Source organism: Oenanthe melanoleuca, chromosome 11, assembly GCF_029582105.1.
Source record: "Oenanthe melanoleuca isolate GR-GAL-2019-014 chromosome 11, OMel1.0, whole genome shotgun sequence".
Classification (NCBI taxonomy): Eukaryota; Metazoa; Chordata; class Aves; order Passeriformes; family Muscicapidae; genus Oenanthe; species Oenanthe melanoleuca.
Genome location: NC_079345.1, coordinates 1,319,135 through 1,566,729, shown reverse-complemented (window position 1 = coordinate 1,566,729; position 247,595 = coordinate 1,319,135). Strand labels below are relative to the sequence as shown.

Below are 247,595 nucleotides of genomic sequence, written 5' to 3'. Positions count from 1 at the left end.
GATCCAGTTGGTCATCCTCAGTTGGTGATGGAGGTGGCACAGTTTGGTCATCATCGGTTGGTGATGGAGGTGGGGTTACCTAGTTCAGTCGTGACCAAGTGCTGATGGCTCAGTTTGGTGATCAGTTTGTGATGAAGGTGGTAACGGTGATGGTGATGGTGATGGTGATGGTGATGGTGATGGTGATGGTGATGGTGATGGTGATGGTGATGGTGATGGTGGTGCTGGTGAGGGCCCAATTTGCTCATCCCCAGTTTATGATGATGGTGATGATGACAGTGTTGGTGATGGCAATAATGATGATGATGGTGATGACGATGATGGTGACAGTGCTGGTGACAGCCCAGTTTGCTCATCCCAAATTTATGATGGTGATGGTGAAGATGATGATGATGATGGTCTTGATAACATCCCACTTTGCTCATCCCCAGTTGTGATGGCAATGATGACAAAGGTGACAGTTTTGGCGATGATGATGATGTTGATGATGATGATGATGATGGTAGTGGTGAGGGCCCATTTTGTTCACCCCCATTTGATTATGATGGTGATGACGATGGTGTTGGTGATAGTGATGTCGATGTTGATGATGGTGCTGCTGGTGATGATGAGGGTGATTGATGATGATGATGATGATGATGAGGGTCTATTTTGTTCATCCCCATTTGATGATGATGGTGATGATGACCATGTTGGTGATGGCAACATCGATGTTGATAATGCTGCTGCTGGTGATGATGATGATGATGATGAGGAGGAAGAGGAGGAGGAGGAGGAGGAGGAGGAAGAGGGTGATTGTTGATGAGGAGGATGATGATGATGGTGGTGAGGGCCCATCTTGCTCATCCCCATTTGATGATGACAGTGATGGTGTTGGTGATGGTGATGGCAATGTAGATGATGATCTTGCTGCTGCTGGTGATGATGGTCGTGGTGATGATGAGGGTTATTGATGATGATGATGAGGAGGAGGAGGGTGATTGATGATGATGATGATGATGATGATGATGCTGGTGAGGGCCCATTCTGCTCATCTCCATCTGATGATGACAGTGATGACGACGGTGTTGCTGTCAGCGATGCTGATGACAATCCTGCTGCCTGCGATGAGGATGGTGGTGATGATGAGGGTTATTGACGATGATGATGACGATGATGATGATGATGGTGATGATGATGAGGATGATGATGATGATGATGATGATGATGATGATGATGATGATGATGATGATGAGGATGATAATGATGGTGGTGAGGGCCCATTCTGCTCATCCCCATGACAGTGATGACGACGGTGTTGCTGATGGCGATGCTGATGACAATCCTGCTGCCGGCGATGACGGTGGCGATGGATGATGAAGACGACGAGGGTGCTGATGAAGGCCCAGCTCTCCCATCCCCACTTTGTCCTCGAGCTGACCTCTGCAGCCCCGCTGGGCTGGGCTAGGAGCCGCCACAGGGGCGGTGTGTTCCATCCTTTAATTACTGCAGCAATCACAACACGGAGCCGCTGTCAGCCAGAGATAGCTCGGCACCGCCGGCTGGGATCCTCGCCACTCGGGGCTTGTAACTAAAACTGCAGGATTAATTTGATTAATTGATAGAATTATTTTCCAAACTACTCTTTTGTTTATGGAGGCTTAAAATGCTTGCCGCCTGCACCCTCCTGGTGTGTTGCAGAGTGGAGATAAAGTGGCTGAAAATAATTAGTATGGCTTAATTTAGGGAAAAAAATAACCTCAAAAGAATTTTGCAGAAAATTTAAGGCGGCACATTTTACTTTGTTTTGGCAGGAAATATTATGGAGCTGGAAATGGGACTTTTATGTTTTTCCCTGTGCTATATTTCACCAGGGCAGCAAAACCTGCAGGGTGGAGGAGGAGAATTTCACGCCTGCTTGTTGCCAGAGTTCTCCCACACCTCCAGATTCATCACCTGGGCACCTGGAATTGAGGCTCCTGGGAGCCAGGGGAATGCTGGAGGGATGGGACCCATCCCCAGAGCTCTGGGATGGGAGCAGGGACCCCTTCCCAAAGCTGCCCCCATTTTAGGGAAGCCCAGGACACGAGTGATGCCCACCTCGGGCTCTGGGATGATGTTGGCATCATCCCCACATCTCTGGGGGCTGAATTATTTAATTAATCCTTTCCCCTCTAGATGTGAGTAGTTTTTTCTCCCTGTTCTCACCCGCATCCCACTCCCCCAGTCCCCCCCACCATCAGCTCTTCTGAGCTCCCTAAAGCCCCGGGGTTTGCTGAGTCCTGCATTATCCAGCAGCGTTTGTCACTTGGAAGATTGCAGGCCCCTGTCACCGTAATTCCAGCGAGGATGCAAAGCCAGGCAGCTTCTCCCTGCTGGGGATTAACTCCCTGCTCGGGGGGACCAGCAGCACAGGGGGGCTCCCGTGGGACTCAGCACGTCTGGGGGTCCCAACCCTGCACCCCCCGGGATTTGGGGCCACTCTGCTCCATCCTCATCCAGGATCTGCATCCTCAGGGGTGGGACAGCCCCACCGCCCCAGGGGTCACAGGGAGGGTCTGATGGGAGGTGCCTGGCGCTGATGGAGCCCCTCAGGGGATTTCTTGGCTTCTTGCCACCACCCTGAATTTCTAAATTTTCCTCGAGCTGTTTGCTCTTCAACACCCCCCCCCCCAAATCCAGCTTTCTTTTCTCAGCCCCACATCCAAGTTTCTGAGCCAGAGGTGCTTTAAGCCTCTCCATAAAGCCTGGAGGATAACGGGATCCACCATGGTTGTCAGGCTGCAAGCAGGGGCTGAAGATTTCGAATTTTTTTTTCTTGCTTTTGAGTTAAATCTGGCCGTTCCTTGCACAGCAGGGATTTAAAGCCCAGCTCTCACCTTCCTCCCTGGGGTGTGTGGCAGGGACCACACACAGCAGCGGGATCCTGCACCCCTGATGCTGAATTCATGCAGGAAAACCTGGAGCTCTGGGGGCTGTGAAGGGAGGGAACAGGAGCCCAGGAGCCATGCAGCCCCCAGGGATGCCATCCTGCCAGCCCAGGAATTGGCTGGATTGCTCCTTTTGGGAGTTAGAACATCATTCCTACAGACGGAGATCACTAAGAGGAAAGGGGAAATAAGCACTGAGCTTGGGTTTGGGATGTGGGGGCTGCTCATCCACACATTCCCACCTGGTTCCAGGAGCACCCAGCTTCATTTGTGCCAGGGGAGGTTTAGATTGGATATTAAAGTTTCTCCAGCCCTGGCACAGCTGCTCAAGGCAGTGGCAGAGTCCCCATCCCTGGAGGGATTCAAAAGCCACGTGGATGTGGCACTGGGGACACAGTTCAGTGCTGAGGCTCGATGATCTTGGAAGCTTTTCCAACCTAAATAATTCCTAAATAATTGTGCTTTGCTTTAATCTCAAACTCTTGCACGCTGCCACTGCAGCTCCTGGAATTCCACAGCACAGGACATGCCCAAACTGTGCCCAAGCCATGGAGGAACATGCCCAAACCATGCCCAAGCTGTGCCCAGGCTGTGCCCAAGCTGTGCCCAGGCTTTGCTCCTGCCCTGTCCTACCCAAGTCACGTCCATGCCCCATCCCACGTCCCCACAGGACCCCAAGGTGTTGGCAGCACCCGAGGCTGAGCCACAGGCAGGTGACAAGTGGCAGCCAGGCCAGGCTCTGCTGCCAGCAGGTGGCAGGGCCCTTCTGCAGGTGCCAGTGGTGCCAGTCCTCCCCCTTGGGACAAAAAACCCCCTTGGTTTGAAAGGCAGGTGTCTGCTAAGGAAGGCAGGAGCCTCTCTTGGAATGGAAAATGTAAACCCCCTCTCTCCAAATTATTAAATTAATTTTGAAATCAAGGAGCTCGTAGGTAAAGATATGGGAATAGGAATAACAGTTCTTTACTAGGAAAATTAAAATGAAAATACAGTAATACCAAAAAAAAAAAAAAAAAAAAAAAACAAAAACCACAAAACAAACAAAACCCTGCCAGAGTCAGAATCCAAGCTGACACCCATCAGTCAGTCAGGGTGTTGGCACAGTCCCATTCAATGGGGGCTGCATCCTCCTGCAGGGGCAGGTGAGGTTCAGCTGAATCTATGATCCTGTAGAAGGTGCAGTTTCCTCTGAAGGTCCAGTGGTGATGAAGATGGGCCTGGTCTTCAGAGAATCCAGTGGAAAATCCTGGATCTGCCCCTCTGGAATCCTGTGGGAAAGGCTGCTCTGATGTTCCAAATCTCAGTTTTTATGCAGATAGGAAATGCCTGGCTGGAGCATCTCCCAGTGGGATGATGGAATTTTATCAGTCTTGCCCTGGGACTCACTGGCCCATTAACAGAAAATATCCCCAAAGATATAAAGATGCTCCACCTGGTTTCAACAGATGCTGACAGAATACACAATTTTGGGTACATCCTGCATTGCAACCCAAGACAAATAGGGTTATTTTATATATAGGGTTATATAGTGATATTTTGAGGTGGAAAAAAGCTGATTTTGGAGCCTTGGCAGACCAGGGGCTCAGCACAGCCCCCCAAAATCCCCCCCAGCCATCCCTGAGCCCCGAAACCCAGCGGAGGCAGCGCCTGGGCTCTTCCCATTGACATTCCAGCGCCGCCACCTCCTCTCTAATAATATCAGGCCAGATTAATTGGCACTAATACAAATGTACACAGCTCCATAAAAAGATGTCACCTCGCTCACAATGGGGGGAACGGCTGCTCCCGCATTATCTCTGCTCTGCAGGCGTGTAATTCACTCCTGGGGAACACACGCTGTTTATTCGGCTGCCCTGTAACGATCTCCCTGCAAACACCTCGGCGGCGGGGAGCGAGCAGGGAGACACCCAGCCCTGCCGCTGTGTCACTGGGACACCCGCGGGTCCCTCCCGGGGATGGGACAGCGAGAATTTGGGGATGTCCCCACACCGGGATCCAGCCCTTGGGTGCGAATTGTCACCTGCGGGGGTCTAAGTGGCTCTGGGATGGTGCCAAAAAGGGAATTAAAGGGATGTCGGTAAGGAATGTGCCAGGGGAAGGGCTGCAGCCTGTTTCCTTCGCTCGCCAGGGCAGGTGGCAGCACCCACCGCTCCAGCGAGGCGTTTTGGGCATTTTTGGGAGGGGATGCAGCCCCCCGTGGGTGTGACAATGTCCCCTTGTCCCCTCGAGATGCTGCCGCTGCTCCTTCCAGCACAAAGAGCCGGGGACAGTCCCCACCCCCAGGGAGAGGAAATTTGGGTGTCCTCACCCCCAGCCCCTCCAATCCGTGCAGTTAATGATGCTGTCTTTAATTAACGGCTGTCTAATCATCTTGGCGTAAGCAGACACGCATGGGGAGACCCATGGATGCTCCAGAGGACCCGGCTGGATCTGAGACCCAAAACCCCCGGAGAAGAGCCGGGGGGAGGCTGCAGAGCCCCCAGAGAACCGGGGCGGGCTTTGGCCAGAACCGTCCCTGCCGCGGCGCAGGGGAAGGGAGGGAACGGGAGGGAAGCAGAGCTGCTCCCCGGGGCTGGTCAGGCAGAGATCCGAGGCCACTCGAGGTGAAAGGCGCCGCCAGGTTCGTTTTGGGGGGTGCTCAGCCCGGCGGAACCTTGTCCTCAGCAGCATCTCCCTCCTCCTGTAATTATTTTTTTTTTTCTCCCCTGGATCTCTTCTTAATTCCTAACTTAATTTCTTTTGACATCCTCATTGCCGGTTTGACCTCTTTACTGGAATCATGTGCTGCTTAAAACTCATTATCCCACCATTGAAACAGGAAGTTAATTAAAAACCCTTTCTAAAAAAAAGAAAAAAGAAAAAGAAAAGGGGGGCAAAAAAGCACATCCCATGTCCGGGGATAGATGGAGAAGGGATATGAGCAAACTGTGCCGTGTCCCCACAGCCCACCACCCCCTCCATTGATCCAAAAACTCCATCATTTTTTTGGGGACCACCAGCCATCGCCACTGGCAAATCCCCCTCAACCAAGATCAGTCGATTTTGGGAGAAATTGTTATTTTTATAGGAAAATATTCCCATCATGGATCCAAAAATCGAAGTGGCTCCTGTTTAACCCACATTTCACCCCAAAATTTCTTCATGCTCAGAGGTCACCTGGCTGGGATGATGTCAAGGGGGACCCTGAGGTGTCCCCAGCCTCGAGCCAGGGTCACGGTGGCCACGGAAGTCACAAGTGGGAGGTTTTGGGCCATTTGTCTGGAAATGAGAGGAGTTCTAAGGGATCCAAGAAAGACCCCCTGGGGACCCACAGAAAGGTTTGGGGAGACCCCACAAGAGGCTGAACTGGGACCCAGTGAGGGCACTGAGATCCCAGTAGAGGGATCGCTGTGAGCGCAGGAGCTTCCAGAGACACCCCGAGTTACCCCAAACTGAAATTCGTGAAACCCAAAAAGGATTGAGACCCCAAAAAGAGAGTCTGGGATGCTGAGAATTGAAATTTGTGAAACCCAAGAAGGATTGAGACCCCAAAAAGAGAGTCTGGGGTGCTGAGAATTGAAATTTGTGGAACTCAGAAAGGATTGAGACCCCAAAAGGAGAGTCTGGGATGCTGAGAATTGAAATTTGTGGAACCCAAAAAGGATTGAGACCCCAAAGGCAGAATCTGAGATGCTGAGGATGGGCGGTGATACCCAAAAGTCGTGTCCGCCCTAATGGGGCGGAGCCAGACACGCAGAGCAGAGAGCGGCGCCTCACTGATCACCACAGCGGGGCTGGGACAGGCGGGAGAATTTTTGGGGACCCCCGGGACATATTTTGGGGACCCGCGGGACATTTTTTGGGGACCCCGCGGGGGGGAGGACGGAGCCCCGGAGGCCACGCCCCTTTTCCCTTTAGCCCCGCCCCGCGGCGCGCGCCATCCGGTGGGCGTGGCCGGCGGGGGGCGGGGGCCTATGGGCGGCCGCGGCGGCGGCGCGGCCCCGCCCCCCGGAGCGCTCCGCGGGTTTGATCCGGCGCGGCGCCCATTGAGAAAATCCCGCGGCGGCGGCGGCGGCGGCGGCGGCTTCGCTCCGCCGAGCACGGCCCGGCCCGGCCCGGCCCCGGCCCCGGCCCCGGCCCCGCGGGCGGGCGGGCGGGCATGCGAGCAGCCGGGGGCCCGCCCGCCGCCACCCACCTGCCGCCCGCCCAGCCGCCAGCCGGGGCGCCGGGCTCGCCCCTCGCCGAGCGATGTCCAGGAGGAAACAGAGCAACCCCCGGCAGATCAAACGTGAGTCGTGGTTACCGGTGCTCCCTTCCCTTGTTCTGTGCTGCTCGTACCGCCCCCAGCCTTATTTATTTATTATTTTTTGCGGCAGCGCTCCCGCACCTCCTCCCTCGGTCTCTCCGGTGCTCCCGGGACACACCCGGGGCACGGCAGGGACCCACCCGGGACCCACCCGGGCCAGCCGTGGGTGCCGGTTCCCGCTCCCGCCTCGCTCTCTGTCCCCGCCGCTCGCCCCTCCCGCGCCGCCTCCCCCCCGCCAGCGCGGTGGCTCCGGTACCGGCTCCCGATGGGGGCCCCGATAAGGCTTTAAAATATTCCGTTCTGCAAGTCCCGTCCTGATAACATCGCTCTGTCGGGACGGCCTGAAATTGTGATCTTATCTCTCCTGCCTGCCTCCCAGGGGCTCCCCCAACTCCCCCCTCGGGGCTCCCCATTGCCGCCGGGCCACCCCAGCCCTGCCCGGGGCTCCTCACGGTGTCAGCGGCTCCCCATCCATCCTGGGGTACCCCAGCTCGGGGACAGCGCCCCGACCCTGCCAGGGGCTCCCCTTCCCGCACGGGGACCCCCATTTGCCCGGGCGCTGCTGGCCCCGCCCTGCCAGGGTCCCCGTGTGCCAGGGTCCCCGTGTGCCAGGGTCCCCGTGTGCCATCCTCCCCACCGGCCACGCTGTCCTTGACCCCCCCACCCTGCCCTGTGCCCCCCCCAAATCCCGGTTCGCTTCTCAGCCCAGGTGGGACGTGGCCCTAAGGAGCGGCCACAGGGTCCCGCGGGACTTTGGTCACATCCCTGTCCCTCCCTGTTGGAATTGTGATTCCAGAGGGTCGCGCTGCCCACGATCCAGGCTCTTGTTTTTTGCTCCAGCGAGGATGTACCAGCAAGGCGAGGAAATCCTGCAAAGTGCTGGAAGTTTTTCGGTGCCGGGCTCAGCTTGGCTTTTCTCCTTCCTCTCCGGTGTGTGTGTGTGTTTTTTTTTTTCTTTCCCCCTCGAGTCGATGGAAGCTGGTGATAAGAGGGAGATGGGAGGATAGGGAAGGCTGGCCACCATGTGATAATCTACCTTTATCTTTCTCCTGAAATAATTGCAAGGCTGAGTTGCACCTACCTGTTTCCCTGCCTGGGGTGATTGCTGTGGTGATAACGCTCAGCTAGACTTTTACCCGGGGAGAGTTAAAAATAGTCCCAGCTGCCTCCTTTTTTTTTTTTTTTTTTTTTTTTTCCTTTCGGGATACTTTTCTCCTCTGGCTTTACCCAACTTCCGCGGCTTATTTCGGCAGAAAGCCCTGCCTGGGTAACTGCAGCTCGTCCAAGCGGGAGCGCTCAGAGCGGTAGCGCTGGAATGACACCGCTCCCTCCCTGCTGGGATGGGATGCCCGCTCCCAGCAGCCACCAGCTCGGACTTTATGGGGCAAACTGGGGCAGGACGAGGCCGTGGCAGCTCGGCCGGGCGGCGGCGGCTCCTCGTATCTCCTTCCTCTGCTGCTTTTCTGCAGAGATGTGAAGAAACGATAAAAGTGGGAGGCTGATCTCAGGCCGCCGGCGATGGCCAAAACTGATTAAAGAGCTGAGAGCTTGGAAGCCTTCCTGTATGTGTCAACATGAAAACAGTCATTAGAGGCGGCGAGCGCGGCGAGAGCGCCCTGCCGCTGCTCCATCAGGGAAGGTATGCATGAATCAGGGCTCCGGTAACCAGACTCCTCTCATGTACAGACCGGACCTGTTTCCACAAAGTCTATCCTCCTTATCATCTCGGCTGGAGCATTAAAAACCTCCTCCAGATTGGTATCTGCTGATTTTATTTTCCTGGGTGACGCGATGTTCTCGCTCTGGGCTTCGCCTTCTCTTGTGGGGTTGGGGTTTTTTGTTGGGTTTTTTTTTTTATTTTATTTTTTTTTGAAGCGCGATGCGAGGCGCAGATTAAGGCTGGCGGGGAGATCGCCGGGAGAGCGGGCGATCGCCAGCAGAGATAAGACAAAGATCAGACACCGGACTATATTTAACCAGCTGCTCTAACCTTCCTTTTCTTCGTGCCTTTCCGGGCTGGAGCCGGGCGGGGATGGAGGGGCCGCTCCCTCCGAGCCCCCCCGGCGCACGGAGGGGAGGCTTTGAAAGCCGATTGCATCGCGATGGTGGCTTTTGATAGCACAGAAAACACCCCGAGCATCTCTCCCTTTCATTTTTGGGGGTTCCTGCCCGCAGAGGACAGTTCCTTTCCATCCCTGCCTGTACCAACCTCCCTGCAGCTGCTGCTGCTTTATGGGGTGGTTTATTTTTTTTCCTCTCTCTCTCTCTTTTTTTTTTTTTTTGTGTCTGTCTTTTGTTCTGCTGGTAGATAGATGTGAGGGGCTGATAGGGAGCAGGAGCTGATCTCCAACCCAGATAGCCTGTTATATTTATTAACTTCAAACATGGGAGCGCGGGCGCCCAGCTGATGAGCGAGGCTCTGGCAGCTGCCGGTGCTTTCGCAGCGCCGGGTCCTGCGATGGGGGAGCCCGATAAGCGAGATTGATCTCATCGCGCTGATGTGCCTTCCCCTCCCTTCTTCTTTTAATACTGATTTTTTTTTTCTTTTTTTTTTTTTTTCTTTTTTTTTTTTTTTTTTTTTTTTGTTCCTAAGCGAGCTGGAAGCGAATGTTTTGTCATAGTTGCAGGGGCCTATTTGTGGTTATTATTTTTTTTTTACCGTGAGTTTTTTTTTTTTTTTCTTTTTCTCTTTTTATTCTGTGCTCAGCTGCAGTAGATCTGAGCTCCTGATAAGCGCCAAGCCCCGATCTCCATCCTGATAGAGATTGCCAGGGTTGATAAGCACCACTTATCTCTCCCCAGCAGACCGGAGCAGGATTCGCTACAACAACAAACACAGCAAAGAGGGGCAAAAGGGCTGCAACAATTTGTTCCACTGCAAATGTGATTAACGCAGGCGCTTTAATTATCTGATGGGGGGCAGCTGCATGTGTGTTTTTATTTCTCAAGGTGGTGGGGTGCCTCTCCCCCTCCACGTGCTCTGGGTTGAGAGCCGAGCTCTCCCAGCGCCTGTTATCGGCTGCAGATGTTGCATTAGTTTGATGAGAGCTTTGACTTTTTTTGATGGTTATCTCCCATTCTGCTCCGCCGAGCGAACGCGCGGGGCTGGGCTGGGGGGGGGGAGGAGGTGAAAACACCGTCACATCTTTGCATGTGGATTTTCTTTAATTGCTATTAGATGGTGCCAGATAACGAGCGCGATCTGCGCTGTTAAAGCCGCCGTCTCTTCAGGGGGGTGTGTTGGGCTGGGTGGTTTTATTTTTATTTTTTTTTCCTTTCCTCCTGCGCGCTCGCCGGTCCCGCGTGGGCTGGGTGGCGATGCCGGGAAGGGGACGGTGGAGCCGGGCAGGGGCTGCCCGTGGGATCCGTCCTTCCCGGGAGCTTGGAAAATTGCATTTCTGCTAAAGATGACAGTGGCCAACCCAGCGTCTATTTTTAGCGGCGGCGTGGTGAGCCGGTGGCGTGGGATGCTCCCGGCACGCCTCCTGCCCGCTCCTTCCCGCTGCCTTCCCTTTCAGGTGACTGGTTCAGCCTCTCTGCTTGCTCCTTTTTTTTTTTTTTTCTTGGCTTTTTTTTTTTTTTTTTTTTTTTTTTGGGGGGGGGTTTTTTGTTTGTTTGTTTTTTGTCTGTTTTCCTCCCCCCGCGCTTTTCCATCCCCACCACCTCCGTGCCTCAGTTTCCCCATCCGGGTGGGCGGGGGGTGTTTGGGGAGGTGCTGCCCTGGGGTGGGGAGGGTTTTCTCCCGGGGTCAGCTTCCCAAAACCGGAATTTTCTGCACATCCCGTCTCCCTCAGCCTGCCAACCCCCCTGTACCCCACTGCTGGCATCCCGGGGGTGGCATCCCCGTGTCCCACATGTCTGCTACGCCCACGGGCGCTGCCTGCTGCCAGCCCCTCCCCTCTTGTGCAAACAGCCCGAGGCATTTGCCAGCCCTGGCGCGGTGGCACTGGCGGCTCCTGGCAGCTGGTAGGTGGCAGTGCCCATCCCAGCTGTCACCAGCCTCTTGGGGTGTGCTGTGGGTGACATCCCAGGGCTGGGGACACACGGTGGGCTGGGATGCTGGTGGGATGCGCTCCCCACCGTGGGGAGTTGTCCCCAGGTGTTCCCCACATTCCTGCTCAGTGGAGGATGTGGTGATGCTGGACCAAGTTTCCCTCCTCTTCCACAGCCCGGGCCCCAGGTGTGAGCATCCCTGCAGGCCCAGCTGCAGGAGAAGGGTTGGCAGCTGGTGGCCAAGGGGACAGCGCGGAGCAGGAAATCCATTCTCCATGGGCAATGGAGAAATAGCACAGGTGGCCACCAGCTCTGTGCCCTGCCAGCCACCATCCCTCGATGCCAGGGCACCCTTCAGGGACCAGGGTGGCTCTCCCTGGCCATGCCCACCTCTGCAGAGGGCAGGGAGGATGAGGAGGGAGCTTGGGGAGCAAGGTCTGGCCGTGGCTGAACCAGTTCTGCCTGGAGCCTGGCACGGCCCTGCTGGCGAGGGAGGCTCTGCCAGGCAGCTCCCTGCAGGGCCCGTGGGTGCTGGGGTTGGGCTGCTTTTGTGCCCTATTGCTGCTTTTCCACCTGCTGAGCCCCCAGGGGACGCCCCCACGCCGTCCCCAGCCCGGGCACACCGGGCAGGCCGTCCCTGGCATCCCGGGGAAGTCGCCTCCAGCCGGGATTTGCACCTCAGGATCCGAGGTTGGGCAAGGTCTGATTTTCCATGGTGAATCACGAGGCCACCTAGCAAGCTGCAGCTTTGCCTTTGGCCAAGTTGTGATGTGGCCAGCTCAGCAATCAGGGCTTGGGAAGAAAGCAATGCTTTCCCCACGGGTGCTGCAGGAATGGGGCAAGGAGCGAGCCGAGGCTCCTGGAGAGGGGCAGCACCCCAAACTGTCCCCAAATCCATCCTGGCACAGCAGCCTCGGTGCCCTGGGACGTTCCCAGCCCTCATCCCTGGGGAAGGAAAGGAGAGTGCTGCCCAAACTGGGAGCAGCAGGGCTGCTGGTGGTGTTGGTGGATTTGGGGTCAAGCGCAGCCCATGAAGGAAGAGGATGTTTGCAGGATGTTTTCAGTGTGTGCTGTCCATCCTGCTGCAAAAAAAAATAAAACATGATCTGCCTTGGAAAGCACTGGATGGGGCGTAGCAGGGAGGGAAAAGCAGCCCAGACCTTCCAGAGAGGCACAGCCAGGCTGAGAGTGATGCTGCCTGGAGAGAGGGATGTGAGGAACCCGCAGCCTCTCAGAATTCAGCATTTCAGGAGTTAAACTGGAAAAGGCCTCTGTGCCAGCCCTGCACCTCACTCCACCTCTGCTCCATTTTTCTTTTGTGGGGCCAAGAAACCATCTCCCCCACTTTGGGGAAGAGCAGCAACGGGAGCAGGAGGCCAACATCTCCTTTTTTTTTTTTTTTTTTTCCTGCGCCACATCCCATGACTCCTTTTGCTGCCTGACTCAGGGCTTTTGGCCGCTCTGCCTTGGCCAGGCTGTGTCCTGCTGCTCCTTTTATCAGGAAAGTTCAAGTGTTTCGGGGTAATACAGTTCCCTCTTCCGATGGCTGCCCGGCAAAGGCTCCACATTGTTCCTGCAGCAACATGTTTTTTTGGAAGGGCTGAAATGGCGAAAGGAATGCAACTGCTGACCTTGGGCTGCAGTGGGGTTAAGGAGTGTGTGCCTATGAGTCACTCCAGATAAGAGCCTTCCACGGCTTTTTTCCTCCAAAATAATTCTTTATCTCCTCTTTCTCACATCAACATATTTTCTTGACATCTCCCATTCGATAGCGCGTGGAGGAAATGTGCTCCTCTAATTTGTTCATCTGATGAAATGTAGATCCATTGTTTTCCCTCGGCCTTGGCCGGCTGGGAGCCTGACCCAGGGTCTGGGGATGTGCCCAGGGCTTGGGGATGCTCAGTGGGGTCGTGGCCTGGAGATTTTGGGGTCACTGCGTGGGGTTTGGGGATTTTTGGTGGGGTGGGTGCTGGAGATTTGGCAGTTTTTGGGATTGGTGCCCGTGGTTTTGGGATGTTCAGTGGGGTCAGTGCCTGGAGATTTGGGGATGTTCAGTGGGGTCAGTGCCTGGAGATTTGGGGATGTTCAGTGGGGTCAGTGCCTGGAGATTTTTGGGATGTTCAGTGGGATCAGTGCCTGGAGGTTTCTGGGATGTTCAGTGGGGTCAGTACCTGGAGGTTTCTGGGATGTTCAGTGGGGTCAGTACCTGGAGGTTTTTGGGATGTTCAGTGGGGTCAGTGCCTGGAGATTTGGGGTTGTTCAGTGGGGTTAGTGCCTGGAGATTTTGGGGATGTTCAGTGGGGTCAGTGCCTGGATTTTTTTGGGATGTTCAGTGGGGTCAGTGCCTGGAGATTTGGGGATGTTCAGTGGGGTCAGTGCCTGGAGATTTTGGGGATGTTCAGTGGGGTCAGTGCCTGGAGATTTTGGGGATGTTCAGTGGGGTCAGTGCCTGGAGATTTTGGGGATGTTCAGTGGGGTCAGTGCCTGGAGGTTTTTGGGATGTTCAGTGGGGTCAGTACCTGGAGGTTTTTGGGATGTTCAGTGGGGTCAGTGCCTGGAGGTTTTTGGGATGTTCAGTGGGGTCAGTGCCTGGAGGTTTTTGGGGTGTTTAGGAATGGAGCCTGCAGTTTTGGGAATGCACCCCCAGGGTTTGGGGGTTTTTTGGTGGGGTGGGTACCTCTTGCTTTAGGGATGGGCTTTGGGGTCGGTGCCCTGGAATTTGGGAATGTTTGGCATCCTGGAATTTGGAGGTGCCCGACAGATTCAGTGCCTGGGCCTTTAAGGATGTACCTTGGGGTCAGGAATTATGGATGCTTGAAGGAGTTTGGGGATGCTCAGCAGGGTCAGTCCCTGTGGCTTTAGGAACACACCTAGGGATGGTACCCAGGGTTTTGGGATGCTTGGTGAGATTGGTGCCTGGGTTTTGGGGATACTTCTCTGGCTCAGTGCCTGGTGTTTGGGAATGTTCCTTTGGGTCAGTACCCAAATCTTTTGGGGTGCTCAGCGGGGTCAGTCCCTGTAGCTTTAGGAATGCACTTAGGGATGGTAACCCAGGGTTTTGGGATGCTTTGATCAGATTGGTGCCTGGGTTTTGGGGATACTTCTGTGGCTCAATGCCTGGTGTTTGGGAATGTGCTTTAGGGTCAGTACCCAAATCTTTTGGGATGCTCAGCAGGGTCAGTCCCTGTAGCTTTAGGAACACACCTAGGGATGGTAACCCAGGGTTTTGGGATGCTAGGTGGGATTGGTGCCTGGGGTTTTGGGGTCAGTGCCTGGGGTTTGGGATTGTGCCTTAGGGTCGGTACTCAGATCTTCTGGGATGCTCAGCAGGGTCAGTCCCCACGGAGCCGTTCCTCCAGCCCTTTTGCAAAGCCAGGCTGGGAGCAGCCGGCCGAGCATCCCCAGCTCGGGAAAAGCCGCTTCTCCCTCCCCTGCCGCGCTCCGCCGGGAAGTTTGGCCGCTCTCTTCTCCATCTCCCAGCCGAGGCCTCTCGCAGCTCCTGTGATAATGCGGAAAGTTGAACTGGCCCCATTACTGCGCGGCGATGGTTGCCGCGATAGGGGCGCGATAATGGCAGCGATAGCGGCGGCTCGGTAGCCAATGGCTCAGCCGCTCCTGCCATTAACATTCCCCACCACGGCCGGGCTCGGAGCTGCCTATCTGCTCTCCATTTCCACTCCTCCGCTAGATAAGAATGGAAATACTGACTTCATAGCTCACTGATTAAAGTGTCTGGATTTCTTGATAATACACAGATAAATTATGTTTTTCAAAAAGAAGGTAGGGAAGGGAGTGCGAGGGGAGGGAAAAACCTCCAGTCCATTTTTTTTTTTTTTTTTTTCCTTCCCTCTTTCTGGCCGTGCCCTGGGAGTTGGGTTTTTGCTGCTCTGAAATGCCCTTCCCAGCAGGAAGGCAGAGCCCTGTGAGGTGCCCTCAGGAATGGGGGGGACAGAGGATTTTTGGGGTGGAGATGCTGTTCCTGCAGCTTGGGCTCTGCCAGGATGCTGGTGGTGGCTGGGACATCCCAGGTGGGATCTGTCCCCAGGGATGCTCAGGAAGCATCTCCATCTCTCCATCTGCCTCTGCTGCAGGATCTGCCCTGGGTGCTTTGGAGCAGCCTCATCCCACTGCCCCATCCATCCTCAGCTCCTTGACTCATCACTGGAGCAAACAGAGCTTCCAGACTTTTTGGGTTTGGAAAAGGTATCAGCCACGAGCCTCTGAGTTTGTTTCATCTAAATATAAAACTAAAGAGCGAACAGTATAAAGTTCATTTTTTAATGTGCTGCCCCATTCCAGTTGGGCTGCTCTCTTTATTTTTTTTAGGGGAACTGTGATAAAAAGCAGAGATAAAGCCAGGACTGTTTTGTGTAGGAGTCTGTATCTGTGTTATCTATCTCCTTTTTCACTCTCCGAGCAGCTCTGTTGTTTTTCGCTCTTATCTCGCTCCACCAAAATGCCAAGAACAGGAAAAAAAAAAAAAAATTAGAAAAAAGAGAGAGAGAGAGAGAGCACAGGCACGTTTGCACGGGGAGAACTCTGTGTCCACAGAGCTGGGCAGGAGAAGGGAGCTGGAGTTGGAGGGAGGGGTGCTGGGAAGGCAGGGAGGGATTTTGGGATCTCCAGGTGCCAGGCTCGGTGCCAGCTGCTCTCAGATGGGCCACCCCACCTGGCTGTGCCCTCCGAGGGTCCTTCCTGCCCCTGGAGTGCTCCAGGATGGCCCTGGGAGCTGGGATTGGGCATCCTGAGGGACTGGGAGCAGCAGGGACATCCCTGCTGCTGTCCCCTTGTCCCCATCCTTGTCAGAGCTGTCACAGACTGCAGGGACACTGAAACCATCCCTGTTCCCTTTCTGTCACTTTTGGGAGCAGGATGGACCTGGCAGGACCTGCAGCATCTTCCCACAGGAAGGGGTGGCTCCAGCTGGGTTCTCCAGGGTAATTTGTCGCTGGATTAGCCCAGAGCTTGACCTCTGTCCCCGCTGTCACCTGGTATTGATGTGCTGCCTGAGCATCCCCACCCCCAGCAGCCTGGAATGCCTTTATTCCAGGTGGGACAGGAGGGATCCCAGTTGAGGGGCTCTCCCCCAGTTCTGCCCTCTGGCAGGGAGCAGGGCTGGCTGCCCGGAGCCCGATCCTCAGGGATGGAGTTTTGGAATTTCTTTCCCACGTTGGTGCGTGTCACCCTGATCACCATGGGGATAAACACCTCAGGCTGCTCTGGGACGGGGTTTGGGTGCAGACAGCTCCAGTGTCCGTCCCAGTAAGGCCAGCTCCTCCTGTCCCAGCCTGCCAGCTGCCTCAGTTTCCCTGCCGGGCTCCGTTCCCCTGCTCCCTCCTTCAGCGCATCCCTTCTCCCCACCCCATCCATCTGCAGCGCGGGGCCGGCTCCATTCCCCTCTCTCGAATCTATCAGGGCCTTATCGACCCCATCTGAAACCTAAAGTCACTCCATTGTCATTGTGCCGGGTTTCCTCCGTGCCGGGTCGGTCCCTGCGGGGGCTGGAGCCCCAATCTCCCGGGATCTCCGGGTGCTTTATCGGCCCCATCGCGGCCGGGCCGGCGCTGGCGCCGCTCGCTGCTGATAAAGTTTCAGAGTTCAGGCAGTGATGAATGTTCAGTAACTGCACCCGCCTGGGCTTGGCAGCGAGCAGCTCCGGCTGAAACCAATCCCTCTCCTATCAGCAGCGCTGCTTTTTCTCAGGCTCGGCCTCTCCCCCTCCTGCTCCTCCCTGGGGGCTCCCCTGGGGCAGCACAGCGCCCAGGGATGCTCCAGCCAGCCTGGCTTCTGGGTTTTGGGGTGGGCTGCCTTGGGAAGGGGCTTCAAGTTCATCTGGGTCCAGGGCAGGGACCTTCCACCTGACCAGGGTGTGGTGGCTGGGACAGAGCAGCTCTGTATCCCATCCCATTTTCCCCATCCCATTTTCCCATCCTATCCCCTTTCCCCCATCCCATCCCACTTTCCCATCCCATTCCATCCCGTTTCCTCATCCCACCCCATCCCATTCCATCCCATCCCCTTTCCCCATCCCTTTTTCCCCATCCCAACCCCTCCATTCCCACTCATCCCACCTCTTCATTCCCCTCCTGCAAAAATTAGTATATTATAAATGTAATCGTTATTGTAAATTTAGCAGTTCCTGTGAATACCATCCCATGAACAATGGCAGCTCGTGCCCCACCATCTCTGTTCCCTCCTGGTATAAATTTGGCCTAATAGATTATAAATGTGATAATATTAATCATTATAAAACCCCTCATGAGGAGTTGGAGCATCTCCCCATCAAGGATTGCAGCATCACCCAGCACCTCTACCCCCTGTTCCCCTCCTGGATAAATTAGGCCTAAATACAAAAATGTAATAAGTCTATAAATTTATAAATTATTATAAATATCCCCCATCAGTAATCCCAGCATCCCTACTACCTCCTGGACAAACCAGCAATATTTTAATCCCAAATCATGATCTATACATTATTAATCCCTCTGTTGGACCTTTCAGTTGTCCAACCATACTTTCTTTTCCTTGCCCTTTTCTCCCAGGGCACCACAGGCTGGCTCAGGGTGAGTTTTATCTGGAGGTGATGGAGAAGGGCCCCAAATTTGAGATAAATCCCCCTGGGCCAGCCCCAGCTGCTATCAGCTCCATGCACAGGGCTGATCTCTCGTGGGGAGATATCCATGGGAAGAGCCTGGGATGCTGCAGATAGGGGAACAGGGCTGATTTCTGCTCAGAAAAGTCCATTTTCCTCCCAGACAATTCCAGACTGTTGGAATTGAGTGCAGCATCACCGAGGGGAGGTGTCCTGTGTGATCAGCAACACGCCCACTGAAACTTTTCCCAGCTTGGCATTCCCAATGCTCAGGAAAAGGGCTGGGAGCAGCCGAGGTCGTTGGTAAAACAAACATTGGTAGGGCCAGGAGGAATTGGGTGAGAAGAGAGGGCGGGTGGCCCATCAGATACCGGCTTTGCAGCTCTCTGGGTGTTTCTGGCACTGCTCAGCCCCTGGGGAATCCCGGGATGCTCCAGATCCCACCGCACCACCAGGGCTGCCTTTGCTGCAGGAGCATCTTTCCCTGAGGAATTCCAGCCTGCTCCTGCAGCCCTTTGCTCTTGGGCCCATAATCTGGGGGGAAAAGGGGTGATTTAGGGGCAGTGAGGAAGTGATGCCTGAGTGGAATTCCCACATTTCCAGCATGAGGTGATGGAGGAGCATCCTGGTGATGTTTTGGGCATGCCAAAACCTGGTTGGCAACCTGCTTTTGGGTTGGTTTTCATCTTTATTACCATTATTATTATTATTATTATTATTATTATTATTATTATTATTATTATTATTTATTTTTTTATTATTAATTGTGGTTTTTTAATTACAAGAAAATGGGATGAGGAGGAGCTGGAAGGAAGGATGGAGAAGGGATCCTCCATTTGTTGCCTGCCTGCTGGAGCTGGAATATCCCCCAGGATGCCCTGGCAGTGCTGGGGTGTCCCCACTGTCCCCCCCAGTGACACCCACGGCCAAGGCTGAGCTTTGAGGTGCCTGAGGGGAGCTTTGGGATGTGAGGCCACCCAGCTCCAGGCTCTGGCCCTTGTTCCCAGAGCTTTCCTTGGACTCATCCCCTGCCCAATGGGATTTGGAGGAATTTTTATTTTTAGAAACGAGGATGGAGGATTCCCAGAAGGGTTTGGGTTGGAAGGACCTGAAAGCTCATCTCCTTCCTCCCCCTCCACGGGCAGGGACACATTCCTTTCAGCCCAGGTTGCTCCCAGCCCCATCCAACCTGGCCTTGAACGCTTCCAGAGATGGGAATTGGAAGGAGCTGGATGGGAAATTTTTATTTAAATCTGTATTTAAAAATAAACACTTGGAGCTGCCGGCAGCGCCAGGCGAAGGCAGGTTGCCACCAGCCTGCACGTGTTCCCAATCCAGGACCTGCTTTCCACCATGGGAACTCCTCCTCCTCCTCCTCTTCCTCCTCCTCCTCCCTGCTCCAGAGCCGGTGGGAAAGTCTGTGGCTGTTGCTATTTTCTATCTCTTATCAGGGTCTCTTATCACTTTGCTCTTGTCTCCGAGCGCCCAGGGTCTCGCTCTTGGCAGCCTGGAAAACTCCCCCCCCAACTCCTCCTTGATTCCCTATATTCCTTTGCCTTTTATTTAATTTACCAGCTATGCACAAAGAATCAAGAAAAGCTTTATTGTTCCTGGGAGAGCCTTAATTGGAGAGCAGTGATCAAATCATTACCTGGGTTTCCCTGGGAATGCCGACCCTCAGCCCAGCCCTGGTGACACGGGCACGTTGCCTCAGCTTCCTGCAAGTTTTTAGCCTCACTGTCTTTTTTTTTTTTTTTTTTTTTTTTTTTTGAGGGAAAAAAAAGAAGAAAAAAAGAAAAAAAAAAAGAAATCCTTGCTCGTTATCAATAAGAAAAAAAGAGGGAGGGAGAAGAGTTAATCGTCGAAGCGGAGTATCTTGGAAGGGAACGTTTTTTGGCTCTTCCCCTCTCTGTAAAACCAGCCTCAGTAATTCAGTTTTAAAGCATGAAAAAAGGGAGTTGATGAAATTCCGCTATCAGCACTGAACCAATATGCAAAATATCTCGCCCAGAATCAAATAGCTATTATGTTTTCATTTCCATTTCAGCGTATTTGCTTAATGAAGAATAGACAGATCAGGCCAGCCGAGGGAGGCTGTGTGCGGTGATAACTGTGCAGGGCTCCCAGCAATCCTGGCCCACTGACGCTCCTCTCCTGCTCTCAGCTCCCTCTCCCTCACTTGCCTTTTTTTTTTTTTCCTCTTTTTTTCCCCTTTTTTCTTTTTTTTTTTTTTTTTTTTTCCCAGTGGTTCGTTTAACCCGTGCAGCTGGGAGTGCTGACAGTGCATCCCTGGGGGTAGGGATGCATCCCAAGACAATTTTGGGGTGCTGGTCCCCAAACCTCTGGTTTTACATGGTTGGGTTTATCTGGAGCATCCCCATCTCCCTTGGGAGTGCTTGGCAGTGTTTTGGGGTGGGATGTGTGAGGTGATTGCAGGATGCTGTTGGCCACCAGTCATCCCCATACCAGGTTTGACACGGTTGGATTTATCTGGAGCATCCTCACCTTCCTCATGGCTGGGCCTCAGTGTTTTGGGGTGGGGTGTGGGTGGTCCCAGGATGCATCCAGGGATCACAGTGACAAGATTCTGGGATTGTTGGTTCCCCATCATCCCTGCTGGGGTACCCCAACCCCAGCTGGATTTACAGGGAGCATCCCCATCCTGCTTGGGCTGGATATTTCAGGGTGGCACCTGGGTGATCCCAGGATGCACCCAGGGACCCCAGAGCTGTGCTACTGGGATGCTTTTAGCCACCCTGTAGGAACTTGGTGACACCACAGCACTCAAAGCCCAGTTGGATTCATATGGGGCATTTAGTTGGATTTATTTAGGGCATTTAGTTGGATTTATTTGGGGCATTTGGTTGGATTTATTTGGGGCATTTGGTTGGATTTATATGGGGCATCCAGCTGGATTCATATGGGGCATTTAGTTGGATTTATTTGGGGCATTTGGTTGGATTTATTTGGGGCATTTGGTTGGATTTATATGGGGCATCCAGCTGGATTTATATGGGGCATTTAGTTGGATTTATATGGGGTATCCCCATTTCCCTCCTGTGTGGGGATGGGTATTTTGGGGTGGGATATGGGATACATCCAGGAATCATGGATGGGATGCTCCTGGCTGCCCATCATCCCTGCAGGAGCTTGGTGACACCACAGGACTCAAACCCCAGCTGGATTTATATGGGACATTTGCTTGGATTTATATGGGGCATTTGCTTGGATTTATATGGGGCATTTAGTTGGATTTATATGGGGCATTTAGTTGGATTTATATGGGGTATTCCCATTTCCCTCCTTTTTGGGGTGGGATATGGGATACACCCAGGGACCACGGGTAGGATGCTCCTGGCTGCCCATCATCCCTGCAGCCCACAGTGGTACCCAAAGCCACCCCTCCTGCCCCGCTGTTCCCAGCAGGATGTGGGTGGTCTCAGCACCCTCGGGTGGGTGCCAGGTGCCCTCCCGGTCCCACCCATCCCTTCCCAGCCCCATCCACCCCTCCCTGGGCCGGCTGGAGGTGCCAAACCCCGTTGCAGGCGAGCGTCGGGTTAACTTTATCAGAAGCCCAAGAGCCGTGAAGGCGTGAAGGAAGAAATTAGCCTAACAATGTTTCATTTACAGCGGGAGAAACGATTTGTTAGCTGGCGATTGTTTCTGAATATTATCAGAGCCTTTTTAATTGTGCTGGAACTGAAATTAGCAGAATTAGAATAAATTGCCTTCCCTTCTCCGGCAGCCTCTTTATTCACGCTCATTGTTGTGTGCTTTGTATAGATTATGGGCTCTTTGTTCTGCTGCTGTAAATATACATGCCTGGAGTCACAGTGAGCAGCTGAGGTCTGCAGACGGGCTGGCCCTGCTCTGATCCCCCCTGGTCCCCCCAGTCCTGGGCCAGGGCAGCCCTGGTGGCATCGTGTGGTGCCAGCCACGTGTGCCACCGCTGCTGGGGGATGCTGCATCGCCATGGAAACGGCCAGGAGGGATGGCAGGGCTGGGAGTGTCCCCCATGTGCACCCTGTTTGTCCCCTGTGTCCCCCTGCAGGGTCATCCCTATGTGTCCTATCAAGTAAGGGGTGGTGGGGACATTTCTGGGGGTCCTTTTGGGGACAGGTGACCCCAGCTCCGTGTGCACAGCACCCCTCTTGCTGCCAGTGCCTCAGGGAACACCTGGAGCAAGCCATGGCCACCTCTGCAAGGGGACAGTGTCCCCAGGGATGGCTGGGCATGGCTTTCCCTTCCTTCCCTGTGTGGGATTTCCTCCTGATTTCCCAGCTGGGAACACCCCCTGGCAGCGTTTCCCTCTGGCTGCGCCCCCCTGAGCGCCCTGTCTGTGTCCCCACAGGTTCCCTGGCAGCCATGGAGGAAGGTGAGGACGCCCCAGTGGGGGACAGGAGCCCCTCGGAGAGGGACGGGGCGGCCTCGGACTGCGAGGGCTCGGCCGAGCGCGACACCTGCAGCCCCCCCGGCAGTGAAGGTGAGCCCTGGCGCTGTCCCTGCTGTCCCCTCCCCACGGGGACAGGCCCTGCCACCACAGCAACCTGCTGGGCATGGTCTCTGCTGGTGCTAGTTAGCCCAGGAAGCAGCCTGGCCACCCCTCGGGGCTGGTGGGCTAGTGACACCCCCGTGCCCCTGGGGGTTCCATCCTCTGGGCAGTGGCAGAACACCCTGTTGAAAAATTGGGGGATGAAGTGACACCCTTGGGGTGTAGAGTGACATAATTCAGGGTTAAAGTGACTCTTCCCAAGGATATAAAGTGACCCCTTTGGGTGCACAGTGACCCCTTAGGTGCAGAATGACCTTTCCCCTCCCTTGGGGTGCAAAGTCTGGTTCCCTTAGGGTGCAGTGCCCCATCCCAGGGGCGCAGAGTGACCTCTCGGGGTGCAAAGTCACATCCTTTGCAATGCAAAGTTCCTCTCCCTGCCCACGATCCGAGTCACGTCCCTCGGGGTGCAAAGTTCCCCCGCCCAGGGGGACAGAGTCACGTCACTTTGGTGCCTGTGCTGACCCCCCCAGGGTGCCAGCAGCCCCAGAGTGGCCCTGGCTGTGCCGTGGGTGCCGTGGGGGCGCAGGTGGCACCGCGGTGGCCGCCAGGCTGGAGCCGCGCCCCGGCTCGGGGCCGGGCTGCAACAGCCCCAGATATCCTTCAGGTTCCTTCCTGTGGAGGTGGGGGCAAACCCCGAGCAGTTAATGTTTGCTGTGCCCTTTGAGATAACCGCGCCGGGGCAAGGCTCACCCAGCGGCAGCCGCGGCGCCCGCCGAGCCCCGGTGCTGCAGCTGGGGGGAAGTGTCCCCAAAAGTGGGACAGCAGGGAGCCACTGCTGGGGCAGGGCAGGAGCTGGAGATCCTGGGAGTGGGGCAGGGAGGGATCCTGAGAGTTGGGAAAGGGAGGGATCCTGAGAGCTGGAGCAAGGGAGGGATCCTGATAGCTGAGATAGGGAAGGGACACAAATAGGGACAGTCAAGGACCCCAACTCTTGGGGCAGTGGAGAACCCTGAGAGTTGGGACAGGGGAGGGATAGAGAGATAGGAAAGGGACACAAATAGCTGGGACAGTCTCAACTTTTGGGGCAGGGAAGGGACCCTGATAGCCCCAACAGATGAGGCAGGGAAAGATCCTCATAGCCAGGACAGAGCAGGGACATAGATAGTGAGGACAAGGGAGGGATCCCAGTATTTGGGGCAGGGAGTGGACCCTGATAGATGGAACAAGGAGAGACCCCAATTTCAGGGAAAAGACCCCAACAGCCAGAGCAGGGAAGGGATCCTAGAGCAAAGTAGGGAAGGGAGCCTGATAATTGAAACAGGGAGGGAACCTGATAAGTGCAGCAGGGAAGGGACCCCACTATCTGAGTCAGGGAGGTCTCCCGGGCAAACTTTGCTCTGTGTGGAGAGAAGTGAGGCTGTTATCTGATGGGGCAGGCGGGCTGGGGGCCGGGGCTCGGAGCTGCACCTGGCACTGGCCTGCCTCGATAACGAGGCGATAGCAGAGATAAGGCCCAGCAGCAATAACGGCCACTAAAGCTTTCAGCGCCACGGATAAAAATCGATACGCCAGGCACTTTGATTTATAGCCAAAAATAATAGGACTTTTATACCCGGTGATTGATTTATTTGATGTTAATCACGGCGCTTATCACCTGTATTAATAATGGGCCGCGGCGGTGACGTCACCGCGGTGGCGCCGATCGATGGCGCTCCGCTCTCGATCCGCCCGGGACGCCAAGGCAAACATGTACTTTGGGCACTAATCTGCCACACTGTCATATGCAGATTGGCCTTATCAGCCCATCTCCAGCAGCAGTTAATGGAGAAAATAATTTGTTATCAAGCTGGTGTGAGTGCGCCGCAGATGGAGCTGGGTTTGGGGTGTGCCCGGGGTTTGGGGTGTGCCCGGGGTTTGGGGTGGGTTTGTGGGGTGTTCCCAAGGGGATAGGGGGGGTTTGGGCACCCTGTGCCCATCGTGGCCCCCTGTGGAATGCTGCCTCTGGAATTGCCTGCTGCCTTCTCCCTCCTGCTGCAGAGTCCGGAGATGCTCTGGAGAGCCCCAAGGAGCCGGAGGAGCCGGGAGATCCTGGAGAGAAGCCCCGGGAGGCAGACAGCTGGAACGGGCCAGGTGAGTCTGGCGTGTGGGGCCATCCCTCTCCATCCCACCTGCAGCAGCAGATTCACCTCCTCCTGAAAACAGCAGCATGAGGGGCACTGGGAGCTGGGCAGGCTGCAAACCCCAGAGCTCCTGCTGGAGGGGTGCTGGCTGTGATCCCTGATGGGAAATCCAGGGATGTGGGAGCAGCAGGGATGCCATCCCCACAGCTGGCATCACAGCCCTGGCACTGGCAGGGCGTGGGCCCGTCCTGCATCACGCCAGGGCACTTCACCAACATCCTGGCAACCACAAGAGCGACGCTGGGCTGGTTTGGTGATGGTTATCAAAACCCCAAGGAGCAAATTCAGCCTCTATCTCCCCCTGGTATCTCCATGCCAGGGCTGTGGGCACCAGGCTGGCCCTGTGGGCACCCCCAGCCCTATCACCCACCATCTCCAAAGCCACAGGGTTACAGATGTGTGCCACAGGGATCCACAGAGCCAGGGAATGCAAGGGAGCTCTGGAGGTCACCCAGCCCGAGGCAGGGACAGCTGGAGGTGACAGAGGGGCACTTCCAGAGACTGGGATTGGAATGGCTCCAGACAGGGAGACCCACACCCTCCAGGGCTCTGCCACCCTCCATGGGAAGTTCTTCCTCATAATAAGGACAAACTCCCCGTGGTTTAGTTCGTGGCCATCACTCCTTGACTGGAGCTGTGGGTTGTTCCACTGGGAGCAGCTCCGGGCAGGTGATGGGGGTGGGACCCCCAAGGGTGAATGTGCCACGTTCCCCACCCGTTGGTGCTTTGGGAAGCGGTGACACCGTGCAGGACAGCATCCCTTTGGGTGTCCCCAGGGCCAGCAGGCTGTGGCTGCCTGGGAAGTGGCAGCTGCCAGCACACGTGCGGTTCCTGCAGCTGCCCCGATCCCCACGGGAGCCCCTGGCAGGGGAAGGGAAGGGAAGGGAAGCTGCTGCCGACCCCGCTGATATCCCGGCCCTTCCCGGCAGGAAGGAGCTGCGAGGCCACCCCTGCTCCTCCTTATCTCTCCCAGCCCTTTGCCCCTGGGGCAGGGCAGGAGGGCACTGCCCCTCCAACCCCACACCCCCATTCCCTATGGCTCAGCACCCCATAGACCCCAAAACCCCAAACCCCGCTTGGCTGGGGCCGTGCCTGCCCTTCCCTTCCCCTCCCCTCCGGGCAGCGGGTTATTTGCATTCTGCATGCAGAAGAGGTTTGATGATCGGGCTGGCAGCCCATCTCCGGCGCTAATTGCCGCGGGTTCATTGCGATGCGGCCCCGATAGGGCCCGATAGCGCCTCCCCGGCCCCATAACCCTATCAGGGGCTCTGCAGCCTCCCCGCTATCAGCAGGGACTGCCCAGAAGGGAAGTGGGAGCAGCCCGAGCTCCTGCTTTATCTGCCGGGATCCGGCCGTGGATGTGCCGGGGTGGGGTTATGGGGAGGCTTTGTTGGCGCCCTGAGGGAGGTTTGGGGGGTCACTGGGTCACCCCAGAGGTCGTCCTGCTGTTCCAGAGGGGATGTGGCCTGCCAGCACCTCGCCCTGGCCCCACCTGGCAGGAGGGAGAAGGAGGATTTTGGTTGATTTTTGAAAGGATCATGTTCCAGCTCCTCGAGTTCCCAGGAGCTGGAGGTTGGAATGCTGAGTTTGGGATCCTTCCCTCGGGGTGCTGGGACACCCTGGCTCTGTTCTGCTTCCCAGTGGGGTCGTGGGATGGAGCATGGCCACGCTCTGTGCTCCCTCCATCCTCTGGCAGAGCTGGGACAGGATGTCCATCCTTCCCAGATTCCCCCAAACCATCCCAAATTCCCCACAGCCCCTCCATCCATGGCTCAGGTTTCCATCCTTCCCACTCGTTTTGGTTTGCTCAGGAGAAAGGAGAATTTTGGGAGCACCCACAGCCTCCAGGGCTGTCCCATCCCTGCCTGGCCAACCTCAGCAATTCCAGCCACTTTCCCAGAAGGATAAGGTGAAAATCTCTGGCAGATTTCACATGGAGCTGGGGCAGGAATGCAGCAGAGGAGAGCCCTGCTCAAGTTCAAGATGAACCAGCAGAGAATTCCCACTGGGAGCTGCCAGGAGGCTGCAGCCCTGGGAATCCTGGATTCTTGCTTTTCCACCTGAATTTGCTTTTTGTCCTTGTGGGAACAACCACAGGCAGGGACAGGATTGGAGGTGCCCAAACCCAGGGTGGCTTTTGGGTTATCCCACCCAGCCTTGGGAATTCCCAGGGAATTCTTCACCCCCTTCCCTACATCAGCACTGCTCTTTGCAGCTCCACCTTGCTGAACCCCAGCTCCTGCTGCTGCCCTGCCTGTTTGAGCTTTGTTCAATTAATTATTAATTATTAAATGTTCATTTAATATTTCCTCTGGGCAGTAATGATGGCTCTGGGTTGATTTCAGACCTCAGGCTCCTCTCCCATTCCTCCAAACCCATCCTCCATATCAGGATGGCACAGAGCAACTCCTCTTTTTTTTTTTTTTTTAGTGCATCTAATTAAAACTCTCAAGTCCTTTTTTTTTTTTTTTTTTTTCTTCCCCTTTTCCTCCCAGCTCCCCCTTCCCTCGTGCTCCTGCTCCCTTTCAGTTGTGTTTATCTCCCTCCTCAATAATCTCTGGCTGCCCAGGGTTTGTCTGGAAACCTCAGGGTTCATTATCGGGGTGAGCAGGGCACAATGGGGGGGACAGCTCGTCCTGGGGGGGACACAGCCCCCACCACATCTGCCCCATCCCTCCCCCTCCACCCTGGTATGTGTGGGTGGGAAAAATTATTCCAGCTATTCTGTTTTATCTCTGGGAGCAGAGCAGCAGAGAGTTGTGCTTGTGGGAGATGGCTGGGGGTGGGGGCAGCTGGGATTCAGGGAATTGGCACCCCCAGAGTCCCAAATCAGGGGGTGCCCAGCACCCTGAAATCCTCCCCCTGCCCTGCTGCGTGTCCAGCAAATCCTCCTGCCACGGGCAGGGGTGGGGACGGTCCCAGCAGTGATGGGGACACCTGTCCTGGATTTGGGACATGGAAGAGCAGCTGTCCCTGCTGGGGGATGTCCCCAATGTCACCCCCATGTCTGGGGTCACTGCAGGGTGAGGGGACAGTGTGGGGACACTGATATGGTGAAGGGATGCTCTGACTGGCCTGGGGGTGAGTGGAAGGATGATCAGACTGGTTTGGGGACAGGGACAGTGGAGGGATGCCCAGGGATTTTGGGGACAGGGACAGTGCAGGGATGCTCAGGGATTTTGGGGACAGGGACAGTGGAGGGATGCTCAGAGATGTTTGGGGACAGGGACATGGAGGGATGCTCTGGGAATTTGGGGACAGGGACAGTGGAGGGATGCCCAGGGATTTTGGGGACAGGGACAGTGCAGGGATGCCCAGGGATTTTGGGGACAGTGAGTGTGGAGGGATGCTCAGGGATTTTGGGGACAGGGACAGTGGAGGGATGCTCAGGGATTTTGGGGACAGGGACAGTGGAGGGATGACAGTGCAGGGATGCTCAGGTTCCCATTTCCCCTGGGCAAGGAGAGCCGTGTCTTGCACTCCTGTGCTGAGAGCCCTTTGCTGCTGATTGACACCTGCCAATCACTCACCTGCTGCTCTGCCCTGCCTGGATCTGAGAACTGGTGAGGATTTGTGGCTTGGCCCCCCCTCCTCCATCTGGGTCCCCCCTGCTGTCCCCTCCCCTTTCCGGACTGGATATCTTCCCTCTGCATCAGCTCCGGGGGCCCCTGTGCTCCCCCTGCTCCCCCTCTCCGGCTTCCTGCCCCCCCAGAGCCCTCTGCCCACTGCCAGGGGTCCCAGGAGAGGGGACAGGGTGTCCCTGGCACAGGGGTCTCGCCACCCTGGCAGCCCTGGGGAAGGCAGGATGTTTTCCTCCTTCCCATCCTTCCTGAGTGCTTTCTGGTGGTTTTCCCAGTGCTTGTTCCTGTGCTCCTGTGTGTTTCCTGGTTGTCCCCTGGGAACAGGGGTACAGGGATGGCAGCACCTCGAGCTTGGGGACAGCAGGGACAGGGCACAGAGGTCCTGGCAGCCCCAGGAAGTTTTCCTGCTTCCCATCCTCTCTAACCCTTTTATTTCTGATCTTATTCCCAGTGTTCCTATCCACATCCCTGCAGGCACAGGTCCCTGATTTCCTGGGATGGGAACCCTCTGGAGATGGGGAAGGTCTCCAGCCCCTCCCAGCCCCATCCCAGCCCGGCACAGCAACACCCCAAAGGCAAATCCCGGGAATGCTTATCAGCCCATCCTGCCGGGGCAGGGCCTGGCTGCCAGCTGTGCCGCACAGCTGGCCAGCGGGGAGCAGCCCCTCCCTCCGTGTGCCCCGTGCAGCCCCCCCGGGCCGGGTGGTGCCCGCCGAGGCTGGGGCAGGGCTCAGCTGCTCCATTATCCGGGGGCAGGGTTCAGCCCGATAACGAGTCGCTTTTGGACTCGGGCAGCAAACAATCAATAAGTGGCGAGCGATGGGCAGGGGAGATAAAGGCAGAAATCCCCCCTCGGCTTTTCCCCAGCACCCCAAACCGGGGGGAACTCTGCCACAGCCAGCCCCTCTCCATCCCTGAGCCAGCCCAGGCTGAGCCCAGCAAGGCTGGATTTAAACCCTCCTCACTCCTTTGTCGTGCCCAAGGCTGCCCTGATTACTGGAGCACCCGGGACGGCAAAGCCGGGATAATCTCCTTAGCCCCTTTGGAGAGATTTCCCTTTGTGAGCGGAGGTGAAGAGTGGAGATGCTGCGTGTTCACAGCTTAAGACTCTTCCCAATCTTCTCCCTCCATCTTATCGGGGCGCTGCCATCACATCATTGCACTAGTTGAGTTGTCAGGATTTATTCCTTCCGCCGCGCGCCCGCCGCGGCTAAAAACAGCAGCTGGGGGAAGCTGGGGGAACTGGGGGAACTGGGAATGGGAGCTGGGGGAACTGGGGGAACTGGGAATGGGAGCTGGGGGAACTGGGGATGGGAACTGGGGGAGCTGGGGGAACTGGGAATGGGAGCTGGGGAAACTGGGGGAACTGGAGGAGCTGGGGGAACTGGAGGAACTGGGGGAACTGGGGGAGCTGGGGCTTCTCCAGCTCGGATTTCCTCAGACGGGAGCAGCAGAGCCATGGAAGGTTGGGTGCTCATTGATGGATCTATCCATCCCTGCATCCCTCCATCCATCTCTCCATCTATCAGCCATCCATCCATCCATCCATCCATCCATCCATCCATCCATCCATCCATCCATCTCTCCAGGCCAGTTCTCACAGCCTCCCACATTTGTTCCTGGGTGTTCCAGGGGTGCAGCCACATCCAGGCACCCCCGTTTGCTCTCCTTGCAGGAGGGAAGGGCAGAGGAGCCCCAGACAAACCCACTCATCCCACCCCATTCCAAGCTGCTCCTGCACCAACTTCATCCACAGGACTTGAACCACATCCAGATGAACTGTTCAGCCCCTTGGCAAGGATCTGAGCTCGGACATCCATCCATCCATCCATCCATCCATCCATCCATCCATCCATCCATCCATCCATCCATCCCCATTTCCCAGTCTCTCCATCCATCCATCCATCCATCCCCATTTCCCAGTCTCACCATCCATCCATCCATCGATCCATCCATCCATCCATCCATCCCCATTTCCCAGTCTCTCCATCCATCCATCCATCCATCCATCCATCCATCCATCCATCCCCATTTCCCAGTCTCTCCCTCCACCCATCCCCATTTCCCAGTCTCTCCATCCACCCATCCCATTTCCTAGTCTCTCCCTCCATCCCCATCCCATTTCCCAGTCTCTCCATCCATCCCCATCCACCCATCCCCCTTTCCCAGTCCATCCATCCATCCATCCATCCATCCATCCATCCATCCATCCATCCATCCATCCATCCATCCATCCACCCCATTTCCCAGTCTCTCCCTCCCGGGGCTGCTGCTGGTGCCAGGTCTGGCTCCTGGCCCCCCAGGCTGGCACAGGTTGCTGGATTTAATCAGAGCAAGGCTGATGTGATCCCATGACACACTGATAGCAGTATTTATCCTGATAGTATCCAGGCAGCTGCAAACACTGCAGGGACCTCCTTGCCTGGGTGCCCACTGAGGGGCAGAGCAGCTGCTTTGGGTGTGGTTCCAATCCTCTGGATGCAGCTGAGGCAGAGGGGTGTGGGAACAGCTTGGGATGGGATGGGTGGGTTTGTCTGGGAACCCTCTGCCCTTCCCTCCCAGGGTTTGTGTCACACCAGGCAGGTGCACCTGGCCCTCTGGGCCTTTTCCCTCCTTTCTCTTTCCCTTCTTTACTTCCTTCCTTCCTTCCTGCTGCTTTTCTCTGCACCCCAGAGCAAACAGGCCGGTCCCTGCCCAATTTGGTTAATGAGCTGGGAGATAAGCCCTGCTCCCCTGATAAGGAGGGACCGATGGCCAGGTGAGATACCTGGGGGCAGTTCACCTGCCAGGGGATCCTCACAGCGAGCTCAGCGCTCAGACTTTGCTCCAGGACACCCCAGGGGCTGGCAGCAGCTCTTCCCAGCCTTGCAGGCAGTGGGATCCCTGGTGGGATCACTCAGCTTGCTGGCTTTGGGTTTGTTCCCAATGTGGAACACTCAGCACCTCCCCATCATTTTCCCTGTTCCCACTCAGCAGTGCTGTGTGTTTAACTGGCAAAAAAAAAAAAAAAAACCCAAAACATCTTTTCTCTCCTTTTTTCCCTCACTGTGGCTGCAGCACAGGGGCTCTGGCAGCATCCCTGGCTGGCACAGGGACACTCATCCCTCTGGAGGAGCTCTCAGCAGCACAGAGCAGGGCTCCAGCGCCCTTGCTGGGGTTCCAGCACCCCGTTTCTGGGTGGGTGGAGGCCGTGGGGCACTGGCAGGAACAGGGCTGGCTCCAGCAGCACTATTTTTGTCCCCCTGTCTGGAACGGTTTTCTCTTTATCAGCGCCTGCGTGTTTTCTCTGCTGGGGATTGATACACACAAGATGAAGTGCTCTGACATGGGAAGTGTCAGGCGAGTGCTCTTATCTCAGAGACATGGTCTCCTGACCCAAAGGCTGCTGATTACCAGTGAGACAGGCAGGGGGGGCACCCCCAGGGGGACGTGGCCGTTGGGCTCCGCTCCCCAAAAGCAGCTGGGATGGTGGGGGTGGCAGAGGCAGAGGGGAGGCAGCGCTGCTGGGGCTCCCCTGGGCTTTAGGGGTGGGTGCTGAGCCTGCAGGGAGAGCAGCAGTGCAGCAGCACTTTGGGAATCAGAGGGGAAGGTGCTGGAAATGTGAGGGTCTGGCTGCCTCACTCAGCCCCGAGGTCACTCTGGTGGTCACTCTGCTCGGTTTGTGCCAGGGAATAAATCCCAACAAGTCCTCAAAGGCCTCATCCCTCCTCCTCCTCCTGCCTGTGCTGAGGTGGAGCTGATGAGGAAAGGGCAGGGGGATGCAGGGTGGGAGGATGCCAGGGATCCCAAAACGCCTTTGCAGGGATGTCACCCCAGCTAGAGACAGCTGGGATCTCCATGGATTTGGGAGCACTGAGGCTCCAAGGGCTCCCAGGCTGTGGCACAGGGAAACTGAGGCACAGCCATCACCAGCACAGGGACGGAGGGTGACAGGGACCAGCCTGGTGACCCCAAGCCCCTCGGGGAGCCTGGACACCATCCCGGAGCTCCCGGGGGGTTTTGCTGAGCTGGCTCCTGGGATGTGCTCCAAGCAGTCCCCGGTGGCCCGGGGTGGCCGCAGGGGACCCGGTGGCACCTGGGTGATGGCAGGTGACACCTCCCAGCGCTCCCAGTGGCTCACCTCAGCTCACCCCAGCGCCGGGAGGATCCAGATGTCAGCCCTGCTAATAAACACATCAGATTTCAATCTCGCAGCCCTGGGATCGCCTTTTCCTCCCCGCGCTCCGGCTCCAAAGGCAATTTCGCCTTCAGCCAGCGCAGCCTCCTCCCTGCCCAGGGCACCAGCAGCGGCTGCATCCCCTGGGGGGCTCTGGGGGCTCTTTGTCCTGGAGCTCTGCGGTGGGGGATGGTTCCTCTGCGCTCGGTTTTTGGGGGGCAGCAGCCAGCGAGGGGCGGGCAGCGCATCCATCTGGGTATTGGTTACCTGCCATCTTATCTGCGCTCCCAAAGACAAAGGCACAGTTAAAACATTTTCGAGCAGCCTTCATAGCGTATTCACATGTTATCTAACCCATTAAACCAGAGCCTTATCAGATAATCAAAGCCATTAAGCCCTGAAGCTGCTGCGAATTTGGGTGCGGGGATGGGAAACGCTCCTTCCTGTGTGCCGGGTCTGGACCCCCCGGGCTGGGCCGGGACCCCCGGGAAGGGGATGGATCCTCCCTCAGGACCCTCGGGAAGGGGATGGATCCACCCTTGGGACCCCCGGGAAGGGGATGGATCCACCCTTGGGATCCCCGGGAAGGGGATGGATCCTCCCTCAGGACCCTCGGGAAGGGGATGGATCCTCCCTCAGGACCCTCGGGAAGGGGATGGATCCACCCTTGGGACCCCCGGGAAGGGGATGGATCCACCCTTGGGATCCCCGGGAAGGGGATGGATCCTCCCTCAGGACCCCCGGGAAGGGGATGGATCCACCTTGGGGAAGGGGCTGGATCCCCCTGGGACCCTGGGAAGGGATGGATCCCCCCTTGAGACCCCCGGGAAGGGGATGGATCCCCCATTGAGACCCCCGGGAAGGGGATGGATCCACCCTGGGACTCTGGAGAAGGGGATGGATCCCCCTCAGGACCCTGGGAAGGGGATGGATCCACCCTTGGGATCCCCGGGAAGGGGATGGATCCTCCCTCAGGACCCTCGCAAAGGGGCTGGATCCCCCTGGGACCCCCGGGAAGGAGATGGATCCCCCTGGGACATCCGGGAAGGGGATGGATCCCCCTCAGGACCCTGGGAGGGGATGGATCCACCCTTGGGCCCCCCGGGAAGGGGATGGATCCCCCCTTGGGACCCTCGGGAAGGGGATGAATCCACCCTGGGACTCTGGGGAAGGGGATGGATCCACCTCAGGACCCTGGGAAGGAGATGGATCCCCCTGGGACACCCGGGAAGGGGATGGATCCACCTCGGGACCCCCGGGAAGGGGCTGGATCCCCCTCGTGCGCCCCGCTGGGTACCCACATCCCCCAGGGTTTGGGGTGCCGCACCTCGGGGGTTTGGGGGCGCATCCCGCTGATGCTGGGCGTGTCTCCCCGCAGATGAGCTGGCTCTGGAGGTGCAGGACGGGCAGAGGCAGCTGAGGACCCGCAGGAGCCTCCCCGAGGGCTTCTCCTGGGGCCCGTTCCAGGGCAGCATCCACAGCGAGCCGGCCTCGCCGGGGCGCGGCGCCACGGTAAGGAGCGCCCCGAGGGCAGGGAGTGCACAGACCCTGGTTTGGGTGCCCAGGGCTTCCCCTGGAGCCCAGAGCCTTGCCAAGGCAGGGACAGCACGGTGCCGTCCCCTCTGCCAGCCTGCCTGGTGGCACCTCTGCTCACCGAGGAGGTGCAGCTGGATTTCCCAGCCCAGGCTTGCTGCCTGGGGACTCTGGCTGTGCCAGGAGAGGAGCACTGAGGGGACACCGAGGGTTGGTGGCATCACTGGGGGAGCAGCAGGGGAGGGAGGTGTCCATAAGTGTCACTCTGGCTGGTTTTGGGCTCTGGATCCTCCATCCCAGCCACGTCCTTCCCTCCACATCCCCCCTGAGCTGCACACAGGCAGCTCCAGCCCAGGATCCTCAAGCCCTGGCTCCATCCCCACCTCTTCCTCCTCCTCCTCCTCCTCTCTCCTTTGCTCTTTTTTTTTTTTCTCTTTTTTTTTAAGCTCAGGCCCGTTTATCTTTGCTGAATTAAATCCTTGATTAACCCTTATCTGCCCAGTTTGGCTCCCTATCTCCTGCTTGGCGCCGTGTGTCCAGACACCCGGTACAGGATGATTGATTTCCCCAAGATATGCTCAGCTTTTTTCTGATACTTCATTTATTGTCTAAATATTTTTGCTCCCATTTCAGCAGCTCCCTTATCGAGCCAGGCTGATGATTCCCAGCCCTGCTCTCCTCTGCCACTCTCCTCCCTCCCTATCTCTGCTCAGGGAAGGGAGGAAGGAATTGCAGCCCCATCCCTGATAGGGGCTGTCACCCTCAGGTCCCTTCCTCTTTGTTGCTGGGGGGGTGTGCAGGGGGTGTCCCCCAAATCCTGCCTGGCTCTGCTCTTCATCTCCACGTGGGAGATGATCCCAGCCTGGGATTTTAGTGGGTGGCTTTGGTGAGGAGGAGATCTACCTGATCCCACAGTTCCCCCAAAAAATCCTTGCTTGGGAGGGTGTGGAAACGCTCTGGGCCAGCTCAGGGGAGGCGAAGCCCCTCTGGGGGTGTCAGTGAGTCGGTCCAGGCCGGGCTGAGGGAGGGCTGAGGGAGGGCAGGGGCCGTGCGGCCGCGCCCTCCCGGCGGATGCGGGGCAGATCGGGTTGCAGATCGGGTTTCCGATGGTTATCGGCGGCGTGGAGCCGAGACAGCGACCGCTTTGTTCCAGGGAGAACAAGGAAGGGCTTCAGCGCGGGGCTGGGGCCGCTGCAGGGAGCCGGGCTGGGCACCCCGGGGTGCTGGGAGCACCTTGGGGTGCTGCAGGTCCCGGGCAGGGCAGGCACCGCTGACTGGGGAGGCGCAATTCCAAAGGGATTCTCCTCTCCCTGAGCGTGCTCTGGCAGCAGTGCCCATCCTGTGCCATGCTGGGGTCCCAAAGCCCCCAGCCCCGTCCCTGTGTGCACAGGGAGCCACTGTGAGAGGGCACACACCTGTGCCAGGGTCACACCTGTGTGTCACACCTGTGCCAGGGTGTGTCGCACACCCCTGTGCCAGTGTGTCACCCCTGTGCCAGGGAGTCACACCTGTGCTAGTGTCACACCTGTGTGTCACACCTGTGTGTCACACCCATGTGCCAGGGTGTCACAGCCCTGTGCCCATGTCACACCCATGTGCCAGTGTCACACACATGTGCTGGGGGCTTTATCAGGCTGCCAGCACTCGGCTCCTGGCAGTGATAAGGCCCCAACTGGCTGCGACTGTCAGGCTGAGTTGGAGGGGTTGGAAATATTGGGATGGATAATTAGATTTCATATCGTTACTGCAGCAGCCATCGGAGCATCAGGGAGATTAATTTCCCCCCCCCTTGTGCTCATTAATATTCATTAGAATGCAGGGAGGCTGAGCAGGAGAGCTGTGACCCCCTGGCAGCCCCTCAGTGTGACCCCAGCTGGTTTTGGGGAGAGCTGGGACCCCCTGCCAGCCCCTCAGTGTGACCCCAGCTGGTTTTGGGGAGCACTGTGACCCCCTGGCAGCCCCTCAGTGTGACCCCAGCTGGTTTTGGGGAGAGCTGGGACCCCCTGGCAGCCCCTCAGTGTGACTCCAGCTGGTTTTGGGGAGCACTGTGACCCGCTGGCAGCCCCTCAGTGTGACCCCCATGCTGACCCCTGTCCCTGCCCCACAGAGCCCCCCTGTGACGCTGGTGCTGGGGGACGAGAGCTGCTGGCTGTCCCACCTGCCCCTGGTGCCCGGAGAGCCCGATGCCAACGCTGTCATCTACAGGAAGGGTTGGTACTGGGGGGACTGGGGGTGGGAGGGGAGGGACCCCCATCCGTGTCCCCTGTCCCAGTGTCTGCTCCCCCTGTCCCACTGCTGCCTGTCCCAGCTTCCCTGGCTGGGCTGGGGTGGGTCCCAGCAGGGATGAGCACAGGGATGGGCACAGGCATGGATGTAAAGATGGGCACAGGGATTGGCACAAGGGTGAGTGCAGAGGTGGGTGTAAGGAGGGATGGATGCAGGGATGGGTGTAGGGATGTCACAGAGCTGGGCACTGGGCTGTGTGCAGACATGGGCACAGGGATGGATGCAGGGATGGATGCAGGGATGGATCAGGGATGGATGCAGGAATGGGGCACGGGGATGGACATGAGGATGGATGCAGGGATGGACACAGGGATGGACACAGGGATGTCGCAGGGATGGACACAGGGATGTCGCAGGGCTGGGCACTGGCTCTGTGCAAAGATGGGCACAGGAATGGATGCAGGGATGGGGCACAGGGATGGACATGAGGATGGATGCAGGGATGGATGCAGGGATGGATGCAGGGATGGGGCACAGGGATGGACATGAGGATGGATGCAGGGATGTCGCAGGGATGTCGCAGGGCTGGGCACTGGCTCTGTGCAAAGATGGGCACAGGAATGGATGCAGGGATGTCTCAGGGATGGACGCAGGGATGCACACTGGGATGTCGCAGGGATGGACGCAGGGATGTCGCAGAGCCCTGGCATGGCTCCGTGCAGAGATGGCACAAGCCGAGCGCGGCTCGGGCAGGCTGTGCGGGGCTCAGCACGGGCACACACCGCCATCTCCAGGCCACGCCCGGGACGGAGCAGCGGCCGCTGCCGGCCCGCGGGGACAAGGCGGGGACAAGGCGGGGACAGAGGGGCCGGCCGGGCGGCAGGACGGGAGCCGGCGCTCCCTGCTCGCTCACCGCTGTCCCCTCTCCAGACGAAGCCCTGTGGTGCCGCACGACGCGCGCGCTGCGGGAGGACGAGCCCCTGAGCGCCCTGGTGGTGGCAGAGCCACCAGCTGTCCCCAAGCACGGGGTGAAAGCGGAGCCTGGAGAGTCCCCGTACCCGGCGGCGCTGCACTCCGACATCCAGCTGCTGCCACAGCAGGCTGGCATGGCCGCCATCCTGGCCACGGCCGTGGTCAACAGTGAGTGCGGGGACACGCGGGGAGGGACACAGAGGATACAGAGAGGGACATGTGGAGAGGGACACAGGGACACATGGAGAGGGACACATGGAGAAGGGCATACTGAAAGGGACACATGGACAGGAACGGAGGGACGCACGGGGAGGGACACAGAGAGGGACACGGGGAGAGGGACACGGGGGGGACAGGCAGGGAGGGACACACCGGGAGGGACACAGAGAGGGACACGTGGAGAGGGACACAGGGACACGGGGAGGGACACGGGGAGAGGGACACATGGAGAGTGACATACTGAAAGGGACACACAGGGAGGGACATGTGGAGAGAGACAGTCAGGGAGGGACACATGGAGAGGGACACACAGGGAGGCACACACAGCACCACAGCCCTGCCAGGGCTCCCCAGGCTGTCACCAAGCCGTGTCCCTGCCCCTTGCTCCCCACAGAGGACGTGTTCCCCTGCAAGGACTGCGGGATCTGGTACCGCAGCGAGCGGAACCTGCAGGCACACCTGATGTATTACTGTGCCAGCCGGCAGAGCGCCGGCTCCCCGGCCCTGGAGGAGAAACCCAAGGAGACCTACCCCAACGAGAGGGTCTGCCCCTTCCCTCAGTGCAAGAAGAGCTGTCCCAGTGCCAGCTCCCTGGAGATCCACATGCGGAGCCACAGCGGTATGGCACGGCATGGCACGGCATGGCATGGCACAGCATGGCATGGCATGGCACCCCTCCTCTGGGGCTCTGGGGTGGCAGCACGGTGACCATGGTGGCCGTGGTGACCAGTCAGAGGAGGCTGAGCTGCTGGAGGGGCAGGGAGGGTGCAGGGCTGGGTGGAGCACGCTGCCCGGAGGGATGAGGTTCTCCCCGGCTGCGTCACTGGTTTGGCACAGCTCACGTGTAGGTCTTGCCCCGTCTCAGAGCTGCAGAGATGGAGTTGGCACTATGGGGTGGCCCTGTGGGTGTCCCCACAGTCCCTGTCCCCCTCCTCTGAGCGCTGAGTGTCCGTCTGTCCGCAGGAGAGCGGCCGTTTGTCTGCCTGATCTGCCTGTCTGCCTTCACCACCAAAGCCAACTGTGAGCGGCACCTGAAGGTGCACACGGACACCCTGAACGGTGAGTGTCCCCCGGGGGCAGCCCTGGCAGGGGACTGTCCTTCCTGCCTGCCCACTCAGCTTTGGTGGCCTGTCCCCTCAGGTGTCTGCCACAGCTGTGGCTTCATCTCCACCACGAGGGACATCCTGTACAGCCACCTGGTGACCAACCACATGATCTGCCAGCCTGGCTCCAAGGGAGAGGTGTTCTCACCTGGATCAGCCCTTCCTGCTGCCAAACCCCTCGCTCCTGGTGAGTCCTGGGGCTGTGGCTGTGGGGGACACGGGATGGCTTTGTCACCAAGGGCTTGTCCCCAGCTGTGTCTGTGCTGGGAAGGGAGGTGGGGATGGTACAGTGTCCCTGTGCCAGGATGTTGGGAATGGGGAACAGAGTAGGATCCCTGTGCCAGGAGTGTTGGCAACAGGACATGGCAAGCCAGGATGGGACAGGGACAGGGTGAGGATTCCTGCCCTGGGATGTCACTAACAGGGACAGATTCAGTGACACCAGTGCTGATCATCCCTGTGCCAGGGCTGTCAGTGACACCAGTGCTGATCATCCCTGTGCCAGGGCTCCCAGTGACACCAGTGCTGATCATCCCTGTGCCAGGGCTGTCAGTGACACCAGTGCTGATCATCCCTGTGCCAGGGCTCCCGGTGACACCAGTGCTGATCATCCCTGTGCCAGGGCTCCCGGTGACACCAGTGCTGCTCATCCCTGTGCCAGGGCTCCCAGTGACACCAGTGCTGCTCATCCCTGTGCCAGGGCTCTCAGCAACACCAGTGCTGCTCATCCCTGTGCCAGGGCTCCCGGTGACACGAGTGCTGATCATCCCTGTGCCAGGGCTCTCGGTGACACCAGTGCTGATCATCCCTGTGCCAGGGCTCCCAGTGACACGAGTGCTGATCATCCCTGTGCCAGGGCTCTCGGTGACACTGTCCCCTCTGTCCCCCTGCAGGGCTGAGCCAGCCGAACAACGCGTCCCTTCGGAAGTGCAGCCTGAGCGCGTTCCTGCCCGAGGCGCTGCCCGCCCTGCCGCAGCACGTGGTGCTGCCCGGCCCCGACTCCGCCCCGGTACCGGCACCGGCACCGGCACCGCCCGCCTCGCCCCCCGACCCCAGAGCCGGCAAACTCTCACCGCCAGCCCAGCCGCAGAACGGGGAAGGTCCTTCCTCCTCCTCCTGCTCCTCCTCCTCGTCCGGCGAGCCCGTGCGCATCAAGGAGGAGCCGGCCGGCAGCCCGGGCAGCGAGGCAGAGGCGCCCCGGAGCGGGGAGGGGGCGGGCAGCCCCCAGCCCGGCTCCCGCACCTCGTCCCCCCGCAGCTTGGCCTCGGCCAAGGTCAAGTCGGAGCTGGCCAGCCCCACGCCGGGCTCCAGCCCCGTGCCCAGCGAGCCGGGGGCGGGCGCGGCGGGCGGCACCGTGTTCCTGCCGCAGTACGTGTTCGGCCACGAGGCCGCCGCGGTGCCGCAGGCGTCGGAGATCCTGGCCAAGATGTCGGAGCTGGTGCACAGCCGGCTGAAGCAGGGCCACGGGGGCGGCGCGGTGCCACCCGCCATCTACGCGGGCACGCCGGTGCCCAAGGGGGCCACCTGCTTCGAGTGCGAGATCACCTTCAACAACATCAACAACTACTACGTGCACAAGCGGCTGTACTGCTCCAGCCGGCACCTGGCCGAGGACAGCCCCCCCGGGCAGCAGCGCAAGCTCAAAGCGCCCCCCGGGCTGCCCAAGGGTCCCCCCGCCCCGGGGACGCTGCTGTCCCCTCCGGCGGGCAACGGGCAGGGCCTGGCAGCGGGGGACGGCGACGCCGGCCGCGATGCCACCCCCCCGGCCACCGCGCCGGAGGGCAAGGCCGAAGAGGGGGGCACCAAAGCGGGATCCCCCGAGGTGGAAGGGGGGTCGGGGCGGTGCAGCGAGGACAGCCAGAGCCCCGCCAGCTCGGCGGGCGACGAGGGGGACGAGGACCCCAGCAAGACTCTGTGCGAGGCGTGCAACATCCGCTTCAGCCGCCACGAGACCTACGTGGTGCACAAGCGCTTCTACTGCGCCTCCCGGCACGACCCGCCCCTGCGCCGCCCCTGCGCCCCCAAAGTGCCCTTCGTGCCGCAGCCGCTGCGCACCCGCAAGCGCCGCAAGCTCTACGAGATCCACGGCGCCGCTCGCCGCCACGCCGAGCCCCCGCCGGAGCCGCCCCCGCCGGCAGAGCCGCCCGTGGTCAGCTCCGAGCCCCGCGCCAGCCCCGATGCCGAGGGTCCCATCGACCTGAGCAAGAAGCCGCGGTGGCAGAGCGAGCCAACACCGGCACCGGCACCGGCACCGGCCCCGCTGCTGCCGCTGGCTGACTACCACGAGTGCACCGCGTGCCGCATCAGCTTCAACAGCCTGGACGCGTACCTGGCGCACAAGAAGTACCAGTGCCCGGCCACGCCGCTGCAGCCCCGCACCCTGGAGCACCTGCAGAAGATGAAGGGGGCCATGGGCGCGCCCCTCAAGGGCCGGCACAGCCCCGGGAGCCCCGGTGAGGGGGACCCCGAAGGAGGGCTGCGGGTGCGGGCGGCCCCGGCGGCGAGCCCCGGCGTCCCCTACCCCGCGGCGGACTCGCTGCAGCGTCACCCCAAAGCTCCCCTGCTCCCAGCGGGTGCCAAGGGTCCCCTCGCCGCGTGTCCCTACTGTCCCCTCAACGGGGCCATCAAGGGCGACCTCCTGGAGCACTTCCGAAACGCCCACGGGCTCTTCGTGGCCAAGCCGCCCTCGGGGTCGGGGCAGGGGCTCCCGGACGCGCTGGCCCCCGCTGCTGGTCCCGGCAGGACGCCCGAGCCCCCCCTGCCCACGGCGTCCCCGCCCGGCCCCCGCCTCCGCCGGGACAGCGCCAAGGAGGGCAGGGACAGCCCCGGCTCCCCCCGAGCCCCCTCCTCGCCCGGAGCCCCCGAGGCGCTGCGGGAGAGCCGCGAGCCCCCCACGCCCCCCGCCTACACGGACAGGGCGGTGCAGACCCCCCCGGGCAAGGCTGTGCCCGGCCCGGTGCCCAACGGCAACCACAGGTACTGTCGCCTCTGCAACATCAAGTTCAGCAGCTTGTCCACCTTCATCGCCCACAAGAAGTATTACTGCTCCTCCCACGCCGCCGAGCACGTCAAGTAACCCCCGCCCAGAGCCCCCCAGCACCGCCTGGGGGGGCTGCAGGGGGATGGAACCGGTGCCTGGCACCCCCATGCCGTGCAGGGGTTGGGGTGATGGAGGATCCCCCCTGGTTTTGGGGTGAGGACCCTGGTGGGGTCAGCCCCGGGGGGAAACTGAGGCAGGGGACGCTGCACAGCCCTGCCCTGGGGGTGCAGGGGGCTTTTCCCCCCCAGGTAGACACTACTGGGGGTGTGGGGGGCACGGGTTTGGCCCCAGCACCCCGGGAAATCTGGGGGTGCCCTCAGCACAGAGCGGACCCTGCACGGAGCCAGCGAGGATGGAGCTGCCCTGGGAACTGTGTGTATAAGTGTGTACAGAAATAAATATGTCTGCTAAACCTCTGTGTAGGGTGGGGACACTGTGGGCACACGGGGACAGCGGGTGGGTGGCTGCAGCTGTGCTGGGGCAGGGCATGACGTCCCCACGCTGTCCCCAGCGCCCCTGGGTGGCACCTTCATCAGCCCAGGGATGTCACACTGTGCCATGGGGCAAAGCTGCTCCCAGCTGCAGCTCAGCTGGTGCTGATGCCTCATTAATTATCAAGCTAATTAAGCCCGGGTGGGGCTCAGCTCTGCCACATGAGCAGTTCCTGCACTGCAGCTCCAGACCCTGCACTGGGTGCCCAGGTGAGTGTGGCTCAGGTGTCCCCCACGGGGTGACAGGGGAAGGTGGCCCTAAGGACCTCCAGAGCATGGCCTCTCACCTCCCCACAGCTCATCCCAGTGCTTCCCAGTATTCCCAGTCCAGCACAGGCAGCAGGGGGTTGTTCCCCTCCCTCCCACCCTCTGGCAGGGTGCTGCTTCAGCATCTTTCTGGGCCCCCCTTGCACACTCAGGGACAGTCCCCAAGGGCCAGGTCACTGCAGCCCAGTGCCCCCAGCTCTGTTTGTTTCCCAGCTGCTCTCCCTGGAGCTGTTGGGCCCTTGGGATGTCCCTGGACGTGGCCAGGCCAGCACCAGCACTGGGGGTTGGGTAAGGCAGGGGTGGGCACAGTGACCGCCCCTGCCCAGGCTGCCAGCAGGGACCCCAGGGACTGGAACACCCCTCCAGGGTGCACAGGGAGCAGGGAAGGGACAGATGTGCCAGCTGGCACCAGGGGCTTTGGGGTTTGCCCCATCACCGTGGTGTGGGTGGCTGCAGTGCCAGGGGAGTCTCAGCTCTGTGCCAGGGAGTGGGAGCCAGGCTCTGGTGCCAGGGAGGAGGAGGATGGAGGCAGCAGCTCCCCTGGGGAAGTGCTTGCATCAGGTTCCCTGCTCACACCTCTTACAGCACCAGCTCAGGGTGCCAAGTAGTGCAAGGGCTGAGTGTCCTGGGTGTCCCCACACCAGCAAAGATAACACAAAACACAGCTGAATCCAGGAGAACTTTACTTAAATAAATATATTTACAGAGCAGCAGCTATTCCAGAGCAGATTTGGCCACACTCAGCCAGCGGAGTGCAAGGAGAGGCTGTGCCAGGCACTGTGGCAGCCTCTGCCCAGGCATTGACCTAGTGCTGGGACCCCCGAGGGGTGGGGGGACAGAGGAGGGGACAGCCAGCCCTCACTGCAACATCTTCTTGTAGGGCAGGGCAGGGAGGCTGCAGGGCAGGAGGTTCTGAAGGGGCAGCGGGTTCTTCTCCTCCTCCTTCTGCTCCTCCTCGGTGGCATCCAGCAGCTGCTGCATGTAGCACGAGGTGCCCAGCAGGACGTGGCCAGTGGCCTGCATGGTGAAGAGCCCCCAGCGCAGGGCTTCCCTGGGCAGGGAGAGCAGGGGTCAGCGTGCCAGGGGAGTGTCCCCAGGGTGGGCGGGGTCCCCAGGGCGGGCAGTGTCCCCAGGGCTGGGCGGGGTCCCCCTGCTCCCCCACACTCACTTCACCAGGCGCCGGGCGCCGTAGCAGCGCAGGTCGTAGGACATGCTGTAGGTGCCATACAGGGTGGCCTTGACGTTGAGGCAGCCCAGGTCCTTCGGGTGGGTCTTGTACAGGTCGAAGGTGACACAGGCCACGTCGATCCTGTGCGGGGGCTTGCGGGACAGGCTCACCTGGTAGCCACGGGACTAGGGAACACAGCACCACGGTCACCCTAACCCTCCCAGTGCCACCGCAGGACACAAACCCACCCTCTCAGGGTCCCCTCACCTTGGGGGCACTCCAGCTCTGCCCTTTGCTCAGGGCCATCAGCGCCGTGTTCTCCTCCAGCGTGCGGAAGAACGACTCTGTCTCCACCGCGGTGCCGTCCTCATCCAGCACCAGCACGACGGGAGCCGGCAGCTCCAGGGCACTCTGGGCCTGCAGAGGGGCTGGGGGTGAGCAGGGCTGCGGGGACAGAGCCCGGACAGACGGACAGAGCGCGCAGGGACGGACAGACCTGGCGCAGCAGCTCGGCCAGGCTCGCGGCCATGACGCCCTTGCGCAGGCTGCGGTCCCAGCTGCACACACGGTAGGGCCGGGCTGGAGGGGCCGGGCTGGCCAGCAGCTGCTGGGTCATGGAGGCACTGGCTGAGACACACCTGGGGAGGGAGACAGGGGCTGGGGTGCTTGAGAGGCAGCAGAGCCCCCCTGGCAGTGGGGGCACGCGGTGGGGACAGGGGTTCCACCATGGCACTTACTTGGACACGGGGGCAGCCAGGCGCTGGCTCAGGGATTTGGCGTATTCCATCTTCCAGGGAGCACGGAGCAGCCTGTGGGAGGAAGGACAGTGGTCTCTGTCAGCTCCTGTTTGCTCCAGATCTGTTCCCACCAGTGTGTTCACCTCCGCTCCAGGGGATCTTCCACTCCTCTCAGCTCCTGTCAGGAGATGTCCCCACTGGCAATTCCGGTGACAGAATTGAGCCCGAGCTCTGTCACCGCTGCCTTTAGAGGGGCTGGTCCTGCCCTTTGGCCAGGGCCAGGCCAGCAGTGGCTGCCTGGCCAGAGTCCCCTGCCAGCAGGGCTCTTGCGTAAAGGGACACGTGGGAGCCTGAGTCAGCGCTGGAGCAAAGGTGAGACACCAGCCTGGGCTGTGCCAGGGCCCCGAGCCCTCCCAGAGGGCAGCCGGGGCTCTGGGAGCCAGAGACACCACGGGAGCAACCCCAGCCCTGCTGATCCACGGAGACCTCAGCCAGGAGCCTCATGGGGAGTCCAGCTGACCCCCATACCCCATACCCCATACCCCATACCCCATACCCCATACCCCATACCCCATACCCCATACCCCATACCCCATACCCCATACCCCATACCCCATACCCCATACCCCATACCCCATACCCCATACCCCATACCCCATACCCCATACCCCATACCCCATACCCCATACCCTCACCTCCAGCAAACACCAGCTCTTCTCCCCAGGATGCTGCCCTCACCTCACCTTATATACCTGTCACAGAGGCTCCTCCTCCCCCCTGGCCGCACCCCCTCCTGCCCAGCCAGTCCCAGCTGGGGGATCTGGGGCGTTTTCCTGGTGGTGTCCATGGGTGGGCTGGAGAAGGGATCCCATACAGATATCTCCATGGGGTGTCACACTGCCAGCCTGTTCCCAGCGGTGTCCAGCGACAGGGAGAGGAGCAACGGCCACAAACCAAACAACGAGAAGTTCCCGCTCAACACTAGGAAAAACTTCCCATGGAGTGTGGCAGAGCCCTGGTACAGCTGCCCAGGGATCTCCCTGTCCGGAGCCATCCCAAACACACCTGGACGTGTTCCTGTGCCACCTGCTTCCTTCCACCCCAAATATTCCCCGATCCTGCGGATTCACCTGCGCACACCTGGAGCCGCGTGTGTGCACATCTGTTGGCGCGTGTGCACCTCCCTCCACGCGCGCGCCCGCGCGCACACACACGCCCCGTTCGCACCTGTGCGCGCTCACCTGTGCGCGCTCACCTGGGTCCGTCCTTGCGGTGCGCGGCCCCTTTAAGGCGGGCGGGGGGGGCAGCAGAGCGCGCGCTCCCCCCTCCCCTCCCTCGCCTCGCGCCGCCGGGGCCCCGTCGCGCGCGGATGACGTCACGCCATGGCCGCCCTGCGCCGCCGCGAGTAGAGGCCGCTCCGCCGCCCCGTCCCGCTCTGCCGCCGCCGCCCCGCCGGCCCCGCCGGCTCCCGCCGCAGCCCCGGCCCGCCCCCGCCGCGCCCCGCACCGCGCCGGGCCCCCGCAGCTCCCCCGACAGCGGTGAGGCGCCGCCCGCGCCGCCGCGGCCTAGCTTGGGATGGGGGGGCGGGCCCGGGCCCGGCGCGGGGAGGGGGAGGGGGGAGCGCGGGGCGGGGGGACAGGGGACACCCCCGGGAACGGAGCGGGGAGGGCAGGGCAGAGCAGGGCAGCGCCCCGCGCTGTTTGCAATGGGGGTCAGGGGGGCCGCGGGGAGGCTGGAGGGCGTTCGGGGATGGCAGAGAGCGGAGATCAATGAATCGCCCCCGTTTCTGCGGGCAATGAATGGGAGCGGGCGCGCGCGGCTCGGGGGAGCTGCCGGACGGACGGGGCTGCAGGTGGCTCTGACTGTCCCCTCTCGCCAGGCACTGGGGACAGGGACAGCGCCAGCAGCCGCGGCCCGGGGGCACAGCAGGAGGAGCCCAGCCTGGCAGGAGACCCTCCGAGGTGAGGGGGGACCGGGGGGACACAAACAGCAGCCCCAGCTGCACGGGGGGCAGTCCTGGCCGGGGTTTGGGGTTCGGAACCTGTGGGGTCGGTTCTGAATGGGTTTGGGGTCCAACACCTGCAGGGTCAGTTCTGAATGGGTTTGGGGGTCCATCAGCTGCAGTGTCAGTTCTGAACAGGTTTGGGGACCATCACTTATGGGGTCAGTTCTGAATGATTTGGGGTTTGGCACCTGCAGGGTCAGTTCTGAATGGGTTTGGGGCCCATCACTTATGGGGTCAGTTCAAAATGGCTTTGGGGTTTGGCACCTGCAGGGTCAGTTCTGGATGGATTTGGGGTCCATCACCTATAGGGTCAGTTCTGAATGGTCTGGCACCTGTGGGGTCAGTTTTGAATGGGTTTGGGATTTGGCACCTGCAGGGTCAGTTCTGGATGGGTTTGGGGCCCATCACTTATAGGGTCAGTTCTGGATGGATCTGGAGTTCCATCACCTGCAGGGTCAGTTCTGGATGAGTTTGGGTTTTGGTACCTGCAGGGTCAGTTCTGGATGGATTTGGGGTCCATCATCTGCAGGGTCAGTTCTGGATGAGTTTGGGGTTTGGCACCTGCAGGGTCAGTTCTGGATGGATTTGGGGTCCATCATCTGCAGGGTCAGTTCTGGATGGATTTGGGGTCCATCACCCATGGGGTCAGTTCCCAGGTGAGTCTCCTCAGAGCTCCAGGGTGTGAATTCTTTCTTCCTAAGGTTTGCCTGGATTCAGGGAAAGGGTCCTGGTTTATCAGGACAACTCTTTGCCAAAGTGCTGATCCAAAATCAGTCTTCTGAGTGGGATTATCCCAAATCCTGCTGGATCCAGGTGCAACCCTGAGAACTCAAACTCAGCATTTGCTGGGGGAGAGCTACAGGAAGGAGACATAGGAAAAAAACCCAACAGCAGCTGCTTTTCCCTTCAGGACCCCAATACAAATCCATGGGGAATATTCTTCTATAGCTTTTCTTCAATCCCAGCTCCTGGAAATGCCTCTCACCACCAAACTGACCCCACAGGGCAGCTGGGTTTGGGGAATTAAAGGGTTCCCTGGGCATCCTCCACCTCAGAGCTCCCTGAGAATGGCAGAGAAATTACTTTGGTTAATTAGCCCTGTTAGCAACTGGAATTCCAGTCAGAGCAGGGCTGCACACAAATTCATCCTTTCAGTGTTCCCTGTTTCCCCTCTCCTGGATCCTGAGGAATTTGATTTCCTGCTCCTGCTGTTGCTGCTTTTCCCTCTGTGGGTTCCTGCCCTTGGTTTCTGCTTTGCCTCTGTTTTTGCAGCTCTTTGTTCCCTCAATCTTTTTGTGCTGCCTTTCTCTCCTCACCTGTCCTGTCAGCACTATTCCCATTCACTCTCCTCACCCCCTCATTGTTCCTGCCTGCACTTAGACCCTGCTCCAGAACTTTTCTGCTCTGCTTTAACCCCATGGAGCTGATTCACAGGAGCTGTTTGATTTTAGAAAGTGGATTTTATCTTTTTATCCCAAAGATTTCAGCCAGAAGGAAAGACCTTCCCTCTCTTTTCTTTCCTGTGACTTCCCCTAGGGCTGCAGAAGGGACAGAAATTGGGAGTGCACTTGGTTTCTCATATCCATAAAAATTTGTAGTGTTTTAAAGCTGAAATTGAAGGCTTTGCCCAGCTCCAGTTTTTTGTAGGAATTCAGTTCCTGGCTGGATTTTCTTCCTTTTTAATTTTGCACCTTTTGGTGCTGTTTAATTAACAAAAGAGAAGAAATTTGGCCTGATTTTGCAGAAAGTAGAAATTCCTGCTCTGACTCTTCTGGCCTTATAAAAATTACCTGACAAAAGTGTGAAGTTCAGGATATTATTTAAAATATATCCTGGGATTCCCTGGTGAGGTGGAAGTGGAGTTTTAAAAGCAACTTAAGTAGCAAAAGGCTTTTCTCTCCCTGCCTTAGGGCTGTGCCAAGGCTGCTTAATCCCAGTGCTTTAAGTTAAAAAATATTGGATATTGTTAAGCTTTGATAAAAAATATCTTACAAAAGAAGTGAAGCAGGTGAATTTCAATTTCTGTAGCAGCTCCACAAATTTCTCCTCCCCTTTTTAAGGGGGAAATGTGTCATTTTAAATGTTTTTAAAAAGGCTTTAGTGGGAATAAATTGGCACAGTGAGGATGACCAGGTGGGATGACTCTGTCCCACCTTGTGCAAGCCATGAAAATCTTATAAATTCAGGAACAATTAATGCTTCATTCCCTGATTTGAAATATTCCAGGCTGTGAAACTTCTGATTCAATGATGTGTTGTGGAACTAAAAGCTCCTCATTTTTGGGAAATTCTGCTGCCAGCTCCTCAGTTTCTTCCCTGAGAACCTGTGACCTGAGGGATGCCCAAAAACAGGGAAAGATTTTTTTTTCTTTTTTTACCTGAAAATGTCCTTTATTTTTTACATTTACTCCCAAACCTCCCCATGGAAAGCCTGGCCCAGCTTTTTTTTTTATTCCAGGAGAAGTTTGTGAGCCTGGATGGAATTCCCAGTGCCCTGTGCTGCTCCAGGCTGCTCCAGACACACTGGAAAGGAATATTTGACACACTTGGAGCAAATTTGAGCCAGTTTTGGAACAGAAATCGTTGTGCAGCTGAGACCAAAGGCAGCTTTGCTTGGATTTTTAAGATTTTTGGAAGATAAAAGGCTGTTCAGTGAGAGGCATTAATACATCCCTGCCTCTTGCCTGAGCTGCAAGTCAAACAAACTTATCTCAGGCTTAGGAGTTAATTTTTTGCTTTTATAGCTGGTTTTGAATCAGGAAGAAACTGGCTCTGTTTTAAGGCATAAAAAAAGGCCAAGTTTATGATTGGGGAGGGTTAAAACCAGGGGGTTTCTGCTCTGCCACTTCTGCCACTGCTGCTTGATTTCAAATATTTCCATGGAGTCGTTTTTTCTCAGCTTTTTGTGATATTTGTCTTTATGTTTCCCTTAAGGACAGCAGAAAACAGTTTAAAATACCTCAAATATTAAAAATAAAAAACAACTCCTAAAAAACACCTCCAAAGAAACACCAAAACCAAACCCAAAAAAAAAACTTCCAAGATTTCAGAAATTTAGGACAAACTGTGATTTGCAGATTAAAAAAGCTCCTCAGAAAAATCTGTCACAATTCCAGAGGTTTGGGGTAAATTGTGATTTGTAGTTTAAAAACCATCTAAAAAAAAAAAAAAAAAAAAGAAAAGAAAAGGAAAATCCTTGCAGAATTTCACAGATTTGGAATAAATTGATTTGTAGATTATTTTAACACTTAAAACTGAAATTAAACTTCCTGTTCTGTTCCATCATTAGCCATTTTTCCTTTTAATTTCCACCTCCCAATTTTTTTTCCTACTGCTGATTTTACCTGTGGACATCTGGGCTTTTTTTGGGGGCATTTCCATGCAGGGTAAGATTGCTGCCAAAATCTGCTTGGTTGTTTTTGGGGAATCTTGGAGCAGCAGCCCAGTGCCTGAATCCAAGAAAATACATCCCAAAAAGGCCCTCCCTGCCTGGATTCTTTTGAATTCTTCTCATTTGGGTCATCATTTATTGTATTTCTTATCATTTCTGCTGATGGAAATTAATAGGAAATTATTACAACTGCTGGATGCTGTGGATTTTATAAAAGGTCAGTGTTTTATATTCCTCACCATCAGAACTTACTTGTTTCCTCCCATCCTTCTAAAGGTCTCCATGTCAAACACAAAAAGCCATTTGCTTCACTTAAATACCTTTTTTTTTATTTTTTTACTTTTTTTTTTTTTTTTTTTTTTTGTGCTGCTTATTTGCAAGAAAACAGAAAACAAATTTCCTGAGTCCAGGTGGCCCTGGCAGCTTTTGATATTTCTGGTGACCTCTCCAGGCTGACCTTTGTGTTCACACCAAGTCACTTCTCAGGCACTTGGGCAATTAAAAATTAAAATCCCCTGCTCTGAACTGGCTCTTAACACCAATAATAATTTGTGCAGGAATTTATGAGCTCAGCATCAGGCTTGATGTGCTCAATAAATGATTTGCTTCAGTTCCATCCTGGGGAACTGCTTGGAGCAGCTTCTGTCTTTTCATTTGGGTTTGACCTTGTCAGGGAAATCAAAACTTTGCTGGGGAGCAAGAAGCAGCTTCAGTGGGCAGAGGGGCAAGAGGAGCTGGGAGGAAACTCAAAATGGGAATTTTCTGCTGCTGATGGTGAGATCACCTCGTGTGTATCAATGAACTGCTACAGCTCTGAGGGCTTGGGGAGAGCAAAGTCAGTCCTAAAACACAGCTTAAGGATGGTGGGAGTTTATTTTCTGGTTTTATCTCCTCTGCAGACCTCCCACAGGATAAGGAGCAGCATTTTCTGGGGTGGGACTTTGATCTTGGGAGTTTGCAGCAAATTCTGTTCATTGCCAGAAGATTTTGGGGGTTCAGGTGCTGGGAAGGCTCAATTTGCTTGACTTGGGACAGGTTTGGTGTGTCTGTGCTGGGAAATCACTTTTCCTGTGCAAAACCAGTTGGGCAAACAGGGAAAAGTGTCAGGAAAAGGTGAAATAGCAGCTTAATAAAAGATTAATAACCTCTGGATAGCTGGGTGTAACATTGTCTGACATTTGTAGCATTTCTGCTCCAAGGGTTTTAAAAATAACAGGTGAAACTCTGCTCATTTATGCCAGGGTTTTGTGGCAGCACTAAATAAACTTGTAGAGAGCAGCCAGAGTAAAACATGGGGCACATTAAAATAAAGGATTTATAATTCTGTAACTTTTCTTCAGGGTATTTAGAACTTTTGTGTGGATGTGGCCCAGTCAGGCACTTCTGTAATTTATGGGGGGGTTTTCTTTCTGGAGTAAAAGAAATTAATGTATGGCCCAGGTTTTTTCCCTTCTTTGCACTTTGCCCTTTTCTGGTGTATTTATTTGATTTATTCTTGGCAGACATGAGATATGTCCCAAGCACATAAAAAGTCTCAGTGCAGGCAGCTGGATGTGCTGCTTTGAAGGAATTTTGGGATCTTTACTGCAGGTTCTGCCCCCTCAGGTGAGACCCCACTGCAGAGCTGCCCCAGCACAGGGAGAGAGGATGCTCCAGGATGGTCCCAGGGGTGGAGCAGCTCTGCTGGGAGAGCTGGGATTGTCCAGCCTGGAGAGGAAAAGCTTTGGGGTGATCTCAGTGTGGCCTTGCAGGGCCTGAAGGAGCTGCAGGAAGGATGGAGGAGGACTTTGGACAAGGACACAGGGAATGGCCTCAGGCTGAAGGAATGCAGGGATAGGTGGGATTTGGGGAAGGAATTGTTCCCTGGGAGGGTGGGCAGGCCCTGGCACAGGGTGGCTGCCCCTGGATCCCTGGCAGTGTCCAAGGCAGGTTGGACATTGGGGTTTGGAGAACCCTGGGATAGTGGAAGGTGTCCCTGCCATGGCAGGGGTGGGATGGGATCTTTAGGATCAATCCCAACCCAGAGCAATCTGGGATTCTGTGAAATTCCAACCTCAAGCTCTGCCATTGTCCATGAAGGGCAGCACATCCAGTCTGGAACAATATTGGAATCAGTTCTTTGTGCAGTTTAAACTCTGCATTTGCCTCTTGAAGGATCTGAGAGAAACCATATTCCTGAATTTATGGAATCCCAGAAAGGTTTGGCTTGGAGGGAACCTTAAAGCTCCTCTCATTCCAAACCTGTGCCGTGGGCTCACTGGACTGGGTTCCTCAGGGAATTCTGCAGCAATTCCAAGCACCTTTCTTGAGGAAGCAGAGCACAGAGCAGGAGTTCCTGCAGGGTGAGTCTTGGCTGCTGCCCCAGTTTTGCTGCCCATAACCAGAGGTGTTCTCTGCCCTGCAGACTCTCGGGGACTGATGGACGTTTCCGACAGCCCGGAGCGAAACCCCTGCTCTCCTGAGGAAGAGGAGCAGCAGCTTTCTGATGAGGAGGCGCTGAAGGAGAGCGGCTCAGAGCGGGAACTGGATGGGGAGGGTGGCCAGGGCAGCCTCCTGGGCGAGGAGGAGGAGGCAGGCAGGGCTCTGGGCCGGGGGGAAGAGGAGAACCACTCGGACGAGGAGGATCGGCTGAGCGAGGCCAAGTCGCAGGAGTCCGACACCAACGAGCAGAGCGTGGGGCTGAAGAGCCCCCAGCCCCACAAGGGAGAGGAGGAAGACAGGACAAATGACCTGGAAGTGTCCTCTGTCACCAGGGAGCTGGATGAGCACGAGCTGGACTATGATGAGGAGGTTCCTGAGGAACCCAGTGCTGCTGCTGCAGAGGAGGACGGGGAGAAAGCTGCTGGGGAGGATGATGAGGAGGAGGAGAAAGGAGATGATGCCCCTGAAGATGAGAAGAAATCCAGCAGCAAAAGTGATGATGAGAAGGATGGGCAGGATCCCCTCAAGGAGAAGAAGAAAGAAGAGGATGATGGGGAAATTGATGATGGAGAAATCGATGTAAGTAGGAGATGGGGGCGTCCAGAGCTGGTTGCCTCTCCCACTGCAATTCCTTCCTCCTCCTGGTGGGAATATCCACATCCCCAGCATGCAGGGAACCCTTTTCCCTGGAGCTGAGGCCAGAGCATGGAGCAGGCCCTGATCTCAGGGGCTGAACCAAAACTTTGTGCCAGAGGCATCCAAGTGAGCTTTGTTCCCTCTCAGTGTGGGGAGACTCCAGAGCTGCCCTGCCTCAGCTCCAGGAGGGCTTGGGAATGATGCTGGCAGCAAATCCCATGGATTGGGTGTCCAGGAGCTGTTGTGGTGCTGCAGCCATCAGGTGTGTGGGAAACCCTGATCCTGAGCTGTTCCAGGGGCTCCAGCAGCATCTGGATGCATGGAAGGAGAATGGAAGGTGCTGGGATTTCTGGAAAATACCCAAGGCATGGTGTGGGGATGGGGTGAGGGATGTGCAGTGCTTGACAGCCCTGAACAAACCAAGATATCCAGAAAAATCTGAAGTGGGGTTTAGTTTAGTTTAGTTTAAATACCACCTTTTCTTTCCTTAAATTCTCCCTTTTCTTTGAAGGATCATCTTCCCTGTGTTTTTTACTCTTCATAGTTCATGACAACTTTAATTGCTTTCAAAAATGCCATCATTTTTCTTCCTCGTGCCCATCCTGACAGGTGATTTTGTTCAACTCGTGTTTTCCAAAGGTTTTGTGTATTCCTGAATCAGTTGGAAGAAATTCCAGCATGTTATGGGCAGAAAAAAAAATCCTGGAGTCCTGATTCCATGCCTGCTCCTTGATTAAAATATGAATGCTGTCCTTTGGAGCCTGAGGCATTCTTGGGAGCTCTCCTCACAAAGCAGGAGATGAATCTGTACCCTGGTTTTCATACATTAACTCATAACAGCATTCTCAGCTGCCTGATTCCAAGGAGACCTCCCAGAAATAAATACTTCCCCTTTTGTTGCAGACTTCACACAGCTCTTTTGAAAGCAGCAGAGTGGAGCTGGTTCTCCCATTCATGCAGCACTGAAAGCCAGCCCCAGCTTTGGGGAAAACTTCAAGCTCTGCATTTTCCTCTGCTTTCAGTGTGGAGGGAGGGGAATATTAATGCTAATTTTAATTGGAATATAAGTGCAGGCTTTTAAATCTGTGCCTGTTGAGGAGAGCTCTCTCCCTGTCTGGCCCAGGAATGCAGCAGGAGAGGCTCTTCACCACCTCTCTTTGCTCCTGTGTTTGTGTTTGTACAGCCAAGGATGGTTTTTTCTTCTATCCAGCTGCTCAGTGCATCAAAGGGGAGAATTTTCCTCATCTTTTCCACCCAGAAAACCCCTGTTGCCAGGCAGAGGGAAGGCACATCCAGATGCTCCCTCTTCACATGCTGAAAATAAGGACATGGGAACAGAGAGAGGGAAAACCAGGATGTCCTTTAGGATAAAATCCTGATTTCCTGGCCAGATACCTCCCTTTTTTTCCCTTGGAGAACAGAAGAAAATGCTGGTACTTGAAAGTTCCAACACCTTTTCTTCTGGAGGTGTTTCATGGCTGTTACTTCTTAATCTTGGAGCAACCTCCAGCTACCAGAATTTATTCCTGGTGTTGCATCCCTGGGGATGAGGCAGAGTTTTGTTTGAGCTGGTTCCCAACTCCAGTGTGGAGCTGAGGAGTAGAAGGGAAGGTGGGGATGACTGAAAAAAATCTGTTGGATTTATCCTGAGAAGTCCATTTGTGAGATTGTCCCTGGAGAGGGACTTTGGACAAAGGGTATGGAGGGATAGAAGGAGGTGGAACTGGCAGGGTTAGGTGAGATATTGAGAAAAAATTCCTACCATGTGTGAGTGAGGAGGCCCTGGCACAGATTCCCAGAGAAGCTGTGGCTGCCCCTGGATCCCTGGAAGTGCCCAAGGCCAGGCTGGATGGGGCTTGGAGCAACCTGGAATAGTGGAAGGAGTTTTTTCAGGAGCTTTAGAGCCACCTGGAATTTTCTACCTTCCCTTGTGCAGGTGCTCTGGGTCATTCCTTGTAACCTGACCTTGTTTTTACCCCCTGGTTTTGCCCCAGGGTGGCTCTCAGTGACTGATCTTTGAGCAGACTGGGAAATGGCAGGTCCTGCAGGGAGTGCCCCACATGAAGTGTCAGCTTTGTCTGTTGCAGGATGATGACTTGGAAGAAGGGGAGGTTAAAGACCCCAACGACAGGAAAGTGAGGCCACGTCCCACCTGCCGCTTCTTCATGAAAGGTAACCACCCTCTGGGGTGGGAGAGCCAAAGCTGCTGCACTTCCTCCTGTTTGGGGATTTTTTTCCCTCCATGAAGTTGCTGTCCCATGATAAATTCTGCCCCAGGCATCCTCAGTGTCACCTTTCTGTTTCTTGGTGGCCAAAGCTGAATTTTCATGGAGCCACTGCACAAAAAAGGGCTGGAGGAGGGAAATAAAGGGAAATAAAACAGAAAAGCTGTGGCTGCCCCATCCCTGGAAGGCTGCAAGGCCAGGCTGGACAGGGCTTGGAGCAGCCTGGGGCAGTGGAAGGTGTTGGGATTGGAATGGATGAGCTTTAAGGCCCTTCCACCCAAAGCACTCCCTGGTTCTGCTCCCTGCCTCACTGTTTGTTTGAGATGCACTCTGGTGTTTTGCTCTCAGGTTTCCTCTGAAAGGCAAAGCTCCTAATTAGAAATGTTTGTCATTAACAAATGAGGATCTCAAAAGCTTATTCCTGCATTTAATTAACAGTGTGTCCATTCCTCCCTTTTCCCCACTGGAATAAAGTTCTTGCACATTGATCCATCTATGTCTGGATGTGTTTGTCCCCTCTGGCAGGTGGAGAGTGACAAATACCTCTCCATGTGTGTGAAAATGTACCTGTGGGTAAATTTAAATTACCTTGGGTGATTTACCTGTGTAAATCCCAGCCAAGCTGGAGAGGAGAAAAATCAAACACTTCAAACAATTTATTCCTGAAAGGATTTTAAATGCCTGATGGGGATTTTTGTGGTTGTGGGGCTGAAGGGGTGCTTGCTGGTGGGACAGATCTAACAGCTGTGTGTTCCCACAGGACACTGCACCTGGGGCATGAACTGTCGCTTCATCCACCCTGGAGTCAACGACAAGGGAAATTACTCCTTGATCTCCAAGCCTGAGCCCTTCTCCCCCAATGGTGCCCCTCCCATGGGCCCTCACCCACTGATGCCAGCCAACCCCTGGGTATGGAATCCCTGCTGTGGCTTTGTGGGAGTGCTCAAAGTGGGGTTTTGGAGAACCTGGCCTAGTGGAAAATGGCTCTTCAAGGTCCCTTCCCACCCAAACCATTGCACAATTGTGTGATTTTTCTCTTTTCTTTTTCTTTTTTTCTTTTTTTTTTTTTTTTGAGATAATTCCTCAGCAAAATCCAACCCACAGTTGGATGTGTGATTTTTGAATGGTAATCTTGGAGTTGCCAGTAGAGGGGGGTAATTTTCCATGGTTTGCATCTCTGGAGTAACTCTGAGGTAGCTTTACAAAGCCCAGCTTTGCTGTTTAAAACTGACTCAAATGTCTCCTGCTCTCCTCACCTTCCAACAGGGAGGCCCAGTGGTTGATGAAATCTTACCTCCACCTCCTCCAGACCCTCCAACAGAAAGTGCCTGGGAGAGGGGACTCCGGCACGCTAAAGAGGTGAATCCCTTCCTCAGGAATTGCTGCCTGCCTCCAGAATCCCTGGAAAAGCTCTTTTTGGAACATGAGTGTCTTGCTCTTTCTCTATTCCTTTTGCCTTTTAACCTGTTAATTATGTTTTGTTGTACATCACAATTGTCAGACAGCCAAGAGCTCGAATCCAGGTTGGGGGGGATTATATTTTAAGAATATATTTAAGAATATACTTTAAGAATATACTTTAAGAATATATTTAAGAATATATTTAAGAATATATTTTAAGAATGTATTTAAGAATAGTGGGAATTTGTTGCCTTCAAGTCCAGCCCTCCACAAAGCAAAGCTTTAAGTTAATGCAGTTTCCCTCCTTTCAGTAGCTGTTTGTGATCACTGAAGGGAGGGAAACTTCTGTTTCCTGGTGTTCTGAGCTGCTGGAATAGGGAATTAATCAGGAAAAGTTTAGTACCCTGCACATTCTGAGGGAAGAAGGTGCTCTAGAGGGCAGGATTTTTAATATTAAAATTCCTCCCTGTCTCAGGAGAGGGGAATTTTTAATATTACCATTTCTCCCTTCACTCCTCACACTGTTTTTCATGCTCTGCCAGGTATTAAAAAAAGCAACCATGAGGAAAGAGCAGGAGCCTGACTTTGAGGAGAAGAGATTCACTGTGACCATCGGGGAGGACGAGCGGGAGTTCGACAAGGAGAACGAGTTCTTCCGGGACTGGAACTACCGCATCACCCGCGACGTGCGGGACCCCACGTAAGGGCCTGCTGCCCTGCCAGGGCTGCCTGCCTGGGAGGGGGCTCTGCACTGAGCCTGCCTGCCTTCACCCATCCCTCCAGAATCAGTGTCACCCCAGAATGTGGCAGCAGCTCCATGGAGCGGGAGGTTCAAACCTGAGCCGCCTCCGCTCGCTCTGGTTCAGCCCCACCTCCCTTCCCAGTCTCCTTTAACCCTTCCTGCCTCCAGTTTCCTTGGAGTTCTGCTCCCTCCTGGGCTCTCCCTCACACCAGTGCATTCTTCCAGCTTTGCTTCCCTCTTCTTTCCCTTATCCCAACCACGAGAATTTAAAACCATTCGAGCTGAGGCTGTGAAGTTGGAGCGTGTTCCCAGCTGGGCTTCCCTCTGCAGAACTGCTTTAACAAACACCTCAACTGGTCCCAGTTCAGCTGGGCACTGGGCAGAAGCAAAGCTGGCACCTGCCCACAGCCAGCACCCTCAGTTTAAGTGTTTAGGTCATTGGGGGTTTAAGGTAAAATTGAAAATGTTGGAGAGCTCAAACCCAGCTCTGGGAAATTGTTTGGTAGTTCTCCAGCCAAGAAAGGGAGTGGGAAGAGAATTTTTGGGAGAGAGGCTTGGATTCTGCAGGAATACAGGTGGATTTGTGTCTCCTTGCTCTGTTCTTCCTACATGGACAGATTATGGAAATATTTCCACTCCCAGAGGGTTTGCAAGGCTTAGTTCTGTTTATTTTAGAGTGTATGAGATACAAAAAAACTCTGAAATGGAGTAGATTAAGCTTTTGTTCAATGTTCTTTGATTTGCTCTGGAGTGCAATTCCTTTCCCCCCCCAAAAAAAATAAACCAACCCTGTCCTCAGTTCTGAAAAAAGAAATTTCTAAAATATTAATATTTTCCTGAGTTTAATTAGCTCTTAATCTTTGCCTTGTGTTTCTCTCAGAAGCACTTGGGGTTTATCCCCAAAGTTCTGGGGGTTGTTCATCCATTACCTTTATTTTATGACTGTCCTGTAAAATGCACCAACAGCATTTTGTGCCTCTCTGCTGTAGGAATTGTTGAGAACAGGCTTGGTTTTCTTATAGTCCAGAAAAAAAAATATATATATTGCACATAACCAGTGTTAAACAAAAGTCATCCAACAGCTGCAATTCCTGAAAATTCAATGGCATTAAAATATCTTCATTGTGTGTGAAGGGAAAAGTTCTGAATCTGCTGCTGTAAACCCTAGAAAATGCTGATTTTTCTCCCCCCACACACAATTTATTGCCCAGTTGGGCACCTTGCAGCTCTGGAAGTGCAGCTGGGATGTGGAAAATGCTTTCAGCACTGTCTTGTGACATGTGGAGTTGTCTCAGTAGTTCATGAATCCCTTTTTCTTTTTTGAATAACTATAGGGAGGTGGACATCAAAGAAAACATTAACTATGGGTAAGCAGGTCTTTGATTCCAGTATTGTTACAACTGTAAGAAAATTTTCTTTTGCTTTTTTTTCCATTGCATTTCCTCCAACTTCCGAGGCCACAGACAGACCACTGGCCCCTCAGTGGATGTATTGGATTATTTTTGGGATGATGTCAATTATTTTCTAATTATTTAAGCACTGAATTACCCAAACACAGCAGTGTTCCTTTTTGAAATTTATAAAACAGCCTCCACCAATATTATAGGAAAAGGGAAATTTGGGCTGGAGGCTGTGAGAAAAAGCAGAGTTTCCTTTCTGGCATGGCCTGAGATGTTTTTGTGTCTCTCAACACCTGATGTCACTGAATCCAGGCTGGTTTGGGTTTGGCATCAGGAGTTTGTTGCTGACTGAAGCATCCCAAATTCTAGTTCTCCTTCCCTTGGCTTATTGCTTCAGTCCAAAAGAGAAATCCTAAATTATTTAAAAGCACTGAAGGAAATACACTTGAGTCACAGGGCAGCACCTACATCTTAACCTGGTTTGGGTTACTTGGCCCTTTTAAAATGCAAAAAGTGGCCCTTTATAATTTTTTTTTTCTTAATAAATCAGAGTCTCATTATGGATAATCTGGAATTTGGGAGCACTTGCTGTATAATCTTAGCTCTGCACTGACTCCTCTGTGGCCCTGGAAGTTTCTCACCCCTGTACCCCTCCCCATGCTCACAGTGGGTCTGATGTTTGCACTCCAGGTGGTTGGATGATGTTGAGTTGGGGAATTCAAACCATCTAACCATGTCAATAGAAAGCAGGAAATGGAGGAGACAGCTTTAAGGAGGGTGGAGTTTCCATCCTTTTCCTCCCCAAAAATCCTGAGTTCTGCAGCTGTGTGTGTGCCATGGCTGGGCCAGCAGCTGATTCCCACTGGAGAACATCTGCTGAGGAGTGGTGCCTTCATTCCATGGATAACTCCAGGTCCAGATGTTGCTGACCTGTCCCCAAAGCTCCACTGTGGAAAAGCTCAGCACCAGCTCCTGTCCTGTACTGGTGGCACTGGGATGCAGCCAGGGGCAGGGATCTCCATCCCTTCCATCCTGGAGGTGTTTGGGATGAGCTGTGGGTGCAGGGGCAGAAATCCCAGCTCTCAGTCCATGAGCAGAGCATCTCCTGCTCCCTGGCAGGGGCTCTCAAAAGCACTTTCTGTGTTTGCACCACATTGATTTGAAGGCTGGATTTTTGGTAGCTCTTATTTTTTTTTTCCTGGTGTTTATCAAGAAAGGTTTGTGCTTTTCTCTGATAAGCCTCACTTAAAAAAAAAAAAAGACTGTTTGGTTGGGCTGTGTAGAAAATAAACAATGTCTGTGCAGCCCTGCTGCATTGAACTTGGTTTTCTTGTCCCAGTGACTGAGCTGGCCTAGAGCACACAGCTTTTGTGGGGCCAAGGTGCCACTTCCCTCTCTAACATTGCCTGTTTTTCATTGTAGGCTGGATCCCTATGCAGATCCCTACTATGACTATGACATAGAGCGTTTCTGGCGTGGTGGGCAGTATGAGAATTTCAGGGTTCAGTACACAGACCCCGACCCCTACCGTAACTACAGAGTAAGTAAGGAAATTCCCCTTCCCCCTTTTTCCTTCCTGACTTTCTTCCAGGTTCTTCTGGGCCTTGGCACAATCCCAGAGCAGTGCTTGAAACAGGAGTTTACAAAGAGTTAAATCTTGGCTTAATCCCAGCTCAGAGCACGAGGGGAGGATGTTCTGTTCCTGAACCCCAAGGGCAAAAATGCTCCAGGCTTGGGAATGAGGTTGGGAAGCTGCCTGATGGAAAAGGACATGGAATGCTGGTGGAGTGGCTGAGAAGGCCACTGGCACCTGGCTGGCAGTAGCCCTGGCATGGCCACAGCCCCAGAGATTGTCCCCTGGGGCACAGATGGATTCTGGTCAGGTTTGGGCCCCTCCAGGACACACATTGAGGGACTGGAGCCAGTCCAGGGAAGGGAAAGGAGCTGGGAAGGGGCTGGAGAATCCTGAGGGAGCTGGGAAAGGGGCTCAGCCTGCAGAAAAGGAGGCTCAGGGGGAATTTGTGGCTCTGCACAAGTCCCTGACAGGAGGGGACAGCCCCAGGTCGGGCTCTGCTCAGGGAACAGGGACAGGAGGAGAAGGAACAGCCTCAAGTTGTACCAGGAAACTATTAGATTGGATTTTAGGAAAATTATTTCATGGAAAGAGTGTAAAGCATTGGAAAAAAACTTCTCAGGAAAGTGGTGGAGTCCCCACCCCTGGAAGAGTTCAAAAAACCCACAGATGTGGCACGTGGGGACATGGTCAGTGGTGACCTTGGTGGTGGTGCTGGGCTGAGGGTTGCACTGGATGATCTGAAAGTCTTTCCAAACTTATCAATTCCATGTCTGAGATGGGAAGGTCTGCCCCTCAGTGCAGCAGTTGAGCATCCTTGGGCATCTTGGAGAGGGAGGGAAAGACCCTGGTTGAGGAAAGGTTAATTTCCTCAAAGGAAAGGATTTTAAAGGTGCATTGTTGGGAAGGAGAGGGTTAGATTTTGGCTCTGTGTGCCAGCAGAGGCTCCAGCCTGACTGTGCAGTGCTGCTGGATTGAGCACAGGAAAGCAGCAGCCAGGTGCTGAAATCCCAGGAGCTGGGTGGTACCATCCCAGGATCAAGGCTCTGAACTCTTTCCCTGCTCTTCCTTTCCCCCTCATGCCAACTTTGTGCCTCTGGAGCAGTGACCAAACCAACCAGTCCTGCTCAGGGGGGAGCTTTTCAGTGCTTTCCATCAAATCCTTCCAAAAGTAGCTTTTCCTTTGCTCTAAATCCTTTCTGCAGAAGCAGTGCCCAGACAGGAGCCTGGGCCAGACATGACCAATTATTTTCCTGATGCTCATTTGCAGAGTTAATTAGCTGGTTATAGAAATGATCAGCAACGAGAGGAATTACTTGTAAACATCAACACATTAATTTAATAAGCTTAATAAACCAAATTAATCCAAGTGTTGCCTTTGAAAAGAACAGTTGTGTGGGATGTGCTGCTGTGTTTGTGTCAGCATGATCCGGATTATTGATTGATTTTCATGTCATCGATTTGCAGATTATTGATCACTGAGGGAGGGCGGGTGTAATTCCTGACATTCCCAAACATCACCGCGGCTTTGTGTTTGTTTTGTTTGTTTGTTTTTTCAAGGAAAGAGAGCGAGAACGGGAAAGGGAAAGAGAGAACAGACAACGGGAGCGGGAACGGGAGCGGGAGCGAGAGCGGGAGCGGGAGCGGCGGCAGCGGGAGCGGGAACGGGAGCGGGAGCGGGAGCGCGACAAGGAGCGGCAGCGGCGGAAGGAAGAGTGGGAACGGGAGCGGGAGCGAGTCAAGAGGGACGAGAAGGACAGGCAGCACAGGGATCGCGACAGGGACCGCGACAGGGACCGCGAGCGCGACAAGGACAAGGACAAGGCAAAGCCGCGGTCGCCGCTGCTGCCGGGGTAAGTGCGCGCTGGGACGGGGGAGAGGAGCGGGGAGTCGTGGTTAGTGAGCCCTGTGGCCGCTGAGGGGAGCTGGAACATCGGCCGGGGAGAGTGTAACCTGAGCCTGGAACCGCAGGGAGAGTGTAACCTGAGCCTGGAACCGCAGGGAGAGTGTAACCTGAGCCTGGAACCGCAGGGAGAGTGTAACCTGAGCCTGGAGCAGCGCTGCGCTTCGGGCGGGGCTGCGAGCGCCCCTCTTCCCTTGGGGATGGAGAGGTCCGGGGAGGGTGGGGGAGAACTGCACGGGAGTCCTGTGTGATTCCCTTTAAAGCCTTGAGAAATGCCTGTCACAAGAACCAGAGCTGCTCTGAGATTGTGGATAGTAAAAATATCGAGATTTCAGTACAGCTGGAAAAGGATTAGGGAATCCTGCATGGGAGTCCTGTGTGATTCCCTTTAAAGCCTTGAGAAATGTCTCAAAACAACCAGAGCTGCTTTGAGATTGTGAATAGCAAAAATATCTGGAGATTGCAGCTGGAAAAGGATGAAGGAATCCTGCATGGGAGTCCTGTGTGATTCCCTTTAAATCCTTGAGAAATGTCTCAAAACAACCAGAGCTGCTCTGAGCTTGTGGATAGCAAAAATACCGAGATTTCAGTACAGCTGGAAAAGGATTAGGGAATCCTGCACGGGAGTCCTGTGTGATTCCCTTTAAAGCCTTGAGAAATGTCTCTCACAAGAACCAGAGCTGCTCTGAGCTTGTGGATAGCAAAAATATCTGGAGATTGCAGCTGGAAAAGGATGAAGGAATCCTGCATGGGAGTCCTGTGTGATTCCCTTTGAGGGCTTGAGAACCAGAGCTGCTCTCAGAATTTGTGAATAGATAGCAGAAGTATCTGGAGATTTAAGTACAACTGGAAAAGGATGAGGGAATCCTGCATGGGAGTCCTGTGTGATTCCCTTTGAATCCTTGAGAAATGTCTGTCACAAGAGCCAGAGCTGCTCTCAGAGTTTGTGGATAGCAAAAGTATCTGGAGATTTCAGTACAGCTGGAAGAGGTAAAGGAGTTGTCCTTGGAATGAGTCTCTGCTCAGTGTAATTGCAGCTTGAGGTCAGGTTTGTTTCCTTTGATCACCCATTGTTTGTGGAAATCCTGGTTGTGAGCTGTATGAAAGAGAAAATGGAACCAGACAGACTGAAAGTGCAGGAACGTGATTCCTGTTTTGTTCTGTCAATGATTTATGAGCCCTGCCTTCCCAGCACATTTGTAAAGCCCTGGATAAGAGTTCCATCCCAGTGGGATGGAAGTTCTGATGTCACAACCTCATTTGGTTCAGAATCATGGAAAAGTGCCACATTTTTGCAGAGGGATGTCTTGGACCAACCTGGTCTAGTGGAAGGTCCCTGCCCATGATGGGGATGAAATGAGATGAATTTCCATGTCCTTCTCAACCCAACCCATTCCTTGATTTTGTGATCTCCAGGAAAACTGCTAAAGAGCTTCTTGGGAAGGGTGGCACTCCCACAGCATGAGGAGCACCATGGGGACACAGAGCCGTGTGTGGGGCACAGAGAAGGGCAGGGCAGCTGTTTGCCAAGGTTCATTGGAGCTTTTCCTGCTGCCTGGTGCTGTGTTGTTGCTCTGCACTGGAGGAAGGTGTGAGACACGATGGGCATGAGGAAGAGTTGGATCAGTGAAGAGCAGGGTTAGGAATGCCAGGAATGAGGCTCCACATAGAATCAGCTGGGAGCAGGGCTTAGTCCTGAATCCAGCCCAGGGTTTTTATCTGCATTGCTGAAGAAATAGCTGATTTTTGACCCTCTTTCCCAAGAGGAAGTGACAGTTTCAGAACGGTCTGGAGGAGCAGCAGCAGCTCCAGAGCAGTTATAGGAAGACCATAATTACATGTTCTGTTTAATTATAATCTTCACTCAGCAGCCACGATTTGTGCACCTTAATTACCACATTGCCCCGTGGTTTGTGCTCTCCCTGGCTTGGGGATGGGACAGATCTTCCCCAGACTCATGTGATGGAGATGATGTCAATGAAAGTGATGTCACCTGCTTGGCAGCTCAGGGTCATGAGTCAGGGACAGTCACTGTGACCCAAGGCTGAGCCTTGGCTGCTCCTTCCCTTGGCACTCCTGGCTGTGTTGGGAGAATTTGGGCTGTCCAGAGGGTGCTGGGTAGGGCAGGGGCCACGCTCACCAATCTTGGATCCATCTCATTCCATGAAACCACGTGAGAGCCCAGGGATGGGATTGACAGCATTCAGGGGATGCACATTCCCTGCTTCCCTCTGGCACAAGGGAGCTGGAGATGCCTCTTGTGTCTGCAAAACTCCATCATCCTTTAAATGAATCTTCAGAAATCTTTCCTAATGCACCTCTGTGCTTTTTTTTGTTTGTTTTAAGTCTGCTTTGGAGAGGGACTTTTCAAAGGGCATGGCATGACAGGGTAGGAGGGAATGGCCTTAAATTCAAGGGAATGCAGGGTTAGATGGAATATTGGGAAGGAAGTCTTCACTGTGAGGCTGGTGGAGCCCTGGCACAGGTTGGCCACATTGGGAGGGACCCTGAAGCCCATCCCATCCCATCCCATCCCATCCCATCCCATCCCATCCCATCCCATCCCATCCCATGGGATTTCAGTTCCCATGGCAGACATCCATGTCAACCTCTCCCCATCCCACAGCTCTGCAGGTGTCTGGATGTCTGTGGAGAAAACAAACCTGCAGGATGAAGTTTTGCAGAAGCTTTTTTAACTTGTTGAATCCTCACAAGTGAAAGCATAATTGCAGCTTGTCCCTGGGAGGGCACGTCCCTCGTGTGCTGTCACTTGGCTGTTCCCCAGGAGTCCCCGTCACGCTGGTGGCTCTGGGCTGTGTCCCCACGTCACTTTGTGACCAGCTCCCAACTTCCTCATGGCAGTGCAGTGGCTGGAGCTGTCTCACCTTTTCTCCAGATTGCTCTGTGCCAGGCTGCAGAGGGGCAGCTCTGGCACCCTGGGATTGAGCAGCTCCCCAGCTTGCTGAACGTGTCCAGCCCGGGCTGCTCGGTGTTTCCAGGGAAGCAGGATGCACTGCAGTGCCACAGCACACACCTGGGCCTCTATTTATAGACTCTGGGCTTTCCCTAATTGCTGGATCCCAGTTTCTGGCAGGGCCAGCCTCTCCAGGTGGCGCTGGGGGCCGGCTCATGCCACGGCTGCCTGTTGGCATTGCTGCTGCTTCCAGGGCCCTGCTCCCTAATGAGCCTGGAGAGCTGCTCCTCAGAGCCTGGAGAGCTGCTCCTCAGAGCCTGGAGAGCTGCTCCTCACAGAGCCTGGAGAGCTGCTCCACACAGAGCCTGGAGAGCTGCTCCTAACAGAGCCTGGAGAGCTGCTCCTCAGAGCCTGGAGAGCTGCTCCTCAGAGCCTGGAGAGCTGCTCCTCAGAGCCTGGAGAGCTGCTCCTCAGAGTGCAGAGAGCTGCTCCACACAGAGCCTGGAGAGCTGCTCCTCAGAGCCTGGAGAGCTGCTCCACACAGAGCCTGGAGAGCTGCTCCTCAGAGCCTGGAGAGCTGCTCCACACAGAGCCTGGAGAGCTGCTCCTCAGAGCCTGGAGAGCTGCTCCACACAGAGCCTGGAGAGCTGCTCCTCAGAGCCTGGAGAGCTGCTCCACACAGAGCCTGGAGAGCTGCTCCTCAGAGTGCAGAGAGCTGCTCCTCAGAGTGCAGAGAGCTGCTCCACAGAGCCTGGAGAGCTGCTCCACAGAGCCTGGAGAGCTGCTCCTCAGAGCCTGGAGAGCTGCTCCACACAGAGCCTGGAGAGCTGCTCCTCAGAGCCTGGAGAGCTGCTCCACACAGAGCCTGGAGAGCTGCTCCACACAGAGCCTGGAGAGCTGCTCCACAGAGATTGGAGTATTCCTCCACACAGAGCCTGGAGAGCTGCTCCTCAGAGCCTGGAGAGCTGCTCCACAGAGAGCCTGGAGAGCTGCTCCTCAGAGCCTGGAGAGCTGCTCCACACAGAGCCTGGAGAGCTGCTCCACACAGAGCCTGGAGAGCTGCTCCACACAGAGCCTGGAGAGCTGCTCCACACAAAGCCTGGAGAGCTGCTCCACACAGAGCCTGGAGAGCTGCTCCTCAGAGCCTGGAGAGCTGCTCCACAGAGAGCCTGGAGAGCTGCTCCTCAGAGCCTGGAGAGCTGCTCCACACAGAGCCTGGAGAGCTGCTCCACACAGAGCCTGGAGAGCTGCTCCACACAGAGCCTGGAGAGCTGCTCCACACAGAGCCTGGAGAGCTGCTCCACAGAGATTGGAGTATTCCTCCACACAGAGCCTGGAGAATTCCTCCCCAGAACTCAGAGCTTGTCCACAGAGTGTGGAGAGCTTCTCCAGAGAGCTTGGAGAGCTCCTGCACAGAGCCTGGAGAGCTGCTCCAGAGAGCTTGGAGAGTTTATTCACAGAGCCTGGAGAGCTGCTCCACACAGAGCTCAGAGAACTCCAGAGTTCAGAGAACTCCACAGAGCCTGGAGAATTCCTCCACAGAGCCTGGAGAATTCCTCCACACAGAGCCTGGAGAACTGCTCCACAGAACTCAGAGAACTCCACAGAGCTTGAAGAATTTCTCCCCAGAACTCAGAGCTAGTCCACAGAGTGTGGAGAGCTTCTCCAGAGAGCTTGGAGAGCTCCTGCACAGAGCCTGGAGAGCTGCTCCACAGAGCTTGTGCAAGCAGCACTGAGCTTTGCCAAAGGCAGAGCTGAGGATGTTGGTGATTCCAGGTCCATGTTGGTAGTTCCAGGTCAATATCAATAATTCCAGGTCCATGTCAGTAATTCCAGGTCCATGTCGGTAATTCCAGGTCAATATCAATAATTCCAGGTCCATGTTGGTAGTTCCAGGTCCGTGTCAGTAATTCCGGGTCCATGTCAGTAATTCCAGGTCTGTGTCAGTAATTCCAGGTCCATGTTGGGTATTTCCAGGTCCATGTTGATAGTTCAGGTCCATGTCAGTAGTTCCAGGTCAGTATCAATAATTCCAGGTCCATGTTGGTCACTCTGTTGGTTTAGGGGCTCCTGCAGGAGCTGGAGGAGGCAACAAACCAGAACTTATAGAGTCAAGGGATGAAAGAACCCAAACAGCAGATAGCAGGAATAAAGGAACAAATTCCCTTTCCATTCTGCTGAAAGCAGGAAGGTTTAACCTGATCTCTGAACAAGGCTAAAAATGTGGAGAAGCCAGAAGTGTTCCCAGCTCAGGAGGAATAGAATTTAGCAAAGATTTAAACCCTGATGCATTCAGGGACAAGCAGTTCTCCTTGAACCTTTGGAAAGAAGAGGCTGCAGTATTTGGGCTCCAATGGGATTGTCACATGTGGATTGGCCTTTTGGGAAGGAATTTAAAAATTATCTTCCAGTACCTGTAGGGAGCCACCCAAAGAGAGAGAGAGGGACTTGAACAAGAGCATGGAGTGACAGGACAGAGGGAGATGGATTCAAACTGGCAGAGAGGAGGTTTAGATGGGATTGTGAGGGTGGCAGGCCCTGGCACAGGTGCCCAGAGCATCCCTGGCAGTGCCCAAGGCCAGGCTGGAGCAACCTGGAGCTTGGAAGGTGTCCCTGCCCATGGCAGGGGCTGCAATGAGGTGAGCTTTGAGATTCATTCCAAACCATTCCATGATTCTGTGAATGTGCACTTGCTGTTTGAAGCATTGGGTTGGATTTTTTTTTTTCCCAAGCTTAAGATGAGCACTCCAAGAAGTTTAAAGTCTGAGATTGCACTGCTGGTAAAACTGTTCCTCCCCCTCCTCCCCCTCCCTCCTCAGGCACCCAACACTCAACAAGCCAGGACACTTTATGATCAATTAGAGGGATAACTTGGCTGTCTGTGCTCCTGCTCCCATCTCCAGAACGAGTTCTGATGCCCCAGGCTGGGCCTGATTTTTGCTGAGTGCAGAATTCCTTTTTTTTCTCTCTGGCTTGCCAGTGGAGCTCCCTGTTGTGCAAAGCCTTTCAGGGATAAAGAAGTGACATGAAATATGTCCTCTGAAGAAACCTAGAGCAGTGCAAGATGTTCTGACCCTTAGCTGGGGGTGAAGGCTCTACACACTGAAATAATTTTAATCCTTTCTGTTGTTGCCATAGCCTTTATCCCACCAGCATCTGTTTGTTCCAGGAGCTCATGAAGCAACCCAGTGTTGTGGGGCCTGGTTGTGTTCCCAAAGCACTGAGGGAGATGCAGGAGATCATTCCCAAGGGACACTGATGTCCCTGACCAGGGACAGGACCAGGAATGGCTGGAGCTGTGTCAGGGCAGGGGTAGTTGGAGATCAGGAAAGGTTCTTCCCCAGGCTCCCCAGGGAACGGGCACAGAGCTCCAGGAGAGTTTGGAAAACCCTCCCAGGGATGCCCAGGTGGGATTGTTGGGGTGTCTGTGCAGGGCTGGGGTTGGACACCCCAGAGAGAGAAGGAACCTCAGTTTGGCTGCCCCTCACTGGGGTGGTGCTTGGTGGTGTTGGCCAAGCAAGGAGGAAGAAGGTCCCTGAGATGGGCATTGGTTTCTTTCCCACCTGGGTTTCCTCTCCAAGGAATGCTGGGGGTTCTGGTGGGGATGCAAAGTGAACCTTGGAGTGAGACATTGGGATTTGTCCCCCACAAAGGCCACACAAGCTTCAAGCTGGGCCTGGGGAGGCTCAGGTTGGACAGCAGGAGGAAAAAGTGACTGGAATGGGCTGCCCAGGGAAATGGTGGAGTCCCCATCCCTGCAGGTGTCCAGGAAAGGACTGGATGTGGCACAGGGTGAGGATTGGTCACAGGACTTGATGACCTTGGGGCTCTTTCCCACCCTCAGTGATTCTAGGATTCTCATGGTATGGAGCCCAAATTCCATGGAACAGCAGAGCCAGGTAGGATGAGGAGAAGGAGGGAGCTGTTGTCCTCAGAGATGTTCCCAGGAGGTGACAGCAGCTCCAAAGGTGCCAGGAAGGAGCAGTGTCTGACAGACCATCCTGCCATTATCACACACACTTATTTTGGAATTAATTTCCCTCCATCAGAACTAAAACTATTAATGGAGAGCACTTAGGCAGCCATTAAAAACCAAAATAACCCTGTGAGGGGGGACTCAGGCAGCTCATAGCAAAGTCAGGAAGGACAAATCATAAATCCTTATAAAACCTTTCCAAAAATGAACCTTGAGCTTCTTCCCAGTGCTGCTGAGGTGTCAGTGGGGCAGGTGAGGGTTACGTGATCCCATGGCCGTGCTCACCCTTGTCTTGTTTTCTCAGGCTGGTTCAAGTTGACTTTGTTAATCTCTGAGCACCTTAATGAGCAGGATAACCCAGGCTCTGGAATCAATGCAGGTTATCCTGCAAGTCAGAAAGTGTTGGAATGAGCTTGATTAGATAAAGGAGTGGCAAAAAGCAGGGAATGCAAATGGGGTGATTCATGGTGGTGTGTGCACCACAGAGCAACTGAGCTCGTTTTTTTGGGAAGAATCTCTAATTCTGAGTGTTCCTGGCTCGTTGTTGTCTTTCCTTTCCAGTCTCCCAATGCTGCCAGCTGGATTTGTTCTCTATTTTTTGGGTGTAGAGGCTCTGAATGAAACTAGTTTTGGGGTACTTAGTGCTGGCATCTCATCCTAAAGGTGGGAGGATGGTGGATTTGGGATCCTCTTAGTTTTCCCTGTGGAAATCTCAGTTATTTCCTTGAAGAAATCCTTCCTTTGTTCCTGTCTGTCCTGCCACAGGAGGAAGGGCAGGCAGGACAGACAGCTGTGTGATTTTGGAGTTGGTAAAACCCTGGAATGCCCTGATTCAGCCTTGTATCCATGAAAATTGAGTGAAGGGGGGAAACCAGCCTCCATCCAGGGGTGTGGGTTTGCTCTGCACCTCCCTGGGCAGCTTCTTGGGGCTGGTGGGTTTCCCAGGCTGAGATGGGTTTTTTCTGCTCCAGCTGGAGCTGGATCTCTGCTCCTGCACACTCCAGGTGTTCCAGCACTGCTCAGAGAAGGAATTCCTTCTTTTCACATGCAGAGCACATCCAGTGCCACTCCAGGGTTCTTTGGGACCTCAATCCAGTGCCCTGCATGGAAGCTCTGCTGTGATAAACCTGATAACAACTTGTTTACATCCCTGGTTTTTGTGGTGCAGCTGCCAGCCAGAGCCATGGAACCTGCTTAGACAGCTCTGCTTTCATTTCTGCTCCCAGGACTTGGGGGAAGTTGTGATAAGAACAGCTCTGCTCTGGAGCCAGGCTGGGAGTGTTCAGCCTGGAGAAGGGAAGGCTCCAGGGCCCAGGGGGGCTCCAGGAGAGCTGGAGAGGGACTGGGGACAAGGGATGGAGGAACAGGACACAGGGAATGGCTTCCCCTGCTGGATTAGATGGGATGTTGGAGAGGAGTTCTTCCCTTTGAGGATGGAGGTTGAGGCTGTGGCTGCCTCATCCTTGGAAGTGCCCCAGGCCAGGCTGGATGGGACTTGGAGCACTGGAAGGTGTCCCTGCACAGGGACTGGATGAGTTTTCATGTCCCTTCCCACCCAAACCATTTTGTGATTCCACGATGATAAAGTCTGTGAATCAAACCAAGCTTTCCAAGTTCTCCACAAAAAAAAAAAAAAAAAAAAAAAAAAAAAATCCTGCTGACTGGGATTTCTGTTGGTCCTTATGGTTCTTGAGCTGCTGCCTCCACTGCCCCAGCAGCAGCAGCAGAGTTTCATAATCCTAAATCGAGATGAAGGGCAGTGAGTGACTCAGATGTGGATTATAAAAATGTGATTTTTCTTTGGCATTTCAGAGCTGGAGTTACTGGGAGATCCCCCAGCCTGGATTTTGGTGGAACAAGGTGATTCCAGGGCAGGATCACTGGCACATTCTGGGGGCAGGACTGCTGCCTCCTGCTCATGGAGAGGAGGCTCTCCAGGTGTCAAATGCTCAGCCCTTAGGGGAGATGCCATCTCAGATAACTTTATCTCCCTGCTGGGATGATTTCATCCTGGAGGTTCAGATTGTATCTCCACTCTTTAATTTCCAAGCCTCTCCCCATCAGGCTTTGAAGAAATCTTTCCTTTTTTTTTTTTTTTTTTTTTTTTTTTTCCCTTTTTTTTTTTTTAAGTGACTGATAATGGAAACAGCTTGAGAAAAGCATTTTCCCTGCTGATATTTCCCCAGTATTGGCCAGCAGCTCCAGGGCTGCCCTGGACACACTGGGTGCCTTTCCAGAGCTGTTGTCCCTCTCCATTACTCCAAGACAGGAAGAGGTCCTGCGTGCTTGCACTCTGCTGGAATTTATTTTGCAGCAATTACAGATCCCTTCACATTTCCTTGGCACATGGCTGCAGTCATTCCTCGAGTCCACTTCCTCTGGAAAATTCCAGCTTGCAGCAGAGCAGCGGCGCTGCTGACGCAAGCCCGGCATTTCCTGCAGGAGCAGCGGGGCTGCTCAGCCATCCCTGGGCTGCCCTCCTGGAGCAGCTGAGCTGGGAGAGCAGCCTGGAGCCAGCCTGGTCACTGCTGTGCTTCCCTGTGGGGAGGGAGGGCAGGAAGAGCTTTCCCCTGGATGCTCATTTTCCCCTCCAAGATTAGAAATGTTTCTTTTCTAATGCAGCATTTGCATCATCCATGAGGACAACTTGAGCTGGGCAGGTTTTTTTTTCTCCCTTCTCCAAAGTTTTGTTGGACTCAGTGACGTGCTTAGCTGGGTTTTTTTTGGGATCAGGTTTTTTTTTGGGAGCTGGCTGAGCCACGCTGGGGGTGCTGCCAGCTGGAGCTGCCTCTGCTCCTCCTCTCCCTGCCAAAGCCAGTTCAGCCTCACTTCTCCTGATTGCTGTCATTCCATTCCAGCCAAATGGGCATCAGCCTGTTCCTTCTGGAAAAGAAAACTTTTCATGATTTTAAGGGTAAAATTTGGAAACTGCTGCCTGAGTGATTCTTGAGGATCTGGGTGGAAATTTTTGCTTTTGGTCACTCTTGTCTCTTCTTCCCTCTAATTAATTTTTTAAAACCTTGTGGAAGAAACTTAGGAGTTCATTCTGAAATATTTCACTTGTTTTCTAAATTTGGTGAAAAAGATTGGGATGAACACAAGGGTTCTTGGCCACTCCCTGTGCTGAAGTGTGTGAGGTTTGCCAGCAGCCTGGGCAGCTGTGTGAGGGTGAGGATGAACTCCTGAGCTGCTCCCATGGCTCACCAGCCCTGGAATCCTTCCCTCCTTTTCACTCAGCCCCTGCTCTGAGCAGGTTGATCTCACTGAGCCAGCAGCAAACCATTCTTAATTTTTAATTTATTGAATTAAGGAGCTGGGAGCAAGAACCAGATCCAGCACAAAATGACCTGTAAGAGTGAAAGTGAAGAGAAATCCTCCCCTCCTCATCTCCAGGCTGTGATTGGGATGTTCCTCTAGGATTTTGAGATGTTCCTCTAGCTGCTCCAGCTCACTTTCCATTCTGCCTGCTGAATTCCACTGGAGAAGATGAGTCCAGCAGCATCAGATCCCAGCTTTAGGTGGAACAAGTTTCTTTAGTGAAGCTCTGACAAAAGGCTTTGAAATTGTCCTGACAGGAGCAGCATCTTCCTTGTCTGTAGCATTTAGTGCTGAGTCAAAAAGCCAAGCACACCCCAAAAGGAGCCTTTCTGTTGTGGTTTTCCTGGGGAAAAACCTTTCCTCCAGAAAGTGACTTCATCCAGAGGGAATTGCATCAAACCAGGTAATGGGTGCAAGTGAGTGAGATTTGCTTTCAGAGTCAGCCCTGCTCCCAGCTGGCTCCCAGGCTCTGGGGTTCAGCTGGAGTTGTTCCAGCTCCCTGTGTGCTGTGGGATCTGGATTTTAAGGGAGAAGAAACTGTAGGATGCTTTTCTGTCTGAAAACTGGTTCAGGAGGGAGTTGAGCCTGGAGAAATGTGAGGACATTCGTTAGTTCATGGACTTGTGGAATACCCTGAGCTGGAAGGGACACACAAGATCATCAGCCCAAGGCTTGGTCCTGCCCAGAACACCCCAAAATCCAACCCTGAGCAGTGTCCAGACTCTCCTGGAGCTCTGTGCCCATTCCCTGGGGAGCCTGGGCAGTGCTCTGGGGGAAGAACCTTTCCTGATCTCCAGCCTGAGCCTGCCTGAACTGCTGTTGGCTTCCAGATGTGTCATTTTGGACACTGCAGGAGAAACTTCTCCAGAGGTTTTACCCTGGATAAAACTGCCTGTGCCAGCAGAATATTCCAGACTGTGATCCCATGGGAAGGGACATTGGATCAGGATATTGGGCATTAGCCATGAGCATCCTCATGTGGTTTTCTCTCCTCCTTTCCTTGCTTTTTGTCCTGCTGCTTCATGCAAGGTGTGGAGGCTTTTCCCAATCTTCCTTTTCTTCTTTCACTTGGTTGATTCAAGGATATTCCAGAGGTTAAATTCCAAATGGATTTGTAAACATCTGCTGGAAGGAGCCCTTGAGCCCAGCTTGGACTATTTAATGTTATAAAGAATAGGTCCAGTGTGTCTCAACCCCATATTTCAAGTGTGGTGTTTCTCCAAAGTGAAATAGTCTTGGAATTGTGGAAAACTTGAGCAATCCACGGCAGATACCCTGTGCTGAGTTAAACTGTGCTGGAGCTGGGAAAGGGGGAGGATGGGATGGAGCTGCTGGGGAATAAAGCTGAGCCATGGCCCTGCCTGGGACTCCCTGGGAATGGAGTGAGGTTTTGGGAGGGGTGAATGTGAAAGGAGGGGTTTTCCTCTGAATATTCCAAGGGAGTTGTGGGACAAAGAGTAAAACTGCTTTTACATCAGCAGAGATAAGGAAAGAGTCAGAAGCTGGATTTTTAGGTCAGCACATCCCAGTCCTGGATTGGGGAAGAGGAAACTGCCAAAAAGGAGGATGAGGCTTCTGTGAGGTGTGAAGTCTTCAAAGGACAGGCTCCTGAGCAAGAGCTTTCATTATCCTGGGGTTTGTTGAAGTGTTCCTGGAATTATTAGAAAACTTAGAGGTGGCTTTTTTATCTCAAAAAGGTCGAGGAAGTTGTGTGGGGAGTGGTTGCTTCAGTGGTGAGTAATGGGGTGGTACTGGCTGAACCCAGTGGGAAGGGGCCTTTCCTTCCCCAAATTCCCAGGGAACTCATTGCTTTGAGGAAAGGACTAAATGCATCATTGTCCTGCTAATTTGGTGAGTGCAAGAGACTTCAGAAAGCTTTAATCCCTCTCAAACTCTGCCTGAAACCACAGGGAGAAGGTCAGAAGCAGGTAACTGAGGAGCTGAGTGCAGGTTAGAGCAAGGGCAGGGAAAAATTCCGGGTTAAATCACCCAGAGATAAGAGAGGCAAAGTCTCAGCCTCAAGAAACTCATCCTGGACTACTTAAGGAAGTGTCTGGTGCAGGTGCTGGAAAGTTGGCCCTGAATTATTTTCAGAATGTTGGAGAGGAGAAAGGAAACATGGCGAGAGCTCCAGCTCTGTGCTGCCCCAGGGAGGAGCAGGTTTCCCATCCCCTGTGTCCAGTCCTTGGAGGCCAAGAGCTGAGGCTGGAATCAGGCAGGGGGTCCCAGAGTGCCCAGTGGGACAGAGGAGGTCACAGAATGCTGAGGCTGGAATCAGGCAGGGGGTCCCAGAGAGCCCAGTGGGACAGAGGAGGTCACAGAATGGTGACTTGGTTGGTTTGCAGAGCAGCTCTGGTTTGTCACTGGTTCACAAACAGAGTTTTTCTAACACTTCATCACCCCAAAACGGTGCTGGAATCCCACAGGGGGATTAGGAGCTGTAAGGAATCAATCTAAAGGATGAATTCTGATTTCTCCACGGCCCTGTGTGTTCATTTATACATTTTATTATCATACATTTATCATTTCTGCTGGTCTCCCTGCTGTACCTGCCTGCTGACCTCCTCCTCGTTTCGCAGCCGCCAGCCCGAGGCACCAAAGAAGGACAAGGAGGCCACAGCCCTGGGCACTGCCCCGTCCAAGAGGGCAGATGAGTGGAAGGATCCCTGGCGCCGATCCAAATCCCCCAAAAAGAAACTGGGAGTGTCCGTGTCCCCCAGCCGGGCACGGAGGCGCCGGAAAACATCGGCGTCCTCAGCCTCTGCCTCGGGATCCTCGAGGTGGGAAAACGGGGAGGTAAACGGGGATATTGGGGGGGGAAAACGGGATAATGGGGTGGGAAAGTGGGATAATGGGGTGGGAAAGTGGGATGATGGGGTGGGAAAATGGGATAATGGGGTGGGAAAACGGGATAATGGGATGGGGTGGGAAAACGGGATAATGGCATGGGAAAACGGGATAATGGGATAAGGGGAAAATGGGGTTGGAAAATGGGGTGGGATAATGGCATGGATAATGGGAAAATGGGGTGGGAAAATGGAATAATGGGATGGGAAAGTGGGATAATGGAATGGGATAATGCGTAAATGGGGTGGGAAAATCGGATGGGATAATGGAATGGGATAATGGGAAAATGGAATGGGATAATGGGGTGGGATAATGGGAAAATGGGGTAATGGGATGGGGCTTCTTCGTGGCCAAGGAAAGGTGTGAAGGTCAGAGCTGCTCTCACTTTGCCACTGCTTCTGTGCCTAGAGTGAGTTCCACCCCAGAAATAGGAGGTTTAGATGTGGCCAGAGCTGTTGCTCCATGTTTTTTTTGTGTTTTTTTTGGCTGCCAGATTGCTTTGGAAGAATTTGCTTTGTCAGATTGCTTTGCTATTCTTTTTGCATAGGATAAAAAAAGAGCAGGATTGACTAGGAAGTTAATAAACAAGGTGGGTGGGAGGGCACAAGCTGGACCACAGCAATGACAGAACATAGCATTAAAGAAAACACACTGCAGCATGGAGGTGTTTGAACAGGCTGTCCAGAGAGGCTGTGGGGTCTCCATCCCAGGGATAGTGGAAGGTGCCCCTGCCCTGCATGATCCTTTCCAAACCAAACCATTCCAGGGTTTCATATTTGGGAAAGCAGTTCAAGACTTTGCTCAGGAACACCTATGGAAGGTAGTGAGATGGAAGCCAAAGCAGGCAGGGAGCTGTGGGAGCTGTGCTGTGGCTGCTTGAGATCAGGAAAAGGCAAATCCATGGAAAAACCACTTTTAAAGGGAATTAGAACTGGATGCATGATAGCAACTCACCAGATAAAAACTGACCTCAATAGGAGCAGCAAGAACTGGGAGCTGTAAAAATTGAATCCTGGTCACTCTGGGATGGATGGAGGGAGGAGTGAGCTGGTTGATACTGGGAGAATTGGGATTGTGGAGATTTGACAGGGCCTTGGAGTGTTGGAATGAGGCTTGGAAACCAACAGTGTAAAATAAGATAAAAACCACTTTTTACAAAGGAACTCCCTGAAGGTACAAACTGGGTCCATTTCCTTTAAATGCTTGAACTTGAAGCTCCTGAAAGAGGGGGGAAGTATCCAGGAGGAATGAGGAACAGGTTAAATTGGAGATAGACATCTAAAAGCCAGAGCCCTCCTGAAGCAGATTTTCCTGCTGGGATCACTGCACCCAGTCAGGTGATCTGTCAGGGGGTTGTCCAGGGAAAAGGCACAAAATACATGGAAGCAGTTCCCAAAAAGGATGGAAAATCAGTAATTAAAGAAAGGGAGGCTTATTTAAGGGTGCAAAAACAGCAGCAACAACAGGATCCTCCCTGAAAGAAAAAGGGGATTTGAGGAGAGGCTGTAAATTCCCTGAGGAGAGTCTGGTGGGGCTTGGAGCAGAACTTGGGAAGAACATCTTTGGAAACAAGACCTTGGGGGCTTTTGGGGAAGCCCTGAAGTTTAATATTTCTTTTGGGGAAGCTCTGAAGTTTAATATTTCTTTTGGGGAAGCTCTGAAGTTTAATATATCTCTTCCAGGTCCTCTTCTCGTTCATCCACCTACTCTGGCTCCGGCTCCTCCCGCTCGCGCTCCAGGTCCTCCTCCTACAGCTCCTACTCCAGTCGCTCCTCCAGGCACAGCTCTTTCTCAGGCAGCAGGTCCAGGTAGTGCCTCCTGGGACTGGGATCCAGTGGTGGGAGGTTTCCAAACTCTTCCTGGCAGCTCCTTTTTGCTCTGTTAAAATGAGCCATTCCAAGCACTTGGCTGAGCGAGGCTGTGGTTGTTGGATGAAGGAGATCTGTCAGCCACCCCCTCCTGTCCCCAGTGCTCCCACCCACGGGTGCAGTGCTGTTGTGGCTGGGCTCTTTCCCATGCCTGTGGTGGATTAACATTCCCATCATTTGCATTTTCTGATTGGAAGAAGTTCAGCAGCCTCTCTTTTCTGTGGCGTTGGAATTTCTGTTTCAAGAGGCAAATCCCGTTTCTTTATTAAAGCAGTTGTGCCTTGTGATAGTCCTGACACTTCAAAGTAGCAATCCAGTGTCCCAGGCTGATTAAGATTTATTCCTCTGCAACTTCCTTGCCCCTGCAGACAGTTTCCCAAGCCTGGAATATCCATAGTAGGAGAACTGGCTCTTTAGATAGGAGCTGAAGCCACACAGGCACCCAGAGCAGATCCCAGAGGTGATGGCAGAGCACACACTGTCACTTCTGGGACTGCTGTCTCTAGGAAAAGCTGATTCCTTTGGGAAGCAGAATGAGCTTCCCCATGCATCCATGCTCAGCAGCAGTGTGGGTGACACCCTTGGCTGCTCTCCCTGAGGTGGCAGAGTGAGCCCCAGTGTCCCCAGTGTCACACAGGAGTCAGTGCTGAGGCACTGGGGTGAATCACCCCAACAGCAGCACGTGCTGGGCTCAGGAAACTGCTCCTGCCCTTGATTGTGACCTTTGGGATGCACCCCTTAATGCTCCTTGTGCTCAGGAAATTACAGGTCAATGTTAAATTTAGGTGTATTTTTTGTCTTTCTCCCAAGTTGCTTTTGGTTTTGTGGCTGTTTAAAGGATGAACTGCTCTAGGAGTTACAGGATATAAAGTAATGAACATAAAACTCAAAATCCTGCTTATTTTCCTGTGTGTTCTCCCTCAGGAGAGAATGGAGAGGATGGAGGCAGCCTCAGGTGTTGCTGTGGAATACCTGGAGTGCCTCTCTTCCTGCTGATCCTATTTTTTCCCACTGTCTTGATGACAGAAGTTAACTTTTGTTACAAATATAAAAGCAGCAGAAGCTCAGGACGGGTTCCTGGGGAGAGGGGAGTGGTGGCTGAATGCCCTGAGAGGCAGGAAAAGCTGCTGCCATCCCAGAGGCTGAGCTGGGTGATGTCTCCTTCCTTTCCAGGTCAAGGTCCTTCTCTTCTTCTCCCTCTCCTTCTCCAACACCATCTCCTCACAAGCCACTGGCCAAGGCTAAAGGGGAATTATTGCCACCTCCTGGGAAAGGGTAAGGATCCATCTTCCTCTGGATACCTCTGACCTTTAGGGTCCTTAAACTGGAGGAATGCAGGATTAGATGGAATATTGGGCAGGAATTGTTCCTGTGAGGGTGGGGAGGCCCTGGATCCCTGGAAGTGTCCAAGGCTGGATGGGGCTGGGAGCAGCCTGGGATGGTGGAAGGTGTCCCATGGCAGGGAGTGGAACAGGATCTTTGGGGTCCCTTCCCATCCAAATCCTCATTCTGGGATTCTAAACCTGATTGAGTTTAAGAAAGAAATGACAGATGCAAAGTGCAACCTTTATTGAAGAGTTTTTAGCTTGGCAAATTTAATTAAATAATGACACTTTTATTTATTGAATCCAATGTAAGTATCCTTAAATATTACCTGTGTGCAGTGTTTAAACACATGATTTACTGCTGCAACATTCTGTGTGTGCAGATATATTTGTATAATCTGAATATTCCTAATAGGAGCTATAAGAATGTTTAAATTCCTTCCTCTGCTGTGGCTTTGGATAATCCACAGCCTCAGAATAAAGAAATTGTTCAACCTCATCAACTTTTCACACTGGAGACAGATGAACCAGGACTGGAGCTCTCTGCAGCTGGGTTTGGCACCTTCTGACAGCCCTGCTGCTCTTTTAAATTCCTGAAATTGCTATTTCACAAACCCTGCAGTGGCAAATTACGGGGCCCTTGGAGGGTGACACAACACCATAGTGATGTCACCTCTTCTAAGCTGACCTGCAAATAAATGACACCGTGGGAATCCCCCAGAATTCTCCAGAATTTAGGACAATCCCCTTTGCCACAATTCTTGTCCCTTGTTATCCTGCCTTTTGGGGTTTTTCCCCTCCACTTGGCCCTGCAGTGGTGTCTGCTCCCTCCCAGTGCTGCTGGGATAAAATTGATGGAATTAAATGGATCAGAAACACCTGCTTCAGGAGTTAGTTTACCAGTGAAATATCTCCAAAATTGGCTGTTGTACAGTAATTTGTGTCTGAAAAGATGAATTGATTGAGAATACGGGGAACAAACCCCTTCAGGGAAATCTGTGGTGTTTGTGTTTTGGTGGAGCAGCCAAGTGTTTGTAGCTACAGGAATCACATCAGGGCCAGGCTGGATGGGGTTTGCAGTAACCTGGGATAGAGGAAGGTGTCCCATGGAATGGACAGGAGTGGGGTGATTTTTAAGGTTCCTTCCAGCCCAAACCATTCCAGAATTCCATCATCTCTAGAATATTAAACAGCAAACCCAAGCACAGCATTTCTGGAGATGTCCCTGCTCTGTGCTCACCCCCTGGGGTCACACACCTGAAAACTGTCATTTTATTGCAGGGAAAAATCTGTGAAGAAGCTCACTGCCCTCCCAGTCCCTCAGCCTCTCACAAAAATTGCAGCAGCAGCCCCAGAGGCAGCCAAGGCAGGGGATAATCGGGAAGCCAGGAGGAAGGAACGTCAGACAAGGACTCCACCCAGGAGGTGAGAGAGCTGGGGGCAGGGGCAGGCAGCAAATGCCAGGTTTCTGTCTCCTGGGGGATCCAGCAAATCCCAGAGTCCTGCTGTTAAGGGAGGAATCCATCTCCTGGGGCAGGGAGGAAAGGGGAAGAGAGCTGGGCTGGAATGTTCCTGATGTGCCATGAGTGGCTCCTGCCCATGGAGCTGGGGTGGAACACAGGAAATGTGGCAAAATCTGGGTGGGAGTGGGGAAAAAAGGCTTTTTTGGGAGCTGTGAGGGGGGTGGCACAGTGAGGAAAGAGGAATGTGTGGGATCTGCTTGGTCCCAGCACAGAAAATCATTCCCAGGAATGTTCCCCATCACAGAACATCATTCCCAAAAATACTCCCAGCACAGAACATCATTGCCAGGGATACTCCCAGCAGAGAACATCATTCCCAAAAATATTCCCAGCAGAGAACATCATTCCCAAAAATATTCCCAGCACAGAACATCATTCCCAAGGATACTCCCAGCACAGAACATCATTCCCAGGGATATTCCCAGCACAGAACATCATTCCCAGGGATATTCCCAGCACAGAACATCATTCCCAGGGATATTCCCAGCACAGAACATCATTCCCAAGGATATTCCCAGCACAGAACATCATTCCCAGGGATATTCCCACCACAGAACATCATTCCCAAGGATATTCCCAACACAGAACATCATTCCCAGGGATATTCCCCACCACAGAACATCCTTCCCAAGGATATTCCCACCACAGAACATCATTCCCTGGGATATTCCCAGCACAGAACATCATTCCCAGGGATATTCCCAGCACAGAACATCATTCCCAGGGATATTCCCCACCACAGAACATCCTTCCCAAGGATATTCCCAGCACAGTACATCATTCCCAAAAATACTCCCAGCACAGAACATCATTCCCAGGGATATTCCCAGCACAGAACATCATTCCCAAAAATACTCCCAGCACAGAACATCATTCCCTGGGATATTCCCAGCACAGAACATCATTCCCAGGGATATTCCCAGCACAGAACATCATTCCCAGGGGTATTCCCAGCACAGAACATCATTCCCAGGGATATTCCCAGCACAGAACATCATTCCCAGCACACAGATTTGGACAGGAGTTGGAAGGGGCCGATCACCCCTCAGGGAGGGCTGGTGTCAATCAGAGGGTGCTGAGCAAATCTCTGGTTTTCTCTTGGGGTTTTTTCCCTCCCTCTCTCTCATTCCCTTTCCAGTTCTCATTTTGGGAGGGGTTTGCTGCCTTGCAGGAGGACCATGAGTGGCAGCATCAGTGGCAGTGCCAGCAGCTACAGCGGGTCCAGCTCCCGGTCCAGGTCCTTGTCCCGGTCTCTCTCCAGATCTCATTCCAGATCATCCTCTGCCTCAGTCTCCCACTCTCCCTCTGGGTCAAGGAAATCCAGGTACAGCCCTGTGATCTTTGTTTAACCAGTTCTCTGGTTTGGTTTTTATAGTGGAAATCCTCCAATAGCACAAGCTGCAGGTGCCTGGGAGGTGGGACAAGGTTGGGTTTGTGTTTCACATCCCAAATCCTGAATTGTGATGGGAATACAGTGTTGGAGAGGGCCTTAAACTGATAGAGGGGATATTTAGATGGGATATTTGGGGACACTGTTTCCCTGTGAGGGTGGGCAGGCCCCGGCTCAGGTTGCCCAGAGAAGCTGTGGCTGCTCCATCCCTACAAGTGTCCAAGGACAATTTGGACAGGACTTGGAGCAGCCTGGTCTTTTGGGATGTGTTGGGGCTGCAACTGGATGATCTTTAAGGTCCCTTCCAGCCCAAACCATTCCATGACTCCCTGATATTTCCCATGTGGTTTATTCAAGGAAATAATCCCACCATGTGTGTCCAAGTGCCCATTTAACCTAAATGGTGACCAGAAGAGCTCCTTCTGGCCAGGGTGATCCCACATCCTCATTAAACTGCAAATGAACAGTTTCAGGCTATGGAGCTTGGCTCTGCTGAGCCTCTCCTGCCTCTGGTTCCTGTGTGTCCTTAGGGGAGATGCTTGGCCTGTCAGGAGAGGTAGGTCAGAAAATCCCTACAAGGCCCAGCTAATGATATTTTTCCTGGCAAAGTTGCAGGTCCAGTTCCTTTGTGTTTAGCCCCAAGTGAATAGTTCCAAGTCTGTGGAATGTGTAAACAGCAAACTCCTTCCAGCAAAGAGAAACAAACCACTCTCAAGTCATTCCTTCAGGTTTATTTCACCTCTTCAGACAGAGGATTCCCTGAATCCTCACAGCAGAACCTTAAAACACAGCACTTCCCTGGGTGTAAGAGTAGTCCTGTGGTGAAAAACCAGAGGATGGAGCAGGATCTGGCTCTGAGCAGCTGCAAATTCCCATCTGTGAACTCTGTGGAGCTCTGAGGTTGAACATCCGTGTTATTTTACAGAAATCCAGCTTGTTTACTCTGTGCCTGTCACATTCATCAGCTCAGCCAGGGATGATGCAAGAGCTTCAGAGAGCACCAGGGCATGGAGATGGGAAGTGTGAGCACACTGAGGCCTGTGCTGCTGCTGTGGGGAGTGCACTGTGTGCCCACAGCAGCTCCAGCGGCCTGGAGGAGTTCCTGGAACAATCCATGAGATCTCAGAGCTCAGCTCCTGGTGCCAGGGGGTAGAGGCTGCAGAGGGTTGGTGTGTGTTGGAGCTGCCACAGCCCTTTCAGTCACCCCATGCAGCCTCCAGCCAGGGAGCCTGGGCCTTGCTGGCAGAGCAGGCTGGAGAGGCTGCCTGAATATTCATGGAGTGGGATGGTTTGGCTTGGAAGGGAGCTTAAAGCTCATCCAGTCCAACTCTCTGCCACCTTCCACTAGACCAGGTTGTTCCAACCCTGTCCAGCCTGGCTTGGACACTTCCCAGGACAGGCTCTGGTAGGAGATTTCCACCTTGGAGGCATCTCCCTGTGGTTATCAGTCGTGACAGTGGCTGTGTGCCAGCAGCACAAACCCTGCCAGGGAACCCTTGCCCTGAGCTGTAACACTGACCTGGATGTGCCAGTGCACTCCCTGCTTTCACTCCTTGTTTTCCTGGGCAAACAGTGACCTGTTTACACATTTCCTTAATCCTGGCTATAAATAATCATTACTTTCTAGGCCTGCACCCACAGCTTGGAGATTTTTCCTACCAGCAGCACCCCAGGACACAACACTGCGTGTCACTTTCCAACACCCAGCCACTCAGAGAAGTGCCCAGAGGCCTGGTGGCCTTGCTGAGGGTGGTGCTGTTGGTTTTTGGCAGGTCCCTGAGCGTGAGCAGCGTCTCCTCCGTGTCCAGTGCCTCGTCCAGCAGCAGCTCGGTGCGCAGCGCCGACTCCGAGGACATGTACGCCGACCTGGCCAGCCCCGTCTCCTCGGCCAGCTCCCGCTCCCCCACCCCGGCCCAGCAGAAGAAAGGTACCCACACACCTGCTGGGAGGGCTGCTGTTCCTCTGAGGAGTGTTCTGGGAGCACACATCCTTCCCTGGGAATGTTTTGGGCTCTGGGAGAATCGTTGAGTAGAGGTGCTGTGAGGTGTTGGAGCAAATTGAGGTCTGTGTCCTTCCATCCCTGTGCCTCTGGTTGGCTCAGCCCTTTTCCTGCCTGGCACTTCTGCCTCTGCCTCACCCCATTCTCCTTCACTCTTGGAAGGTGACATAAATCTGGACAATTCAGTATCACATTGCTCTTCCTCTGCTCATTCCAGACCATAGCAGAGTCTGTGGAAAGAGTCTTTTTTCTGTTCCTCTCTGTGAAATTCTGGTTTCCTGAATCCCTTAACCTCATGCCCATGAGCTGAGTTAACTGCTGGGAGCTTTTCCATCCCCTCCTGCCCAAGGGGAGTGCAGGCAACAGGAATCATTCCCAAGTCACCCCTTGTGCTCTCTGCTTTCAACAGGAAAGTCAAAAAAAGAAGACAGTGCTAAAGAGGAGAAGAGGAAACGGGATGTGCCTGCTCAGCTCCTGAAATCAGCCAAGCCCACCCCAGGAAGCAAATCCCAGCAGCCACCCCAGGGCCAGCAGCCCTCGGCCCCCCAGGCACAGCAGGGCGGCTTCAGCGGGCACAAGGAGATCAAACTGACTCTCCTGAACAAGGTGGGACTCCCTGGGCATTCCCTGGTGCCTGGGACTCCCTGGGCATTCCCTGCTCCTGGGGGCTGTGGTGGGAGGGACATGGATTCTGGTGGGAGGGACATGGATTGTGGCAGGCGGGGAGATGGATCCTGGTAGGAGAGGGATGGATCCCAGCAGGAGAGAGGGGGATGGATCCCAGCAGGAGCAGGGGGATGGATCCCAGCAGCAGGAGCAGGGATGGATCCCAGCAGCAGGAACAGGGATGGATCCCTGCAGGAACAGGGATGGATCCCAGCAGGAACAGGGATGGATCCCAGCAGCAGCAGGGATGGATCCCAGCGGGAGCAGGGGATGGATCCCAGCAGCAGGAGCAGGGATGGATCCCAGCAGCAGGAACAGGGATGGATCCCTGCAGGAACAGGGATGGATCCCAGCACGAACAGGGATGGATCCCAGCAGCAGGAGCAGGGATGGATCCCAGCAGCAGGAACAGGGATGGATCCCAGCAGCAGGAACAGGGATGGATCCCAGCAGGAGCAGGGATGGATCCCAGCAGGAGCAGGGGATGGATCCCAGCAGGAGCAGGGGATGGATCCCAGCAGGAACAGGGATGGATCCCAGCAGGAGCAGGGATGGATCCCAGCAGGAGCAGGGATGGATCCCAGCAGGAGCAGGGGATGGATCCCAGCAGCAGCAGGGATGGATCCCAGCACGAACAGGGATGGATCCCAGCAGCAGGAGCAGGGATGGATCCCAGCAGCAGGAGCAGGGATGGATCCCAGCAGGAACAGGGATGGATCCCAGCAGGAACAGGGATGGATCCCAGCAGGAACAGGGATGGATCCCAGCAGCAGCAGGGATGGATCCCAGCAGCAGCAGGGATGGATCCCTGCAGCAGGGGAGCTCTGTGCTCAGCACTGCTGGGATGAGCTCAGCCAGGAAGGTCTGGGGCTGGCTGGGAGGGCAGCACTCAGAACCAGTCTGGCAGCACACACCCTGTGCTGGCTTCACTCTGGGGCTGTGTTGGCGGCTTCCCTGGGGCACATTCCTGCTGCAGCTTCAGCCTCTTCCCCCCTTGCTCGAAGGTGCCGGGGCCTCTCCCACTGGGAGATGCTCTGGGAGCACTTCCTGTGCCACAGCAGGCTGGGAGCAGCCAGGCACAGAGTGCAGGGAGAAGGGGCAGTGCCTGGGCTCCTGGGGAGGCTGTCTTTTCCCCCTGCCCTCCCCTGTGCTCCCCCTGCCCCTGTTTGCAGATCCCAGCCCTCAGCAGCCATGGGGTTTGGTGCTGGGGCAGGGTGTTGGCCCCATCACGTGGGCAGGTTCCTGTTTTTGAGATTTTGCCCTGCCAGCCCAAATTCCCCAGCACAGTCTGAGGCTGCAGATTTCTCTACTTCCCTGTGCTCTGACGTGAGGAGGCTTTATCAGAGGCAGGAAGCTGCTCTGGAGGGAGGAGTGTGCAGTGACACATGACAGCCTGGAAAAGGCACAGCTCCACATGCTCCTTCACACCTGCTATCCTTGGTGCTGCTGGAAAAAAAATCCCAAAAAGCTGCTGGTTTCCTTTTCCTGTTCTGAAATTAACCCCAGTGCAGGGGTTGCTGTTGGCTTCTGGTGGTTGGGAATTAGGGGGGTTCAGGGATGGCTGGGACTGGTGTGTGCAGAGTTTATTGGGAAGGGTGTTTGCAGGAGCCAGGCAGCACATCCCAGGGAATCCCTGGAATCCCAGCTGTGCCTGTTTCCCTCTGCAGAGGGAAGTGGCTGCTCAGCTCTGTTGTTTTAATTCCACTGCAGGCAGCTGACAAAGGAAGCAGGAAGAGATATGAGCCAGCAGACAAAGAGAGGCCAGGCTCTCCTCCAGCCAAACGGGCCAACCTGTCCCCTGACAGAGGTGAGGCACCAGCTCCTGCTTCCCAGCAGCTGCAGACATCCTTTGCAGCCATCCCAGAACCTCAGAGTGGGATTGCCACCACATAAAGGGGGGTGTTGACCATCCTGCTGCCAAACCACAGCAGAGATTGCCACTGTGTGACTCCACTCTGTCCCTGTGAGTCTTCTCCAAAAAAATAACCCCTTGGCTTTGAAGACATGGAGTTCTCACCTCCACATCCACCCCACAGCATCCTGCTGACTGCTGCTGGCCTTGGATGTGGCTGTGGAAATCAGGTTTAAGTTGGATTTTAGGGAATATTTTTTACCCAGGAAGAATTAGAAATTCTATCAGGAGGGGACAGAACATCCCTGGAAGTGTTCAAAAAACATGGAAGTGGCACTTGAGGACAGGGTTAGTGGTGACTGTGGTGGTGCTGGGCTAAAGGTTGGATTGGATGATGCTGAAGATCTCTTCCAGCCCTCTGACATTCCAGGGTTCCGAGTCACAGGAGTTTCCTTTGGTGCATCCTGGAGTTTTCCCAGCCCCGTGTCCTGGGGGAGCTGTCCCTGCTTGGAAAGGCTGGGCTGCAGGGATGCAATCCCTGCCTGCATCAGCCAGCCTGGGAAATGAGCTGATTGCCCCACCTCTGGTGACACAACCCTCTCTGCCCTGGATGTTTAGAAAGAGCTGGGCTTTCCAAGTCTTCTCCTGGGCCTCAGTCCTCCCCCAGCAGCAGGAGCAGCTGGGAAAAGCGAGCTGGCAGCCCCAGGCAGGGCCTGAGTGGCACCCTCAGCCTTGGCAGAGGGGCACTGGGGGCAGCTGGCAGCCAGGGGTGGCTGCTGGTGACGCTGGGGCTGCCACGTGATGTTGTTTTCCCTGGTGGCTCAGCTGTAGGTGGATCTTGTTGACTCTGGGTGCCAGCCAGCAGAAGGTCTGTGCTAATAACCTGCAACATTCACCTCCTGCCAGGGCAGCCTGCGAGGGACTGCCCCAGGTTGAAGTTCACTGGGGTCTGGTTCACACACAGGTGGCAGGGCCAGGCCAGTTTCTAGAGAGACATTGATGTCACCTCTGCTTTTTGTTCCAAAGCAATTTTTAAGCTGTAGCAAATCACTGGTGGGTTTGGGCTGGAAGGGACCAAGCACCAGGGACACCTCCCACTATCCCAGGTGGCTCCAAGGCCCATCCAGCCTTGGGATGGGGAGTCCAAGCTCCAGTGGGAAAGGTGCTCTGGGACTGAGCCCCTCAGCATCCCAGCACCAAACTGGTCAGTGCTGGTGGCCCCAGTGTGTCACCTGCTCTGTCAGCTGCACCTGTGGGCTGGCTCAGGGATGCAGAGGATGCCCTGGCACACCCAGGGGCTGCTGTACCTTTGCAGGGTGGCAGCTGCACAGGTAGAATTCCCTCTCAGTTGTGGGGTAACCCAGCTGCTCCCCAGCACCCCTGGGTGCCCAGGGCAGCTCTCTTGGGGCAGGGCTGGCAGGTGAGTGCTGAACAAACACGGGGGTGCTGCTGCCTCGGGGGAGGCCCCGCTGGCTCCGAAAGCAGCAGAGCTGCCCTCACCTGTCACTGCTGGAGCCAGTCCTCCCTGTGAGCTGCCAGGGCAGAGCCAGCAGCTCTGCAGGCACAGGGTGCCATGCAACAGCCTTACTCCAGCAGCTGGAGGGTGAGGAGGGCCAGAGGAAGGTGATGTGTGCAGGTGACTGTGGGACACAGCCCTGCCTGGCTTCTCTGCTCCCCCTGACCTGCACACTGTGAGTTGTTTCCACCTGCTGCTGGTCTTGGCATTTTTTTTGGCACAATCTGCAGGCAGGGGGTAACCTGTGCCTTGGTGACAAGCAGGACAATGAAGGAATGTCCTTTTTGCTCTCTCCCACCAGGCTCTCGTGATAGGAAGGCGACTGGGAGACTCTCATCCCCCAAACAGGAGCGGCAGCGGGGCCAGAACCCAAAACCTTCCCCTGCACAGGCAGACAGGTGAGTGCTGGGCCTCCCACCCCTCCAGGGGCTCCAGCCCTGCCCCTCCAGGCTCTCCAGGCTCTCCCAGGCCAGCAGCCCCAGTTGCCATGGAGCACAGCACAGGGAAGGATGCTGAGCTGCCTGGGCAGCTGCCAGGGGTGCCAGGGCTTGGTGCAGAGCCTCTGGCTGGGCCATTCCAGCTGGGAGAAGAGCAGCAGCCACGTGGGTCAGGAGTGAGCTCAGCCAGTGCCTCTGCAGCTCGTTAGCACAGTGTTAATGAGCACAGTGCAGCCCCTTCCCCTCTGCCCAGCTCCTTCCAGTGCCTGGTTCCCTTTTCCCAGCCTGGCACAGCCTCAGCTGCTCCCCTGGATGCTGTGGCACACTCACAGCAGTGCCAGCCCTGGCTTTGCACCCTCCCATGCTGGTGGAGGTGACCAGCTCAGGCAATATCCCAGTGCAGGACTGGGGCTCTGGGGATCCTCTCCAAGGATCTCTGTGAGCAAACATCCCAGGGGAGGGGCTGGAGGATTTGGGATTGAGGGCTGCTCTCCCCTCTGGGTCTCACTGCAGCTGGCACTGAGTTTAATCCTGGGAATCCCCATGGAATAGCTGATTTTTTACTGTTTCAACCAGTTTTCAACCCAAAGCCTCCAACCCACCTTCTCCTGGAGCCAGGTGTTAGATGTGGCATTTCCTGATATTTTAACTTAGCTCAGAAATTTGGGAAAAATCCTTCCCTGTGAGGATGGGGAGGCCTTGACACAGAGTGGCCAGAGAAACTGGATCCCTGGAAATATCCAAAGCCAGGTTGGAGCAATGTGGGCTGTGAAAGATGTTCCTGCCCAGGGAAGGAAGAGATGATTTTGGAAGGGATGATTTTGGAAGGGATGATTTTGGAAGGGATGATTTTGAAGGGATGATTTTTGAAGGGATGAGTTTGAAGAGATGATTTTGAAGAGATGATTTTTGAAGAGCTGATTTTTTAAGAGATGATTTTGAAGGGATGAGTTTGAAGGGATGATTTTGAAGGGATGATTTCTAGAGATGATTTCTAAGAGATGATTTCTCCATTTTTTACCTTTCCCACACAAACTCCACAACCCCAGCCTGGTTTTTAACCTGGATTCCCACAGATCCTTCGGGACATCCCCAACCTCTCTCTGTCTGTCTCTCCCTGCAGGAAACGCCAGCTGTCCCCTCAATCCAAGAGCTCCAGCAAAGTGACCAGTGTGCCAGGCAAGGGCTCAGAGCAGGGCCCTGCAGCTGCCAAGGGCAGCAAATCCAGCACCCTGTCCAGGAGGGAGGAGCTCCTCAAGCAGCTCAAGGCGGTGGAAGACGCCATCGCCCGCAAAAGGGCCAAAATCCCAGGAAAAGTATAGTGGGCCGTGCCCCTTAGTGACTGTTGATGTTTTTATAAATAGTGGAGAAAGGAAAAAACACAAAAAAAATAAGTGGCCACTTTGGGATTTTGCAGTTCCTCGTCTTCTTTTTTTTTTTTCTTTTTTTTTTTTTAATTTTTTTTTTTTTTTTTAGTGGCCGCCGTTCTTTTTAAAAAACCCACAGGCGCGAAACGGGAAAAAAATATAAAAAAATTAAGGAAGTTTTTGTCCAGCCCCTGAGAAAATGGCTCTGGGGAGGCTCCAGAGCCGTGTGAATTGTGCACAGAGGACTCCTGCCGTGCCCCCTCCCCTCTTTGCTAGCCTCCAGGTGTATTCTAGTTAGCCCTGCTGTGTGGTGAGTGTCTTCAGCAATGCAGTTCTAGTCCGTGTGCAGAGAGAGCCAAAAACTGCTGTGAACTGCTGGCAGCACCCCTCCTCCTCCTCCTCCAGGAAAAACACAAATTATATATATATATCCTGCCTCAGTCCCCTTGGGAATGACCTGGCGTTTCTTTGGAGCAGGGGGTTGGTTCAGTTGATTTCCCAGGAGCCCTGCAGGTGTTGTGGGCATGTCTGTCTGCCAGGAGGGTCCTTCTTCCTTTGGTTTTTCCTTTTTTTTTTTGTTTTGTTTAGTTTTTTTTTTTTTTCTTTTTTTTTTTTTTTTTTTTTTTTTTGGAGGGATCTCCCTGAAATAAAATATTTTGATAACCAATTTCACCTTTTCCTGCCGTTCTCTGCATCTCTCTTGCCTTGGGGGAGGGGGGAGTCTGTGCCCCTCACTTTGGGGGTTTTTGGGGCTCTGTTTGCTGGGGGAGCACCCAGTGTGAAACCAGTATCCCACTGGTGTGTGACTGGGGGCCCTGCCCTGCCTGGCACCAGCAGGGGTCCCTCTGCTCAATTTAGGCAGCAATGTGTGGGGTCCCAGTGGATTTCACAAGTAACCAGGAACCTACTGGTGTAAAGGGTTACTGGGGGATCATTTGGGTACCTCTGCCAGACCCCTCCCGTTTAGAGAACAATTTTTGGGGTCTCTGGCATTTCCTATTCCTTGGAATTCCCCATCCTCCAGCCCTGCTCCTTGTTCCCAGTGTGGAACCAGTGTCCTACTGGTGTGAAGGGTCACTGAGGGGGGGACATCCACTGCCAGACCCTTCTCATTCAGAAAACAATTTCTGGGGTCTCTTCCTCTGGAATTCCCCATCCTCCAGCCCTGTTCTTTATTCCCAGTATGGAACCAGTATCCTACTGGGGGATCATTTGGGTACCTCTGCCAGACCCTTCTCATTCAGAAAACAATTTTTGGGGTCTCTTCCTCTGGAATTCCCCATCCTCCAGCCCTGTTCTTTATTCCCAGTATGGAACCAGTATCCTACTGGGGGATCATTTGGGGTTACTCTGCTGACCCCTCTCATTCAGAGAACAACTTTTGGGGTCCCATCCCCTGGGATTCCCCATCCTGCAGCCCTGCTCCTTGTTCCCAGTACCAGCAGCATCCCCGCGCTGCTGCAGAGGTCACTGGGCCATCCTGGAGGGATGGTGGCAGCCCTTGAGCCCTTCCCAGCGTTGCCCAATTCGGGATTTCTGCCCGGGAATGCGCCGGTGATGTCACGGCGCGGGTGACGCAATAGGGCACGGCCTGGGGGATGCCCAGGTGTCACCAGGACAGCCGGGCTCCCCTTCCCTGCTCCTGCCGCAATCCCGGGGCTCTGGGGCTCGCTGTTCCCGGCTGCCACACGTGCAGGGAGGGAGAAGGAAGTGCCGGCCCGCGGGGAGGAGGAAGGAACCCGGAGCTGGAGTTTCCAGGTGTGTGCACATCACCTGCCCGGCCCTATAAAAAGGCGGCGGCGGCTGCAGAGCTGCCACTCGGCCGCTTCATCCCTGCGGCTGCACTTCCCAAGGAGCACCCCCCAAAAAAAAAAAACAAAACAAAAAAAAAAGCAAAATTTTAACGTGTTCCCTTCCCCAAATTTGGGCGTGTTTCCTGCCACCCGCCCCCACCCCCAAATTTTGGCGTGGTGCCTTCGACACCTGGCTGATGGTAACGCGGGTTTGGGGGGGCTGCGGGTTTGGGGGTGAGGGGAGAGAGTTTGGGGTTGGGAGGGTGGGGGGGGTTGTGTGTTAAATGTCATGTGTAGGGGTCCCTGAGTGATTTATGTGTGTGTTAAATGTCATGTGTAGGGGTCCCTGAGTGATTTATGTGTGTGTTAAATGTCATGTGTAGGGTTCTCTAAATTATTTATGTGTGTGTTACACACCATGTGTAGGGTTCTGGGTGCATGTTTAATATGTTGTTCCCTGTCATGTGTAGGGTTTTCTGTGTGTGTTATCTGTCATGTATAGGGTTCTCTGTGCATGTTTTAGGTGTGTTCCCTGTCATGTGTAAGATTTTCTGAGTTATTTATGTGTTACATGTGCACAGCTCTCTGTGTGTGGTAAACGTCATGTGTAGGGTTCTCTGAGTTATTTATGTGTGTATTACCTGTCATGTGTAGGGTTTTCTGAGTTATTTATGTGTGTGTTATCTGTCATGTGCAGGGTTCTCTGTGCATGTTTTAGGTGTGTTCCCTGTCATGTGTAAGATTTTCTGAGTGATTTATGTGTCACATATGCACAGCTCTCTGTGTGTTACCTGTCATGTGTAGAGTTCTCTGTGCATGTTTTAGGTGTGTTCCCTGTCATGTGTGAGATTTTCTGAGTTATTTATGTGTTACATGTGCACAGCTCTGTGTGTGTGTTTTATATGGCATGTGTAGGGTTCTGTGTGCATGTTTAATGTGTGTTATCTGTCATGTGTGAGATTTTCTGAGTGATTTATGTGTTACATGTGCACAGCTCTGTGTGTGTGTTACATGTCATGTGTAGGGTTCTCTGAATTATTTTTGTGTGTGTTACATGTCATGTGTAGGGTTCCCTGAGTTATTTATGTGTGTTGTATGTCATGTGTAGGGTTCTGTGCATGTTTAATATGTTTTACATGTCACATGTAGGGTTCTCTGAGTTATTTATGTGTGAGTTACACACCATGTGCACAGCTCTGTGTGTATTTTATGTGTGTTACACACCATGTGCACAGCTCTCTCTGTGTTACCTGTCATGTGCAGGGTTCTGTGTGCATGTTTAATGTGTGTTATCTGTCATGTGTGAGATTTTCTGAGTGATTTATGTGTCACATGTGCACAGCTCTGTGTGTGTGTTACATGTCATGTGTAGGGTTCCCTGAGTTATTTATGTGTGTGTTACATGTCATGTGTAGGGTTCTGTGTGCATGTTTAATATGTTTTACATGTCACATGTAGGGTTCTCTGAGTTATTTATCTGTGTTACATGTGCACAGCTCTGTGTATATTTGTGTTTGTGTGTTATATGGCATGTGTAGGGTTCTCTGTGCATGTTTTATGTGTTACCTGTCATGTTACACACATAAAACATGCACAGAGTTACACACCACGTGCACAGCTCTGTGCATGTTTTTATTCTGTGTTTATTTTATGTTACACACCATGTGCACAGTTCTCTCTGTGTGTTTTTATTTTGTGTTTATTTTATGTGTTACACACCATATACAGAGCTCTGTGTGATTTTATTTTGTGTGTTTATTTTATGTTACACACCATGTGCAGAGTTTTGTGTGTATTTTATGTGTGTTACACATCATGTGCACAACTCTGTATGTTTTTGTGTGTTTATGTGTTACACACCATGTGTAGAGCTCTGTGTGATTTTATTTTCTGGATATTTTCTGTTACACACCACATGCACAGCTCTGTGTATTTTTATTTTCTGTCTATTTTATGTTATACACCACGTGCACAGCTCTGTGTATTTTTATTTTCTGTCTATTTTATGTTACACACCACGTGCACAGCTCTGTGTGATTTTATTTTCTGGATATTTTCTGTTACACACCACATGTAGAGCTCTGTGTATTTTTATTTTCTGTATATTTTATGTCACACACCACGTGCACAGCTCTGTGTATTTTTATTTTCTGTGTATTTTTTGTTACACACCACGTGCACAGCTCTGTGTATTTTTATTTTCTGGATATTTTGTGTTACACACCTTGTGCAGGGCTCTCTGTCTCTCATATAAATATATATTTGTTTATATGCATTTATATGTGTCTGTAACTATTTCTGTGTGTTTATATCCATGCACTGCTTGTCTGTGCTCTGTCTGTGTTTTTCTGCATTAATCTGCATTTATTTACCTTTATCTCTATTTATATGTGTCCATATGTATTTCTATGTATTTCTATGTTTAGATTTATTTCTCTCCATGGCTGGGATGTGTGGGAGCACAGCCCCATCCTGTGCTGCCCTGCACACACACAGATTTTTATTTAGTACTGCAGGGACTCTATTTATATTCCATTTTATGGTATTTTTTCTTATTTTCATTTTCTATTTTATTTTCATTTTCTATGTATATGTATATTCCTTATTTCTTTGCTTTATCCTTTCCTTCCCATTATCTATTCCTTTATTTATTTATTTCGTTATATTAATTATGTTTATTTTATATGCTTAAATTTTTAAAATATTTAAGTATATAAATTTATATATTTTATATATATTTGTATTTGTATTTATATATTTATATTTGTATTTATATATTTCTATTTTATTTAACTTTATTTATTATTTATTTATACTATTATACTACTATGCTATTATAATAATTTATATTTTCTTTATTTGCATTGTTTCCTTCTACTCTTTCTTTCCATTATTTATTTTAATTCTGGGGGTTGTTTATCCTTTATTTATTATTTCACTCACACAAACAGAGGTGTTTTCTGTGTGGGTGTGAATCCACAGGATTAGCTGCAGCTCTGTGTGCACAGATATTTCCTGCTCCTGTAGGGGTAGGGACTGCATAATATATATGTGAATATAAATATATAAATATATTTATATGGAAATACAAAAATATCGAAATAAATATCAAAATAAAATTTTAATTTCTATATGTATACTGTGCAATCTATATATAAATATATATATTAAAGACATATAAATAAATATGCACGCACATAATATATGTATATATACACCATGCTTTACACTCATATGAAATATAAAATACAAAAAATAAAATTATTTAAAATATAAAACAATATAATTAATAATTAATAACATAACATAACATAATATAATATAATATAACATAACATAACATAACATAACATAATATAATATAATATAATATAATATAATATAATATAATATAATATAATATAATATAATATAATATAATATAATATAATATAATATAATATATAATATAATATAATATAATATAATATAGTACAGTCTAGCATACGGAGATATCCCTATATAAAAATACTTTATATTTTTTATATTATATATGATACATTATATACTATATAATTAGGAACATTAAATTATATATATTATATTGTGTATGTTATATATTATATATACATATAAAATATGTATGTATATATGTGTATGTTATATATATTATGTATATACTATGTGGATTTTAAGATATATATGTTGTGCATATTATATATAATATATAATTACATTATATATATAATATATACAGCATACAATATACATTATATATTAATATATTATCTATTTTAAATATAAAATTTAATATATAATACATTTTATATTTTATATATTATATCTATTTAATATATTTATATTTTAATATATCTATAATATTTATAAATGGTACATTATATAGTGTATACATTAGGGTGGGAGTCCATAGGTGTGTGCTGGCCCTCTACATACCTACCAATGTATAAATATATAAATGTATAAATATATATAAATATAATATAAATATATAATAATATAAAATATAATATAAATATATAATATATAAATATATAAATGTAGAAATATATAAATGTATATTCTGTATTCTGTGTGCACAGCCAGTCCCTGTGTACATACAGCTCTCTGTTTATGATTTTTTATGTGTTTGTATATATATATATAAAAATTATTTTATTAAATATTATTATTATTAAACAATAATAATAATATATTATATTATATTATATTATATTATATTATATTATATTATATTATATTATATTATATTATATTATATTATATTATATTATATTATATTATATTATATATATTTAAATATATATTTATATATAAATTATAAATATATGTAGATCTGTATAGATATCTATATATCTATAAAGATCTATCGATACATAAAGATGTATATAGATATAGAAAATCTATCTTTATTTTTTTTTTTCTGTGTGTATATTGTTAGTGTGTGTGGGCAGTGCCTATGTACAGCTCTCTGTCTATGATTTTTTTTCTGTGTTTGTATATATATAAATAATTTATATATAATCTATGTAGATCTGTATAGATATCTATATATCTATAAAGATCTATAGATAATATAGCTCTATATAGATAGATATTATATATTTATTTTTTTTGGTTTTTTTTCTGTGTGTATACTGTTCGTGTGTGGGCAGTCCCTACGTACAGTTCTCTGTATATATTTTTTCTGTGTTTGAATATTCATATTTATATTTATATTTATATTTATATTTATATTTATATTTATATTTATATTTATATTTATATTTATCTGTCTATATCTATCTATAGATATATAGACACCTATATCTATCTATAGCTATTTATTTATCTGTATCTATATCCTGTGTGTACAGCTGTGTGTGTGTGAACAGGCAGTCCCTGTGCATATACACCTGTGTCTGTATTTTTTATTCTGTGTATATATATATATATATATATATATATTTGTTTGTTTGTTTATTCCTGCATTTATTTATTTATTTATTTATTTATTTATGCATTTATGCATTTATTTATTTGTTTATTTGTTTGTTTGTTCTGTATCTATTCTGTGAATACAGGTGTATATTTGTGCGTGTGTTACACAGAGTGTGTGCACCTGTGTCCCTTTTTTGGGGTGGAGGGTGTGATGTCCCTGAGTGTCCCTGTCCCCCTCCAGTGCCACCGGCTGAGTGTCCCTGTCCATTTTGGTGTCCCTGACGCTCTGTGCTGTGTCCTTGTCCCTTTGGTGTCACCGATTGGATGTCTCCTTTCCATTCGGTGTCACTGTCCCTGTCCGTGTGTCCTGTCCCTGACTGTCCGTGTGTCCCTGTCACTGTCCGTGTGTCCTGTCCCTGTCACTGGCTGTGTGTCCCGTCCCTGACTGTCCGTGTGTCCCGCAGGGCTGGCTGTGTGTCCCTGTCCCTTTGCTGTCCCTGTCACTGGCTGTGTGTCCCTGTCCCTGACTGTCCGTGTGTCCCTGTCACTGTCCGTGTGTCCCGTCCCTGACTGTCCGTGTGTCCCGCAGGGCTGGCTGTGTGTCCCTGTCCCTTTGCTGTCCCTGTCACTGGCTGTGTGTGTCCCTGACTGTCCGTGTGTCCCTGTCACTGTCCGTGTGTCCCGTCCCTGACTGTCCGTGTGTCCCGCAGGGCTGGCTGTGTGTCCTGGCGCTGCTGGCGGTTTTGGGGCGCTGCCGGGGGCTGCGGCTCCCCGGGGGTGTCCCCGGGTCGTGCCCCGGGCGCTGCTGCAGCGCTGCCGAGCTGGGGGCCGAGGCTCCCCCGGTGGAGCTGCTGGGGCGGCGGCTGCGCTGGGACCGCTACCTGCCGGTGCAGCTGGTGCCGCAGCTGGAACAGCTGGAGCAGCTGGAACAGCTGGAGGCCGCCGGGGCCCGGCGCCACCGCCCGCGCTCCTGCCCCGCTCTGGCGCTGCGCTCCGGGCTCCACAGCAAAATCCACGAGCGCTCGCTGTCCCCGTGGCGCTACCGGTGAGTGTGCGCGCCCTCCCCGCCCCTCCCCTGCGCCCACCCCGGCTGGTGGCACGCGGGAAAGGTGTCGCCGTGTCCCCGCAGCATCGACGTGGACGAGAACCGCTACCCACGCCGGCTGGCGTTCGCCGAGTGCCTGTGCGGCGGCTGCGTGGACGTGAAAAGCGGCCGGGAGACCACGTCGCTCAACTCGGTGCCGATCCACCAGACCATGCTGGTGCTGCGGCGCAAGCCGTGCCCGCTGCCCGGGCTGCCGGGGCGCTTCGAGCTGGAGGTCGCCTACATCCAGGTGCCCGTGGGCTGCACCTGCGTCCTGCCCCGCACCGTGCGCTGACCCCCCGCGCCAGCGCCGCCCCCACGCGTGACCGTGTCACCGCCCGGCCCCCGCCCGTGCTTGTTTTAGAGCACCCGACCCCGCCAGGGCGCTCCCTCCCCTGGTTATTTATGAGTTATTTATCAGCCTTGCTGCCGGGGGGGGCTTTTTGTGCCCCCTATTTATTGCTGACACCCCCCCAGCCACGGCTGTGACTCCAGGGCCAGCACTGCCCCACGGCCAGACCCTGTGAGTGCTGCCCAGCCACTCACTGGTTATTTATTCCTCCAAAAAAAGCTATTTATTGTCATCTCCCCGATGCTATTTAATGCTGCCAATAAAAGCCAACCACTCCTGGCACGGTGCTTGTTCTGTCCCCAGCCCAGGGCATTGGGATGTTGGGACTGGGGCACATCCACGGGCAGTGCCCAGCTGTGGGCACAGCACCAGGGCACCCAGTGCAGCAGGGAGGGAATGAACTGGGAGGTGATGGGGAGGGCAGCAGGGCAGGGGTGCCCCACACCCCCAGCCCGGGGGGGACCCAGCCCTGGCACCCCGACACCCACACCTTTCCCACGGCTCTGCCCCTGGGCACCACATCCCACGGAGCTGCTGCCACCTGCCAGGGCCACTGCAGCTGTGCTGGCAGCACTGGGGGGCCCTGGGCCACCTGCACCCCCTGGGGACCAGGGTCTGTGTGGGGAGGGGGCAGAGGGGGGCCTGGAGCAGCTGCTGATCCCGGTGGGATCAAGGATTTGGACCCACATCACACCAGGGAACTTCCAGCACCCACGGGGGAGAATGGGAAGGGAAATGCTCCCCACATTCCCTGCTGGGGGTTACCCCAGGTTTTGGGGACTCCTTTGGGATTCACTGTGCAGCTCCAGTGCTGGGCCCTCCCAGTTCCACCCCACTGCTGGCTCCATAAGGATTTTGGGAGGGGACCCTGCCATGGCCGTACTCTGCACATCCACATCCTGGATTTGCCCAAAATCGCACTGTTTGTCCTCAAAACACCTCCCCAGTCCTGTCCCAGCTGCCCCAGAGCAGGGCAGGAATGGGAGGATTCCCCCTGGAGCAGGAGGCAGGGGCAGTCAGTGCCTTTCCCACTTTTTATTGCAACAGCAGCTGCAGAAGTGACAAAAATCCAGGGAGAGCCAGAGCAGAGCTGCCTGATCCCCCCCAGGCACTGGGGATTCCCTGAGAGCTGGAGTTCCACAGGGATTTGGGGATCCCTCAGGGAAATGGGGGGGCTTGGAGAGTTGGGACCATCAGAGAGCTGAGCATGCCCAGGGATTTGGGGCTTTCCAGGAGCTGAGGAGCCCCTGGAAACAGGAGATGCAGGGAGCTGAGAATTCCCAAGGATTTGGAGGATCCTTAGGACCTGGCGAGCTCTTTGGGGACTGCAGACCCCACAGGCAGCTGAACATCCCTGGGGTTTTAGAGAGGTCCAGGAGCTGAAGACCCCACAGGGAGTTGAGCATCCCCAGGAATTTGGGAATCTCCAGAAGCTGGGAAGCCCTTGGGGACTGGAAACCCCACAGGGAACATCACATCGCTGGGAATTTGGGAACTGAGCATCTTAGGGGATTTGGGGATCCCTAGAAGACTGAGATCATAGAGGAGCTGAGCACTGCTGGGGATTTGGAGATGGCCACAGCATCACTGGGGATTTGGGAATCCCTTGGGGAGCAGGGGGAAATGATGATCCCGGGGATCTGAGCACCACCAGGAGCCAGGAACCCACAGCAGGAGCTCAGCACCCCCTGGTGCCGGGTTCTGGGGATCCCTGCAGCGGGTCCAGGAGCAGCTGGGAAGCAGCAGCAGGGCAGCAGGGCAGCAGGATCCCCCATTATTCCACCTCCACGGGGATGGGGTTCACCTGCCCCCCCACCTCGGGCTGCTTCTTGCGGGCGTCGGGCGGGGGCCGGGGCGGGGGGTTGCTGGGGGGCTGCTTGAAGGTGCCCCCCACTTGTGGCCGCTCCCGGGGCTTCTGCTCGATGGGTCTCCACTCCTCCCCTCGAACTGCAGCCTGGGGATTGGGAAAAGTGCCGAGGAACAGCCCCCACCCCAAAAAAGGGCTGTTTGGGGCAGCTGGGACCAGAGTGTGGGGAGGAGGATGTGACTCCCCCACCCACCCCGACTGGGCAGGGTTTTCCTGCAGCCCAGTCTGGGAATGCTCTTGGAATTCACATGGTCCATGGGTTTAGGGGTGCCCTCCTCCTCCCAGCCCCCCAAAAAACCCTCTGCACTCACCAGCAGGTAGATGCCACTGGCAATGCCCAGGCAGACAGTGCCCAGGATGGTGGAGAGGAGGAAACCAGCAGGGACAGCCAGGCTGTGACAGAGATTTGGGGTTCAGAGGAGCTGGGGGGGCCCAGCCCCCAGCCCCCCGCCCCCAGTGCCCACCCTGACCCCACTCACGCAGCGTGGAGGATGGCTCGGATGTAATAATTCCTGGTGAGGGGCCCAAACAGCTTCACCACGGCTGTCAGGTACTTCTGGCCACTGCAGGGTGACAGCAGGGGGTCACAGGGGGTGTCCCCACCCTGGGGGGACACCCAGCCTCCAGGGACCCCCATCTCCACAAGGATCACCCCGAGGGACCCACCCAGATGTGCTCCCACATTCCTGTGTTTGGGGGGTACCAGGTACAATGGATAAAGGTTCACTATTAAGCATTATTAAGCTTAAGGTTCATTATTAAGCTTACATATTTCTATTATCTTGCTTAACACATTTTCCTAAGGTCTGTCTCTACACAGCCTTACTGTTTCTTGTCCTTGCATCTTCAGCACTCTTGCATTTCTCCATCCTGAGATTTAATTTCACACCGTTTTCTGAGTTTTATACCTTTTCTATTTCCTACAGTTCCCTCGAGTGAAGGCAATATTAGACCTGGGTTTTCACTGGTGCTTTCCGACCTTCTTTTTCTGTTTGAGTCCATTACTGGCAAACACCAGTTAGGTGACAGGTACTGGAATTTTGGCAGGCTGTATTCCACTTGGGAATACCGCAGGTGGGAAAACAGGGGGCGCAGCACTCACCACCTCTCCATGGTGGAGCCCTTCTGCCGCTTGCTCCTGGGATACTCGAGCAGGCAGACCAGCACACCTGCGGCGCTGCCGGGCCGTCAAGGAAGGAACAGCCCCAGGGAACAGCCCACAACCCAAAAGGGACCGGGGCGGGGAGATAAGGATGGGACCCCACCCCTGTTGGTGCCTCCCGCCCCGATCGCGACAGGGATTTCCCGGGAACGCTGTCGGGAAGGATACATGGAATACGCGGCGAAGTACCAGCCCTTGAACTGCCCCGCCACCGCCACGATGCCGCCCGTCAGCAGGACTGCGGGACAGCGGAGGGAGGGTCACGGCGGGACACGGCCCCACGGCGGGACACAAACCCCAAAGCGGGACACAAACCCCAAACCGGGACACAAACCCCAAAGCGGGATATAAACCCCCAAACCGGGACACAAACCCCAAAGCGGGACACAAACACCCAAAGCAGGGCACAGACCCCCAAACAAGGACACAAACCCCCAATCCACCATACAAACCCCCAAATCACGATATAACCGCCCAAATCAGGGTACAAACCCCCGAACCAGGATACAAAACCCCGAATAAGGATACAACCCCCCAAACCACGATACAAACCCTCAGCCTGGGATACAGCTCCCAAATTCCGGGATACAGCTCCCAAATTCCCGGATACAACCCCGAAGTCAGGACATGTCCCCCCAAACTGAGGACACAGACTCCCCGCGAACCCCCAAGTGGGGATAATGGCCCCGGGGACCCCAACATGGGGGGGGCTTCAGGGAAGGGAAATGGGGTTCTTGACCCCAAAGACTCCGCACTCGGGGTTCAGGGAAGGGAAATGGGGTTCTTGACCCCAAAGACTCCGCACTCGGGGTTCAGGGAAGGGAAATGGGGTTCCATGACCCCAAAGACTCCGCACTCGGGGCTCAGGGAAGGGAAATGGGGTTCCATGACCCCAAAGACTCCGCACTCGGGGCTCAGGGAAGGGAAATGGGGTTCCATGACCCCAAAGACTCCGCACTCGGGGTTCAGGGAAGGGAAATGGGGTTCCATGACCCCAGGGACTCCGACACGCGGGATGCTGGGGAGATGCTGCGTGCGGGACCCCCCCGGATTCAGGGAACTGCAGCGCCTTGCGGGAAGTTTTTGGAAGAGGAAGGAAGAGGAGAGTGGAGGAGGAGAGGACGGAACCGAGGAAGAGAGGGCAGAGGAGGAAGAGAGAAGGAGGAAGCGAAGGCTCCAGCCCCGCCGGGCCGGGACTTCCCGGGCGCTTCCCCCGCATCCCCAGCCCGGTGGGACCGGGACCCCAAATCCCTCCCCAGATCCCCCTCACCCTCCGAAGTGCCCGAGCCCCCTCCGCTCGCCCAGCCCCGACCCTCCGAGCCCCCCGCACTCACTGAGCCCGGCGGCGAGCGCCTGCTCGTTGGCCCACATGGCCCACTCGATCTGCCCCATGGCCGCGGCGGGACCGGCCGAACCGAGCTCCTTCGGCTGCTCCCGGCTCCGCTCGGCTCGGCCCGAGCGCGTTCGGCTGCTCCCGGTTCGGTTCGGCTCGGTTCGGCTCAGCCCGAGCGGGTCCCGCTCGCCCCGCTCGGGTTCGCGCTGCTCTGCCCGGTGAGTTCGGCTGGTCCCGGTCCCGCTGGGCCCGGCCCGTCCCGGTTCGGCTCCGCTCGGCCGGTCCCGACCCGGAAGGCACCAGGCCACGCCCCCTTGTGTTAACCACGCCCCCTTCCCATCAGACCACGCCCCCGCGGGACACACCGGGGACACGGGACACGGGGGTGACAGGGATGGCACCCAGGGACAGGGTCAGCCCGAACCGGGGCGGCGGGATCAGCCCCGGGGACGCGGGGACAACACGGGCCATGCGGGGGGACAGGACAAGATCCGTCCCAGCAAGGGACAGGGACAGGGAGGGGACAGGGGCCATGCAGGGGGACAGGATCTGTCCCAGCAGCTGGGACACCTGAGGGATGGGGACAGATCAGTCCTGCAAGGCACAGCAATGTGGGATGGGCAAGGGACAGGATCTGTCCCAGCCAGGGGACATCAGTCCCAGCAAGGGACAGGGACACGGATGTGGGATGTGCAAGGCACAGGGGCCATGTGGAAGGACAGGACCAGTGATAACCTGGGGGCATATGGCACAGGAGATGCCCCACAAGGGACACAGGGGTCATGTGGGGTGACAGGGCTGTGTGGAGGAATGGGATCAGCCCCAGGGACTGTCCCCATCTTCTGTCCCCATCTCCTGTCCCCTCCCAGCACCACACACAGAAGCCAACACCCCAAAACAGCACTGGAAACAGGAACCCTCTATTTCCTTACAAAAGATTAAAAAACCAGCCCCGGGATCACATCCTGCCCCAGGGCTGGGGACAGCTTTGCAGCAGGCCTGGCTCAGGGTCCTGAGGCCCGCTGGTGGCACCAGCAGAGTCCTTTCAGTGTGTCCAGGCTGTCCCAGAGTGTCACCAGGGTCAGGCACGGCTCCGGGGCAGCCCATCCGCTCCCAGCAGGTGCTGGCTGGGATCATCCACGAGCTGGGGACCAGGGCCAGGCTGTGGGGCAGGACACGGGTCAGGGACACCGGGGAACCCCACTGCCTGCAGGGCTCCCCCTGCTCTGGACCCCAAAAGGTCACCCCATGGGTGGTGGCAGTGGGAATATGGCCAGAAATGGGGTCCTGCACACCCCCTGGGGATGGGGACAGGAATGGGGTCCCACACACAGCCCTGGGGATGGGGACAGGGTGCTACACACTCCCCTAGAAATTGGGACAGGGATGGGATCCTGGACACCCCTGGGGACAGCAGCAGGGTCCCACCACCCCCTTGGGGACAGGGATGGGGTCAAACCCCCCCCCAGAGGCCGTGCCCCCCCAGTGCCACTCCCCCAGCCCCTCACCTTGGTGTGCAGGATGTACTGGACAGCCCCTGGCACGGGCTCGGTCACCACGGCGGCCACCAGCTCCTGGGGCAGCACGGCCGAGCCCACGGGCAGCCCCCGCACAAACCTGTGCCACGGCAAACGCGTCACTGCCCGCGTCCCCAGCACCCCCCGAGCCCCCCAGTAAGAAGTGAGGCTCCCTTACTGGTCCCCGTTGGCGGCAGGGGGGAAGCTGCGCCTCACCACCTCCACAAACTCGGCCACGGTGTCGGCCAGCGCGAAGATGACGGCGTTGGGGCCGGCGTCGAAGGTGTAGGCGACCTGAGGTGGCATTGCGGGCACGTGGGGACCTGGGGACGGGCCAGCAGGGTGCAGTGGCAGCCCCGGGCCCCGCCGGTACCTTGGTGTGGCCGTGGTGGGCGTTGTAGCGATGCGCCAGCGCGATGACCTGGCGCGACAGGTCCGTGAGGTAGAAGATGGGCGGGAAGGTGTCGAGGCAGGTGGCGTGGAACTGGTTGCTGTCCCTCATGGCCAGCTGGCCAAAGCCCTCAAAGTCCCGCTCCTGGATGTGCCTCATCATCTGGGCCAGGCGTTCGGGGACCACCGACTCTGCCCGGTGCTGCCACAGCAGGGGGGTCACAGCAGCTCAGTGACACCCACAGCAGGGGGGTCACAGCAGCTCAGTGACACCCACAGCAGGGGGGTGCTGGTCACCCCAGCTCAGTGGCACCCACAGCAGGGGGGTCACATCAGTCAGCTCAGTGACACCCACAGCAAGGGGGTCACAGCAGCTCAGTGACACCCACAGAAGGGGGTTACATCAGTCAGCTCAGTGACACCCACAGCAGGGGGTCACATCAGTCAGCTCAGTGACACCCACAGCAAGGGGGTCACAGCAGCTCAGTGACACCCACAGAAGGGGGTTACATCAGTCAGCTCAGTGACACCCACAGCAAGGGGTCACAGCAGTCAGCTCAGTGACACCCACAGAAGGGGGTTACATCAGTCAGCTCAGTGACACCCACAGCAGGGGGGTCACAGCAGTCAGCTCAGTGACACCCACAGCAGGGAGGTCACAGCAGCTCAGTGACACCCACAGCAGGGGGTCACAGCAGCTCAGTGACACCCACAGCAAGGGGGTTACATCAGTCAGCTCAGTGACACCCACAGCAGGGAGGTCACAGCAGCTCAGTGACACCCACAGCAAGGGGGTTACATCAGTCAGCTCAGTGACACCCACAGCAGGGAGGTCACAGCAGCTCAGTGACACCCACAGCAGGGGGTCACAGCAGCTCAGTGACATCCACAGCAGGTGGGTGCTGGTCACCCCATCTCAGTGACAACCACAGCAGACAGGTTGTGGCTCCTCCAGTTCAGTGACATCCATGGCAGGATGGTCCCAGTTACACCAATTCAGTGTCATCCACAACAGGTGGATTGTGGTCACCCCGAATTTGGTGATACCCACAGCAGGAAGGTCACTGTAGCCCCAGTTTGGTGACACCCACAGCACCAATGACCCTTTGGGTGCCACTGCACACCCTCCAGCCCCATTCCAAGGGGAAGGGGACCCTGTCCCTGCCCGTGTCCCCCTACCTTCAGCAGGGGACTGGTCTCCACACTGGTCTGCATCCCCACCGTGCTGCCCACCGGCTTCTTCTCCCCACTGACCTGGGGGACACACACAGTGGGACACGGCTCCTCCTGAGCCCCCCGAGTCCCAAGTCCCAGCCAAATCCCCTGCCAGCCCCTCACCACCAGGACGAGGACACGGAGCTCCGGCCAGTGCGTCTCGGGGGCCACCTGGAGGGCGAGGCTGTCGGTGCCATCGGGGCGTTCCCCGCGCTGCCACTGCACGAAGCCGCCGAACATGCTGCGACAGGCGCTGCCCGAGCCCCGCCGGGCCACCTCGGACAGCTCCTCCTCCAGCCCATAGAGCCGGGCCAGCGCCGACACTGCGGGCACAGGCACAGGGGACACCGCTGTCACCGCTCCCAGTGCCACCACAGAGCTGGGACAGGCAGAGGGGACACCGCTGTCACCGCTCCCAGTGCCACCACAGAGCTGGGACAGGCAGAGGGGACACCGCTGTCACCCCTCCCAGTGCCACCACAGAGCTGGGACAGGCAGAGGGGACACCGCTGTCACCGCTCCCAGGGCCACCACAGAGCTGGGACAGGCAGAGGGGACACCGCTGTCACCCCTCCCAGGGCCACCACAGAGCTGGGCCAGCACTGACACTACAGGGACAGCAGAGAGGACACCCCTGTCACCCCTCCTGCTGCTACCACAGTGCCAGGCCAGCACTGACACTACACGGACAGGCAGAAGGGACACCCCTGTCACCCCTCCCAGTGCCACCACAGAGCTGGGCCAGCCAGAGCACAGAGGGGACATCTCTGTCACCCCTCCTGCTGCCACCACAGAGCTGAGCCAGCACCAACACTGTGGGGACAGGCAGAGGGGACACCTCTGTCACCCCTCCCAGTGCCACCACCGAGCTGGGCCAGCCAGTGCACAAACACAGGGGACACCCCAGCCACGCCTGTCACCCCCTCCCAGAGGCAGAGGACAGGTCACAGCGAGGGACACCCCCATGTCACCCCCAGCCCCACAGCACGCACCCAGGCAGGCGTAGCCGGCGGCAGACGAGGCGAGCCCGGCGGCCGTGGGGAAGTTGTTCTCGGAGGCGATGTGGATTTTGTAGGAAAGGCTGAGAGCGGCTGTGTCCTCTCCACCCCCGCGGCGCTTGCGGGCCAGGCGCCGCACTGGGGGGCACAGCAGGGTCAGGGGACACTGGGGACATTGGGGACAGCAGGGTCAGGGGACACTGGGGACAGCGGGGTCAGGGGGACGCTCACCCTCGCGCAGACACGCCTGCACCCGCGGGTGCCCCACGTCCGCCTCCTTCCCGTTCAGCCACAGCCGGTCCTCGGTGAAATCCCGGCTGGCGGCCGCTGTCGTGGTGGTCTTGAGCTGTGGGGGCAGAGAGGGGGCTCAGCACCGCCAGATCCTAAACCTGATCCTGATCCTAAACCTGATCCTAAACCTGATGCTGACCCACCTGGTCCTGGTGCAGCGTCACGCTCAGGGAGGAGTTGATGGGCAGGATGAGGTCGGTGTCACGCTTGCCCCCTGCAAGAGAGCACGGCATGGCACAGCCAGGAATTGCATGGCACACCAGGAATGGCATGGCACAGCTTGGAATAGCACACACAGCTAGGAATGGCATAGCACAGCTTGCAATGGCACACACAGCCAGGAATGGCATGGCACTGCCAGGAATGGCATGGCACAGCTTGGAATGGCACAGCACAGACTGGAATGGCATGGCTAGAAATGGCATGGCACTGCCAGGAACGGCATGACACAGCCTGGAATAGCGCAACCAGGAATGGCATGGCTAGGAGTGGCATGGAACAGTTTGCAATGGCACTGATGAACACAGCAAAGCATGGCACAGCTTGGAACGGCATGGGACAGTTTGGAATGGCATGGCACAGCCGGACACGGCACAGCCGGCACAGCCGGGATCCGCGCCCCCCGCGCACGTACCCAGCCCGGCCCGGCCCGCGTTCCCCGGCACTCACAGTATTTGATGACGGCGATGTTCACGGGGGCCGTGCAGGTGGCCATGGCCGGGCCGCGCTCCGCCGCCATCGCTGCCGCCGCCGCCGCCGGCCGCCCTCAGCACCCGCCCCCGCGCCACGCACGTGACCGTGGCGCGCGCCGGCTCCCGCCTCGCCATTGGCCGAGGGCGCAGCAGCCGGTTCCCAACAGCCAATGGCAGCGATCGGACCACGGGCGGCCCCGCCCCCTGAGAGCCCTGGGCAGGGCCTGCGGGGCGCCATGTTTGAATTGGGCAAGGATTGCGCATGCGCACATTCTGCCGGTGCCCCCTGTTCCTTCCCGGTGTTCCCGGTACCGCTCCCGGTTCTGCTCCCCAGTGTTCCCGGTACCGCCCCATTGCCCCAGTCCCCCCAGCACCAGCCCAGTGTCCCCAGGACACCTCCAGTGCTCCCAAACTCACTGTAACCTCCACATCCCAACGCCCAAACACCCCCAGTGCTCCCAGTGGATCCCAGTGCTCCCAGTGGATCCCAGTGCTCCCAGCATCTCTCCAGTGCTTCTTCCCACAGAGGCCACACGTGGATGAAACTGCCTTTATTGAGAAAAATGGTTTGCTACAAATAACGTCATCGAGTTAATTCTTCTTCAAAAAACAGGACGGCTCATTAAAAGTTCTAATTATGCAAAAAAGTGGTGGGTGATGCACTGGCGGGTATGGCCGGTGGGATCCATGGATCCCGGGCACAGAGGGATCCCTGGCGTGGCCCCTCACACCCAGGGCCTTAAAGTGCTTTACAAAAGCAGCTCTTGCTGCCCCTGCTCTGTCTCTGTGGGGCAAAAAGGAGAAGGAAAAGGAGGAGAGAGGGAAGGAGGCCGAGGTTAACAGTGCTGGCCGCACAGGGAGCTCTCATGGAGGTTGCTCCAGCAGCCGAGGGTCCCAGCTGAGCACAGGACAGGGAAATGCTCCTGGGTCCCTCCTGGAAGATGCCAGGACTCTCCATCCCACCAGGAGCACCCTGAAGGTGTCAGCAGTGCTGGGCAGGTAGGAGAAGATCCCATTCCTCCTCACTGGCCTGGCTCCTGAAAGGGGAGCAGAGCAGCTCCAGCCCTTTCCCTGCCCTGCCTGGGGAGCTGAGGGTTCCCTGCACGCTCCTCGCAGGGCTGCAGATCCCAAAATCATCCAGTACTAGGAAAATCAAAATAAAACCCAAGCCAGTATTGCTAGAGCAGAGCTGGAGCCAGGTTTTGGATAAAGCTCAGAAATTCTCAAGCAGGAAGATGCAGGGGGGCCTCTCCCACCCCTCTTCCCTGCACATCCTGTGGGAAGGCTCTCAGGAATCACACCCCTCCCTCAGCTCCACCACTGGGGGCCTTGGGGAAGGGGCAGGAAGATCACCAGGGTGCTGTGGAGCACCTTGGATCAACAGTGCCCCATTCTCAGGGAGGGATTCCAACAGGGAGAAGCAATCCCTGGGGCTGGGATCCTGCATGGACACACATTCCACGGGCACCCAGCACCTGGATCCAATCCAGCTGCTCCTGCCCAGTGCCAGCATGGCACAGCCATCCTGCCTGCTCCCTCACAGGCAGAGGAATTCTGGTGAAGGAAAAGGTCCAGAAATATCCAGGGATGTCCCAGAAAGATCCCTGCTCTTCTCCCCAGCTCAGAGTCAGACATGCTGCTCTGGGATCCAGCTCCTGCCCCATTCCCAATCCACGTGTTCATCTGCTTGGGTTATTTGTGTAAAAAATAAAACTTTCTTAATAATGTTCCATAAAAATACTCTTGTCCTGGGTGGCAGATATTGCAGTGTGAAGGGGAACAGCTTCTGACCCCGCTCTAGAAAAGGTGGAAAAGGCTTCGTGCCGCTGGGTGTAGAAAAAGGCAAGGGCTTGGTATCCCAAGAGCCGGTACAAAACGAGGGAAGGGAGGGTTTCCCTGGATGCTGGATGCCATCCTCAAGGGCTCCTCTGAACCACAGCTCACAGTCTCATCCTGGGATTCAGCATGGGGGTCAGGACAGCCTGACATCTCTAGAAAAAAAATCCTTGGAGAGTTTAAAAAAAGATGCTCCGTGCCGCCTTCCTCCTTTTTAAAAGGATGTGGCTGATTCCAGTCCCAAATCAGGGTGTTTTTGGCATCCAATCTATCAGTTTCAGGTACCTATTCTGTTGCACCAGAGAGCAGGGACGAGTGTGCCAAAAAGCAGCTAAGAGCACACAGATCTGGACACGGGGATATGCTCTCAACACGGATATTAAATGCCCATCCAAGGATTGATCCCAGTCCTGCGGCGCCAGCTCCTCTCTCCAGAGGTCTCTGCCCACTCACTGTGACAACTGAAGAGGCTCCACCTTCTTCAACAAGGTGGGAACAGAGCAGCAAACAGTGGGAAGGATCCCAGATCTGGGGCAGGGAGAGGGATCAGCCTCAGTTCTCAGAGAGGGACAGAGCCAGGGCTGCCTGCAACGCTGCCTCCTCGTCGATGTTGTAATCCTGAAAAGCAAAGAGGGGAGCTCAGGAGAGTGGCACAACCAGGGCATGCTGTGCCCATGGAGCCCTGCCAGCTCCTGGCTGTGCCATGGAGCCTCCATTCCTCTGGCACACAGATCCCAGGAATGGCACCCGTGCTCTCTGTGTGTCCTTTGTGCCCACATCCCTCTCCTGCCTGGAATCCCACACAAGCCCACACAAGCTGAGCTCAAAGGGTGAATTTTTCTAGCAAGGCCAGAGGTTTTTGCAGAGCTCGAGTGGGTTTATCCAACACAGCTCCTGAGGTTGGGATATTCCTCTGTAAGTGCTGGAGATTCTTTTCCCTGACATCTATCCAATAAAAGCAGGATGAGAACAGAGCCTCCCCTGAGGCCAAGGCTGAGCCTCACAACTGCCCCCCACACAGGAGGGGTCAGGGACCCCCCACATGCAGCAACCAGACCCCCCCCAAACCCTGGGGCTGGGCTGGTCCCACCCCCTCCTCCCAAAACCTCCAAGAAAAGGGGTTTTGTGTTAGAATTCCTCAGGGAATGAATTTCATGGAAAAACCCATTTTGTGGAGTGCAGGAACAATTCTCTCTCCTCCTGGTGTGTGAGGACACCCTGGTGGGTGTGGGGGTGTCATGGGTGGGACACATGTGCCCTGTGTCCCCATCCCAGCAGGATGGGAAGGGCTGGTTTCACCTCCTGGCACAGAACACAGGAAGGAGGGTTCCCCTTTTTGGGCTCAGGGTCACACTCACCACGAAGGTGTCGTAGGAGAACTTGTGCCTGTGGAGCAGGTGCTGCAGGAAGTTGGCACTCTTGTAGCTGGGGTCCCCCCAGGGCATGGCAGAGCACACTGGGCACACCTGTGGGGACACAGACACGGAGTGGGCACTTCCAGAGATCCAGGGGCAGCCACAGCTTCTTTGGGAACCTGTGCCACAGCCTCCCCACTCTCACAGGGAAATATCCAAACCAAACCAACTCTCTGGCAGTTTGGATCCATTCCCCCTTGTCCTGCCATTCCAGGCCTTTGTCAATAGCTTCTCTCCACCTTTTCTGAAGGTCCTGGAAGGCAACAATTAGGTCTTCCTGAAGCATTCTATTTTTCCAGACTGAACAATCCCAATTTTCTCAGCCTTTTCTCATGGCAGAGCTGCTCCACTCCTCTGATCAACTGGGTGATCTCCTCTGGAGTCATTCCTACAGCTCCAGGTCCTTCCTGTGCTGAAGATCCCAAGTTCCCCACCTCAGTCAACCCAGAGGGAACAGGGAGAGGAACCACCTGCCCCCAGAGCAGGAGGCCCCACCCCCCAGGGTTTGCAGGAACAGAAGGATGGATGCAGCTCATTCCAGGGAGCTCTAACAAAGCAGAGATAGACCCCCACCTCCCAAAGGGATTTAAACCAGCTGTGCTTCCACAAACATCTGTGCTGCTGGCCTGGGATGCTGCATCAGCTGGGGGTGGCTGGATTTCCAGAGCTCTCACACACATCCCAGCATCACTCACCACCTTGTTGGGGTCATTCCTGTGGTTCTCCATGCAGTGCTTCACCAGCTCCTGCTGGTCCAGGTTCCGGGCCCCGCAGTACGGACACACGAACGTGGAGCGGTTGGGAATGTTGCTGGAGAGAGCAAGGAGGAGCTCAGATCTGAGGGGAGGCTGGGCTGACCCCTTCCAAACTAACACAGCACAGCCCTGTGACAGCAGAAACCAGCCCAGCCCCTCCCCACCCCACCTCCCTGCTCTGGTGGATCCTTCATCCCACCCCACGCTCCAAAACCCGGAGCAGCAGTGCCAGCAGGGAAAAGGTGCTGCTCTTCCTCCCAGGGAAAGGCACAACACACACCTGGATTTTAGGGCATGCAAGGAGGGACACGTTCCATACCAGAGGCAGGAGAATACCTGGGAATAGGCTGGGATGTGGGGACAACTGGAACAAACTTGGGGCAGTTGGCCATCTGCTCCTGCACCTTGGCACAGGACGAGACGTGAGAGCGCATTTTGGCCAGGGTCACCTGGAGAAGGACAAGGAACAGCCCTGAGCTGCAGGAACAGGAGCTGCCTCTGCTCAGCTGAGGTGGGAGTGACCTCTGGTCCATGGGGGATGACCCACAGCAGTGGGAATGCTGCACCCACCCATTTCTCCTTGCAGGATGGTTTGAGGCTGCAGGGATCCCCAGAGGCTCTGTCCCTGTTTCCTGGGAGCAAAGCCTGACCCCATCTGCTGTCCCCTCCTGTCAGGGAGCTGTGCAGAGCCAGAAGGTCCCCCTGAGCCTCCTTTTCTCCAGGCTGAGCCTCCCCCAGCCCCCTCCCCAGCTCTGGACACATTTCAGAGGATGGGGACAATGGGGACAATGGGGACAATGGGGACATCTTTACCTTCTTGCTGCAGCCCCTGCAGGGAGCCTTGTAGGACGAGAGCTGCTTCTCCACGCTGGAAGCCTTCTCCACCTTTTTGGGGTCGAAGGGCACACGGCAGAGCGGGCACAGGGGGGAGGGCACCTGCAGGCAGGGCTGCAGGCATTCCCCACAGAACCTGGGGGCACACAGCAGCCCTGAGCACCCCGGGGACAGCAGCACCCCAGCAGGGCACCCAGCACCCCAAAAACACAGGTGATGCCTTAAGTTTAAGCTTTTTTTATTTTTCAGATTCTGCACTGCCTTGGTGTGTGACTCTGTGTTAGCGAGTTCTCCCAGATCAGTCACACACAACAATCCTTGTCCAGCCCCAGAACCAAAGACACGCTGCAGCTTCAGCCCCAAAAAGTGCAAACAGCAGAGAATTGAGGAGAGAATCTGGGAGGGTGGGACTGCAGAACCTGGAGCTGGGACTGGACAATGAACCCCAATATGGAAATGAAACAAAACTTATAAAAGTGTGAAAACTCCTGACAAGGGGTCCATCCTGGGCAGAGCTCTTGTACTGCCCAAGGTGTATCTTTTGAAAGCCTTTTAATAAATCCCTATTCTGTTACTTTAATAATAAGCCTCTGATCCAGATCAGCCTCTCAAGGCATCACAGGGCTCTGCTGGGAGAACTGGGAGAACTGAACTGGGAGCAGGTGAGTCCCCAGGGAGCTCCCTGCAGGCACAGACTATTCCACTGCTCCCAAGCTGCATCTGAAAGCAGCCCAAGTTAGTGCTGAGTATCCAGGCCAGGCAGGATCATTCCAAGGTCCTTACATCCCCAGCAGCAAAGGAACCCAAGGGCTGAGGAGGCAGAAGAGCCCCGTCCCCAAAATCCGATTATCGCTGGCATTCCTGACCCCTCTTCCCCAGCTCCAGCCACCAGGACTGGGAATGAAACACCCCAAAGCCTCTGCAGGGATGAGCAGGGGGGATCAGGAGGGGTCAGGGATCGCCCCCAGCCCCGAACAAGCAGGAGTGAGGCCAAAGCCACAGCCCCTAGGGAATGTCCCCAAAATCAGACGGGAAAAGGGATCGAGGTGTCCCCGAAATGCTGTGGGGACACGTGAACAAGGGTTTGGGGGACAGCAGCCAGGTCTGGGAGCAGAGGGAAGGGAAGGGATGGAGATCCCGGTGTGGGTCACTGAGGGTGGGAGGGGGTCCCGGCACGGAACCACCGCCGGTGTGGGCCGGGGTCCCGGTGCCGGCCGGGGTGAGGGGCAGAGAGCCCGCAGGGATCCCGGCACAGCCGCCAGCCCCACACCGCGCCCGCCCCGGGGCCGCCCCGCCCGCGCCCCGTCTCACGTGTGCCCGCAGCCCGCGATGCCGACGGCGCGGTGGAAAACCTCGAGGCAGATGGGGCAGCTGAACTGCGCCTCCAGCGCCTCGGCCGCGGCCCCGGGAGCGGCGGCGGAGCGGGGAGTCCCGGCCGGGCCCTGCGGCCGCTGCGCCGCCGCCACCAGCAGGCTGCGGAACATGGCGGCGGCGGCCGGCGGGGCGGGCGCGACGTCATCGAGCGGCGCCGTCGCGTCATCGCCGCGCGACGGGAGCGCACCGGGACACGGCGAGACCCGCCGGGACCGAGCGGAGCCGAGTGCGAGTCGAGCGGAGCCGAGAGCGAGCCGAACGGAGCCGAACGAGGACGAGCAGAGCCGAACGAGGCCGGGCAGAGCCGAGAGCGAGCGGGAGGGGCCGAACGAGGACGAGCAAATCCGAACGCGGCCGAGCGAGGCCCGAGCCGAGCAGGACAGCCGGGGACTCACCGGAACGCACCGGGACCGACCGGGATTCACCGGGACCCACCGGAATCTACTGGGGCCGAGTGGCGGCGCCATGTGCGACGCGGCGGGTGACGGCGGTGGCTGCGGGGCGGACACGGAACCGCCGCGGCGCCGCCACGCACCGGGAGACAGGTGCGAGTCCGGTCCGGCCTCGGAATGGACCCCCGGGGCCGCTCCCGGTACCCCCCGGTATCCCCCGGTAGCATCCCGGGTATCCCTGGTGCTGCCCGGGACCGGGGGGTCAGGTCCCGGTATCCCCGGTAACCAGCCGTGTCCCCACAGCCACCCCCGAACGTGCATGAAGTGCGGGCAGGGCACGGCCGCGCTCGTCATCCGTGTTGGGGACCCGTTCTGCCGGTAAGGGACCGGGGATGGGGGACATCAGAAATGGGGACATCAGAAATGGGGATATCAGAAACTGGGGACATCAGAAACTGGGACATCAGAAACTGGGGACATCAGAAATTGGGGACATCAGAAATTGGGGTCTCTGAGTCTCCAGAAGATGGAGGCTTGGGAGCTTTGGGGCTTGGGGACATCAGGGGTTGGGGACGGTTGTTCTCAGGGGTGTTGTGTCTGGAGCATTGGGATGTTGGGGACATTGGTTTGCTGGGGACAAGATTTGGGACATTGGGGCCAGACAACATCAAGGCTTAGGGACATTGAGTTTTGAGAGTAGGGGAGGGGGGACAGTGAGGTTTGGGGACAGTGAGGTTTGGGAACGTGGCTCATGGGGATCATTGGATCTCTGAGATGTCAGAGCCTGGGGACGTTGTTCTCTGGGGCATTGCTCTTGGGGACATCAAGGGGACTTTGGGGTGTGGGGTCCGGGGGTGTCAGCACAGCCTGTGGCTCAGGAGTCCCCGTGTCCCCAGGGGCTGCTTCCGTGAGTACTTTGTGCACAAGTTCCGTGCCATGCTGGGCAAGAACCGCGTCATCTTCCCGGGAGAGAAGGTACCGGGGCGGGGGGACCCGGGCAGGGCACCCGGGGGTGGCCCCAGGGCTGGTGACAGTCCCTGCTGTCCCCACAGGTGCTGCTGGCAGTGTCGGGGGGCCCAGCCTCCAGTGCCATGATCAGGCAGGTGCAGGAGGTGAGAGTGGGGGTTTGGGGGACTCTGGGGGTACATGGCCCCTCACCCCACACCTCACCCCACACCTCACCCCTCCTCTGCAGGGGCTCAGCCGGGAGGCGGCCAAGAGGCTCCGCTTCGTCCCCAGCCTCGTCTACGTGGAGGGTGAGGGAGCCCTGCTGCTGCTCCGTGTCCTGCTGCCCATTCCCTGCTCCAACTGCCCATTCCCAGCCCATTCCCTGCTCTGTATCCAGCTGCCCATTCCCAGCCCATTCCCTGCCATGTCCAACTGCCCATTCCAACCCACTCCCTGTCCCCTGCCTCCCTCCCCTTTCCAGCCTTGTTGCCTGTTCCCTGCCCCATTCCTGGCCCCACTGTCTGTTCCCTGTCCCGCTGCCAGTTCCCAGCTCACTACCTGTTCCCTGCCCCATTCCCAGCCCCACTCCCTACTCCCACAGTGTCCCCTGCACCGTGCCAGTGCTGGGGTGCTGCCAGCCCAGGAACAGGGTTGGGGATGTGGCAGCAGCCCTGGCACTGTCCCCCTGCCTTGCAGAGGGAGCCGTGCGCAGGCAGAGCCCGGAGCAGCGGCAGCAGACCTTGGCCCAGATGGAGACCCTGCTGCAGGCCACCGGCTTCCCCTACCACCTGATCCACCTGGAGGAGGTACTGGGTGACAGGGGGTGCTGAGCTGAGGGGACACATCTGGACAACTCCTTCCTGTACCCCTCTCTGCCCTGCAGGCACTGGAGCTGCCCCCATCCATCCTACAGCCGGGGCCGGAGCGCACGAGCACATCCAACCCATCCGGCCCTTCCTACAAGGAGGCTGTGGACAGCTTCATCCAGCAGCAGCGGCAGGATGGGGACAGTGGCACCTCTCTGCCTGGTCACAGCAGCCAGGACAGGCCAGCAGGACCCTCGGCCACCCCCCGCCTGCCGGACGCTGCCCAAACGCAGGAGCTGCTCCGCAGCTTGGAGGCCGCGGGGACGGCGACGGCGCGGGAGGAGCTGCTGGAGCTGCTGCGGTGAGGGGCTGACCCGCTGCCAGCACCGCTGCCAGCAGGCAGGGTGGCTCTGATCCGCTGTCATCTCATCCCCAGGACCCACCTGATCGTGCAGACAGCCCGGGACAGGGGCTATGCCAAGGTGATGATGGGTGACAGCCTCACGCGCGTGGCCATCAAGCTCCTCACCAACCTCTCCCTGGGGCGCGGCGCCTTCCTCGCCGTGGACACGGTGAGCTGGGGATGGGGACACACCCAAGAGGTGACACAATGCCACCGTGGGGTTATGGCTGGGTGGTGGCACTGTCCCTGCACCCACAGGGCTTCACGGACCAGCGCCACGGCGACGTGATGGTGGTGAGACCCATGCGGGACTACACGGCCAAGGAGATCGCCTTCTACAACCACTTCTTCAGCGTCCCCACCGTCACCGTGCCACCCCTCTTCACCAAGGTAGGGGGGGTCCCGTGCTGGGGAGCCCACACTCTGTGTCCCCACAGCAGGGACAGGACCCCCCAGTCCTGCCCTGCCCTCCCTGTTGGCTCCCACAGCCCCGGGAGAAGCCCAGCATCCACCAGCTGGTCGAGCGCTTCCTGCTGGGGCTGCAGGAGGAGTTCCCCTCCACCATGAGCACCGTGTACAGGTAGGGGGTCCTTCTGGGGGGACTGGGGGTGTGGGGGGATTGGGGTGCACCCACTCACTCTGTGTTGGCTGCAGGACTGGGGAGAAGCTGAGCCCAGAGCCAGCCAAGACCAGCAGTGAGTCCGAGCGCTGCCTCCTCTGCCTCTGCCGCCTGGACACTGATGGGGGTGAGTGGGGAGGGCACTGGGGGGCTCAGGGGGATTTGGGGAGCAGCTGTGACCCTCAGTGACCCTCTTGCTCTTCCAGAGGAGGAGTTGGCTCTGGAGCCCACTCTGATCTTTGAGGAGCCAGCAGAAGGGTGAGCACGTGGGCTGGGGGGGGATTCCAGCATTCCACAGTGGCACCACCGAGTGTCCCTGTCCCTGAGCATCCCCATGCCTGTCCCACAGGGTGGAGAGCAAAGCTGCCTACATCCCCCTGCTGTGCTACAGCTGCCGCCTCACCTTCAAGGAGCTGGTGAGGTTTGGGGTGCAGGGGGTGGTTCTCAGGGCAGTGGGGGTCCCCAGGCTCACAGCCCCTCTCGTGCAGGGTCCCCTCGACACGCTGCCACCCTACGTGCGCGCCGAGGGCCAGCGCAGGATCCGCAGGTACCAGGGTGGGGGCACCTCCCTCCCTGCTCAGCCCCAGGACTGTGTCCACCCAGTGTCCATCCCTGCAGAGCTGAGATGGAGCAGCACCAGGAGAACCAGGAGTCCAGCAAGAGCTGAAGGGGTTGGGGACAGCAGGGGACACATCGCCATCCCAGTGTGGCACTGCTGGGGCACGTGCCACTCCTCAGGGATAGCCCAGAGGTTGCTGAGGATTCCTGACACCCAGGCAGCTGCTTTTATATCCCATTTCTGTCCCAGCCAAGGGCAGGGAGAGCCCCCACCCCCTGTTTATTGGGGGCTGGGGTGCAGGTCCCTGGTCAACCCCACCTCCCTGCCCCAGCTGCCTGTCAGCCAGGGAGGCCTCAAGTTTGTTTTATTCAATATCTGTATAAATAAACCATTTGAATTAATAAAAAAAAAAAACAACAAAAAAAAAACAAACCCGAAGTCACAAGTGTCTGAAGTCCAACTGGGGCTGCCAGACCCCCTCAAACATAGGGGGCCACAACCCAGGACCCCCATCTTGGAGCTGGGGGTGGGGGGGCTATTGCTTGAATTCAGCCTGGTTCTGGAGCAGGGCTGGGACCAGCAGGGAGCAGGGCACAGGCTGGCTCTTGACCCATCCCCAATCCCCACCTGGCAGCCAGGGGCGCCCAGTGGGTGGGGGGAGGTCACCTCCTGTCCCTCTTCCCAGGAAGGCACAACATGGTCTGTGCAGGTCAGACGGCTTCAAAGCAACGTAGAGAAAAACATCCAGAAACACATCCTCCCTCCACGGGAGCGCCCAGAACCCCACGTCCCACTGCCTCCCGGGCTGGCTGCAGCCCCAGCTGGGGGGGCTGCTTAAGGCATTGGCGGTGATGTCCCTGTCAGGGGGGGCTGCAGCCCTTCCCCTTAATCCTTCTCCCGTGTCCACTTGATCATGGTCTCGGGCGAGCGGTAGAGGAAGATGAGCTTGGCGTAGAGCTCCTCCTCCAGCTCCAGCTCGCCCGTCTCCCGTACCAGGAAGATGTCCTGGCACAGCTTCAGGATGCGATCCACGCAGGGCAGCTCGTCGAACATGATGGAGTGCGAGATCTCGCTGAAGAAGCCGCGCACGAACTTGCCGATCACCAGCACGATGGACACGTAGAGCCCCATGATCCTGCAAGGGGAGGGCACATCCTAAACCCCTGGAGATCTGTGCTGGGCTGATGTGGCCAGGAATGTGTGTTCTATCATTATCTCTGAAATCCAGCTGGGGCAGTGACCCTGATCTCCTGGCACACATTATCTGCTCATGGGCCATCTTTAAACCAGCTGGGCAATCATCTTTATCTTCCACAGCCCATCCTCCCTCCAGGAGATATCTCCTGTTCATGGCCAGTGAGTCCCAGGGCATGACTGATAAAATTCCATCATCCCACTGGGAGATGCTCCAGCCAGGGGAGGAGCCAAGCCTTTCCTACCCAGATCAAAACTGAGATTTTGAACAGCAAGTTGTCCATCTTTCCACTGGATTCCAGAGGAAAACCAGACCTTTCCACATCATCCCTGGAGCTTCAGAGGAAACTGCACCTTCTCCAGGAGCACTGCTCCAGCTGAACCACATCTGCCCCTGCAGGAGGATGCAGCCACCATTGAATGGGACTGTGCCAACACCCTGACTGACTGACGGGTGTCAGCTTGGATTCTGACTCTGGCAGGGCTGGGATTGTTCTGTGTAATACTGCATTGCTATTTTAATTTTCCTAATAAAGAACTGTTATTCCTAATTCCCATCTCTTTACCTGAGATCCTCTTAATTTCAAAATTATAATAATTTGGAGGGAGGGCGTTTACATTCTCCATTTCAAAGAGAAGCTTCTGCCTTTATTGGCAGACACCTGTCCTTCACACCAGGAAAAGATCCCACCAGCAATTCCCTGGGATCCCCCCTCGCCCTGGCACCCTGCACGTACCCGTAGCCAGCCAGGAAGCCCAGGCTGGGGGGGCTGACTTTGTCGTTGAAGATGATCATGGGGAGCACGTTGCCCTCCTGGGGTGGGGCGTCCTTCAGCCTCAGCACCCACCACTCCACAAAGTGTGCACCGGGGCCAGAGCCCCTGCGCTCCTGCTTCAGCTGCACCTCCACGTCCAGGAAGCTGTCCACGTCATCTGGAGAGGGTGACACCGTCACAGTGGCTGCTCTGCTCTTAAGGATGGTTTTTTTGGGGGGAGTGACATAGTGGGACTCACATCCTCACTGTCTGCAGGGGCTGGCACCCAGCACGGCTACTGGTGTGCTCCCAGTGCTGATTTTTTAGCGAGGGACACACTGGGACTGATGTCCTCCTCCCTGCCTTCAGAGAGGTGTCACCCAGTGGTGATTTTCTTGTGAGGGACATGTTGGCACCCACCTGGCAGGAGCTGCTTGACAGGTTCAGCTTCGAGTCCAGAGGGCGCCCGGATGTATTTGGGGAAGAGTTTGGGCAATAACCTGCAAGAAAATGGAGTGGTGGGGGGCGGTTACACCATCCCACTGAGCACAGGGGTCCAGTCACCCCCTCAGGGACACTCACACAGGGTCATTCCTGCTGCCATCCAGCATCTGGGCCAGCTGCAGGCGCTGGGGCGTGCCGGGCTCCAGGTCGATGATGTGTTTGCCGTAGGCGTTCTCCACCGTGCCGCCCTTGCCCAGGTCCCTGCGGGCAGGAGAGGCTCAGAGGGTGCAGGCAGGGCTGGCTCTCCCCTGGCCGTGCCCCAGGTACCTCTGGAAGATCCAGGAGATGTGCACGGTGATGTCGGAGGAGCCGTTCTGCAGCTCCAGCCGCATCTGCTCACGGCTGGGGGGGCTGATGCTCCACAGCGAGCCCGAGCTGCCCTCGATGCGCGCCGTCACGATGTCCTCTGCGCCGTACAGGGTGATGAACTGCATGGCCAGCTGCCACCAAAGAAGGGACACAGCTCAGCCCCAGCCCTGGGGGCTCTGCCAGAACCTGCCCCACGCAGCCAGCAGGGATTTTTAGGGATGAGGAGGGAGGATTTACCGGCTCGCTCTCAAACTCTGCGGTGAGCTCCTCGTAGTCCTTGGTGGTGAAGGGCTGGATGTATTGCTGCTGGGAGCTGGTGCTGAACAGAGGCTGGAGGGGACAGGGGGACGTCAGCCAGGCAGGGCACGCTGGTGTCCCCACCCTGGGCACCCCAACAGCCACCCCCACGTCCTCACCTCGTACCCCCCCAGCTTGAGGTTGACGGTGACATCGACGGGGTGGTTGACGACGCCCACCACGGAGCGCACCAGGGACATGAAGAGCAGCGGGAACCAGATGATGCCCACGAGGAAGAGGATGATGAGGCCGCCCATGCCGTACTTCACCACCTTCTTCTTCTTCTGCCCCTTGGGCTGGGGGTATTTCTAGGGTGGGGGGTGACAGCACACAGTGTAGGGTGTGCTCAAAGGGGAACCCCAACAAATCCCCAAAAGGAGTTTAGTAGGGAACCCTTCCTGGCACAGGGGCTGTACCTTCTCCGTCTCCCGGCTGCACTTGATGATGAAGATGTTGGCGTAGATGTCCTCCACACACATCCAGTTGGAGAGGGACAGCGTGGTGTCCGTCCACACCCAGTCCATGACAGCCCGCAGCTCCACCAGGAAGGGCACGAGGCGGAACCTGGGGGGACAGGGCGGTGGTACAGCAGCACCGTCGGGGTGCCAGGGGCTCCCTGTGGCCCCGTGCCCTACCCCTGGAAGAGGAAGAGGTTGAGGTGGTTGTATTTCTTGGTGAGGAAGTTGCCCAGGATGCGGGTGGGGTAGCCACAGCGGATCTGGTAGGCCGACAGCCCAAAGTAGATGCACTTCACAAAGTACCACAGCTGGGCCACCGTGTTGTGGCGGAACAACCTGCAGGAGGGACGTGCCACTCTTCAGCCTGGGCCACCAAGGTGCCACACAAGGACCATGCCGTGCCGTGCAATCCTCTGGGATGTACCTTTGGGTGACGGCAGGCAGGAGGAAGAACATCCAGAAGTGGATGCCAAAGACCAGGATGATCTGGAAGATGAGCTTGCCCAGCACGGTCTTGCGGAGGTAGAGCGCGCGGTCGATGACCATGGTGGTGAACTGGAAGAGCAGCATGAACAGGAAAGCCTCCGGCACTTGGTTCTCCGACAGAGACGAGGTGATGTCGGCGGCCGCCGAGTGTTTCTGGGGTGCAGGAGAGGTCAGGATGTGGCCCAGCCTCACCCCCGTGGGGCAGGCAGGACAGTCGGGGCCCTGTGGGGCTCCCTGCTCACCCCAAAGGCCCAGAAGCCGAAGGCGATGATGATGAAGTCGACCACGTCAGCCAGGAACATGAAGGCGTAGACGTCGGTGGCCGCGTGGTTCTGCGTGTCCAGGATCTCCTGGAAGAACCTGCGCACTGGCTGGTACATGTTCTGTGCCCTGCAGGGACAGGGGACACAGGGGACAGGTGTGGTAAGTTAACGTAGCCAGAAATGTGTATTCTGTCACCATCTGCTGCAGCGGGTGGGGCAGTGATCCTTATCTCTGTGGCACATATTATCTGCTAATGGGCCATCTTTAAGACAAAGCAAAGCAATCATCTTTATCTTTTCCACAGCCTATTCTCCCTCCAAAAAAATATCATCTGCTGATGGCCCATTGAGTCCCAGGGCATGACTGATAAAATTACATCATCCCACTGGGAGATGCTCCAGCCAGGGGAAGGAGCCAAGCTTTTCCTACCTAGATAAAAAACTAAAATTTTAAACAGCAAGTTACCTTCTTTCCACTGGATTCCAGAGGAAAGCCAAACCTTTCCACATCATCCCTAAACCTTCAAAAAAACACCCCTGCACCCTTCTACAAAAGCACTGCTTCAATTAAACCACATCTGCCACTGCAAAAAAACTGTAGTCACCATTTAATAAAACTGTTACCAACACTCTGACTGACAGGGTGTTAGGTTGTATTCTGACTCTGTCAGCGTTTTAGGATTGTTCTTTGTAATACTGTATTTCTATTTTAATTTTCCTAGTAAAAAACTGTTATTCCTAACTCCCATATCTTTGCCTAAGAGCTCCTTAATTTCAAAATAACAATAATTTGAAATTTATAATAATTTCTCAAAAAAAAGCTTCTGCCTTTATTGGCAGACACCTGTCCTTCAAACCAAGACAACAGGTGACTGGGACTGTACCCCACAGCCCCCACCCCAGCCAGCTCCACCAGGACTCACATGGTGAGGAAGAAGCCCTTGACCCGCAAGCCAAACTCCCTCAGCTTCCTGTGAGCGTGGCTCTCTTCTGACACTTCCTCCTCCTCCTCCTCCTCCTCCTCCTCGCCCCCTTGAAGGGAGACACAGTGTGGGTGACTGCCAGGGCCAAATCCTGCCCGACCCACTCTGGGGGTGCCAGCCTTGCTCCTCACATGAGGGTTGGGAACCGGCGCTCACCTTCTGCTGGAACCATCTCCAGGGCCTTCCTCTCCTGCTGCCTCCTCCTCCTCCTCAGGCGGAGCCGCGGGGTCCCTTCCTGCTCCACAGACTCACCCTCTGGCCCCAGCTCCAGCTCTGGCCCCGTGGCTGCTGCTGGTGCTCCTGGCTGGGCTGGAGCCTCCGGCCCTTCCTCAGCCCCCGCCGGCGCTGCGGGCACGGCTTCCTCCGGCTTCTTCTCCTCTTCCTTGCTCTCCTGCTTCTCCTCTGCCGTCTTCTCCTGGTCCCACAGCCCAAAGGACTGCCGAGGGACGTGGTCAGTGTGTAAGAGTCGGTCCAAGTTCCTCTGATCTGCCTCAGAGACTGAGACCAGGACCCCACTGCTCACTCTGACCTGAGCTCTGGCCTGGCCCAGGTGGATGCTTGCCCAGCACCGTCTGTGCTGTGCTGGTGCTGCCCAGCACCGTCTGTGCCTGTCCCTGGTGCTGCCCAGCACTGTCTGTGCCTGTACCTGGTGCTGCCCAGCACCGTCTGTGGCTGTGCTGGTGCTGCCCAGCACTGTCTGTACCTGTGCCTGGTGCTGCCCAGCACTGTCTGTGGCTGTGCTGGTGCTGCCCAGCACTGTCTGTGCCTGTGCTGGTGCTGCCCAGCACTGTCTGTGCTGTGCTGGTGCTGCCCAGCACCGTCTGTGGCTGTGCTGGTGCTGCCCAGCACCGTCTGTGCTGTGCTGGTGCTGCCCAGCACTGTCTGTGCCTGTGCTGGTGCTGCCCAGCACCGTCTGTGCCTGTGCTGGTGCTGCCATGGACCGTCTGTGGCTGTGCTGGTGCTGCCCAGCACCGTCTGTGGCTGTGCCTGGTGCTGCCCAGCACCGTCTGTGCTGTGCTGGTGCTGCCCAGCACTGTCTGTGCTGTGCTGGTGCTGCCCAGCACTGTCTGTGGCTGTGCTGGTGCTGCCCAGCACTGTCTGTGCCTGTGCTGGTGCTGCCCAGCACCGTCTGTACCTGTGCTGGTGCTGCCCAGCACTGTCTGTGCCTGTGCTGGTGCTGCCCAGCACCGTCTGTGCCTGTGCTGGTGCTGCCATGGCACACTGCTCTCAGCAGGGTGCTGGTTATAGTGCCCTATTCCAGCACCTGTTTCTTGGAGCAACGATCTCCACATACAACAGTCCATAAATCTCCCCACCTTTTGGCCAGAGGGCACTGGCTTTGGAAAAGGACTATAAAAAGTGACTTTCCTGAAGAGACTCTGAGATCTCTTTCTCCCCAATGGATTGAAGATGCGTCCATCATCAGACAACCACAAGGAATGTGTCCCATCCTCTCTCTCTCTCTCTCTCCCCCCCACCTTTTACCTCATTTCCTTTATCTCTCTCTCTCTCTTCTATTGCAAAACTTAATTGTCTGCATGCAATAAACGGAATTGCTACTTTCTGCTGAGTAAAACCTGAGCCTCTTCTGTCTTTTGCACCCTGAGGTCAAATGAACCATCACGACTCCCGCTGGGGTCGAGTGGATTGTGACACAGGGGTCCTGCTGCCCCCAGCCCCACACCCCTCACTCCCCATCCCACCAGCACTGGTGGGAAACCACAGCAGAGCCACCCAGCACCCACAGGGTTCAGCTGGAGCCCCCAGGAGCTGCTCCAGCTCCCCCCAAACGCCCAGCCAGGGCTCACCAGCAGCAGGGAGCGATGGAAGAAGAGGGCCAGGAGCTGCACCAGGTCATACTTGATGTAGTGGGTGGATTTCTCCAAGCCCAGGATGCGTGGTGGGAAGAAGGGCTTGCCCTCGTGGCGCAGCAAGGTGATGTAGGCATTCCAGGGGAAGAACCCGAACTGGAAGAGGTATTTCACCACCACCATCATCTGTGGGGACACTGGGGTCAGTGGGTGGCAGTGGGGGCCAGGTGGCATCGTCCCTTCACCAGCCACCCCCTGCCCACCTCGGTGAAGATGATGGCTGTCATCCAGAAGCGCTTGGTGGGCCGGGGGATGGAAAGCATGGCCCAGAGGAAGACGAGGATGGGCAGGAAGACAGAGATGATGGAGGCAGTGACGATGTTGTTGAGGATGATGACGAAGTAACAGAGCAGCTCGGAGTGGGCGGTCACACAGCGGTACCCGGCCAGCAGCAGCTTCAGGAACCGGTTGTGGGATTGGTAGAAGTGCTCAGACTCCTCCAGGTCGGAGACACACAGCCTCCTGTGGGGTGCAGGGCTGGGGTGAGCCCCCCTGGCTGTCCCCAACCCCTCCTGCTGTCCCCAAGCCCCGCTGTCCCCACGTCCACCTGCTCTTGAGGAGCTCACTGGCAGTCCGCCTGCGCTGCTGGGGCACGACCAGGAACTGCTGAGCGTCAGTCCCGTCCTCCAGGCTTGCCACCTGCTCCTGGCTGCTGGAATAAAGGGGGGCAGCTCTTAGGCACCCGCTGGGGATGGCACAGGGACAGGGCTGAGCCCCCTGCCCCTCCTGTGGCACTGCCAACACCCCCTCAGGGGTTTCTATGCACCTGCCTGGAAGCGCTGCTTTGGGAATCCGCAGCCGAGGAGGAGGACGGGCTCAGCTCCCCTGGGAGCTCCTCTGGCAGCACATAGAGCTCATCTGGGAACCCCTCGTTGATCTCCTCTCCCTGTGGCAGGCAGGATGTCAGTGCCACTGTGGGGTGCCACCCCCCTGCCCCCAGTGTCCCCGGCTGACCTTGGCCAGGCGCTCTGCCATGACGCTCCTCTCGAGGCGCAGCACGCGCGACATGTCCCTGTGCTCCCGCGTGCAGGTGTCCAGCCACTGGGTCAGCCCGTCCACCAGCGCCTGGCACAGCAGCCACAGGAACCTCAGCGTGTTCAGGGCCCGCTGCAAGACGTTGCTGCGCTCTGCCAGGGCAAAAAGAGGGGTGGAGAGTGACCTGTGCCCGCTCAGAGCTCCCCAGCACCCCCTGAGCTGCAGTCCTGCTGCCCACCTACCAGAAGTTTCCTCGTTCTCCACCTCCCGGCCTTCAGCCTCCTCAGCAGCCTCCACCTCTCTCCTTGTACCATTCTCTGCAAGGGTCAGACCCCAGAGAAGGATGAACATCATTTTTGGGGCTCTCCCATCCACCACCCCATCCCCTGTCCCCCCACATCCACCTTAAAAGCCAGGCTGGGCACCAAAGAAGCTGCACAGCTCGTGCCCAACCCCACTGTAGCCGCCAGAGTGCCCCCCACCACACACAGCGGGCACCAGGCAGGGCTGTGCCCCTCCTGCCCCCCAGCCCTGTTTTGGGGTGTCACACCCACCTGCAGCGCTCTCAGTGCTGGATGGCCGTGACTGCTCAGGCTGCCCCTGCTGCCGCAGCACCGTCCTGGTGTTGGTCACCCAGGCCTGGTAGGCGAGCTGGAGGGGGACAGGGGCCATCAGCACCTTGGGGACACTGCCAGCCCCCTGGGGACACTGCCAGCCCCCCAGCCCTGCTCACCTGGAAGGCGCTCGGCCTCTCCGGCCGCGGCTCCTCCTGCACCTCCTCCTCCTCCTCACTGTCCGACTCGAAGAGGAAATATCCCCCGGAATGCAGCACTGCCAGGGGGGCACGGGGTGTCACAGCACAACCAGGGCCAGGGCAGGGCTGTCACACCCCAGGCTGGCCCCGCTGCCACCTCCCAGGGCACCCACGGGGACATCAAAACCAACGACTCAACTGCCACGTCCCCAAAGCGGCGCCGCTCGGAGGTGACCGACGTCGGTGACCCCAAACCCAGCCTGGCACCCCCAGTCCAACACCCCATTAGTGCTGGGGAGCAGAGAAGCCACGGTTAGTGCTCTGCAGCTGAGCCTGGGGACAGGGGACATGCAGGGTGTCACCTTGGCCAAGCAGTGCCACCAGCACCCCGCAGGCGTTCGCAGGTCCCGGTGGGGGCACCTCCCCGAGGGGCTGTGCCCCGTTACGGCCCCGTGCCAGGGCTGTACCTGTGGCATGGTCTGACCAGGGCTGCCACCAGCGCTCCCTCTGCTGGGACGGGTCTGCAGGGTCTCTGCGCTCTGTGGGATGGAAAATGGGGCTGGGGATGGCCACACTCGGGGCACCACCCACCCTGCCTGGGGGACACTCAGGGCACCCACCCACCTCTCCTGGAGGTCACACTCAGGGTACCCACCCACCCTGCCTGGGGGCACTCGGGGGCACCAACCCACCCTGCCTGGGGGCACTCGGGGCAGGAGTCACCACAATGTTCCACAGGGCTCCACCACGATGGGTGTCAGTGATGGGTCATAGTGCCACCCCGTGTCCAGAAGGGGGTTGGGGACAGGGGAGGGATGAGAAAGGGATTGGGGACAGGGGAGGGACCCCCCTCTCGTTCTCACCTGATCTGGGCCCCTCCAGCCCCGGCGTGGTTCTGCGGGCCACCCGCTCCTGGTTGTACTTCTGCTGCTTGGCCAGGATCCTCTCCATCCTGCAGGCACAGACTGCTGCAGACCCTGCTCCCCCAGGGGCACCCCATACACAGAGGTGGCCCCCAGGTGCAGGGAGAGAGGTCCCAGTGCCCCCCAAAACCCACTCACTGCCGCTTCAGCTGGTCCAGAGACTTCTTCTCGGCGCGCCGGTGCGCGATCAGGCTCTTCATGATGCTGGCCTTGAACAGAGCCACACCCCTGGGGGACAAGGGACAGTGGAGGGTCAGGGGGAGCCCCCAGCACCCATGGGACCCCACAAGACCCCAATCCCACCTGGAAGCCTGCAGGGCAGAGGCTCGGAGGTTCCACATGACGTGCAGGTAGTAGGAGCTGAGGAAGATGCGGCGCTGGAGCAGGAGGAAGAAGAAGCAGATGCTGTCCCACATGATGCCAGCCTCCTCCACGGGCAGCGTGCAGTCGTGGTCCTTGTGCATCGCCTTGGCTGGCAGGCAGAGGTGCAGGCAGGTCAGGCAGCAGCCCAAACCCACAGCCCAGAGCCCCCCAGAGCAGCAACTCACGGCTGTAGTAGCCCTTGACGGTGCAGACGAGGCTGAAGAGCTGGATCACCCAGCAGAAGTTGCTCTGCATTTGCTGCACGAAGACGCAGGACAGGAGCTGCAGGGCAGAGAGGGCACACACAGCTTTGTCACCAGCCCAGCTGCGGCCAGGGCGACCTGAGGAGAGGCACAGGGAGCACAACGCACCGACAGCATGTTTTTGGAGATGATGATGGTGATGTTGTAGAGGATGAGGCAGTCCCAGAGCACCAGGCGGGCGCGGGCCGGCTTGCGCAGCATGGCCGTGCCCGAGAGCAGCAGGTAGAAGCAGGCCAGCAGGTAGCCCAGGCCAAAGAGGCTGATGCGGTTGGCACCGGTGATGAAAACCACCACGAGCACCACCCAGAAGAGGTAGTGGAACACCACCACCTTCACCATGTCCAGGTAGGACCTGCAGACGGAGGGGTCAGAGCAGGGGCATTGTCCCTTCCTGGCACGGTCCCAGTCTCCCCCACCAGCCCAGTCAAAGGGGTTTGTCCCAGTTTAAGGCACAAAGTGAGGGACAAGCACCATCAGCAGGGGTGTCTTGGACCACCTCATCTCCTTCCAGAAGGACCTCAGGGTGTTCCTGCTCCAGCCATCAGGGGGGTCACTCATTCCAATCCCATTTTAGACATCCCAGCCCAGCAGGTCCCGCTGCCTGAAGGTCCCATCCTATCCACACCCCAGGGGATCTGCCATCCAAGGGTGGGATCTCATCTTCTCCCTACCCCAAAGGGTCTCATCCCAGGGAGGGAACCCACCTTGTCCACATCCCGAGGCTGGAATTCTAAGGGTGGGATTCCTTGGTGTCCATAGCCCAAGGGGTCTCACCCCAACTGGCCCCATTCCCCCATCCCAGATGAGCACCCCATTCACACCCCATTCCCATGACCCCAGCCCGGGCTGGGGCGCCGTTCTGGGGGTACCCACTTGCAGTAGATGAAGTTTGGGGTGGGGTTGTGGTGGTCCTGCTCCCGGTCCAGCCGGTCGGAGTTGTCGCCGGCCGCCCGCAGCCAGGGCTCGGAGCGCTCGGCCTCGAACACGCGCCACTGCTGGGCCGCGCACAGCAGCAGCATGAAATCATCTGGGGGAACACGGCTCAGCCTCAGCCCGCCCCAAACACCCCCTGTGCTGGGCTGATGTGGCCAGCAATGTCTGTTCTGTCCCATCTGTTAAATCCAGCTGGGGCACTGACCCTGATCTCCTGGCACACATTATCTGCTCATGGGCCATCTTTAACCCAGCTGGGCAATCATCTTTATCTTCCCACAGCCCATCCTCCCTCCAGGAGATATCTCCTGTTCATGGCCACTGAGTCCCAGGGCATGACTGATAAAATTCCATCATCCCACTGGGAGATGCTCCAGCCAGGGCAGGAGCCAAGCCTTTCCTACCCAGATAAAAACTGACATTTTGGACAGCAAGTTATCCATCTTTCCCACTGGATTCCAGAGGAAAACCAGACCTTTCCACATCATCCCTGGAGCTTCAGAAGAAGCTGCACCTTCTCCAGGAGCACTGCTCCAGCTGAACCACATCTGCCACTGCAGGAGGATGCAGCCACCATTGAATGGGACTGTGCCAACACCCTGACTGACTGACAGGGTATCAGGTTGTACTCTGACTCTGTCAGTGTTTTGGGATTGTTCTTTGTAATACTGCATTTCTATTTTAATTTTCCTAGTAAAGAACTGTTATTCCTAATTCCCCAATTTTTGCCTGAGAGCCTCTTAATTTCAAAATTATAATAATTTGGAGGGAGGGGGTTTACATTCTCTATTTAAAAGAGAAGCTTCTGCCTTTATTGGCAGACACCTGTCCTTCACACCAGGACATCCCCAAACCCTTCCCTGAGACGTGGGGCATCCCAGGGCACTCCTGCCCAGGACAGGGAGCTCATGAATTCCCTGCACCAGGTGTGGCTTTCCCAGATCTCCTCTTTAACCAAATCTCCAGGCCTCTTCTTTTCCCAAAAGCAGGTGGGAAATAATTAAGTTCCCCCAAAAAGAGGTGGGGTTTGCCATGACTACTTCTCCAACAGGGTATGTGTGATTTAAACTCTACATTCAATGGAGTGAGGCTCTTAAATCTCCTCCATCCCTCCTGCATGTCCTTCCCCCTCCTGGAGGCAGGATGGCCAGGGAGGTCTCAGAGGTTTTGGGGACACAGGGGGTGGAATAGGGTGACAGGGCTACTCACTGATGAGGTTGGTGGATTTGGGAGCCTGGAAGAAGTCGGGCAGGTAGAGCCACTTGACAAGAGCCGAGTTGAGGGGAATGGTGCTGCTCCAGCGCCACGGATAGTCTGGGGGGGGACAGGGGGCACAGTCACTGCCAGGCCGGACAAACTGCACCCTGCAGAAGAGCTGAGCGCTCCCCTTACCCATGCAGAGAGCAGGAGGCATGCCCAGGCACAGCAGGTACTGGAAGAGGAAGAAGACGACGAGGAAGAGGCAGTACTTGGGCCAGAGGCGGGCGATGGCCGCGCGCCGGCGCCGCGCCAGCATCGCCACCAGCCAGCAGCCGTGCAGGATCACCAGGAAGTTCATGCGCTGCCCGATCACGTTCACGATCATCAGGAAGCAGATCTGGGGGCGCAGGGCTCAGCATGAGAGCGCCACGACCCCTCCCTGCAGCGACACCGAGCAAGCCTGGGCCACAGCGCCATGTCCCAGCAAGCCCGAGCCTCGGTCTGTGTCCTATACACCAGCCAAAATAGATCTGCCTGGTTTGCTCCATATTTTGCAGCCTAGCTGTTTTTCTGCTCATTTCACTGTTTCCTCACACGCTTAGTTAAGCATTTTTCTGTACATTTCTTAGCTTAAACCAATATTTACAACAAGTGCACAACACAAGCCAGTTTTGTTTTCCTGCAACTTACTAAGACCCTTCAAAGCCACTGAAACAAATTGTGCTGAATCAAAGGAGCTAAAAAATAAAATACCAAGATGAAAAAAACCAAAGTAAAAGTAAACAGTAAAGTTCTACACAGCCACCAATCATCATACCTAAAAAGCTCGTTCAAAGAGCGTAAAGGCACCAATCAAAAAATGCATAATTGCATAAACACTAGTCTTAAAATGTGTAATTAAAGCTAAAAAGCAAACAATAAATCAACTTCTGCATAATCAGTGCCCAAAAGCCCTGCTTCTCCCACAGCACCCACGCTCCCACCTCCAAGCCAAACTTGTAGTAGAAGTAGTTGATGAAGTATTTGGCGCAGCTGACGAGGCCGAGGTCGAGGTGCTGGCGGGAGATGTCCTCGAAGATGGTCTCGGTGACAGGGGCCACCAGCTGGTGCTGCTTGCGGTGGTACTGCTGGCGCCGGTACACCACGGCCTCGAACACCAGCAGCAGCAGCACCTGCAGGTGGTTCTGCAGGGGAACAGCCAGCAACACGCTCAGGAACAGGAGTCCCTCCCCAAGGCGGTCCCCACATGTTGATGTGACCAGCAATGTGAATTCTGTCCCCATCTGTTAAATCCAGCTGGGGCAGTGCCCCTGATCTCCTGGCACACATTATCTGCTCATGGGCCATCTTTAACCCAGCTGGGCAATCATCTTTATCTTCCCACAGCCCATCCTCCCTCCAGGAGATATCTCCTGTTCATGGCCACTGAGTCCCAGGGCATGACTGATAAAATTCCATCATCCCATGGGAGATGCTCCAGCCAGGGGAGGAGCCAAGCCTTTCCTACCCAGATAAAAACTGACATTTTGGACAGCAAGTTGTCCATCTTTCCCACTGGATTCCAGAGGAAAACCAGACCTTTCCACATCATCCCTGCACCTTCAGAGGAAACTGCACCTTCTCCAGGAGCACTGCTCCAGCTGAACCACATCTGCCCCTGCAGGAGGATGCAGCCACCATTGAATGGGACTGTGCCAACACCCTGACTGACTGACGGGTGTCAGCTTGGATTCTGACTCTGGCAGGGTTTGGGATTGCTCTTTGTAATACTGTATTTCTATTTTAATTTTTCTAGTAAAGAACTGTTATTCCTAATTCCCAAATCTTTGCCTGAGAGGCCCTTAATTTCAAAATTATAATAATTTGGAGAGAGGGAGTTTACATTCTCCATTTAAAAGAGAAGCTTCTGCCTTTATTGGCAGACACCTGTCCTTCACACCAGGACACCACAGCATCCCCGTGCCCACCTTGACATAACCCCAGGGCGGGTAGTGCTTCTGGACGCCGAACCAGTTGGCAGGATCCACGAGGTCACGGTACAGCGTGGAGTTGGCCAGCTCCTCTGGGGTCAGGTTGGTGCTGTTGGGGAGGGGCTGCCAAGGGGAGCACCAGGTCAGTGCCCCTGTGTAAGAGTCATGCCTCACGAGCATCATCAGAGACTGAGACCAGGACCCCACTGCTCACTCTGGACCTGAGTTCTGGCCTGGCCCAGGTGGATACTTGCCCAGGAGTGTTTGTAGCTGTGCCTGGTGCTGCCACGGCATGAGCAGGGTGCTGCTTACAGCGCCCTTTTCCAGCACCTGTCTCTTGGAGCAATGATCTCCACAAACAAGAGTCCATAAATCTCCCCACCTTTTGGCCAGAGGCCACTGGCTTTGGAAAAGGACTATAAAAGTGACTTTCCTAAAGAGACTCTGAGATCTCTTTCTCCCCAATGGATTGAAGATACATCCATCGTTGGACGACCACGAGGATGCATCCCTTCTGTTGGCAGCTACATCCCATCCTTTCTCTCTCCCCTTTTACCTCGTTTCCTTTACTTCTTTCTCTCTCTCCCTCTCTTCTAACACAATCCCCATCCTTTCTCTCTCTCTCTCCCCATTTACTTCATTTCCTTTAGCTCTTTCTCCTCTCTCTCTGTTTTCTATTGCAAAACTGAATTTTTGGCACGCAATAAACTGCATTGCTGCTTTCTGCCGAATAAAACCTGAGTCTCTTGCTTTGCCTTTTGCACCCCGGGGTCGAACGAACCATCATGACTCCCGCTGGGGTTGAGCGGATCGTGACACCCTGGACCCCCCAGACCCCCCCTGCAGCAAGGGAGCCCCCCAAAAACCAGCCCTGCTGGGCACACCTGGGTGCAGTTGCTGGAGTACTTGTGGGGCTCCACGACCGTGAGCTGGTAGAGCATCTTGCAGACGATGATGACGCAGGTCCAGACGGTGGAGAGGCACGAGGCCATGTGGCGGAAGCGGCAGTAGGGCATGGCCAGAGCCCACAGCAGCACCAGCAGGAAGTTCATCAGCGACACCTGGGGCAGGGGCGGTGTCAGCGCTCTGGGGGGCCCAGCTGAGCCCCCCCAGTCCTGCAGCCCCAGGGTACCTCCTCCAGGGCCACCCAGACGGTGTAGAGAGCCACCATCTTGACCATGTGCAGCTCCAGCACGCGCCGCATGAACACCTCCCCGCGCGTCACCGCGTCCGAGAAGCTGCGCCCCAGCACCACCAGGCGCTCCAGCACCAGCCCCCACTTGCTGGACTCTGTGGGACACGGACCCTCAGGGACACCCCAGCCCATCCCCAGCGGCCTGCCTTGCTCAGAGAACACCCCAGTCCACTCCACAGCCCCCCACCCCATCCATCCCTGCAACCCCCAGCCCCTCCCTGGCTCAGAGGGCATCCTGATCCATCCCTGTACCCCTCCAGACATGGAGGAGAACCCAATAAATCCCTGCACTATCACCCCAGCTCTCAGGACACCCCAATCCACCCCCATCCCCTCCCAGCCTCAGAGGGCATCCTGATCCATCCCTGTATCCCTCCAGACATGGAGGAGACCCAAATAAATCCCTGCACTATCACCCCAGCTCTCAGGACACCCCAATCCACCCCCATCCCCTCCCAGCCCCTTCCTGGCTCAGAGGACATCCCAATCCATCCCTGTATCCCTCCAGACATGGAGGAGACCCCAATAAATCCCTGCTCTACCACGGTCCCATTCCAGTTTTCAGGATACCCCAATCCACCCCCAGCCCCTTCCTGGCTCAGAGGCCACCCCAGTCCATCCCCACACCCTCCCAGACTTGAAGGACGCCCCAATCCATACCCTGAAAGTCTCTTCCAGGCTCAGAGGATGCCCCAATCCATCTCTCCACACCCTCCCACTCTTGGATTTCAACCCAAATCCAACTCCCTGCCCCTCCCAGGTCCCCCCTGGCTTGGAGGTCACCCCACCCCAGCCGTGCCCCTCCCCGACCTGTACCCAGGGACTCGGTGTCGGAGTCTCTGGCCTGGGCAGAGTCTCTGGTGTCGGCAGCAGCTGCATCCCGCAGCAGGCGGCTCCCCTGCAGCTCCTCAGACCTGTGGGAAGGGGGGCTCAGAGCAGGGATGGCACTGGGGGCGCAGGGGGGTGGCCCAGCGCTGGGTCCCACCTGGGGATGTGGCAGGGGGACGGAGGGGGGGCGCAGACGTGCGCTGGGTCGGTGATGTGCATGAAGGGCTCGTGGAAGCAGTGCAGCTGCAGGGTGCAGGCCAGCAGGAAGAAACCCATCATGAGGATGCTGGAGAGGAGCCCCGAGATGCTGAACTGCTCCAGGCCCAGGTCACTCAGCCTGCACGGGGAGAGGAGGGTCAGCACAGGGTCACACCCACCCCACCCCATCCTGCTCCATGTCCCCAGCCCTTGGTGCCACCACAGGGTGGGTGGGGGACACTCACTGGCCGTCATTGAGGCCTGTCAGGTTCCTCCAGTACATGGGGAAGTCATCAAACTGGTAGGTGTAGTTCACAATGAGCACCAGCATGGTGTAGGCCACCACCAGCCACCAAAATCCCTTGAGCACCTTGCGCCACAGGCTGTAGTACACCTGAGGGGACAGGGACATCAGCAGGGCCACCCTGGGCACGGCACAGCCCCCAGGGGCTGGGAGTCAGTGAGCCAGGGGATTCCTCAAGGAGGAACCAAGCTGCAGAGATCGAGTTAAAGCCTTTGGATGGATTGAAGTATATTAAACCACTTACACAAAGCAGAAATAAGTCAGTAAGTTTTAGTAGGAGCTGTAGTGTTTCTAGTAGGTAAAAGGCCTCAAATACCACAGTAGCAGTGAGTGTTCTAATGAAGGTTGCAAACACACTGGTATCTTCACTAGAGGCTCCAGGCCCACAGTTGTAGACAGGACTTAAACATAGTACAGTTATAGTAAGAATATTCTTACATTTCTTAGATGGAACAAGACAGATTGTATGTGTAGTTCTATACATAACCTGGTGTGCCAAGGAACTGAAATTCTAATAGATTAAGGAGTGGTGGTCTGAGCTTGCATCTTAGCTTGTTGAGAAAATGCTATATAAGAATTAGTAATGGGGAGAGTTGGTGCTTTTGCCTTTCTTGTCCCCCTGCTTCGCTGTCACTGTTTTTACAGCCATCAACACCTGAGAAAAAGACAGGAGCTGCTGCACTGACATCAGCCCTGCCAGGACCTTTGGGGACAGCTCCTGCTTTAACTTGGGGCTTTAAACTAAACTTAGCATGGACTTTGTGACAGTGCCTTGGAGACTGATGTGCTTCTGCAATAAATAACTTTTTTAGCAACTTTTCGGAGAATTACCCGGCAAAGTTGAGTGCCTAGAGGTAATAACCTGACAGCCAGGAGCCCACCTGGAAGAGGATGAGGCAGAGCAGGAAGAGCAGCATGTAGACAATCTTGAAGACCACGAGGCGGCCGGTGAAGGTCACCACGATGAACTTGGCGGCGCACAGCAGGATCCAGAACTTGGCAAAGAAATTCTGCAGCATCTGCCCCAGGCTCTGCAGCACATCCCGCATCCGCCGGGTGTCTGTGGGGCACGGAGGGGCTGCAGCAGCCGGGCTGGGGGCTCGGGGTGGGGCAGAGGTGGCAGCAGCTCACCTGCATCCATGGCAGGCACCCCCACGGGCGGCGTGGCCGGGGATCTCCTCGCCAGCACCTTCTCCCTAACGAACTGCCGCAGCAGCATCCAGAAGGTGAGGGTGAGCAGCAGCTGTGGGGACAGGGGTGGGACAGCGCTGATGGGAGCCCTGCAAACTGACAGCTTCAGACTTTGTGCACTGACCCCCCCACAAAACGCTGCTGTGGACCTGAGGAGCTGGAAAAAGCTTCCAAAATTAAATTATAGAATTAAGATTGCGAGTGTGCAGTTTTCAAACTACACTATATGTGTTACAATATGTGTTATATCACATAGCAAAAAACTCAGAATTTAAAGTTTTAAGATGTAGTAATATATATATATATAACAAAATTAAAGTTCTAGAGCAGAAGCTTAGCCCTTCTTCTTAGTGAGTCTAAGTAATCTTTTGCAGTTAAATAAAAAAAAACCTGCATTGCAGGTAGTTAACTTACATAATAAGTAGTTAGTTATTAGGTTAGAAGTTAAAAAAAGTAAAAAATAGTTAAAAAAAGTAAAGTAAAAAATAGCTAAAGGGAAAGAAAAGGGAAAGAAAAGGGAAAGAAAAGGGAAAGAAAAGGGAAAGAAAAGGGAAAGAAAAGGGAAAGAAAAGGGAAAGAAAAGGGAAAGAAAAGGGAAAGAAAAGGGAAGTTTAAAAAAAGGTTAAAAAAAAGGTTAAAAAGTTGTTAGTAAAAAGTAAAAAAAAAGGTTATAAAGTTGTTAGTAAAAAGTAAAAAAATTAATGTAAGTAGCTTTTCTTAATTAAAGAGTTAGCCCTTAATAGGCTTTATAAAAAAAGTCTCAATTTTTAACTTATTCATTTAAAATACCATAAATCTGACAGCCTGCAAAACCATAATACCAATAAAAATTAATAAACATCTGAATCCTAACAAAACAAACAAACAAACAAACAAACAAACAAACAAAAAAACCTAAAAAAAAAAAAAATCAAGCTTTTAATCCCAACAATGAAACAACAAAACAAACAAAGAGAGCAGGGGGCAGGCTGACCTTGATCCCCAGGGTCAGGCAGGGGTAGCTGGGGTGCACCAGCCCCAGGGGCTGCAGGTTCATGAGGCTGACGCGGGTGGGCAGCTCGGGGTCCAGCTCCATGGCCCAGACGTACTGCAGCACGCACAGGGTGACGCCGTAGAGCGCCAGGAAGGGCGAGCAGAGCATGGCGAAGTGCCGGCGGCTGCGCACCGTCCACACCAGGCACGCCCACACCAGCAGCACGAAGGTCAGCCAGCTGTGGTAGATGATGCTCCACACCTGGGGAGCAGGGGGTGAGGGCTCGGCACACGGGGTGTGCCCAAATGGCTGTGCCACCTCCGTGTCTGTGTCCCCAAAATGTCTGTGTCACCTCCATGTCTGTGTCCCAAAATGTCTGTGTCACCTCCATGTCTGTGTCCCCAAAATGTCTGTGTCCCCCCTCCATGTCTGTGTTCTCCCCAATGTCTGTGTCCCCCAAAATGTCTGTGTCCTCCCCAGTGTCTGTGTCACCTCCATGTCTGTGTCCCCAAAATGTCTGTGTCCTCCCCAGTGTCTGCGTCCCTTCCATTTCTGTCCCCGCAATGTCTGTGTCCCCGCAATGTCTGTGTCTCCAAAATGCCTGTGTCACCTCCATGTCTGTGTCCTCCCTAATGTCTGTGTCCCCTCCATGTCTGTGTCCCCACCAATGTCTGTCACCCCAATGCCTGTGTCCCCCTCGTGTCTATGTCCCCAAAATGTCTGTCTCCCAATGTCTGTGTCCCCTCGTGTCTGTGTCCCGTCCCCAGGGTTGTATCCCCTCCATGTCTGTGTCCCCTCCATGTCAGTGTCCCCACCAATGCCTGTGGCCCCCCTCCAGGGTTGTATCTCCACCACTGTCTGTGTCCCCCTAGTGTCCGTGTCCCCTCCCCAGGGCTGTATCCCCCCCATGTCTGTGTCCCTCCCCGTGTCAGCGTCCCCCAGCCCCTCACCATCATGGCGATGAGGGCAGACACGTAGCTCTGCTTCATGAGGGCCCGGCCCAGGGTGTGCAGGGGCAGCCAGGCCACAGGGCGCCGCCGGCCCGGCACGGGCAGCGCCAGGGGCAGCGCCCGCCGGCCTCGGGCTGCGGGCAGAGCGGGGACAGGGACAGTGAGACACCCTGGGATGGAGGGCTTGGGGACAGGGACAGTGAGACACTCTGGGATGGAGGGCTTGGGGACAGGGACAGTGAGACACCCTGGGATGGAGGGCTTGGGGACAGGGACAGTGAGACACTCTGGGATGGAGGGCTTGGGGACAGGGAGGGTGAGACACCCTGGGATGGAGGGCTTGGGGACAGGGACAGTGAGACACCCTGGGATGGAGGGCTTGGGGACAGGGACAGTGAGACACCCTGGGATGGAGGGCTTGGGGACAGGGACAGTGAGACACTCTGGGATGGAGGGCTTGGGGACAGGGACAGTGAGACACCCCGGGATGGAGGGCTTGGGGACACGGACTGTGAGACACCCTGGGATGGAGGGCTTGGGGAGAGGGACAGTGAGACACCCTGGGATGGAGGGCTTGGGGAGAGAGAGGGTGAGACACCCCTGGGATGGAGGGCTTGGGGAGAAGGACAGTGAGACACCCTGGGATGGAGGGCTTGGGGACAGGGACAGTGAGACACCCCTAGATCAGGGTTTGGGGAGAGAGAGGGACAGTGAGACACCCCTGGGATGGAGGGCTTGGGGAGAGGGAGGGTGAGACAGCCCTGGATCAGGGTTTGGGGAGAGAGAGGGACAGTGAGACAACCCTGGGATGGAGGGTTTGGGGAGAGGAACAGTGAGACACCCCAGGATCAGGGTTTGGGGAACACTGAGACACCCCCAGGATCAGGGTTTGGGGAACAGTGAGACACCCCCAGGATCAGGGTTTGGGGAACACTGAGACACCCCCAGGATCAGGGTTTGGGGAGAGGAACAGTGAGACACCCCCTCAAACCTGCAGGCAGGGTTTGGGGAGTTTGGGAGAGGGAACACAAGGCAGCCCCAGAATTCAGGCAGGATTTGGGGAAAGGGAGTGTGAGATACCTCCAGGATGTAAGCAGGGTTTGGGGAGAGGGAGCAGGAGCACCCCCAGGCTGCAGGCAGGGCAGGGTTCGGGGAGATGAGAGGAGGAGCAGGAGCACCCCAGGCTGCAGGCAGGGTTTGGGGAGTAGGAGCACCCCAGGCTGCAGGCAGGGCAGGGTTTGGGGAGCAGGAGCACCCCAGGCTGGGAGGGCTGGCTCAGGCTTACTCGGGTTCAGGATGTGCACGGTGCAGTTGTCGCTGCCGCCACTCGGCGTCCCGGCGTTGGGGGACAGCATGGGCTGAGGGCAGAGAGGGCTCAGAGCCCACCCTGGCGCCCCCATCCCACACCCACGCCCTGCACAGCCCCCCCAGACCCACCTTGGTGTCCTCAGCCGCCTGCTGAGCGTCCCTGGGCCAGCTCTCCAGCTCCACCAGGTCCCTGGGGCCCGGCTGTGCCGGTGCCACGGCTCTCTGCGAGGGACAGCAGCCAGCTCAGGGCACCCTCTGCCACCACAGGGCAGCAGGACCGTGCCCCAGCCCCCTGCACCACACCTCCACACCTCCCAGGGCTGGGGCAGTGGCAGCCAGCACACCTTGTCACCACTGTCACCATTGTCACCCTCACCTTGGCATCCAGCCAGCGCAGCTTCACCAGCGTGGTCACGGCGTAGTAGAGCAGCAGCAGGATGCCAGGGTTGGCATAGACAGGCCAAGGGAAGCTGGTGTTGAGCTCCAGGGTGTTGGGCTGGGAGCAGTTGTAGTACAGGATGATGTCTTTGAAGCCAAACACCCTGTGGGGACAGAGGAGGTGGCATTAACCCCCCAGGAGCACCAGCAGCTGGGGTCCCAGCCCTGTGCTGGCACCACAGGGATGCTCTGGCTGCCCTCTCCCACAGGACAGCTCACCCCACAGCCCAGGGGCACAGCTGGCACCCCCCAGACTCACCGTGCCCACACTGTGGGGGGTGGGAAGAGCCCCTGGACGAAGGGGGTCTGGTAGACATAGAGGCACAGCAGGTGGCAGGCGCTGTAGATGCCCACGAGCAGGCAGAGCACGTTGAAGGCATGGTGGCCACCAGGGAGGTGACAGGACCACCAGACGCACAGCCCAATGAAGAGCAGGAAGTAGACACAGGAGGAGGCAGAGGGCAGCATGACCCCTGGGGAGCAGCGCCCCGTGAGAGGTCAGTGCACAGCCCACAGCCCCCTGGACACCCCACTGCAGCCAGCACCCCTCCTCAGAGCAAGCACCCCTTCCCCTGCACCGAGTTTTCCACCTTGCACCAAGCATCTCCTTCCCCTTGGACTCTAAATCTGTGCTCAGACCACGCACTGCTCCTGCTTGGACTGAGCATCCTCCCTCCTTGGGCTGAGCACCCCCTCCCTCCCCAGACCAAGCATCTCTTCCTGCACAGATCCAGCATGTGACCCTTGGAATGAGATTTCTGCTTTGGATTGAACATTGTCCCCCCTCAGACCAAGCATTAAGCCAAGACCTTCTCCTCTGTTCTCCCCTCTGGTCCAAGCATCCCTCCCTCCATGCACTGAGCTTTCCCCCTTGGATGGAAAATCCTCCCCCACGCACCGAACACTCTTTCCCTTAGACTGAGCATCACACCCACCCTGGATGGAGTGTCCCCAAGTGTCCCCACGCTGCACCAAGCATCCCCCAGCCCGTGCCCACCTGCCAAGCCCAGCAGCAGGATGGCCAGGGCCTTTGCAGCCTCCCAGAGCAGCCAGTGAGCCTTGTCCCTCAGCCTGTTCTTCAGCCGCCACTCCCTGCCGGCCGCGCGCCGCTGCCGCCCCGCGTCCTTGCCTTCCCTCTGCCGGGCAGAGCCAGCCTGCTGTGCCCCTGCAGCTCCTGAGGCCGTGCCTCAGCTTCCCTGCTCCGGGGAGGGCAGGGCTGGCTGCCCAGGTGGGCACAGTGCCCGGCACCTGGCCGTGTTTATCTGCCACGGTGCCTGAAGGGCGGCTGCTTGTCTTGGCTCGGGGACCCGGGTTCCCAGCACTGAGCTTTTTTCCAGGCTGCCTCCCCAGCCCTGGGCTCACAGCAAAGGCATCCAGGCTGGCCACTGCTCTGGTTACAGCCCAGCACGGCAGCCTGGGCGTGTGGGGAGCCCCCAGAGCAGGGCTGGGGGGTCACTGGGGGTGTGTGCCACAAGCACAGTGTCCCCGTGACCTGCTGGCACTGCCAGGTGGGGCTGGCATGGCACAGCATGGCACAGCATGGCACAGCACGGCACAGCACCCACAGAGCTCGAGCTGGGGGCCAGCACCCCACAGCTGCCCACCCCAAACTGTCCCAGCTGTTTACCACCATCCCTGTGGCAATGCCAGAGCAAACACAGGCACTCCTCCATGGCTGAGTCACCCTCAGCTGTGTGACAATGACCAAGCCCTCCAAGTTGGCCAAAACTGCCCCAAATGGGTCCCTGACCCTGGGGGTGTCCCCATGCCAAGCCCCAGGCTGTGCCCAGGGAAGGGACGGGGACCCCCCATGGGATGTCCCCATGGTGGGATGTCCCCGTGGCGGGATGTCCCCGTGGCACTGGGGGTGGCTCTCACCCACTCAGAGGACTCCAGGGACCCGAGCTCCCGTCTGGAGGTGGCAGGGTTGAGGCGGCCACACATGCACAGGGACAGGGACGAGACCAGCAGGATGCCAACATCGGGTGCCACCAGCCTCACCGAGTTGGGAATGTCACTCCAATCCAGCCTGGGGGGGAGAGCGGGGCAGGGGGGGCTCAGGGGGGACCCCCAGCCACTGCCAGCCCCAGCCCCACACACCAGGCTGCCCTTACCTGGTGACCCCAATGTGCCGAGCAAGGACCTCCCAGGTGCTGCCTGTGGGAGGGAGGGAGGGGGCACTGAGTGGGCAGAGCACTCCCATCCAGTGCACTGGGCACCCAGCAGACACCCTGGCATGGACAGGATGTCCCCAGGGCTGGCACAAGGCTGGCACCCTCAGCAGCAGCAGGATGGGTGCCACACGCACCAGGCTGAGGGTGCAGCCCCAGGCAGGGCTGTGGGTGGGCACAGGCACCCCCTACTCACAGCTGGGCCCCAGCAGCTGGTCCAGGGCGGGCAGAGTGTACAGGCAGATCTGGAAAACCAGGTGGGCGAGGAGGAAGATGATGCTGGTCCCCAGCAGAGCTTTGAGGATGCGGGTGGTGTGACCTGCCAGACGCAGGCAAAGCTGTCACCCACCCCCCAGGACACCAGCAGCCCCAGCAGGGACCCTGCACCCTCAGGAAGGGCTGGGAAGGGTGCACAGGGTCAGGATCCCACCAGGGCTCTGTTCACCAGCACAGCCCAAGAGCCAAACCCTCCATGTCCCTGCAGCACCCAGCTGGCACCTCCTGGACCACACTGGGGGGCAGCCAGCATCCCCATCCCTGCTGGAACACCCCATGGGAGGCTCCCCCTCCCCAAACCCCACCAGCCCTTGCACAGCTGCAGCTGTGCCCCCATCCCACCCGGCTCCCCGGGCCCTGTGCCTGTTTTCCTGGCAGGGGGAGGGGTGGGCAGCCAGCCCACCACAGCTGTGAGCCAGCCCTGGGCCAGCAGCTTTCCCTCCACTTGTTTTTTCCTGTAAATCCCGGGATGTGGGGCCGTGCAGCCCATGAAATATTCAGAGGGGAAAGCTTTTAGTGTGGCCGTGCCAGGAGCTGGGGGTGGGGTCCAAGCTGGGCACAGGGAGGGTTTTGGGCACCTGCCCCGGTGTGGGTGACCCCCCTGCAGCCACCACGACCCTGGGCAGGGTGGAGGGGCTGCTTGTGGTGCACCCACACAGCCCAGCCCTGAGGTTTTTGGTTAATGAGGCTGCAAAGTGGAGCAGGAGGGCTATTCATAGCCCTGCTGGGCTATAATTAACAGAGAGAGGCTCCACACGGAGCCACTCTGCCCAGCCAGGGTGAAACCACAGCAAGGTGCCTGCAGGAGGGGGTGGCAGCTGCCCTGCTGCCCAGCCCAGGTGAGCCCCTTACCTGTGGTGAAGCGTGGGGAGGGCCCCGGGAACCAGGGCAGGAGCAGCAGGAAGAGCAGGTACACCAGGGACAGGACATTGTAGCGGAAGAGGCAGGCTGGGGACAGAGGGACAGCGTTAGTGACAGGGTGTGGCACGGGGAGGGCTCACAGCTGCAGCCCCCTCACCACGGGCACCCCCAAAGGAGAGGCACCCCAAATGCCAGGTGGTAGCACAGGTAGGACAAGGGGGTCAAGCCCCAGAAAAAGTGCTGCCAGAAAGAGGGACACAGGCAGGGCCTCAGGCTGTGCCACCCCCGGTGACCCACGTGGGTGACAAGAGACGAGGGGACGCCAGGACATCATTGCCACAAAACCTGAGCAGTGCAGGGACCCCCATGGCCAGGCTGGGACCCCTCAGGGCTGGCACAGCACCTGTCCCCAGCTCAGCCCTGCTCTGGGTGTGCCAGCAGCCCAGCACCTTCCCCCTCACTTATTTTTAGATCTAAATTACAGCTTGTCTGGAGGCACGAAACTACCAGAGGAGCCAGGCTGAGCCAGCACCCTGCTGTGACTGATGGGGACAGGATGGGGACATGGGGACATGGGGACAGGGGTGGGGACATGGGGACAGGAAAGGAATGGAGACATAGGGACAGGGATAAGGGACAGGGGTGGGGGGACAAGAAGGGAATGGAGACATGGGGACAGGGAAGGGGATGGGGACATGGGGACAGGGACATGGCAGGGCAGCTGCCACCCTGGCTGGGGCCACAGCGTTCCTGTCACGTTCCTGTCACCACGCTGGCAGTGACAGACAGCAGCAGATGCACTGGCAGGAGCTGGGAGCAGCCCCAAGGAGGGGCTGGGGCACCCTCAGCATCAGTGCCTGGCTGGAGATGGGCAGTGAGTTTGTCACTGTGCCCTGCTCACTGGGGCATCCCTCTGGGAGGGGACAGCCACAGGGAGCTGGTGCTGGGGACAGAGCTGCTCCCCTTGGCACCCAAATGGGAAGGGGGTGACACGGGGGGGGCTCAGGGGACCCGGCCGGGTGCCAGGGACGTGCTCAGCCCGGCACAGCCCTTCCTGTGTTTACGAGGTTTCAATGGGACAACACATCCTGGGGAGAGGGGACAGCACAGCCAAGGGGGGGACACGGCACAACCCCCGGGGACAGCGGGGCACCACGGGGGTGGCAGCAGGGAGAGCCCAGGAACGCCCCCAGGCTGGGGCTGAACCCACAGAGGGTCCCCAGGTGTCCCCAAAGCTGCAGAGCCCCCAGAGGGGGTGGGGGACACCGGGACCGCCACCAGCAGCCACCTCCCCACGGTGACCCCGGGGTGGACGCGTCACCTCCCGCAGCCGCTGCCGAGGGCTCCTGGCTGTTTCGGCAAACCATGATCTCATGGAGCAAAAATTCCAGCCGAGAGGAGCCTTCCCGGCACGGGGGCGAGACGCTGCTGCGGCTTCCGTGGGAGCCAGGCAGGGCCCGCGGCCACTGGCATGGCCCTGCCACCGGCCACCCAGCCCAGCGCCCACCCCGGGGTGACACAGCCCCTCGGGAGCCCCCAGCCCTGCCACGGCCACCTCCCGGCCGCTGGTGGCATCGGGGCACACGGTGGCATCGCTGGGAGTCACAGCGAGCACAGGGATTGCTGGGCAGGGGGGGCACCCTCATGCTGTCACCCCAATACTTGGTGCCACCAGAACCCTCTGGCTGGCAGCTCACCCTGCACCCCTCAGGGAATCTCCCACAGGGGCTGGATGGCTTCAACCAGGATGGAAAGAAGGGGTGACAACCTGGTTTTGGGGCCACCCTCATGCTGTGAATGGGGATTCATTATTTGGTGCCATCAGTACCCCAGGGACCCTCTGGCTGGCAGCTCACCCTGCACCCCTCAGGGAATGTCCCACAGGTCCAACCAGGATGGAAAACAGGCAAACAAGGGGTGACAGCCCGGTTTTGGGGGCCCGGCGGGGCGTGCCGTGCCCGCTGCGTGGGTGCTGCACCCATCCTGCACCCTGCAGGGAACCGGTTCCCCACGGTGCTGACAGCAGGGAAAGTGCAGGCACAGGGAGAAAAACCAGTTTGGCGTGTGGGAGAGCAAACCCGCCCTCCGAGCAGGCAGCTGGGGGGTGCAGCACCCACAGCACCCCGGGGTGTCCCCTAAATCCCCCAATCCAGGATTGGCCCCAATTCCTGCTGGCCCAGCCCCGTGACCCCGGGATCAGCCCCCAGCTGCCGGAGTTCATCACCACCGCGGCCAGCACGTGAAATATCAGTGACATTAACGAGCCAGGAGGGTAAAGTGCAGCGCTGGGGAGCTGGTGGGATGTGCAGGGGCTCCTCCGTGCCAGCCTGAATTGAGTTTTCTCATGGGAGGGGACTGGGGTCACTGGGCAAAGTGGGGGCAGCCAGGAGGAGTCGGCATTCCCCGGGGCACTGGGGAGGGAAGAGCAGCCGTGGGAGAGGGTTGGGGTCTCTCCCCACACGCAGCCAGCTTCCAGGACGGATCATTCCCACCTGCAAGGGCTGCAAGCCCCCAGGGCAGCCCTGCCCCATCGCTGCATCCGCACCGCGCTTGGCACGGGCGCAGCCGCTGCTCCGCGGGGACCTGCGGCCGCTCAGGATTAATTAGCAGAGCTCTTTAATTCCCTGCCCTGCTCACACAGCCCGTTACCTGCTGCTGGAGGCAGGCAGCTCTGCCAAGCTGCCTCCCAGCTCGCCAGCCCAGCTGGGGACCCCTGACAGCGTCCCCAAGGTGTCACTTTGCTCCCAGGACTCTGCACCCACTGGCCGAAAACCACAGGCAGGGTGAGGAGCCCAGAGGCCTCATCCTAAAATCCCATCAGCGTGGCTCTCCCCATCCCAAAATCCCATCAGCGTGGCTCTCCCTATCCCAAAATCCCATCAGCGTGGCTCTCCCCATCCCAAAATCCCATCAGCCTGGCTCTCCCCATCCCAAAATCCCATCAGCCTGGCTCTCCCCATCCCAAAATCAGCCCCAAAGCGACGAGCCCTCGGGCAAGCAGAGCTGGCCAGCAGCACATTCCCAGCCCCTCTTTCTCTTTCCAGGAAAGAACAGCCCCACCGGTTCACCCACCATATCCTGTTTTTGTGGAAAGTTCACGGCAACCCCGCCAGCTCCCGACCCCGCTCTGGGAATGCTGCAGGAGATGCCCCAGGAGGGCTCTGGGCCTGGTGCCAGCCTGAGAAATCCCAGCACCAGCCAAGGGCTCGTGCCACGGGACAGGGAATGCAGCAGCTCAGGGGACCAGTGCCAGGGGACACCCCTCCTTCCCTGGCACACGCCAGGATGGCACAGCCCGTGCCACGGGGCTCCCAGAGCCGCAGGCTCAGTGCTGGGACACACGAGGACGCACATCCCCAGATCCACCAACATTCCCAGCGGGGCTGTGACCATATGGCAGTGCCCAAACCCTGCTGTCCTCACCCCTGGGGTGCCCCCATGGTGTCCCCCACCTCACTGGGGGTGTGGGGGCTCAGTCCTGGGCACCCTGCAATCCTCTCACCCCATCCCCTCCCCCTGAGCCCGGGAGGAAGCAGCAGTTATTGCTCTTGGAGACAGCGGTGGCTTTGCTTTTTTTTATTTTTTTTTAATATAGGTTTTTTTCTCCTCTATTTTATTTCCCTCAGTTTTATAAAAAGCACCTGACCGCAGCAGGCAGCTGCTGCAGCCCACGCTGGCACCCAGCTGGGCTCCAGCCCTGCAGCACCCGGGACCCCCAGGCACCCCCCAGCAGGGCAGGGGGGGCTGTGAACCCACATCGGGGGTTTGGGGGGCACTAGAGAGGGGGTGCCACCCTCAGAGCCACCACAGAGCCACGACTGGCACTGGGGGTCCCCAGCGGGAGTGGGATGTGCTGTGCCCCCCACAGCAGCTCCAGCACCCCAGAACAGCAGCAGGAAGGATGAAGCCAAGGTGGGCACACAGCCCATGGCACAGCTGGGACCCCCCCGTGGGTCAGAGCTGTGCCAGCCGTGGGAAACCAAGGTGGGCTACCCATGGCCACGCTGCAGGGCCACGAGTCCTGCGCCTCCACTCGCCCCGAGCTGGCCGGGAGCCGCGAGCAAACATCCTCCGGACGTTTGGGGAGAGCCAAACTGCCCGGGAAGGAAAGGAAGGGCTGCAGGCGGGGCAAATCCTCCCAGCCAGGTGCAGCGGGACACGGAGCCACAACCCCCACCCGTGCCTCAGTTTCCCCGGTGCTGCTGCTGACCCCCGGGCGCTGCTGAGTCACCCCCAGCAGGACCGAGTCCCCGCCCAAGCGGGGCCCCAAATTTAAACCAAGCCACCAACAGGGGGGACAGCAAAGCCACCCGCGTGGGGGGCAGCGGGGAGCGGAGCAGGGTGAGGAGCCAAGCCAGGCTGGCAGGATTTGGGGCGAAAGCAGCGGGTTTGGGGCAGCAGGGCCCCGAGGCCACGTGTCGCCCCGGGCACCCCTGGGACGCCGCCGGCGGCTCCCGGGGAGCGCAGCCCCGGTGCCAGCCCCGCTCTGGGCTGGGCTGTAATTACCATTCACCTCCTCACATCCTGCGCGATGCTCTGAGTCACTCGCTGCCCCGGCAAACCGAAGGAAAAGCAGCTTTTTCAAGAGTCACCCACTTCCTCCGCCAGCGAGGCTCTGCCTGGAGGCAGCACCCAGAAAACCCAGCCCTGCTCCCCAAAAACACAGCTGGGAACGGGAGTGCTCGGCTGGATGCGCCTCCCTCGGCCGGGCGCAGGTCCCTCTCTCTCTCCAGGTGACATTATCCCAAAATCCATTCTAAGGCTACCCCAAAAGCCGTGCCAGAGTTTCCCGGGGTTCAGCTCCCCCAGCACGGGTGGTGTGAACCCAAACAGCCCCAGCCCGTGCCCGGCACAAGGAGCCCCTTGAACAATCCTGTTTATAAAGAGTTTTTTTCCTTTGCGTCTACGCAAACGCAGCCCCGAAGAGGCTCCGGAGCAGCCGGGCTTCAAAGAGCCGATTCTTGTCCTGCACGTCCCGGGACACGGGGATTTTCCAGGCCGGTGGCCAGCCCGGTTGCCTCGGTGGGTGGCACATCTGCCATCAAAGGCCGACAGTGCTGGGAACGGGCTGGTGGCAGCTTGGGGACCGCAGAGCCGCGGGGGCTGGGTGGGCACTCTGCTTCCAGCCGGGTGTGGGGACAGGACGGGTGCCAGCCGCCCCCCGGGCATCGCCCACCCTGAGCAACCGCAGCAGAGCCAGAACTGGGTCACCCGCACCCCGAACATGTGGGGGACACGGGGGGACACACACACACCCTCCTGTCCGGCGGGATTTAGGGCGATCCCTGCAGGGGGAACCGCACCGCGGATCCCAGCCCCGCTTCCCGGTCCGGGATTCCCGGCGCTTCCCGCGCCCCTCGCTCCACGTGCCGGGGGAGCCCCCGCGCCCCGAAGCCACCGGCGAGCGCGACAGCCCCGGGGGTGCCCCGAGCCAGCCTCTCCACGGGCAGGGGACACACCGGGTCACATCAGGGGATCCCCGGGTCACATCAGGGGATCCCCGCCGCACCCGCGCCCCGCACTCACCGGCGAGCAGGGCGAGCGGCAGCAGCAGCCAGTAGAGCCCCGCGCAGAGTCCCCGCCGGTTCATCCCGGGGCGGGGGGGGAGGCCCGGCCCGAGCCGTTCCGAGCCGTTCCGCCCCGCCGGGGCTGGGCTGGGCTGGCCCCGGTGCCGGTGCCGCTGGCCGGTCCCGCGGCGCTCCCAGGCGCTGCCCCCGCCCCGCGCCCGCCGCTTTATAAAGCGGCACCGCCCGCCCCCATCCCCGGCGGGGCCGGCGCGGCCCCAGCGCCTCCCGCCGGCACCGCGCCCGCCGCTCCCCGCACCGACACGAGTTGTCCGGGCTCAGCGCGGCCTCCCCCGGTTCCGCTTTGTGCGGTCGGGGTGAAAAAAAAATCGGTTTAAAAAAAAAATCAACAAAAAATAAAAATAAAATTAAAAAAGAAAGAAAGAAAAGAAGGAAAGAGAAAGAAAAAGAAAGAGAAGGGAAGGAAGAAAGAAAAGAAGCAGATGTGTTTCATGTTTATTTCGTCCGAAAATGGAATAAAGAAGTCGGAACTAGTTTGTGCAGAATGTTTGTTGCTGATATCAGGGCTGAGAGCTGGTGCATGGAGTGGGGAGCTCGGGAGTGCTGCCCCTGGGCTGGGTGCTGTGCCCCTGGCACTGGGGAACTGGGGAGTCACCCCGTGTTCCTGGAGCTGGGTCCATGATCTCTTGGAGCTGGGTCCCACGTTCCCAGAGCTCGGTGCCCACTGCAGAGCCAGGTGCAGCCCCCACCCCCACGGAATGGGAGCCCAGGTGTGGGGAGCTGGGGTCACATCTGGAGCTGGGCCGTGCTCAGTGCCGAATCCCAGCCCAAATCCCGGTGGGAGGGCAGCAGGCACAGCTGGTGGCACAGCTGGTGGCACAGCTGGAGGCACACCAGGCACAGCTGGTGGCACCTGGCAGAGCTGGTAACCACCAGCCTCTAACAGGAACCATCGGCCCGTGAAATTCTCCACATTCCTTGGCTTCCCTGCGCTTGTTTTCCCAACACGGTTCATAAACTGGCATCCAGCTGGCACACTGCCAGGCTGCTCCCCACTCTCTTCTCCAGAATTCCAGGGCCTCTTCTCGCCACCCCAAATGTGCCAAGCCCCTGCCATCCAGGCACCCCTGCCCACACCATAACCCCCAACCAGGATGGGCCTGATGGCTCCCAAATGTGTGAATCCATGGGTTTGGCAGGCACAGCCCCTAAGGAGCATCCTTATCACAGGGACTCAGCTGCACCCGCCCTCATCACTGGGATCCAGAGGGATCTGCTCCTGTAAATTAAACTCGTCATCACAAAGATGTGAAGTTCAGCATTAACACCACGTCCACCAGTTGTGGGTCTGGGAATTACCTCTGCCAACACCCCGCTGCACCCCCTGGCCAGCAGGGATCCAGGAAAGGGTGGTGCAGGCACCCGCAGCAGCCTCTCCCTCCCATCCCAGCCCCCAGCACCCGCAGCCAGGCAGGAACGGAGGCTGTGGAAGCAAATGGGCACCGGGAATGGCACCCCAGAGCCCTGCCCTGCCCGGCTGAATCCAGCCCTGCACTTTGCCGGCCTCGCTCAGGTTTTATGAGGGATGGGGGAGATCGGTGAGGCTCCGGAAAGTGCTGAGTGCCCTGCCTGCAGTGATGGGCCAGAGGCTTCTCCCAGCCCAGGGCCACGGCGGGGGCAGGCGGTGCTGCAGGGCCCCCCAGCCCTCATTCCCATGGCTGGGCCCTGGAGGGTCTCACTGGGAAGAGCAGGTGAGGGGGTGACCACCAGCCCCATTCCAGGTGGACATTCCCTGCTCTTTGCCCCACTAGCCCCAGCTGGAGTGGGCAACCTCCACCCCTGTCCAGTCCCGGGCCCCCCAGACCCCCACGTGCAGCAGCGCTCCGAGGGACGCGGCCCCTTTAAGAGCCCAGTGGCGCCAAAGCCGCTCACGTGACTTGTCCCCGCCCCCGCGGTGGGCGGGGTCTCGGCGCGCGGGCTCCCGCCTTGAGGGAGAAGCGCGCGGGACCGAGCCCACGTGTTCCTGGGACCGGGAGCGGGGTCGGAACCGGAACCGGCATCGGGATCAGAACCGGGACCGGGACTGGGATCGGAACCGGGACCGCGGCCATGGCCCAGCTCCGCCTCACCGACTTCTTCGGCCAGACAAAAGCACCCACCGGAGCCCCGGCCAAGCGCAGCGGTGGCCGCCGGCTCAAGGCCGCCCTCGCCGCTCCCCCGGTGCACCGGGAGGAGGAGGAGGAGGATGGTGCCCCCCGCCCGCTGCCCGGTTCCCCGCGCACCCCGGCCCGCGGGTGCTCCCCGGCCCTGCGGGGCCCGGCGGGCAGGAAGCGGAGCCGCCGCGAGATGGAAGAGGAGTCGCCGATCGGGGTCGTGTTCGGGGAACCGAGCGGGAAATCAGCGCGGAAGAGGCTGGAGCTGCCCCGGGATGGGGAGCCGGGGTCTCCGGGAGCGGTAGGGAGACGGGGGGGCCGGGGATCCTCGGGGATGGAGGAGGATGAGGGCGCGGGGCAGTGAATGGGTGCGTGGGGACCACAAAACAAAAGCCCCGCAAGTGTTCGAGCCCTTTTCCCAGTGCAGGACCCCCAGAACTTGCACTCCCCTTCTCGTGATGTACAATCCCCCCCACCCGGGCATATCCCTGCCCCCAATGCACGACCCCCAAAACCCTCTGCCCCTACTGCAGACCCCTCTATGGCTCCCCCCCAGTACAGGACTTTTGGGGGCACAGGGGAAGGGATCCGGGTGGATGAATTCCCCGACCATTCCCTCACTCTCCTCTCTGTTGCAGGCCACCAGCTCCTCGCCTCTGGCCACTCCTCGACCCCCGACTCCCCTCTCACAGGACCCGGCCGTGTCCCCTGCGGCCACCACCCCCGGCCACGGGCAGGACACGGGGACAGAGCCCGGCCCGGCCGCCCCGGGGCCGGCGCGGCGCCTGCAGCGGGTACGGGACGCTCCCGGCCCTGCTCCCGGTGCGGGTTCGGTGCCGAGTGTCCCGCTCTGACCCTGTGTCCCCTCCCTGCCCAGGAGGACGTGGCCGAGCTGCAGGGCCGCCTGCAGAGGTTGAAGGTGCTGGGCCAGGTGCCCCCTGTGCCCGGCGGGAGCAGCAGTGACCTGCGGAGCCGCCTGCAGCGGGTGCGGCAGCTGGAGCTGCGCGTGCGGCAGAGGAGAGCGGGGACCGGGGACACCGGGGACACTGGGGACACCGGGACAGCAGCTCCTGAGGGAGAGAGCAGGTGAGGAGCAGCTGCAGGAGGGATTCCAGGGGGGTCCCAGGAGCTGCCACTAGAGTGGTTTTATGGGGGGGGGGCTCTGAGCGTTGTCACCCACATCCCCAGGTGATGTGACCCCAGTGTGACTCAGGTTTGGGATGGGGTGGGAGGTGGGCACCGTGTCAGCACCAGGACCCTGACCCCGTCCTGTCCTTCCCTGCAGCAAGAAGCCCCCGGCCTACCAGCGGTTCCACACTCTAGCCCAGGAGCTGCCCCCGGGGCTGACGCTGCCCTACAAGTTCAAGGTGCTGGCAGAGATGTTCCGCAGCGTGGACACCATCACCGGGATGCTCTTCAACCGCTCCGAGACCGTCACCTTCGCCAAGGTCAAGCAGGGCGTGCAGGACATGATGCGCAGGTGAGCTGGCGGCTGTGGGTGGCCTGGTTTGGGCTCCCAGGGGCCCCTTCTGGGCTCCCAGCTGAAGCTCTCGGAGCTGGTGGCTCTGGGTGTCCCCAAACCCCCGTGGTGCTGTCACAGGCAGTTCGAGGAGCGGCACCTGGGGCAGATCAAGGCCGTGTATCCCAGCTCGTACCGCCTGCGCCAGGAGAAGAACGTCCCCACCTTCGGCAGCAGCGGGAAGAAGTCTGAGTATCAGCTCACGCTGGAGCCAGTGCTGGGGGAAGGTATGGACAGTTTTGGGGTGCCCAAGAGCTGGGGCACGCTCAGTCCTGGCTGATCCTGAATCCGTAGGGATGCTCTCTGCTTGGTCCATTAAATGGAGCATGTTGGAGGTGGGCAACAGGTTTGGGACAAGGGGGAGAATGCCCAGCAGGGACTCGGCTGCATGGCAGGGCTCTGATCCTGTCCCTCCCGTGGTGTGTGTCCCTCTGGGGTGCTGTGGGTGACACTCGTGTCCCTCCTTGCAGAGGAGAAGGTGGACGGGCGCCCGCACCTGTCGGCGTCACGGCTGCTGGAGCGCCGGAGGGAATTCCACCGCAACCTGGTGAACATCGTCAGGGAGCACCACAAGGTGAGGGGCACCCAGCACCCCCTGCTCTGGGCTCTGGGCTTGTCACTGGTGCCACCCAGGCTGAGGGACACGGAGGTTCCTCTTGGAGATGGGCTCTGAATTTGCTCCCTCTATCACTGAGCTGTGCTGGGCAGTGGCTGCCTCTCCGTTCCTGGTGCCATGACACAGCTCTCGCCCCTCTGCAGGCGTTCCTGGCTGCCCTCAGCCCTCCCATGGTGGTGCCAGAGGAGAAGCTGACCCGGTGGCATCCCCGCTTCAACGTGGACGAGGTGCCGGACGTGAGCCCGGCGGAGCTGCCGCGGCCGCCGCAGGAGGACAGGCTGAGCACGGCCCAGGAGGTGCTGAGCACGGCCCGGGGGATGCTGAGCCCCAAGGTGAGGCAGGGCCAGGGGCTGCCTGTCTCTGGGAAGGTGTGAGTGGCTTCCCACTGCCAGAGGGAAGGGTTAGATGGGATATTGGGAAGGAATTCCTGGCTGTGAGGGTGGGGAGGCCCTGGCAGAGGGTGCCCAGAGCATCTGGATCTCCTCCCAAGAGCAGGTTGGACAGGGCTTGGAGCAGCCTGGGCTAGTGGAAGGTGTCCCTGCCATGGCAGGGGTGGGAATGAGAAGAGCTTTCAGGTCCCTTCACACCTGGATGATCCCGCCCAGACCATTCCATGGTTCCATGAAAACCCCAAAGCTCCTTGGTGCAGGCAGGATGGATCAGGATCACTGGGCTGGGATCACTGCACTGCCGGGGGCGGCAGAGGGGAAACTTCTCCTTCCTCCAGCCTGAACTGTAACCCAACCCCTCCTCCCTCTTCCATCCACATGAGCAGATGGAAAAAGCTCTTGCCAACCTGGCCCTCCGAACGGCCGGAGCCGACGCGGGGGAACCAACGCTTTCCAAAACCCCAACCCCTGCCAGCACCTCCAGCGCGCTCAGAGGGGTGTCCCAGGAGCTGCTGGAGCGCGTGAGTCACCCTGTGCTGAGCAAACCGCGGGGCTGGGGGCGCTCCCTGTGCCCTGCCCGCCCCTTGGGGCTCACCCTGTGCTGAGCAAACCCCGGGGCTGGGGGTGCTCCCCGTGCCTGCCCACCCCTCAGTGGGCTCACCCTGTGCTGAGCAAACCGCGGGGCTGGGGGTGCTCCCTGTGCCTGCCCACCCCTCAGTGGGCTCACCCTGTGCTGAGCAAACCGCGGGGCTGGGGGTGCTCCCTGTGCCTGCCCACCCCTCAGGGGCTCACCCTGTGCCGGTGTCACCCTGTGCTAGTCTCCCCACGGGTCTGGGGGCGCTCCCCGTGCCCTGCTCACACTTTGGGGGGCTCACCCTGTGCTGGTGTCACCCTGTGCTAGTCTCACCACAGGTCTGGGGGCGTTCTCCGTGCCCTGCTCACCCCTCAGGGGCTCACCCTGTGCCGGTGTCACCCTGTGCTGAGCACACCAGGGGGCTGGGGGCGCTCCCTGTGCCCTGCCTATCCCTCATGCCCTGCCCACCCCTCGGGGGGCTCACCCTGTGCCGGTGTCACCCTGTGCTAGTCTCCCCACGGGTCTGGGGGCGCTCCCCGTGCCCTGCCCATCCCTCGGGGGCTCACCCGGTGCCGGTGTCACCCTGTGCTAGTCTCCCCACGGGTCTGGGGGCGCTCCCTCATGCCCTGCCCACCCCTCGGGGGCTCACCCTGTGCTGGTGTCACCCTGTGCTAGTCTCCCCACGGGTCTGGGGGCGCTCCCCGTGCCCCCCCAGGGGCTCACCGTGTCGCTGTCCCGCAGGTGCGGGCGAAGGAGGCGCGGCGGCTGCGGGCGCTGCTGACGCGGGACGCGGGGCAGGAGCAGCGCGCGGCGCGGCTGGCGCGGCTCCCGGCCATGGCGCGCGTCCTGCGCGGCCTCTTCGTGGCCGAGAGGAAACCTGCGCTCAGCATGGAGCTGCTCTGTGCCCGCCTGGCCGACAGCTGCCCCGAGCTGGTGGCACCTGGTAGGAATTCAGGGGGGATTCCTGCAGGAGGGGGATGTAGGGAAGGTAGTGAGATCTGACCCTGGTGCTCCAAGCTGATGGCAACCAGTAGGAATTTCAAAGGGGAATCCTTGCAGGAGGAAGGGGCTGTATGGAGGGAGGTGAGTTCTGACCCACAATGGCACCCAGTAGGAATTCCAGGGGGGAATCCTGCAGGAGGAGGATGTAGGGAGGGAGGTGAGATCTGACCCTGGATGGCACCTGGCAGGAATTCCAGGGGGAATCCCTGAAAGAGGAAGGGGCTGTATGGAGGGAGGTGAGATCTGAACCTGGATGGCACCCAGTAGGAATTCCAGGGGGGAATCCCTGTGGCAGGAGGAGGATGTGGGGAAAAAGGTGAGATCTGACCCTTGATGGCATCTGGCAGGAATTCCAGGGAAAATCCATGCAGGAAAAGGAGGATGTAGGGAAGGAGTTGAGGTCTGACTCTGGATGGCACCTGGCAGGAATTCCAGGGGGAATCCCTGCAGGAAAAGGAGGATGAGGGAGGGAGCTGAGCTCTGACCCCGCTGCTCCTCGTGCAGGTGAGATGGAGAAACACGTGCGGCTCTTGGCGGAGGTGCTGCCCGACTGGGTGGGAATTCACAGCCTCAGGACAGACACCTACGTCAAGCTGGACAAAGAGAAGGACCTGGGCCTGGTCACTGAGAGGCTCAACAAGGCAGCCAAGGAGGCTGGAGCTCTCTAAACCCCTCAAGGGTTGAGGTTTTTTCTGTGCAATCTCCTGGAAATGTAGCAAATCCCGACAGCGCTCTGGGTTCTGGGTGGGCTGGAGGGAGGCTCGTCCTCAGCATGGCTGGGGAAGGGTAAAAATGCCTTAATTTAATTAATTCCTGTGGTGGGATCTGTGAGGATTGTAGGTTCCCTAGTTCCTGAGTAATCCTGTGGGGTGGTGATGGAACCTGAGGAACCTTTTCCTCTCCTTTCCTATGTTCTCCTGAAGGTTCAGTGGGGTCTCCTGGAGGTCCAGTTTCAGAAGTTTCTTCCATTAACTGGGTCCTGGTGGGGTGAAGGCAGAACAGGGCAGGCTGAGAGGGTGACAGGCAGGAAGGAGTGAGAGAAAAAGTCACAATTTGATGTTTTTGGAGCTTCAGACCTCACTTTGTTTTTAAGGGAGGGGAAAACGCATCTTCCAGTCCTCGCTGGAAACAACTGCAGGGCTTGTCAAAACACATTTGTATTAAATGTTTTAAATATAGCTGACTTGTGTTAACCCAGTGCTCTTCCTCACTGCCTGTCTCGTGGTTCTCCATGGCAATTGGCACTGGGAAGGGCTGGGTCCTCCTCCAGCTCCTGGAGAAGGAGTCACTGGAAAAAGTGAGCGTGGCTTTGCAGGGAGCTGAATGCAGCTTTTGTAAATGGGGCTGGGGAGCAGCTCCTGCAGGGACAGGGGCTGACAGGAGCCCAGGATTTGCTTTTTTTTCCCTAGGGGAAATCCCAGGCCACTCAGCTGAAGTGGTTTGGGAAGAGGGACAAAGAGGGTGAGGATGGCTGCAAAGTCTGGCAGCATCAGAGATCCTACAGCACTTCCTGAGAGAGCAAGAGCCTTTCTCATCCTCCTCCTTGCCTGTGCAGCCCAGCTGGCCAGCACTGCTGGCAGGAGTGTGCCCAAGTTTCCAGGGAGGAGGAGAAGGGATTAAACCCAGCCCAGGGGCTGTGTGTGAGGCTGGGGGACCCCTGGGTGTGAGGCTGGGGCTCCTGGGGCAGGCTGGGCTCTCAGCCACGCTCAGGGACCTCACAGTGGTGGGAAGGAGCTGGATTTCAGCAGCTGGAGTCGAGCAGGGTTGGAAAGGAGCTGGAATCAGCAGCCTGGCAGCCACACTCAGGTCCCAGGAGAGCTCCCAGCAAGCTCCTGTTCTGCTCCCTGGGATAAAACCCTTCTCCCACCTGGAAGCTGCCCCTGCCCAGCCTCTTCCCTCCAAGCCAGTGACATCAGGGGCTGCTGGCAGCCCAGCCTGGGCCCAGGCAGTGTCCCCACGTTCCCTGATGTCACCTGCTGGCACTGCTGGGGCTGACACTGCTTCCCCAGCACGCAGCTGCTTTCCTTGGCTCCCGGGGGTGGAATGGATTTTTCCTTCTCCCCCACAGCAGGAACCCTCTCCTGCTGCCAAGCCTGGGAGGTGCTGCCTCCCCCAAGTGCCCTGATCCCCAGGAAATTGTTCCTTGGTGCAAACTGAGCTCACTGAAGTGGCTTTTCAGGAAATGGGGATGAAAAGAGCTGGAATAATCCTTCCAAGGGTAAGGGGGGCTGAGCTAACCAAGCCCCTCCAGCCAGAGGTTGGTGCAAAGTAAAGAAAAGGTACCTGAATGCTCCCTGGAAAACAATTCCAAGTATTTGGGGGATTATGGAGAGCTCACACCACAGCCTGGCTCCACTGACACCTGGGGCTGCAGGAAACATTCCCAAGGGTCATTAACAGCTTCAGCCACTGCAAGAACAGCTCTCAGACAGTTTAGGAAACATAAAAATACATCAATATTTATTTTACCCGTGACTCCAGTCCCTGCTGGGCCAGGGACACAATCCCTGATGTTTCAGGCTTGTGGAAGTTTTGGCACACAAGGATTGAGCTGTGACCAAACTGAGGAAGCTGGTGGAAGCATCTCCAAACCCCATCATCCATCACACACCTGAGACCACCCACCAAACCCAGCAAGAGCAGGCCCTGATGGCTCAGAACACCCCAGCAGGGGGAAAGCAGCAGCACAGGGAGTGGGATGTGCAGGAGTGGGGAATTGGTGCTGAACAGAAGGTGCCTGTGGTCCCCAGGGAGGGAAAACACGGATTCATCCACCCCAGCACCATCCTGATTTAAGGGCACAGCAGGCACTTCTCAGCAAGCACAGCCCTGGTGTGAGAGCAACTTGTGGTGTGAGTGACAGCACAGAGCATCCAGCCCAGCCTGAGCTCAGATACAGCAGGATTTGTCCCTTACAGAAATAATTGCTTTTTGTTCTTTGGGAATTTTTCAGCAGGTTCCTTGGAGGCTGACAGGCCCAGCCCAGGGAGTGCTGGTGCCCTGTCAGAGCTCTCCTGCCTCAGCAGCAACGTCAGCACTTTGGTCTCCTAAAAACAACTTCAGTGAAGCTGCATCTTGGTCTCCAACCCCCCAAAAATCAGCCTGATCCTTCCCAAAAGGATGAACTCCAAAAGGGATCATTACACTCCACACAGTGATTAGGAAATTTAGGACTGAAGAGCATCTGGCCATGCTTAAAATCTGTGTTTAACCCTTCCCACCCCCCTGTGACATCCAATCACTGAATAAAGCCCCAGATTTGTTCCCAGTGCTCCCTTCTCCCTGCTCCTCCTCAGTCATACTGCAGCAGGGAGTAGAAAGGGATGGAATTGAGCTTTTCTGACCCTTTCAGGGCTTTCAGCTCTATGACCACCAGGCACTCCAGGATTTCAGCCTTCAGCCTCTTGAGCAGCTCGCAGGCAGCACGCATGGTACCTGTGGAGAGGAGCAGAAACATCCTCACTGCAGGGGCAGCTTCCAGCCCCACAGCCACCCCTGCTGCTGCCAACAGCTTCTGGATACCCCTGGAAGTGTCCAAAGCCAGGCTGGGATTTATCCAAGCAGCCATTCCAAGATTCCATGAACACAAGTGCTTCCCTCACCTCCAGTTGCCAGCAAGTCATCCACAATCACCACCTTCTGTCCTGGCTCCACAGCATCGCTCTGGATTTCCAGCTCAGCCTGCAGGGAGCAAAGAGCAGCTTTGTTTTAGTCTGGCCTTGGGAAGAAACCCCTCAGGAGCTGCTGGTTCATGCTGGAGCACAGACAAGTCCTCAGCGACATCAGCCTAAACACTCAGCACCTCGAATCCCCAAATCCCCAATTCCAGCTACAGGGGAGCACCACAGAGACACAGAGCAGGGGGGGATTGCTGGGCCAGCCCTCTGGCACCCCAGGATCCCGAACTTTGATCAGGAATCTCCTCCCAGGGCAGCTCTCCAGAGAGGAACATCTCCAGTCACACACTGGGGAGCTCTGCCTAGAGCCAGATCCAAACTGGCACCGGTTTGCACGTGTCACATGAGCTTGGCCCATGCCAGGCTTGGCCCAAGCAATCCCCATGGCTTAGGCCTGGCTTTGGGGGTCTGCTGCAGTTAGTGCCTAGTGGGAGCAGCACAGAGGGAGGCTCAGTGCTGGGGTTACAGGTGGGATGGGGGAAGCCAAGCGGGAGGGCTCTGACTTACAGCACTCACTGCCAGAGTGGGGAACACTCTCCGTGGCCATGGCCCTGAATTCAAGCCAAAGAAAGGCATTTAACAGCAGGTGTGAACACCAGGCCCTCACAGAGCCAGGGCACAGCACCAAACATCTCCCAAACCCCGGGGGTGTGCCGTGCCTGATTATCCACAGCACCAGAACCAGCCTGGGACCCTCCCCACGGCTTTCAGCACCCCCAGGCTGAGCCCTGCCCTGCCAGCCCTCACCTTGCCAGGCCTCACCTCGCCATGTCCCAGGCCTCACTTTGCCATACTCCAGGCTGAGCCGTACCATACTCCAGGCCTCACCTTGCCATACTCCAGGCCTCACCCTGCCATGTCCCAGGCCTCACCCTGCCATGTTCCAGGCCTCACCTTGCCCTGCCAGCCTCACCTTGCCAGGCCTCACTCTGCCATGTTCCAGGCCTCACCTTGCCATGTCCCAGGCCTCACCTTGCCATACTCCAGGCCTCACTCTGCCATGTTCCAGGCCTCACCTTGCCCTGCCAGGCTTCACCTTGCCAGGCCTCACCTCGCCATGTCCCAGGCCTCACTTTGCCATACTCCAGGCTGAGCCGTACCATACTCCAGGCCTCACCCTGCCATGTCCCAGGCCTCACCCTGCCATGTTCCAGGCCTCACCTTGCCCTGCCAGCCTCACCTTGCCAGGCCTCACCTTGCCATACTCCAGGCCTCACTCTGCCATGTTCCAGGCCTCACCTTGCCCTGCCAGGCTTCACCTTGCCAGGCCTCACCCTGCCATGTCCCAGGCCTCACCCTGCCATACTCCAGGCCTCACTTTGCCATACTCCAGGCCTCACCCTGCCATGTCCCAGGCCTCACCTTGCCATACTCCAGGCTGTAGGACACGGACTGGGTGGCTCCAGGCAGTTTCCCCTTCTTGCGCACGGGCACGAAGCCGATGCCCAACCTCTGTGCCAGGGGGGGCCCGATGAGGAACCCACGGGAGTCCAGGCCTGGGGGCAGAGCAGGAGTCAGGGAATGCTTGGAAACCTTGGAAAAGGCCTCCAAGGCCATCAGGTCCAACCACCCCCCAACAGTGCAGGCCACTGCTGAGTTATACCCACGTATTTTTTGGAATGGTGGCTCAGCTGCTGCCCTGTTCTGACACCTGATCACCTCCTCAGTGAATTCATTTTCCCTCATATCCAAGCTAAACCCCCCTCCAGGTGCAACTTCAGGCATTTTCCTCTTGTCCCATCACTCACATCGGAGCAATTTCACTGGGGAGGGTCTTGGCATGACCCCCCTGTTTTATCCTCCCATTCAGGGGGCTCTAAGAGCAATTTGCTCTTCAAGTCACTCCTGAGGGTAGAAAACAGAGCCCAGCTCTCAGCCAGATGTGCTGCTGGGCCCCAAGAGCCCATTTCCCTCCCCTCTGACCTTTCTCCTTAGAGATAAACCTGGTATCAGCCAGGCCACACCAGCAGGAACTCTGCACTCTGGGCAGGCTCCATTATCACAGTTCACCTGGGCCAGGTCTGCTCTGTGCTCCCTGAACCCTGGGCTGGCTTTGAACTTTGCCAGGTGAGCTGAGAGGTGTTGTGGCCACCAAGGCTGTTTGTGCTGGCCTGGAAAGGCTCCCTGAGGAAAACAAGCTGGGACGCTGCAGGCACAGCAGCCTTTGTGTGCTCCCTCTTTTCTAACAATGAATTAATAATTATGCAAATGGCACCAAAGTGTCAGAGGGCACCTACCACATCCCAAACCAGTATTTCAGGAAATTACAGGAGGAGGTGAAGGGAATAAACTGTCCTGGTGTTACCACATGACAGAGGCCAATGTTCAGGTAATTTTTGTGTCCCAAGGGCACCCCACACTTCCCACCTGGGACACACCTGCCCTGGCCTTGAGATGTTCAACCCACACTCACCCACAATGAAGTCGATTTTAGGGAAAGATGCCCTCACATGATCCTCCAGCAGATCAGTCAAGGTCCTGAACGCCACAGGATCCTTCAGCAAGGGGCTGATATCGCTGCAGTGGGGGAGGGCAGGGAGTGAGGGAGCTGCAGGGGCTGCTCTGAGCCCAGGGAGGGCTCAGCTCCTGCCTGGTGCTGCCAGGGGCTGGATGGGCAGGGGCACAGGAGCTGGCAGCGAGTGCCCAGCGGGGCTCCAGCCCTGTGCCATCCCCAGTTCCAGCCCTGTGCCATCCTCAGTTCCAGCCCTGTGCCATCCCCAGTTCCAGCCCTGTGCCATCCCCAATTCCAGCCCTGGTGCCATCCCCAATTCCAGCCCTGGTGCCATCCCCAGTTCCATCCCCAGTTCCAGCCCAGGCCCTTGCTCCAGTCCTGGTGCCATCCCCAGTTCCTGGCTCCAGCCCTGGTGCCATTCCCGTCCCCATTCCCATTCCCATTCCCATTCCCATTCCCATTCCCGTTCCCGTTCCCATTGCCGTTGCCGTTCCCATTCCCGTTGCCGTTCCCACTCCCATTCCCATTCCCATTCCCATTCCCATTCCATTCCCGTTCCCGTTCCCGTTCCCGTCCCCATTCCCGTCCCCGTCCCCGTTCCCGTCCCCGTTCCCATTCCCCATTCCCCATTCCCCATTCCCCATTCCCCATTCCCATTCCCGTTCCGTCCCCGCGCCACCCCTCTCGCACCGGAACAGCACTCCGGGCTGGGGGAAGTCGGGGAATGCTCGGACGCGGTCCCGCACCGCCCGCAGCCGCTGCTCGCTCATGGCGGCCCCGCCGTGCGCAGCCCCGGCAGCGCCGGGCGGGCGGGACCGGAGCGGCTCCGCCCCGGGGCGGCTCCGGCCGGGGAACCGGGGCCGGGGCGGCTCTGCCATTGGGGTTTGGGGGTTCGGTTACTCAGGGCACGGAGCATCAGTCCCCTCCGTGCCTGGGGCTGCGGTATCCTGGAGTGTAGAGCTCCGGTAACCCCGGATCTGGAGCTCCGGTCCCCCGGTATTTGGAGCCCCGGTAACCCCGAATTTGGAGCTTTGGGTACCCCGGAGTGTGGAGTTCCTGTACCCCGGTATTTGGAGCTCTGCTACCCCGGTATTTGGGGCTCTGGGTGCCCCGGAGTGCGGAGCTCCGGTAACCCAGGATTTGGAGCTTTGGGTACCCCGGTATTTGGAGCTCTGCTATCCCAGGGCATTGAGCATCATTCCCCCGGTGCGTGGAGCTCCGGTACCCCCAGGCATTGGAGCCCCAGTATCTCCGTTATTTGGAGCTCTGGTACCCCGGTATTTGGAGCTCTGTATCCCGGAGCATTGGGTATTATTCCCCCGGTATCTGGAGCTCCGGTACGCCAGTACTTGGAGCCCCGGTATCCTGGAGCATTGAGCATCATTCCCCCGGTATTTGGAGCTGTGGTATCCCGGTATTTGGAGCCCCAGTCCCCCCGGTATTTGGAGCTCTGGAATGCTGGAGCATGGAGCATCACCCCCGCTGGCACACAGAGCTCTGGTATCCCCGTGCACAGAGCCCCAAATTCCCAGTGCATGGAGGTGGGGTACTCCAGACATGGAGGCATCCCAGAGCCCCCAGAGCAGGAAGGTCTGGTACCCCAGGACATGAGGCACTGATACCCCTGGTGTGTGGAGCCCTGACTCCCTGGTGCCTGGAGCTCTGACACTTCATGCACAGAGCCCAGATTCCCCCATGTGTGGAGCTCTGGTAACCCCAGTGCACCTTGGCACATGGAGCTGCAATTCCAGGTGCTTGGAGCCCTGGCACCTTGGCACAGGGAGCTCTGATAACCCCAGTGCATGGAGCCCTGGCACCTTGGCACATGGAGCTGCAAATTCCAGGTGCTTGGAGCCCTGGCACCTTGGCATAGGGAGCTGCAATTCCAGGTGCATGGAGCCCTGGCACATGGAGCTGCAAATTCCAGGTGCATGGAGCCCTGGCACCTTGGCACATGGAGCTGCAAATTCCAGGTGCTTGGAGCCCTGGCACCTTGGCACATGGAGCTGCAATTCCAGGTGCATGGAGCCCTGGCACCTTGGCACATGGAGCTGCAAATTCCAGGTGCTTGGAGCCCTGGCACCTTGGCACAGGGAGCTGCAATTCCAGGTGCATGGAGCCCTGGCACATCCAGGAATGGAGCCCCAGGCTCCCCTCTGAAGAGTTCCCAAGTACCTGCTCTGTGTGGATCTGGATTTCCCTGCCTGGCCCAGCCTCAGAAAGGAGGTCCCTGCCTGGGGGTTCCATTTCCACCCCCTCACCCCTGCCCAGCCTTGCACACACAGCTCCTCAGGACTTTCCAATTTCCTGCTTTTCCATCCCTCATCACCTCGTGTGAACTCCTGGAGTCATTCTGAGTTTGTTAAACCCGTTGTGTGGGATGAGACCCACGAGGGACAATAACACAGCCCTGGGTTCTGGACCAGCAGCTCCTGGTGTCACCGAGTCCTGGGCAGCTCAGGGAGCTCCCATCTCCCAGTGGTGAATGTTGTTTGGCTGTAAAAAATCCCCCAGATGAGCAGAACTGTTCTTCCATTAGCAAATACACCTTGGATCTGCTCCAATCCCATCGGGCAGGGCTGGCTGCAGAAAGCAGAAGCAGTTTGAGCCTGTAACAGCCCTGGCTGAGCTCAGTGTTTGCTGCTGAGAGCTGTGACCAGGAAAACTTCACCCACACCTTCTGGAGAGCCCCTGCCATGGGCAGGGACACCTTTTACTAGCCAGGGTGCTCCCAGCCCTGTCCAGCCTGGCCTTGGGCACTCCAGGGACACAGGGGCAGCCACAGCTGCTCTGGGCACCTGTGCCAGCCCCTCACCATCCTCACAGGGAAGGATTCCTGCCCAATATCCCATCTAACCCTGCCCTCTGGGGAAGCCATTGCCCCTTACCCTGGCCCTTTTCCAAATCCCTCTCCAGCTCTCTCAGAACCCCTTCAGGCACTGGGAAGAGCCCTAAGGCTCCCCTGGAGCCGCCTCTTCCCCAGGCTGAACAATCCCAACTCCTGTTAAGGTCAACTCCCTCTGCTGCCAGAGACAGCCCCTGCTCCCTCACCAACTAAGATTTTCCCTGAGCTCAGATTATCTCTTTGGCACCAGAAGAATCCTCTGGGCAGCTGTTCCAAACCTGGAGGAAGGACAGGGAACCAGTGGACCCAGGGCTGTGCAGCTTGCTGGGATGAGCTGGACGGGTTTTTCTGGTGACCTTACAAGCACAGCACTGGACAATGAGCTATTCCAGCAACTCCTCTTCTTCCTGGCAGATGGAATTGCTGATGGAATTTATCTGCCTACTCGTGGAAATAAATAAGCAGGAGCTTATTTCCTGGGGAAAAAAAAAAAAAAAAAAAAAAAGAAAGAAAAAAAATAATATCTTTTCAGCCTGCCAGCTCTGCTTCTGCCTCTCATTAACAGAGGGGCTGGAATGGGGGGTCAGTGTCACCCCTGTCCTGTTTGTGAGCCCCCCACCATCCCACCCTCACTGCAGGAGACTCCACCACATTTTCCTGGAGGCTGGGTGAGGTTCCCAGGCCCCTCAGCCCAACCAGGCCCTGGCAAACCTTCACCAGGATGAGCTGCTGGGTGCCCCCTCTGTTCCATCCCATAGCCAGGATCTCTCCTGCTCCTCAGATGTGGGATCAGTTCTGCCAGGAAGGGCACAAAGGTTACACCAAACTGGACTTGCAGTGACCCAGCTGCCAGAAATCATGGTTAAAAGCCAACATTCCTGAGATTCCTGCCTGAACTCCTGATTTATCCCCCATCTCCAAGGATTCCAACTGCACCCACCAGCACAGACCAGGACTGGAACACCCCAAGGAAATCAGTTTTTCCTGTGATTGTTCCACCTTTCAAACAACACTCCTGACTCCTGCTGCAATTTCCATCTGCAAAGAACTTTCCTAGGACCCTTTTCCAAATGTGATGTCAAAGGGCTCTGGAATATCACCCGGGGTGACTCCACAGAGGTTCAGGGCTGATCTGTGCCTGGCAAAGGAATCAGCACCTGGAATCTGGACTCCCCCAGGAGCCTCTGGGTTTGGCTCTTTTCTGGAGGCCATCAGTGATTTAAAATCCGTGATTTAAAAGTGCTTTGAGATGCTGATAGGAGAGGTGGTAATAGAAACTGGCAGTAGAAAAGTTTGGGAACTAACTTTAATCAGCTTAACCAGGCAATTAAAGAGCTGTGCTGAGCCTGGAAGTTTCTGTTCCCTTCAGGATTTTAACACTTCAGTGTGAAGTGGAACAAAATGCCCTGAATTTCAACATCTCCCTTCCACGAGGGAAAACGAGCACAAAAATTTCCCTGCAAATCCACTGGAATGTTTCCTTTCAATCTCAGCTGAGGAAACTCATGCACTTTAAACTCTTTTAAAAAAAACCCAACAACAAAAAAAGCCCCAACAAATTTGAAATATCTTATTTCAACACCAGAAGAATGCAGCTCCCCAGCCAGATCCCCGGGCTTGGGACAGAAGCCTCAGAGCTGGTTTTGTCCCCCTGAAAGAGGGAAAAATGTGTGATCCAGCTCTGCCTCCCCCAGAGCCCAAGGCAGCACCTCCTGCCTGCTGCAGCAGGTTGGATCAGACCCTTGGAGAAGACACAAAACTCTTCTCTCTCCTCTGGCCAGCCTGGATTTTGTGTCTGGTCCAGAACTAATGGATTTGGCTCACATTCCTCACTGCTGGCTTTTATCTGCTCTCCCTTTCAGCTGGGAATTGTGCTACCAACCTCCTGCCACCCAGAGGGTGTTAAGTGACTCCAAGAGGGACAAAGGCCCCCGGAGCTGCCAGATTGCCTCTCTCAGAAGCTGGAAGGCAGAGGTTTTTTCTCCCTCCTAAAAGACCACAAGCTTCTGGCTATGGATCCACCTTTATTTAGGATTTATATAATCCCAACTCCACTTCAAGCAACAACAAAACTTTAAACGGTGGAAGGGGATATGAAGAAAACAGGCAAAAGCAGCCTTGGTGTTTAAAATAGCCATTTTCCAAAGGAAAAAAGAACCCAAAATGGGATTTCAGTTCTTCCCTTGCAGCTGTTCTTAAAACCTGACAGTTTAATTCAAGGGGCACCACAGTGTCGCCTCCTGATAACACAGAAAAACATCCCATGCTACCAGAAAACAAAAGGAAAAGTCGATTTCCAAGTATTCTAACTGCTAGGAGAGATGGAAAACAGGCCATTCTAACTGCAGAACAGTTACTTGGAAGCTGAACAAGCAAAGGAACTATTAAGAGAATAAAAGTGTGTTTAGTTTGTAAAGTTTCCCAGTGCTGAGGACAAGGGCAGGATCCCTGGGGAGGAATTGCTGGCTCTGCTCCAGAGGCTGCTGGGGACTCTGCACCAAAAATCTCCTCCCAGCACCCCAAACCTTCCTCTCCCACAAACTCCATTCAGTTCTCACCTTCCACAGGTCCCTCTTCAGCTTCATGGGGTTATTTCAACACAGTTGTCACTGGGGAAAATAAGAGTGTCCAAACTGAGAAGATCCTTTATGTGAAACCAGGAATTTTGGGATGCTGTCCATGATGTTTGGGAAAGGCTGGAGGTGACAGGTATGGGAACTGCCACTTGCACTCCTGCTCCAAGTCCCACAGCCTCCTTTTTGGAGATACCAGTTCCACTTCTTTTAGTCAAACCCCACAGAAACAGCCCCCAGGTTTTACCAGCACATCCATGGGCTTCCCTCATTCCAAATTCCCCCTTTTCCCTCTGAACATTCCTGAGGCTGAGTTCTCCTTCCCTGCTGCACTCAGGGCAGTTTGCAGGGCATTAACCTTGGCTCTAAGTGAGGCAATTGATCTGCTGCTTCCTAGTTCCAGCCTTCAGCTCCCCAAATTGTTGCTCCCCAGGGAGCAATTTGCCACCGAAATAATCCATTTGTGGCTGCAGGATTTGAAATCCAGGCTCCACTTTTGTAGCCAGAGCTGGAAATGCAGCTGAGTTTTTCCAGGATGATTAGTTCCATCCATTTCAGAAGCTTCTCTGCACGGAGGGTGGGATGATAACAGAGCCTCAGGGGCAGAGCTGGGAGGCTTGAGAGGCTCAGCTAATTGGAAATTAAAGGCAAGAAAGAAATTCTTTGGGCTCTTAGGCCAGGAAGATATTGAGCTTTTAGCGTTCAGCATAATAAACATAAAAAAGGAACATCAGAGCCCCAAACTCCAGCATTCCTTTGGCAGTTCTGTCTCCCAGCTTGAGAACAGAAGCCACCACCAGACCAGTTTGGCTGCTGCAGGTCCCTGAGTGGGCAGGAAATCCCTCCAGTTCCCAAACTGGGCAGCCTCAGGCCAGCAGCTCAGGATGGTTTCATGGGCCCTGAGTGGGCAGTGGGGGCTGCAGGCACCATCCAGCTCCCCCCAGCCTCTGAACTGCAGATTAATCCATGGTCAAAATAATTCCAGCAAAACAAACCAAGTTATTTTTAACCCCAGTCAGTCCCATGATCCAGGAGGTGAATCTGGGAGGGTCTCCCTAAGCAAGGGGTTATTCCTTTGGCTTACAGGTGAAATCACAGACTGCACTGCTGATAAATTAAGTTTATTTGTCCTCATTAGTTCTTCACCTCACAACTTTTAAATCTGTACATTTTTAGAAAAAGCATTAATTTGAAATTCCAACTATAATCCAGCTGTAAAACAACTATTCCTATTTAAATTTAAAGCAGAAGCTTTGTCACATTAAACCCTGATTATTTATTATCTGCTTCATGCCCTTTTATTCTAAACAGACACTCCATGGCTTCACTTACTTTTCAAGTACAAAGTTCTCCTCCAGGATCTGTGTCCTGAGATCATTCCAGGGAGCAATGAGGGTTTGCTGTGCTGGGAGTGGGGGACAAACCCTGTGGCTGCTCAGAGCAAGTTCCAGGGGCAAAGCAGGAGCTTCCAGAGTGCAGCTGTGAAAGAGAAAAGGAGGAAGCAGCAGGCAGGGGACAGGGAGGAGGTGTCCAGAGCAAATTCTGGGGGCTGAGGAGCTCTAATGCTGGGGGAACCCTTCCTAAGCAGCACAAAATCCCACAAAATGCTGTTACCTCTCAAGGCTTTCAGGGCTGCCAGGGAGCTGCAGCCAGGGACTCCCTCCTCTGGTGGGAGCTTTGCAGTGAGAGCAGGGCTCAGTGACAGAATTGTGGGCTCAGTCACTGAGGTTGGAAAAGACCTTGGAGATCACTGAGCCCAAGCCTGAGCCCAGCAGCACCACCATGGTCACCCCAGTGCCACATCCACGTCAGGGATGGGGTATCACCTCTGCCCTGTGCCAGTGCTTTCCCCTTTCCATGAATAAAATTCTCTGATATTCAACCTAACCCTCCCCTGGCACAACTCTGCTCCTGTCCCTGTTCCCTGGGGCAGAGCCCGACCTGGGGCTGTCCCCTCCTGTCAGGGGGTTGTGCAGAGCCACAGATTCCCCCTGAGCCTCCTTTTCCCCAGGCTGAGCCCCTTTCCCAGCTCTGGTTTTATCTGGTTTTACCTGGTGCCCTGTGCTGACAGACCCACAGCTGCTCCCTGCCCTCACCTCACCTCTGAGGGAGCTGCTGGCCACATCTCCCAAGCCTTGAGCTGTGTCTAAACAAGGAGGAATGTTCTGGATGAGCTGGAAATGCCATGATACACTTGAATGACAATTAGGAACACCCTAAGCAATGTGGGCTATAAACAAATGTCACTTGCAGATGTGCAGGATCCCTGAAATGCTGGCTGGGATTTCTGAGAGGTGGAACAGCAAGAGCTGACTCTTATTCCAGTCTGATGGGATTATCCAGCTTCATGAGGCACACACCAGGAATTACCATGGAGGGGATTACAGGTACATAAAGATGGGAATGGATTGTTTGGGATTACAGGAGGGGAGGAACAAGCAGCTGAGAGCCCAGAGCCAGTGGAGCACAGCAGCTGGCACAGAAGCAGAGCTCTCAAGCAGCTCCCACTGCTTGGGAAGGAATTTGAGCTGTTCCCAGGTACAGAGCATCTGGATTTTCCTCAGACAGCACAACATCACCCAGAGAGGGCACATGGAAAAGACTGCAGGGGTGGAAGGACAAATGGGGAATCATGGAATGGTTTGGGTGGGAAGGGATCTAAAAGCTCATCCTGTTCCACCCCCTCCAAGGGCAGGAACACCTTCCACTATCCAGGGCTGCTCCAAGCTTCTCTGGGCACCTGTGCCAGGGCCTCTGCACCCTCACAGGGAACAATTCCTTCCTTACATCCAAACTAAACCTCTCCTTTCAGGCTGAACCCAAACAGGCTCAGGGCTCCCTCCAGCTGCTGCCCTGAGGGCCCAGAGGAGCTGATTTAATCCAGACAGGTTTACTGGGGACAGGGAAGGGTGTGGAACAGGCCCCAGGCAGAGCAGGGATCTGCTCTGTGGAATTGAGCAATTGTGCTCCCCAGGAACTCTGGCTAAAGGAGAGCTACTCCCAGCCTGGGCAAAGTTTGCACAAGGAGAATTCCTCAGAGAGCATGGGCTGGAAATGGGGTCAGGAGTCAAGGGCTGAGGCAAAGGGGCATTTCTGAGCCTGCACTTGGCTGGGCCCAGAGCATGGGATGGGAAGCATGGCTTGGACCAGCTTTAGACACAGATTTTTGGAAATTAAGGAGAGCCCTGAAATGAGCACCTCACCCCCAGCTCCCCACAAATGTCCTGCACCAATAACAGAACAGAATCCCGGGATGGTCTGGGTTGGAAGGGATTCAAAGCTCATCCAGTGCAACCTCACTTCCACTGTCCAGGCTGCTCCAGCCCTGTCCAGCCTGGCCTTGGGCACTGCCAGGGATCCAGGGGCAGCCACAGCTGCTCTGGGCACTGTGCCAGGGCCTGCCCACCCTCACAGGGAGGAATTCCTGCCCAAGATGCCATCCAGCCCTGCCCCTGGCAGTGGGAGCCATTCCCTGTGTCCAAAGTGCCTCTCCAGCTCTCTGGGAGCTCCTTCAGGCACTGGCAGGGGCTGTAACCCCAACCCAGCACCCACCTGAACACAGCCCTCACCTTTCCTTACACCACAGCCTAGGGAATGTTTGCAGCTACACATGGAAGGAATTCAGGGCATAGTCCCTGGATCCAAACCCCTCAGCTGTGAACAGGGGGATCCCCTGTTTGCACCCAGGACTCACAAACTTCAGGAGAAAGGAAAAACAAGTTGATGTGCAGAGCTCACAATGGAAATCAAATGTTAAAACAACAAGTTACAGGCAAACAAAACACGGGCAGTTTGGGCAGGGCTCTCTGGCAGCTCTGAGCTTCCTGACCTGTCCCATGGCTGCTGTTGGGGCACCCCAGTGAGCAAGGTGGGCTGGAAGGAGCAGGAGTGACCCTTGGCATCCTGGAGTGGTGGCTGTCCAGAGAGCTTTTCCAGCTGCACCAATCCTCACTGGAGTTACCATGTAGGGAAAGAGCTGGGAGAAGAGAGGGGTAGAGGCTAAACCCTGAGCACGAGGAATATAAACACTGGCCCTTTTGGAAGAGCAAGTGATGATATCATGCACACATCACACACCCTTCCTGTGTAAACAGGAGTGCCACAGGAGCAGGCACTGCAAACTGCATGTCCAGCTGCCTCTGGGGAGCTCTGCAGGGCTGCAGCCATCAGTGAGGCCAAGAGCATTTCTTAGGATCAGACTCTGGTGCTTTCAGGCACTTCCCAAGCTTCTCACAGCCTGGAGGGGACCAATTCTGTTAAAAACAAACAGAAAGAGACAGAGAGATGATTCACACCAAGTATCTGCTAAGCTCTCACCCCAAGCAGCTCTTTATGTTCCTCACAAAGACACTTTTATGTGCTGTTGAAAAATGAAACTCCTCTTGCAGCCCAAGCCTCTAGGCTCATAAACTTCCCCACTCCAAACAGTGCTCAAATAAAAGCTGGGAAAGGCTACAAATCCTGTGCAGCAGATGGTTCCCTCTTCTGGGACACACCAGTCCCTCCTGGCCTCTCTGCTGACCCTCCTGTCCCTCCTGTACAGCACAGGGCAACCAGAGTGGGAGGTTCTGGTGTCACCCCCAGTTTTCCTGGGATTCCAGGGGAGGTCCCATTCTCAGCACTGCAGTATCCAGGCACCTTCCTGAGGAAGCAAAAGGCAGCAGAAGGCCAAGGGTGTGTGAGAGATAAGAATGTTGGTATTTTAATGAGCATTTTGATGATGAATCCATGGGCAGATGGAGCAGGAAGAATTCCTTAAACACCTCTTCTACTGCACACCAAACTTATCTGTTATCCTTGTTTCCATGTTTCTTAAGCCACCTGAATGTGTAGAACAGAAAAAGGACACCAGCAAGGAGATCCACTGCCAACCTCAGCTTGCAGAGGGAGTAATGGAGGAAGGAACTTGGATAAATGAACATTTTTGATTTCACTGAGGTTTTGCCATTTAATATTTGGGATTGTGGTCATGGGAAGAGCAGATAACAATTCCCATTCTGCCTTCAGGGATCTTTTGTGCTCATTGTCTGTCCCTCCCTCTCTCAGGTCTGTCCATCCATGGGACATTCTTGCTGTCCCCTATCAAAGGCCAGTTCAACACTGACCTTTGATTTTGCTGATTTTCACCCTGCAAGTATTTCTGTTTTCTTGGAATTAAATTCCTATAGAAAAGAAATGCTCAACCCCAGGAAAAAAAAAAAAAAAACAAACCAGTGGAGCAGGTTTTTGTTCCATGGAGCTGACAACAGATGGCAGTGAGACACCAGCTATTCCTGCAGAGGAGCAGACACAGAGGGAGCTGTGCTGAGCCACCTCTGCACCAGGGCTCTGCAGGCTTTCACACAATTAATGCCATTTTCTAAATCTGTTCCTCTGCTTTAAAATGTGCAGCCACGGCTGGAAAATGAGTGCTCTGCAGAAGGAACTGAGAGCCAAAAGAACACATGAAATGAAATGTTTGTTCTTTTGAAAAGGCAGAACAATAAATGGTCTGTGCTACACTCCTGCAGTCCCAGTCCTGCTGCTGGTCTGTGCTGGGAGCCCTGGGGACAGATACCACGTGTGCTGTGAGCTGCAGAACAGCCTCTCCCACACTTCCAGAGCAGGAAAACCCAGCACAGCCCTGGGGGAGCTCCCTGGACACTGCTGGGACCCAGCACAGATGGGCTGCAAACACCAGTCCTGGCTGCAGGAGCTCAGAGTGATCCACCTGCTGTCCTGGGATCCTGCAATGGTTTTGTTGGAAGGGACATTAAAGTTCATCCAGTGCCACCCCTGCCATGGCAGGGACACCTTCCCCTGTCCCAGGCTGCTCCAAGCCCTGTCCAAGCTGGTTTTGGACATTTCCAGAGGTCCAGGGGCAGCCACAGCTTCCCTGGGCACCTGTGCCAGCCCCTCACAAGGATTCCTGCCCATCCCACCCAGCCCTGCCTCTGGCAGTGGGAAGCCATTCCCTGTGTCCTGTCCCTCCCTGGCCTTGGACATTTCCTTGTCACACACTTTGTTTATGTGTAAGCAAAGACAATTCTCCTCCTCTCTCCCAAATACATCAAACACCCTTATCAAATAAACAGGGGACAGGAGACAGTGTCAGTAAATGACCTTCATCTCCCAGCATCACCCAAATACAGATCTAGGCCCCAGTCCACCCCAGCAACATAATCACTCCCTAAAAACTTGCTTATCTTCATTTCTGGTGCCTGATACTTTGGTGGAGTGACCATGGAGTTATCCTGTGAGGAAAACTCCCCATGTTTCCTGCTGGGATTGAAATATTTCTCCTGGGATGAGGATCCCCAGCTCACTCTGTGCCTCTGATGGCCTTCAGTTTGTGAGGCAGTTTTGGAAGAAATGCAGGGCTGTGTCCCAGAGGAGCAGAGAACAGTGCTCATTAAGGGAAAAGTTGAATAAGGAAAGAAAACAACACAGAAACAATGGGCCCTCAAATCTTTTTCCTATTTGACATCTAAAAATAAAGAGATGGGACAAAGCTAAGGGAGATCTTTGCCTTGTTACTGAGGGGACACAGCTCCACGTTTTGTTCTTTGCTGGTGACAGACCAGAGGCAGCAGGTTCTGACTGATTCAGATTATTTCTGTCACTATTTTGTAACAGCCCATTTTGTCTGTAAGATTTTGCCTGTTACTATTTTGTCTGTCAGCCCACAGACACATTCCCTCAGAAGACACAACCTCCTGTCGAGTGACAACCTCCCCCAGATTATCCAGTTCCTTTCCCAGGTTCTCAACAAACCAAGCAGGGTTTGACAGGGAAGCCAAACTGTAACTTTCCAACAGGAGACTTGAAAGAGAAAACAGAGCTGAAAATGTTCCTGAAATGAAGACTGGAAAATTCAGGCATGGGGGGAATTGGAGGAGACAGAGCAAGACTAAAGATACATCACTGAAAATCAGGCACTGTCCCATAGAGGACTGAAAGCAAAGAGGGCAGGGTGAGATGGGATATTGGGGCAGAATTCCTCCCTGGCAGGGTGGGCAGGCCCTGGCACAGTGCCCAGAGCAGCTGTGGCTGCCCCTGGATCCCTGCAGTGCCCAGGCCAGGCTGGACAGGGCTTGGAGCACCTGGGATGGTGGAACCACAGCAGGGGTGGGGCTTCATGGGCTCTAAGGTCCCTTCCCACCCAAACCATTGCAGGATTCCATGACTCCAGGATTTTGAGGTTTGCAGAAGGGGATTAGAAAGGAAAACAAGAATTTGCCCTGTCTCTAAGCAAGGAAGCCACCAGCAGGTGACCATACATCTCTTCTCATCCCCTGCCAACACTGGCATTTTGTGAAACCTTTCCAAAATGCATTTTAACCCAGGATTCCCCAGTGCATTTGTGCTGCAGGCACTCACCATGACAGCCTGGTCACACACGTTCAGCTGGGGCTGGCCTGGCACCAGGGTGGCCCTGTGCTGCTGGACCAGCCCTGAGATGTGCTCCACAGCCCTCTGGTACTCCTCACTGGCAAAACTGCAAGGGAAAGCACAGGGGTCACTGCTGGGGCTTCACTCTGCTGCCCACATCACCAGGCTGGCCACAGGACTGTCCCTGGGCCTCGAGGAGGAGATGTGGAAACATCCTGGCAGCTGGAAGGAATCCAGGCTGGCAGAGTGCCCTGCTTAGGGCAGGGGGGCAGTGGCTTGTCCTGCCCACAGATCACCTGGCTCCAGAGCAGCTCAGCTTTCCATTCAGGGCCCTGAATGTTTCACCTGCTAGGAGCTGATGTGGATTCCCAAGGGAATTGTCTTAGCAAATAAAAGAGCATTTCTGGGTTGTCCTCCTTAAATGATTATCAAGGGAGACTTCCCAGACACAGGACAAACACCTTCCCAGACAGCTTAGGACAGAAAATTTCCCAGGGCAACCCTTCCAGTGTGTCCCACCTGAGGCCAGCAGCTCTGCACTCTCATCCCCTCCTCCAAGAGCCCTCCTGGAACACCTGCCCGGGCGGAGGCGTTTGTTGGAGGGAATGTCAATATTTTCTTTTACAAGAGTGTTCTCAGGAAGGCTTTCAAACACAACCCCAGGCCAGCTAAACTCCACAGCCACCAAGGAAATGAACTCACATTATGCAAACAGAGAGGAGAAGAATAGAAGGGCCTTGTCCAAGATGAGAATACCTCCCCCATTCCACAGCATGCTGAGGTTCTGCCCCATCCACATTCTTCCATTACAGCTTGATTATTCCAAGCTGGGACCCATCTGCCATGCCCCAAACGTGTCAGAAATGACCAGATCCTGACCCATCAATTCCTCCAGCAGGTATTTGCTGGAGTGCTCAGAGTGCACTTCACTGATATCTCAAGTATTTCTAAAAAGCAGGATCCCTAATAATGATCTCTCTTTGTCCATCATGTTAAGAGTCACTTAAAAAAACTACCAAAAACCCCACAGAGAGCTGCAAATTCCTTCTGAAGATAAAAGAAACAATGCAGCTGGGTCCTGACCTCGGGCTCCCTCTGCTCCCAGGCCAAGCTGGCCACCAGCCCCACACTCCAGCTAATTTCCTTCTTTGCAAAACAATCACATTTGGAAGGCCAGGGATGTGCCAAAGCTTTTCCAGTAAACCCTATAAATATCCCAGCTGGGCAGGCAGCCAGGGAGAGGCTGATTGTGGGGCTGGGCTGAGCTGTGCTGATAGAGAGCAGGAAGGGAATGTGGGATGAGGAGCTGGAGCTGCTGCTCTCACACCCAGCTGAATGGATCCTGCTGCAGAGAGCTGGACCACCCTGAAATCCAGAGTATCCTGAGAAGCCCCTGAATTTTGTAGGATCTGACAATTCTGGAATGGTTTGGGTTGGAAGGGATTTAAAGCTCATCTCATTCCACACCTTCCACTGTCCCAGGTTGTTCCAAACCCCATCCAAGCTGGAATTGGGCACTGCCAGGGATCCAGGGGCAGCCACAGCTGCTCTGGGCACCTGTGCCAGGGCCTCAGCACCATCACAGGGAGGAATTCCTTCCCAATATCCATCTAACCCTGCTCCATGGAGAATGGTTTTCTTTTCTTGACCCCATGGATATCCCCATTCCATAGGGGTTGGTTTTCCTGCCTTGGCTCCAAGGCTCAAGTTTTGCCTCAGGTATTTCTGTTCAGCTCCACAACATGCCCCAAAATCCCACAAATCCATGGATTTATCAAGTATTTACTGACTGCAGGGGAGTTAAAACTGCCTCCAGCCTTAAGCAAGGGCATTTTGAGACAAAATCTGCAAGAGTGCCTGGAATTTGCATGTAAAATGGGGATAATTACCTCATGGTAATCAGTGTGAGCTGTTCAGGGAGCTGGGAACCTCTCCTGCCTGGAGTCCCATCCTTTCCTGGAATGCTTATGCAGGCTGGGCTGCAAGGCCAGGTTTGCTGCATTCCCTGCTCCAAAAAGAGGTGGAATTATCTGTACAGGTGTCTGGGCACCATTGTCTGTGAGGATGCTGCCTCTGGGGTGAGCTGCATTTCTATTCCAGCTCAGCAATCCCAGCAAGGAGAGCTGGGAATAGCACTGCAAGAATGAGAGGGTGAGCAGGTGGTGTTGTGAGGAGTTTGCTAAAAGAGATCCCCCAGCGACCATGAAATTATTCCACGCGCAGAACGAGGGAGCAGAGTGGACAAAGTCCAGGGTCATTACACTAATTGACACTTTACCTCTGGGAAGTCCCTGGAGATGCAATCAGGGCTGGATTGGAGCTCAGGGTCCCAGGCACAGGTGTGGGCTGTGCTTCCTTCATTTACTGTAATTGTGCCTTGGCAATCTGCTCCATCCTCCCCCCACAGCTCCTGGAACCTGCTCTGCTGCTTAACCCCAGCGTGCCCTCCCAGCAAATCCAGCTCTGCAGGGAGGAGGGCTTGTCTCACACACTGCCAAAACTCTGCTTTAATCCTCTGCACCTTTGGGCATCATTCTCTGCCATCATTTAATGCACCCAAACAAATCCAGGAGCACTTTCTGCAGGATTTCAGGGTGTTTTACACCTTGTCCTGCTGATTCACAGGGCAGTGTCTGTCCTGGGAGTGATGGGGCCCTGGTGTAACTGAGAGGACTGCAACAAAATATTCACAGAAACCTGACAAAGGGCTCTAGACCAAGAACTTGGGGCAGCCTGGTTTAGTGGAAGGTGATGAGCTTTAAACAGGATGAGCTTTAAAGGCCCCTTCCAATCCAAACCATTCCAGGATTCCATGACTGTAGGAACAGCAGCTTTCAGATTGATATGAAGTTATGGGAAGAGCATAAAATGTGGCTCATGATACTCTACTTCCTTCTCCCCTGGAATTATTTTAATTAAAACCATTATTTTTAATTGTGAAATACACCCAGATTCTGATAATTTGATTTTATCTGTTATCAGTGCTTTGAGGCTTCACAGCACCGTGGCATCCAAGTCTTATTACTCAGTCTTCCTCAGTTCCTCTCTTCTATTATCAGGTTTATTTGCAATTTAAGGCCTGCACAATGCAGGAGGCAGAGACAGGTTTGGGGCTCTGCTGCTGGAATTACTGGAGAGACTCAGAGGAGCCAAAGGAAAATAAATGAGGAATCAAAGGGTGAAGTGGCCCTTACCCCAAGTCACCTCTGCTCCAGCAGCATTTTGGGGCCCAGATGCATCCCTGGAGGCAGGAGGGGCATGTGGCCAATGAGCCATGGGAAAACTTGGAATTCCAGAATCATTCAGGTTGGAAAAGGCCTCCAGGATCTGTGTCCAAGCTGTGAGGATCAGCTCCTTGCAGCAAGGAGATGGGATGGTGCTGATCACCTGTTTTCATGGCACTTTTCCCTCCCCAGCTCCCAGAATCTGCTGGATTTCACTGCCAGGAACCCCAGCACTGAAATGGCAAAGGGGATAAAGGGAGAGTGAGCAGGAAAACCTTCATCTGGGTGTGAACAGGTACCAGGAAATAACAGCTATCCCCTGATCCTCCTGCTGGCTGCTCCTCTGCTACTCCTGGACGTTCCTTTTCAGTGCTATTCCTCAATCACCATTTCTGTGTGTGCTCTTCAGGCCACTTTCTTGTGGCTGCAGCACTGCCTGGTCCTGTCTCTGAGGAAGATGATGATGAAGATGATGACATCCATGTCAAACTGCATTTTGCATTTTTCCCAGCTGGTTTGTGCAGCTTTTTTCTCTCAATATTCCTTCTCATGCAGCATCACTCCACCCAGAACACCTGAGGGCTGATGAAGCACGAGTTCCAGCTTGGTCCCAGAGACTGGGAAAGGGCAGCCACACACCCAGAGGTGTTTGTGTCCATTCCCAGTCCCCAGGCTGATGATTCTCCTCCCCAGGTGGATTTTATTTCCCCCTCTCTCCTCTGAGCTGGCTCTGTACAGTCCCACCTTGCTGCCTCCAGCCTGGCGTGGCTGGTGCTCCACGGTTATTATTATTATTTCATTTGCATGTTATTGGCTCCTTAGCCACAATTTCCACATTTTTAGTGTCACCTCTCCTGTGGCAGCTGCTAATCCAGCCCTGCAGTGCAGCTGGTACCATCTCCCTCCTTTCCAAGATGAGGAGTCAGCATCTCCCCTGGGCACAATCCTTGCTCTTTGTTGTTATTCACATTTCCCCTGTTTTGTACCTTCTCTCTCTTCCCCACAGCCAGGTTTGTGCCCTGAGCACTAAGGTGAGACTGGCAACTTTTCTATCAGATCCTTTCCCCTTTAGCTTCCCTTCAGGAGCTCCTTCCCTTTTTTTCTGGCTCCATAACCACTGCAATTACCTCTCTGATGATTTCCTGAATTTTCCATCTGCTCGAAATAGGCACTTGTGAGCTCTCTTCTTAATTAATGTGTTCTAAAATCATTATGTTCATCAACCAAGCCTTATCACTTCCATTTTCTTCCATAATAGTAAAATCCATTGCCCTAAGTGAAACACAGGAATTTTGATGTTCATAATTCAATAAACTCATTGCTCAGAGCAGGAGCTGCTACAAACCTGGAGTAAGAACAAGGTGTGAGCAGCCTTTACTTACCCTGTCCTCACTTGTTATTAAGCTTTGCACCTCTGGCTCAAACTGGCAGCATTTCAAAGATTTCTGTTATAAATTCTTCAGCTTCTAAATACTTTTTCTACTTCAGGCTGCATTAGGTTTTTTACTAACTGTATTTTTAGCTGTGCCAGCTTTGCTTTTTAGATAAATATATATATAAATATAAATATATATAAAATCTTTTGTGTTCTTCTTGACTGGTAATGTAGTATTTTAGTAAATGTCTGTATAAACAATAATCTGACTCAGATAATAAAACTGACAACTGCTTGTGGAGATGGTACCAACAGATAATTTTACTGAATTTGTCACATTGGAGAAACAAGTTCCCTCTGTGGTACTCAGCAGACATACACCACAGCCCAAAGATAACAGAATCTGGCCAAGGAAAAAACCTATCAGATCTTTTAGTTCTGCATTTAGATAAATTTGGTAACAAGGGCAGTTATTGCAGCCAGGCAGGAAACAAAGCCCAGACTCAGGGAAATGCTTCTGCTTTCTGTGCTGCCCAACACACATTCTCAGCTAAAGCTGAGAGCTGTAAAAAAAGAGAGATTTTCTGTCCCCCAGCCTGCACTGATCTAAGGGACAAAAAGGCACAAAGGGCTCAAGTCTCACCACCAAGAAGGAGGTAACTCCTACACAAAGGTCTAAAGGGGCTCCAGGAGAGCTGGAGAGGGACTGGGGACAAGGGATGGAGGGACAGGACACAGGGATGGATGGATATTGGGCACTATTTGTTCCCTGTGGGGTGGGAGGCCCTGGCACAGGTGCCCAGAGCAGCTGTGGCTGCCCCTGGATCCCTGCAGTGCCCAAGGCCAGGCTGGATGGGGCTGGAGCAGCTGGGACAGTGGGAGGTGTCCCCATGGCAGGGGTGGCACTGGATGAGCTTTCAGACCCCTTCAAACCCAAACCATTCCAGGATTCCACAGCATTTCAAGGCAAAGGAGCAAACACAACTGTGTCCCTTGGCAGGTGATGGGGGGATCCAGCCACGTGCAGAGGGGCAGCAGCAGCAGAGAGGGCCCAGCCATGCTGGGAGGGGCTGTTCAGAGCAGGTGCTCAGCACTGCCAGGACCTGTCCCCAGCACCCTGCCAGGACCTGCCTGAGCAGTTTCTCACTGCATGGGAAGTGCTCCGTGGGAGTCCTGCTGGGGTTTTCTGCAGGCTCCAGGAAATGCAGGGAACAGTGTGAGGAAGAGGAAGGACTTGTTCTCCTCACCAAGAATCCCAGGGAGCTGAACATGGTCCCTGCTGGGTTTTGCACTTTCAGGGATCCCTTTAGCAGCCACTTCAACAAAGACTGAAAAGCTTTGTTTGGTTTTTGGAAAAATGGGTTATTTCTATCCACTCATCTTCCTAATATAGAACATCAATCATGGATTGGTTTGGGTGGGAAGAGACCTTAAAATCCATCTCATTCCAACCCCCATGAGATGACCCAAATAGTGCTGGGCTTGGCAGGGCCAGGTTAATGGCACTTGATGGTCCTAAGGCTCCAATCTAAATATTTATTATTATATATTAAATAGTATTTATTAATAATATTAAATATTCCCTGAATCTATACAATTGCAGCCTTGAAGAATTCTCTGTGTGCCCTGCACGTGCAGTGTCCCAACCCTGCAAGTCAGGGGTGCTGCTGCTGATTCCTGGGATTCCCTGGCTCTGAAATCCCAAATGTAGAAGCAGCAAATCCCTCTGGAGGTGCCTGTGATGCCAGGCCCTCCTGAGCAGCAGTGACACCCACTGCTGGTGGCTCTGCACGTGACCCCACTCCAAACTCATTGTAAATCAAGAGAGATGACAGATTATTAAAACCATTTCAAGGGAGAAGAAAAGGCTGCACTAAGTAAGGAATAAATGTAATAAAAAGTGAGCAAAAGCAGGCAGGGAGAGCAGAGCCAGCACACAGGGACAGACAGATGCAGGCTGGGAGCAGGATGCTGGATTCCCTTTGGAGAAACATTAGTGTGGGGACTCCCAGCAGGCTCCCTGCCAAGGGGGATAATTAAGCTAAATAAAAATACACACCAGGAACAGCTCCACAAATGAGGATAATTTAATTACCACATTCGATAGAGGAGCCCCACTTCCCATGAGTTTTCCATTGTGACCAGAGAGGAGACAATAGCAGCAGAATGTGCTGGAGAAAGGAAGAGTGGTTTGCTAAAAAGAGGGTTTCTATTAGGGGCTGCATAATAAACACCAGCACAGCTCTCCATAATCGGGTCATAATCTTGCCATAAAATTCAATCAAGGCAACAGCTTGTGAATATCCAAAAAATCAATGCAACCATATGAGAAATGATTGCAGTTGGAGCCCTGGAATTTATTTCAGTGCTCACTCCACAGTGGAAGGAAGAGTGGAACCACAGGGAAGCAGGTGCTGCAAACACCTCTGAGGGCAGAGCTCCTCTGCCTCCAACCCACAGGAAACACAGAATCACAGAACCCCAAAATCACAGAGTATTTATGGTTGAGAGCTCCAGAGATCATCCAGTGCAATCCCCTGGCAGGGCAGGGTCACCTGGAGCAGGTGACAAAGGTGACACACACAGCAGGCAAGCTACAGTTCAGTTACTGCTATTCATTGTTTTGATTTTTGGAAAAAGAGATCATTTTTATACACTCATTTCCTAAAGCAGAATCACAGAATCCTGGAATGGTTGGGTTGGAAGGGACCTTAAAGCTCATCCAGTCCCCCCCTGCCATGGCAGGGACACTTCCCAGGCTGCTCCAAACCCCTTCCAGCCTGGCCTTGGGCACTGCCAGGGATCCAGGGGCAGCCACAGCTGCTCTGGGCACCTGTGCCAGGTCCTGCCACCCTCACAGGGAGGAATTTCTCCCAGTACCCCACCTGTTCCTGCCCTCTGGCAGTGGGAAGCCATTCCCTGTATCCTGGCACTCCAGGCCCTTGGGAAATAAAACAATTGTTAAACTGCCTGGCTCCCACCTGCAATCCCAGCCCACTTTAGTTTCACTGAGCTGTATTTACAGCCCTGGAGCTGCAGCTGTGCTTTGTTTATTAGTGCTGGAATGCAGTGGGAGCAGAGGTCCCAAAGAGCTTTACCCACTGCTGGTGCACCTCTAAAGTGCTCTGTTAAACCAGAGAGAATAGAAATATTTTCCCTTCCCTCCTCTCTCCAGTGAAAACACTCAGTGGACAGCACAGGCTCAGTTCCTCTGGAAGGAATGGGCTGAGTGTGTCCACTCAATTATTCCAAGCAGTTGAGTAATTGCAGCCCTGTCAGCTCAGGAAACATCTCTGCCTCTCCAGGCTGCTGCACAAACCCAGCTGTGGGCAGGCAGCCCCAGCAGCACTTGTTCCCTCTTGATTTATTTCCACACTCTCCCTGGCAGAGCCACTGCTGAGGGATGAGTGTCCCTGGATTTGCTGCAGGGAGGGAGGGAAGGAGGGAGGTGGGGACACCTTGGCAGTGTTTTTTTGGAGGTGGCAGGGTTCTTTGTGGGCTCTGCTGGCTGCTGGCTGCAGAAATCCTTGTGGGAATCTCTCAGGGCATGGTGTGTGCCAGAGATAAATATTACAATAGCAGGCTTAGAGGAAAATGGATCAGACAGCCAGGAGAGCCCGAGGAAGGAGCAGGACTGGGCACAAAGTCCTCTTGCTAAAGACCCTCTGGAGAAGCTCCTTCAGCTGGGGAAGGAGACTGGAAGGTTACCAGTCTGCCCTGCAGATTCCAGCACCACACAGCACTGGCTGTTTCTCCCCTGGCCCCAAAACTCCCAGCTCCAAGGCACAGCTCTCCCCAGCAGCTGTGTTTGAATGTGCTGCACTCAGCCCTGTCCTGTCCAAAAATTGGTGTTTTCCTCCTCCCCAAGAGGACACAGAACAGGAACAGCCAGGCTGACAAGGCCATGTGCACAGCCATCTCACCTGACCACCAAAACAAGGTTTGGTCCTTTCCTTTTGAGAAAATGCCATAATTTCCCAGCACAGCTTTCTGGGACAGTTTATAAGCAGATTTCAAGAACCAGCTATAAAAGCAAATAAATCTTGAACACTGACACTGCTGAGCTTTCATGAAACCCCATGAAGTGGCTCACCTTAAAGGGTACTTCTCACCAGGGTCCCTGCCCAGGTGGAAGAGCAGGGGCAGGTAAGTGTGCTCCTCCTGGGTGTGTGTTGTCACTCCAGCCACACTCTGGCCAGGACAGAAATCAATGCCCTGCAGGAAAAAGAAGAGAGGTCATCAAAGCTGATGCAGCAAAGCTTGAATTGATGCCACTTCTCTCCAGCAAAACACCTACAAAGCTCAGGATTATTTTAAACCACTTCAATCTCCAATACACACTCTGAGCTGGTGGGGTAAAATAAGGTAAGTGGTGTTGCACTGACACAAGAGCTGAAGCAAGGCTGTGCCTTCTTGTTTTATAAAAATATAATCCAAATAAAATATTCATTCAAATGAAATGGCAGAACAAAAGGCAAAGAGGTGGAAGCTTTTAATCATAAAAATTCTGCATGTGGAAAGGATTTTCTGGCTTTGGAAGGTCCCAGGAAGATGGGATCACTTGGCACTTCTGATCAAAACCAAAACCCCAGGAGAGACCTCCAGACCCCCTGAGAGGCAGCAGGCACCTGAAAACTCCCCTGCCTGCACCTGAAGGATAAATTTCTCTCAGAAATGAAGCAAATCTGGTTAATTTTATAAACACTGGTGTGTTCTCAATTTGATTCATGGCAAGCTGGTATTGAGGGATTCACCTGGGCAGGACAGCGGGGATGGAAATGCTGCAGGAAGTGGAGACACTCCCACATTCCTGTCTGTGACATCTGTGGGGGCACAAGGTGGGATTTTCCCTGGGTTTGAAGGGCACAGCTCCTGGCAATCTCCCAGGGAAGCAGCTGGGAGCAGCAAGGGTTAAGTGCTCACTGGGCACTGGAGCTGCCAGCTCCATCTGCCCCCAGCCCTGATGTGCCAGCTGGGAGCTCCCTAATTCCCTAATCCCTGCCCTGCAGCCTCCAGGGCCACCAGAGCCCATTTAAACCCTGGCAAGAGCCAAAAATGCAAAACTCATTTCCCTGGGCAGGCAATAAAGCAGAGCCCCCCCAGCCCAGCCCAGCCCAGCCCAGCAAGGCCTGGCCCCAACTGGACTTGTTAAAGCTGAATTTTACAATTCCAGCTCCCACGCTGCTCCTCACAATCCCAAAGTGCCCTGAGACAGGGAGAGCAGCTAAATGGGAATGTTTCAATGGAAGTGGGAAAGCAGCTGCAGCATTTGCTTAGAAAACAAACTGAAAAGGCTCTCTACAGATGTTGGTAGGATTTGATTGGCAAACAATTTTCTAAAAATACCCCGTGTTTTTAATGGACAGCTGGTCAGTGGAGCAGTTAATATTCTGCTTTTCAATAAAGCAAGAAGTTTAGAAGCCCATGAAATCCCATTTATCTGCACAGGGCTATAGATTCCTGAATCACTGACTGGAAAAATAAGGGAGTTGCTTGATAGGTTGGAGTGGCCCTACCAATAATGGACTTTAAATGGATATAAAACTGATTGACCTTCCCACCCTGTGATGCCACAGGCCTCTGAAACACACAGGGAAAAGAGATTTTTGTGGGCTTTTTTTTTTCCCCACAAAAGGACCAGTTAATGAAAAGGTATCAAAGCCTCCATAACATCCAAATTATAATTTGGATGCAAATCAAACAAGCAATTTAATTAAGAGCCTGCTAATTGGTACAATGCTCCTTGCTGCAAATGCTTCAGTGTGAAAGATTTTCCTCTCTTGGGTGTTTGTTTAGACATTGCTCTGTTTCTGTTTTATCTTGTGTTTCCTAGGAAATCCTTGTAGCCCAGACTCCACAACACAATCCCAAAGATTCCCAGGAAAGAAAGTGCTGGGACAATCTGCCTAAAGCCACCAGCTCAAAGGTACCTGTCATTCCAATTTAAGCACCCTCCTGAAAAGCAATCTAGTAGAGAAAAGTCAAATAAATAAATTAATAGGTAAATAAATAAAACCCCCAAGAATACCATTTTAGGACATTTCTAAGGCATTCCAACTTTATTCCTGTAAATAAAATGGAATATTGCTATTTTTATGTACTCTGTGAGTCAATACTTAACCTGCAGAGAGAATCTCAAGGATTTTCTATTCATCAGCAAATGAGTAAAGCAAAATATAAATATATAAAATTCAATATTATTTATTTTGTATAGGTAGGTCTGGTGATGTCTGGAGCTGGAAAAGAGCCAAGAGCCATCTAAGCCTGTCCTACCCACCAGGATAACACCACCCAAACCCACTCTGCTGTTACCCTGAAAGCTCTTTATTGTCAGATTGGTCACAGCAATATGCAGGGATCATAATTTCCTAATTTTTGTCCCTGCTCCCTGTCCAAGGTAATGACTGGAGGGGTTCAGGGAAGGACTGGATGTCACAGGTTGGATCCATGACCCTGCAGGGCTTTTCCAGCCTCCAGGATTCTGGGATTTGCAGGGCTCACTGATCAAACACAGCACAAAGGTCACTCCTTGTGCTCCAGCAAACCCTTGGAGCTTCTCTGCTCCATCACAAAAGCCTGAAATCCAAACCAGAAGCATCTCCTGCCTTCTAAGGGAGCATCAGGAACAGCCCAGCTCTTACTACAGAAACCTGTTTGCTGCCGGACAGATTCCAACAATCCTTTCTCCAATTATCCTGATTAAAGCACAACATTCCCTGCCCACCAGGTGAGCCTTACAGCCACCACCATCCCTGTCCTTCTCAGCAGCCACACACCCCGGCTTGTTTTCCCATCCCTGGGATGCAGCAGCCTGGGTTGCACAGCTTTCATTTCCAGAGCAAATGGCCCACAGATGCTGTGTCAATATAGACATGAGACAAACACAGCCGGCTGCCAGTGTGGGCTGGCGGCCAAGAGATGGAATCACCGCTTGTGTTAACGGGAGCCCTCTGGCAATGGCTCAGCCTGGCTCCAGCCCAGCCTCCTGCTCCGGCAGCACCACCCGGGCACCTCGAGCAGCTCCACGTGCAGCTGCTGATTAAATCCTGCTAATAATAACTGCACAGGTAATAACTGCACAGCGTCCTTGCCCTCCCGGCCATTCCCGGTGAAATCATCCTCAGCTCCAAGTGTGGGTGCCGAACTTCAAGCCCGTGCTCCTAAGAAAAGGTTTCTAATGCGTTAAGAGGCTGAAGAGCCCCCGGAGATGAGCAGCCCCGGGAGATGGGGAGCGCAGCGGCCCCGATCGATGCTGCTCCGAGCAGCACAATGAAATGTCATTATCGGTGAGGTTCTACTTGACTTCACACGCCGGCACAGAAAAGGCTCGATCGATCCCTTCAGGTGGAGGAGAAGGGCAATGCCGAGCCCGGCTGCGATACCCCCGTGGCATTTCTCATTGAAACAATAGCGGCGGCCGCCGGCGCCTCCTTCCGAGTCACCGAGCGCCCGAGGAGTCCCAGCGCGGCTCCCGGGAAGGTTCATGTTATCAGCCCCTCTCCCACAACCAAATCCGCGGGTTTTCCTTCGTTATTTTTTCCCCCCTTCTTGCATCAGCGCTCTTGGGAGGCACAAGGGTGGCTCAGTGCTGGGTGCTCTTGGTGGCAGGCAGAGAAAAGGAAATTTCCTTTCTCCTGCTACCTCCCATTCTTGCCTCCTCTGCACAGCACTAAACCAGGAAATTCCTGAGGACTTGCTGCTTACTCTGGTAAATTTATAGAAAACACTTATTTTTCCCCCTTTTCAGATACCTGCTTTCAAAAACCCCAGCATTTTACAGGTGACTGACAGTAAAAGTGCTGTGTGTTTTCACTGTCCAAGAGGGATCTCCCCAGGTTTATCCCTGGTTTATCCCCACTTCTCCCTTTGCTCCTGCACACATGGCTATTTTTATCACTGCTGATTTTTGCTACAAGGGAAAGAAAGGTGAACAACAATGGAAAAGCTTGATATCCACCAGTCCTGGAGCACCAGGGACTCAGCCTGTGTGCAGGAGGGAGATTTTTCTACCTCTATCAAACTGTTTAAAAATACAAACACATTTTTCAAGTCAGGCTTCCTTTCATCTCTCTCTGTCCCATTTATCACCTCTTGAATGTCAGAGATGTCAAATTATGTAAACATGAGCCACCTATATAGATGGAAGGCAGGTAAACAGCTCCAAATAAGCATCCTGTGCAATCCTCAGGGAAAATGTCCCACAAAATGCTTGCTCCCATTTGATTCTGTGGAAAGAGCCTTCCCTTCATGCTTTCAAGAGACCACCCCCTCAAGAATCAAAAAAATCCAGTTAATCCAGCAGAAAAAGCAGCATCTAGGTATCCTCCAGGACTGACAGAGACTACAAGACTTCCTGGCAGGAGTCAGACTAGAAAAATAAAAGTGCTTGGGGGTTAAAAAAAAAACAAACAAAACCTGGGAAGAACAGAAGAGCACAATTCATCTGTGTGTCAGATGACAAGTTCCTAATCCCAGGCCATAAGGCAGAGGATGCAGACCAGTAAGGGCATGTTGCTGTCATGGGACTGGAGGATGACTGCAGAGCTGTGTGCTGCCTGCATGGGATGTTTCCAGAGTAAATATTCCAGTGCCAGATGGAGAGGAGCCCTCAGAGCCCTGTTCTGCTCTGCTAGGCTGTGCTTTCTGCAGGCTGTGTCTCCCTGGTACATTTTTATTTGTGTGCACATCCTTTATGACTGAACCAACTCACACCCCAGCCAAACACAGCTTTCCAGGTGAGGGGCCACATCCTCCCCCACCATCCTGGTCATCCCAAACAGATCCAGGACAGGCACCAGCTCCCCATTTTCCAGTGGCAGCATGAAAATGGGCTCCTGGCTGCATTAGTGAGATAATCTCATCTGAAAGTTGAATAAAAATGTGGATTAAACCCAGGGCAATTTTTCTGTATCAGTGATTTTCCACACAGTCAATTAGCAAGGGAATTCTGAAAGTGAAAGGAGAGCTGGCTAAACCCTGTCTGTAAAAATCATGAAATATTCACCTACCCATAAAACAAACCTCTTCAAATTGTACAGGCAGCTGTTTTGCCACACCTGGCCAGCTTCAGCTCCCTTTCCAATGGGTGACAAGAAACCCCCATATTCCAGGTCTGACTGGGACCTGCACACAGAGTTTCATGTCTGGAAGTCTCACTGGATTCACAAGGACAGACCTCTACAGACCATACAATTAACAAACCCTCATTAGCTGGAGTTCCACTGGGATGGCAAATCAACCCTACTGAACAAACAGGCCAACAGTCAGAATTCCAAATGCCACAGATGTGCATGGATTTATAGTTGTTTTTCAAATGGAATTAGCAAACAAAGTGGCCTTTCTGATTCCAGAGTCCAATATCAACACAGCTGGGAAGCCCAGTCACTGAAAGAGGGAACTGTGCTGTAAGGTGAGCTTAGAAACTCCTCCAGCAGGGCTGGGAACTGTGGAACTGCTCTGCATTCTGATTTATTTCTATTTTTAAACTTGTGAGGTTTGTAATTAATGGCTCGAGGACATGAGGAGAATTGGAACAAATCTCAGCCTCAGCTTCCTCTGCATGTTGTTAATGGCTGCTCTGGCCACTAATGTGCTCCAATTTTCCCCACATCAAGCTCATGTGATCCAAGCTGCAGGAAAGAGAGTGGATTTGTAATCATCTCTCTGATGTACAGGATAATTGCTGACTTTTATCAGACAGCAGTTAAACAAAGACTTGGAAAGAAATAAATATTCCTTAATTGCAGCACTGCCACTGCTCACAGTGGGAGAGGCTCTGGAAGGAGTAGCTGGTCCCCATTATCACTGTTACACACTCAGGGCTGTAGGAATGAGTTGAGTTCTGTGCAGGGATTTATTTCTTTCCCAACTGGAAGTGTGGGTATGTGCTTTTATCACCAGGGAGAGCAAGAATTCTTGTGGGAAGAGCAGGAGGCCACCCCTACACCCAAACACACAGAGGAGCTCCCAGGGAAAACCCTCCACGGGTGATAAACAGGTTTTACTCACACACAAGACAAATAAATGATCTCATTTTATCTGTGTGCAATTAGCACTGAGACAGAGCATAAAATACATTTCTAGAGCCAACTTTCCTTTCCTCCTTGCTGCCTGTAAAACAAGCTTTGACTCCTGAAGCACTGCAGTCTGAAAAAAGACAAACACACACATTTCCAGCCCTGAATGGAAATTACTTCCTTGGAGCTGAAGCTTCCTTCTACCCCCAGGACATCCCAGTGAAAGAATCCCTGCCCTTTTATATCCACAAATGTCACCAGCACTTAGTTCTGCACCTGTGATGCCTTGAGGACCTTCCACAGGTTCAAACAAACAAACAAAAAAAAAAGCATAAAAAAAAATAAATCATGGAAACAATTCCTCCCCAAGCCCAGGCTGCTGTCAGGATTGCTGAGAGCTCTGGGCTCCTGTCTGAAGGGATCTGCAGCAAGGCACACGTGTGAAGCTGCCACTCAGCAAATGCCCCAGAGTTCAGAGCCAAGAAAGACACAAAAAGAAAAGGAAATAATGGTGCTTAACATGTGTGATCAGCCAGGAAATAAATAAAATAAATTAAATGTTACACATAGTGTGATGTGGGCTCACAGAAGTGCTGATAACAGATTAAACACATTGATTTTACTGTTTTCAACCACTGTGCCTTGCCTACAGCTTTCCTTTTAAACCATCACAAACCCAAAAAGTTTCAGTTCAATAGTTCAAAATGGATGTTTTGTCCCAGGAATTGTGAGACTCTTGGTCAGTGTGGCATCAGGCTCCAGACTTTTCCAGAATCATGGAATATCCTGAGTTGGAAGGGAACTCAAAAGGATCAGGGAGTCCAACCATAGGTGAGAATCTAAAAGCTCAGAATTCAGCAGGGAAGGTTTAATATTAAGGAGAATTAAGTGTTGATTAAAGGGAGCATCCCTCAGAAGAACCTGGAATTTGCTCATTTTCCTCTCTTTGTCCCTGATTTCAGGAGTCACTTCAGTTTTTTTAGGATCATGGAATTATTTAGGTTGGAATATCCTCTAAGATAATTGTTCTCCCAGCACCACCAACCCATGCCCCAAGTGCCACATCCATACTGCTGTTAAATAGGGGGGTTGGGACTCCACCACCTCCCTGGGCAGCTGGACAGCCCTTTTGGGGCAGAAATATTCCTGATATCCAGCAGAAACCTGCACAGCAGCTCTGGGAGCTCAGAGGACACTGAAGCATTGAAAGGGTGCCTGTCCCCAGGATCCCAGTGACTCCAGGACAGGTCCCTGTGCCATTACCTTGCTGTGCTCCTCCTGGGAGTTGCTCCAGGTCCAGTAGTGAGCTTTGTAAAGCCCAGCTCTCACTGCCATCAGCTCGTTGCCACGATAATAGAAAATGGGCCTGGAAGGAGAGCAGAGCTGCATGAGAAACACCAAGAGCCCAGCCCAGCCTCCTGATAAGGGCCACAAACCCCTTAATGGCATCCCACTTCCCATGTGGATATCAGGCAGGAACAGGCTGCCTCCTAATAGTCTCCTCTGCAAGGTTTTCAATTAACATTTCTTAAAGTGTTCATCAAGTTGAGAGCTCACACGGTGCAAGAATGAAACATTATCCAGCTTGGCTGCCAGTGATTGTTAATCCTTGAACTCTCAGCCCCTGGGATTTCCTCTGGAGCGTGGCAGTTCCAATGTCAAACAGCTCTCAAGTGCCTGGCTGGGAGGGAAAAGTGGAATTCAGGGGCTCTGGGATGCTCAGGCTGCTGTTCCCAGCTCTGCCAGTGTCACACAGGCAGGGTGGCCACGAGGACACCAGATGCTGGATGACATCTCTGAGAAACTCCACATGGAAAAACCTGGCAGCCAGACATGCTGTGTTTTTAATTCCTCTCCATCTTTCCCCCTCAAACCTCACTTTGCAGCATGTAAACAGGCTGCTAAAGCTGCATTTGTTCCCAGAGGTTTCCCTCATTAATCATTCATCCAGGAAATGCATCTCGCTCGCTGCATCTGTGCTGCTCCCTGGGCATCCCAGCAAAGTTCCTGTTGGTTTTCCCAATAAAACACTCCTGGATTTTTGGAGGGAACAGCACAGAATTATACTGGAAGGGACTATCTGCAGAAGAGGGGTTGATTTGTTGGTGCAGCTCCTCTCTCCAGCTCTTTTGGGTTGCTGAGGGTGGAGCTGTTTGTCACTGTCTGGGGGAACCTTTGTCTTTCCCTCTCAAATGCCACTCCAACGACTCACTCTGGTGATGCCACCTGGAAAAACCTGCCCCTAAATGCAAGGTGAAATTTAAATATCCCTGTCTGAATGACAGGAGTGGCTCAGAGCTCTTTCAGCCTCACAGCAACAATGAGCCTCCCTCCTTTGTCACCAAGAGCTGTCACCAGGAACAAAGGGGAAACAAGTTTGTCACCAGGAACAAAGGGAGAACAGTTTGGTCCCCAGGAAAAAGGGGAAGCTGCTCCCAGAAAATCCCATTCTTGCATCCTTAACACACCTGGAAGTGAAATAAAGGCAGCAAGAGAGACCTGCCAAAGTGCACAGCTGATCTAAACCAGTGCCATCAACAAAACCTCCCAAAAAATATTCCACACACCACTCCAGTCTCCTTTTCCTTGCCATCAACAGCCAATATTTGACCAGTTATTATGTGCCTCCCTGACTGAAGGTTTTAGGGTTTTCCTTTTAAAAAAATACGTTTTCTCCTCTGAAGGAGAATTCCAGCTTGTACTCAATATTCTGATATAAATTATTTCTTTCCCCCACCTCCATTCACTTTTTCCTTTTTAAGCTTAAAGAACACAACAACTGCATCTCCTGGAAAGGTTTTGGGGGGCTGTGAAAGCTTTGTCCTGGTCATGTCTAGGGGGCAAAAAAAAAAAAGGAAGCAAAAAAAAAAGGAAAAAAGCCACAATGTGGTTTGAGTGTAACAGAAACAAGGGGTTGGTGACTGCACTGAAATTCCTTTTTAAAACAACAAAGAAACTTTCCAAACTTCCAGAAGAAGGAAGCCAGGCTGTGTTTGAGGAGCCTGCAAGGCTCTTGGCAGGTAACACTCAGGTGTGCTCCTTGCTTAACAGGCACAAAAGGAATTTCACAGCACAAAGGCTCTCATCCAACAAGGAAAAGAGCTCCAAAAATGTTTTCCATGCTTAAGTTTCCCTGCTATCTCCCAAAGAATATGATTGTAGTCAGATTTCCCAGGCTGCCAAATTCCTCACCAAAATCCCAGCCCCAAGACCTCTCCTGACCTCTGACACTTCCAATAAAATTTTGTTGGCAGGATTTGCTGTCAGGTCTTGGTGCCTGTGCCCAAGAGCTGACAGTACATAAAGATTCTGGGTTTTTCACCCAAATCTATCCCTGCAGAAGCATTCCCAGATCCAGGACTTTGGGAAGAGGATTTTCCTGGTGTTTCCAGGTCCTCTGCAGCAGCACATCCTTCACCTCCCAGCCCTGCAGCAGGACAAGGACCCAGCACACTCTGGGCAGCTTCTGCAGTGATAAATAATGGATTTTCCCCTAGCCAGGCTCCAGTTCTCAGGCTTTTATCTCCTCTCCTGCCATATGTTGTTCCAGGGATCCCTGCTAACCCTGTGACATTTTCATCTGTCCCCAGGCTCCACTGTATGGCAACATGCCACATGTCAGGAATTCCCACCTCAGCTTGTTCCAGCAGAGCAGGAGCTCAGTGGGAAACATCCATTCACTTTACATTAAATACTTGTGAGCTGGTGTTAAAAAAAACCAACAAAACCAGCCCCAAATTTGGCATCCCTTCAGGCAGGAGCAGGGCTGGCAGCTCTGGGATAATCACTGACCTGTCAATTAGCTTGCCCTGCAGGAGGGCAGGTAAAAGGTCGATGCCATCAATCTGTCTGTCACTGGGAGGCTGCAGACCCGCCAGGGAGAGGCTGGTGCTGAACAGATCCATCACACTGCCCAGCTGATGGCTGACCTGCAACAAAACAATCAACAGAAACACATCTGCAAAGAGCCCTTCAGGAAAATCTATATGGAAACAGGTTCCCTCCAAAGCTCCCTGAAAACCTCTCCCTTTTCAGTGCTGCAGTCACCAGCAAACTGCTCTGAAAACAATAAAGCAAAGGAAACAATTCCTATTTCTCCACTTCCAGGGAGAATTTCATTTTGATTCTTTTTTTTTTTTTCCATTTTCCTCTCCCTCTCCTCACTCCTGTGTGTCCCTTTTCCAGGCATGTGTTGTCACAGGGCTCAACTTAATTTAGCAAATTCCAGCTCATCTGTGGATTGAAAAATCAGCACTTACACCAAGGGAAAAAAAAAAGTCCTTGATTTGTTCCCTTCTCCAGGTCATCTCTGGAGTCCAGAATACCCTGAGAGAGTTCCCAGAAAGCACAGGGATAGATGGATAATAACAAAAAGAGCCTGATGACTTCATCTGCAAACCATTTCCAACAATTCAAGAACTGTAAAGTCGTGGTATTTTTAGTCCATATTTTAATAAGGGAGAAAAACATCTGGGTTTGGCTTCAATGGAGATGTGCAAGGGGTTTTTTTCCATTTTTCCTTACTTGGAGCCATACTCATCTCTATGCTCTTAATTATTTATATTTTAAAACCCTACAAAGTCTGTTCTGCCTGATTCTTTCTGAGTCTTTGCTCCCTCCCTGATTGTGGGAGCTGTTGCAGGGTGTTTAATTAGTGACACACTCAGTTAAAGCAGATACTGCCAGATCAGGAGCACCAGGATGCACAAGATGTGACAGGAAAAGAGCATTTTCAGCCACAGCACTTGTTGGGAAACAAGAAACCATCAGACACAACCCCACAGCTGTGAGTACCAAAGCACTTTCTGCCTAAAATCCAAGTCCAATCCCAACAGAACAATGTTGGGACTATAAAAAGACTTTTAACCTCTGATTCTTCTACTCACAAACAGACCCTCAGCATCTAAGCTGACACAAATTATTTAAATGCAACAAATGATGACATGAGAAAGGAATTTTTGTGAGATGCTGGCTCAAAAATAAAGGAAAAAAAAGGGATACTAAACCTTGTATTAAGAGGCTGGGCTGAACAAAGTCAACACAAAGGAAGAATTAAGAAATTTGAAAAAAAAAGAACTGGAGAAAGCAACATGCAGGGGCCTAATTACAAGTTTAACATTACAATATCACATTACTTGATTACAGTCATTTCAATTTTTAATGGCTTTCATTCATCAGGAGGTGTTGGCAGGAACACATCTTATTAAAGCTGCATGCAAGAATCCTGCCACAATTCCTAGGGAGGAAACAAAGTGCAAAGCTTGAAGCACAAGAGGAAACCTGGCTGTGGGAATCCCTGGGAAAGCAGCTGGACCAGCTGACCAACACCAAAGGTCCTGAGCTCAGCATCTATCCCTGGCCACTGCCTGGGAAAGGTCCTGCTCAGCCTGGCCTGGGGACAGGGACAAAGGGAGAGGTTTCCCAGAGAAGCTGTGGCTGCCCCAGCTCTGGAAGTGCTCAAGGCCAGCTCGGATGGAAATTAGAGAACATTTATTTCTTATTTTACTGCAGCCTTTTCCTCTCTTGGAGATGATTGCAATCATCAGTCCCACCTTCCTGCTCCAGCAGGGCCATCCCAGAGCACAGGATGCTCCAGGCAGGTCTGGGATGTCTCCTGAGGGAGCTCCACACCCACCCTGGGCACAGAGGAAACAATCTCTGCCCCATGTCCAGGTGGGAATCCCTGAGATCAGCTCCTGCCCATCCCTCCTGTGCCCTGGCAGCAGAGCCTGGGTCCTGCTCTGCCTTTCCCTGCAGCAGGACATTCCTGAGGTCCCCCTGAGCACAGGGACATGGCTGAGGTCCCTCTGAGCACAGGGACATTCCTGAGGTCCCTCTGAGCACAGGGACATGGCTGAGGTCCCCTGTGAGCACAGGGACATGGCTGAGGTCCCTCTGAGCACAGGGACATTCCTGAGGTCCCTGTGAGCACCAGGACATGTCTGAGGTCCCCCTGAGCACAGGGACATGGCTGAGGTCCCCTGTGAGCACAGGGACATTCCTGAGGTCCCCTGTGAGCACAAGGACATGGCTGAGGTCCCCTGTGAGCACAGGGACATGGCTGAGGTCCCCCTGAGCACAAGGACATGGCTGAGGTCCCCCTGAGCACAGGGACATGGCTGAGGTCCCCTGTGAGCACAGGGACATTCCTGAGGTCCCCTGTGAGCACAAGGACATGGCTGAGGTCCCCTGTGAGCACAGGGACATGGCTGAGGTCCCCTGTGAGCACAGGGACATGGCTGAGGTCCCCCTGAGCACAAGGACATGGCTGAGGTCCCCCTGAGCACAGGGACATTCCTGAGGTCCCTGTGAGCACCAGGACATGTCTGAGGTCCCTCTGAGCACAGGGACATGGCTGAGGTCCCTCTGAGCATAGGGACATTCCTGAGGTCCCTCTGAGCACAGGGACATGGCTGAGGTCCCCCTGAGCCCTGTCCCCCCAGGCTGGGCAGTCTCAGGCTGAAGTTCAGGCCATGAGCAGCTCCCATCCCTCGTGGGCTCCTCCCACCCCAGGAGCAGCCCCTGGCTGAGCCCTTTGGCAATCAGAGCTCTCACAATTTCCCCATCTCATCCCAAAGTCACTTTTCCTGCTGTGGCTCTGTCCCTGTGCCTCAATCTTTTGATAAGAGGCAATCACTGACCCTGGGCTCGTGCCTTTAATGTCACCTCATTTATCCAGAGCGTGGGGACAATCCTGGGGGGCCACCATGCTCCCCTTGTCCTGGCCCTTATTAACCAGCACCAGATGTAGATGACTCTCTTTAATCATCCAATTACGTTCCTGGTCTCAGACAACATTTTTGCCATGAAGCAGAGAAAACTTCTTAAGGAAATTAAATGCCCATGCCACAGCCACTTGGATTTATCTGTGCTCTGCAGCACCACATTGAAGAAGGAAAAAAATAAAAAAAAATAAAAAAGGTTAATATTTCTATAAAACTTTGAAGTATTTTCAGAGAAAAAATAAAAAAAATACCATTTTTCTCCTGTCAACAGGGCTCTTTCATTCTAGTTGCTTTTCCCCTTTTTTTTTTTTTTACCAAGAAAAGAAAAAGAAAAATCCAGAGAGGGCAACAGCCCAGAGAAAATAAATAATATATAAAGGGAGGGAGATCAGATATTGCTGTATCAGTGAGGAACAGCCGGGATTACGCACGTAAGGACGGATTTTTTTCCCCCTCCTCCCCCCCACTTCTTTTTAATAAACTCTCAGTATCCACACAACGTCTTTAAGAAAATGAAATCCTTTTGCTGTGGGCCATGGTGCTGGAAGAAATAGTCCCCAGTGCTGTTATCAGTGCTTTCAAGCTTTAACTCTGAATCAAAGGCGACAATTAATAAAGTCGCCCCCGCCAGGAATGGAAAGGAGGAAAGCTAAATATTTGAAACTGGGTGAACAAATGTCAGGGTGTTTTTAAATAAAATCCTTTTACAGTTATCACAGCGAGCAGACCTGATATCCCTGTCTAATTCAATTTCAATTTGTGCCCCATGGGAGATAGGGAAGAAAAGGTTGCAATGCTGTCTTTGGGTTGATATGTTCTTTTCTCCTTCAGGAAGCAGGCACGAGAGAGGAAGGGGAGGAGGGTGAGGGGAGAGAGGAGGAGGATTCAAATACCAATAGAATATGATTTTTTTTTTTTTTCTCCAGCTGGATCCTTCCAGAAGGCAGATGTGATGTGGGGAATGTTGAAACGCTGATTTGTTGTGAATTCACCTGGAAAACGGAGCCGAGGAGGGAAGTGCAGCCAGGCTGTTTGTGTGGGAATAAATATTCCTGCTGGGGGAGCAGAACTCACTGAGTGTTGATGCCAAGAGCAACACACACTCCTGAGGCATCTCTTCCCCTCCAAAAACCTGCAAACCAGCCAACTGCACCAATTATCCCAGTTCCACAGAGAGCCTGGCAGGTGCTCCCACCCTGTCCCCTCACTGCCTGTGTTTAGATTGAGGTGCTCCTTTATTCCATAAATATGCTCTTCAATAAATTAAAATTAAAAAAAAAAAAAACAACTACCCAGCCTTATGTATTAACAGAATTATTAACAAACTGCCAGGCAGAATCATGGAATGGTTTGGGTTGGAAGGGACCTGAAAGCTGATCTAGTCCACCCCTGCCATGGCAGGGACACCTTCCACTGTCCCAGGCTGCTCCAAGCCCCATCCAAGGATCCAGGGGCAGCCACAGCTGCTCTGGGCACCTTCCCCACCCTTCCAGGGAGGAATTCCTTCCCAGTATCCCATCTAACCCTCCCTCTGGCACTGGGAGGCCATTCCCCTTTCTCCCAGCACTATCTGTCCATATAAAAAGTCCCTTTCTCTCCTTTTCCCAAGGCACTGGAAGGCTGCAGTGAGTTCTCCCTGGAGCATTCCCATCAGCAGAAGGAGCTTTCTACCCAATAACTGCATTTTACTGGCCAGAACACAAACTCTCCTTTCCTGGCTGCAGTTGCTCCACCTGAAACAGCTCCTGGCCCATCCCTTGCTCCTCAGATTGAAAGAAAAAAAAAAAAACTGCCCTGGGAGCAAACCCAGCCCAGGAAGGACTGGACCCTTCAGCTTTGTGCTGAAGTTTCCTTTGTTTCCTTCAACTCTTGAAAAGAAAGAGCACAGAGAGACTCTGAAGCAGCTTCCCCACATTTTACAGCTACTTGGAGAGCACAGGACTGAGGCTGAGCAGTTAAAATTCCTCCAGAGGATGGTGAAGCTATAGCAAGAAAAAAAAAAAGCCCAGAATGTAGTGGTGGACACAAGTCTCTCACCTGTGGTCAGGGCTGCTGAGGGAGCAGTGCTGGAGCCTCGAAGGCAAGAACACAAGCAGAAAACACAGGTGAGTTTCTATCACAGTTACTGAGCAGCAGCAGCAGATAAAGAGGATTTTTTTAGTTCAGCACGTGCTTAAGGGTGATACTGGCATGGTGGAGGAGGGATTTGGGGTGCATCCCAAAATCTGGGAGCTCCAGGCACAGCCCAGCCCACCCTGCACACACAGCTCTGCACAGCAATGGCCTTTCCCTGGAATTCAAGCAGCAGCTCCCAAAAGCTACCTGGGAGAGGGTCTCAGCCAGGAAGAAAAGAAGCAGGCACAAGGATTTCTCTCTCCTCCTGTTCTTAATTATCCTCAGAGTTACTACAATGGAAAGAATTTTTAAATTTGGGCATTTTCACCTCCCCATTTATAATGCATGTTTACTTTTAGCACATTATTTAGTTTGGACCCAGCAAACAAAACACTCAGCTGCAGTTTCATGTTCTCCTTTGCTAGCCCAGGGCTGTTGTACTTGGCTTGCAAAGGCTTTATGGAAATGTTTAAATTTAAACAAAAAGACTGTTTTCATTTCAAATTAGAAAAATAATAAACCATCCTTGGTAGGTTTGGTGAACTCTCGAAAAATAATGAAAGCAAACCACCCTCCTGCCCTCAGCTGCAGATCTGAGCTGCCTCATGGTCCCTCCTAAATGTAAATGATAAATTATCATTAGCCTGCCTCAATTAAACCACCCCAATGGAATGCAACTTCCACAAATGTTTTATTTATGACCAGTTTGCAGGCTGGAGCACGGTGCCCAGTTAATGAAGGATCACTTTCTGCAGGGCTCAGAGATGCTCACCAGGGGGAGGGGGCTGTGCTGTCCCTGTGATCCTGCAGAAGGATTGATTGCATCCTTCTGTAATGAGAGCTGGGACAAGGGGGGCTGCCAGTGCCACCGGGGGGTTGTTTTGAAGTGATCATATCTGCATTTGTGTACAGGCAGCACACAGCAATCATGTGGTGTCTGAACCTCTCTGAGTGGAACTTTCATCAAGCACCAAAGCGAGAGATGAGAGGGTCAAACCACTCAGTACCTCAGGGCATGGAGAGTGTGGGGAACAAATCCCTGCTCTTTACACTCCAATTTATTCAAACACATGAGCAATATAAAGGTCCAAAAGAGTGAAGGGTTTAAACAAGAGCAGACCCTGAGTGCTCACAGCAGAGCTGAGCACAGACCCTCTACATGTAAATTTGTATTAAAATGGCACCGATTTCTGAGGCAGCAGCAGCAGCTCCTCATTCACACAGATACCTGGATTTGGGTATACACAAATAGCTTGGGTTTGGTAAAGTGTGAAGCACAGCCCCCAGGGAGCTCCTCACTCCCCAGGTGCCCGGGCAGACTCACCCCTCCCGCGGGGATGTGGCCGGGCCACCAGGCAATCGCAGGTTCCCTCATGCCACCCTCGAAGGTGGTTTGTTTGCCACACAGGAAAGGTCCATTGCTTCCTCCTGGGGACAGAAACAAATCCTTAAACCCCACCAAACACCAGCATTTCCAAATGACTCTGTCACCCAGGCTGGTTTGAAATGAATTCTCATTTCTGCATGGATGCTTCTTCAAACAACATGGCCAGAGTTGGGTTTTTTGTCATTATTTCCTTGTTTGTTGTGTTGTGTTTTTGTTTTATTTTTTTCAATATCCATCTGTGCTGAAATTTTAGGAGCACAGGGAGAAAGTGGCAGTTAAACACACCTTGTTATCCACAACCAAATTAAAAACAAACCCCAAACAAACAGGAAATACCTCACTGGTGTTTTCCTTCCCTCTAAGGCTGTCTGTAACCAAAGGAAATCTGACACTTTCAGGCAGAAACAGCATTTTTCATAATGATTTAAAATTTTATAGCACCAGAACAATATTAGATGAAGGTGTAGAGTGAGGAAAAATAACCCTGCATTCCCTGAATGGTCACACTCAGAGATGGGCAAGGCTCTGCAGGAATATCTGGAGTTTGAACCCAGCCCTGGAGCTCAGCTGGCCAAGGAACAACCAGGGAGGTCTCATAACTGATTCCAGGTCACACAAAGTCAAAGCCAGTGGCTGAGCTGAAATCAGAACTCAGGTTACTCCTTGCTCTGTGGTTCAATAACCACAAACCAAGCCTGGCTCCAAAGAGAAGAGAGCAGGTTCTAAAATCAATTTGCAGTGATTTGTTTCAGAGAAACCATCACTTAAACAAAAGGAAATTTGTTAGGTAAAAAAAAAAACATTTCTCTTCTCAGTATTTTTCATGAGAGCTAAAAAATGAGGGACTCTTGAACTCACTCTAATTGCTCAGAAGGCTGAAATATGCATTTGGCAGATGGAGAGTAAACACCCTGCTAAGTTACTGAGCCTGGTTCTCAACAAATTACAGAATATTCCCTCCTGACAGTGAAATACACACAGGTAACAGTAACACTGGGGCAGGAAAAATTCCATTTGGCCAAGGCCACCTCCTCCACCAGTGACCAGAAGCACTGAACATAAATTATTCCAAACATAAACACTCTGTCTTTTGAGGCTTCTCCTAACTCACAACACAGACCCCACACACAGGGGCTTTTTTTCTCCTCAGAGAGAGAGATTTAAGCCTTGATTTCCCAAGGCCAGGTTTGTTCAGCTGAGCCTCACCTTGTCTGGGAGCTGAAATGAGAGCAGCCCCGTTGTCAGAGGTGAAAAACACAAAGGTGTTCTCACTGATCCCCAGCTGCTGGAGGTGCTTCAGGATCTTCCCAATGCTGTCATCAATCTCCCTCACAGCATCCCCATACCTGAGGCAAAAGGAGATGCAAAACACCCAAAGCAGCAAAAAAACAAAGGGTCAGCACAATGTGTTCAGTGGATTTAATTTGTACCTGTGCTGCAGAAATCCTTCTCATGCATCAGGTTTTCTGCTGTCACTGCAAACTTTTGTGTCTCTGGCCTGCAGAGAGCAGCTCCTCTGGGGTATTGAGGGTCAGGCTTTGCTCAGGTGGGAGCCAATCTTGGACAGAGAAATTCAGCCATAAAATTCACAAAGAGAGGCAAGCCCACCTTGCCATGCACTGGGAGGTAACAACATGGCTTTCCTCATGGTTAGAAACTCTTGGAAGTGCCTACAGAGCTCTTTGCCTCCTCCAAACTGCATTTTTAGGAGTGCTTTTCTATTTGCTGGTCTGATTTATAGGCTTTTAAAGCAGGCACTAATCATACAAAAGCCTTCTAAAAAATCATCTGTGCCACAGACAGCATTTCATCCCTCACCCAACTGGCAAAGGAGCTTAGAGCTCCCCTCCTCCCCTCGGGTCACGTGAGCTCCAATTCAGATTAAAGCCAAATTATAAAAGAACAATCCAAGCAAATAACACATTTCAGCACACACACACACACTTGAGGAGTGATCCATCCCCTTGGATCTACCAACCACTGCTCAGGCTGGCTGTGAATTAAAAGAACCCCAAAAGCAGAACTTACAGCCCTCTCTGACTCGTGCCCAGGAACTGCTTGGAGGCATAAACAGGAGCATGGGTGGCATCAATTGCCCAGTATAAAAAGAATGGTTGCTGGCTGGCCTGCTGCTTGCTAATAAAATCCAGAGCTTCCTGTAAACAATAAAAATGAATTTATCCTCTGCCATCGAGATTTCTCCAAAAAAAAAAAAAAAAAAAAAAAAAAAGCATAAAGTCACCTTGGCCTAGAAGCCAATACTAAAATTGTACCTGCAGGTAGAGCTGAGTCAAGTTGGCTTCACCTGTCTTCAGATCAATGTTGAAATCTTCATAGTATCTTAAGATAAAAGGAATCAGAAAGGGGAAAAATCAATCCTAAGGAATAAACATCATAAAAAGGATTTTTTCCCCCTTTTATAGGTTTTTTCCCCCTGTGTAAGGAGGTGACAAACAAGTCACAGTTAAAACTCAGCAAACTCTCTTCAGATATTAAAAATATGTCACCATAATTGTTCTTATGGGAGAAAGTGGTGACACAGCTTGATCCAAATTAATGACTTTAAATTTTGGACAAACCTGAGGGACTTGCCTTTTGCTGTAAGGGGCAAAATGCTTAAAAATGCCATGGTGATTCCTAAAGAGCTGGTTGCAATGTGAATAAAATTTCAGAAGTACACAACAGCCCTCAGTGAGACAGAGAAATGCTGGAAGCAGAACTTGGGCTGCTATTTTAGAGGAATCTTCAAGGGCCTGGGGAAGTGCTCAGGGGAGCAGCAGCAGTGAAGTGAGACAACACCAGAGTGAAAAATGAATGGACAAGAAGGGCCCAGACTGCAGACTGGGAGCAGGGAGTGGAATTATGCAAACACACAAATGTTATTCCAAACAGGAAGAGAAGGAACAAAGAGGTCTTTCAGTCCAGAATGGCAGCAGCTTCCAAGAGTGGAAGCTTTTAGGGATGAGCAAAGAGCTCTGGGAGGGCAGCTCCACATGCCAACAGCAGCACAGGACACTGCCAGCTGGGTCACGGGGCTGGGGGGTCATCAAGCCCAGAATGATGGAACCCCAGGATGGAAGGAGCCCTGCAGGGAGAGCCCAGGCAGTGGCAGTGGCAGGCAAGGAGCTGGGTTACCTGCCAAGCATCTCCCAGTCCCTGTACACTGGGATGTTGGGGCGCTCTCTGCTGTCGTAGGGCCCAAAGTGACAATTTGGGGACCCAAACCACTCATCAAAGCCGTGCCTCAGGGGGTGGAACTGGGGCCGGTGCCCCAAGTGCCTGGGAACAAAAGCAACAGGTCACAGGTGAAACCCTTCTGCAAAGAAACCAACCCTCAGCTCATCAGAGCAGCATGCAACAACACTCTCTGCCTAGGAAACCAAAACTCAAAGCACTTCAATCACATCAAGGACTCCAGAGCAATGTCTTGAGCTCTCTCACACTTGCTGCAAGCACAGCCATGCAGACTCACCCCAGTGCTCACTTATATTCCATTTTATTTACTCTCCAATCACTGTTTTCCATTTTTTCCTTCCACTGGTGTCTTCTCCCATGCTGTCTGATGATCAGCACTGATGGACTAACTGCCCCAAACCACTGCAGAGATGCACATAATGTTTTACTTAAGGATTCTGATCTATGACAAGTCCTTTTATCCCACTGAGCTGTAAAAACACAAGGCAGAGCTCATGAAATGCACCCTTCCATCCTCATCCCCTTTATGGAGCATTCATGCTGCCACAATGGTACAGAGAGACCTGAATGGAAATGAAATGAGGTTTTTGTGTGCACATGTGGATATAAAACATGTTTAGCTACTCCTGATGACAGCTCCTCTCTACTGTGCAGCTTGAAAATCCTTCATCCTTAACTTCCAGATGCAGCTCCTCTCTAATCTCCAGGTTTTGGACTGCAAATTCTATATTTCCTGCATTTATAGCACCTTGAAGACAGAGAATTCCCATCCTCTCTGAAGGAGATCTTGGTAGCTCAGTGTTTATTTAATCATTCCATCTTCCCCTTATGAGCCCCCTGTCCACTTTGTGCCATCCCCCTCTGCACCTTCTGAACATAAAGGGTATAAAATGCATTCCCTGGAGCAAAACAATCCTTGGAGTTACTCTGAGCTGTTCCAAACTGAGTATTACAGAAATAATCCTCATTTCAGCTATGATTACAGCTTGATGATGTAACTGCCACTGCAGCTCTGACCTGCAGGATTCCACCTTTCCCCATTTGTAGATGTGGGAACACAAAGTTATTCCTGGCTGTTTTATAACAGGGGAGATGGAAAAACATCTTATTCTAAGAAAGCTCTAAAAGAACTCACAGAGACATTAAGCAATGACTGAGATCCAGATCAGTCTCTGCATCTTACAGCACAAAAAACTGAGATTTAATGAAACCCAACAAATTCCATGCTGGTCATGGAAAATACCTGACTTGCAAAATTAATTAAACCATGGAATTTATTGTCAGAGGACACTCTGAAAAGCTCTTAGAAGGATGATGAAACAATAAGAAAATTTTCTGCTGGAAAACCTCTGAGAGTCCAGGATGAGACTCCAGTTTTACCTTGCATTTCTTTACCCCTTTGCAGGGAGCAGGTATCAGTCCCAGCCCTGGCCAGGAGAAGTTTTGGGATTTTACTCTGTCCTATTCCTGCTAACAGCTGCAGGTCCTTCCAGATTTGCCTTTTTTTCCAAAGAACTGGCACCAATCTGCATTTGCCTTGTTCATTCCTTTTCCCTGGGTGTATGAATTTCCATTTATTAGCACTGAACTGCAGCTGATTGCACCCAGCCCACTGAGCTGATCCTTCAGGGCCACTCTCCTGCTTGGATTTGTGCTGATAAATAATTCACTGTCTTTGGGTGCTTTGCTTTCTCCCCAATTCCAGAAGGTGAATCCAACCACAATTCAAACTCACCCTTCTCTAACTTGTTCATTAAACTGAAAGAAATGCCTGTTAGTTTCCACAGGAATTCAGTTTCTTAATAAAAACCCAACATATAGCAAGACTCAAAGATAAAAACCATGTAGGTGCTCAAGGAAAATTCCAACAGAATATCCTGTTGGATATTCTCATTATATTCTCATTATGAATATTCTCATTAAATAAGTGGTGTGAGGCGTGGCTAAAAGCAGAGTTGAGGAGTTTCTAAACATAAATAGACACATAAAACCCCAACAACTCTTTGTATGAAGATATATATATAAGTATTTGTAATGGGAACACTCAGGAATTGATCCCAGCAAGAGGCAGATCCATCACAATTTCCAAAGTTGGACATTTGAACTTCAAAATAGTTTGGTTTTTTTTTTTTTTTAATTCTGTTTATTCTGCTGCTCTTTCCCAACCCACACAAAGTAAAATCTCAAAGCAAGAGATCTCCAAATAAATTTACCATTTGCCAATGATCTTGTTGGTGTAACCAGCTTTCTTCAGGAGCTCTGGGAGCAGCAATTCAGAATCTGGGATTCCTCCTACTATATCCTGTGGCGTGTATGCTGTGGAAAACAAATGAAAAACACCTTCCTGGCTCTTCAAAATAATACAGCAAACAGCTCATATACTGGATGAGAAATAGGAATTAGTCTGGAGTCCCAGCAATGCCATTCCTTGGAAATCCTCCCATGGGATGGAGAGAATAAATTGATCCAGGCAGCCCAAAGGGAGATTTCCACCCACTTGTGTATGAGGGTAGAATAATAAAAAATAAAGGGAGCTGCCAGCCCAGAGTGGAGGTGAGATCCTTGAAAGGGAGATGTCATAGAAAATCAGGTGCTTTAGGGGTGGTCTTGATGTGGTAAATTTGCTTTGTGTTTTCTAAAATGAAAGCATCTTTTTCCTAACTCAAATACCAATGAAGGTGCTCAGACTGCAAGAGCTTGGACTTGATGATCCCAAAGGTGTTTTCCAACCTCATTCATTCTGTGATTCTGAAAGAAATGAGGAGTCTCTCTCAGGTGTGACAGCTCTGGAATCAACCCCTGGCTGCTGATTCCTGCCCAGCCATGTCCCAGCACGTGGCATTTGTCACTCTGGGACCCAAATCCACCCAGGGATCTTCCCTGGAAGCACCACAGGCACAAAGGATTGAAAACTGCTCTAAAACTGGGCAGAAATCTGAAATCTGCTGAATAAACCTGTGAGCAGCCAGTTCTTCCCTCTGGGTATTAACACCCCCACCTGATTTTCCTTCACCAGACCCCAATTCCCCTTTCTCAGCAGAAACAAATGGATCAAGCAGCCTGGTTTATCCTCTTAATTTGAGGAGGAAGCAACAAAATTCACTTATTAGCAGCACTTAACAGGGTTTGGTGGCACTTTGGAACATCCATGGGGAAGAACAACCTCCTAGAAGGCACAGAGGGGAGTCAGGAGAGGAAGGGAGATGAGGAATGAGGCTCCTACCGTTCCTGGCGTGTCCATTTGTGGTGTAAAAGCCATTCCTGACTGGGAGCCGGCCTGTCAGCAGGGCTGCCCTGGCTGCAAACAACACAAACACTCACTGAATCCCATCCTCTGCTCAATGCTCAGCTTATTGTAGGAGGATGAGGCCAGAACATTGACTGGAGTGTGTCAGGATCCTCCTCAATCACTCACACCCTCCCATGAGCCATGGAGAGAATCAGCTCTGATACATCATTTGAGTTATTTCAGCTGAATTTGGCCCCTTTATTAAATTAGCCACACTGAAGAGTCATTCCTTTGAACAGTCAATGGAGCAAGCCTTACATCTCAGTCATATATATATTTATTATGTATTTAAGAGGAAATCCTAGCACAAACTGATTAGATGCTCAAGGCTAAGCTTTTGAGCTTGACTGAACAGAAATCATGAAATACAAAGAAAGAGCTGTCCAGCTTTGACAATAAAAGTCAAGTCCTGACTGCAGGGAATATTTAAACAGATGTTTAACTTCAAGCATATGCAGTGCCACCATTGGATTAGCAGGATTTCAGGATTTTAAAAGCCTTTTCTGAGCAAGGACATCATCAACACACTGGCAAGTGCTATCCTAAATGAGAGCCCAAATAAAAAGTCCCTGTTCTTCATTTTTGCTTCAGTTCTTGGCAGCTAATCAGGTTTGAGGGGAAAAAGAAAGCAAGAAAAAAGAAAAAAAGACACAGAAAAAAACAACAAGGAGAAAAATATCTGCCTCTCCCAGACCCAAACGTTCCTTTTATCTCTTGTCCCTGTCCCAAGAGTCTTGTAAGACACCAGGGTCAAAAGCAGGACACAAACTGCTGCCTTTCCTTGCATGAGAGTCTCACCAGAGCCAAGAGAAGCAACAGTTCAGATCCTGCTTTGTTTAACCCAGAATGAGAAAGATGAAAAAAATGCACTGTCTGGGGCTGAATACTGAACTGAAATGGTATAAAAATCCTTTAGCTGGGCTGATCACTGAACCAGTGCCTTGTAGGAACTGAAAACTGTCAGTTTTCCAATCCAAACATAAATAAATAGAGAGCAAAATGCAAGATCAAAGCAGCAAATCCAACCTCGGGCCTGAGGGCAGTGGCTGGTGTGCTGAGCCCACGCCAGAGGCTGGCAAACACCCCAGACTCCTCAGAGGGAGATGTTTCTCATGCTCCATGCTTCAAACTGCACATTTACTCACAGGGAGAGCAGAGGGGGTTGGCAGTATAAAAATCCAGGAAGAGCATCCCTTCTGCAGCCATCTGGTCCAGGTTAGGGGTTTCCTTAGAAGGCTCTCCAAAAACTCCCAAATCCCCCCAGCCCATCTGCAAAAGGAACACACCAGAGCATGTCAAAGTCCCTTCCCACAACCACATTTTTAGGGTCACATAACACTTTTGATGTATCCCTTCATTTATAAATTTCTACTCTGCTCATCTCCCTTCTCAAATGTGACAGAAATTATCTCTGCCAGCCCTGTGGGGCAGGGAACTCTTACACTTTCCCCTGGTGGGTGGGAAATTAAGGCACACCCAGGATTAAATGGTTTATGAACAGGTATTAAAGCACTTGGAAGAAGCTCAGTGCTTTCACTCTTACTCAGAGGCCTGAGGCACAGCCAGAGCAAGGAGGAAGAGGAAGTTACAAGTGGTTTACTCAGGGTTGTGCAGCTGCCATGTCTGAGCCTTCAGTCAGGGAACCCCCTGGTGCCATTAGTTTGGAAAAGAAAATCACTGCAGAGCAGCAGAGCTGGTTTCTGAGTTAAGGAGCAATTAAATTCCTCCTGACAATGAAAGGGATTCACCCCCAACTTCTTGATTTTTCTTTATCATCAAGGAAGAAAGACAAAAAGAATCTCATGTTGCTTGAATTGCAGAAAAAAAAAACAAAAAAACAACAGGCAGATGTATTTTTAACGAACATATGAATGAAATAATTATTGAATTAATTCATTAATTTAATGAAATAAATCAATAGTTCACAGAAGCTGCAGACAGCCTTGTGCTCTACCAACATTTTCAGAGTGGGATAATCTCTGTCCCAGCTCTGTTCCAAAGCTTTCCTCTGGAAAATCACAAATGCCAGCTCAGGAGGGGGGGAAATATTCCTGAATGGAAAACTGAGATCACAGGATCACTGAGGCTGGAAAATACTCCAAGTCCCCACCTTGTCCCCAGCCCAGAGCACTGAGTGCCCCCTCCAGGGATGGGGACCCCAAACCCCCGTGGGAGCCCCTTCCAGAGGGACTGTCCTGCTCAGGAAAGTGGGAACACCATGGGAACAACAGGCAGCATAAACTGGCAAACTGGGAAGGGTTTGCCACCCTTGTGAGCTCCTGGAGCAGCTTCAACCAGCAACAAACACATTTCCACCACAAACACAGGAAATTATTAGGAGAGAAGCAAACCAGGTAGATGGCAGTGACCTGAATGTGATGGAAATTAATATAATTCCTTATCCCCGTGGCAAAAATTGAAAATATTTGGAGTTAGAAATAAATCTGTGATTATTTCTGCTCTTTAATCATTTATTGTCAATTTTTTTTTTCCTTCCTAGTTCAGAGAGCCAAAATGAGCTGAATTACTGTTTTTCTTGCTTAGTTTTTCAGGAGGCCACCAACCCCCTCCTGGTGACCAAAAATCTTTGGGGTTGGGAGGGAGCCCAAGGCAGAGACACCTGGAGCAGGTGACAGGAACACACAGAAGTTTTGGAGTTTGTATAAACCAGAACACTTAAAATAAGAAAAGAACATAGACCTAGATAAAGGGAAATATATGATCAAACCCACTCTGTTTAAATCCCCCTGTTATGAATTTTGTATATTAAATATTGTATACTAGTTTGTAAAAGAAAAAAAAAAAAAAAAAAAAAAAGAGGGGTTTTCCATAGTTTGAAAGGTTTTTTTTTTTTTGCAGAATCAGATTTCCTGCCTTTGTGTGATCAATCACAAACTATCTGGTAAAAAAATTCCCACTTTTTCTGTTTTTTTATCTGCCAAGACCAGATGCTTCCATGACCAATTGTCCCAAGAGCTGTCCCACGGAAGTTTCTCTGACCACCACTGCTCACCTTGCAGAATTACTACAGCAAAACAATAACAATTACTGATTCCTAGAAGGAAAACCAGACTATAAAAAGGGAGCTGCAAACCAAGTTGGGTGGAAGCGTGGAGCGGGCGGTGACCCCTCACGTTTTCCCCAGCGCTGCTTGCACTGCCTACATTAAATAAACCAGTCGAAGTTTTGCTGAATATCGCGATTTTGCTTCCCATTCATTACACCTCTCAGCCCTGCCTTCTCCAGCCGGCCCGTGCCCGCTCCCCGGAGCCCTCCCAGCCCGTCCCTCGGCGGTGCCGCACTCACATCGTCCATGAGGAGCAGGAGGATGTTGGGGGCGGCGGCGGCGGCGCCCAGGGCCCAGCACAGGCACAGCGGCCTCAGCGCCGCGCTCGCCATGGCAACGGGGCCGCGCGCCGCGTGACCGCCGCGTGACCGCCGCGTGACCGCCCCGCGTGACCGCCCCGCGTGACCCGGCGGGAGGGGCGGGGCCAAGATGGCGGTGTGCATCGCCGTGATCGCCAAGGAGGTGCGGGCACGGCCTGGGGGCGTGAGGGGACAGCGTGGCTGGGCAGCGAGCGGCGGCCTCAGGCTGTGGGGCTGAGGGGAGCGGCGTCGGTGGGGTCTGGGAAGGGTGAGGGGAAAGAGGCGGGGGCTCTGAGCAGGGCTGGGCTGTGCGGCCGGGAGAGCGGAATGGGCAGGATTTCAGGTTGTGGGGTTGAGGGGAACAGGGGGTCAGTGGGGTCTGGGGAAAGGTCAGGGGCTCTGGTTTTAGGGTCTGAGCAGGACTGGGGCTGGGGTAGGGGAATGGACAGGATTTCAGGTTGTGGGGCTATGGGGAACAGGGGGTCAGTGGGATTTGGGGAGGGGTTAGGGGCTCTGGTTTTGGGGTCTGAGCAGGGCTATGACTGGTAGGGGAGAGGGGAATGGGCAGCGGGGTCTGGATGGGGATGAGGGATCAGGACAGAGCAGCCCCAGGGGGCACACTGGGTGAAATGGGCTGGGCAGGCAGCACAGGCAGTGTGAGGGGGCTCAGGGCTGTCCTGCTGCTGGGAGAGAAGGGTTTTCCTTGGGAGAGACACCTGAGCCTTGTGCAGCTCCTCTCAAATGTTTCTCCTGCCGTGGGGGCAGCCGTGCTGCAGAGGTGCTGCAGCGTGGGGAGGGGCTGTGCTGGGATCAGACATGGTTAACAGCTCTGGCAGCAGCAGCTCCCAGGCACTGTGGTTTGTTCTGCCCCCAGAATTACCCCCTGTACATCCGGAGTGTCCCCACGGAGAACGAGCTGAAGTTCCACTACACCGTGCACACCTCGCTGGACGTGGTGGATGAGAAGATCTCAGCCATGGGCAAAGCCCTGGTGGACCAGAGGGAGCTGTACCTTGGGCTCCTCTACCCCACTGAGGACTACAAGGTGTATCTTTGCCACATCTTTGTGGGTTTAGTTTAATCACAGAATATTCTGAGCTGGGATCATCCAGTCCAACCCCAGCCCTGCACAGACACCTCAACAATCCCACCCTGGGAGCATTGTCCAAACTCTCCTGGAGCTCTAGCAGCCTGGGCAGTGCCCAGCACCCTCTGGGGGAAGAACCTTTCCCTAAAACCCAACCTAAACCAACTCCAGCCATTCCCTGGCTCCTGTCCCTGCTCACAGAGAGAAATTCCCTCGTGTTTCCTCTCAGTTTGTCCCTTTGGGCACACTCCAGCCTGGTTTAGTTGGCCCTGCTGTGTGAGAAGCACATCCTTAACCCCTGCCCAGCTACGGCTACGTGACCAACTCCAAGGTGAAGTTTGTCATGGTGGTGGATTCCTCCAACACAGCCCTGAGGGACAACGAGATCCGCAGTGTGAGTGCACCCAGCAGAGCACCCTGGGGGGCTGGGAACAACAAATCCATCCATTCACCTCCACTCCCTTTTCAGATGTTCAGAAAGCTGCACAATTCCTACACAGACATCATGTGTAACCCCTTCTATAACCCTGGGGACAGGATCCATTCCAGGTGAGTTGTCTCTTTGACATCATTCTGGAATTTTCACCTCTGATGCAAGACCAGCCCTGTGGTTGGCCAGTTCAGGTGTGTGTGCTCTAAGTGCCTTAATGAGAACAAGAATGTTTGTTTTGGGTCATTCCTACTCACAAAAAACTAATGGTGTGATAAAAAGTTATCCTGACCTCTCAACTCCTACCTCAGAACTGGGGTTACAAACATTAAGTCAATAAAATGTATTTTTTGAGGAGAAAAAATGACCTGAGAATAGAGGTAATCAATGGTTGGACTTGATGGTCTTAGAGGTATTTTGCAAATGTAATAATTTAATATTAAAGTGAAGTAGAACAGGTTTAAGAGTGAGCAGGTGCCCTTGTGTAGGGTTTATCCTTGTGCAGGGATAAACATTCAGCACATGGAATTCCTCATCTGTGAGGGTCAGTGTCCCCCATTCCCATTGTAACCCCACAGGGAATTTCAATAATTGGGAGTTTCCAATACAAGTACAACTTTTCAGATAGAGGGCAGCAGCCAGGATAAGACCTGTGCTTACCTCAGTTTAATTAAAAGTCATTAATCCCTCAAGAGCCTGTGCTGTAAAAAGTAAAACCCCATGTCCAGCTTAGGGAAAGCCAGGCACAGGCAGGGTGAGAAAGTGCTTTTGTTACAAAAGCTGTGCAGAATGAGCTGCTATCTTTAATAATCTTAATAATAATTTATTTCCCTCTCCAGAGCTTTTGATACTATGGTGAACTCCATGATGATGCAGGTGTGCTGAACCCCTTCCCACCCCCCTGGGAAACATTCCCTGTGTGCAGGAATGTGCCTGCAGTGCTGTAAATATTCCATTCTGTGTAATAATTTAAATTTACCCTGTGTAAAATAAACCTGACACCTGCAAGGTTTGCCTGGATTTGTACTCAAGCAAGCAGAAAGCACTGCTGACAGAATCATGGGATGGTTTGGGCAGGGACATCTTCCACTGTCCCAGGCTGCTCCAAGCCCCCCTGGAGCTCCAGGGTCCCTTCCAACCCAAACCTTCCCTGCCTGGCTCATTTCTGGGTCACTCAGTTTTGCTGTTACCACTTTGCAGCTTATCAGACACACTCCACAGTGATTCCCAGCCCAGGTAGAGCAGCTGGAATAAACCCACCCAATCCAGGCAGGCATTAATCCATCAGGATTGCACAGCTGCCTGGCTCATCCCAAAATAATCTCTATTAGCATCTCCTCCCCTGCAGCTCCCTGCTGTTCTAATTACAGACTCCCAAATCAGAAGCAGGTATTTCTATGGAATGAAGCACAAATTGCATCCCAGCTCCACCACTCCTGGCCCAGCAGAGGAGATGCAGCCACACAAACCTCTACTCCAAGCACCTCATCAGTTAAAAACCAGCTAAAAATAACAGATCTGCCCAGCCCCAGGGGATCCCAGGAGCCTGGAGAAAGCCAGAACTGCACATGAAGTTCACACAGCAGGATCATTTATTTTAAAAATAAGAAACAGCTACAGATACTTTCTCAAACAGAACTTAAGTACATTTTATCAGCAACCACCTGGAATATCATGGGAGGTTCAAGCCTCTCCCACCATCTCCACAAGGCACAGCTGTGTACTGCTATCCACAAACATTTGCATCTAAAAAACGTGGCTGTTTTCACTCACAGAGATGGCACCTCAGTGTTCCACAAGAGTCCAAACACCCCAAAGTAGTATTTTTTTTTTTTATTAAAAAATAAGCTTAAAAAAATGTATAATCCTATCAAACAGAAGCCCTAGAAAAAGCTGGTTTATAGTCTAAGCTTAAGGTAGCTCAAATCAAGGTCAGTCTCAGCAGCTCTGAGGACAATATTAATATAACATGAAGAGTTAAGGCCCCAAGCTTTAAAAAAAAAAAATTTAGAGATCTTAAAGAGGAAAAAAAATCAGTGGGCTTTTTAGCCTGGCAATGCCCCTGAGCTGTGAAAAGCTGCTTTAGGAGTCAGTTGCATCTGTTGCATCTGGGTTAGAGGAATCCTAACCAAGGATCCCAAAAGATTAGTTGGGAATTACATAATAAAACCCATTTCCATGCAGAAATTCCCCCAGGAATGCTGTCTGCTGGGGTTCCCAGCCTGCCTCTACTAACACAAAGTTTTTCTTTTAAAAACACCTGGCTTCAGAGCTCATAAACACAAAATCAGCAGGAGAGGGAAGAGCCAGGAACCTTCTTCCCTGGTACCCAGCTCCTCTGGTCCTGAGCCTCCAGCAGGGCTCACACCATCCCCAGATGTGACTCCAGAGCAGGAATGGTGATGGGAATAAAGAGGGAGACCACACCAAATTTGCACCAGTGAAGGTGATTTTGCAATGCTGCTACTGCAAGAAATAAAGTGAGGAGTTGCCAGGACCCTTTGACTCCTGGTGCTTGGAATAAAAGCAGGAGGGAGGGAAGAGGGGTTTGCTGACATCCAAAATTAAACAAAAAAAAAAAAAAAAATGGTTTTGTGACACCCAGGTGTTGTTTAACTACCACAGAGATACAGAGAAGCTTCCAGAGAAACAAGGGATGTTTTTTCCCTGTCTGGATGTACAAACACAGCGAGCTAAAAATCAGACCCAAAGCACATCAGGCTTCCCAAGAGGAAGGTCACATCCCTAGGGTTGATGAAGGAAAAGCTCCCCAGCAATCAAATCTACAGCTGCAACCCAAAACTTTCTCCATTGATTTGGGAAAGTCTTTAGAATCTGAGAAGAAAAGGCAGCATCCAGCTGCTGCAGGAAGAACTGAGGAGCCAAACCAAACCCTCCAGCACAGCCCCTTTCCATGGGATAAGGAGGAGACTCGATGGTCTGGGAGAGCTCTTCCCTTCCCAGGACAGTGTTCTCTGCAAGGAGCCTGTTCTCTGTGCCAACACAATGCCCAGGGCAGAGCTGAGGTGGGATGAGCTCTCCTGGGATGCTGGCAGATCCCATCTTCCCTCCTGCAGCCCAGCACAGGGCTCACCAGTAATCCTCACAGCCAGGCAGATGGCATTTTTAAAATTAATCTGTTTTTTGGCTTGGGTAGGCATCTTTTTAAATCTCTCCAATCCCATCTCCTCGTTCCAGTCTCATTGGCATCACCAGGCAGTCTAGTCTTTTCTAGTATGGAAAATACCAAGGCAGCAGCCTTGCCCGACCCCTAAAGAGGAACAAAACCAACATCTGAAGCACAGGGTCATCACTCCCTGATCCTTCCCCCTTCCAAGGGCTGGGATCCCCCCTCCTGCCCCAAAACCAGGGTAACCCCAAAGCCAGGCACAGCTCTGGGACTGCTCAGGCTGGCAGTGCAATCCCCACTCCCCAAATTCAGGAGGAACAGCTTCAAATCTCCATTCCTTCCTGCCAGAGCCCTTCTCCACCCTCCCAGCCGTGGCAGGGTGGGAGGAGCAGGGAACCCCAGCCTGCTCCCCACCTGAGGCAGCTCCACACCCAGGACTCACCTGTAGGTCCTCCCTCGCAGCCTGGGGTGCTGCCCATAGAAGCCTCCCCAGCGGCCCAGCCCCCCCCGGGCGTGGAAGTGGCCCCGGTAGCCCCCACGGTCGGTGCTGCTGATGCCGGGCATGTTGGTCCTCTTGGGCAGCACCTGGAGGGCAGGGAGGGGCTGCTGGAGCTGGGACTGGCACAGCCCCAGGTGGGCAGGGCTGGGAATAACGGGAGGAGCAGCCCCCCAGGGCATCCCCCAGCTCTCACCTTGATGACACGGCCCCTGAACACGCTCTCGTCCAGCTCCACCGCAGCCTTCACAGAGCTCTGCTCCTCGAACTCGATGTAGGCATAGCTGTGAGGGAAGGGCGTGAGCAGAGCCCCAGGGACCCCCTGCAGCCCCCCAGCCCTCCTGCACACAGCACTGACCCTTTGGGGTGGCCCGAGAACTTGTCACAGAGGATGGTGACGCGGTTGATCTGCCCACAGCTGTTGAAGTGAGACTCCAGCTCTTCTGCTGTGCCCCCGTAATCCACCTGCAACGAGAGCCCCAGGCCTCCCCTGGTGGGTGTGGGAGCCACACCTGGCCCCACTCACACCTCCCCACACAGCTCAGGGACCCTCCCAGCTGAGGGCTCCCGCCTGGAACACAAATCCTGCCCTGCTGTGAAGGAACAAGCAGCACCACACAGCCCACAGCATCCAGGGGGCTTTTGGGGAGCTGGCACACAATGAGCCACATTGCCAGGCTGGGCTGGGACAGGAGAAACACCTGGGATGGAACAGGCAGGCCCTGGTGGGGGTGATGGGTCCCATGGCAGGGATTTGGGACAGCCAGATGGGCACAGAGCAGTGGGAGGGGCTCCCACTTACATTGCCCACGTAGATGGAACGCTGGTCAGCCTCCATCTTCTCCTTGGTTGTCAGAGGGAAGAGAGCTGTGGAGAGGAGGGATTTGTCATGCCAGAGGGACATCTGTCTGCAGCACAGCCACCCCTGAGCTGACACACTGCAAAGCTCCTCACAGCCCTGCTCACATCCAGGTGCATCCAAATCCTCCCACTGCTGCCTCCTCTTCCACTCCTTTGCCCCTTTTATTTTCACAATGACTCCTCTAGTGGGGCTGTTGGTACTAAACTCAATTACATGATTGAATTAAATGCAATTAAATTAATTTACAACATCTGGGCTCACACAGGTAGGAGGTCAGAGCTGATAGACTCTGCATTAGCACCACACCAGGTTCCCTCACCCACCTGATGTGTCCAGTCCCAGGTGCCCAGAGAGGCAGAGCCAAATACTCCAATTGTCACCTTGTGCCCCAGAGGCGTCCCCGAGGAGGGACAACAACCCCCGGGGACAGCCCATACCTGCTTCTGAGCTCATGAACAGGTGGTTGTCAGCTTCCAGCTGCAGCTCCTTCAACCTCTCATCCTCCTTCTCTATTTCCCGCAGTTTGGCTTTGATGGCCTCCAGCTCCTGAATGCCAAACCAAGAATTGCATGAGCAGCACACGGAGCAGGGACACCTCAGGTGTGAAAAGTTCCCCGTTTCCACTCACCGGGTCCTGAACATCCTGCTCCTCCTCCGTGCTGTTCCCCTCCTTGGGGCTCGGATCTGAGCCCTCATCGGCTGCCTTACACACCGCTGCCACCTCTGCCACGTCCCAGGACGCTGCGTCCGCCTGCAGGGACGGCGGGTCCTGCCACCAAATCTCTGAAGTGTCCAGGAAGAGAGAACTGGGCGGGACAAGGGGCAAAAGAGCATTGAACCAACAGCCATTTAACGTCTGAGCCAAAGCACAGCCCCAGCCAGGCAAAGGCTCGCAGGGCGTTTCCAGCAGAAGGATGGAGAGGTGACGTTAATTAACCACCTAGAACTGGCTCTCTGTGCAGCAAAACCCCAGAAATGCAAAGTGCAGCCAGAAGGTCTCCAGCTCACACTGAATCCCAGCTCATGGGGGTTGCAAAGGCAGCGGAAAAAACGCCCAGGGGCACACGGCCGGTGGGCGGGGAAGGGAAAGAGACGACAGCCCACGGCCACCAGCAGCACTGCCAGGCTGCACGCAGGGAGCGCAGGCAGAGCCGCACCCTCCCACCCCCGGGGGACTCACAGAGGGACACGCCCCCACACCCAAGCGCGAGAAGCCGGTTCCCCGCAGCCCGGGGAGCCGCGGCAGAGGCGGGCGAGCGGGCGGTGTCCGAGCCGTGCCCGTCCGGAGGCCCCGCGGGCCCCGAGCCCCGCACGCACCTGGCCCGGCCCCCGAACATTGCTGCGCGCGGCCCGCGCGAGCGGCGACCACGTGCGGCTCTCCCGCCACCACGAGCGCGCCTCGCGCCCGCGCGCCACTTTCACACTGCGGCGGCCAATCGGCGCGGGGCGCGCGCCAGGCCCCGCCCCCGCCGGCGGGCCGCTCATCGCAGTTCCGGGGGCCGCGGGTTCGAGACCCGGCAACGACGTTCAGCTGGGGATGAGAGGCGTGGGAAGGGTCTGCTCCGTTCTGCCCCTCCCCGCCCACCCACCCCGCTGAGGGGAGCAGGGGGGGCGCATCTCTTTGAGTGCACCCCGCTATGGACACCCCTCCTTTGCAGAGAGCAGCCCCAGGGCTTTAAAGAACTCCTCAATGTAATGAACTGCCCAATGTAAAGAACCCGCTAATGTAATTAACCTCTCAATGTAATGAACCCCCCAATGCCATGAACCCCCCAATGAAATGAACCCCCCCAATATAATGACCCCCCCAATGTAATGAACCCCCCAATGAAATGAACGTCCCAATGTAATGGACACCCTCCCCAATGTAATGACCCCACTCCAAGGCAGGGTTGGGGACACACACTGCCAGGAGTGCAGGACGAGGGGACCCAGCACAAGCCCAGGCTACTGAGCCTCTGGTTGATATTAAATTGTCTTTATTACACAGATACAGAGTTAAGAACAGACATAACCTGAATCATAAAGTTTACATCTTTCACAGGTCAAACATACAGTACACTTAGAGAAAGCGGGGAACAGCAAGGGGGGGACAGCATGCCGAAGGAAAGTCCTACCACGTCGTGTCTCTGGGCTGGCCCCACACCGCACTCCCGGCCCTGGCGGGGGCTCTGGTTTCCAGCCCCTCGGGGCCCCCAGTGTCCCCATGCCAGGGCTGGGCAGGGCGGCAAGGGCAGGGCTCAGCCCCGCACGGGGTCGGGAAGCGATCCCCAGGAGGGAGGGGGGCACTGGCACCACCTCCCCGTCCTGGAGGAGCCCCCAGGGGGACACCCCATCACAGTGCCTGGCACCTGGGAACACAGCGGCGCCTTGTCCCCGGCCTCAGACCCACTGGGATCCAGAGAGGCACCCCGAGGAGAAGGGGGGGACCCCAGCAGCCCCCGGAGGAGGAGGAGGAGGAGGAGGAGGAGGAGATGCTGCAGGGGGAGTTCGGGGGGCTCTGGCAGTGATGGAGCAAAAGCCAGGCAGGTGTGGGACCCCCGCTCCAGCCTGGCCGGGACGCGGCGCTTTGGTTTGAGCTGGGATTTTGGGTTGGGAACGTGAGGAAGGGGCTGGAGAGGGGACCCGGTGACACCAGAGAGCCACGTCCCTGCTGCCACCTCCCCAGCCTGGTGCCACAGCCAGCACCTGGCACCCTGGGCTCTGCCTCCCCACGGCCACGGGGACCTGGGACACGCTGTCCCCACGCGTGATGGGAGCAGGGAACCCGGAGCTGCGAGCAGCCACGGGCACCTGGTGAGGCACCCGTGTCCCCGGGCGGGCTGTGCCAGCACCACTGCCATCTCCAAGGTGCCACAAAGCCACCAAAGGCGCACACACGTCCCTTGGCCCCCCACGCACCCCAAAAACATCATTTCGGAGGAATCCCCCGCAGCACCAGCACAGCATCACCGCAGCCCCGCGGCCGCTCCCTCCTCCCCGCAGCACACTTTTTTTTTTTTTTTTTTTTTTGGGAAATCTCGCATTTAAAGCTGTCGTTCTGGTTCGGCCGTCACCGCCGTCCCCTCCCTCCCCTCCCTCGGCTTTTGGTTTCGATGCAAGGTTCTGTAGGGTAGTTTTATTCTTATTAAAAAAAAAAAAAAAAAAAAAAAAAAAAAAAAAAAAAAAGGAAAAAAGTCAGAATAATTCCAAAAAATCAAACCAGCAGGGAGTGGAGTGGAAAGGAGAGCAGTCCCTGTGGAAGTGCTCTCGCCCGCGGTTTCCCGGCGAGGTGGAGGTAGAGAGGCAGAGCCCCGGCAGGAGCGGGGCCGGGGACAGGCGGGGACAGGCGGGGACAGGCGGGAGGGCAGGGACAGGCCGGACACCCGGGCGAGCAGGGGCATCTGCAATACTCTTATATATTACCTCTTCTCAGGAAACGTAAGAAAAATAGACAATATTACATATGTCACACCATAAATAAAGTGAACAGTCACGGGAGGGGCACCCGGCGAAGCTCCCAGAAAACACCCAGGGGGTGCACTGAGATCTTGGGGGGCACAGAATCGTCCCCGGGGTTGGGCCAAGACCTTGGGGTGCACAGGAACCTCCTGGGGGGATGCACCAAGACCTTGGGGTGCACAGAACCTTCCCAGGAGGATGCACCAAGGTCTTGGGGCGCAGAGAAACCTCCTGGGGGGATGCACTGAGACCTCAGAAGAAGAACCCTGGGAGGATTCAGAGAGATCCTGGGGTGCACAGAAACCCCTCAGGGAGAGGCATGAAGGTCTTAGGGTGCACAGAGGTGATGCACCAAGATTTTGGGGCGCACAGAACCCCCAGCAGGGCTGGGTGCCGGTGGCACAGGGCTGTGACATCACCCCTGGCGTGTCCCAAGCTCAGCTGTGACCCAGCCCAGCCCTGTGACCACCGGCACAGCCCCCCCACGAGCCCAGAGCCCTTCCCTCCTCTTCCTCCCCTACAGAAAACACACAGGATGGGTTTTGCAAATGCAGGAAAACTCCAGCTCCTCTCGATGCCAGGCCTCGCTCCGGCCAGCGCCACCGCTCCACGCTCCTCCTCATCCTTTATTTGGCAAACGTCTCGGATTATTATCACCACTATCATTATTATTATTCATTTTTGGACCTCTGCAGACACTATTTACATTCACATTAGCGCACAGCACTGCTGCCTCCGCTCGGAGCTGGGACTTTCCGTATTGCACTTCCGTCCTCCGCGCCGCTCCAGCGAGGCAAGAATCCCAAAAAATCCACATTGTCCTGGCCAGCAAGGAGGCAGCGTTCCTTTTTTCCTTTCCTTTTCCTTTTCCTCTTAAAAATCCTTGTGAGACAAATCCAGCACGGGGTGTGGGAGCAGCCTGGCAGTGAAGGGATGAGGGGGGTTCCCCCGACGGCTTCGGGGAGGGAGAAACCCAAAATCCATCTTTTAATTCCTTTTTTTAAAATTCTTTTTTATTTATTTTTTTTTTTTTCCAAAATCTCCTTTTGTTCTCCTTTTCCTGGGCAGAGGTAGAGATGTGCCAGCTCCGGCTGCTGTTCTCAGCCCCATCTCCCCCTCCCACACCTTGGGGGTTGGGGTTTCAGTAAAAAAACACCTTTTTTTTTTTTTTTTTTTTTTTGCTTTATTTTAATAGAAATTCTTTAAAGCCCCAGGGGCATGTCCATCCATCCTTGTGGGGAGGGGAAGGAAGCGACAACAGAACGAAACGAACTTTGGCAGTGGAGAGACGTTTGGATCTTCCTTGGTTTTGGATTTCCTTTGGAGCAGAGGTGAGTCTGGTCTGTTCTTGGCTAGCTAGCAAGGTAGTTACAGGTGAGCGTCCGTCACGCGTCGTCTGGTTTTTGGATTTTTCTTTTTTTTTTTCTTTTTTTTTTTTTTCCTTTTTTACAATTTCTTACTTAAAGCCAAAGAGTCCGACGTTTTCTTTTTTATTTTCTTTATTTTTTTTACAAAAAAAAAAAAAAAAAAAAAAAAAAAAAAAAGGTAAAAAGATAAAAAAAATATAGGAAGAGAGAAATGAAGAAAAGAAGGTTCTTTCCTCCTCCAAGTGAGCCCCTCAGCAGTGCTGATGGGGGGTGGGATCAGGTTGGTCTCTCCCCACAGCACTGCATGGGGAGGCTGGAGCCAAATCCCTCATCCAAAGAGCAAAAAAGGAAAAAAAAAAAAAAAAAAAAAAAAAAACCAGCCAAAAAACCCAAAAAATCCCAAACCACAATCCCCCAACCGATATAAAAACCAACCGAAAAAAAGCCAAACCAAAGACTGAAGAAAGAACAGAGACCGGTATTTGCCTTAACTCCACTTAAAGCCCAGTTTGAGGATCCGTGAGGATTAGCTGTGAGAGCTAGAGAGGTCGTTTCGGAGGTCACTCGAGTCAGGTAGCTGAGGAACGGCCCCGGCCGCAGTCCGTGGCTGTGACATCCCGGCGCGGCTCAGCGGGACGCGCTGTCCAGCGGCGCGGGCGTGGCCGGAGTGCCGGCGCGGGACGCGGCCACCGAGCCCGCCTCGCTGGGGCTGCTGGCCACGGCGGCCACGGCCTCGGGCTGGCCCGGCCCGGCGGCGGCGGGGCCCGGCAGCCCCTGCAGAGTCTGCCCGCAGACGTGGTGGTGCTTCTCCCAATCCTTGTGCTGGCAGAAGGAGCCGCAGTAACGCGCCGTGTTGCAGCCGCTGCACGTCTCGCTCGCCTTGCGCCCGCAGTTCCAGCAGCTCTGCGGGGACGGGGAACGCACGGGCTCAGCGCTGGAGGGTGCGGCCCCCGGGTGGGCTGGGAACCCTCAGCTGGGACCGGGGACTCCGTCAGCCCTGATTGTGCACATCTGTCCCAGACTGTGCACCTCTGTCCTGGACTATGTGCATCATCCCAGTCTCTGAACATCCATCCCAGACCATGCACATCCATCCCAGATTGTGCACATCCATCCCAGACCATGTACATCCATCCCAGTCCATGTACATCCATCCCAGAATGTGCACATCCATCCCAGATTGTGCACATCCATCCCAGATCATGCACATCCATCCCAGTCCATGTACATCCATCCCAGACTGTGCACATCCATCCCAGATCATGCACATCCATCCCAGACCATGCACATCCATCCCAGACTGTGCACATCCATCCCAGTCCATGTACATCCATCCCAGACCATATACATCCATCCCAGATTGTACACATCCATTTCAGACCACGTACATCATCCCAGTCTCTGCACATCCACCCCAGACCATGCACATCCATCCCAGACTGTGCACATCCATCCCAGACCATGCACATCCATCCCAGTCCATGTACATCCATCCCAGATCATGTACATCCATCCCAGATTGTACACATCCACTTCAGACCATGTACATCATCCCAGTCTCTGCACATCCACCCCAGATCATGCACATCCACACCAGACAGTGACCTCTATCCTGAACCATGTACATCATCCCAGATCATGCACATTCATCCCAGACCATGCACATCCATCCCAGACCATGTACATCCATCCCAGTCCATGTACATCCATCCCAGAATGTGCACATCCATCCCAGACTGTGTATTTTCATATCAGACCAGGCACACCCATTCTGGACCATCCTCCCCTATCCTGAACCAGGTCCCCCTAATCCCAGACCATACAAGCCTACCCTGGACCATGCACATCATCCTACACTGCATCGACATCCAGGACTATGCATCCCATCACTGCCCACACCCCATATCCCATCACTGCCCACACCCCATCACTGCCCACACCCCAACATCCCATCACTGCCCACACCCCATCACTGCCCAGACCCCATATCCCCATCACTGCCCACATCCCATCACTGCCCAGACCCCATATCCCCATCACTGCCCACACCCCAAATCCCATCACTGTCCACACCCCGCATCCCATCACTGCCCGCACCCCAAATCCCCATCTCAGTGCAGGAATTCCTCTCCTCCCATCCCACAGTGCTTCCCTCACACGCAGCTGCTGCACCCTCAGCTGCTCAAGGAGCAGGTCCCGCACACCAGCAGTGCCACCAAGCTGTCCCGCAGGGTCCCCACCTCGCTGGAGTCCTCCTGCTGATTGATGACGGTGAGGGCATCCTCGGACGCCTGCCGCTTGGCCTCTGCCAGCGCCCGCTCCATCTTGGCGCGCTCGGTCGTGATCAGCTCGTGGGCTTTCCTCTCGGCGTCCGACACAGCCTTCTGCAGCTCGGACATGGCCTGGCGCTTCACCTCGTTCACGGCTTCTTCTGGAAGGCAGCAGCCGAGCGTGCGGGGTGTGACAGCGCCCCGGCACGCCCCGCTCCCCCAAAACCACCCCGAATCCCTTTTGCGCCGCAGACATCCCAGTGAGCGGAGCTGGGGCAGAGCCAGGGGTCGGTGCCCACCCCGCACTCACCAGCTTTCCTCCAGATCTCCTCGGGCATGTAGCCGGAGAGCGGCCGCGGGGCGAAGTCCCGGTGAGCGTCTGCGAAGGAGAGAGGGGATGGACGCCCTTAGGAGCCGCCACCCCTCGGAACGCGGCCGCCGGCAGCGCCAGACCCCCGGGAGAACGGAACAGCGCGGGCACCCGGCCAGGGGCGCAGCCCCGGGGGTCAGTACCTAACTGGGGAGCCTCGGCCGAGGAGGAGTTGTGGGGCCGCGCCGAGGGCGGGCTGCCTTTCTTCATGTCCTCGGCGTCGCTGTAGCGCCGGATCCAGTGGTTGAGCTCCTCGCGATCGGCCTCCTGGCACCGCCGCAGCACCGTCAGCGAGCGCCGCGTCTTCTCCACCATGTCCATGATGCAGTTCAGCAGCTGCGGGGGCAACAGCGGGGATGGGGAGGGGGCTCTGCTGCAGGCCGGGGGGTTGTGGTGCCCGGCGCTGGGCAGAAGGGTTCGGGCTGTGCCAGGCTGTGGAAGCTGGGGATGCTCGGGAGAAAATCCCAATGAGGAACACAGTAGGGATAGAGGGACACACACAGGGTGGGGCAGGGACACCACGTACATTATTGAGGTGTTTCCACTCCTCCGCCCACTCCCGGTCCGTGAGCCGGTGGTCGATCACCTCCTCCTGCCGCGTCCCGTGCACGGCTGCGAGGCAAGAGCGGAGCGGGCTCAGCCCCCGCAGGACCCCTCTCCTCTCCCTCTCCTTTCCGGGGGCCCCATCCCCGTTCCCCCCGTGCTCAGGGACATCCAAGGCTCGGACCCCTCTCCTCTCCCTCTCCTTTCCGGGGGCCCCATCCCCGTTCCCCCCGTGCTCGGGGACATCCAAGGCTCGGACCCCTCTCCTCTCCCTCTCCTTTCCGGGGGCCCCATCCCCGTTCCCCCCGTGCTCGGGGACATCCAAGGCTCGGACCCCTCTCCTCTCCTTTCAGGGGTCCCAGCCCCGTTCCCCCCATGCTCAGGGACATCCAAGGCTCGGACCCCTCTCCTCTCCTGTCAGGGGTCCCAGTCCCGTATCCCCGTGCTAGGGACGTGCAGGGCTCACCCGCGGGGCGCTGGCGCTCGCGGAGCTCCCGGGGGTCGGGGTGCCGGTAGGAGTCCCGGTAGTGGTGTGCCATGGCCATGTCCTCCAGGCGGTAGTGCTGGGGCAGGGGGGGGCCGGCGGGGGGGTGCCCCAGCCCGTTCGGGGGGTGGCTCAGCCCGTTGCTGGGGCTGTAGCGCTGCGCTGGGCTCATGGTGCACGGCCGCTTGCTGAGGTGCTCGGGGTGCAGGGGGTCTCGGTCCAAACCGTTCTCTTTGGTCCTGGACACAGGACAGGAGGTTGGTCCTCCTCCGGAACAAGCTCCCCTTTTCAGGGATGCGTCCCTGAAAAATCCCACACGCCCCTCCCCGGCTGGCACCTGTCTGGCGTCCTCCTCTTGCCGCTCTCGGCCACCTCCAGGAGCAGCTCGGAGGAGTCGATGGGAGAGGAGGCGTTGGCGTCCAGCAGCAGCTGCTCGTGCTGGGCCAGGTACTGGGCCGGGGTCTGCTTGGCCATGCGGGCACAGTGCAGCAGCTCCCGCTGCAGCAGCGGCAGGTTGGCCTGCAGGGGGGTCACAGTCCAGTCCACAGCCCCACAGCCCTCCCAAAGCAGCCTGGCTGTGCCCCCAGCTTGCCTGGCTCTGCCTTCCCCTTGGGGTCCTGCTCCCTTCCGCCAGGGGATGCCAGCAGCGTGCCCAGGGGCCAGGTGGGCTCTTGGGAGACGTGTGGCACCCCACAGGGTTCAGACACAGCTTCAACAGAGCCCTCCTGCATCCTGCAGGGCTGCACAGCATCATCCCTGAGCCAGGTCAGCCGCTTTGGCACCTGTGGGACCCCCAGCCCGTGTGGCACCCCCAGCTGCAAGGATCAGCAGTGAACTCCTATCCACCCACCCACCGAGTCCCCCCACAGCGCTGCAGCCCCAGGAGCAGCAGGAATTAAGCAGCAGAACCCCCCTTTGCCCGGCACTCTGGCTGCCAGCCCTGGATTTTGCCTTAGGCAGCTGAGCCGTGGCCAAATCCCATCTGTGGGACACGTTAGCGCCCGAGCCGGAGCTGCAGTCGCGGTGAGCGGGGCCGGACCCTCCCTCCCCTCCCCTTCCCTGCCCGGGGGGGAGCAATCCCACAAAAACAGCAAGTCCCCAGTCTGGGAAGCACGCCGAGCCCGGCTGGTTGCAGTTAGGATAATGAGAAACATCTGGAGCGGGCGGTGGGAACAGCTGGGAGCGGGGTGCCAGGGACAGCGGGGATGGATCCCAGCCTGCCTGGAGCCACAGGGCCACCAGTGCCTGCCGGGGCCTGGGGCTCACCTTTCCCTGCTCCCACGGATGCCAAAAACGCTGCAAACTGGACAGGAGGGGAGGGGGCTCTGCTGTCCCACTCCAGCAGATTACTGTGGTGAGCGTGGACCTCCACTCATGGACCCCTGCTCTGGGGGGGCTGGGATGCAGAGGTGGAAAAGGGGCTATTTTTGCACTTTTTAATTGTTTATTAATTATATTTATTTAATTATTATTTAATTATTATAAATTATTTGAATTATTTAATTATTGCTAACAAGGGACAGGGGACACCGGGGTCAAACATCTGCTGGCAGTGCCAGCGGTGCCAGTCCTGGGTAAATCCCTCTGGAGCAGGGTGACACTGCAGTCAGCATGAAATTAAAAGGCAAATAAAAAAAAAAAAAAAAGAGGGAATTTTTAATGAATTTCAAATGGCAACCAGCTGGGCCAACCCCTTGCTTTATTGCAAGCAGCCCTGGCCCTGTGTGACTCCACACGTGTGCCTGGGGGGACATGGGCAGACCCACAGGCAGCTGCCAGCCCCAAAGCCAGCCCCAAATGCCCTGTGCTGAAATGCTGCCGTGAGTCCCAGCGTGGAGAATGCCAGCGTGGAGACCCACCTTGAGGAAGGGGATGACGAAGGGTCGCAGCGGGAAGTTGGTGGCCTCTTGGAGCTTGGCATGGAACTCCTCGATGGTGAGGGTGGAGTTCTGTGGGGACAGCCTGGGCTCAGCACCCCTGGCACAGCCCCCCTGCACCCCTGGGGGACACTTGGCTGTTCCTCCCCCAGTCCTGCTGCTCTGCCAGGCTCACAGGAAAACCACACCCCAGGGAAAACCACGCTCAAGGCTTCACTGACAACGCCAGCAGCCAGGACCAACCCTGCAGATCCCGGAGAAACAACCCCCTTGTCTCCAGGATTTAGATCAACCTCTTCCCCTTTTAGCAGCATCTCCATCCCCAAAAGAAACCCCAGGATCCCCAGATGGGGGGAACCCCACGGACGTACCACGAGCCCCAGGACGAGGGTGCGCACCCGCTCCCCGATCTCGGGGGAGATGTCGTTCCCAAACTGCTGCAGGGTGGTGAGGAAGCGCTTGAGCTTGGAGAGCTGGCGGGCACCACAGGCTGGAGGGAGCTGGTGGGTGGACAGGGAGGCGCTGGAGGAGGTGGCTGGGCCGTTGCTGAAGCCGTTGGGGGTGGACGGAGCCCCATTGATGGCGGTCGGTGAGTGGCTGCTGCCGTTCATCACTGGGGAGACAGCAACGGGAGGTCAGAGGGGTGGCTGTGCCCTGGCACCGTGGGGATGGCAGGGCTGCAGTGTCCTGCTGGGTAATGTGGGGCTGGAACGCCCTGGAAGGCTTCAGGGTGCTGGTGAATGCCTGGGGCTGCATGCTGGACTGGTGCCAGTGCTGTGGGGGCAGTGCGGAAGGAGGGGATGCAGAGCATCCCCCAGCACAGCGAGGGCCTGATCCAGCCCAACAGCCAAGGGAAGGGGCTCCATCCTGCCCCTCTGGGAGCTGCTCAGCACTCAGAGAGAGCCCAGGAGCCACTTCCCGTGGAGCCCAGCCTGGCTTGCAGAACATTGCCACCTCTGTCCCCACTGCTGGTCAGGAGGGACAGGAGCTGCCTGAACACCGCACACCAGAGATCCAGAGGGGTATTCTGGGGTACCAACCATCAGTGACAGACCCTCTCTCCTGCACCAGCCTCGCTGAGCACAGGCACCTTTCTCTGCCTAGCAGGGGTGACAACACACATCACCCACGTCCCAACAGCACGGGTGACAACACACATCACCCACAGCATGGGTAACAACACAATGTCCCTGCCAGTGTAGGTGACAACACACATCAGCCATGTCCCAACACACATCACCCATGTCCCTGCCAGTGTAGGTGACAACACACATCACCCATGTCCCAACGGCACAGGTGACAATGCACATCACCCACAGCATGGGTAACAACACAATGTCCCTGCCAGTGTAGGTGACAACACACATCAGCCAGGTCCCAACACACATCACCCATGTCCCTGCCAGTGTAGGTGACAACACACATCACCCATGTCCCAACGGCACAGGTGACAATGCACATTACCATGTCCCAACACACATCACCATGTCCCCACGGCCCCCAGCATGCCCACGCTGTCCCCGCTGGGCTCACACTGACCTGGGGCTGCTGTTCTGTGCTGTACTCTGTGCCGTGCTGGGCTATGCTGTGCTATGCTCTGTGCTGCCCTGCCCTGCCCTGCCAGCCCTCCTGCTCCGGGGGCTCCCGCTCTCTCCCGGGCCGGGCAGAGCTGCGGAGCTGCCCAAAATAACCCGGCGGCCACAACTGCTTTTATTGCGGCGACAGGTGCGCGCCTAAGTTGGGCACCACTCGTGTCCCTGGGCTGGGCTGGGCTGGGGTTCCACCCCCGGGGCTGGCCGAGGGGAGCGCCCCGGGGCTGGGCTGTGCTCGGCTCTCTCATGAGAGCGGGTGTTTCATTTTACTTACAAAGACAGACCATCGACCATTTCAAGCAACCATGAAAACGGCCGCGGGGCAGAAACGTCGGAGGGCCAGCGTCTCGATCTGCAAGCAAAATAAAACACGCTATGATGAGAGAGCAGAGGGGACAGCTCTCAGCCCGGGGCCCTGCACGGGATGCTGCTCACCACTTCTGCCATGGGCAAAGCTGCCAGACCCACCAGGGACCTGCGTTCCTGCGTCCCACGGCAGCCACAGGGAGGGCTCAGGGGATGGATGCTCGCTGCCTGATAAATCCTGACATTTCGGGGACCAGATGAGGTCCCCCAAGGCCAAGAGTAACCGAAATGCTGTGGTGTCCATGCCAAGCTGCTCTGTGCACCCAGCCTTGTGTCTCAAACCCTCTCCATGCTGAGCTGTGATGGAGGGGCTGCCTGCACCCCCAGCCCTGTGTCCCAAATCTCTCTCTGTGCTGAGCGTGGTGCACAGGCCGCCTGCACCCCTGGTCCTCCATCCCAGACCCGGCCACACCTGGGCTGCCACAGCAGCCTCGGGGCTGGGACTGACACCCAAACCCCCTCCAAGCACAGCCAAACACGAGCTGATTTCTAGAGAGTCCATCCAGAAGCGCTGCTGGGGGGCTGCAGGTGTCAGGGGATGCATCTCAGGGGTTGTTTTGGGGTTTTTTCTTCCCCACTGGGGTTTCTCCGAGCAAGAAACAGCTGCAAACAAAGCCCTTGCACGTGCATGTGCCCAGGAAGGTCTCAGCAGAACTGGCCACTGCCACTCCTGCCAGGGGCCAGCCTTGTCCCCTGCCTGTCTGGACCCTGCACTGCACGTGCCTTGTCCATCCACGTGCCAGGACAGTGACAGGGGCACAGTGACAGATCCCACAGTGAGCTGTCCCCAGTCCAACTCAGAGACTGGAACTCCCACCTGGAGTCCCCTGATGCCACCATGCCACAGCCTGGCAGGACAAGGAGGTCCCAGCCATGGCACCGCCCTGCCACCACCGGGTGCCACATGCAGAGGGACAGATGTGTCCCCACATGCACAGGACCCGCCACGGGGCCATGTCTGATACACAGGGGCTCCTCCAACCACACACCAACGTTTGGTGGCAGAAGAGCAGGATGTCCCTGTCCCCAGGGACCTCACAGGGCACTGCTGGCCATGGAAGCAGGAACAGGCTTCAGCCATGCTCAGGAATGTGCACCCAAAGAGCTCCAGCCTGAGCACAGGTAATGCCACCCAACGTCCCAGCCAGGTAATGTCACCCATGTCCCTGCCAAGTAATGTCACCCCATGTCCCAGCCAAGTAATGTCACCCCATGTCCCAGCCAGGCACTGTCACCCCTGATGTCCCAGCCAGGCACTGTCACCCATATCCCAGTCAGGTACTGTCACCCTGTCCCAGGCAGGCCCTGTCACACATGTCCCAGGCAGGTACTGTCACCCATGTCCCAGTCAGGTACTGTCACCCTGTCCCAGGCAGGCCCTGTCACACATGTCCCAGGCAGGTACTGTCACCCATGTCCCAGTCAGGTACTGTCACCCCTGATGTCCCAGCCAGGCACTGTCACCCATGTCCCAGTCAGGTACTGTCACCCTGTCCCAGGCAGGCCCTGTCACACATGTCCCAGGCAGGTACTGTCACCCATGTCCCAGTCAGGTACTGTCACCCTGTCCCAGGCAGGCACTGTCACACATGTCCCAGGCAGGTACTGTCACCCATGTCCCAGCCAGGCACTGTCACCCCTGATGTCCCAGCCAGGCACTGTCACCCATGTCCCAGTCAGGTACTGTCACCCTGTCCCAGGCAGGCCCTGTCACACATGTCCCAGGCAGGCACTGTCACCCCTGATGTCCCAGCCAGGCACTGTCACCCATGTCCCAGGCAGTTATTGTCACCTGTCCCAGCCATGCCCTGTCACCCATGTCCCAGGCAGGTGACATCACCCATGTCCCAGGCAGGCACTGTCACCCTGTCCCAGGCAGGCACTGTCACACATGTCCCAGGCAGGTACTGTCACCCATGTCCCAGCCAGGCACTGTCACCCCTGATGTCCCAGCCAGGCACTGTCATCCATGTCCCAGTCAGGTACTGTCACCCATGTCCCAGGCAGGTACTGTCACCCATGTCCCAGGCAGGCACTGTCACCCTCCCAGCCATGCCCTGTCACCCCTGATGTCCCAGCCATGCCCTGTCACCCTGTCCCACCCAGCACAGCTCGGGCTCTGCGGGCGCTGCTGCCCGGCGCTGTGTGAGGAGCTGAGGGCTCTGGCAGGTACTCACTGGTGCTGGGTGTGAAGGAGGGGGGGCGGGTGGCCCCCTGGGTGACGGCTGGCGGCGGTGGCGGCATGCTGGGCGGCGTGGAGCGAGCCTGAGTCTTCACATCGGCCGGAGAGTCGGGCATGGTGGCGGCCGCGTCACCTGCGGGGAGAGGGCACGGCGTGCTGAGCAGGGTGTGCCAGCAGGGCTGCCACCCCCTGCCAAATGGGGCACAGGGGGACCTTGGGAGGACTCAGGTAAGAGGGACAGTGACTGGTGTCCCGTGTGCCACAGGACCTGGACAGTGCCCTGTGCAGGGACACGGAGTGCTGGCACTGCAGTGCCAACCCTGCCCCAGCCTGTCACATCACTGCTGTCACAGCACAGCACAGCACCTCCTGACGCATCCTGGGAATTCCTGCTGAGCCCTCAGCATCCCTGGCAGCACCACCCAGGGCTGGCAGAGGTTGTGGGATCATCACACCAGGGTTCAGTGGCAATAGCAGCACCCACACATCCACCAGTGACTGTCCCCAGACCCAAGTGGCCCTGCAAGACCAGGCCCTGCAATCCAGGGGTGGTGGAGCTCCTGCCATCATCATCACCCCAATGGGCACTGCCACCTCCCTGCCCCCTGGCAGCGCATTCCCAGGGGGACAGTGCCAGCACCATCCCCTCTGGCCAGCACTCAGCCCCAGAGCAGGGTCTGGCCCTTGGCTGCTGGTGATGGGTGGCCACAAGTGCTGGCAGCTGTGGGGATCTGTCACCGTGCCCATGCCTGGCTCTGGCCAAAGATGGAAGTGACCACCACGGCCACCCCCGGCCATGGGGTCCCCCCTGTGCCCAGCCTGGCTGATAATCCAATATTCATCCTTAATCCAAGGCAGGTGTGGGGAGATTAACTGAACCCAGGCACAGATGTAAAAGCAGGGCCTCATCCCCACGGAGATGCCACAGCCAGGGGCACACAGAGCACCAGAGATGTGGCAGGAGCCAAAATCTCGGCTGCAGCACCATGGGTATCCCTCTGTGGATATCTCAGATATCCTCTCTGACCACAGCACGCTGGAATGCTGCACACACCTGGATGTGCACGTCCAGTTCCCTGTTCCTCCCTCCCCAGCCACAGGACAAATCTCCAGACCATGCAGCTTCCCTCCCCCCAAAAACTCAGTTTCCTTACAGGGCCTGCCAGAATAAATGGTTTGTTTCAAAAAAACACCTTTTATTTTCCTTTTCATGGAAATGTCCATCTCTGGGCAGAGCTTTGCCAGCCTTCCAGGCTTCTCTATCACTCAGCAGAGCAGGATCCAGCTCTGACAGCAGAGGAAGAGCCCTGGGTGTGCACAGAGTGTGAGGGGACACAGCTGCAGCACCTCCACCCCACCTGATCCTTGCCTGCATCCCTGGCACCATCCCTGTCCTTGTCACAGCCCTGGCAGCATCCTTGCCTGCATCCCTGCCATGTCCCTGCCTGCATCCCCATCCAGCCCCAGTGCCCTCGCTGCCCTGGCTCCCCACACACTCCCACACCACGGGGAAAACATGGATAAACTCATCCTGCCACTGACACGGCTTTTCCACAGCTTCCCATTGGCAGGAAAGTTTCCATGAAGCTGAGCAAGCACTCAGGGAAACGGGGCCTGGTTCTGGTTTTTCTTGTGTTTTCTTTTTTTAAAGTTTTAAATTTTTCCCCGAGGTGTTTGCAACCCAAACACGGCCAGGCAGGCACAGGAATGGTCCCAGATCCAATGGGATAAAGAGCCCAGCCCAGGTCCTTTGCAGTTTTGGGGAGCAATGTGCAGCCTCCCCTCAGCACCTTCAAGCAGTGAATCCCCAGCACAACTCCAACTCCACTGGAATTATTTTTCCCTCTATTTTTTTCTCTCTTTGGGGTAATTTGTCCCAGCCGCTCGGGGCCGTGTCTGTTTTCCTCCATCTGGTTTCCATTAGGTCTGTGCAGCCCAGATGAATAAGTAATAATATAAAAATAAAAGGATTAGTATTTTCTCCTGGGCTGGCTGGAGCGGCTGCTCCCCACCCTGCCCCCCGGGGCAGGCGGATGCCGGACCCCGCACACCCCTGAGCGACCCCAGGTTTAACCCTGCTGGGGTGACGCTGTCACTGTTCCAGCGGCACAGGGACAGGCACACACCCCACAGCCCCCGGGAGCCCATCCAGCCACCCCCAGCCCGGGTTCTGCCTCCTCCCTGGGCAACACGTGGGATGAGTGAGGAGCCCCAGGACCGGCTGCTCTGCTCTGCACTCCCCAGGGATGGGCTTGAAGCAGGCACGGAGCTCCCTGGACGTGGCCACTGGGAAGCTCCGGCTGCCTGCAGGCAAAGCTTCCCGGGTGAAGAAGGGGTTAAAGGGAATTCAGCGCCCAGCATCCTTCATGCTCTCCAAATGGCCACAAATGAAATCCAGATGCTGGAGGCGACGTCTCCCCGAGCCAGGCTGCCTCCGAAACAAAGGCAGGGAAGCATTCCTGCTCCTCAGCTGCCGCAGCAGCGCGGCCAACAACAACTCCCCGATAAGATGGCAGGGCCGGAGCTGTCCCAGCTGGAGCAGCTTTGGGAGCGTGCAGGGCCCGAGGAGCAGCGCCAGCACCAGCCCCGCAGAGCTGGGGACCTCAGGGCACCATCAGCTCCCTCCTGCCCTGCACCCATCCTGATCCTCTCTTTGGGATCAGCTCCTTCCACCCTGCACCCATCCTGATCCTCTCTTTGGGATCAGCTCCTTTCATCCTGCACCCATCCTGATCCTCTCTTTGGGATCAGCTCCTTTCATCCTGCACCCATCCTGATCCCCTCTTTGGGATCAGCTCCCTGCTCCCCTGCACCCATCCTGATCCTCTCTTTGGGATCAGCTCCTTCCACCCTGCACCCATCCTGATCCTTTCTTTGGGATCAGCTTCTTTCACCCTTCACCCATCCTGATCCTCTCTTTGGTGACAAAGGTGACAAGAGGCAGCTTGGAGTTCATCCCCAGTTGCAGCTGGAGCAGGAGACAGCAGAGTGCAGTTCTGGGATGCTGACAGGAGGTGGGTTTAGGTGGGATATTGGGAAGGAATTCTTCTCAGGTGCCCAGAGCAGCTGTGGCTGCCCCTGGATCCCTGGCAGTGTCCAAGGCCAGGCTGGACAGGGCTTGGAGCAGCCTGGTGGAAAGGGGTGAGGTTTAAGTCCCATCTCCATCCAAACCATTCCACAATTCCATGATGATGCTGGAGGGATGCAGCCCACCCATCACCATCACCAGGGTGTCCCAGATGCTCATTTTAGGGAGCCAGCCTAGCAGGGAGCAATCCACACCCAGCACTCATCAGCACAAACAAAACCCTTTAAAAGCAAATCCAATTAATCAAATGCTGCACAATTCCTAAAGGAACCCAGACTCAGCCAGCTCCAGGCCTGGGGAGCCCCTGCAGGTCATCCCCCCCTTTCCCACCTGAGACAGGCCCTGTGCCACTGGCCCAGCTGGGAACCCTCCCACCAGCACAATTCCAGGCTAAAGCAGATTTCCCCAGGCCCAGGTACATCCCAATTTGCTTTCTGAGCACCCACATCCCCAGAATGCTGAGTGATGGGGAAGGCTGGCAAAGCTCTGCCCAGAGATGGACATTTCCATGAAAAGGAAAATAAAAGGTGTTTTTTGAAACAAACCATTTACTCTGGCAGGCCCTATAAGGAAACTGCACTGCTGGCAGATGCCCCACGGGCACTGCCCTCCCTCAGCAAGTGCCAAACCCCTGGTCCCCTTCATCCTGCCGTGGTGTGACAGTGACAGCAGGACAGCAGCATCCACAGCCAGGCTCTCCACGCACCCCAAGCCCCCAAATCCCAGTTTTCAAGCCAAAACCATCCACCCAGGGACCCAAAGCAGCTGGCTCAGTGCCACCAAGGCAGTGCCAGCAGCTCCAGCTCACCCGAGCTGGCGTGGCCAGAGGTGGGGGGTTGGGGATGGGTTTGATTCTTCCTCGAAACAACAACAAAAAAGCCCCAAAAAAAAAGAAAACAAAACAAAAAAAAAAAAAAGAAGGCGCCCTCTCTGTTGTACAAGCCTTCATTTGCTATTGTTTATGTAAACAGGTAAATTGTTTCGTATCTCAATTAAAAACATCTGCCACATAAATGAATACCAATTAACTCATCCTGTTTTTAATTACTCTGTTAATTACACACAGGCAGCAAAAAGGATGGCAGGGGAATATGGAAAGCATGCTCACACCCCCCCTTCCCACCTTGCTCTTGGCAAGGATCCGAAATGTGCCCAGATAATGATGGATTAAGGTGAAAACCGCGGCTCCTGGCCAGCTCTGGCGCCTCACAGAGGGATTTCCCGGGAGCCTGTGGGGAGGTTTTGGGAACCCCAAGCCCCACGGGATGGCCCGAGGTGAGCTCATCCCGCAGCGGGCAGCACAGCCCCGCTGGACTGCCGGGCCAGCCCCGCGCTCCTTCTCCAAACGCGCCCACGGAGAGAGGGAGAAACTTTGGGATGGCAAAGGAGCAAAGAGTCAACACCGTCCTGGACCGAGCGCATCCCGTGCTGCCCCTGGCACCCAGGGCTCATCCCTGGCGAGGGACCCCGGGCGCCGCCGGCCCCCCCGGCTGCGGGAAGCTTTCCAAGCGAGCAGATGGGGCAGGGAGCGGCGGCAGGAGGAGGAGGAGGAGAGCAGAAAAGGCTATTTTCTCACGCTACATATTTTACAAGTCGAACATTTTGTGCATTTCAGCCCTGCCTGTAAAAGCATCTCGGCCTCAGCCCCGGGACTCGACGGCGGAGCCTGTGAGTCAACAGCGGCTGGCGACGACGTGGCTGCTGGGAGGGTCCCCCCCGAATAGGGACAGTTTGGGGGGTCCCTCTGACTTATCGGCCAGCAGCACCCAGCCAGGGCACAATATTTGCTGTGGTGCCCGCTGCCACCATCGGGTTCTTCCCACCGGGGTGGCACAGGCAGGTGGGCACACACACACCCTGCTGCTCCCCAGCTGCCTTACACTCCTGGAAATTAAATATCCTGGCTAAACACCAGGAGTAAACAGTGCCGCGGGCAGCCCGGAACACCTGGAGAGGAGCAGCGCTGGCGCTGGCCCTGCCGGAGCTTCCCCCACCCGGGAAACACCCACGCCGGGCTGCGCCCCAAAACCAGCCCAAAGCACTGCCAAAGGAGCGCCCCAAAACCAGCCCAAAGCACTGCCAAAGGGGCGCCCCAAAACCAGCCCAAAGCACTGCCAAAGGAGCGCCCCAAAACCAGCCCAAAGCACTGCCAAAGGGGCGCCCCAAAACCAGCCCAAAGCACTGCCAAAGGAGCGCCCCAAAACCAGCCCAAAGCACTGCCAAAGGAGCGCCCCAAAACCAGCCCAAAGCACTGCTAAAGGAGCGCCCCAAAACCAGCCCAAAGCACTGCTAAAGGGGCGCCCCAAAACCAGCCCAAAGCACTGCCAAAAAAGCGCCCCAAAACCAGCCCAAATTGGGGATTTCTGCAGCCCTGTGCACGAGGATGCTCTGCCCAAAGCACTGCCAAAAGGGCACCCCAAAACCAGCCCAAAGCACTGCCAAAGGAGCACCCCAAAACCAGCCCCACGTCCCGATCGGGGATTTTAGTGCACGGGGATGCTCTGCCCAAAGCACTGCCAAAAGGGCACCCCAAAACCAGCCCCACGCCCCGATTTCCGCAGCCCTGTGCAGGGCGATGCTCTGCCCAGAGGCGGCCCCGGTGGCTGGCGCAGGGACAAGCGGCGCACGCAGCTCGGGGCTCCCTGGAGGCAGAGAGCGGCCGGAGCAGGGAAAGCTCCCCCTGCACACCCTGGAGAGGTCCCTGCAGCGTGGGAACGCCGCGGCGCCGGCGGCTCCCCAGGGACCCCGCGCAGATCCTGCCCCGCAGGCGCCAGGCTGGTACCGGCTCCGAGGGGGTGCCGGATCCGGCCGTGCCTCCCGGCTGCTGCCTCACCGGCTCTTTGTCTATTTTTGAACCGCGGGCTCCATTTCAAGGCGATTTTGCCCGTGTGAAATTGAATGAAAGAACACAGGGGGGGAAAAAATAAAAATATTAATGGGAATTTTGCAAAAATAAACAGGAAATCCCTGGGATGTTTTCTGGTCAGCATCTTCCGAAGGAAAGCTGGGGGTTTGTCAAGGTGGGGTTCCTCCTGGGGAGCCTGAGCACAGTGGGAGGGACGGCAGAAAACAGCTTCAGGAAATCTAATAATAACCCCAAACCCGGCAATGGCACTAAGGCCAGGGCAGCCGGGCAGGGGGTGTCCTCTGTGCCACCAGCCTGTTCTCGCTGACAAGGATTGATCCCAGCCTGGGGACTCCTGTCTTTCCCGTCCTTGGGCAGCTCAATCCATCTCCCACGTGAGATCCAGCACAGGTCCGACCTGCCGCACCGAGCATCCCCCGGCCCCAGCAGCAGCGATTAAGCCCAGCTTAACCCTTGGGCTGTCCCTGGTCCCTCCCAGCCCCGTTCACAGCACCCGGCCCTGATCTGCCCCAGACCTTGACTGGTCTGGTCTGGCTGGGGCTGGAGAGGGTCAGTGCTGCTGTGGGGGGATTTGTGTGTCCCCACTGCCAGCACTCCCTGGCAGCCCCGCACGTCCTGCTTGACTCGCTGCCAGCGCACTGACTCACACTAAGAGGTAGAATAACAAATGTTTATGGGGTGCTTGTGCTCCGTGGGGGTCCCACAGCACGCAGACACCTTCCCGAGGTGGCAGCAGGACAGGGGACCCTGCAGAGCCCAAGTGCCCCCAGATTTCAGCAGGGAGCAGAGCCCAGACCCCATTTCCACGGCACAGCTGGACACCCACAGGACCCACAACGCCTGGATCCTGCCGGGGGTTTTCCACACGTGCAAACATCCGTGGCTCAGAAGCAGAATTCCAGGAACGTCAGCAGAGACCTGCCAGCCCCAGGCTCCCCGTGGGACCTGCCAGAGCCCCCTCTGAAGTGGGGCTGAGCACCAGAATATTTTTCCATCCTGCAGCCTGGAAGTTCCCGGTGTGAGAGGCAAATCCTGCACCCACACGAGGCCTCCCCACTGTCCAAACCCGGCAGCCACCCCACGCCAGCACCCAGAGCCACGGGAGAACAGCCTCGGAAAAAGAACAGCCTCAAAAGCCACTCTCTGGCTTTCCCCCGCTACAAACCAACATCCGCACTCAGATTTTCCAAACAAAACACAGCCAACATCTGTCTGCTCCCGGGTAAAACCTTACCTGCCAGCATGGGAGGCAGCCGGCACGGAAAACCCCCTCGGCACAGCCAAGCCCACCTCCACTCGCCTCCCCAGCCACGGAATTTCTCCCTGTGTGGAAACTCTCAGCACGGGGACCTGCCTCACAAACCTCCGAGGATCCAAGAGCCCACCCCAGGCGGCAGCTCAGCTCCGTGGGGCTCCTCACCCGAGCACCGAGGCTGTCAGCATCCTCCCCGGCTGCTGCTCCGTGTTTGCCGTGGCATTTCGGGATGGTTCCCCCATTTCTCCATGCCCTGTACCACGGCAGAGCTCACCCCACCGCGGCGCCGAGCAGACGGATGTTTGCAGAGTGTCTTCAAGTCGCTCGACAAAGGAGCGGGGAATTAATATTCCTTTTAATTAAAGGCAGAAAAATCTCTTTGTTCCTGAACAGAGAGAAAACAACAGAGGGAAGAGCTCAGAAGCTCTTCCTAAGCTGGAGACGAGACCATCGCTTGGAATCAAAGACACTGTCAACGCACACGTGACCTCGAATTAAAAAAACAAAATGAAACGCAGCAGCGGCAGTGGCTCCTCTCCGACAGCGAAGGAAAGTTGCAAAGTTTTTCTTGGCTAATAGAGGGAAAAAAAAGAATTCCAAGAAAAGGTGTGTTTAGCTAGAGAAACGCTCTGCGGTATCCGAAGGCACCATCCAGCGGCGAGGGAATGACGGAAAGCGCCGGTTGTGCTCCGAGGAGCGCGGGGCTCCAGCCTCGCTCCATCGCTCCGCCGGCAGCGCTGCCCGGCTCCGCGTGATTCCAAAGGGAAAGCGAGGGCAGGCGGTGATGAATGGCAGCGCTGGAGCCTCCCGAGCCAGCCTTCCTTCCCAAATCCACATCCAAACAAACGTCCAGGGAACCACTCTGCCCTGGCTCCCAGCACAGCCCCGTGTCCCCAGCACGGACCCGCGTCCTCTCACATAAACACAGAACGAAGGGCGCTGGAAGTTCCCAAAGCAGCCCCGCGATTCCTCCCGCAAACTCTCCCGGGTGGGTCAGCTCCTCCTCGCCACCAAACACGGCTCCAGCTCCACTCCAAGCCTGCGGCAGCCGGAGCGGGCGGGCACAGAGCAGGGATGCAGGGATGACAAAGAGTTGGAATTCTGAGCAGCAGTCGGGAGCCACAACCCGGAGGGGGGGTCTGCTGGGGGGTGGGCACAAACTCGCGTGGGTTCCCGGGGACGCTCGGGAAACGGCGACGGGGGACACGGAGGGGAGAGCAGGAAGCGCAGGGAAGAGGGGTGCGCACCCCTCAGCGCGGGGCGTGGGAGCGGGGCCCAGGGGCGCGGCGATCCCGCTGCGCTCTGCCCCCGCCGCGGGGCCGCTCCGAGCGCTGCGCCCGCTCGCCCGGCTGTGAATCCGCTCGCCCGGCTGTGCCCCGGTAGCCCCGGCTGTGCCCCGCTCGCCCGGCTGTGCCCCCGCTCGCCCGGCTGTGCCCCGCTCGCCCGGCTGTGCCCTGCTCGCCGCGGCTGTGCCCCGCTCTCCCGGCTGTGCCCCCGTTCGCCCGGCTGTGCCACCGCTCGCCCCGGCTGTGCCCCCGCTCGCCCCAGCTGTGCCCCCGCTCGCCCCGGCTGTGCCCCGGTAGCCCCGGCTGTGCCCCCGCTCGCCCCGGCTGTGCCCCGCTCGCCCGGCTGTGCCACAGCTCGCCCGGCTGTGCCACCGCTCGCCCCGGCTGTGCCCCCGCTCGCCCGGTTGTGCCCCCGCTCGCCCTGCCCCGCTCCGCCGCCGTGGCACTCGGAGCATCCCCGTTCTCTAAGCATCTTCCAGAAACCGGGAGCCTCCTACTCCCCTGCGCACCGGGAGCGTTCCCCCGGCACCGGGAGCGTTCCCCGGGCACCGGCAGCTTCCCCGACACCGGGAGCCTCCCCCGGGCATCTCGGGCTCCTACACAACAGGAGCGTCCCCCGGGCACCGGGAGCCTCCCCGATCCCTTCTCACCGGGAGCATCCCCCGAGCATCAGGAGCATTCCCAGCCCCTTTTCCACGGGAGCCTCCCCGGGCACCGGGAGCATCCTCCGAACACCGGTGGTATCCACAGCCTCTCTGCCCTACGAGCCTCCCCGGGCACCGGGAGAGCACCGAGAGCATCCCCCGAACACCGGGAGAATTCCAAGCGCCGCTTTCACGGGAGCCTCCGCGGGCACCCGCAGCCTCCCCGTCCCAGTCCCCGCTGGCGGACGGCACTTACCGTCCTGAGGTGTGGCGGAGGCGTGAGGTAAGTCCCAGGGCAGGGGCCGGCGGGGCCGGCAGCAGCGGGCAGAGCCGGCAGCGGCCCCCGGCGGCCCCGGCCCGCTTAAGGCCGGCGCTGGCGGAGCGGCTGCCCCCGGCACCTGCCCGCCGCCGCTCGCCGCGCCCGGGGCCGCCGCTCGCCGCCAGCTCCGGGGGTCGGGGCGCTTCCCCTCCCCCCGGAGAAGCGGGGGAGGGCGGAGAAGCCGCGGTAAATCCGCGGGGCCGCTTCACCCCCTGCGCGCTGCCCGGCGGCGCATCCTCCCGGAGCCGCGCCGCGGCCGTGGGGCCCCCGCGGCCGCGCTCCGTGCCCGGCCGGGCCCCCGCAGCGCCGCCGCCGCTGCCGCCGCTGCCGCCCGCCCGGCCCGGAGTGAGCGGGGCCCGCCCGCGCCGCTGCCTTAGACCGGGAGCACCGGCACCGCCAGGGGGCGCCCTGCCGCCGCCGCCACCGGAGCGGGACCCCCGGGATGGGAACGGGATAACGGGATGGGATAACGGGGTGGGATAACGGGGTGGGATAACGGGGTGGGATGGGATGGGATGGGATGGGATGGGATGGGATGGGATGGGATGGGATGGGATGGGATGCCATGGGATGCCATGGGATGCCATGGGATGCCATGGGATGGGATGGACAGGGATACGGGGCTGTGCAGCACCAGGGAGTCCACACAGAACCGGGAGGCTGAGTGGGACACGGGGCTGTGTGACACTGGCAGTCTGCACGGGGACATGCAGCTGCCCAGGGCTTTAGGGAACCTGGTGACACTGTGGGGACTGAAAGGCCATGCACGGCACTGTACGGGGCTTGGGGGCTGCAGGGATTGGGGTTTGCAAATTCGTCAGAGTTGGGGGTGCTAAAAATCGAGGGTTGTAAAGCTGAGAGTGGGGGGCTGCATGGGGGCAGGGTAACATGTTTTGCAAGGAGCTAGAAGTTGTTTTGGGGAAGGTGGAGGGACTGCAAGGGAACGGGCCAGGACTTGTCTGGGGCCATGGGAAGAGTCCAGGGGTTGGAGCAGGGTGGGAGTGTCTGCAAGGGGCTGGGGGGGCTACAGGGGATGGAGCTGTGCTTGCTCAGCCTCCCTCCCCAGAGACCCAAGGGCTGGGGTTGTACAGGAGCGGCCACAATACCACAGGCACAGCCCTCGGAGTGCCACAGAGCCTGGCCTCGGAGTGCTGGGGCTCGGCGGGGCTGCAAGGGCAGCCGCGTGCTGGGAGCCGTGCGGGGCAGCGCTGCACAGCGTTCCGATTCTCCCTCCCCAAGTCCTGCTGCAGCGCTGCTGCTTGCCCGTGCCCCGGGAGCACAATCCCCGCCAGCTTCCCTGCGAGCCCCAGCCCTGCCTCCGGGTGTAACTGCTGTGCCTGGCGGCTGCTTCCCCCGGACTGCCCCGTGCGGGTGTGTCACTGATCCCCGCCGCTTCCCGGGGCTCTGCCGGGCCGAGTCACCCGGCACGGCTGCTGCACAGCCAGGTTGGGTGGCACAGAGCAGCTGCGTGGCCACCGGACAGCCAGAGAGTGGCCCTGGCGTGGCTGAGGGACAGACACTGTGTGGGCACTGCGAGGGCTCTGCACAGCCCTGGCACGGCCCCTGCACGAGTGCTGTGTGGCCAGTGTGTGACCAGTGCATGGCCAGTAAATGGTCATTGCATGGCCAGTGTGTGACCAGTGCATGGCCAGTAAATGGTCATTGTATGGCCTCTGTGTGACCAGTGCATGGCCAGTACTTGGTCATTGCATGGCCAGTGTGTGACCAGTGCATGGCCAGTAAATGGTCATTGCATGGCCAGTGTGTGACCAGTGCATGGCCAGTACTTGGTCATTGCATGGCTTTTGTATGACCATTGCATGACCAGCAAATGCATATTCTGTTGCCAATACATGACTTTTGCATCCCCTTTGTTGACCACTGCATGGGCAATAAATGCCAATCACATGGCCACTGAGTGGCCTTTACATAGGTAGTAAATGACCATCACAAGGCCACTAAGTGACCATTCTGTGGCCACTAAATGGCCACACACAGTCCCCAAATGGCCACAGCACGGCCAGTGCCCAGCCCAGCTCCCCCCACTGATGGGGTCACTGCAGGAGGTGCCGCAGAATCCTGGCCCAGCCCCTCCAGCCTCACTCCAGTTTTCCATCCCTTGCTTCCAGAGGGTCTGTGGTTCTCCCAGGAGCCTCGTGCAGGAGCCCTGAGGAGAATCCACCCCACACAGCTGCACTCCCACCTCACCACAGCCTGGCTTTGCTGCGTGGCACCCCTGGCACATGGCAGCAGTGTGTGCTTGGGGACACACACACACCTGGATGTGCACTTGGAATTGTGGTTCCCAGCTCGAGCTGGGCCCCCAGCATCAGCGAGGCAGCCTGAGAGTGTTCCCAGAGTTCTGGGCTCCTTCGGGGTCACTGGGAGAGCAGGGACCTGCCCATGGGGTGGCCACGCTGTCAGCCCAGTCACCCACCCAAGTGCAAACCCCACACTCATCACAAAACCCTCCTGGGAATGCCCAGCCGGTGCTGTGCCATGACCAAACCCATCCCCTGTGACCTGCCAGCCCCCTGCCACCAGCACATCACAGGGACCTGCCAGGAGCTGTCACCACCGCTCCTTAATTTGGGGTGCAGCTGAAGGACGCCATCGAACACCCCCTGCCGTGGCACCTCGTGCCCCGGGAGCCGCTCAAGCGCTGTCAGGATGTGCAGGTGGCACTGTCACCCTGCAGGACAGTGGGAGGGGCAGAGCCACCACATCCCCCACCCCCGGCAGCGTTTGGGTGGCAGGGGCTGCTGCGTTCCCATTCCACGCACGCAGCCTGTAATTTTGGTCTATTGAAGTCATAATTCACTACTGTGAAAATAAACATTTGTGTTAGCTGGCTTTATTCGGCGGGGTTCGGCTGAATGTTAATAATTCCCCGCCGGCGGCTTTGCACGTGGCCTGGGATGCTGGGACAAAGCCCGGGCACCCCTGGCCGTGGCCGTGGCCACCTCCTGGCAGTTTGGGCGAGTTCCCACCCTCCTTTGTACCCTACCCCTGGGATCCCCTGGATCCCCAAGGAGATGGGGGAAGAAGAGTCAGTTTGTACTAACTAATCCAGAGATAATGAAGATAAATGTAATTTTTAGACAATGTTTGGAGTCCAGCCCCTACGCAGACCCTGTCCCTGGGTTTGTACCTTTTGTGGGTGCTCCCACCTCATGAAGTGCACCCCATCACCCACCCGGTGCCACCACCATGCAGGAGGAGGCCTGGGGTCCCCCCCACCCCCGGCTGTCCCCAGGGCTGTCCCCAGGGCTGTCCCCAGATCTCTCCCTGCTGGGTGCGAGGGGCTGGTGCTTCCCCTCGGCATTTGCATCTTCCCAGCCTTTATCTTTCTCCCGGTCTCTGTATTGCTGCAATTACAGACACTTTAAAACACAATGATCTGGCTGTTAGCGTGATGGATGACAGAACCTTTCTGTCTGGTTTAAATCATTGCTGAGAGTGAGCAAACTTCCCCGGGTTAACCCTTTCCTGCCCCAAACCCGCTCCCAGCCCAGCACTGCTGGCGCTCCATGGGCACCCATCACCCACCACACGCCGGGGTCCCATGGATGGGATAAAGGGGGGTCTGGAATTCCTACAGAAAACATCCCCCCATCCCTCATCCCTCATCTCCCTGGGCTCGGTGCTGTTGGGGCTCCCCGAGGCGACGGGAGCAGCCCCGCCCGCAGAGCCGGTGGCCCCGCTGGGCTGCGGTGGGAAATCAACGGCTGGAGCGGAGATAAGCGCCTGCCAGGGCCCGATAGCCCCTGGATCCATCCCAGCCCAGGGCTGGCAATCCTTCCCCCGGCAAATCTGGAACCGGGGCAGGATGGGGCCCCGGTGCGCTCCCACCCGTGGGAGGGGGTGGAAACTCCTGTCCTGACTCGGTGTCGGTCACGCTGGCGCGTGATTGATGGCGTGGTGAGCCCGGGGCGGGGATGAACCGCGCACATCGTGGTGATCCGGGCCCCCTTTGTTGTGGGGAGGTGGCATCTCCCCCTGCCGTGCATCCTGCCCAGTGCCATCCGTGCCTGCCCACCCCGCAGGTGTCCAGTCCCACGGGAGGGTGTCACCATCACCCAGCTCTTGTGCCCTGGGTCGTGTCCCCCATCCCCCTGGGTGTGTGCATGGAGAGGCTGCATGGGGTGGTTTGGGGGTGCCAAGGACCTGCCCCAGGGGAAGGGACACCCCAAGGCACAGCCTGGGGAAGAAGGGGAGCACTGCGGCCTTGGCATGCTGTGTGCCAGGAGATAAGAGGGGATCCGAGGGCAGATGAAGGCAACTGGTACCAAAACCTCAGAGGAAATGGTGCCCACCATGTGGGGCCAGCCAGGCCCATATCTGCCCTGCACATGACCCCCTCCCTCCCTCCATCGGGGCAGGGACAGGGCAGGGACAGGGCGGTGGGTGCTGGGCTCACGGTGCCACCACGGCACCCTCAGATGCCCCCTCTTGCCTCTGGGGAGAGCCGGGGACGCTTTTCACACCTCGTGGGTGCCCAGCCATCAGTGGTGACCCTGCTGTCCCCGTGCCTCCCCCTGCTGATGCACCGTCCCCTCCTCCCGGCTCAGCCCCGCGCTCCCCAGCGAGCTGGGACGAGCTCATTGCTATTCCAGCTGCATCCCCTCTTCACAAGCCTCAGGCTTTTTTAAAGAAGCTCACAGTGCTGGTTTATCACACCTTGTCCCTGGCCAGGCTGGAGGCTCAGCCCTGTCCCTCTGTGCCGTGTCCTGCTCCCACGGGACGGGAGCCGTGCCAGCTCAGCCCGGCGTGCCACAGGCTTCCTGTGCCACCCCCAGCGCCTCTGTCTGTCCGTCTGGCTTTCTCAATCTCCACCCGGGGAGCAGAGCATCCCTGGGTACCTCTCAGTCCTGCCAGCGGTGCCCTACAAGCAGAGCTTGGTGACAACGTGTGGCCGAGTGCTCACGAGCTGCAGTGATGCAAACCCTGCTCGGCTCTGGGCTCTCCAATCCCCCTTTGCTTGGAGCACCCCTGCGAGGACAGGGAGCTGCTGGGCTGGGAAGGGTGGCTGTGGCCGTGGATGGTCCCTGGCTGCGTGGTGGCCCAAATCCCAGAGCCCAAATCCATCCCGGTGCCAGCACCGAGCTCCAGGAGCCAGGCTGCACCCCCAGCGCTCTTCCCTTGGCACTGGGCTTGCAGCAGGAGCCCTGGCGCTGGATTTTCCTGCTCGTTAATCCATCGGGGAATGCAGCAGGGAGATAAGGGGCCGGGGAAGACGCTCGCCTGCCCCGTGGCTATCGCCCGCCGCAGCTGCATCCGCCCGGGGACATCTGCTGGGCAGGAAGCGCCCTGCGCCAGCCTTTCCCAGCAAAGGGGCTTCGTTTGTGCCTGGTTCCCCTCCCTGACCACTCCTGGGGGTCCCCAGACCTGGGCTCACCCACCCTGCAGCTGTGGAAGCAAATCCAGTGCCTTTGTGGCTTTCCTGCAACTTCCACATAGAAAAGGAAAAAAGAAAGTGCATCTCCCATTAAAAGGAAAGAAAAAAACCCAAAAACAAAATCCTGTTTTCCTTGCTGACAGATTCGTTCCTGCTCCGTGGCATTCAAAGGGAAACCACCCCCTGCTGCTTATCATCTCGCTCACCCTGCACTGCCAGCCCTGGAAAATCACCAGCCTGCCTTAAAAAATGGGAGACTTTAAGATGCAGCACCGTTCTCTGGGTGCTTCAAGGTTTTGGGGCTGCTAGGGGCCAAGCTTCCAGCTTTCCCTTGCCATGGAGAGCCTGGGAAGTGTTTTAATTGCAAAGCAAAGATGACCACGTGCTGCCTTGACTCCAGGAGTTGTTTTGGGGTGCATGGAGACGCTGCTGGCACCTCCATGGGAGCAGCACCCAGCGACAAAGTCCTGCCAGCCTCATCCTTGGCCAGCAGGAACTCACTGGGAGATGCTGAACAAAATCCCCTGAGCTGCCCTTGGGCTCACAACAGGTTCACATTCCCCTTCTGCCCCCCAACTTTGGGGACCAGCTCCTTCCTGGCCCTCCCCATCCCACAGGCTGCCCTGCCTGCATCGCTCCCAATAACGATGGCACTTTAATTAGCAATCACTGCACTTCCAACACCTCACATCCCTGCAAAAATCAATGGGAGCGAGCAGGAGGTGGTGTGAGCCTGCCTGCACTCCAGCAGGCAGCTTGGATGGAGATCCAAGCCCTGGGGCTGCTTCAGACCCTTCCCAGGGCCAAAATGCTCCAGCCTGGAGCGCTCTGGCTGTGTGGAGGCTGGTGCCGGTCTGTGCCGTGCCACGGGGAGCCAGAGCCCCGTGCTGGGTGAGGTCTGGGGTTTGCTACGAGCTGCAGAAGCGCCACGGCAGCAGAGCACGTTGTGGCTGTCCCTGGCCACCTGCATCGTTTCCAAGTTCCCAGGCTAAAAGCAGGGCTTGTTATCAAGAGCAAAAAATGTGCCACCTCTGTTGTATTTCATTTCCCTTTCTCCACCTCTTCCCTGCCCGCTGTGCATCAGAGATAACAGCTCTCGGTGCCGGAGCCGGGGAGCGGGGCCGGCAACGGCCTCGCCAGCCCTATCGCTGCCGAGCCGGCCGCAAGGAAATCAGGAAGTTTGCAGAGATATTTGGCCAACAAAATAAACATTTCTGCTGCCAAGAGCCTAACGGGCAGCCTGGCCAGCCCGCAGCAATCTGCACGGCTCCCTGGCTGCAGCCTTCCGGAGCGCCCTGCCCGCCCAGCCCCGTGCCCGCCTGGCATGTGCCAGCTCTGGGGACAGGGACCCGGGTGAGCCAGCACAGCAGCCACAGTGCGCCAAGCCCTGCCCTTGTGCTGTGCCAGCTGTGCCCGGGCCGCGGCACTCCGGGCTGGGCAGGGGGCTGCGGCCGGAGCGCGGTGCCGGGAGCGGGGTGGGGAGCGAGGGGAAGCGAGGCACGGGGCCAGCATTGTTCACACCGCTGACTCAGCCCGCTCCACTTTCCTGCCTGTGCCGGGCACGGGCCCAGCAGAGCCCCCGAGCCCCCCAGAGCTGCCACAGCCCCTCGGTGCCTGGGGATGCTCCAGCGCTGGGATCCCCACGGAGCCTCCACACTGCGAGCCCTCGGCAGCACCTGGAGAGCCCGTGGGGCCGGGTGTGAGCTGCTGATCCCAGAACGAGCACAAACACCCAGCAAACACCGGGCTGAAGCGCTGGAAATAAAACATCCTCGGGGCTGACAACTCGTTATGGAAAGGTTTAATTGCAGAGCGGGCTCAAATGGCTCCCCCTGACAGCGAGCCCACGGAGCCCCATGGTGCCTTTGCCATGGGCCTGGCCGTGTCCCAGCTCCCCATTCCCGCTGGCCGCTCCCCAAAGGATGCGCTGAGCGGTGCCAGCCACGTGCCACCCTCGGGGAGCACCTGCCCGGTGCCACACACACGGCACTGCCGCAGCCACCGCCACCCTCCTCCCGCCGCTGCCTCTCACCTTGGCTGCTCCTGCGAGGTGCCCTGGCCCGAGGAGGGTCCCTGTCGGCTCTGGGGGGTCCCGAAGGGACGGTGGCAGCACCCCAAATCTGCAATCCCCGCCGAGGCTGGTGCCCCCAGCCTTGTGCCACGCGTGGGCAGGAGCTGTGCCGGGGATGCTGAGCACTGCAGGGGCACAGGGTGTCCTGCCCCTGTCCCTGTCCCTGCCCGCTCGGCGCCTGCCCGGCCGCCAGGGCCACTCATGTGACGGCCGGGGCCGCGGTGGCAGCGGAGCGGCGTCCCATGGCGAGGGGAAGGTGAACAGCTGCCGGGCAGTGATAATGCGGCGGGTGGGGGCGGCCGGGCAGCTGCGCCCGTGTCCTTCCCCAACAGGAACCATCTGTGACCAAGCCCAGCTCTGCCTTCCCTATCAGCCATTCCGCTCTGACTTTCCAACAACTTCCCCTTCGCGCCGGCCTCACTTCCTCACGGCAGGGCTGGCACGGCTCGGCACGGCACGGCTGTCCTGGCACACCTTGGCACGGGGCACACACCATGGCCAGGCCTTCTCAGCCTGGCACAAACACAGGGCTCGCCCCCTCTGCCCTGGATCACCCACGGGATGAGGTTTTCCCACGGCTGCTCTGCAGCTGCAGCATCGCCCCGACCTCCTCAGCACTTGGGGTGACCCCTCTGTGCACCCCATCCCCGCACCCCCAGCCAGGCCCCTCCGCATCAGGTTTGGGCTCCCCCAGAGCTGTCAGCCAGAGAGAAACAACTTGTTAGAAACCCGAAAGGCGGCTCTGGGCTGCAGGTGGGAGGGAGGAAACGTGTCCTAAAAATACAGCAGCGCCTGCACGGTCCCCGAAGGTGGCTGAGCAGATGGCGTGTCTCGGCGGCCACCTGGGCTCCTGCAGATGGTACCCGGGGCTCCCCGCTTTGTGCCCCCCGCCCAGGGCTCGGGGGGGCCAGCGAGGGACGGGTGGAAGAGGGGAGGAAGGTACCTGAGTATGGGGGTGTGGGGGTGCTGAGCTGTGGGGGCAAAGCGGGGTGTCACCAGCAAGGTCTCTGCCCTCTGTGTGCACCCCCGAGCCCCAGGGGACATCGAGCACGGTCTGGGTGCTGCAGGGAGAGGAGGGGAAGCCCCAGCACGGGGCTGATGTGCTGGGGAAAGGGCCACAAGCTGCACAGTACAGCCTGACCCTTCCAGGACTGTGTGTCTGGGGGAGGTGGCACAGCTGTCCCCAGCACAGTTCCACCCCAGCCCCACATCCTGCATCCCAGCCGTGCTGGGACACCCCAGCTCCACTCTACCCACCCGGAGATGCCCGTGCCCCACCAGCACAGGCACAGCAGCCTGAGCGTGGACTGGAGGCTGGCAGAGGTTTTGCAGGGTTTCCAGCTGTGTTTGAGGCTCTGGTTTCTTCCCCTTTTCTTTCCGGCCGGCCCAGGTGGGCTCTGTGTCATTGCTCAGGGTTTTGCCAAGCTGCCCCTTGTTCAGAGCCGGGGGACACGGAGAGCAGCCACTTCTGGGGAGTGTCCCAGGGCAGCGAGTCAAAACAGGAGGGTTTCAGGGCCGGCCAGGAAAATCCCACCCAGCTGCAGCCCCGTGTCCCCGTGTCACCCTCTGGGAGGGTTTTCTCAGCCAGGAAACACAGAGCACCTGCCCGGGCAGCTGCAGGGCCCCGTGCCAGGGAATGGCCCGGTGTGGGGGAGACCCCTGAGCTCGGCCCCGAGCGCAGGGAGCCCCCGGGAGCGGGTCTGGCTCGGAGGAGGGGCAGCCCTGGGATCAGGGCTCTGACTCACTGAGGGAGGGGAACCCCTGGGATCCCGGGTCTGGCTCGGTGAGGGGAAACATCTGAGGTCCCCTGACACGGAGAGGAAGCGCTGGGGGTGCAGGGCCCACCCTGGCACGGGGGAACCCCTGGGTTGTGGGGTCTGCCCCGTCACAGGTGACCCGTCCCGCCCACGCTCCCGGAGCTCCCGGCCGGTTTCTGTCTGAGTCAGAGCTGCTCTGGCGGCCCAGCAGGAACTTCCCCTGCTAAAGGAGAAGCAGGACGGGCTCCCACCGCCCCCACACTCGCAGCGAGCTGGGGGAAGGAGGGCAGAAAACCCCGGGGGGCGGTCGAGGTCCTGCCACCTTCACACGTACCGGGGCTGTGCCAGCCCTGCGCTCAGCGGGACACGGGATGGCACGGGATGGCTCGGGATGGCACAGGATGGCACGGGATGGCACAGGATGGCACGGGATGGCACATGATGGCACAGCACGCTTCCCTAGGGCTGGAAATGCCTGCAGCGCCCCACTGCCTTCCCCTTTCCATCTGAAAGCGATGGGTGGGGGAACAAGGGGGAAAAGGAAGCGGCAGCAACAACCGGTGAGCAAAACATCACCGGCAGCTGCTGGAAGCAAACTGAGACTGTCACCTCCCAATGGGGCTGGGATGGGGGCACCAACCCCAGCCTGGGGTCGGGATGAGGGTTTTGTACATCGGTGCTTAAATCTGCCTCTTCCAGCCCAGGAAAATGGGGATGCAGGAGCGAAAGCAGGAGTCGGGAATGGGAAGGAGAGCGGTGGCCAAGCCAGGGAGATGGGAGTTCACAGGGAACACAAAGACAAATCCTTTAAGGAAAAAAAAAAAGGAAAAGTGAAAAAAAAAAAAAAAAAAAAAAAAAGAAATCAAAGGGATGTGGAGAGGGAGATAAGAGGGAAGACAGAGCAGGGAGACGGAGGGAGCGGAGAGGACGCGGCAGAGGGAGGCAGGCGGCGCGGGGAGGCGAGGCGGGAGCCGGGGGAGCTGTCTGGCGCATCCCTATCGCCTCTCTCCATCGCGGGAGCCCAACCTCAAGTAGTTTTTCACTGAGATTGGAGTGATCAGGTAGGGCTGCCCTCGGCGGCAGCTGCGGGGCTGTGAATAAGCACCTGCTTATCTCTGCCCAGCGGCTGTGCGCGGCTGCAGATTGCGGGGGGACGGGAGCTGGCTGCCGGCTGCGATTTCCGTATCAGCGCCCTGCAGCCGCCTGCGCCAAATAAACACAACAGCCCCACGGACAAAAGGTTAATTATCAATTTTCAGAAAGGGAGAGAGAGGGGAGGGGGAGAGGGGAGAGCAGCGGCCGTCGGCAGCCGCGGGGACCCGCAGCTGGGCCCTGATGGGGTTCTGGGCTCTGCGCCCCGGGCACAGCGACCCTGAGCATCCCTGGGGATGGGATGGGATGGGATGGGATGGGATGGGATGGGATGGGATGGGATGGGATGGGATGGGATGGGATGGGATGGGATGGGATGGGATGGGATGGGATGGGATGGGATGGGATGGGATGGGATGGGATGGGATGGGATGGGATGGGATGGGATGGGATGGGATGGGATGGGATGGGATGGGATGGGGACAGAGATGAGAATGAGGGCAGATACGGGGATGGAAGCAGTGACAGGATAGAGATGGGGATGGGGATAGGG

At 55.6% G+C, this 247,595-nt stretch overlaps 15 protein-coding genes and 1 long non-coding RNA gene across 33 annotated transcripts; 6 read left to right on the top strand and 10 right to left on the bottom strand.

The window, feature by feature from the left end:
* The first annotated feature begins 6,959 nt into the window (after positions 1-6,959).
* ZFPM1 (zinc finger protein, FOG family member 1) lies at positions 6,960-41,694 on the top strand. Of its 3 annotated transcripts, none has more exons than XM_056500794.1 (10): positions 6,960-7,173; positions 22,128-22,259; positions 24,306-24,398; positions 33,564-33,697; positions 35,826-35,928; positions 36,875-37,084; positions 37,530-37,754; positions 38,099-38,194; positions 38,276-38,425; positions 39,132-41,694. In XM_056500794.1, exons 1-10 carry the CDS (start codon positions 7,134-7,136, stop codon positions 41,312-41,314), a joined length of 3,366 nt encoding a protein of 1,121 aa, XP_056356769.1. In that variant the 5' UTR covers positions 6,960-7,133; the 3' UTR covers positions 41,315-41,694. The 3 variants fall into 3 exon arrangements, with proteins under 3 accessions (XP_056356769.1, XP_056356771.1, XP_056356768.1); XM_056500796.1 differs by lacking the exon at positions 6,960-7,173 and adding an exon at positions 8,616-8,830; XM_056500793.1 differs by lacking the exon at positions 6,960-7,173 and adding an exon at positions 21,734-21,851.
* Positions 41,695-42,702: 1,008 nt separating this feature from the next.
* Positions 42,703-45,308, bottom strand: CIDEC (cell death inducing DFFA like effector c). Of its 5 annotated transcripts, none has more exons than XM_056500602.1 (7): positions 45,197-45,308; positions 44,685-44,846; positions 43,942-44,013; positions 43,701-43,842; positions 43,472-43,621; positions 43,205-43,389; positions 42,703-43,087 (listed from the first exon to the last, which is right to left on the bottom strand). In XM_056500602.1, the coding sequence occupies exons 2-7, from the start codon at positions 44,825-44,827 to the stop codon at positions 42,895-42,897; spliced, it is 885 nt and encodes a 294-aa protein (XP_056356577.1). In that variant the 5' UTR covers positions 44,828-44,846; positions 45,197-45,308; the 3' UTR covers positions 42,703-42,894. The 5 variants fall into 5 exon arrangements, with proteins under 5 accessions (XP_056356577.1, XP_056356575.1, XP_056356576.1 ...); XM_056500600.1 differs by having other exon boundaries at positions 45,183-45,301; XM_056500601.1 differs by having other exon boundaries at positions 45,007-45,228.
* On the top strand, positions 45,228-89,255 carry ZC3H18 (zinc finger CCCH-type containing 18). Of its 3 annotated transcripts, XM_056500599.1 has the most exons (20): positions 45,399-45,479; positions 45,821-45,902; positions 51,741-52,336; positions 54,481-54,565; positions 55,379-55,527; positions 55,885-55,977; positions 56,562-56,719; positions 58,096-58,128; positions 59,584-59,701; positions 61,295-61,587; positions 74,425-74,625; positions 76,375-76,500; positions 77,734-77,835; positions 79,167-79,310; positions 80,580-80,732; positions 82,571-82,725; positions 83,207-83,403; positions 85,174-85,270; positions 87,133-87,229; positions 88,392-89,255. In XM_056500599.1, exons 3-20 carry the CDS (start codon positions 51,755-51,757, stop codon positions 88,588-88,590), a joined length of 2,982 nt encoding a protein of 993 aa, XP_056356574.1. In that variant the 5' UTR covers positions 45,399-45,479; positions 45,821-45,902; positions 51,741-51,754; the 3' UTR covers positions 88,591-89,255. The 3 variants fall into 3 exon arrangements, with proteins under 3 accessions (XP_056356572.1, XP_056356573.1, XP_056356574.1); XM_056500597.1 differs by lacking the exon at positions 45,821-45,902 and having other exon boundaries at positions 45,228-45,479; XM_056500598.1 differs by lacking the exons at positions 45,821-45,902; positions 58,096-58,128 and having other exon boundaries at positions 45,228-45,479.
* A 6,740-nt stretch (positions 89,256-95,995) lies between these two features.
* Positions 95,996-97,016, top strand: IL17C (interleukin 17C; the record flags this gene model as incomplete). Its single annotated transcript, XM_056501044.1, has 2 exons — positions 95,996-96,390; positions 96,475-97,016. Coding segments are annotated over 2 exons (645 nt in total), but the record flags the coding sequence as incomplete, so codon positions are not given.
* A 785-nt stretch (positions 97,017-97,801) lies between these two features.
* Positions 97,802-101,479, bottom strand: LOC130257716 (cytochrome b-245 light chain). Its single transcript, XM_056500517.1, has 6 exons — positions 101,145-101,479; positions 99,979-100,048; positions 99,751-99,825; positions 99,128-99,211; positions 98,960-99,041; positions 97,802-98,735 (listed from the first exon to the last, which is right to left on the bottom strand). Exons 1-6 carry the CDS (start codon positions 101,200-101,202, stop codon positions 98,556-98,558), a joined length of 549 nt encoding a protein of 182 aa, XP_056356492.1. The 5' UTR covers positions 101,203-101,479; the 3' UTR covers positions 97,802-98,555.
* A 562-nt stretch (positions 101,480-102,041) lies between these two features.
* Positions 102,042-106,342, bottom strand: MVD (mevalonate diphosphate decarboxylase). Its single transcript, XM_056500516.1, has 10 exons — positions 106,224-106,342; positions 105,698-105,768; positions 105,495-105,609; positions 105,258-105,401; positions 104,389-104,588; positions 104,230-104,304; positions 103,034-103,252; positions 102,839-102,954; positions 102,652-102,760; positions 102,042-102,305 (listed from the first exon to the last, which is right to left on the bottom strand). The coding sequence occupies exons 1-10, from the start codon at positions 106,291-106,293 to the stop codon at positions 102,225-102,227; spliced, it is 1,200 nt and encodes a 399-aa protein (XP_056356491.1). The 5' UTR covers positions 106,294-106,342; the 3' UTR covers positions 102,042-102,224.
* Positions 106,343-106,782: 440 nt separating this feature from the next.
* Positions 106,783-112,927, bottom strand: RNF166 (ring finger protein 166). Its single transcript, XM_056500486.1, has 6 exons — positions 112,398-112,927; positions 111,066-111,222; positions 110,589-110,701; positions 110,193-110,307; positions 109,441-109,548; positions 106,783-108,700 (listed from the first exon to the last, which is right to left on the bottom strand). Exons 1-6 carry the CDS (start codon positions 112,925-112,927, stop codon positions 108,635-108,637), a joined length of 1,089 nt encoding a protein of 362 aa, XP_056356461.1. The 3' UTR covers positions 106,783-108,634.
* On the top strand, positions 112,617-116,586 carry CTU2 (cytosolic thiouridylase subunit 2). Its single transcript, XM_056500485.1, has 15 exons — positions 112,617-113,005; positions 113,156-113,230; positions 113,749-113,827; positions 113,905-113,964; positions 114,048-114,108; positions 114,497-114,606; positions 114,684-114,967; positions 115,043-115,178; positions 115,268-115,399; positions 115,498-115,589; positions 115,664-115,755; positions 115,835-115,886; positions 115,978-116,044; positions 116,117-116,175; positions 116,247-116,586. The coding sequence occupies exons 1-15, from the start codon at positions 112,926-112,928 to the stop codon at positions 116,293-116,295; spliced, it is 1,428 nt and encodes a 475-aa protein (XP_056356460.1). The 5' UTR covers positions 112,617-112,925; the 3' UTR covers positions 116,296-116,586.
* On the bottom strand, positions 116,537-147,098 carry PIEZO1 (piezo type mechanosensitive ion channel component 1). 3 transcript variants are annotated; one of them, XM_056500483.1, is made up of 51 exons: positions 146,908-147,098; positions 141,373-141,468; positions 140,441-140,563; positions 140,188-140,230; positions 139,952-140,102; positions 139,071-139,209; positions 138,333-138,546; positions 138,012-138,177; positions 137,765-137,857; positions 137,613-137,685; positions 136,328-136,461; positions 135,378-135,638; positions 134,345-134,456; positions 134,095-134,273; positions 133,155-133,303; positions 132,869-133,048; positions 132,694-132,797; positions 131,821-131,978; positions 131,573-131,749; positions 130,686-130,811; positions 129,702-129,902; positions 128,911-129,115; positions 128,728-128,832; positions 127,459-127,612; positions 126,694-126,937; positions 126,508-126,604; positions 126,263-126,431; positions 126,098-126,187; positions 125,900-125,988; positions 125,504-125,575; positions 125,016-125,113; positions 124,837-124,933; positions 124,525-124,599; positions 124,262-124,434; positions 124,074-124,193; positions 123,855-123,952; positions 123,511-123,769; positions 123,245-123,433; positions 121,593-121,872; positions 121,377-121,485; positions 120,433-120,580; positions 120,129-120,343; positions 119,882-120,040; positions 119,663-119,810; positions 119,366-119,554; positions 119,187-119,279; positions 118,908-119,080; positions 118,719-118,841; positions 118,557-118,636; positions 118,119-118,314; positions 116,537-117,322 (listed from the first exon to the last, which is right to left on the bottom strand). In XM_056500483.1, exons 1-51 carry the CDS (start codon positions 146,969-146,971, stop codon positions 117,073-117,075), a joined length of 7,440 nt encoding a protein of 2,479 aa, XP_056356458.1. In that variant the 5' UTR covers positions 146,972-147,098; the 3' UTR covers positions 116,537-117,072. The 3 variants fall into 3 exon arrangements, with proteins under 3 accessions (XP_056356458.1, XP_056356457.1, XP_056356459.1); XM_056500482.1 differs by having other exon boundaries at positions 123,855-123,959; positions 124,078-124,193; XM_056500484.1 differs by having other exon boundaries at positions 123,855-123,959; positions 124,078-124,193; positions 132,700-132,797.
* A 276-nt stretch (positions 147,099-147,374) lies between these two features.
* Positions 147,375-154,352, top strand: CDT1 (chromatin licensing and DNA replication factor 1). The gene is made up of 10 exons (XM_056500909.1): positions 147,375-149,360; positions 149,698-149,853; positions 149,937-150,145; positions 150,345-150,539; positions 150,660-150,805; positions 151,049-151,152; positions 151,338-151,526; positions 151,970-152,104; positions 152,899-153,100; positions 153,664-154,352. The coding sequence occupies exons 1-10, from the start codon at positions 149,016-149,018 to the stop codon at positions 153,825-153,827; spliced, it is 1,845 nt and encodes a 614-aa protein (XP_056356884.1). The 5' UTR covers positions 147,375-149,015; the 3' UTR covers positions 153,828-154,352.
* A 1,245-nt stretch (positions 154,353-155,597) lies between these two features.
* Positions 155,598-160,105, bottom strand: APRT (adenine phosphoribosyltransferase). The gene is made up of 5 exons (XM_056500910.1): positions 159,979-160,105; positions 159,250-159,353; positions 158,199-158,332; positions 156,762-156,840; positions 155,598-156,594 (listed from the first exon to the last, which is right to left on the bottom strand). Exons 1-5 carry the CDS (start codon positions 160,056-160,058, stop codon positions 156,452-156,454), a joined length of 540 nt encoding a protein of 179 aa, XP_056356885.1. The 5' UTR covers positions 160,059-160,105; the 3' UTR covers positions 155,598-156,451.
* Positions 157,909-158,191, bottom strand: LOC130257934 (uncharacterized). The gene is made up of 3 exons (XR_008841408.1): positions 158,111-158,191; positions 158,032-158,075; positions 157,909-157,997 (listed from the first exon to the last, which is right to left on the bottom strand). It is a non-coding gene; the product is annotated as an uncharacterized LOC130257934 (long non-coding RNA).
* A 5,706-nt stretch (positions 160,106-165,811) lies between the features above and the next one.
* Positions 165,812-206,926, bottom strand: GALNS (galactosamine (N-acetyl)-6-sulfatase). Its single transcript, XM_056500904.1, has 14 exons — positions 206,710-206,926; positions 204,549-204,672; positions 203,338-203,412; positions 202,328-202,430; positions 200,055-200,198; positions 199,193-199,259; positions 198,948-199,075; positions 198,126-198,265; positions 196,857-196,960; positions 190,485-190,621; positions 187,956-188,058; positions 180,770-180,891; positions 172,066-172,183; positions 165,812-168,959 (listed from the first exon to the last, which is right to left on the bottom strand). The coding sequence occupies exons 1-14, from the start codon at positions 206,911-206,913 to the stop codon at positions 168,873-168,875; spliced, it is 1,656 nt and encodes a 551-aa protein (XP_056356879.1). The 5' UTR covers positions 206,914-206,926; the 3' UTR covers positions 165,812-168,872.
* TRAPPC2L (trafficking protein particle complex subunit 2L) lies at positions 206,855-209,294 on the top strand. Its single transcript, XM_056500908.1, has 5 exons — positions 206,855-206,932; positions 207,644-207,816; positions 208,163-208,250; positions 208,326-208,405; positions 209,126-209,294. The coding sequence occupies exons 1-5, from the start codon at positions 206,900-206,902 to the stop codon at positions 209,169-209,171; spliced, it is 420 nt and encodes a 139-aa protein (XP_056356883.1). The 5' UTR covers positions 206,855-206,899; the 3' UTR covers positions 209,172-209,294.
* An 85-nt stretch (positions 209,295-209,379) lies between these two features.
* On the bottom strand, positions 209,380-214,488 carry PABPN1L (PABPN1 like, cytoplasmic). Of its 2 annotated transcripts, none has more exons than XM_056500905.1 (8): positions 213,955-214,488; positions 213,403-213,580; positions 213,212-213,320; positions 212,715-212,779; positions 212,271-212,377; positions 212,109-212,196; positions 211,859-212,001; positions 209,380-211,557 (listed from the first exon to the last, which is right to left on the bottom strand). In XM_056500905.1, the coding sequence occupies exons 1-8, from the start codon at positions 214,257-214,259 to the stop codon at positions 211,518-211,520; spliced, it is 1,035 nt and encodes a 344-aa protein (XP_056356880.1). In that variant the 5' UTR covers positions 214,260-214,488; the 3' UTR covers positions 209,380-211,517. The 2 variants fall into 2 exon arrangements, with proteins under 2 accessions (XP_056356880.1, XP_056356882.1); XM_056500907.1 differs by having other exon boundaries at positions 214,092-214,168.
* Positions 214,489-214,736: 248 nt separating this feature from the next.
* CBFA2T3 (CBFA2/RUNX1 partner transcriptional co-repressor 3) lies at positions 214,737-244,384 on the bottom strand. 7 transcript variants are annotated; one of them, XM_056500900.1, is made up of 12 exons: positions 244,155-244,384; positions 227,262-227,399; positions 224,993-225,070; positions 223,498-223,739; positions 223,109-223,198; positions 221,587-221,768; positions 221,232-221,488; positions 220,749-220,834; positions 220,366-220,558; positions 220,163-220,231; positions 219,823-220,013; positions 214,737-218,485 (listed from the first exon to the last, which is right to left on the bottom strand). In XM_056500900.1, the coding sequence occupies exons 2-12, from the start codon at positions 227,380-227,382 to the stop codon at positions 218,210-218,212; spliced, it is 1,785 nt and encodes a 594-aa protein (XP_056356875.1). In that variant the 5' UTR covers positions 227,383-227,399; positions 244,155-244,384; the 3' UTR covers positions 214,737-218,209. The 7 variants fall into 7 exon arrangements, with proteins under 7 accessions (XP_056356875.1, XP_056356874.1, XP_056356869.1 ...); XM_056500899.1 differs by lacking the exon at positions 244,155-244,384 and adding an exon at positions 236,662-236,927; XM_056500894.1 differs by lacking the exon at positions 244,155-244,384 and adding an exon at positions 234,641-235,138.
* Positions 244,385-247,595: the final 3,211 nt, after the last annotated feature.

Bases quoted from the DNA above. Each gene is read 5' to 3' on its own strand.
- MVD (XM_056500516.1), bottom strand. From the start codon at position 106,293: ATGGCGGCGGAGCGCGGCCCGGCCATGGCCACCTGCACGGCCCCCGTG. The intron at 105,769-106,223 runs GTGAGTGCCGGG...GCTCTCTTGCAG, and splicing joins CATCGCCGTCATCAAATACT to GGGGCAAGCGTGACACCGAC. The intron at 105,610-105,697 runs GTGGGTCAGCAT...CTGCCCCCACAG, and splicing joins TGACGCTGCACCAGGACCAG to CTCAAGACCACCACGACAGC.
- RNF166 (XM_056500486.1), bottom strand. From the start codon at position 112,927: ATGGCGCCGCCACTCGGCCCCAGTAGATTCCGGTGGGTCCCGGTGAAT. The intron at 111,223-112,397 runs GTGAGACGGGGC...GTGTGCCCCCAG, and splicing joins ATCGCGGGCTGCGGGCACAC to GTTCTGTGGGGAATGCCTGC. The intron at 110,308-110,588 runs GTATTCTCCTGC...TGCTCTCTCCAG, and splicing joins ACATCCCAGCCTATTCCCAG to CAACATTCCCAACCGCTCCA.
- CTU2 (XM_056500485.1), top strand. From the start codon at position 112,926: ATGTGCGACGCGGCGGGTGACGGCGGTGGCTGCGGGGCGGACACGGAA. The intron at 114,968-115,042 runs GTGAGGGGCTGA...TCTCATCCCCAG, and splicing joins GAGCTGCTGGAGCTGCTGCG to GACCCACCTGATCGTGCAGA. The intron at 115,756-115,834 runs GTGAGTGGGGAG...TTGCTCTTCCAG, and splicing joins CCGCCTGGACACTGATGGGG to AGGAGGAGTTGGCTCTGGAG.
- PIEZO1 (XM_056500482.1), bottom strand. From the start codon at position 146,971: ATGAACCGGCGGGGACTCTGCGCGGGGCTCTACTGGCTGCTGCTGCCG. The intron at 131,750-131,820 runs GTACCCTGGGGC...CCCCTGCCCCAG, and splicing joins TCTGGGTGGCCCTGGAGGAG to GTGTCGCTGATGAACTTCCT. The intron at 130,812-131,572 runs GTGTGCCCAGCA...TCCCCTTGGCAG, and splicing joins ACTCCAGCAACTGCACCCAG to CCCCTCCCCAACAGCACCAA.
- GALNS (XM_056500904.1), bottom strand. From the start codon at position 206,913: ATGCACACCGCCATCTTGGCCCCGCCCCTCCCGCCGGGTCACGCGGGG. The intron at 202,431-203,337 runs GTAGGAGCCTCA...TGTTTTCCACAG, and splicing joins AAATGGACACGCCAGGAACG to CATACACGCCACAGGATATA. The intron at 180,892-187,955 runs GTAATGGCACAG...TTTTTCCTGCAG, and splicing joins CCCAGGAGGAGCACAGCAAG to GGCATTGATTTCTGTCCTGG.
- CDT1 (XM_056500909.1), top strand. From the start codon at position 149,016: ATGGCCCAGCTCCGCCTCACCGACTTCTTCGGCCAGACAAAAGCACCC. The intron at 149,854-149,936 runs GTACGGGACGCT...CTCCCTGCCCAG, and splicing joins CGGCGCGGCGCCTGCAGCGG to GAGGACGTGGCCGAGCTGCA. The intron at 150,806-151,048 runs GTATGGACAGTT...CCCTCCTTGCAG, and splicing joins GGAGCCAGTGCTGGGGGAAG to AGGAGAAGGTGGACGGGCGC.
- ZC3H18 (XM_056500597.1), top strand. From the start codon at position 45,311: ATGACGTCACGCCATGGCCGCCCTGCGCCGCCGCGAGTAGAGGCCGCT. The intron at 76,501-77,733 runs GTAGTGCCTCCT...CTTCCTTTCCAG, and splicing joins TTCTCAGGCAGCAGGTCCAG to GTCAAGGTCCTTCTCTTCTT. The intron at 82,726-83,206 runs GTACCCACACAC...TGCTTTCAACAG, and splicing joins CCCGGCCCAGCAGAAGAAAG to GAAAGTCAAAAAAAGAAGAC.
- PABPN1L (XM_056500905.1), bottom strand. From the start codon at position 214,259: ATGAGCGGCCCGCCGGCGGGGGCGGGGCCTGGCGCGCGCCCCGCGCCG. The intron at 213,581-213,954 runs GTGAGTCCCCCG...TGTCCCGCCCAG, and splicing joins GTGTGGGGGCGTGTCCCTCT to TTCTCTCTTCCTGGACACTT. The intron at 212,780-213,211 runs GTATGGGCTGTC...TCCTCTCCACAG, and splicing joins GTTCATGAGCTCAGAAGCAG to CTCTCTTCCCTCTGACAACC.
- CBFA2T3 (XM_056500900.1), bottom strand. From the start codon at position 227,382: ATGCCCGACTCTCCGGCCGATGTGAAGACTCAGGCTCGCTCCACGCCG. The intron at 225,071-227,261 runs GTGAGTACCTGC...TTTTGCTTGCAG, and splicing joins CTCCTTCACACCCAGCACCA to ATCGAGACGCTGGCCCTCCG. The intron at 220,559-220,748 runs GTACGTGGTGTC...TTGCCCCCGCAG, and splicing joins AGTGGAAACACCTCAATAAT to CTGCTGAACTGCATCATGGA.
- TRAPPC2L (XM_056500908.1), top strand. From the start codon at position 206,900: ATGGCGGTGTGCATCGCCGTGATCGCCAAGGAG. The intron at 206,933-207,643 runs GTGCGGGCACGG...TTCTGCCCCCAG, and splicing joins TCGCCGTGATCGCCAAGGAG to AATTACCCCCTGTACATCCG. The intron at 208,251-208,325 runs GTGAGTGCACCC...CTCCCTTTTCAG, and splicing joins GGGACAACGAGATCCGCAGT to ATGTTCAGAAAGCTGCACAA.
- APRT (XM_056500910.1), bottom strand. From the start codon at position 160,058: ATGAGCGAGCAGCGGCTGCGGGCGGTGCGGGACCGCGTCCGAGCATTC. The intron at 159,354-159,978 runs GTGCGAGAGGGG...CCCCCACTGCAG, and splicing joins CAGCCCGGAGTGCTGTTCCG to CGATATCAGCCCCTTGCTGA. The intron at 156,841-158,198 runs GTGAGGCCTGGG...TGCTCCCTGCAG, and splicing joins ACAGCCTGGAGTATGGCAAG to GCTGAGCTGGAAATCCAGAG.
- LOC130257716 (XM_056500517.1), bottom strand. From the start codon at position 101,202: ATGGGGCAGATCGAGTGGGCCATGTGGGCCAACGAGCAGGCGCTCGCC. The intron at 100,049-101,144 runs GTGAGTGCGGGG...GCTGTCCCGCAG, and splicing joins GGCGCTCGCCGCCGGGCTCA to TCCTGCTGACGGGCGGCATC. The intron at 98,736-98,959 runs GTGAGTGCAGAG...CCCAATCCCCAG, and splicing joins CCAGTGGCATCTACCTGCTG to GCTGCAGTTCGAGGGGAGGA.
- ZFPM1 (XM_056500793.1), top strand. From the start codon at position 21,749: ATGGAAACGGCCAGGAGGGATGGCAGGGCTGGGAGTGTCCCCCATGTG. The intron at 37,085-37,529 runs GTGAGTGCGGGG...TGCTCCCCACAG, and splicing joins GGCCACGGCCGTGGTCAACA to AGGACGTGTTCCCCTGCAAG. The intron at 37,755-38,098 runs GTATGGCACGGC...GTCTGTCCGCAG, and splicing joins CCACATGCGGAGCCACAGCG to GAGAGCGGCCGTTTGTCTGC.
- CIDEC (XM_056500602.1), bottom strand. From the start codon at position 44,827: ATGGAGATATCTGTATGGGATCCCTTCTCCAGCCCACCCATGGACACC. The intron at 43,622-43,700 runs GTCTGTCCGTCC...GCCCCTCTGCAG, and splicing joins TGGCCGAGCTGCTGCGCCAG to GCCCAGAGTGCCCTGGAGCT. The intron at 43,088-43,204 runs GTGAGTGTGGGG...CTCCCTGCCCAG, and splicing joins GGCGCCCGGCGCCTGGTGAA to GGAAGCCCTGCGCTGGGGGC.